Source organism: Maylandia zebra, linkage group LG4 (genome assembly GCF_041146795.1).
Source record: "Maylandia zebra isolate NMK-2024a linkage group LG4, Mzebra_GT3a, whole genome shotgun sequence".
NCBI lineage: Eukaryota > Metazoa > Chordata > Actinopteri > Cichliformes > Cichlidae > Maylandia > Maylandia zebra.
Genome location: NC_135170.1, coordinates 6,711,812 through 7,000,169, shown reverse-complemented (window position 1 = coordinate 7,000,169; position 288,358 = coordinate 6,711,812). Strand labels below are relative to the sequence as shown.

The 288,358-nt window shown below is 40.6% G+C and overlaps 11 protein-coding genes and 7 long non-coding RNA genes across 23 annotated transcripts; 5 read left to right on the top strand and 13 right to left on the bottom strand.

Annotated features, from left to right (window-relative positions):
- Nucleotides 1-24,870: 24,870 nt before the first annotated feature.
- On the top strand, nucleotides 24,871-31,991 carry LOC143418468 (putative C-type lectin domain family 20 member A). 3 transcript variants are annotated; one of them, XM_076883576.1, is made up of 6 exons: nucleotides 24,871-24,941; nucleotides 25,483-25,578; nucleotides 29,201-29,587; nucleotides 30,163-30,483; nucleotides 30,591-30,682; nucleotides 30,933-31,991. In XM_076883576.1, the coding sequence occupies exons 2-6, from the start codon at nucleotides 25,542-25,544 to the stop codon at nucleotides 31,080-31,082; spliced, it is 987 nt and encodes a 328-aa protein (XP_076739691.1). In that variant the 5' UTR covers nucleotides 24,871-24,941; nucleotides 25,483-25,541; the 3' UTR covers nucleotides 31,083-31,991. The 3 variants fall into 3 exon arrangements, with proteins under 3 accessions (XP_076739691.1, XP_076739692.1, XP_076739690.1); XM_076883577.1 differs by lacking the exon at nucleotides 29,201-29,587; XM_076883575.1 differs by lacking the exons at nucleotides 24,871-24,941; nucleotides 25,483-25,578 and having other exon boundaries at nucleotides 28,485-29,587.
- A 12,553-nt stretch (nucleotides 31,992-44,544) lies between these two features.
- LOC143418467 (uncharacterized) lies at nucleotides 44,545-45,753 on the top strand. Its single transcript, XR_013098461.1, has 3 exons — nucleotides 44,545-44,904; nucleotides 44,990-45,101; nucleotides 45,168-45,753. It is a non-coding gene; the product is annotated as an uncharacterized LOC143418467 (long non-coding RNA).
- Nucleotides 45,754-56,358: 10,605 nt separating this feature from the next.
- Nucleotides 56,359-60,980, top strand: rpl23 (ribosomal protein L23). Its single transcript, XM_004568601.2, has 5 exons — nucleotides 56,359-56,496; nucleotides 57,480-57,563; nucleotides 59,762-59,890; nucleotides 60,311-60,424; nucleotides 60,853-60,980. The coding sequence occupies exons 1-5, from the start codon at nucleotides 56,484-56,486 to the stop codon at nucleotides 60,933-60,935; spliced, it is 423 nt and encodes a 140-aa protein (XP_004568658.1). The 5' UTR covers nucleotides 56,359-56,483; the 3' UTR covers nucleotides 60,936-60,980.
- Nucleotides 60,981-61,100: 120 nt separating this feature from the next.
- Nucleotides 61,101-73,806, bottom strand: si:dkey-283b1.7 (von Willebrand factor C domain-containing protein 2-like). Its single transcript, XM_004568599.2, has 3 exons — nucleotides 73,255-73,806; nucleotides 71,545-71,674; nucleotides 61,101-65,066 (listed from the first exon to the last, which is right to left on the bottom strand). Exons 1-3 carry the CDS (start codon nucleotides 73,630-73,632, stop codon nucleotides 64,825-64,827), a joined length of 750 nt encoding a protein of 249 aa, XP_004568656.1. The 5' UTR covers nucleotides 73,633-73,806; the 3' UTR covers nucleotides 61,101-64,824.
- A 3,901-nt stretch (nucleotides 73,807-77,707) lies between these two features.
- LOC101476011 (putative C-type lectin domain family 20 member A) lies at nucleotides 77,708-92,526 on the bottom strand. Its single transcript, XM_076882927.1, has 6 exons — nucleotides 92,035-92,526; nucleotides 82,677-82,751; nucleotides 81,983-82,366; nucleotides 81,486-81,806; nucleotides 81,284-81,375; nucleotides 77,708-79,208 (listed from the first exon to the last, which is right to left on the bottom strand). Exons 2-6 carry the CDS (start codon nucleotides 82,711-82,713, stop codon nucleotides 79,080-79,082), a joined length of 963 nt encoding a protein of 320 aa, XP_076739042.1. The 5' UTR covers nucleotides 82,714-82,751; nucleotides 92,035-92,526; the 3' UTR covers nucleotides 77,708-79,079.
- A 13,484-nt stretch (nucleotides 92,527-106,010) lies between these two features.
- On the bottom strand, nucleotides 106,011-118,698 carry LOC101475508 (SWI/SNF-related matrix-associated actin-dependent regulator of chromatin subfamily E member 1). Of its 4 annotated transcripts, none has more exons than XM_004568596.5 (11): nucleotides 118,610-118,698; nucleotides 118,027-118,084; nucleotides 117,046-117,089; nucleotides 116,302-116,400; nucleotides 114,871-114,963; nucleotides 114,155-114,286; nucleotides 113,079-113,250; nucleotides 112,771-112,943; nucleotides 112,410-112,511; nucleotides 111,957-112,194; nucleotides 106,011-108,251 (listed from the first exon to the last, which is right to left on the bottom strand). In XM_004568596.5, exons 2-11 carry the CDS (start codon nucleotides 118,031-118,033, stop codon nucleotides 107,866-107,868), a joined length of 1,446 nt encoding a protein of 481 aa, XP_004568653.5. In that variant the 5' UTR covers nucleotides 118,034-118,084; nucleotides 118,610-118,698; the 3' UTR covers nucleotides 106,011-107,865. The 4 variants fall into 4 exon arrangements, with proteins under 4 accessions (XP_004568653.5, XP_004568654.5, XP_076739040.1 ...); XM_004568597.5 differs by having other exon boundaries at nucleotides 114,883-114,963; XM_076882925.1 differs by lacking the exon at nucleotides 116,302-116,400.
- An 8,835-nt stretch (nucleotides 118,699-127,533) lies between these two features.
- LOC101465824 (all-trans-retinol 13,14-reductase-like) lies at nucleotides 127,534-142,199 on the bottom strand. The gene is made up of 12 exons (XM_004568649.2): nucleotides 141,940-142,199; nucleotides 141,077-141,259; nucleotides 134,027-134,165; nucleotides 133,768-133,870; nucleotides 132,845-133,040; nucleotides 132,561-132,758; nucleotides 131,440-131,559; nucleotides 131,190-131,328; nucleotides 129,965-130,074; nucleotides 129,690-129,856; nucleotides 128,903-129,062; nucleotides 127,534-127,997 (listed from the first exon to the last, which is right to left on the bottom strand). The coding sequence occupies exons 1-12, from the start codon at nucleotides 142,103-142,105 to the stop codon at nucleotides 127,846-127,848; spliced, it is 1,833 nt and encodes a 610-aa protein (XP_004568706.2). The 5' UTR covers nucleotides 142,106-142,199; the 3' UTR covers nucleotides 127,534-127,845.
- A 9,389-nt stretch (nucleotides 142,200-151,588) lies between these two features.
- On the top strand, nucleotides 151,589-152,809 carry LOC143418466 (macrophage mannose receptor 1-like). The gene is made up of 3 exons (XM_076883574.1): nucleotides 151,589-151,871; nucleotides 152,053-152,336; nucleotides 152,422-152,809. The coding sequence occupies exons 1-3, from the start codon at nucleotides 151,598-151,600 to the stop codon at nucleotides 152,590-152,592; spliced, it is 729 nt and encodes a 242-aa protein (XP_076739689.1). The 5' UTR covers nucleotides 151,589-151,597; the 3' UTR covers nucleotides 152,593-152,809.
- Nucleotides 152,810-155,523: 2,714 nt separating this feature from the next.
- Nucleotides 155,524-171,660, bottom strand: mpp2a (MAGUK p55 scaffold protein 2a). Its single transcript, XM_004568595.4, has 14 exons — nucleotides 171,586-171,660; nucleotides 167,954-168,002; nucleotides 166,590-166,690; nucleotides 166,302-166,457; nucleotides 166,012-166,179; nucleotides 165,729-165,836; nucleotides 164,289-164,408; nucleotides 163,057-163,188; nucleotides 162,854-162,956; nucleotides 161,415-161,483; nucleotides 161,161-161,322; nucleotides 160,280-160,482; nucleotides 159,391-159,519; nucleotides 155,524-159,259 (listed from the first exon to the last, which is right to left on the bottom strand). Exons 2-14 carry the CDS (start codon nucleotides 167,982-167,984, stop codon nucleotides 159,083-159,085), a joined length of 1,659 nt encoding a protein of 552 aa, XP_004568652.2. The 5' UTR covers nucleotides 167,985-168,002; nucleotides 171,586-171,660; the 3' UTR covers nucleotides 155,524-159,082.
- A 2,198-nt stretch (nucleotides 171,661-173,858) lies between these two features.
- pyya (peptide YYa) lies at nucleotides 173,859-182,190 on the bottom strand. The gene is made up of 4 exons (XM_074560007.2): nucleotides 182,072-182,190; nucleotides 179,629-179,816; nucleotides 174,378-174,458; nucleotides 173,859-174,275 (listed from the first exon to the last, which is right to left on the bottom strand). The coding sequence occupies exons 2-4, from the start codon at nucleotides 179,814-179,816 to the stop codon at nucleotides 174,251-174,253; spliced, it is 294 nt and encodes a 97-aa protein (XP_074416108.2). The 5' UTR covers nucleotides 182,072-182,190; the 3' UTR covers nucleotides 173,859-174,250.
- A 4,151-nt stretch (nucleotides 182,191-186,341) lies between these two features.
- Nucleotides 186,342-189,441, bottom strand: LOC143418319 (uncharacterized). The gene is made up of 3 exons (XR_013098258.1): nucleotides 189,339-189,441; nucleotides 188,961-189,010; nucleotides 186,342-188,298 (listed from the first exon to the last, which is right to left on the bottom strand). It is a non-coding gene; the product is annotated as an uncharacterized LOC143418319 (long non-coding RNA).
- Nucleotides 189,442-209,987: 20,546 nt separating this feature from the next.
- hspb9 (heat shock protein, alpha-crystallin-related, 9) lies at nucleotides 209,988-214,427 on the bottom strand. Its single transcript, XM_024799855.2, has 2 exons — nucleotides 214,075-214,427; nucleotides 209,988-213,539 (listed from the first exon to the last, which is right to left on the bottom strand). Exons 1-2 carry the CDS (start codon nucleotides 214,293-214,295, stop codon nucleotides 213,077-213,079), a joined length of 684 nt encoding a protein of 227 aa, XP_024655623.2. The 5' UTR covers nucleotides 214,296-214,427; the 3' UTR covers nucleotides 209,988-213,076.
- Nucleotides 214,428-220,527: 6,100 nt separating this feature from the next.
- Nucleotides 220,528-223,278, bottom strand: LOC143418313 (uncharacterized). The gene is made up of 3 exons (XR_013098252.1): nucleotides 222,937-223,278; nucleotides 222,087-222,221; nucleotides 220,528-222,002 (listed from the first exon to the last, which is right to left on the bottom strand). It is a non-coding gene; the product is annotated as an uncharacterized LOC143418313 (long non-coding RNA).
- A 488-nt stretch (nucleotides 223,279-223,766) lies between these two features.
- Nucleotides 223,767-230,269, bottom strand: LOC112434774 (scavenger receptor cysteine-rich type 1 protein M130). The gene is made up of 7 exons (XM_076883559.1): nucleotides 229,282-230,269; nucleotides 229,076-229,114; nucleotides 228,665-228,976; nucleotides 228,064-228,378; nucleotides 225,192-225,479; nucleotides 224,788-225,075; nucleotides 223,767-223,834 (listed from the first exon to the last, which is right to left on the bottom strand). The coding sequence occupies exons 1-7, from the start codon at nucleotides 229,322-229,324 to the stop codon at nucleotides 223,767-223,769; spliced, it is 1,353 nt and encodes a 450-aa protein (XP_076739674.1). The 5' UTR covers nucleotides 229,325-230,269.
- Nucleotides 230,270-255,703: 25,434 nt separating this feature from the next.
- LOC143418312 (uncharacterized) lies at nucleotides 255,704-259,519 on the bottom strand. Its single transcript, XR_013098251.1, has 3 exons — nucleotides 259,400-259,519; nucleotides 256,895-257,904; nucleotides 255,704-256,222 (listed from the first exon to the last, which is right to left on the bottom strand). It is a non-coding gene; the product is annotated as an uncharacterized LOC143418312 (long non-coding RNA).
- Nucleotides 259,520-263,845: 4,326 nt separating this feature from the next.
- On the bottom strand, nucleotides 263,846-266,053 carry LOC143418317 (uncharacterized). The gene is made up of 3 exons (XR_013098256.1): nucleotides 265,974-266,053; nucleotides 264,102-264,364; nucleotides 263,846-264,008 (listed from the first exon to the last, which is right to left on the bottom strand). It is a non-coding gene; the product is annotated as an uncharacterized LOC143418317 (long non-coding RNA).
- Nucleotides 266,054-277,575: 11,522 nt separating this feature from the next.
- On the top strand, nucleotides 277,576-279,154 carry LOC143418318 (uncharacterized). Its single transcript, XR_013098257.1, has 2 exons — nucleotides 277,576-277,657; nucleotides 277,764-279,154. It is a non-coding gene; the product is annotated as an uncharacterized LOC143418318 (long non-coding RNA).
- Nucleotides 279,155-279,255: 101 nt separating this feature from the next.
- Nucleotides 279,256-286,836, bottom strand: LOC143418316 (uncharacterized). Its single transcript, XR_013098255.1, has 5 exons — nucleotides 286,718-286,836; nucleotides 286,271-286,338; nucleotides 280,160-280,184; nucleotides 279,536-279,652; nucleotides 279,256-279,444 (listed from the first exon to the last, which is right to left on the bottom strand). It is a non-coding gene; the product is annotated as an uncharacterized LOC143418316 (long non-coding RNA).
- Between the last annotated feature and the right edge of the window lie 1,522 nt (nucleotides 286,837-288,358).

Here is a 288,358-nt window from a genome sequence, read left to right as displayed (position 1 = left end):
CTCTGCTGTGCTGAACAATTTAGTTCAATTTTGGCTGTTTGGCGTTGTCTGTTCAGTGTAGCAGGTTTTGCAATTGTTTCAAGGGTGATATCATATATATATATATATATATATATATATATATACACACACACACACACACACACACACACACACACACACACACACACACACATTACTGTGACTTTAGTTATCAGTAGGAACAGTCTAGCCGTCTAGCAGTTGCATGCCTGGTGCATTCATAGTCTGGAGTGCACTCTTTTTGTCTGTCCACTGTTGCCAGTCGGGATGACTGTTGGAATCCTACCACAAACCAAATAAATCCTTCGCTGTCTGTCTGATGAGGAAAGTCCAGTGATGGCGAGCCTCCCTGTGTGAGGCTCGCCATCACTGGACATCACTGGACTTTCCTCATGGAGCTCATAGCAGCCACCTGTGCTGATTTTGGCAGCTCTGCCTAACATTCATCTCACTATTGAGATGTTAGCCGATAACTTCTGAAACACTTTTGAAGAACTTTTACGAAGCTTTGCTTCACTAACTGAAGCAGTTTTTGCTGCTAATCAAGACAGTGTCAGCGTTTTACTTTTTAACTTCCAGTTTCTGGTAACAACATGCCATGCTAACGCACAACTTCCTGATCTTCAAAATAAACATCATCACTTATTGTAACAATAAAATCAGTAAAATAAAATAAATGAAAGAATGATTTTATAATTAGGCAAATCACTTACAAGTCTTACAGTTTAACAGACGTCTAACAGACGTGTGCAGATCAACAATGGATAATATATAGAGTGCAGGAGAGAGTATGAGCGTGCAGCGTTTAAAGCGTGGAAGTACTGACCTTTGAGTTTGATTCCATAAAAAGTGACAAAAACACTAGCGTCCGCTGTACACTGCGTGGGAAGAAAACTTATTTTTACAGCAAACCCCTCCACCCCCCCACACACACACACATTCCCTGACACCTTCTACACTCCTGCTAAATAGATTCAAATAGATTTATGAACAACAGGACTCAGTGCACCTGACTCTTTGATTTTATTTATTTTCTGCTGTGTTTTACTTGAAAGAGTGAATGTAAACACAAAACATTATTTATTTTATATGCTGGAATATGCAGAAAATAGGTTTAAATGTTAAACAAATTTCTTCAAGTCAAAGACTATTGCATATAATTTAATTTTTGCTTGATGTAATGTAATGTGCATAAAGTTAAAAGATTAAAACTAATGAAACAATTTTTAAAGAGAGTCTTTTTATTTGATTACATTTTATATGATGGATTATAAAAAAAATTGAATTGGGCTGAAAGGTCTTTTGATTTATATTCAGGTTGTATGTCTGTGAAGGTTCTCAGTCATCCAGGTCATCGTAGTCAAAGGAGCTTGCAAAGAAAAGCGTCTGGACTTCCAGCTCCTTTGACTATATTCAGGTTGTGTATCATGTTTTTTAAAAGTAACTAACTTATTACATTTCAACATAAGTAATCACAAAAGTAACGGGATTATTTTTTGGATAGGTAATCAGAAATTAGTTACTAATTTTTTTTTCAACTAACTTGACCAACACTGCTTCTGACAGTGTTCTCACGTCTACGCCTTTCCTGCTAAACCTAAGTGTAGTGTACAATCCAGTGGAACCAGCTTCCAGTTTGGATTCTGTAGACAGACATCCTCTCTACTTTTAAGATTAGGCTGAAAACTTTCCTTTTCGACAAAGGAATACTGAATGTATGTGGTAAAGTCAGTAACAATATATCCATTTATACAGTACAGTGTACCTACAGAAGGTTTTTCTTTTTTTTCCCCTGTCCCGTTTGATTCTTTAGCCATCAGAATTACTGTCTGAAGGCCAAGAAAAATGCAATGGATTTACTTTACCAAGTGGATCATCACAGCCTTGATTGACCTTTGTTATTATTATTTATTTATTTTATTTTATTTTCAGTTGATACAGATGGACAGACATGACTGGGGGTTAGGAAAGGGAGAAAGAAAGAAAGAAAGAAAGAGAGGGAGAGAAAGAAAAACAGAGTGTAAGAGGGACAGTGAGAAAAGGCACCTGGATCACCTGTTGAGAGAAGAAAAAAGAAAAAAAGCAGAAAACAAGCAAAAAAGAGAGCAACATAATAATCACAACACCATCACAATAATCTAGCTAAGTGTAAATAACAGTAAATACTAAATATTGAATGGTATTGTGTAGCACGCAAGACCGACGATGTTCCCCTTTTTCCTTTGGTGGAGACAAGCAGACCGCCCCCGGTGCTGCAGTAGCAGGGAGGCTCCGCATCCCAGACCCCACCCAGACAGCCCAAGACCCCATACCTCCCTCCGCCTGCTCATATGTAGTGTTGTTGCATGTTGTTCTTAAGTGCATTTAAAACTCATGAAATGCTTTTTCTTACTAAGCATATAATCAGAGCTGGATCAGGTAACCCTAAATTCCCCCCTAAGGCTTCCCATGATGATAAATTGAACTCAAGATGGTGCAGGGCCTGTATGAGAACACTGATATAAAAGGGTGTATCCCTTTAGAAATAAACTGTGATACTTCTAAAAGCACATATTCACACCTAGCCACACTGTATCAACCCCCAATGTTCCTTTAATGCAACTAGCCCTATAATTATCTACTAGTCACAAACACACTGCAACAGTAAGACTTGTTGATTACACATAGATGATTTAACTACTTTAGGTGCATTTCACTTTTTTCTTTAGCGCTCCAAAAACACACAGAGGCTAATAGTTTTTTTAATAGAGCACCACAAACAAAAGGTATTCCTTTAGAAATAAACTTTTCTTGTGTTACTTCTAAAAACTACAGATTCTTAACTCTGCAACAGTTAGACTCGATGATTACACCGAGGGGGTTACAGTTAGGCCTCCAATAGTCAGCAAAAGAAGTCATGAAACAATAAAAGAGGCTCCTTAATCAAGAGCGTCTCAGCAAACATCCCAACTGTAGGCCATTACAAACAGTTGCATTATCTTATCTTATCATGTCAGAGGTCAACTGAAACTGTGTCCAACCCCCCGGGGGGTAATGACACATCCAAGGGACGAACCGTACCTCTATAGTTTCACCACATTTTCTTACATCCCACACCTTCATCTCTACAGGCAGACAATTACACCTCCTACTGACTAACCGAACCACCATAGGCTTTCCACCTTTCTTCTTTACATCCTACTCTTTTTATCTTATCATGTCAGAGGTCAACTGAAACTAGCCCCACCTATATAAAAACACCCTAACCAGACACCCTGTATTTTTCCTCACTATTTCACATCGACACTAGCGAGCACATCATTTTGTTCACCAGCACGGTCTGCAAAGCTAACAGCGTTCTTTTTTTTTTAACATGGACTTCATATATGGTAACTAAAACAAAATTATTATTGTATTTTTAAATTTATACCGCAGTATATCATAGCATGTTCAATCTGTTTTCTTTTCTAAAACAAAAGCCTGATTTTTAGGAGCTCAGCACAACAGGACAGCATACATTTCACATACACAAGGTTCGTGGTTCTTCTTCTTCTTCTTCTTCTTTTTTTTTTTTTTTTAAAAAACAGTCGCCCGCTCACACAAAACAGTTTATGGCTCGTTGTTTAGAACCAATCATACCTGTTTTCTCATATAGTAACATTTAAAATGTATATTTCTCTTTCTTTCTACAGGATCACAGGCCTATATAGGTCAAATTACACCTCTAAAAAACACAAGGTAAATACAGTGTTACACATGTTTTAGATATAAGTGTGTTTTGTTTAAACCGTGTATTAACTGTGCTTATACCCCCAGCACAGGGTCAATAAGTTGACCACAAAAACCTACAGAAGCGGATGCAATAAGACCAAGCCTTACGTTAGGTATGTATACAAGTCTCTGTATACATGACAACCAATTTAAAGGAAAAAAGGTTTAAATATTTACAAATGTTCTAATACATCAGATCTGAGACAGAGTACCCAGCGTGTCAAGAACGCCATCCAGAATAACACAGAACAAAGTGTGAGTATAGTCATAAATAAATCAAAAGAGCCAAACATATCCTGTTTTTGAAATGATACACTATATATATTATAATGTTTTTAACACACGTATATCTCCACAGCAATCACACAACCCCTTCCCATTATGGACCCCATGAAGACCCCTTGATGCTTTTGGAATATTTATGCGATATCGAACTCCCAGAACAACAACAACCAGAAAAACCACAACCTTTGTGCAACAACGGAGACTCGGAACCATTCTTCATCGCCGGTCCATGCATAACCACGAGTGAGTGTCTGCCTAATGATTTCAGCGATGTTGTCGAGTACAGTCTATCAGATTTCAATATAGTTGATATACCCACCACACCAGATTGTCTCAGAAACAACACTGATTCAGACATAGGTTTTGAACAAGGTTGCATAACAGACTCGCAAATATCACAGGCATATGACGCATACTTAAATACAGCAAACACATCTACTTTTGATCAGACCCATTCTGCATCAAAAAATGATAAACTATATTTGATTGATGCCAAACTCAGCCAACATCAGCAAGCAGTACAGAGGGATGTGCAAGAAATAGCCGCTAAACTCACACGAGAAATAGCAGCTAAAGTCAACCAACATCAATAAGCAGCACCGGGGAACTTGCAAGAAATAGCAGGGGTTCTAACTAGTATCCAGCTGACAATAAACAACACCTCAGGTTTATTAGATCTCATTAATACCAGCTTTCTAAATAGTTGACTTTTAAAATCCACACCATGGATCCACCCCGTAAATTATTCAAACACAATGATGGCTCCACTCGAGCTAAATGGTTTGACTTTGAGGGTTTTAACCATGCGGCTGCACAATTAGTAAGCAAATGTCAAGCTTTGCATGCAAGACTTAGTAGTCTCGCTGCAGCACGCAGGGCAGTGTCTGTCAATAGAATATTGTATTTCTCTAGTCAGTATGAGCTTTTAATGACATTAGTTTACTTGTGATAGAATGCTGCATGATGATCATTTCCTAGCTTAGAACTGATTGTACTTTCCATTGTTCTGGACTGATTGTTCTTTATAAAACGTGTTCTGATATTTGTATCTGAATCTTTCCACAGCGATAGTAAGAAGTCAAACAAGTTTCTGACCTCGCGCACACACACACACACACACAATTACATACGCACATGCTCACGTCAAATGTATTCATTTTTCTTGTGTATAAATAAAGTCAAGTGCAAGAACAGAGCGCGCATTTCACAGGGCCCCCACTCTGATGTGAGCGCTCTGCAAGTTAAAACTGCAGCGTCTGTTTGTGTGTTTTCTCCTCTTAAACTCTCAGCTGAAGAAGTGTCTTTGAAATAAATCTCTTGACAGTGTCTAATGCGCGTCCTTGTCCAACTCATTCCGAAGCCGTTACTGATGATGCTGTTGATCAACCAACCGAAACACATCCGGATTTGCCTGTAGCCATGAATGTTACTGTTGCAGCGACTGTTGTTACTCAAGCCACCGTCAATTGTCTTATTACCGGGGCTTCTGTCATGCTTGAAAGGGTGTGTGCACCTAGCACACATGCTTATCTGGGTGCTGCTGCTGCTACTGCAGATGCTGCTGCTGCTGCTGTTGCTGACGCACCACCACACAACCCCTCAAATAAAGGAAATTCCTCAAGTGTTAACCATTCACAAACAGGTGCTGCAGTAGTCGAGCCCATTGTTCAGTCTGGGTCTGGCAGTCACAGTCATCATAGCATCAGAGAGATACCTAATTTCAACGCCCGAGAATTGTGCGAGCGCCTTGATTTTAGGGACATAAGTCTTGATGATCCAGAACAAGTGGCAGAAAGAGTTAGAAGCTTAGTTGACTTTTAAAATCCACACCATGGATCCACCCCGTAAATTATTCAAACACAATGATGGCTCCACTCGAGCTAAATGGTTTGACTTTGAGGGTTTTAACCATGCGGCTGCACAATTAGTAAGCAAATGTCAAGTTTTGCATGCAAGACTTAGTAGTCTCGCTGCAGCACGCAGGGCAGTGTCTGTCAATAGAATATTGTATTTCTCTAGTCAGTATAAGCTTTTAATGACATAAGTTTACTTGTGATAGAATGCTGCATGATGATCATTTCCTAGCTTAGAACTGATTGTACTTTTTATTGTTCTGGACTGATTGTTCTTTATAAAACGTGTTCTGATATTTGTATCTGAATCTTCCCACAGCGATAGTCAGTGTTGGGGAGTAACGGAATACATGTACCGCCGTTACGTATTTAAAATACAAAATATGAGTAACTGTATTCCGTTACAGTTACCGTTTAAAAAGGTGGTATTTAGAATACAGTTACTTTGTTGAAATAAACGGACTACACTGCAGTACTTTCCTGTTTCATTTTGTCGCGGGTCAGGACTGTTTGGGTTTTGTTTGACAGCTACGTTCTGTTGTTCCAGGCGGCAGCGTTACGGTTGCCATGGTTACAGGGCGACGCTCTCTCTCTCTCTGCGACTGCGTGTTTCCTGGGTGAGAGAGCGCCTTTTCGTTGTTGTTGTTGTGCTAAGCTAACAGGCAGAATGCTACAAGCATAGCTCTAAAGAATGTAGCATCATGGCCAGTGTAGTCCGTGCTGCAGGAGAATGGACTGCCATACACGTTATGTGTCTGTGAGCGCGAGGAGGGAGAAAAAGGGGAGTGGAAAGGTACGAGTTGTCATCGAGGAAAAACGGGACCTGGAAGCATGTAAATATAATAATAACCACTGCAGCCAAGAAGAGTGCCTGACGAGCCCAGTTGTAAGTAAGCTATTAAGACTCGACTGTACACCGTGTTCGAGTTTTCCTCCGAAAACAATAAGTTCCGTTGGAGCAGTCTTTCTACGCCTCTCTCTGTCTCTCGCAATAAAAGTTGACCCACACAACAAAGTAAAGCTATTTTTCGGCTACGAGCCGACAGGGACCCCGCCGTATTAGTCAGAGGTCCCTTTACTACAGTTTGGAGTCGCGGACCTTCAGTAATAGTAATAAATCACACAGCAATAGTACATTCACGTTGTTGTAAAAAGCATGATAATATATTAAGTAATCCAAAGTATTCAGAATACGTTACTGTCATTGAGTAACGTAACGGAATACGTTACAGAATACATTTTGGGGCATGTATTCTGTATTCTGTAATGGAATACATTTTAAAAGTAACCTTCCCAACACTGGCGATAGTAAGAAGTCAAACAAGCAGTTCTGACCTCGCGCACACACACACACACACACAATCACACCATCACATACGCACATGCTCACATCAAATGTATTCATTTTTCTTGTGTATAAATAAAGACAAGTGCAAGAACAGAGCGCGCATTTCACAGGGCCCCCACTCTGATGTGAGCGCTCTGCAAGTTAAAACTAGAGATGGACCGATCCGATATTACGTATCGGTATCGGTATCGGTCCGATACTGACCTAAATTACTGGATCGGATATCGGAGAAAAATAAAAAATGTAATCCGATCCATTAAATATCACGAAAGCACCTCACAAAACTTGCAACACGCTGTAACTCGCCTCAGAACGTTAGCACGTCGGAGCAATATGCATCACGTGATAGAGCGGCTGTGGCATGCGGGACCTGTCGGTGGTCTGGATAGCATTTGGAGCTTCGCTAGCAACCCGGCATTTCATCTCCAACAAAGTTATCCCGAGAGAAGCAAAGCAAGTGTGTAAGTCCATCTCTGAATGTTTGTAAAGCATTCCTGCGTTAAGCTTAACAACTAATATATGGAGCGACTGCCTCTCTCTCTCTCTTGCTGCTACTTCAATCATGAAACTGCTTAACGATCAGCTGATCAGCTTTTCTGTCGCGAGTCCGTGTCTCTAGTTTGCTTTTGGCCCACTTTGCACCAGAAAGAGGAAACCAGCGGCTGAACAACAGCAGCACGTTTAAGCTTGATCAGCTGTTGTTAGAATTTATTTATTATTACTTTCTACTCGAGGATCTTTTTCTACGTAGCTGACGCTGGTAACTGTGCAGGGGCGGATCTAGCAAAGTTTAGCCAGGGGGGCCGATAGGGCATTAACAGGGAAAAGGGGGCACAAAGACATACTTTTCTTTCTTATTCTCATTTAAAATGTCTAGCTTTTAATAAATAATTATCTGACACCCAAAGTTTTAATTTGATGCAAAATAAATAGAAGTCCATTACTGTATATAGTAACTATTAAGTCTAATATATATACCCTAGTAAGCTATAGTACTTTTTCCTTTGGGAAGGTACCATCTGTGCAGTCTGCAATTTTGTTGAAGAAAGATGTTGAATCTATTTAATATTTCTTGAAAAATAATTGATTTCTGTGCATTTTTTTTTCACACTGCATCAAATTAAGGTTGGTTACGTCGATTAAGCATCATGAGGTGGAGCGTGAGGGGTGGTTCCCTATTTTTTATTTATTTATTTTTGTTGTTGCTGGGAGTTGGAACCCTATTAGTTAGGCTGCTTAATATTTATGCTAAGTACTCTTTAAAATACCAGAATAGGGAGGATGGTGTAGGTTTAAGTTTATTAGATTGATCAGTATTGCTGAACTATGAAATATTTTTTTTTGCATACAGGTATAACAGAATAGCTTTAGTGTAGTTGTTGTTTTAAACTTGAGTATGAACTTATACAAAATGCAGCAAGATATAAAAAAAAAACAGTTTTGTTGATTAAAAAACACTATATCGGATTCATATCGGTATCGGCAGATATCCAAATTTATGATATCGGTATCGGTATCGGACATAAAAAAGTGGTATCGTGCCATCTCTAGTTAAAACTGCAGCGTCTGTTTGTGTGTTTTCTCCTCTTAGACTCTCAGCTGAAGAAGTGTCTTTGAAATAAATCTCTTGACAGTGTCTAATGCGCGTCCTTGTCCAACTCATTCTGAAGCCGTTACTGATGATGCTGTTGATCAACCAACCGAAACACATCCGGATTTGCCTGTAGCCATGAATGTTACTGTTGCAGCGACTGTTGTTACTCAAGCCACCGTCAATTGTCTTATTACCGGGGCTTCTGTCATGCCTGAAAGGGTGTGTGCACCTAGCACACATGCTTATCTGGGTGCTGCTGCTGCTACTGCAGATGCTGCTGCTGCTGCTGCTGCTGACGCACCACCACACAACCCCTCAAATAAAGGAAATTCCTCAAGTGTTAACCATTCACAAACAGGTGCTGCAGTAGTCGAGCCCATTGTTCAGTCTGGGTCTGGCAGTCACAGTCATCATAGCATCAGAGAGATACCTAATTTCAACGCCCGAGAATTGTGCGAGCGCCTTGATTTTAGGGACATAAGTCTTGATGATCCAGAACAAGTGCCAGAAAGAGTTAGAAGCTGCTTAGCTAATGTGATAGATAGAGCAGTGGCTGGATCTCAGCAGGGTTGTGTTCTAAATGTGGTCCTGCGTGGGCCCTCGTTGGCTTCTGATGCTCAAGCTGTTTTAAATCCTGATGATCACTATGACCCTGACCTGTTTCTCAACCAAATAGCTCAAGTTATGCAAAGTAATGACGAATCCATCGGTGATGATGCATTAGAGTTTATTGTCACGGTTGCACAAAACAGTAGCGGCGGGGCTCGCTTAAAACTGGCAAACATCCCTTATGACGAGATTCTCTCAAAGAAGGGTAAACATTTGTACACACCAGACAATACGCACAACAATTTGTGCTTCTCCCTTTGCATAGCACATTCATTAAACCCAACAGCCCCCGAGCATGAAAAACATGCTACTGCTAAACAGTTACATGCTCGAGTAGGTCTATGCGACACACAGACAGTATCATTCTCTGATGTCGGCAAATTTGAGAAGCACCTAAACATTAAGATAGTAATCTATTATCATGCAGCAGGACGTAAACGTCTGCAGAGTTTTTTCACACATGATGAGCCAAATCCAAACACTGTAATGCTGTACCTACACAATGAACACTATGTGAATGGTTAACACTTGAGGAATTTCCTTTATTTGAGGGGTTGTGTGGTGGTGCGTCAGCAACAGCAGCAGCATCTGCAGTAGCAGCAGCAGCACCCAGATAAGCATGTGTGCTAGGTGCACACACCCTTTCAGGCATGACAGAAGCCCCGGTAATAAGACAATTGACGGTGGCTTGAGTAACAACAGTCGCTGCAACAGTAACATTCATGGCTACAGGCAAATCCGGATGTGTTTCGGTTGGTTGATCAACAGCATCATCAGTAACGGCTTCGGAATGAGTTGGACAAGGACGCGCATTAGACACTGTCAAGAGATTTATTTCAAAGACACTTCTTCAGCTGAGAGTCTAAGAGGAGAAAACACACAAACAGACGCTGCAGTTTTAACTTGCAGAGCGCTCACATCAGAGTGGGGGCCCTGTGAAATGCGCGCTCTGTTCTTGCACTTGTCTTTATTTATACACAAGAAAAATGAATACATTTGACGTGAGCATGTGCGTATGTAATTGTGTGTGTGTGTGTGTGCGCGAGGTCAGAAACTTGTTTGACTTCTTACTATCGCTGTGGAAAGATTCAGATACAAATATCAGAACACGTTTTATAAAGAACAATCAGTCCAGAACAATGGAAAGTACAATCAGTTCTAAGCTAGGAAATGATCATCATGCAGCATTCTATCACAAGTAAACTAATGTCATTAAAAGCTCATACTGACTAGAGAAATACAATATTCTATTGACAGACACTGCCCTGCGTGCTGCAGCGAGACTACTAAGTCTTGCATGCAAAGCTTGACATTTGCTTACTAATTGTGCAGCCGCATGGTTAAAACCCTCAAAGTCAAACCATTTAGCTCGAGTGGAGCCATCATTGTGTTTGAATAATTTACGGGGTGGATCCATGGTGTGGATTTTAAAAGTCAACTATTTAGAAAGCTGGTATTAATGAGATCTAATAAACCTGAGGTATTGTTTATTGTCAGTGTTAAGAAATCAGTTTTACCCCGGTTCTTTTTGTTCCTCGAGCATCCAGAGATGGCACCGGACTCAGTAGTCATTTTCACAAAACTTTTATTCATCTTTACTCATCTTTAACTCATCTTCTTTTACTCTTCCTCATTTATCTTCATTTAAGCATGCACTTCTAGAAGGGAAGACGATGCCGGTGTCCCTCTCCAAATCTTCACCCCTTTGTTAGTTACAGCCAGCTTTATAGAAGTGACCCTATCATAAAACGCCCCACGGTGTGCTGCAAACTCTGTCTGTGTCTGTGTGCACGAGCACATGAATGCCTACATGTGCGCGTTCCCGCGTGTCTATGTGAGTGCTCGTGTGTGCCTGTGTGCGCATACCTGTGTGTATGTGTGTGCACATGAGTGAGTGTGCGTGTGGATGTGTGTGCGTGACAGTTAAAACACTGTGGGTGTAGGTAACTCCCTAGAGGTCATAAAACCCCTCTCCCTTCCAGACCACAGTTATAAATGTTGAGACCCCCACCCTAAGACATCCTCTGGGGAATTTCCACTCAGTGGGGGAGGGGTCTCCTACAATCTACTCCTAAATTCACGACACAGTGAGGCCTTTATTACTTAAAGGGCAGTATCAATGTCTCTACAATAGTTCTACATTCTATGATAACACATTTCTAAACTCTAAATCAGCTAAATATTCTACATCAGCTGGATACTAGTTAGAACCCCTGCTATTTCTTGCACGTTCCCCGGTGCTGCTTCTTGATGTTGGTTGACTTTAGCTGCTATTTCTTGCAAGTTCACTTGTACTGCTTATTGATGTTGGTTGAGTTTAGCTGCTATTTCTCGTGTGAGTTTAGCGGCTATTTATTGCACATCCCTCTGTACTGCTTGTTGATGTTGGCTGAGTTTGGCATCAATCAAATATAGTATATCATTTTTTGATGCAGAATGGGTCTGATCAAAAGTAGATGTGTTTGCTGTATTTAAGTATGCCTGTGATATTTGCGAGTCTGTTATGCAGCCTTGTTCAAAACCTATGTCTGAATCAGTGTTGTTTCTGAGACAATCTGGTGTGGTGGGTATATCAACTATATTGAAATCTGATAGACTGTACTCGAAAACATCGCTGAAATCATTAGGCAGACACTCACTCGCGGTTAGGCATGGACCGGCGATGAAGAATGGTTCCGAGTCTCCGTTGTTGCACAAAGGTTGTGGTTTTTCTGGTTGTTGTTGTTCTGGGAGTTCGATATCGCATAAATATTCCAAAAGCATCAAGGGGTCTACATGGGGTCCATAATGGGAAGGGGTTGTGTGATTGCTGTGGAGATATACGTGTGTTAAAAACATTATAATATATATAGTGTATCATTTCAAAAACAGGATATGTTTGGCTCTTTTGATTTATTTATGACTATACTCACACTTTGTTCTGTGTTATTCTGGATGGCGTTCTTGACACGCTGGGTACTCTGTCTCAGATCTGAGACAGAGTACCCCCGTGGGGTTGGACACAGTTTCAGTTGACCTTTGACATGATAAGATAAGATAATGCAACTGTTTGTAATGGCCTACAGTTGGGATGTTTGCTGAGACGCTCTTGATTAAGGAGCCTCTTTTATTGTTTCATGACTTCTTTTGCTGACTATTGGAGGCCTAACTGTAACCCCCTCGGTGTAATCATCGAGTCTAACTGTTGCAGAGTTAAAAAGAGTTTAATTAAAACACATAATGGTTTCATTAAATAAAACGCTATTAAACACTTGTGAACTCATATGACCCCTGAACTCCCATGCACGTGCAAGGCCCGTACACGCGTACACACACACACGCACATGGACGCACATGGGGGAAAGGGGAAGTGGGGGGAGAGGGGAAGTGGGGGGTGAGGGGTGGGGGGGGGGGGCAAAAAAAAGTACCATTATATTACTACTGGTGTACAATGGGAGTGAGAAATGGTTTTAAGCTGGATTACACTAGGGATCAGCTCTAAGCCCCTTCTTTTTTGCCGTGGTGATTGACAGGTAGACACAGGAGGTCAAGCAATAGTCTTCATGGACAGGTAGAATGAATGAAAGTCAGTCGAAGCAAGACAGAATGAATTTGAGCAAATGAGAAGGAGACAGGTGCAATAGTGAAACTGCAAGAAGCAGAGGTAGTAACGGAAGTAGGGTTTAAATATATGCGGTCAACCATGCAAAGCTAGATGAGTGTGGAGAGGAGTTTTGGGGTGAAGTGTAACAGAAGGGATAGCAGTAAGAGTCAAAGTGGTGGCTACAAGATGGCACTGAGAACTGCTGTGATAGATGGTTTGGAGAGAGTGGTACAAACATCTGTGTAATATGGTACGGTCTACCTTACAATATAAAGCATATTGAGGCGACTGTTGTTGTGATTTGGCACTTTATAAATAAAATTGAAGTGATTGAAAACAAACAAAAGTAAGGAAGCTGTTTCTGGCTCCCCCAGTCTACATGTTAAATATCCTTGGGCAAGATACTAACCCCAAGTTGCTCCATCAGAGTATGAATGCGAATGAATGTGTGAGAATGTTAGCTAGAGAACACTTAGAAAAAGCATAGAAGAAAGCACTTGTGCAAATGTGGCAGGTTATATAAAGCGCCTCGAGTGCTCCGGGAGAGTAGAAAAGTGTTATAGAAGAATCAATTCATTTACCACTCTGCAAAGAACAGAGATACAATTCTGGGGCCATAAAAGTGGAAGCCTTTTGCCAATTAGTTCCATCAGAAATTCCATTAAAATTATGAACAAAGTTTGTGACAAAAGAGAGCCCAAAGTCCAACACCCACCCCAAAAGAATACTTCATAGGACCTACTTGCCAACCTTGACACCTCAGAATTAGGGAGACATTGGGAGGGGGTCATATATATATATACAAAAAACGTGAATTTTACAGTGTTTATTTATCGGATAAAAAAAGTTAAATGTCGCCGTTATTACTGTCGAACCGAAACAGCGGGGATGTCCAGATTCAGGCTGCATCCCCCTGAGGGCTCGGCCTTCATGGTCTACGTGGGCCAGGTCCTCCAAAAGCCGGGTAGGCCGGAAGTGAGTGACTGTGAAATTGAACGGTCTAGCCCTCAGAATTCCGTCACGAGCTCTCTCGGTGGAGTGAAACTCTGCCATCTGCTCCTTGCTATCTAAAATATGACCGTACACTGCCGTAAATTCTCGATCATCTCACACTTTTGTTTAATCAGTTTTCTGTTTGATGTTTATTCAGCTGTGTGAAAACCAAGGAGGAATCCACCCGAGGGATTAATAAAGTTAAATTTAAGTTAAACTTTAATCTCAGCCAAACCGATTCACTCACAAACAAATAAAACACTGAAAAAAGCCAAACTATAACGTTTTTAGGTTATCTAAGTGACTTATATATCATGTTTAACCTGGGTAATGCAAGACCACGGGGGTTTGAAAACGATGTGCTGGGACTTCGCTGTTCTTGCCAGTTCAGATAGTTGAAGTTTACACAGCTACATTCTCGCCTGAAAATATGTTAAAAGTTTATTTTACGAACCAGAAAGAGTAATACTAAAATAGTAATATAAAAACTATTCGGGAGGGGCACTGAAATTCGGGATTCTCCCGGAAAAATCAGGAGGGTTGGCATGTATGTCTGACTTATTCCCAGCCGTGCGGACTAAGCTCTTGCAATGTTTGTAGAGGAGAACTGGCTGACAGCCTGATTGCTGTCTTATTTTCCAGAGAGTCACTCACTTAGATTTTATTTTTATAGGATAATGCATTCAAAATGTCCAGTGATATAAACTGTGTACTTATAATTTAGATTGGCTGTGTTTAAAAGGGCATAAAAATAGCAAGAAAATAATATTTAATCAGTTTACAAAGATGTAAACTTCTTTAGATGAATGAGCACGTTTCACGTGCTTAAAGCTATTTTTTATGTGGACAAAATTACATGTGAAAAGTTTGCTTGGTACATGCTTTTCACATTCAAACTAATGTATATATAACTACAACTGTATGAACCTTGAAGTGATTCATATGATTCTCATTTTGTGGCCCTTACTGAAAGTGAATCTGACACCTTTAATGTAACGAATAATACAGTCTGTATTTTATATTAAGTCCTAGCACTGTCACCAAGCAGTTTGTTCTAAAGGCCCTTATCTTCTCTATTTTTGTATCCTATAACTGTAAAAACTAAAAGCTGTTGTTTGAGCCACACACATCCTGAGACTCATGTAGAGTACCACTTCAAGTTTTTAAATAACAGCTGTAAAATTAAATAACAGCTCTACTAAAACAGATGAAGCTCTGAGAACTGATATTCTGGCTTAAGTCACATGTAAGTACATACTATCTCAGATTTTACTGTTACAGGTTTTCCTTTTTTTTGTCATTTCGATTATATTCTAAAGATGATGATGTCTTAGGCTCCTTAGGCTTGTTCTTCTTCCTTGTGAAAGTTCCCTCTTGTATATTTTTCTTTCATAAAATGAGGATTGTCAAATTTTTTAGATGTACTGTTTGTTACTGTTTTTATTGCATGCAAATGTTTTTGTAGTATTACAAGAGAGCCACATGAATGTGGAAGAGCATTAACAGTCCATTGTCCATGTAGTCTCTCATGAAAGACGTCAGTGGCGTGTCCAGCGGGGTGGCCTGGGGGGGCACAGGCCACCTCCCCCAACCAGACTGGCCACCCCAGGTGCCACCCCGAAGCTAAAACAATAAAATGTAATGAAATATCAAATGTACGATTATGGTTTCACAGTGAAGCTCAGATGTCCGAGAGTAAGTGAATGCAGCAGCGGCTTCTGCACTATGAGCATCATGTTAGCAAAGGTAGAAGAGCCAAGCACGAAAGACGGCACCACAGAAAACATTTTTTCAGCGAAAGATTAACAAGTTAACATAGCTGGACTAGCCATCGGACATTTGCACAGTGGGCTGATGAATTATTAATTTATTTTTTTTGTAACGGCATGAACAATGAGAGGTGGTGGATTGGCCAGATGCTGGCCGATGTGTAAAAATAACTCAGTTGTTTGGTGGTGGCTATGGGGAGCTTCCACAGAGGTAACAGGTGGATGAGGGAAGGGGAGGCAGGAGGAGCAGAAACCCGAGGCGGCTGCCGGTTCGAGTATCAGGTGAACTGAACTTCAGGTAAGAAGTTATGACCTGCAGTCAATCTGGGTCAGATATAAACCAAGTTTAGGTGGAGTTTATTTTCGTTACGCTGACTTTTTACAGTCAGTTACAATAACTCGTACTGCGTGAGCTAGCATGACGGAGTTTCTATACAGCTGTTCGGTTGCTATGATGTTACTGATAGTCAAAGGAGCTTGCAAAGAAAAGCGTCTGGACTTCTTTAAGTTGCTTGAAGACGTTTCACCTCTCATCCGAGAAGCTTCTTCAGTTCTAAGGTCAAATGGTGGAGAGTCCCAGATATAAACCTAGTGGGAGTGACCCCCCACAGAGGGACGAAAGGACCCCCTGATGATCCTCTAATCGCCTGAGCCAAGGTGTGAAACTGGGTGTGGGTCCCAATCAGCCAGAGTTTCGGGTGTGTTCACTGTGAAACCTGGCCCCACCTTATCATGCGAATTCCTGAGGTCAGATGGCCCAGGATGTGAGTGGGCGTTAAGGCGTCTGGGAAGGGATCTCAAAACTGGATTATAGATGGCACAGAGTTGGTGTCGTAAACCCCGCCTCTGTTCAAAGATGGTCGCTCACAGTGGACATAGATGGCTTCTTTCACTCCTCTTTCAAACCATCTGTCCTCTCTGTCCGCAATGTGAACATTGGCATCCTCGAAAGAGTGTCCTTTATCCTTAAGATGCAGATGGACTGCTGAGTCTTGTCCTGTGGAGGTGGCTCTTCTGTGTTGTGCCATGCGCTTGTGAAGTGGCTGTTTGGTCTCTCCAATGTAGAGGTTTGAACATTCCTCGCTGCACTGTACAGCATACACCACATTGTTAAGTCTGTGTTTTGGAGTTTTGTCTTTCGGGTGAACCAGTTTTTGTCTGAGCGTGTTGCTGGGTCTGAAATGCACCGGGATGTCATGCTTGGAGAAAACTCTCCTGAGTTTTTCTGATACACCGGCTACATAGGGGATGACAATGTTGTTGCGTCTGTCTTTCTTATCCTTTGTCCTTTTGTCCCTCTGTGGGGGGATACTCCCACTGGGTTTATATCTGGGACTCTCCACCATTTGACCTTAGAACTGAAGAAGCTTCCCGGATGAGAGGTGAAACGTCTTCAAGCAACTTAAAGAAGTCCAGACGCTTTTCTTTGCAAGCTCCTTTGACTACGATGACCTGGATGACTGAGAACCTTCACAGACACGATGTTACTGATAGTGAACTTTATTTTATTCATAAGGTTAGTTAGTAGAGTTGCCAACGGCTCCTTAAAAAATGGAATGGTCCCTCATTCAGAGAAAATATTATGGGTTTCGTATTGAGCTGAGAAGAGACGCAGTTTGTCCCGTACTTTAGCTAGGATGGGAAAAGACAAAAAGCTGGAGTTATTCTGTCTTTACGCTGCACAGCTGCCTCTTCTCTTATCCCCCCCCTCCCTCTTCTGTTGCTACTTTAATCATGAAACTGATCAATGATCAGCCGATCAGCTTTTCTCTCTCGTTTGTTTATCGCCCACTTTGCGCCAGAAACAGGAAACCAGCCGACGTCGCGCTAAACAACAGCAGCACATTTAAGCTTGATCAGCTGTTGTTAGAATTTATTTAATATTAATTTCTAGTATCAGCTGGTGTTTGCTGGAGCCACAGCTGTAAAGCTGCTGGTCATGATATGGTTTGGTTATCTGGTGAGAGGGAAACATGAAGATGAAACCAGGAGATGTCCTTACTGAACCATCAGAGCTGAAGAGGTGATGGAGAAACAAGTTTACCTTTTAGGTGACATGAATGAGTTGAAGGGAAGTTATGAACTGTTTCTGAGAGACAAATAACACCAGGATCCTTTTTCTAAGTAGCTGACAGCTGGTAACTGTGCAGGGGCGGGTCTAGCAAAGTGTTGCCAGGGGGCCAGGTAGGGCATTAACAGGGAGAGGGGGACACAAAGAAATACTTTTCTTTCTTATTCTCATTTCAAATATTTAGCTTTTATTAAATAATTATTTGAATCTTTCGAACAAAGTTTTTATCTGACGTAAAATGTATAGAAATCATACATATACCAAAAAGACAGTGTACACCACTGTCACAACAGGGTTTGTTTTCATTCAAAGGCTTTATGGCTTTAATACCTGGTGGGCCGGTCTGTAGTGAAAATGCCCGATTTTTTGTCCCAGTCCAGCCCTGCAGGTTAATACTGGCAGTGTCACCATGCCAGCTGACTGTATTTCATCATCAGCCAGTGTTGTTCTTCATACATCAATATTACCAAAGTTTACCATTAGGCAGCATATAAAGTATTTACTTGCTTTCAGGTTTTATTCAAATGTTAGTCTTTTCAGTTGTTTCCCCACTTTTTTCCTGTTTCAAAATCAAACACCAGTTTGTGAGAAGATTATCTTCTTTTTTTAATAGGTTTTGCATTGGCATTGGCTAATTTGCCAATTGTATGTTAAAATGTTCATATTTTAATATTAAAAAATGTTTTTGCCCAAAACATATGTGCACTACATGTCAGTAAAAATACTATGCAAATATTGATGTCCTTGACTGCTGAATGAACACAGATTGATTGTATCTCTTGTACTTTATCAACGCAGTACCTAAAAACTTTGCACCGTAGTGGTTAAAATCTCATTCTAATAAGAGTTAAAAGCGGCCGCTTATCGGGGCCTGGAGCCTGGGGCTCGCTGGGGCCACTTCGGAGGTGGGGTGCCCCCGGCCTCTCGGCCTGGGGCTCAGTCACTCAGGCACAGCTGGCTGCCGGCGGAGCTCACGGGCGCGTCACTGCAACTCCCCCTGGCTTCTGCTCCGCGGCTGCTGAGTGAGCCCTCATCTGGGACTCTCCTCAGCTCTTTCTGGGACAGTGGCGCGGCTGCCCCTCTGTTGGTCTTCCTTGGTCTCTTGTGTTCTGGGGGCCTCTGGATGTCTGGAGTTTTGATCTCCTCCATACCTGCTTCATGCCCTGGAGGACGGGGCTGTGGCTCCCCACACCCTCTAGCAGATCATTACATGGAGAAACCTTTGGAATGCAAGCATGCTGATCCACACAGGTATGCACACAAGTGTACACACAGGTATTCACAGACGCGGACTACAGCTTTCTTGGCTGCTGCCTCAAAGCACATTGTGCGCTGTCTATCCTGCGTGCTGCACAATATCGTTTATTATTTAGTATCTACTGATATCTACTGCTAGCTAGTTTATTGTGATGGTGCTGTCTTTTTTATTATGTTGCTCTTTGTTGTTTGCTTTCTCTTCTGGTTTTTTTTCTCCATACAAGTGACCCAGGTGTTTTGTTTGTTTGTTTGTTTTTTTGTTTTTTTTTCTTTCTTCCCCCCCTTCTCACCATCTCTTCTCCCCTTTGGTTTTCTCTCTCTCTCTCTCTCCCTCTCTTTCTTTCATTCTTTCTCCCTGTCCTATCCCCCAGTTTGTAGCAACTGAAAATAAAATAAATTCATAATTATAATAAAGGTCAATCAAATGGACCAATATGGCAAGGCCATGATGATCCACTTGGTAAAATAAATCCGCTTGGCATCTTTCTTGGCCTTAAGACAACAATTCTGATGGCTAAAGATCCAAGCGGGACACAAAAAAAAAAGAGTTAAAAGCGCATTCGGTTATTAGGTTTATTGAATTATGGTTAACGGTTGGTAGAATTGTTTTTAACATTATCTGACAATTACATCTGCCACCCTTCTCCAAATCTCTGCCCCTACCTGGCCCCCCCAACAAAAATTTTCTAGACACGCCACTGAAAGACGTGATAGTGTGAACAGTGAAAGTGTTTAACTCAATATATTTTGTCAAATAGTCCAATAGTAGAGTTCATCCTATATCCTTGTCCTAATCACTTTACCTTGACATTAATGAAAAACATGAAAGGTGTGAGGTACAATTTAGAAGGACATGGGAAAAGAAGAAGAAGAATAGTCCACAAAATATCCCGTCTGCTGTGTTGAAAATTTACAAAAAATTGACTAGAAAATTCACACATTACTATGGTATGCGTTCAGTGTTGCTTCATGCAGCTCATATAAATACAGGGCAGCTGTGGCTACAACTGTAGCTGCCTCCATCAGTGTATGAATGTGAGAGTGAATGAATAGTGGAATTGTAAAGCGCTATATAAATGCAATCTATTATTATTATTATTATTATTATTATTATTATAAACAGCATTTTTGAATTCACAAATGTTTCTAATCTAATCTAAGGAAAGAAGAACGTATATAAGTCAAAACAAAAATCTGTTTCAAGTAAACGTCTTTTCACTCATTCAAACTAGGGTCAGGGCCCCGAGCCTTTACAACCGAGCACAAGTAAAATGAATCGGTAATAGCACTAAAGGCTGACAATACAGTAATGGATGTAATGCAAACTAAACTGTGATTATTAAATACACTTCTTTAAACAAACTAATAAACATGTATTTAGAGACATAACACCTTGATGAAAAGCTGTATGTTATTGCAACATGATGTCAATAGTAAGAATTGTGAGGGAGTGTACTCTCCTCACAAGAAATTGACACACACAATTTGTTTTAACAAACTGAATATCAAGTAGGAAAACCTTAAATTTATGGAATTCACATAGCATTCAGACGCCATTTCATTCGTAGTCTTTTAATGTCATATTTTATCGAAGGTTGTGCTCAGTCCTGCTGCAAATTTAGTATGGGATTACCTTGGACTCCATTAACACTGTGAGGAGTCTTGGAGTGGTTGAAATGTCCTTCAATGTGCAAATTAAACAAATTTACTTTCTTTCATTTGTGCAATATCTCTAAAATTAAAAATATCCCGTCTCAGAGTAATGATGAAAAACTAGTTCATGCATTTATCAGGATGTCCTAAAAACGCCCTGAAAAGCCTTCAGTTAATCCAAAATGCTGCAGCAAGAGTCCTGACAGGGACTAGAAAGACAGACCAGTATTGGCTTCCCTTCATTGGCTTCCTGTTAAATCCAGAATTTAAAATCTTGCTTCTCAAATACAAAGTCTTAATAATCAGGCCCCATCTTATCTGATGCACTTCGCTCTCACACTGCAGGCTTCCGTGTTGTTCCTAGGGTATTTAAAAGTACAGGGTGGGCCATTTATATGGATACAAGAAAAACAATGGTGTGCTTGGTTTCAAGGTAACTTTATTCTTTCATGAGTTATTTACAAGTTTCACTTTGTTCACAGCCATTGACATGTCAAAGAGGTTAACACGTGAGGAGTGGATCGAAATTGTGTTGATATCTGGTGAACGCAGTAACCGGGTCATTGAAGCAGATTTTAATGCAAGACATCCTACGAGACCACCCACCTCCCATGCTACAGTTTGCAAACTGCTTGCTAAGTTTCGTGAAACTGGTTTAGTGTTGGATTTGCCAAAATGTGGAAGCAAGAAAACTGTCACTAATGAAGAAACATCAGTGGCTGTCCTAGCTTCATTCAGCAAGAGCCCACAGCGTAGCACTCGCCGCATGTCACTGGAGAGTGGCATTAGTCAAACATCCCTTCAGCGGATATTAGCTACTCACAAATGGCACCCTTACAAACTCCAGCTACTGCAGCATCTCAACGAGGATGACCCAGATAGGCGCACAGAATCTGCAGAATGGGCAAAACAAAAATTGGAACAGGACCCTCAGTTCACGCAGAAGATTTTCAGTGATCCGGCAAACTTTTATGTGAATGGTGAAGTTAACAAAACCACCGCTATTGGTCTGACACTAACCCACATTGGATGGATCCCTCCAAGACTGCTGGAACAACAAAAGTGATGGTTTGGTGTGGTATATGGGGTACAACGATAGTGGGTCCATTCTTCAATGGAAACCCCAAGGCCACTGGATATTTGAAATTGCTACATGATGATGTGTTTCCCTCTTTATCCACTGAAGCTGGCACGTTCCCTGAGTTTTTCCAGCAAGATGGTGCACCACCACATTATGGGTGCCAGGTCCGAGCATTCCTAGATGAACAGTTTCCTGGAAAGTGGATTGGTCGTCGTGGGCCAGTTGAATGGCCCCCGAGGTCTCCCGATCTGACCCCCTTAGACTTTTATCTTTGGGGTCATCTGAAGGCCATTGTCTATGGTGTGAAGATACGAGATGTGCAGCACCTGAAACTACGGATACTGGATGCCTGTGCTGGCATTTCTCCTGCGGTGTTGCTATCAGTGTGTGAAGAGTGGGAGAAGAGGGTTGTGTTGACAATCCAACACAATGGGCAGCACTTTGAACACATTTTATAAGTGGTCAGAAACTTGTAAATAGAAACTCATGAAAGAATAAAGTTATGTTGAAACCAAGCACACCATTGTTTTTCTTGTGACATTACCAATAAGTTTGATGTGTCACATGGCCCTCTTCCTATTGAAAAAACAAAAGTTGTATCCAAGATGGCCGACTTCTAAATGGCCATCATGGTCACCACCCATCTTGAGGAGTTTGCCCCCTCACATATACTAATGTGCCACAAACAGGACTTTAATATCACCAACCATTCCCATGTTATTACGGTGTATCCATATAAATGCTCCATCCTGTAGAATGGGAGGCAGAGCCTTTAGTTTTCAGGCCCCTCTTCTGTGGAACCAGCTTCCAGTTTGGATTTAGGAGACAGACACTATCTCTACTTTTAAAATTAGACTTAAAACTTTCCTTTTGCTAAAGCATATAGTTCGATCAGGTGACCCTGAATCCTCCCTTAACTGCGCTGCAATAGGTTTAAGCTGCTGGGGGATTGAGTGTTTCTTCATCAGTGCGGTTGCCTGCTATCAAATACTGCAAAGGCTGGGCGGGCGGCGCAGCCTGCGGGTCGGACATCCCCACACCGGCAGGCTCCTGGGTTTCGGCACCACTTGTGGAGTATACCAGGCCCAAGCACACACACACGCAGATCCGTATTGCCAAGGACCACATTTATTGATGTTTACACAGCAGACAATATGACGCACAGACTGACAGCTCTCGATCCCAGCTGATGTGTGTCTCTTTTCCCTTAGCGCTCTTCCACTCCTCTCCGCCTCACTATATAAAGGGAAGGAAAACCACCATCAGTCCAAAATCGCCATCAGCTGTTCTTACCAGCACCGCCCCGTCGAGCTCACTGCACCACTCCTCCCCTGCAGCCGCGCCCCGGACCACACCTCCGCCACACACATAACCTCAGAGGATTGCAAAAGAACATGATCCTCTGCATTCACTACAGAATTAATGGTATTATACAGAACACGAGGGTTATGTGAATTAACAGAAATAAGTTGTGAAAAATAGGTCTTTACTGCCCTCTGATAAGCTTTCCAGCTCGTCTTAAGAGCTTCCAGAGAGACGTACAGTCTGTCCTTTTTCCATCATCTTTCACATCTCCTACATTCTCTTCTAATGGCTCGAGTAAAATCGGTTAGAGCTGGCCTTGGGTTTACACTGCCTGAGTCTTACAGGTGCAGCAACATCAAGGGCAGATTTACAAACAGAGTCCAGATGAGATAGTAATCCATCTGCGGAGGACGACTCAGAGGGACTGGACACAAGTTGTTGAAATAGTGTTGAAAAATGCTCAGCAGTATCTGAGCCGAAGGCACGATAACACTGCGTAGGTGCAGCCCGTTTAACAACAGGACTAAGAGGACAGGACTTTTATATCAGCAGGCACACCTCTATCAGTCTTTCTCTTCCACTATCTAGCCATGATGCTGTAAAAGTATATGTATGAGTATATGTAACATCAAAAAACTATTCACACTTTGAGCAAGGGGATGGTTGTAACACTTTTAAAACATATGTCATAAAACACCCCAGCCCTGGAAGTCATTGTTTCACTAACTGCATAGTGGGTTAAAATTAGCAGGCCATCACAGTTTGTCTAAGAAACTAAAAATTAATATACTGTTAAGTCATAATTTTTTATCTGCAGTTGTGTAACAGTTTAGTTCTTTCGTCAAAATAAATTTTTTCCCAATGAAATCAACATGCAGTTGCTTGTAGCCATGACAACCAGCATGTGAAATCAGGAATGAAAGTGAGTAAACACTTAAATGATAATATTACTCCTATATCATGCCTGATTGGTGTGATTGGTGATGTTACAACTCTCTCCGCGTTACAACCATACGTCCCCCCTACAGAAAATAAAACACGAACTAGAAAAGATATAAAGCAGCCATGCACATGCAATATAATCTGAATTATTATTCCAGCTGCCACAAGCAGACAAGATTTTCAAAAAGAGGGTGAACTGAGATTTTATTTGACATGAGTTTAGCGGTAGCACTATCTAAACAGGGTTCAACATGGTTTTGGAGATAAAAACAGATGTCATGACTGCGCTTTCAAATGTGGGTTTCAAGTGGGATCTATTTATTTAAATATTGGCCTTACCTAAAGGGGGATATATTTTCCTAAACAAATTGATTTGGTTGACTTAATTCCTTTACCTTCCCCAGATACCTTGAAAATTCAAATTCAATTAAATAAATAAAACAAAAAGATTACCAAGAGGACCCTACAGAGAGTCTATACTGCTCCTCTTGGCAAAACAATTGTGTTCAACAAAGGTTGCAGATGATGATTCTGCTTGCTAAAACTGCCAGACAGGGTGGGTTCAGGGGGGGGGAAAGAGTACAAACATTTTTTCACCATTTCACTCCTGTGACATGCATTTAAAGTGGCTGGAATAATGCTTAAAGTATTCAAATGTAATTCAAAAACTACCTGGCTCATTCTCCACCTCTTCGTGTCATCCCTTTCTAGGACAGAAGGCACATGGTAATATAAACATAGTTCCAAACACATGACAAGGGACGAGGCTTGAAGTGTGTTTCAGCTGTTTGCTAGATGCTGGAGCTCACATATTTGACTTATTCCAGGTAAGTATAAATGTAACAAACATCAGAGGTCTTCTGTGGGCTTTTTGATAATATGTAATTGTGTAATGTTCATTTAATGTTATGTTTACATCTCGCTGGAGTCTGATGTTTGCATCAGCTTACATAGATGTCTTGCCTCCTTCCTGCTGGCCCACACTGCTGTTGTGGAGTGCAGCCCTCCACAACAATGTGGAAGTTTGGGGAAATTAATTTCCCACCAACTTCCTATTACATTATTAATTGGCATTAATTAATCTTGTAGTGAATAGTTGTATTTATGGAGAAAAAAGTATAGAAAGTAATAAGTGGAATGCAGATTTTCTTAAATGTAATATTTCCATTTGATGTCGCTACCAGTCAGAGGGAATTATTTCTGTTTATTTATAATTTAACTTCACCTACTGTGTGTTATTTAGAAGAAAAAAATTACTTTTAAAATGAAGTTTTACTGCCAGCTTTCATTGATTTCATTTAAAGTTTATTATTTAATGAGTAATGTCTGTGGTCTTGTATCTTGCTCTAAACGCTTTTTCTGCCACAGAAACTCACCAACAAACACTTATCAACTCATTGTATAAGTGAACCATCCAACAGCACATCATGAAACAGAATGCAGTGCTGATGACGGTCCTGTCAGGTCAGTGTGAATCATTTATTTCCAAAATTCTATGAAATAAAAATTTGTTAAAAATGGGTTAGTAATCAGAATCAGAATCAGAATACTTTATTGATCCCTGGGGGAAATTATTTTTTGTTACAGTGCTCCATTTTAAACCAACATTAAGACAAGACAGACAATACGCTAACTAAGAATAGTACAATATATACATATATATACATACATACATACATAAGTCACTTATAAATAAATATTTGGAAAAGAAACATGTGTAGTTGTAGCAGCAAACAGTGTGTTAAGTGGATGCGTTGTACAGGGAGATGGCCACAGGCAGGAATGATTTCCTGTGTCGTTCAGTGGTGCTTTTCGGTAATCTCAGTCTCTCACTGAACGAGCTCCTGTGACTGACCAACATGTCATGGAGTGGGTGGGAGGTGTTATCCAACATTGTCTTTATCTTGGACAGCATCCGCCTCTCCGACACCACCTTGAGGGAGTCCAGCTCCATCCCCACAACATTGCTGGCCTTACGGATCAGTTTATTAAGTCTGTTGGCATCTGCGACCCTCAGCCTGCTCCCCCAGCATGCAACAGCATAGAGGATCGCACTGGCCACCACAGACTCATAGAAAATCCTCAGCATTTTCTGGCAGATGTTGAAGGACCTCAGTCGCCTCAAAAAATAGAGACGACTCTGGCCCTTCCTGTAAAGTGCTGTGGTGTTTTTAGCCCAGTCCAGTTTATTGTCAATGTGTACTCCAAGGTATTTATAGTCCTCCACAATGTCAACACTGACCCCCTGGATTGAAACAGGGGTCAAGTGTTTCCTGGTCTTCCTGAAGTCCACGATCAGTTCCTTGGTCTTTGCCACGTTGAGCTGCAGATGATTCTGCTCACACCACGTGACAAAGGAGTCGACCACAGCCCGGTACTCTGTCTCATCATCCCTGCTGATGCATCCAACCACCGCAGAGTCATCAGAAAACTTCTGAAGATGGCAGGTCTCTGTGCAGTGGCTGAAGTCTGTGGTGTAGAGGGTGAAGAGGAAGGGGGAGAGGACAGTCCCCTGTGGTGCCCCTGTGTTGCTAATCACCTTGTCAGACACACACTGTGGGAGACGTACATATTGTGGTCTTCCTGTCAGGTAATCAACAATCCAGGACACCAGAGAAGCATCCACCTGCATCGCTGCTAACTTATCACCCAGGAGGGTCGGCCTGATGGTGTTGAAAGCACTGGAAAAGTCAAAAAACATGACCCTCACAGTGCTCGCCGGCTGGTCCAGATGGGTGTAGAGACGATTGAGCAGGTAGATGATGGCGTCCTCAGTTCCGAGACGAGGCTGATAAGCGAACTGAAGGGGATCCAGATGTGGTCTTACTATGGGTCGCAGCTGGTCCAGGATGAGCCTTTCCAGGGTCTTCATGATGTGGGAGGTCAGTGCCACGGGCCTGTAATCCTGGGGGCCACTGGGACGTGGCGTCTTTGGTACAGGGACGAGGCATGATGTCTTCCACATCACCGGGACCCTCTGCAGACTCAGACTCAGCATAAACAGTTTATGAAAGACTCCACACAGCTGGGGGGCACAGGCCTTGAGGACAAGGGGACTCACTCCGTCTGGTCCAGCAGACTTGCCTGAGTGAAGTCTCCTCATTTGCATCTCAACCTGGTATTGAGTGAAGGTGATGGGTGGGGGAGGGGTGTCAGGAATCTCACAGGAGGCAACATGTGAAGAGAGAGGCTGGCACAGTGGTGTGGCTCTGGATTCCAGGCTGACTGCAGGTGAGGTTGTGGGGGTGGGAGCAGACACTGTGGTGTCGAATCTATTGAAAAACAGATTCAACTCGTCGGCTCTATTCTCACCTCCCTCAGTTCCCCTGCTGTTGGTTGGCCTGAATCCAGTGATGGTCTTCATGCCCCTCCACACCTCTCTCATGCTGTTCTGCTGGAGTTTCCACTCCAGCTTCCTCCTGTAATTGTCCTTAGCCTCTCTGATCTTGTCCTTTAGTAACACCTGGACCTTCCTCACCTCCTCTTTGTTGCCCCCTCTGAAAGCCCTCTTCTTGTTGTTGAGGAGGGCTTTGATGTCCTTAGTCACCCACGGCTTGTTATTTGGGTAACAATGAACAGTCTGAGCTGGAACAATGGAGTCGGTGCAGAAAGTTATGTAGCCTGTGATACACTCAGTAAGCCCATTGATGTCCTCGGCGTGAGGCTCACAGAGTGTTTCCCAGTCGGTCACCTCGAAACAGCCCTGTAGTTCCGCTATTGCCTCCTCTGACCACCTCCTAACAGTCCTGGTGGTCACAGGTTCCCTCCTCACAATTGGCACATAGCGGGGGGTGAGGTGAATCAGGTTATGATCTGACCTACCAAGTGGGGGGAGGGAGGAGGAGCTGTATGCATCCTTGACGTTAGCATACAGTAAGTCTAAAGTTTTCTCTCCCCTGGTGGGACAGTCCACATATTGTTTGAATGTTGGTAGTGTATTGACCAGTGATACATGGTTGAAGTCACCCGAGATCACAATAAAGGCACTCGGGTGCTGAGTCTGTAGCCGAGCTATGGCAGAGTGGATAGTGTCACATGCAGCTGTGGGGTTAGCAGAGGGGGGAACATAAACAGCCACCAAGATGACGTGAGAGAATTCCCTGGGTAAATAATACGGCCTGAGTCCAACAGCACACAGTTCAGTGTCCGGGCAACAAATCCTTTCTTTGATTGTTATGTTGGCAGGGTTACACCACCGGTTGTTAACTAAAACAGCAAGCCCACCTCCTTTACGCTTACCGCTAGCGATGCTGTCCCTGTCCGCCCGAACAGTGTGGAAGCCTTCCACGGAAGCATTCTCATCGGGAATGACCTGGTGCAGCCATGATTCGGTGAAACACATCAGGCTACACTCTCGGTATTCCCTCTGACTCCGTACCAGTTCTGAGAGCTCGTCGATTTTACTTGCCAACGATCGCACATTTCCCATCACGATAGACGGCAGACACGGTTTAAACCTCCTCCTCGCTTCGAGCCTCCGCTGTCTCACCGTCACCTTTTTTCTTCTCTTCTGTCCTTGACCTCTGCATCCCCGATGTGTTTTCCTCCAAATTTCAGCTGGTACTTCTGCGGGCACTTCTGCGGGCCTGGCCAGCGAGCCGGCCGGCATCAGGGCGATCAGCTCATCTCTGGAGTAAACAGTCCGTGCGTGTAGGAGATGTGCCGCGGTCCCGTTCCATGATAAAAGTAACAGTTCCACGGCCACCAGAAGAACAAAAACTCTCTCAATCCACATGATTGAGTAAGAGATAGAAAACGGAGGAAAATACAAGTCAGAAAAAAAAAAGAATACGTAAGAAAAAAGAGCTAAACTAAGAGAAAAGCAGGAGCGACTGTAACAGGCTGCACGCTGGTTGGCGCATGCGCACTTAGGTACATCAATGAGTAACTTTTGTTGAGGTCTAAAGTGTGAAACAAAGTCTTTGTTCATTATTATACAAGCCTCTCCTAATTTTGCCACTATGAACCAACATTAACAAACTACTATATAATGTCTCATATTCAATAGTTTATGAGGATCCAGAAAATGTCTGATTTGCATTTGTCATGAAATGCTTCAAAGTGAGTTTCTTTATTCTTACCACAGGACTGTGTTTCCTGCCTGCCTGTTTTCCTCGACTCTACATACTTGTTTCACAGGCAAAAGACTGGAGCAGCGCTAAACAGTTCTGTAGGAATAAGTACACTGACCTGGCCTGTGTGCATAATGAGAAAGACCTGGCAATGGTCAATAAACTTACAAAGGGACTTTTAAGCGTTTGGATTGGACTCCAGCCTGACACTGAAGCATGGAGGTGGTCTCTGGAATACCAGAATTACTATGTTGAAGGAGGGGCTGAGTTCAGAATGTGGGCTAGTAATGAACCCAATGTTGGTCCAGGATACTACAAAGCATGTGTGGCAATGCTCCCAAGTGGGGAATGGGCAGATCAGGCGTGCGGTGTCACATACCCATTCATCTGCTACTACAAAAGTAATGAAAAACAGTTATGTCGTTATTAAGACTTTAGCTTTAACATATTCCATGTTGTTTTATTAATAGTTACTCTGATCTTTCATTTATAAGGTTTGTTCAAGGATTTTACAACCTTTAGTTTTGTAGAGGAAGGAATGAGGATTTAAGAGATTGAAGAGAAGATCATACTAAGGATGGAGGAATTAGTCCTTATTACTAAATCTTTTATCAGAATAAAATCTGGTCAGAAAAATGACATTACACTTCATTTAAATTACAAAAAAAGTTACCATATTACTATATCAGGTTCTCCTGTGTTTGCAATAAACAAATAAATAAATAAATAATCTATTTGTATATATTTAGTAACCAGATTATTTCAACATGAATGCTACATATCTTGTAGTTACCAGTCCAATCTGTTGTATTAGACTACTACCAAAACATCTGTACGTATATGTCTGTGACAGGTAACACAGTTATTTTCCCAAATACCAAGAGTCCAAAAAAACCAAACACATTTACATGCTACACAACTATTATACAGATATTGATATATTCTTGGAGACTGACTGAATGAAACATATTTCCAGACACATCGAGCTTCATCTATGTGAATGTGAGTGAGACCTGGAAGAACGCTCAGAGCTACTGCAGAGTGAAGCACACAGATCTGGCCAGTGTGAGGAACCAGTCTGAGAATGAACAGCTGAAGATGATGTTGAACAATTCCCCCACGTGGATCGGTCTTTATAGAAATGCATGGATGTGGTCAGATGGGAGCGCATATTCATTCCCCAACTGGGCTCCCAACAAGCCACTGAGTGAAGACAACTACTCCTGTGGCACCACATATTTAGAGAAGTGGCACAACAGTGCATGTAATGGCTACAATTACTTCCTCTGTTACACTGGTGAGCTATCATTTGTTTTGGCTACAATTTAACATTTACAGAAATTCTTGTACAATCTTTTATTCTGCAGTGTAATTCTTATGATAACACAGCATTTTGTATAACAGATGTCAAGGACCAGAGACTGTTGAAGGTGGAGCTGAAGACAACAGATGCCTCTGTGGACATGGAGGTGCTGCAGAATGACATCTTGGAAAAGGTAACTAACTAGTTAAAATAGAATAGCATTTTATATCAACAAACCAAAGCAGACAAAACAAACAAGCAAACAAAAGATGGATCCTCATATTTTTTCCCCACTAGCAGCAGCCTTAAGTAATGTATCAGTCAACATAATATCAAAACTTCTGTCACTCTCCCACAACTGATTGTGAAATTGTTAATGGATATTTACTGATAAACAGCTGTTAAAAAATGCACTGTGTGAGAATAATAAATATGTTTCCCAGTTCAATCAGAGGCTGATGGAGAACGGTCTGAGTGAATTCACGCTGAGATGGGTGAAGCAGCTTGATGGAAACATCTTCCACAAAAAGGAACAAGAGGAGGAGAAAGAGGAGACTGAAGAGGAGATCTGTGCTGTCACACTGACACTTTGATTTTCCAGCAGCCAACTTCAGTTAACTGTGGTGTGTCCTATCTCTCTGTCCTGTTCACTGAAAAAAATAACCTACATCGGTTGCAAGCAATAAAGTTATGTTTAGTCAGCCTTAATTTTCTTTTTTATAACTCAACACTTTTATATGTTAAATGAACATGATTTTGATGTTTTTTGTTCCTGTAAAGTCTTTATAGCTATCTCATGATAATGTAACACAAAATGGTTGTTTATGATTATACTTTTTTATGTTGAGAGTATGTAGGTTTTTTATGAGAGGGAAGACAAATACGCTCCAATTATAACTTTTAACAGTTTATTAGCAAAATGGTTAGAATTAGTTTTACATGGCGCCATGGACCTCCTCTCTCTGGCTCAGAGACAAAAGGCTGCCACACCCAGGAATTTATGGCCATGTTTCCTCTAGCGCAGTCAGGCTTAAAGTTTGTACCTTCTGGTGCCTTCACTAGTGAGACACCCTGTCAGGTTTATATTGTTGATTGTCATTTATGCTTAGAAATATTTAACCATATATGCTTAGAGGTGTATAATCGATTGTGTAGTGATAGGATGTGTGATCCTTAGGAGTCTGCAAAGACTTCGTGTGCATTCCAAAGTGCTCTGGCATTCACACCCACACCCTGGGAGCATGGGAGAGGTCGTACCTTGTTTTATTGTTTTATGGTAGGATAAACATAGCTATATCAGTTTTAGTCTAAGTGCCTTTTGTTTAGATGAACTGCTGGACTTCCAGGCCAGCAGGTTTAGGGAAGTTGTTTATTGCGCCACACTCTGACCACACACACACACACACACACACACACACACACACATACTTACACAACGCACAGGCAAGGTACTCTTTGTGTGTATGTATACGTCATATGTTAATGAACCTATGTATTTTCATGTAACCACAATAAAAGGAGTGTTACAGGGAACCTGTCTGATGGAGGTCAAGTGGGTGGAACGACACTTGGCTCCAGGCAGGCCTCCCTCATGCATGAGTAACACAAAGAACTTTGCCTACTTGTGTCTTGCTTTTGCTGTGTAGTAAATTGTCTTGAACGATCCAGCGAATAGGTTTATGCTACAAACCTATCACTCCCCCTCCCCCTCAAATTCTTAGAGAAGGGGGCTCCTCTCTGTTTATGTCTGTTAGTATCTGATTATAGCAATCTACTTCTAATACCACTCTACAATTCTTACTGTGTGTCATAAAGCAGCGGTCCCCAACCTTTATTGCGCCACGGACCGGTTTATGCCCGACAATATTTTCACGGACCGGCCTTTAAGGTGTCGCGGATAAATACAACAAAATAAAACTAGTACCGGTACCGAAAAAAAGAAGATTTATTCATAACACACGTGAAAAGACCCAGGAAAACCGAGTTAACGATAAAAACGATAACAAAATAACGCTGAAAACCGATAAAAACCCTGAAAACCATACATTTCACACCTGAGCCTCAACTCTCGTGGCCCAGTACCAAACGACTCATGGACCGGTAGGCTACCAGTCCGAGGCCCAGGGGTTGGGGACCGCTGTAATAAAGTATAAAACAAACCTGCGATGCTAATTATGAGATATTAGCCTTAAAGATAAAAAATAAACCCCAACATGTATTTAGTTATCTTATGTTAAACCAATATACACATTTTGGTGGGCCAAAATGTTCTTTAGCTGGATTAGCTGAATGTCTCAGAGTCTAGGGAATTCAGTATGACAATGGTGACACACCCTTGGGACTCTATTCACTGAAGATAAGTTTACAAAAAGTCTATCCAGTGAGTGAGGGTGAGTGCTGAGTAATCGCATATGAGAGCATGAGGGTGGGAAGGTATGTTTGTATCTGTGTCAGGTTGGGTATCAGACGCCAGCTCTCTGGGGACATCTCAGGTCCTTCAAGGTATGGAGGCCTATCTCCCCCACCACCACTTCCCCTGCCGGTGGCAGACGCCCTCAGACATCAGTGCGTTGGTGGTTCTTTGTGTCCGGGGATGGGCGTCCAGGTACACACCGGCTCACTCCTTGGTGGCTGCTTATCGGGGCCTGGAGCCTGGGGCTCGCTCGGGCCACTTCGGGGGTGGGGTGCCCCCGGCCTCTCGGCCTGGGGCTCGGTCACTCAGGCACAGCTGGCTGCCGGCGGAGCTCACGGGCACGTCACTGCAACCCCCCCTGGCTTTTGCTCCGCGGCAGCTGAGTGACCGATCATCTGGGACTCTCCTCAGCTCTTTCTGGGACAGTGGTGCAGGATCCCTTCCAGTATATACTGTGAGACCTGAAAAGAAAGATGGTCCACTGCAGACACTGCATAGGGACTTATTACTCCCTTGTGGCTATCTCCCCAACGAGAGTAGTGACAAGCCTGTAGGGCAGACACAAAGACGCAGGCCAGCAACACGTCTCAGTCCAGTTGCAGACTCCGATCAATTCTCAGAGGCCGAGGATGAGATTTTCCCCAATTACTGGTTCAGAGACGCCCCCAGTTCTGAGATACCTACGGTCACCATTCGTCAAGAAACGCACCCTTATTTACCAGTGTCTTCTGGGGAAGATGCACAACTTCCAGAATTTTGTCCCTCAGTTAAAGGTTCTACTGCTCGATATCCAAGCTGCAATCCACAGACTGACCAGTTATGTAACTTACCTGTTGACAGTCCAGATTCAGCAACTCTTCCAGTGTCTGAGAGTCACTGTCATGACACAGAAATCGTGAGCGATGACCAAAATCCACCAGCAGAGATGGAGACTGAAAGGATTGCACCTGGAAGTGATTGTCATGACTTGAATTCCGGTTTATCTTCTCTTGCTCCAAACCTGTCTACGGATGTTGAGGCGACAGGTCGAACTGAAATGGGATTGTCAAATGAGTCACCAACAGATGAATCTCCTGAAGAGCTCTCATTAGACCAGACACTGATTGGAAGCCAAGACCAACCTGTATGCGCGCACTTTTATTTAGTTTGTTATTTTGGGGGAAATATTTTGTATTTTATTTTATTGCTTTCATTACATTGTTGCAGCTGCTGTGTGTCAAATATAACAAATTTGTGAACAGTCTATTGTGGTGTGGTCTCTCCTTATTGGTGTTTATACCTTGGGCTCCTGCCGATCCTAGATCTTCTGCTACTGGCTAGTGGAGTTCGGTCATTCTTAATGATAAGTCGTAAGTCCGGTTACATTTGGCCATGGCAGAGTTTGGAGTCTGACTGTTTGAGGCTGTGGACAGGTGTCTTTTATACAGATGATGAGTTCAAACAGGTGCCATTCATACAGGTAACGAGTGGGGGACAGAAAAGCTTCTTACAGAGGACGTTACAGGTCTGTGAGAGCCAGAGATTCTCCTTGTTTGAGGTGACCAAATACTTATTTTCCACCCTGATTTACGAATAAATTCTTTACAAATCCTACCATGTGGATTCATGGATTTTTTTTTCACATTCTGTCTCTCACAGTTGAAGTGTACCTCTGGTGCAAATTACTGACCTCTGTCATCATTTTAAGTGGGGGAACTTGCACAATCAGTGGCTGACTAAATACTTTTTTGCCCCACTGTATGTTCTACAATCAATTCTCATATTGAAATATTGCTATTTTATTAATTTGGGGTACATTTTTAGTTTGTTATTAACAGCAACACAGTGGAAAGTAACAATAATATTGTGATACTCCAAATGATAGGCAGGAACTACTTCTTTCGCCTGTCACAGTGCTATGTAATATACAGCTCTATAAATGGAGATCTGGGAGGAAAAAGGATGACCAATGATTTTTTGAGCCATTTTAATGACCCTTTGTAGTGTGCCACGGTGCAGCTGGAGAACCACATAGAGATGGGATATGTCAGCACACTTTCAATGCAGCAACAGAAGACAGTCAGCAGCTCCCTCTTCAGGTCCATTTTTCTGAGGAGTCTCAGAAAATGGAGACGCTGTTGGACCTTCTTTACAACATTGAAGGTGTTTGAGCTCCATTGGAGGTCTGTGTCTATGTGCACTCCCAGGAACTTAAAGCTGGACACCCTTTCCACGCACGCTGTATTGATGCGGATGGGCTGCAGCTTGGAATTCCTCCTTCTGAAGTCAACTATCAGCTCTTCCATCTTAGTGGCATTAAGGTCCAAGTTGTTGTCTGACACCAATCTGACAGTTTCTGAACCTCAGCTCTGCATGCCATCTTGTTGCCCCCAGAGATGAGCCCCACCATGGTGGTATCATCCAAAAACTTAATGACTGCATTGTCTGGGTACTGACATAGTTATGTGTGTACAGAGTGTACAGTAGGGGACTTGTGGAGAATCTGTGTTAAGGCTGAGGAAAGACGAGGACCCACAATAACTCTCTGTACGCAGCAGCAGGTGGCAAAAGGAGTCTGAAATTCCGCAGTCTGTCCAGAGGTATCGTATTAAAAGCAGAGCTAAAGTCAACGAAGAGCAGCCTGGCGTAACGTCCCTGTTGTTCCAGGTGGGAGATGGTGGTGTGGAGTGTTATAACAATGGTGTCTTCAGAATCAGAATACTTTATTGATCCCTGGGGGAAATAATTTTTTTGTTGCAGTGCTCCATTATAAACCAACATTAACAAGACAGACAATACGCTAACTAAGAATAGTACAATATATATATATATATATATATATATATATATATATATATATATATATATATATATATATATATATATATATATATATATATATATATATATATAAGTCACTCATTAATAAATAGCTGGAAAAGAAACATGTGTAGCTGAGCAGTAACCAGTGTGTTAAGTGGATGCGTTGTACAGGGAGATGACCACAGGCAGGAAAGATTTCCTGTGTCGTTCAGTGGTGCTTTTCGGTAATCTCAGTCTCTCACTGAACGTGCTCCTGTGACTGACCAGCATGTCATGGAGTGGGTGGGAGGTGTTATCCAACATTGTCTTCATCTTGGACAGCATCCGCCTCTCCGACACCACCTTGAGGGAGTCCAGCTCCATCCCCACAACATTACTGGCCTTACGGATTAGTTTATTAAGTCTGTTGGCATCTGCGACCCTCAGCCTGCTCCCCCAGCATGCAACAGCATAGAGGATCGCACTGGCCACAACAGACTCATAGAAAATCCTGAGCATTTTCTGGCAGATGTAGAAGGATCTCAGTCGCCTCAAAAAATAGAGACGACTCTGGCCCTTCCTGTAAAGTGCTGTGGTGTTTGTAGCCCAGTCCAGTTTATTGTCAATGTGTACTCCAAGGTATTTATAGTCCTCCACAATGTCAACACTGACCCCCTGGATTGAAACAGGGGTCAAGTGTTTCCTGGTCTTCCTGAAGTCCACTATCAATTCCTTGGTCTTTGCCACGTTGAGCTGCAGATGATTCTGCTCACACCACGTGACAAAGGAGTCGACCACAGCCCGGTACTCTGTCTCGTCATCCCTGCTGATGCAACCAACCACCGCAGAGCCATCAGAGAACTTCTGAAGATGGCAGGTCTCTGTGCAGTGGCTGAAGTCTGTGGTGTAGAGGGTGAAGAGGAAGGGGGAGAGGTGGTGCCCCTGTGGTGCCCCTGTGTTGCTGATTACCTTGTCAGACACACACTGTGGGAGACGTACATATTGTGGTCTTCCTGTCAGGTAATCAACAATCCAGGACACCAGAGAAGCATCCACCTGCATCGCTGCTAACTTATCACCCAGGAGGGTCGGCCTGATGGTGTTGAAAGCACTAGAAAAGTCAAAAAACATGACCCTCACAGTGCTCGCCGGCTGGTCCAGATGGGTGTAGACACGATTGAGCAGGTAGATGATGGCGTCCTCAGTTCCGAGACGAGGCTGATAAGCGAACTGAAGGGGATGCAGATGTGGTCTTACTATGGGTCGCAGCTGGTCCAGGATGAGCCTTTCCAGGGTCTTTATGATGTGGGAGGTCAGTGCCACGGGCCTGTAATCCTGGGGGCCACTGGGACGTGGCGTCTTTGGTACAGGGACGAGGCATGATGTCTTCCACATCACTGGGACCCTCTGCAGACTCAGACTCAGCATAAACAGTTTATGAAAGCTGGAGGGCACAGGTCTTGAGGACGAGGGGACTCACTCCGTCTGGTCCAGCAGACTTCCCTGAGTGAAGTCTCCTCATTTGCATCTCAACCTGGTATTGAGAGAAGGTGATGGGTGGGGGAGGGGTGTCAGGAATCTCACAGGAGGCAACAGCGACATGCGAAGAGAGAGGCTGGCACAGTGGTGTGGCTCTGGATTCCAGGCTGACTACAGGTGAGGTTGTGGAGGTGGGAGCAGACACTGTGGTGTCGAATCTATTGAAAAAAAGATTCAACTCGTTAGCTCTATTCTCACCTCCCTCAGCTCCCCTGCTGTTGGTTGGCCTGAATCCAGTGATGGTCTTCATGCCCCTCCACACCTCTCTCATGCTGTTCTGCTGGAGTTTCCAATCCAGCTTCCTCCTGTAATTGTCCTTAGCCTCTCTGATCTTGTCCTTTAGTAACACCTGGATCTTCCTCACCCCCTCTTTGTTGCCCCCTCTGAAAGCCCTCTTCTTCTTGTTGAGGAGGGCTTTGATGTCCTTAGTCACCCACGGCTTGTTATTTGGGTAACAATGAACAGTCTGAGCTGGAACAATGGAGTCGGTGCGGAACGTTATGTAGTCTGTGATACACTCAGTAAGCCCATTGAGGTCGTCGGCGTGAGGCTCACAGAGTGTTTCCCAGTTGGTCACCTCGAAACAGCCCTGTAGTTCCGCTAAGGCCTCCTCTGACCACCTCCTAACACTCCTCGTGGTCACAGGTTCCCTCCTCACAATTGGCACATAGCGGGGGGTGAGGTGAATCAGGTTATGATCTGACCTACCAAGTGGGGGGAGGGAGGAGGAGCTGTATGCATCCTTGACATTAGCATACAGTAAGTCTAAAGTTTTCTCTCCCCTGGTGGGACAGTCCACATATTGTTTGAATGTTGGTAGTGTATTGTCCAGTGATACATGGTTGAAGTCACCCGAGATCACAATAAAGGCACTCGGGTGCTGAGTCTGTAACCGGGCTATGGCAGAGTGGATAGTGTCACATGCAGCTGTGGGGTTAGCAGAGGGAGGAACATAAACAGTCACCAAGATGACGTGAGAGAATTCCCTGGGTAAATAATACGGCCTGAGTCCAACAGCACACAGTTCAATGTCTGGGCAACAAATCCTTTCTTTGATTGTTATGTTGGCAGGGTTACACCACCGGTTGTTAACTAAAACAGCAAGCCCACCTCCTTTCCGCTTACCGCTAGCGATGCTGTCCCTGTCCGCCCGAACAGTGTGGAAGCCTTCCACGGAAGCATTCTCATCGGGAATGTCCTGGTGCATCCATGATTCGGTGAAACACATCAGGCTACACTCTCGGTATTCCCTCTGACTCCGTACCAGTGCTGAGAGCTCGCCGATTTTATTCGATAACGATCGCACATTTCCCATCACGATAGAATGGTAAATGGCCTGTATTTATATAGCGCTTTACTAGTCCCTAAGGAACTCAAAGCGCTTTACATATCCAGTCACCCACCCATTCACACATACATTCACACACTGGTGATGGCAAGCTACATTGTAGCAGACACGGCAGACACGGTTTATACCTCCTCCTCGCTTCAAGCCTCCGCTGTCTCACCGTCTCCTTCTTTCTTCTCTTCTGTCCTTGACCTCTGCATCCCCGATGTGTTTTCCTCCAAATTTCAGCTGGTACTTCTGCGGGCCTGGCCAGCGAGCCGGCCAGCATCAGGGCGATCAGCTGATCTCTGGAGTAAACAGTCCGTGAGTGTAGGAGATGTGCCGCGGTCCCGTTCCTTGATAAAAGTAATAGTTCCACGGCCACCAGAAGAACAAAAACTCTCTCAATCCACATGATTGAGTAAAAGATAATAAATGGATGAAAATACAAGTCAGACAAAAAAGAATACGTAACAAAAAGAGCTAAACTAAGAGAAAAAGCAGGAGCGACTGTAACAGGCTGCACACTGGTTGGCGCATGCGCACTACTTCAGCTGATCTGTTAGCTCTGTATGCGAACTGGAGCTGGTGGAGTGTTGGTGGCAGGCAGGACATGATGTGGTGTCAGACTAGTTTCTCAAAAGACCTCATTATAACAGGTGTAAGACTGTGGCTAACTTTAGGCATGGCAGGATGCAGGACTGGGACAGTGGAGCGTTGAAGATCTTAATGAAGACCCTGGCCAGCTGGTCTACACATTCTTTTAGGATCCTCCCAGTCACCCTGTCTGGACCGGCTGTCACGGTTCTGGGTCCGTTGGACCCAGTATTTTGAGTTCATTATGTTTTGGTATTTTTGCATCATGGATTTTCCTTTGTTTCTCTGGTACTTGGTGTTTTTCTATATTATGATTTATGATCTGATACTGTTGTGATTATGATTATTATTTAGTAGACTTTGGCCATGTGTCAATTTCTGTCTCTGTGTTGAGTCCGTGTCTCTCAGTTGTGATTCATGTTTCCTGTTTTATTGTGAAAGTCTTTCTTATGTTAGTGTGTGCAGATTTGTCCCCCCTGTCTCGTTAGCCCTGATCTCTCCCAGCTGTGTCTCCCTCCTGTTGCCGATTTCCCCGTTACTACCCTGTGTATATAAGCCCTGTGTTTTCCCATGCTCAGTGTCGCGTCGTACCCTCAGATTATGCCTGTGTGTCCTTGGTCTCAGTGTTCCATCCTCACTTCATATTTGTTTTCCTGCCAGCAATAAAGCTGAGGTTTTTGAGTTACAATTCTGTGTTCGAGTCCTGCATTTGGATCCTCATCTCTGCCTGCCTGCACACAGAGCCCTGACAGAACGACGCGACCAGTAATGGATCCAGCAGACTCCGTATGGTATCGGCGACCCGCAGTCTCCACCTTCCTCAAGGAGAGGGAGAGGCAGGGGGCTAGGTGTGCCTGGGAGCACGAGTCACCATTCGATGGGTCTCGTTTGGCTCTGGGTGGGCCCCGCAGCTTCCAAACTGCGATGGCTACCGCCGTTCCATCAGCTGTTCCGTCAGGGATGCGAGGGGCCAAGTGCTCTCCCTCGACGGCAGTAGCTCCTCCGTTTTCTGGTGTCACTCCACCGCTGCTCTCAGAATTCAGGCCCTGCAGGAGGGGCAAGCAGCGACGAAAGAAGGATTATGTGGTGGAAGACACTGGGCTTACTCCACTGCAATCCTTTGCTTTGTTTTTGGGACTTCCACGTTCGGAGCTACACAAACCTCCCGCCTCTTCGTCCCAGCCCGGCCCACCGAAAGACTTTCGGCCCCGTCTGCAGGAGGATTCGCAGTCTGGCTTACCTCCCTCTTCCCAGAGTGAGCGACGCTCACGCAGCCGTTGCTCCGCTTCCTCTGGACAGTCAGCAGTGGTGAGCAACAAAGACTGTCTTTCTCATGCTCCTCCTGAACTCATGAACATAACAAACAATAAATCCACCCCTAAGATTCTGAAGACTACCTGCCATTCAAGTGAATCTAAATCTACTAACTTAAAGGTAGTTGAGTCTGTGTTTGTCAACCCTGTGAACCCCTGCTCTGAGGATTTAAGAACCTGTTTTCATTCTGCCCAATCTGAACCTAGTGTTAAAATGAATAAGACTACTCCACTTAAATCTGGGGGGAGAAATGTTCGAACTGCTGTGAAATTTCCGGAGGCTTCAAGTTCTGTTTTCAAGTCAGCTGAAAGGGGGGTGGTTAATGTTTCTAAGCCAGCCTTTCAGCCATGTACTTTTCAGCAAGGGCGCAGGCAGTTGGTAGGGACAGAAATTGCAGGCTGTAACTCAGGCTCTCTGAAGGAAGGGGCTGTCTGTTCCCCAAGGACATTTAAGGACTCTAGTTGCATCTCTCTACAATCTATTAAGACCGTGGCTCTTCCCAGGGACTGTTCTGTGTCCCGGTTGAATGTTTCTGAGGTTGCCCACTCTGCTAAGACTATATGCCCAGACCCAGTTGGCAATATTGGGCATTTTGAGACCATTCCTGAGCTTCTCTCTCCTCCTGTTTCTGCTCCTAGGGTAGCTCGGGCCCAGCGTTCCCCTCCACCCGTTTCAGTTCCTCGGGTGGAAGGGTTTGGTGTTCAGCTGGTGCCGGCACCTGTTCCTGTGTCAGCTGGAGGCTCAGGTGAGCCCGTCCAGCAGTTTTTGTCGTGTTCAGAAGGCTCAGGAGGATTAGCTCAGTCACCATCACAACCACCATCACTACAACCTTTATGGCAGTTCCCAGCTCAGTTTTCTGATCAGCAGCCACCTTCAGTTCAGTCAGCTGATCAGCAGCCACCTTCAGCTCAGTTTACAGTGTCCCCTGATCAGCAGCCACCTTCAGCTCAGTTTACAGTGTCCCCTGATCAGCAGCCACCTTCAGCTCAGTTTACAGTGTCCCCTGATCAGCAGCCACCTTCAGCTCAGTTTACAGTGTCTCCTGATCAGCAGCCACCTTCAGCTTAGTTAGCTGATCAGCAGCCACCTGTAGCCCTGTCACCTACTCCACTATCACTTTCACCTCAAGTTCAGTCATCCATAGCTCAGTCGTTACCGCAATCGGATTTTCTACATGCTTTGTTACAGTCCATAACCCAGTCAGTAGCTCAGTTAGTGAAGGAATCATTGGCGTTGTCATCCGCTAAATCAGCCACTCATCTCCACCCTCAGCCAGGGGTCCCACTCACCTCTGGTCCTGCATCTACTCCAGCTGGAGGGCCTGAGGAGCCCGTCCAGCCTCATGTTTCGCCTGCTGGGGGTTCGGGAGAACCCAGCCAGCCTCATGTTTCGTCTGCTGGGGGTTCGGGAGAACCCAGCCAGCCTCATGTTTCGTCTGCTGGGGGTTCGGGAGAACCCAGCCAGCCTCATGTTTCGTCTGCTGGGGGTTCGGGAGAACCCAGCCAGCCTCATGTTTCGTCTGCTGGAGGGCCCGAGTCGCCCGTCCAGCCTCATGCCACGTCTGCTGGAGGGCCCGAGTCGCCCGTCCAGCCTCAAGCCACGTCTGCTGGAGGGCCCGAGTCGCCCGTCCAGCCTCATGCCACGTCTGCTGGAGGGCCCGAGTCGCCCGTCCAGCCTCAAGCCACGTCTGCTGGAGGGCCCGAGGAGCCCGTCCAGCACCACGCCTCGTTAGCTGAGGGTCCTGGGGGACACCTGCTGATGGTCCGGGGAAATTGGTTCAGCCATCACCTGCTGAATTGTCCCCCGCGACTTTTACATCATCACCTGCATCCGTCCCGCTGCCGTCAGGTTCCGCAGCCGTCCCTTCATCCACGCCTGGTCCGGCCTCCGTGTCTTCATCCACGCCTGGTCCGGCCTCCGTGTCTTCATCCACGCCTTCGTCTTCGCCTTCGTCTTCGTCTTCGTCTGGTCCGTCTTCGGCGTCTTCATCCACGCCTTCGCCTTCGCCTTCGCCTTCGCCTGGTCTGGCTTCGGCTCCGCCTTCGTCTTCGTCTGGTCCTGCGGTTGCCACACCGCCGTCAGAGCCAGCTCGACCTGTTCCGCCTCACCTCTGCCGGCCGTTTTCTAGGCCTATTAGGTGGCATCATGGCCTTCGGGAACGGCCTCCGGAAAGGGGTTGTCGCCACCGCTGGCATCGCGGCCGCCCTCCGGACCTGCTCAGTGGCTGCCACTGCCTTCCAAGTGGTCGGCCTCCGGAACTGTTCGCCCGTCGCCGCCGTTGCCATGTGCACGGTCGGCCTCCAGAACTGTTCGCCCGTCGCCGCAGTTGCCGTGTGCACGGTCGGCCCCCTGAACTTTTTGTGGACTCTTGGTGAGCTCTGGTTTCGTTTTGTTTTTGATATGCTTTCCTGCGGACTCTGGTGCTCCTTGTTTTTTGTTTGGGCTCTGTCCCTTCATCCTGGACCCACTCCGCCCGCCCTGGCCTGGTGCTTTGTTGTGCTTTTTTTTTTTTTTTTTTTTTGGGGGGGGGGGGCTGTCAGGAGCCAGCCCTTAGCGGTGGGGTACTGTCACGGTTCTGGGTCCGTTGGACCCAGTATTTTGAGTTCATTATGTTTTGGTATTTTTGCATCATGGATTTTCCTTTGTTTCTCTGGTACTTGGTGTTTTTCTATATTATGATTTATGATCTGATACTGTTGTGATTATGATTATTATTTAGTAGACTTTGGCCATGTGTCAATTTCTGTCTCTGTGTTGAGTTCGTGTCTCTCAGTTGTGATTCATGTTTCCTGTTTTATTGTGAAAGTCTTTCTTATGTTAGTGTGTGCAGATTTGTCCCCCCTGTCTCGTTAGCCCTGATCTCTCCCAGCTGTGTCTCCCTCCTGTTGCCGATTTCCCCGTTACTACCCTGTGTATATAAGCCCTGTGTTTTCCCATGCTCAGTGTCGCATCGTACCCTCAGATTATGCCTCAGATTATGTCCTTGGTCTCAGTGTTCCATCCTCACTTCATGTTTGTTTTCCTGCCAGCAATAAAGCTGAGGTTTTTGAGTTACAATTCTGTGTTCGAGTCCTGCATTTGGATCCTCATCTCTGCCTGCCCGCACACAGAGCCCTGACACCGGCAGCCTTCCTGGGGCTCACTGCCCTCAGTGTGCATCTCTTCTCAAATTCCTGCACCATGCTGCTGTCTGATGTTTGAGTTGTGGCTGCCTCTGGTCCCTTCACTTCGAAGTTGCAAAGAAGTGGTGGTCGCTCTGGCCCTCAGTCATCATGGTATTGCCAGTCTTGTAGTTGCTTAGGTACTAAACTCCCTGCCATACCTGTCATGAATTGTTGTTGCTGAAGTGGTGTTCATCCTTCCTCTTGTGCGCCGCCTTGGCCTCTCTGATACCTCTTTTCAGATCTGGTTGCACTGTACTGCATACTGTCACCAGATCTGAAAGTGGCGTCACGTTGCTTCAGCAGGACCTGGACCTCTTTAGTCATCCAAGGTTTCTGGTTGGAATACACCCGGAGACGTTTGTCCACAGTGACACTGTCGACACAGAAGTTGATGTAGGCGAGCACAGACGTATTATGCTCCTCCAGGTCCTGGGCCCTGTTTCAGGAAGCCGGTTTAGTGGAAAAACTGAGTAAGTATACCCTGAGTTAACGAAAACTCTGGGTTTTCGGTTTCACAAAGCGAGTTCAGATGAAGCCTCAGTGAGTCACTATGACGACACACTCCGTGAAGCTAACCTGCCCCCTAGCAGGTTTACTACAACTAACCCTGACTGTCTCCGCCCCTTTGTCGGAAACCTGACAGTAGGAAGTGTCGGACATGGCGTGCCCCTTCCTTGAAGAGCCAGTAGATCGTGAAGCCCAAATTCTCCGCAGAGCTCTCCGCCGGGAGAGAGTGATTAGAGTGCGTTTGGACATTTTATCATTTCCTGATGATTTTCTGTGCGAACGTTACCGTTTCTCAGCACAATCTATAATTTATTTGAATAACATCCTCAGGCCATATATTACGCATGTGACACATCGCGGACATGCTCTCAGTTCATTACATATTATTCGTATTGCACTTCGGTTTTTTGCAAACGGGAGCTTTCTGTATAATATTGGTGACGCTGAGCACGTTTCCAAGGCTACCGTCTGTCGGGCAGTCAGGAATGTTACAGTTGCACTGAAACGTCTCCTGTACTGGTTTGTGGTGTTCCCCGGTCATAGACCCACAAGATTTATCAAAGAGGGATGCCACAAAATTGCAGGTATCAGGATGAACAAAACTTAATTTATGATGTGGTGATACTTGGACTACTACTTACATTTTACATTTATTTCCAGGGTTCCCAGGCGTGATTGGCTGTACAGATGGCACTCACATTCCAATCATTGCTCCTTCAGTAAATGAAGGAGACTATGTGAACAGGAAGTCTTTCCACAGCATTAATGTACAGGTACATAGTTCCCTGTAGCATTTCAAACTAACAAATTATTTCATTATAGTAATGGATGCTAATTTGTGTTCTCTGCACTGTGAAGATCATATGTGATGCTGCCAACATTATCACAAATGTGGAAGCCAAGTGGCCAGGCTCTGTCCATGACTCACAAATATTCCGTGAATGTACACTGAGCACAAAATTTGGACATGGTGAGTTGAGAATACTTTAAAATATATAAAGACCAATTGCTTCAGAAGTGTATCCTTCTGTCTTAGGAGAGTTCACTGGCTACTTGCTTGGTGATAGGGGGTATCCATGTTTACCCTATTTGCTTACCCCTTACCCTGACCCTGAACCGGGCCCACAGCAGCGATATAATCTGGCTAATTGCAGGACAAGAGCCAGAATTGAAATGACTATCGGAATGCTTAAGGCCCGGTTCCAGTGCCTGCAAAGACTCAGGGTCACCCCAGAAAGGGCATGTGACATTATTGTGGCATGTGTGATTCTTCACAACATTGCCACAATTAGAGGAGAACACTGTCCTTCTGAACCAAACAGCAGTGATCCAAACCATGAACATCCTGACCCTCCCACGGACATACAAGATGGAAGAGCAGTCAGAGACACCATATGTCACAATCATTTCTTTTGACCCATCACCTCAACATGTTGAAAGAGGAATAAACAGATTTTTTGTTCAACTGGCTTTATTGGTCGCCTGTGTTTCCTGTACACAAAGTATTAAAAGATGTAAACCTCATAAAGTGTCTCTGTTGCTTCCTCCTCTGTAACAGCTGTCAATGTTTCTTCATTATTTTCCTGTAGTAAAGAAATAAACAACATTGCTGTTCTACTGTAAACTCATATAATCTGTGGAGTATTACTCACAACTGCATGTTGGTCTGGCTCAACAGGAGGCTGCACCAGATGCAGTACACCACCACCATCAACTGATAGAATATGAGGTTTATACAGGTCACTTATAACTTACAAGGGACCAAATGGCAATTAACAAACATACCAATCACCTTACACTTCTTTGTCATTATGCTCTCAAAGACAACCAAGACTGAGGGAAGGCAAAATCAGTAGGAAAATAACTTCACTACAAAATAATCCATTATGGTAAAGAGTTTATCAAATGAATGAGTAGCACTGCGAAGGTGACTGTGAAGAAAGGATGTATGCACATCATGTATTATTTTGAATTTACCCCCTATGTAGGCACTTGTGTCTTGCGGGGTTATTGACTCAGAGGATGTCCCCGCAGAGATGCCTTCGGCCACAGGGCGCCCACTGTTTTGGCTGAGGGCCAACTGCTCAGCCTCTGTGAGTGGTGGTGGTGGAGGACCCCCACCTGTTTTTCGGGCCTCCGCTTTTTTTCTGTTGGCTATAACGGGCCACATTTGAGCATACAGAGTAAGCAAATATGTACTTGTAATGTGCTCAGATAATTTCAATAAGTGCTTACAGAGGGGAAATTAATGTAGCCTCTAACTGCAATTGATTTACATCGGACAAACAGACCAAGCACTATGGCTCATAATACAATTACACCTCACCTGTTTGGACTATATTTTTATATTTCATTTTTACTTGCTGCCAGGAACGTTTGGGGCCTGTTGGGTTGCACCTGCGCTCACATCATGTCACAAAATAAAATGTATGAAATAAAAAATAAAATAAAATATAATAAAATAACGTGTTAAATGGGTGGGAAATCCCTAGATCAATGTTTAAATTAACACTCACGCATTGACTCTGTCGGCTATGTTTTGCCATGCATGCTCCCTTTCTTTTGCAGCTGAGGCTGTGTTACTTTTTTCCCGCAAAATTTGCATGTTATCTGCATATGCTGACATCAGAATTTGGGCCTCAAGCGCTGTAAGATACATTGACCGCGCCTTCTTTCCCTCCGTCTCCATGGTGACTCGCTTAATCTGTGCTCCACTAATCAGGGCTTTATGTATCCTCGTGCGCGCGCTTAACTTGGGGTTAAAGCAACTCCGCGTTGATTGAACTAATTGTTATCAGCCTTTCTGAAACCGAATATTCTGAGTTGGACACTTCGGGGTTACTCAACCCCGTGTATCATTTTTAACTCTGAGTTTTCTAAACCGGCTTCCTGAAATAGGGCCCTGGTGTTCAAACACACTCCAGTCTGTGTTTTCAAAACAGTTGTGATTCACCTTCCGGCCAGGTTTTCACAGTCTATGTGGCTAGGGATGGGTACCAGTATCCGGTGCCATTATGGCACCGGTTCTGACATAAACGGTAGTAACCAGACCAAAAAGCAGCGCAGGTTTATTTCGGTGCTTTTTTTTCCTGAGATGTCATACACTTTGGATTCTAGCCAATCATTTTACCTTTGCAAGGATAGTAGGCAAGCCCAGGTACGTACATTCTTTTAGAGCAGAGCTACAGATTAAAAATGCCCAAGGCGAAGCGGTCAAAAGTCTGGCTGTACTCCACAGCAAAAGATGCAAACTCAGCAGCCTGCAACAAGTGCTTTAAGGTGATACTGTGCAAAGGAGGCAACACCTCGAATCTGATGAAACACCTGGCGACGTATAGCATTTTGTTAAAAGCCAAGAAATGCACCGTATTTGATATCTTGCTGTGAGACCTCACACCGAGCACATCTTCTGCACGTGTGGTGCCTGTTATTGGACCCGGAGTTAGCAACATCCCCCAAGAACCCAAAGACGAGAGTCCTGGCCCCCAGCCCTGTCACTGTAGCAGAAATGATGACGGATGATGATGGCAGCAGCAGCCGTTCTTCTCTGCGTGAGTAGCTTAATGTTGTTCGTGTGTAATTTACGTTGAGTAGGCTAACCACGTTATTACATTAATGCACGTAAGGTGAACTAGCAAACACCGTCGTAGTTACATGCGGCTGTCTTCTTGTTTGATGGCAGATACTCCCTTCACCCTGGCCAAAAAGGCTAAAATGACCAAAGAAAAAGTGGGAAAGAGCTAAACGAGAGGTTTTTGGACAAAATTGGTGTTTTTTCCATTGATTAAGCACTGCTTCCAGCCAAGAGTGATACCATATATGCCCTATAGCTGCAGAAAAGGCTAACATTGTTACCTTTTTACAAAAAAACCAGCCAAACATAAGAGGTTTTTGGACAAAGTGTGTGTTCTCCATTCTTTAAGCACCGGTTCGAGCACCGGTGCGAGCACCGTTTAAGCACCGGCACCGTTTCAAAAGTACCGGTTTGGTACTGGTATCGGATAAAACCTAAACGATACCCATCCCTATATGTGGCTGACCGTGCTCTCCTGGCGGGAGTATGCAGGTCTCCATAGCATGGATATGTGGTTTGACAAACCTAGGTGTGGTAGTGGGGTTGTTCTGTAGCTTTTTGGATGTTGCTGTAGGCTTTGTCCAGTGTGTTTTCCCCCTTTAATATGCAGTTCAATTCTGGGGTGTATTGAACTTAAGTCAGCATGGATAAAGTCCCCAGCTATGACATCCACTGTATCGCGACAGGAGTTTTGCTGACTACTTTTTGCCTTGTGCAACTCATCCATGGCCGAGTTAGCATTAGCATCTGGTGGTACATACAGCTGTTACCAGGACGACAGTAAAATCACGAGTTATGTAGACGGGTCTGCATTTAACAGTCAAATATTCTAAATCCAAATCCTAGGTTTTAGAGTAGAGCATTTAAAGTGGATCATATAGGCTAGGCACCATTAAATACACAGGGTACTTGTACTAAAACAGCAATTGTGCAATTGTACAAAAATGAAACTACAACTCAAAATACCTCATACATAAGAAATAATAATATGTATCTGTAAAATGTTTCTCAGCTGTATTAATTTTATTCAGTTATTCACATTTGTTTTGAGTCACTGTTAACTGAATATTTTAAAATGTAGGTATTGACTTGCAGATTTTTTTATTTCTTGTATGATAATACTTGTTAATTAAACAATAAGAACATGTAACTTGATGTCTTCTTTCATCATGAAGTTATAATCTGATATACACAACTTTGTTGATCAGTTTTGATAGTTTTGTTCTGTGGTTTTGCAGTTTTATTTGTTTCATTTATTTTATTTTATTCTGTATTTGTTTTTAAATTGCTGTACTAATGTAAGATTATGTTTTAAAGGCTTTTGAAAGCCACCTATAAATAACTTGTAGGTAGGTCATGTATGTGTAGAATAAGGAGGGGATGTTTTTCTCATTATCATTTAATATTTTAATATGCCATTATTAGTTCATTAGAAGTATATAACCAGCTTTGCATTAAGCATAAATTGAAGTTTTTGATCTTACATTATTCTTTGCATTACAGTGATGGTGATAACTTTAATTTGATCTTTCTTACAGGTACCAGAATAATAACATGATTTTCCATTGCAGATGTAACCATGATCATTCCATACACATTGCAGTTTGTTGCTCATTTTAGAGTTGTGCTCAAGGTAATTAAAGGTTAAAAGCTACAGCCAGCGCGAGTCTGGCTGATCTATGGAGGGCAAAGGCTTTGAGCTTGGAAGGCCGCACGCGCTTACACAGCACTTATAAGATGTCATTCTTGGTGATTTTGTGCTTAGTCATGTTTTAATATGTTTTAAGTAGAAGTAGCTGATCCAGCAATATTCATTTAATATTATATACTTGATTTAGAGCAATACACACTGATGGTCTTAATAAATGAAAGAGTCCTTGTAGCTGCCATGTTGTGTCTCAGCAGGGTACAGACGGTTCCAGGAGAAGGGGGGCAGTTAGCGTCTGCCCTCGGGAAGGAGACAATGTTATTCTTTGTGTTAAATAAAATTGTCAACATTGATTGTATTACACCTGTCACTACGCATGAGGGGGCGTTCTAATACCCTGATTTCATAAAACTATGGAGATGTGTTTTTTGAGAGGAGATCTGAGACTGTCTGCATACAGTGTCCATCTCCCACGTGTGTGATCATTAAATCATCGTTTGACTCAACCCGACCGGACCAGTGTTGTTATTGTGGGTTTTTCCTCTGGTGTCCATCTCCAATATTTTTGAACCATAACATATGCTATTACACTTTACTGAATATAACTGTTGTAATACATTAATTGGATGCTTTGGCTTGACTTTATATAATTATATAGAGATATTATTACATAATTCCTATAAGAATTAATTATGGAACAGTACAGTGGTTAGCACTGTCGTTTCACAGCAAGAAGGTCCTGGAGTTTGCATGTTCATGAAGTGGTTTATTGACATATGCAAACATAAATGTAAATACAGCATATAAAAATAGATTTTTTTTTTTCTCTTTAACACAGTCAGAACTCTCTTTTCCAGGTTTTTCTGTAATTTCTTTTAGGCATCTCCAGTTTTCTTGAAGGACATTCCAAAGTTCTTAGAAGGCTTCCTGCAATCCCAGCAACACCACACTTCAGTGACCTGATGACACAAATGCACAAACAATCCGTGGAACCCCCTCATTCAGAAGCAGTGTAAAAAGAGAACTTGCTCATTGTAACAGATCGGAACATGAGGAAAACCAGTCTAGTGATGGGCCAGAGATACCTGCCTAAACCACCTGGGTTGGCTGGAAGACTGTTTACTTAGCCTAGCAGGGCGAGGGACACTGTCTCAGCTGAACTCTGGACATTCACACACATACATATACACTGATATGCACACACTCATCCCCCCTCCCGTTCCAAACGCCTTCGACGCTTATTCCCTTCCGATGCTGACGGTGGATCAAGGAGACCAGCGCACAGGCTGCAGGCCCGGATGTACTGTCTAATTCCCCCTTTACCCACCCCTGTTGCTTGTCATGTGTTTCTTTGGTGCATTAAGAGTTTTTTCATGTGCTATGTGCAGAGGTGTTTTTTTCTGTTCTCAAACTGATCTCCCTGTTGGAGCTCAGTCTGGGGGGAGTTATTTTTTTCTCCTTATCTTTCCTCATGTGGTGCATTTTCCATTGTTATACTTCTCTGACCTGTCTTCCCCATGTGATGTTTTGTGTAATGTATGTATGGTCGGAGGGTAAGATGGCGCCGCCATTGCGTGCAATAGGTCGGCAGCCTTATGAAATTTCCCCTTGTGGGACTAATAAAGGTATATGAATTCAATTCAAATCAAACCTCAAGCCTATTAAGAAAGATATTATGGTCAACAGTATCAAAGGGACAACTGAGGTCAAAGAATATGAGTAATGAAAACATTTCTGCATCAGATATCAATAGAAAATCAATGCGAATATTTTAAAAAGCAGTTTCAGTGGAGTGCTGATATTGAAAACCGGATTAAAAATGGTCAAACATCTATAATCTGCATAGAGATCTAAACTGATTTGCCAGTTTTGTGACCTCAGTGTTGTCAGACTAAACCTAGATTCACATGTTCACATCCAACAATATGTTGAAAATTCGCCTATGTTTATCAGAGGGAAAAAACTTTAGTGAGCAAATATACATAAGCAGACACTTTATAAGCAATGTCACGATGCTACAATACAGAACAGTTTGCTTTTTTGCTTTATACATTTTACATACAGAATAAACGTGCTTTAAATCCTCACCACTGATTTGTGTCATGAAATTACCCTTCAGGTGTCTTTCTGTTGTGTTATTTATTAACACATAAAATAAAAGTCCCTTTAATTTTAGAAAATACTCAAAAACATTGGTTGAATTTGATTATCAGTGGATATAATTCGGAAGCAGAATTCAACTCAAATCACAGCTTTATTGCTGAATTACAGGAGTCAGGAAGCAAAATAAAATTGAACCCAGGCTGGGAAGCAACAGGGAACGTAGTACCCTGGATACACAAAGGACAGCGAGAGGGAAGATGTGACAAAGAACAGAAGCAAACTGAGGGGATAAATTCACAGGAGGAGACTTAGGATTGCATAGAAACTAATGATATACAATATAAACTGAAACCAAGAACAGACTCAATAAAGCTCAATATAATGAAAAACAGTAAGTGCTATAAAAGGACTTAAAACTCAGAACACTGGGTCCTAAACCCAAGACCATGACCCTGTCTATAGCTCTAGCTCTAGCTAGCTATCAAGTGAACTTAAGATATGTGGGCTGTTTTCAGCTTCATGTAGGATTTTAGCATCCAGCTAGGACCAGCTTATTGGTATACTTACTTTAATACACATACAGCATCTGAAACACAAACAAGCAACTTATTTAATTCCAATTAACTTCAAACTTCAATTTAAATGAAAATGATCACAGTTTATCTATTTAAGCTGCCATGAACAAATCTTAGCTGTTCCTGTCGTACACACATACTGACAAATACTGAAATAACATTTGAATCAATTAAGGTTTCCCACATTGAAAATCCCATCACTCACAGCTGGAACCTCTCCCAACATTAGAAAATCCACAATGCATCTGTAAAGTTGCATTTTAGGCCACATAGGCTGTGTATTTGATTTAATGGTCAAAGAATCTGCCACAATGCATTGTTTAGAGAAAGCTACTGTAGTTTTTTAAATAAAGCCAACTTACTGTAAAACCATTTTTATATTGCCTTTGCTAGTCAGTGACAGACATTGCCCTACCCCAACTTTTTTTTCTAACATCAAATTCAAAAACTTACTTTTTACTGTTAGCTTCACACTCCCACAGGTGTTCTGTCATGTTATTATCTTTCCAAAAACACTTGTGCTCTCGTTGCTCTGTTAGCTTTTATGCCATTTTTTTAATTACCGTTGTGTGCCTTAACTAACATAACATTCTCAGGTCTCTCTTATTCTCAAATGAATAACCAAAGCCAAAGACTCTACGTGCACTCTTCCCAATGCAGACAGCATTGGTCAAAGCATGTTTACCCGCTCAGTGTCCCCCTACAGTTGATATCACCAAGTCTTCCCTGGAGTCAGGAGTCTGGGCCCTGACAACTTTAACAATTACCAAACAGTCCTCAAACTTCACCCTTGGGTTTCCTAATAGGTGCTACACAAATTATTATTATTATGATGATGATGATGATGATGATGATGATGATGATGATGATGATGATAAACCCCATCTGAACATGTAGTTATATTCAAATAAGCAGTCAATAGTACTGTAGTTTTACATGTACAGTGGGGAAAAAACACAAAAAAATTAACTTTATCTTTTATGTTTTAGGTACAGTGTTGTCATCTGTACATATAATTTTCCCTGTATCTCTATAAAATTGTTAGAAGGATGTAATTATTCAAATATTTTCTTATTTTTGTAAACAAATATGGCTGACCTCCACCAAAAGGTCATGCTGTTCTTCACTAGGACAAAACCTTCATGCTGATATAAAAGGACATACATTCCAAATCAAGAGCAGGGACAGTGCCAGACCATATATACAGACCTGGCAACAATAGAGATGGACCAAGACATGCTCAGAATAAGAAAGTTCACAAAGACTCTCAACTATTTCTGGATTGGACTCCATGCTGACACGGAATCATGTAGGTGGTCTCTGGAAAACCAGAATTAGGAACTAGGGCAAAGAATGACAGGATAGCCTTTTTAGACTGCGAATTTCCATCAGTAATGAAGGGCATTTAAAAACTGATTTGTACCATAAACCAGTGCATATGGATCAGTACTAAAAGGCTTAACTCTCAACACCCACTGGAGCACAAACCAATTCAATTCAATTTCTTTATTGTCCCACAAGGGGAAATTAGTTTAGCAGCAGGATATAAATAAACAGAACAATACTATAAAATAATAATGACAATAATAGTGATAGAAAGTCCAAGGACAGTTATTTGCCATTGAGGAGACAAGATGCAGTGGGGATAAAAGAGTCTTTTAGTCTTCCTCACAGGTACTCTAAAACGGCGGCTGTAAGGCAACAACTCAAACTCACTGTGAAGTGGATGGTTCAAACAATTAATAATAGAATGAGCCTTTCTAAGCACATTTCTATTGTAAATGGCAAAAAGTCCATCTTGCCAGCGCCCTGAAATTTTGCTAGCAGTTTTTACCAGAAGTCCCAACCGATTCTTATTCTTCACCGTCAGGTTACCAAACCAGGCAGCGATACAAAAAGACATCACAGATTTGATAAAACTTCTATAAAACAAAGACAACATCTCAGATGAGACATTAAAAGATCTCATTTTCCTTAAAAAGAACAGTCTTTGTTGAACTTTTTAGTAGTGGCATCAACATGAGATTCAAAACACAGTTTATGGTCGAGTACCACACCTAGATATTTATATCTCTCAACTATCCCAATATCGGCAGTTTTAATGATAGTAGGTGATGAGCTATAAGAGGACTTCCTAAAATCAACAATCATGTCTTTAGTTTTTGACACATTAAGTGAAAGGAAGGACTCATCACACCAATTCACAAAATCATCTACAACCTGTCCATGGCCTGACTCGTCCCCCACTGGAAGACTGACGATCACTGTGTCGTCAGCAAACTTCAGGATATGTCTGTTCGTGAAATTGCTGCGACACTCATTTGTGTACAGAATGAACAGAAGGGGAGAGAGGCAGCAACCCTAACCCTGAACTGGGGATCAAGACGTCACCAACACCGTGCATTATGGGACTATTGTTCACACAGGTCCAAATTGTATACATAGAATATTAAAGAGCAGCTATCCCCAAGGTCAAGGAAAGTCAGAAAGCCATCTTAAATCTGCACTCTAATCAAAAAACAAGAGAAAGTGATGCATTTACTTGGAAATGTTATTTTTTTAAAACTGTCATAAACAACACAGGCTTATAGTTGTAAATTGCTAATATAAATTGCTAATGTTTCCCATTCATATGCAAAATGTTAAGACAAGTGTGCAACACACCTGCAACTTGAATACCTTACTTTAGTGCAAGAGCTGTAAATTTAGGCGAGAATAAAGAGTAATATAACTAACTAACAACCTCTTATTACAAGTTTTAATTCACTTTTTATGTAAATAGATACATTTCTAAAAAAAAATGTAACTTAACATGTTAATAATTTCAAACTGAATTTCCCTTGTTACTGCAGTTTACCTGCAGTACCTTTGCAGCCTGGTAATCACTATTATAGAGGTTGCTTTTGGATTTGAAAGTAAAAACCCTTAAAACACTTAGAAACTCTTTATAATGGTGAGCTGTGTTGTAAAATGGCGTAAACATTAGATTACCTCTGTACAGAAGTCTCTATTCAAAGGCTCCAAGTCTCTGATCCTTGGGGTATAACCACAACAGGTTAACAGAAACTGATTTAAGCCAGTGATGGGGGGGATACGCCCAGCACTCACTACTAAATGCCCACAGTCTGCTAGATGATGGGGACAGACAAATAGTCACATAGCCCTGCTTAAAGAACTTTTTGAGTAGATTCACTCACTGATTTCCATCATTATACTCCTTTTGTACTGTCTAAGTGCTGGAAATCAGCCATGATAGCTTGTGTAATATTTGGTTATTTCTTGATGAATTCAGGTGGCTAAATCCGCAAAGAACAACAGCAGAGGCCAGATAATTACAATCTCTACTGGAGATCACTGAAAATATCACAACTTATTTCTAGGTATTTCTTTAACCGCTCTTAACACTCTGACTATGCTGGTTTTCTTGTTTAGGTTTGAAGTTAGGTGAAAAATCATATTGACCCAACGGCCTACAACTGCATCTACCCTGGGCTGGATTACCAGTCCAATCCAGACCACTGATGATTCTTCATATTATCTCAACAAGCTTCTGCTGCCCCCAAGAGGCCAGAAGAAAGAAAAAAGCAAAGATATACATGTAGCCTCATAAACCGTCAGTTTTAACAATTTGTGATATTCTATTTTTTTCTTTTTTTTTCTTTTTAGAAAGATGCGCATCTGAGTTTAAATGAATTTCTGTTGTCCCATCATGTCGATTACAATGTAATATCCTTTAGTTCTTTGCTTAATTATATTCATGAAATGTAATTAAAGTCTTAATGTAACAGACTGACGTTTTTAAACAGAGAACACGCACAGACGAGGACGTTGTTGTGTCAGTGATCTGTTCTGATTCATTATGATTCAGTAACAAATGATGAATGATATAAAATGATAATTAATTTTAACCACAGGATTTTTCAAACAAAAAATGTATTCATAAAGCACAACAATAAGTACAACAGTGTCACCTCTTAGCAGTCCAAACAAATGATTGTACAACTACATTTCTATCCGAAACCGTTAAAACAATTTTTCAACCCTTTCCCAAGACCGAATTAAACGGGAACTACATATAACGGCCAGGTAAATTGTTTAGGTAAACAAGTAAATAATTTGATTCTAATAATAATAATAATAATAATAATAATAATAATAATAATAATAATAATAATAATAATAAAATTGGACTTACAAAAGAAGAAACACTGGGAAACTAAGGTAAACAGTGTTTTTAAAACACGCGAGACTAATAAGTATAACATCACTTTGCGATCCAGTTCGATTTTCTATCGTAGACGCAAAAAATAACGTAAACACCAAATGTGTTTGGTGAATTTTCCCGACTGTTCTTGAACGCAACGCGTCTCGTCACCCTGACCCGGAGGAACTTCTGTTCAGCTTTATTACCCACAATTCCTTTCTCCGCCTTCCTCTTTCCGTGCTGCAGCAATGTCTAAGAGAGGTATGAGAGTTGCTTTATAAAATCCACCTCCATCTGCTCTTTCTAAGACGAGCTACAGCGTATATAGTTGTTTATGTGTGATAGAGAAGCTAAATCAATGTTTTTGTGGGACTAGTTTTGAAATTATGACAAAAGTTAGCGATTTTATAAAGATCGCGGTTGAGATGGGAATTGAAGGAAGCCATGTTTTTCGTTCAGCGCCATGTATTACTGAAGCGAGAAATGCTAGAGGCGGAAAATGTGTACGAGCTAGTCGCATTTTCTTCCACACACTTTAGCCTTCTGTGTGGTGATAAGGTCTTTGTTTTTAAGTGAGTTATAACGATGCTTCCTGACCTGAAAGTGTGCCAATGAAGTGAATTTATTTGTGGTGATCAGGGCTAGCCGGGAAAGCTAAGCAGAGCCGGTGCACACCAAGCGTGAATTGTAGATAAATTGGAGCTGCCACATTTGAAACAAACTCTTATTGAGCAAAAGGGAAAATGCGTGAGGTTCAATGTAGTTTTAGCTCTTGGTTACTACGTGTCATTACTCTTAACCCAGTGAATGGAAAATAGGGTTTAAAGTGTTTACGTGTTTTGTAGCTTCGAAATTAAACAGAATTGTAAAAGTTGTGTATTTGTAATATCCTTAAGGTTAGACGTTCCTTTAGATTTGGCTTCTCTGAATTTTAACCATCATTGTGTCCTGATCAAAGGTCATATTCATGCTGCGTTACAAGCTTCAGTAAAGCATGCTGTAGCTTGCTGCTTATGTATTACAGTGGGTGTGTAGATTTCTCAAATGTGACATTCGCTCCTAAAATGGACCTATGTGATGATTAAAGCGCTATCATAAGTCAGGGATTTCAGTGTCACTAAGTACACAAGGGCACTCATGGTAAATACTTACATTTGAAATATCTTTCCTCTGAGTTTGAATCACAAATGCCCAATTTGTCAGGTAGAAATGATTCTTACTCGAGCATGTTTCTTTTCCTGCAGGACGTGGTGGTTCCTCTGGAGCCAAGTTCCGCATCTCCCTGGGTCTCCCAGTAGGAGCAGTTATCAACTGCGCGGACAACACAGGTAGGTCTGTGGTAACTCGTTGCTGTGTCAGGTTGACTCCTGTTGACTTTTGCTTCTCTTGTTCACCTTTTCTATACAATACGGTCTTAAACTCTTAAGTGATTGAAGGGAATTTAAGATCCAGCCTAAAACTTGCTGTTTTTGATGTTGAGCTGTTATCTTTTCACTAAGACTGACCACACCATTCTTCCCTGTATGTGAACTAGTTTATTTGGTGTGCTCCTTCTGATTTTGTTGTTGTAAATAGTTCAAACTAAAAGTATCACAAAAGGACAAAGTTGGTAAATCTCAGGGTTTGTTTGTTTTTTTCTTTCAAATTTTGAAAGTTATGTGGAACTGCTTAATTTTAACTTGGCTATAGAGAACCATGTGCTGCTCAATGATGAATGTACTGGAAACCTGGATTAATTTCTTACTGCTTGGAATGGCGATAAACCTCCCACTTCCTTGGTATTGCCCTGTGTAGAGAAGAAACCCCTTACTCGTTATTCCCTGTAACTTCATAGTGTTTTTTTTCCTAAAGCAGTTGTTTGCAGAGTAATGATCACAAAAGGCTAATAAAACACATTAGCAAATATAATTATTGTACTCTTTCTTATTGAAAGATATTGTTTTAATCCTTGTTGCTTATACCTGCTGATGTTTGCACTGAATAAGTCTGCTTTTGTTGTCCTGGAAGCAGCTTTATCATTAAATATAAGTGACGACTTGGAATACATGGTATCTACCATACTGACTAATGCATATAAATGGATTATTTGAGATTTTTTTATTTAACCTCTGTGTGAAAATTAACATGTAAAGCATCAGTGTGTCAGGTCTAAGGAGAGAGGTTTTCTGAAAACTAAGATCTCACCCAACATGGTTCTTTTGTTTCCACTTTTTCTAGACAGAATGCTTTTGACTGTTTGATTGTACTTGATTGTACCTGAAGGCTCACCTGACTTAAAATCTATACTCAAAAACATGTTGTTGAAGTTGAACTTGGATTAATATGTAGATTAATGGGCACGATTGGTAGCAGTGTCCAATTAATTTACCTTGGGGGGTAAAGTAATTAGACACTGAAGGTATGTTGTTTTTTAGAACCAATTTAAAAAGTACTTGGCAGAAAAAGAAACTGTTTCAGAACTTTGAGTAACTGCATCTCACATTATGTGAACCTGTGCATAAACATGGCACTGTTGTTTAAAAGTGAAACTACAGTGACAGGTAGGGCTTTGCGATATGACCAAAATCTCGTATCCCAATATAAGACATCTATCGTCCCGATAACGATACAAATCACAAAATAGTAACATTTTCTGTGAATTCTGTGAATCTCGGGCAGCTTGACTTGTGTGAAGTGTTTCTAGCTGGGCGTCGTGTACCTGGAGTCGAGTGTTTTAACCGATGCATGAAACGATACATTTTTAGATATAAGTTGAAACGGCCGGCGTTTTCTTTGTATTTATTACACGGCGTGCTGCAGGGAAAAGCCTGTTCTAACGTTTGAGTCTAAGGTTTATTTTTTAGCACCTGGCGGCCCTTTTTTTGCTTCTCACCCGTAAATACTCTGCATACTCTTTCATGTGATTCAGTTTATTTTTGAAAAGTCTCAACAGGATCTTGAGTTTTATTGTGAAAGATTTATGTAGAAAATAAACAAGCGGACACACGATAGTTTTACCGTCGTTGTTACTAACGACAACGCATAGAAACAGGCGCTTGTCTGTCCGTAGTGTGGTTATATTAAATATAAGAGAAAGAGAGAACTTTAAGACATTAATATAGCCACTACAGTGACATCAAAATAATGAAAAAATATTGCCGTAAACAGTTTATTTTGCGACACCACAAAACAAACTATAGTGTAAAATGAAACGATAGATGTTTTTATATCGTCATGCGATATATCGTTATATCGAACAGCCCTAGTGAAGCACTGGGAAAATGGCTACCAGTTGGTTCCTTCTGTCCGCCCCTTCCAAAAGCACTTGCTTTGTCTGCTCAGTGGCTCGGTGAGTTGTCGTAGAAGGGAATATTGATTTCATCACTGTGGGTGAGACGGCAGCGACCCCACTGTGGCTGACTGATCTCAATCAGGGATGAGACAAGCTGACAAAGTGAATTTATCATAAACCGGAATGGGAGTAGATCTTATTTTCTGCCACCCTGTCCTCTGTTCTCATTATGGTGTTTCTTACTGTGTTTTTCAGGTGCCAAGAACCTGTACATCATCTCTGTGAAAGGCATCAAGGGGCGTCTGAACCGTCTTCCTGCTGCTGGAGTTGGTGACATGGTCATGGCCACAGTCAAGAAAGGCAAGCCAGAGCTCAGGAAGAAGGGTAAGTGGGAAACTGGTCGTCATACAGTCTTCACCAGACATGTAGGTTCTGTTTGCAGCGTTGCACACACTTTCATAAACTAATTATTAAATGTCATTTAAGCTGCTTTCCTGCAGAAGCAGTCATTTCTCAATGATAGATAACTAAACAATAAGGAGCGGTGGATCCATTAACAGTGAAGCTGGTGACTGTATTCCTCTTTGCCTGTTTAGCTTTAGTTTAGTGAAACGTGTTTACAGGTTCTGGTTGGAGTAGCCTTCCAGCTGGAAGATCCCTAGAGCAGAGCAGGAACTACCGTCGCCATCTGCAGTCTTTAAATGTCTAAATATAAGTTGCCAGTTTCAGTTGCAGAAAGTTGTTCAAATATGGTTTTTAGTTTTTCATTTTAAGCTCAAATTAACCTTGTTCCCCTCTCCACAGTGCATCCTGCGGTGGTGATACGGCAGCGGAAGTCGTATAGACGAAAAGATGGCGTGTTTCTCTATTTTGAAGACAACGCGGGTGTCATAGTAAACAACAAAGGAGAAATGAAAGGTGGGTTTTTGAAACGTGGTGTGGCATTCATGCGCGCTGTACAGGGAGGTGATTGGTGTGTGGTCATGACAGGCGCATATTTGCCCTTCCAAAAGCACTTGCTTTGTCTGCTCAGTGGCTCGGTGAGTTGTCGTAGAAGGGAATATTGATTTCATCACTGTGGGTGAGACGGCAGCGACCCCACTGTGGCTGACTGATCTCAATCAGGGATGAGACAATTTATAAATACTCAGTACAACTTTTTCTTTTAATGTATTGGTTAATGTTATGTTTGACCCAAATGATGTGCTCCCAGTAATGAAAATAACACCACCTTATCAATTTGCCTAACTTTTATGCCTCTCCATTGTAAAATCAGTTTATTTTTTAAGCTTTTAAAATAACACAAGTATCGGGACTTATGTTCCTTCGTGTGTGTGTGTCTACAGGTTCTGCCATCACAGGCCCAGTGGCCAAAGAGTGTGCTGACCTGTGGCCCAGGATTGCCTCCAATGCTGGCAGCATAGCCTGAGCTGGACCCTGCACCTGTTTGTTTTCAATAAAAACTTGTTATTGAGATGTGTCTTGGTTGTTTCATTTACCTTTCGGTCCAAAATGTTAAGACTATTACAGAAAAGGCTCTTATTGTTGTGTTTTAATATTCATAAAGAGTCAAGTACATGCTCAGAACTTTTTTGGTAATATGAAGTTTATTTTTCTTTTATATTCAGTATGTACATGACTGAGAGCTGGTACCCCTTGCCGTTCCTCACATTAGATACACTAGGGCCAACAAAGATGTTGTTGTTAACAAAAATGTCAAGACTACAGCTGTAGGGAGAAGTCTAAACTTTGAACCTGACTGGAGAATTTAAATCAAAACAAACTAACTCGTGAGGGGTGAATTTTACAGCCGACATGAGGATGGGATAGAAGCCACACAAAATTAATAAAGAGGAATACACTTCAAAATGTGTTTTTACAGTGTCTAGCTGTCACCACCTAACCGTGAATGAAATCTTCCCCTAGTGGACTTCTTTATAGGAGTGTGGCATTAATAGAGTTTTGAATATACAGTGGAGGTGACCTGTGAATTGGCATGCATGTGTACACCATCCTTTTTCAGTTAGTGTATAAATGTGCTTTCCTGCTCGGCCATTTTCAGTTCTGTCTGCTGTACTTGGACATCCCTGGCACCTCACTGCTTGGCAGATGGAAGCCACACTACCATCTGCATATAGCATGTTTCCTCTGTCATAGATGCCTTCATCATGCCCATGTTCCAAAGTCAATCAGTCTGAGGTACAAAGAAAAGAAAAACATTGCATTTTCCCGCACTTCACTGTGACAGTATGTCTGCATACAGTTTCAGTTGTGAAAAAGTGGCGCTTAACAAAGGTACAGATAATACTGTGTATGTGTAGGTGAACGTTCAGCTGTGGTCATGTAGCCTGTGTACCTGCAGGTTTAGTAAAAGAACTTGGAAGTGTTAATGCAAGAGGTTAGTGACACAATGGACATAAAATGCCTGACAAATAAGCAGACAGTGCAAAGCTATCTAGCTGTAGAATGCACAGTTGTGGTCAGAAGTTTACATACTTGATATTTTGAGCCTTAACAATTTCTTTGAATTGTTCTTTTCCCCTGGTATAATAATTGCAGGGCATACATCTTTAATGTTTTAAAAAATATTTAGTACACAACTTTGAATTTATTTTGTTTTTAGAAAACAGAACTAGTGATAACCTCACATAATCCTCCTCACTAAAACACTGAGGGAGAGAAGCAAAGTGAGACCGGAATAAAGTCTTTCCTGGAGCGAGGTGACGGGAATACTTGTCAAATGAGCCACGAGATGGTTTCTCGTGGCTCATTTGTGGTCAAAATTATATATACAGGCTAAAATATATACACACATTCACTTTTGTCTTTCAACTTCAAGAGCTATTCTCATTATCGATCATAATTGACTTTCTCTTTACCAGCATAGAGGAAGTTATATGACAACAATCATTGAATTGACAAATATGCAGAACAACTGGAAAGTCTAAGAAAGGAGAATTACAGAGTTACACAACTTGGGAAGGTGTCTTGGAGCCATTTATAAACATCTGCAGATTCCAAGATCATCAGTTTGAACAATTTTGTGTAGGTACAAGTTGTTTGGATGTGTCATCACCGCCAAGTTGTAGAAGAAGACCCTATCCTGCACTCAGGTGAAGAAATTGGTTAGGATATTCAAGAACAACCAAGGCTCAAGTCTGCCTGAGTCTTGGAAACTGCTATAATGTCAGTGTCACTGTACAGTAGGACAGGTTTTGGATCACTGTGGCGTTTGGAGGCTTTAAAACCTCTGCAAATATACCGACTATCGAGCATGGTGGTGGCAGTATGCTCTCAGGCTGTTTTGCTGGATACAACAGAATGTTCCAACAGGAGGGTAATGCTAAACATGGATCAAAACTGGTTTTGGACTGGATAAAGCAGACAAAGCTTCTAGAATGGCTTTGCTAATGGCTAATAACAACTAATAAACAACAGTTCAACATTACTTTAAGATATGAAAGTCATTCAGTTTGGGAAACCTGAAGTTTAAGAGATTCTTTCTGCTGCAAAGATGGGTTAGAGAAACCACAGCTCATCAAACAGCATTGCTCTAGAAATGCCCCTTTATGTCTAAATTAGTTTAAAATTGGGAAGTACAACTTTTTTTTGATCGTTATAAAGCCTTCAATTAAACCAATGAATCCAATTAAACTATCAGCTACTTCAAGTTTACCTGCTGGTTTATAAAATGGATTTGATTGGATACTCATGTCTATTCTTGGTAATGGGCTTCTTAAGAGTTTTGTTCCCACATACTAGGGCAACACATAGGTTAGTACTGCTGCCACAGAGGTGTAGAAATAAGAAAAGTGTATTTTAATTTTTTTTTATCCAATCTCATGTAAAAGGAAATTTCAATGCTATTTTTTATTTTTCATAAACAACCAAATCTCAGCATACTTAAAATGTGTGGCACAGTCGGTCTACTCTGGACTGGTTTAGGATGGTGTCATTCTAGTATTACTACTGTGTGTCAGAAATGCTGTGTCATCCATGGCAACTCAAGTTTTCTTCAAGATATTTTCAGTGTCTTTTCAAGTTTTGCTAGATGGACATTATTCTCCATTAACACAGCATACAGTCTGCTCTGAACTTCCTGGACAATCATCTATTTTTCAGGAGAATGGCCCATGCATCTGAGATGGCTTGAAATGAGTAGGAGCACAGAGTTTAAGAGAACACAGCCACCAAAAGCATTTGTGGGAACTACTTGAAGATATTTGTAAAATCTGTAGGTCTTCATGACTTCTTAATAGTGAAATTTAACAGTTTGATGTCTTCAGCAGTGTTCAACAATACAGTAAGACAAGAAAATCCATTAAATGAGCATGTGTTTACAGTAGAATTTCTTTGGCTGTGCGGTATCTCAAAAAAAATTCCTGGTCTTTACATCTGAAAAAAAAGCTTACATTTACTGTATTTGATCAAAAGGCTAGAGTGTCAATTCTTCAGTCATTTTGTATGACAGCAGTTCAGGTTTGAATAAAGTAATGGACTGAGTAAGATAGGATATTAACCACTTTCTTGGGCATTTGTTTCAAGCTGTCTCAGAGTTGTGTATTCTATTTTCTTGTTTGGGTTTCTACTGTCAATATAACTTCTTTCCCAATGGTCTTGCCAACCAGCTCCATTTCTACACTTGACACTAAACATCTCTTTGATTATTTTACAGTTTCACTTTTATTTCACCAACGCCAAACAGAAGCAGCTTAGTGGGGTTTTTTGTTTTTAAATATACAGTAGAGCTTACCCAATGCTGTAGTGGAAAAAGAGTTTAAATTTCCAGGGAGCCACCTTCACTACAAGTCAGAATTTTGGCCAAGCTATGTGAAGTTCCCATTGTGTGGACTTAAGATGTGCCATTTCCCAGAAAGAAATGGGAACCAATTTGTTTTATTTCCCAACAAGTTAACTTTAGATCTTGAATTCAGGTAGAAGAACCGACCCATATGGAAAAGAAATAGTGAAAACTTATATGATTTACTCATGAAAGTGGCCACTTTCTCATTACTTTCATACATTGTTTTAGTAAGTATCCAAAACATACAAGTTTCATTATATAATTTTTCAAGGGATCTTATATCTGTTTTCACTCTTATATGCTTTTCAAGACAGACACAAGACAGATACAAACTTTATAAGATTTATATATATCTTTTCCATATGGAGAAGCTGTTCTATTTGGATAATTAAGCTAGATTCTGAACAATACATTTTATGTGGTGCTCTAAAAGTTGAAGTTTAGCAGACTCATGAGTTGATTTGTACCTCAAGAGTGACTCTGCCTCTGATAAATTTATCTAACAAATTAAAATTCAAGGTATTACGTCCAGTCTGGGAATAAATGGCCTCCCTCCCTTCCCTTTGCTGTCCTTGTCGCTGGGGGCCTCAGTGCGGGTGCTCTGTGTTGGGCTGGGCTGTGGGCGCTGTTCACAGGTGGCATGGGGGTGGGTGTGCCATGTCCCATCCCGGTAGGTGCAGTAGCATACTGTTCGCTCGTCAATGTTCACACGCTCCCCTGCTGGGATCACCCTGTTCCCAGCAAAACAGTTGGGACCTATAATGACAGTTAACATTTTATTGTCGTTTCCGTCATCAAACAGTGAACGAGTTCATAGAAGAGCGTATCCTTCCTCTGTAGTCGAGGTTATCGCTTGTGAAACATGCCGGCTGTCTCTCTAATGGGACCGCACCTTTAGTCTCATTGTTTTCAAGTAGGGTTTACTTTTAAAAATAATCATAAACCTAAAGAATAAATAACTCCATTCTTGCATATTTTAAGTCTCAGATCTGTAATTACAGACAAATCTGGCTGTAGGTTATTATAGGGCTTTAACCCCAATTTGATATGGGGGTCCACTCCCAAGCTACAACCCACCAACCACCCACCTCAGCACTGTCAGTATTAGCTGTATGCTTGATGCTTTGTGAATTATTCAGTTAAAAAAATATTATCATGGCCTGCTAGTGTGCTCAAAACAAACAAGCACACAGTGAAATGGTTTTTTTCCATTGCAACACAGGTCTAAATATAGTTGTTTTTTTATTTTATTTTAATATTACCTGTTAAAATTATTGTTTTTCCTGTTTCGTTTAAATTATGTCAATTTTCTTGCATACAGCAGTTTTACTATTGATTTACTATTTTAGTTTAAGAAGTCTCTCTTCCCAAAAGATAAATGAATGCCCTCTAATATCTCTCAGGTCTATATCATATTAAAGCAACAACAAAATCGCAGTTACAAATTATGTGGGATAGTAATTACTGACTAAATAATGCAAACAGCCTGCCTTTGATTTGCATTCCTTATTCACAGATGGGGCTCCTTTATTTGGCGGCTACCTGAGAAACAATTACCAACCCCAACCAGCAGGAGCACAGGAAGTACAGTTCATCTAATGCCAGATCTGATGGCATCCAATAAAGCACAGCTGACATAAGGGAATTTGGCAGTAGTAAGGAAAAAAATAAATAAATTAAGAAAACAGTGACGCAACAAACTGAACCATCTGTCCCGCTGTCTGTGCAGAACTGAAGCAGTAAAAATAGAAGGTTCAACTTAACTGCAACTGCCTTTAGACACCAAGAGCAAGGCAACAGCAAAGCATGTTTATGTGCATGTTCCTGTTGGGTTTTTTTTTTTTTACCTTTTAACTGCTTTCCATGTCCAATTTATTCTATAATTAAGGCAACATATAAAAGCAAAGCTAATATACCCACTGCTACAAAAGAGCTCAAACTCTCCCACACACACACACACACACACACACACACACACACACACACACACTGATGCACCAGTGTTTCAAAGCCAGTAGCAATGAAAGTCTGAGTGACATAACGGGAATGACTGTATAAGCTGCAGGGTGTGTGATGTGACATAACCAGTGCAGCTTCTGAGAGCTCCAGGGTGAACATACTGACTGTCACAATGACCGCTCTTACTATAGTGCACACTGGGATCAACAGCTTAAATATGTGTGTGTGTGTGTGTGTGTGTGTGTGTGTGTGTGTGTGTGTGTGTGTGTGTGTGTGTGTGTGCGCGCATGAGGATAAAGTCAGTGAGATGGGATATAACAGCACAGAGGAGAGTGGATGTACACATAGATGAAACAAATGACAGCTGGGAATGGGGAAAACATTCAGACAGCAACATTTTAAACAGAACTGTTATGAAAAAATGTCCAAAAGCACTGATAAGCTGTATAAAAGCATGCACTGAGTTTGTAAGTAATTTAATGTCCATGTTTAATTAGAACTTCAATTCAATGTTATTTATATAGCGCCAAATCACAACAACAGTTGCCTCAAGGCGCTTTATATTGTAAGGTAGACCCTACAACAATAGATAAAGAGAAAAACCCAAGAAACTTGCAACTGTTCTTGCATTACCCAACCTCACCCCAACCCAGGGGATGATGATACCTCCACCCGACCTGATGTCCTGGGTCCCCCTTGCTGTAGCATTTATGTTGTACGTCATGAGTCTTGTCATAGTTGTGATAGCAGTTGCTTCTTCCAGATGTTGGACTACTGAGCTACTAGTTTTTTCGATGTTAGTCTAGTTGTTGGGTGTAAAAGAATCCATATTTCTCGTCATGTAACTCCTTCCGCTGCTATTGCAGCATAGTGTAGTAGCATGCCAACAGCTCCCTATTCTCATTCCTCGTCTTCTTATGCTTTATTGTTTCAGTAGCCCACTTCTCATCAATGTGCCCTAGTTCCTTAACATCTGATACAGACTTTGTTAATGCAGGCAACGTCCAGGTATGGATTTTGTGGGCTATGTGTCTCTTGCTCATATTTCTGATGCTCATATTCCCTCACAAAAAAAAAATGTCCCTACTCGACCTGTAGACAGCCTTTATCCTAGTTTGGGTTCTCTATCCACTACCATGGGCCTGAGCGCTTGAGGGTCCTGCGCATAGTGGTTCCATTTACCATTTTTTTTAGCTACTGGGTAGAGCTACATCTATCACTACAGCCATCTTTCTCTGCTTGTCCACCACTACTATGTCAAGTGGGTTAGCCACCACTAGTTTGTCTGTCTATACAAAGGAGGGGGGAACAACTAAGCTGTAGTGCCTCTTCACCTCACTGTGCAATACCTTTTGTGCAATACTTTTGTAAATAGTCAACGGTGCAATAGACTCAATACTTGAAATGTGCAATTCACTTGTATTTTTATTTTTATTCCTATTTATTCTATTTATCCCCTTCGTATATTTTATTTATATTGTCTCTGTATTTATATATATATATGTGTGTGTGTGTGTGTGTGTGTATTATATATATATATATAATATTCTGTAACTCTGTAACTTCTGTCGGCGCTGTGCTTTTTTGGAAATCGAATTTCCCAGAGGAACCCACCCGAGGGATTAATAAAGTTCTATCTAATCTAATCTAATCTAATCTGCAAGTCTCACAGGATCTTAGCTCATGGTGTTCCATGCCCTTCCTGCTAGCATCTTGCACCCTGCGCTTATGTGCTGGATTGTCTCTAGATCTTTGCACAGCCTGCGCCTTGGAACTTGCCTTGTGTGATAGACCCCACCCTCTATGGCTTTGTCCAGCCACTGGTAAGGTTTCTTGATGCGAGTCACTTCTTCTGTAGTACGGTAATCCTACAAGTACTAGGGTACAAGATCAAGGATATATGTAGATATAGATCCTCGTGGACAAGAAGGCTGGAAGCCAAAATCAGGGTAGCACAGAAGGATTTTCATTTTTTTAACTGAGACATGATCCATGCCTACCTCTGAAGAAGCTAACGGCAGTCCACAGATGATAGGAAGCACAAAGGAGGTGGCTAACAGCAGGTACTCATCTAGACTGGCTAACAAAGGGTAGACAATCCTGATCATGAAGGATGCTCACAAGGGCACGCCATCATGAAATTACTGGCCAATTACCTGCCTCTCCCACACATGGCAGCTCCTGTCAACATTGTAGCTACCAAGCTGAGTAGGTGCATTAGTCAGTATGTAACCACAGTTCAGAAAGGCATTGGAAAAAACACCAGAGGGCCAAAGAACCAACTTCTTATTAATAGAGCAGTAGACCAGGACTCTAAGACCAGGCAGACAACCTGAGCAACCTGGATTGACTACACGAATGCCTGAAACGAGGCCATTTTGGACCATGCTTTGTGCACTGGTCATGTTGTCATGTTGGAACTATTCCTACATAGTCGGGAGCTTGAAACTGTCAAATACATCTTGGTATGATGAAGCATTAAAAGTTCCTTTTAATGGAAATAAGTAGTTGAGCCCAACTCCATAATACCCCTCCACCAAACTTTACACTTAGAATAATGCAGTCAGACAAGTACCATTCCCCTGGCAAAATCTCTGCTCGTCCATCAGCTTGCCAGTTGGAGACATGACAAATTTCAATGCAATAATAAATCAGGCAAATATCTGGCAAACCTACTTAAGCAAAATAAAGAAAAAACAACAATTACAGTTATCAAAGACTTAGCAGGGAAACCATTTCGTAATCTTAAAGATATAAATAATGTTTTTAGGACGTTTGACATGAATCTGTACACTTCTGACCATGACTCGAATATGGAAGATATTCACAAATTTCTTAGTGCTATAGATCTGGCTCATTTAACACAAGACCAAGTTAGGATGTTGGATAAACCTATTGCTCTAGAAGAACTATTCTGTACTCTTAATCAAATCCCCAATAATAAGGCACCTGGCCCAGATGGAGTCCCTGCTGGGTCCTACAAACATTTTTGGCCAACCTTGTTCCCACTATTTATAAGAATGACAGATAAATTTATGATTACCTCTAGAATTCCTCCTACCACGAATACTGTTGTTAAAACCGAATAAAGATCTCACTCAGTCAACTAGTTATACACCACTTTCTCTGGTAAATAAAGACATTACAAATATAAGCAAGGTCCTAGCATCCTGCTTTGAGAAAGTAATTCCAGCACTTATCCATCCTGACCAGACAGGTTTCATCAAAGCCATTCATCTATAAACACTCATAAACTATTTAATTTAATGCTTTCACAGTATCAAAAAAGTAACACTCTAATTGTATCACTCGATACAGAAAAAGTATTTGACAAAGTCAACTGTAAATTCCTGTTTGCAATATTTGAGAAATTTGGATTCAGAGAATCATTTCTCAATAGGATAAGAGCATTTAACACATTGGTTGACTCCCTCTGATCAGGTCTGGGGGCAGCCCAGAACTCCATGGTCCCAACTTCAAAATGCTTCCGCAAAGGAAGAGAAGTGGAGGGCAGGGGTTCGGGATGTAGATGGGGTCATCCAATAGCCGGACGTACCAATCATTCAAGACCCACCTTGCTTCTAGTCCCCCCAATACTTGTGTATTAATGTGAGCAGGTGGTCTGAGAATAATAATGACTTGAAAAGCGCCATAAAAAAGGGGGGGGGGGGGGAGGAAGAAGGAAGATGGAAGGAGCGAAAGAAGAAGGGGCGTGGATGACTATGAGTTATTTCTTATTCTGAATTCATCAATTTGGATGAGTGAGTGAATAGTTTTACTGACTCCTCACTCCATTGAGGGTCATTGATGCTCAGACTGGGGATTGGGGCACACCCCAATTGTGTCATGGAGATCAGGCTCAAATTTTCAGATAATTTCCAGTCTGGAAAGTTTCCCATCCAGATGATGTGCAGTAATTGAGTTTTTTTTCTTTAAAATGAACAATAGAAAGTTCCTACCAGCTATTTGATACTATATAATACTGATATACGCTTTATGGGCAACAATATCTCAATAAATAATGCCATTTATTAAACCTGCTTGGCAGAATTTGGTACTTTTGAGTGTGTTAGGTCCCGGGGAATACCCAAATATATTACAACAGTACTAATCAAGGGAGAACATCATTACGAACAAAATGAATGACAAAGTCATAAAAATTTGGAATGATTAAAAAAACCCACCTAAGATAAATGACAGCAAATATCTTTCTGGGGTCTGCATGCACCCAAGTCAGTAGGATGAGGGTTAAGAGAAGATCCTGTAACTGCAGTTTGAGGGAAAATCTAAAATTTAATAATTTATTTTACGAAATTTAAAAAGCATTAGCATTAAAAAAAAAAGTTAAGTTTGTTTATATATGCTGTCAATTTCAGTTCTTTTAAGGAAATGAGAATGAGCAAAAAAAACCACTGGTCAATCGGCTAAGAAAACTGCAATCTATAACTGAGAACACAGAGCATTACAAATGACTTTATACAACTCTTGCTATCGTCCATTCCTTAATAAAAATTTAAGCTTAGTTTTAATGATTACATTTACTACAGAGAGCAAAAGAAGCGATCTGAAAAGTTTTGGTAAGTACTAGGGGAGCACCAATCCAATATTTGGATCAGATATCGACCCGATCCTGGCTCAAAAAAGTAAATCAGCTGTTGGTGACAATGGGCCAATCCATGGGGCTGTCTATTTGCTGTCTATCTGGTTGGTATTGGGAGACCTAATGGAGAAAGCTTACAGCAAATTATCAGTTTTGGCATATCTGAAGATATTTCATAATCATTACACCAACACCCTTTGTATTTACAAAGGTTTTCGATTTAACTACAAACTGTGGACAAGCTCAGATTTGGAGTCACTTTTACTGTCATTATGTTTGGTAAGAGAGACATTATATAAGGTAGAAGGCCAAAGGCTGCTGATTTTGTGTAACACTCGATGGGAAGCTTAAATTGCACTTATGGTAACATAACATTATGAACACAATCTGCCCACTGAAACTAGAGTCTTTAAGAAAAACAACTGTGAAACTTGTGAATGCATTTTAATATACGATCACTTGCCAAACAGGAAGTCTTAGCGTGTTTTCTAAAGACTTTTTGAGTTACGAATAAATCCATATTTGTTTCTTTTTGTTTGCAAGAAGGGGATTTAAATTTTCATGATATTCTCCCAGTTTACACGATTATGCAACATAATGTATGCAAAGCTGATACTGAAGCAGATCTTTATGAGGCAAAGAGAAAGAAACACTTTGAACCTGAGTGACTCTCACCGGTCTTACATATGGGGCAGCAGTGGTTGGGTTCGTAGGTGGGGTTAACGCAGTGTGGGGCTGGGCACTCTGAAATGCTGCAGTACACCTCTCTGTTGGGCTCACAGCGACATCGCTCACACCTTGACAGCTGAAACACACAGGTAAGCGTGAACATCATTATTACATGTTAACATTTGGATAGTCTGCATGGTCTCAAAATAAAGATGCGTAACAATGGTAGGGTTAGAGTTGCTTTTTCTTTAACATTCTGGTGCCTTCAGAATGTTAAAAAAAGGCATCCTTTTTTTTAAAGTGCTAGTGCTCTGGGCAGCAAACCCATCCTGGACCCATCCTGCCCTCTATCAACAGTTTAATGCTTCTGTAATAGGGTGGTGTGTTAGTACGGGGGGATCATTTCTTTGCACACTTTGGATTTCCCAGTACCAGCCCAGTATTATTTAAATGCCAGCACCTATCTGAATATTGTTCCTGACCAATGTCCATCACCTTGAGACTACAGTCTACACATCTCCCTACACATCACATGTCACAAAGCTCACACCACTCAAATGGTTTCTTGAACATTAAAAAAGGTTCAGTGTACTCAAATGGCTTCCACATTCACCAGCGCTCTGTCCAATAAAGCACCTTTGTGATGTGGTGGAACAGGAGATAGGCATCATGGATGTGCAGCTTTTAAATGTTATCATGTCAGTCTAGACCAAAACCTCTGAGGAATGTCACCTTGTTGAGTCAATGTCAAAAGTAGTTAAGGCAGCTCTGAAGGCCAAAGGGGATCAAACCCAATATTAGCAAGTAGTAACAATTGAGTGTATATCTAAAACATATTTATGGAATTTATTGTAGGTTACTTCATTAGCTTATTCGTGTAAGCCTTCAAACAATCATAAATTGGGCCAAACAACCTGCAACAGCAGGAAGGGTTTGAATTTGGTTGTCGGAGGAGTTTACAGAAGTTCGAGATAATGAATCACTGCAACAAGGAAAATCTTTTTTCTAGACATTTACTCAATGACCTGAAAATTAAGAATTTAACATTTCACCTTTCATCCCAAAGTTATTCAAGCATGTTGCAAACTTGCTGTTTTTTGTTTTGTTTTTTCCCCCTCTGGTTTTAGATGAGTTGGTAATTTCATATTACATGATTATGTATTACCAATGAAAAATGTATCAGTGACATGATGACGTATAGTATTACTGCATGCATTAAAACTATTCTGGCAAAAACAGCTGTGTTCTGTAAAATAAGGCATATAAGGGCTGTGTATCTAAAGTTTGCACATTCTGAACTAGTTTGAATAAGTGTTGTGAAACAACAAAACAAAACCAAAAATCCCCCCCCCCCCCCCCCCCCCCACTCCCCAAACCCTGTAAACCTTTATTTTTTTTTTCCTGTAAACGTGTTGCTTATTTCTTTGGAACACTTTTAGAAAACATCACAGTGACACAGCGAGGATGCTATACAAAACATTCTATGCTTTACATGTGTCATGCAGCTGCAAGAAGAGGAGAAAATACACTATTTTACTGAGCGGCAAAAAAGGAAACAATAATTTATGAACTTTATTATAAGTAGGTGATGGAAAAACATCTGGATTGAGAGAGGATCCCTACTAGCATGGAACACATCAACAGGGTTGTAATATTATGAACTTGTGGCTGGGACATGGATTGGAGGAGTTATTCAGAAGTTTGGCTATTTCTCACCCTGAACTCCTCCAGCAGCCTGTATGTTTTGCCTCCGTAGACACAGACTCTGGCCATAGCCTCGCACACCGGGCAGCACGCTTTATACCTGATCCGCGTGCACCGGGGGTGGATGCGAGGACACTTGGGTCGGACGCATACTGGGCCGTCGATGGTGCATGTGCATGGACACGACGTAGGGCTCGGGTAGTAAACCTCTCCGATGCTGTACACGAAGCCGTGGTCGTCGATACACCACTTCCCCCTGTAGTCGCCGAACTCGTAGTCCAAGTCGGTTTTGGAGTATTCCGCAGCAACCGCCACGCGCGCCGGACCGTGCGGCAGCGGAAGGAGTAGCAGGATCAGCACGAGCAGGACTGAGAGATAGCGGTTTGCCATGGCGAGCAGGTTACCTGACACTAAACCGTGTGTGCGATTACTGAGGAGCTTCTCTAACCGAACTTCTCCTCCTACTATCAGGAGCGCCTGTGACGCCCATACATGCGCGTCACCCTGGAGCGTCACTGAAATTACCCGAGGACAGCAGGCGGCTCCCCGAGCCCTTAATTTCGGCCAAATCCGGAGGTAACGTTAGGATATTAAAGCGCAGGGAAGGGCAAATGTTTGATCATAGCTTAGTTTCATAATAACACATTTTTAGGGTCAAAATGTGGTAAGAAAAAAGGGAAAAAAGGAGGAAAGAGCAAAGCTGAACAAAAGTTATAGACGTGTGCAAGGTGTTATCTGGGAGAAAAGTCAAGGGGCAAGGTTGTTTAAATATTTTATGTTGTTTTTATTCATGTTTAAGTAATAATGAATGATTTTCAACTAAACAAAGTTGGAACCTAAACATATTACCACTATATTTACATAACAATTGTATTCTCCTTTTCTTTAAATTCATTATTTATACAGCAGCCATAGTTTCATATTTGCTAATTTGTTCTTGTCACCAAATAAGATTAAATGTCATTTTAACTTCCTACGATTGCCTTTTACATTGCTCCAGAGGTTCCAACTTTAACATGTCAGACAAATAAATGAATAATTAAATACTACTGGAATCTCTGAAAATAAATCCTTCATTTTGTAACAGACAGCGGATGGAAACCATGAACAGAAACAGCATTTGTATATGATAACAAAATCGTATTCCATCGCATTAACATCAATATTATTATTGTATGGCAAATCTTTTGTTTCAGTCCTTTGTTTATTTTTAGGAATAAAGTATTGCATAAAATGTTTATGTGTAACTGTTTTTAAGCTAAGTAATGTCAGTGTGTGAATGTGTGTGTGAATGGGTGGATGACTGGATATGTAAAGCGCTTTGGGGTCCTTAGGGACTAGTAAAGCACTATATAAATACAGGCCATTTACCATTTTAATGTCATGGATTGTGCTGCTTTCATTACCTTTAGATGTAATGTCTGTTTAGCATGTTACATTTAACCCAAAACTATGTGAAAAAGTGCTCTTTGTGTCTGTCCCTAACCAAGCATAATTGATATTACTCAAATCAAACGTTTAGTTGTTTGTTTGTTTTTTTTGCTAAACTTAGTTTTTGTAACTTGATCTAGCAAAATAGTTTCCGTGCTTTAATGAAACCACAATAGGCAGGGATGTGTGGTATCCGTGTTGCACTCAGCAGTGATGCAAGGTTGTGTCATGGTCCTGGGTCGGTGACCCAGCGCTTTAAGTTTATTATTATCATTTTCCAATTTATTATCATGATTATTATTGTTGTTTGAGTTCTACGTGTTATTTTCGGTCTGCCTCTGAGTCTGCGTCTGTATCTGTCTGTCTATGGTGTCACCCCTTCTGTTTGTGAATCTGTTTAGTTCAATGTCTTGTCTGGTTCCATGTGTCTGAGTTTCCTGTTTTATTGTGAAGGTCTGTGTCGTATGTGAGTGTGCTCAGGTTTACGTTTCCCCTGTCTCATCAGCTGTGATTTCTCCCAGGTGTGTTCCCCTCCTGTCTCTCATCCCTTGATTACTGCTATCTGTGTATTTAAGCCCTGAGTTTCTTTGTGTCAGTGTCGTGTCGTACCCTCAACTTGCTGTGTGTTTGTAATGTCCTGTCCTCCAGCACCTTGGTTTAGAGTTTTGTTTTTGTAAGTTTTATTTCGTGAATCTTTCCTCCAGCAATAAAGCTGCATTTTCAGTTTATTCCCATCTCCAAGAGTCCTGCAATTTTGGGTCCACCACTTCTGCTTGCCTGCCACACAGCCAACCATGACAGGTTGTACCTGGTCGTGGAACCCATTGAGTGATTCTTAGGACACTCTGTCATGTCCCATGATCCACTCCACAGGAGATTTTCCACTGGACCAACTGAATCCAAATAAATAATAAATAAATACTTCTATTTACCAGTGATTTGGGTGCGACTTTATGGAGCGAGTCATGACACAGATAAAATCCCTCATCTGTCGGTGCAAAAAGGCCACAACATAACATAACAACCCTTTTTCACTGAAAAGGCCTGTGATTGGCCAATGACCCCCACAATGTGTAGACAACCTGATAACAGAGCCTAGAGGTGGTGCACGAGTATAGTTCTTCTTCGGATCACTTCTTTTCTGTTTTGTAAGTTTGGGTTATTCGGGGGATTTTTAACACCATGACAAGGAAAAGCTGAAAGAAGATGTGGCTGCCCGTCAGTCTGGGAATGGTTGTATAGCAAGGGCATTTCCAAACAAACTGAAGTCAGTTATTCTACAGTGAGAAAGGTTATTCACAACAGTGGGGGGAAAAAGTTGACTTTCTTCACAGGAGTGGACATTCCTGCAAAATCACTTCACGGTCCACCTGTGCAATGCTCAGATAAAATGCAAAACAAAACAACAAACAAAAACAGCTTCATCTTTAACTCTACAGGCCTCAGTTAACATTTTAAATGTTAAGGTTCATGACAGTACATTTGGAAAATAACTAAACAAGTATTACTTGTTTGGAAAGGCTACCAAAGCTCTCAAAAATCAACACATCATACCAAAATCTAAAATATCTCAAGAGCAGATGAAAAACAAAATTCACTGACATCTATCAGTCTGGAAATGGTTACAAAGTCATTCCTAAGGCTTTGAGACTACAGCAAACCACAGTGAGAGCAATTATCCATAAATGAAAAAAACTTGGATTAGTGGTGAAGCCTCCCAGGTTTGGCCCACCGACCACAATTACTCCAGGAGAGGGTTAGGGTGGACTGGTGCCCGCTGAACTACCACCAGATCAACACCAGTAAAACCACGGAGCTGGTGGTAGACTTCCGCAGGCACAAATACCATCCAAGGTATGGACATTGAGGCTGTGGACAGCTACAGGTACCTTGGTGTTTATCTGAACAATAAACTGGACTGGACTCACAATTCAGACGCCCTCTACAGGAAAGTGCAGAGCAGGCTGTACCTGCTGACTCATCCAGGAGGTCACAAAAATCCAGAACAATATCTGAACAACTGCAGGCCTCACTCGCCCCAATTGAGGTCAGTAATGATTCAACATGGTTCAACAAACAGCTTAAAAATGCTGAACTGAGACATTTTGCACTGAAAAATTCCATCACAGAGATGAGAATGAGTAATTGCAGTTCTTGCTGTCATGAGAAAGACTCATGAAAGCCACCATTCCTATTATAGGAATGGTGGCAAGGCCATTGGACAGTTACTTTTCATATAGCAAATGTTTAGATAGCTTCGATAGATGGATAAGTCATATAGAAAATGATTACTTCTTTTGTACTGTACCTGATCAAGACCCATGCTTGCTAGGTATGGCCCCACTAGGGGGCCCTGATTACCCACTTTAAGACAAAGTATCTAAGATTTATTGGGAAGTTTTTGAATTATGATTATTCTGGCCTCTTCCAGGAGATCAGTTTGCTTTGGAAGACCCTGCCAGGGCCTATTTCCACGAACATCACAGCTAAAAGAACTTTAGCTAAACTAAACCAAATTGAGGCAGCAATATTTTGAACATCAGCCTCACCAGAAGATAAGGGATCTGACAAGCTGAATAAGAAGTCCTATTAAACTTGGTTGGCAGAAAGTTCTATGGAAACAATATTTGTTTTGTTGTTTCCAGGAGAATTGAAGAAACGAGTGGAAAGAGGGGAACATGTATACCGAGACGAAAGGAGCAGAAATACTCACCACGGACACTGGGAGAAGTCACAGCACGGGAGCAGGGAACAAGCACCCTAAGAGAGCACGCACTGGGGATTATTTGCATTTTGTCATTTGTTCACTCTAAATAAACACACTGTATTCTACATAGGAAGTCCTCGTTTGGGTCCTCCCTTTGCCAGCCTGACCTCCCTTTTGCCTCTCTTCCATAGTTCATTTGATTGGTACACAGAGCATGTTTGTTGGGTTAAAAGTCAAGGGAGATGAGCAAAATTTGTATCACAGTTGAATAAAAATGCCAGAGTCTTGGGAATCACTTCAGTGATTTTAATGCAACAAGTTTGGTTCAACTGCACCAGCGGAGACAGCATGGGGAGTTGACAACGATGGCTGTAGGTAAATGAACATAACAGACAATTTGCATAATGGTTTACTTGTTACAGCAACAGGATAAGCATGTGCAAGCTACTGGATACAATATAGCTATGCTCCTAAGCAGAAGGACAACATAGAACTACCACCTATGAATTTATATTGCCATATGAACATATGTTTCTAAATATTACTCAAAGGGATAAAGTAAGTTCATGAAATCCAAAAAATAAAAGGCAACTTAGGCAACATCTGAGTCTCTCCTGACTCTCCTGACTGTCAGTAAATATGAAAGACATTCTAAGTCCTTTGGATACAGAGTTATCTATGTATTCTAACTTATTCTCACACATAACGTCAATAATGTCAGCAGCTGGTTGGTGGACTATAATTTCTGTCTTTAAGTCATCAGCATTACAGCATAAGCAGAATATGAAAGACTAACAACATTTAAGATGGTCAAATTGTTATGCATCCACAACACCACTATTATTCCTTCTGTAGGGCCAGGTGTTAAATCCTGTATTTGGTTGTGTGCATCATCCTTGACAGCTCACAAACCGTTTCCTAAAATATTTTCTGGTTAAAAACAAATGTACTTGGCTGCTTATATTTATTTTTATCAATACATCTTTATTTCAAAAAGGTGTTGAAGCAGATTTTCAGTGTCTTTTCTCTCTGTCCTTATTCTCCTCCATTTTTCTCCTTCTGTTAATTTTCTTCCCAACTTCTCTTTTTCCTTTTCTTTTATCTTTCCCATTCCATGGTCATGTCTGTTCTGATTGTAATAACTCTAAATAATAATAATAATAATAATAATAATAATAATAATATATATATTTTTTAAAACCTAATAAACTATGACAATCAAGTGGACCAGTATAGGATTTAGGACACGGCCCCCTGGAGTCTAGATGGTGGTGGTGGTGAAGATGAAGACTGAGGTTTGAATAGAGCTCTGTCTGAGGTGTCTGAGGTGGAGATGGGGAGGAAGCAGGCTGCACAAAAAAAGTCTAAAAAAAGAACAATGGAGAGCTGAGATTTAAAGCATGCGAAGCAGAGGCTAATTGGCTCAAAGCAAAAGGGTGAAAAGATGATTGGACTAAAGTAATGATGTCAGTATTGAGATTGACAGCGTGAGAAAGCAGTAGACATGTAAATAGAAAAGCAGCTGAACACCCAAGAAAGCAGGCAGATGACTGATGACTGATCTTACTTATTGAATTTATGCATAAGCTTCATTGCTAAAGTAAAAACTTGTACCTTACTGTAAGAATATTAACCTAACCAATTAAACATATGTCCTGAATAGGAGAATTCAATAATCAAATGTGGATAATGAAATGTTTTATTTGACCCCACAGTTTGCCTCTTTTACTTCCTCCTCTTCTTCAACATGCTTCTTCCCATCAGGCTGCTTCACCCATTGTAGTTTGAAGACTCCACTCAGGCCATGCTCTGTCAGTCTCTGTCTGAACTGTGAAACATAAATGCTTCATTAATATCCTGTTGAATCTTTAAATATCTCTGATTAATGAGACTTGTCTGTGGGAAAACGTTTTAATAAATCATTTACCTAGAGGTAAAGAAAGAGCTTCATCACTTGATGAACATGTAATTATAATGATGACATTTAAATATCACTTTCTACACATTAACAAAACTGTACTTTAAGTACATTTTCAGTAAATAATGTTTGTTCTTCAATATTTTAGTTGGCTTCTATAAAAAGATTATTACTAAACTCAGTTTTGTATTTTTAGCAGTAAGATTTTACTTTTCAAATACTGGACTTTTCAAATAAGCTTTATTGTGCAGTTTGCCCAGATCTATGAATAAAAAAAGTGACGAAATGAAGAAAACGTGTAAAATATGTTGCCTTCCTCAATGCACACCACAACTGGAGGCAAATCCCCTGTGCCGTGCATAGGTGTGGTTTCCCCTTAGGGGTTCACGAACGGTTTCCACCTCTATTCTGATCTTTTTTTATGGTGAGGTGTTAATTGGTATCTATTTCCCACTTACGATTCATATCTTTATGCTCAGTCAAAATAAGACAGTGTTAAAGGCTCTGACTAGCTTCACATCCATGAGGCAGTCTTCAACTCACCCACCCCCACTGCTGCTGTTCCACCTCTGACACTTCACACCTCCTCTACTCACCCTGCTCACTCCTCTCCATCCCCAACAACAGCATCCAAAACAACTCAACACAAGGCTCCAGCCTGTCTTTCTCACCACCCAGGTTAGGAGGGAAATGAGGAGGATTAAAGCCAGGAAGTTAGCGGGTCCAGATGGTATCAGCTCAAAGGTTGTCAGGTCCTGCGCAGACCAACTGTGTTGGGTGATGGAGTGCGTCTTCAACCTGAGCCTGAGGCTGGGGAGAGTCCCACAGCTCTGTAAAAACCTCCTATGTTGTACCAGTGCCAAAGACCTCATGCCCCAAGGACCTCAACAGCTACAGGCCAGTGGCTCTGACATCCCACCTGATGAAGACCCTGGAGCGGCTGGTCCTGGCTCAGCTTTGGCACCTGGTGATCTCATCACTGGGCCCTCTTCAGTTTGGCTACCAGCCTGGCATTGGAGCGGATGATGCCGTCATTCACCTCATGCATCGTTCCCTCTCTCACCTGGAGACCGCTGGGAGCACTGTGAGAATCATGTTCTTTGATTTCTCCAGTGCCTTCAACACCGTCCTGCCCACAGTCCTGAAGGACAAGCTGGAGAACTCAGGTGTGGACCATCACCTCTCTACCTGGATTTTGGACTACCTCATCGACGGACCACAGTATGTGAGAACTCAGGGCTGTGTGTCGGACAGGGTCGTCTGCAGTACGGGGGCCCCACAGGGAACGGGAACGGTTCTGGCTCCGTTTCTCTTCACCATCTACACTGCAGACTTAACCCACAACTCCACCCAGTGCTTCCTGCAGAAGTTCTCTGATGACTCTGCAATAGTCGGCCTCATCACTGATGGGGACGACAAGGAGTACAGAGATCTGACCCTAGACTTTGTGGAGTGGTGCCAGCTGAGCTACCTCCAGATCAACACTAATAAAACCAAGGAGCTGGTGGTAGACTTCCGCAGGCACAAATAACATCCAAGGTATGGACATTGAGGCTGTGGACAGCTACAGGTACCTTGGTGTTTATCTGAACAATAAACTGGACTGGACTCACTCTCATCCTAAAGTCTCAAGAAGACCTTAAGCATTTCACTTAGATGTTGAAGACTGCAATGCAGTATGCACTGAACTGTCTCTGGTCCTTGTTGCCACTTGCAATACAGGAAGTGGCCCCAGATTTCAGTTTTGGGCACATATTTTGTGATCTGCTAACTGCGTTAAATTGAAAAATGCTGAGGCACCTGATAACATTTTGAATTATCATTATTTTTATTACTATATTCATCTATTTAAAAAAGATTCATTTCATGTCGGTTTTGCTGTCAGTCTTATTTTTGATATCACATACCTGTTATAAAGACTTTCTTTGAGTAAAACGTTTATTTTTTTCATTATAGGTAAATATTATTTGAAACTCAGGTATGACCTTTTCCAAGATTTCCTCCTCCAGGTCCTCCATTTCCACAGAGGGGTCAGTTTTCTTCAGCTTAATCTTCAGCACCTTCCTCTCCCTGAGTGCTGAGTTTATAAAAAAAGAATGAGGGAAAAAAAATGCTGTGATGTAACGATCTTCTGAGACTAAAGAAAATATCAGAATATATTAAAAATACAGTAAAATCAGAACTCACCAGTATAACAGACAAAGTACCAGTTTGCACCGCAATGATAGTTGACCCACTTGCCTTTAAATATAGTCCCACATGCATCTGTGGCTATCTTGGATGGTTTATCAGGAGCCCAGTTGTGTAATAACTGTGCAGTTCCATCCGACCACTTCCAGGAATTTCTGTATAGTCCAATCCACGTGTAGGAACTCACTGTTATCTTTTTCAGCTCTTCATTCTCAGATTGGTTTCTCACACTGGCAAGGTCAGTGTGGTTCTTTCTGCAGTAGCTCTGAGCATCCTCCCAGGTGTTACTCATATTCACAAATATGAAGCGTGATGTGTCTGAAAACATTTGAGCAAAGAAACATAAGTAAGGGTCTAACTTCACTGCTCAGCCAAAGAATGCAAATGAACTATACATCTGTGTTACTTATTCATCACCTCCATTTGAGATTACAATGATAGTCATGATAATAATCAGGACACTGATATACAGTATGCATATTGTATTTAATTACTTTTATTGTAGCAGAAGAATGGCAGTTGGCTGTTGCATTCTACATCTGCCCATTTCCCATTTTTAAGCATTGCTGCACAAACTTTATGGTGTCCTAAACCATTGGGTTCCTCGTCATTCCACATCCTGAACTCAGTCTCCCCTTCACCATAGTAATCCTGGTTTTCCAGAGACCACTTCCATGCTTCAGTGTCAGGTATAAGTCCAATCCACACATTAGAAAACCCTTCTGTGAGGTTCCTCAGTTTGGCCAAGTCTTGCTCATTATGTACAATGGCTAGGTCAGTATACTTGTTCCTGCAGTATTCCTGAGCTCTGGTCCAGTCTCTTCCATATTCAACAAGGTTGTAAAGATGAGGAAAATAGCCAGGTAAGTAAAACAGTCCTGTGGAAATGATATGTGCACACACACACACACACACACACACACACACACACACACACACACACACACACACACACACATAATTAATTTTTTTAGTTTGGTGTCTTTAGTAGCAAAAACAGCTAAAATGGGTGACATGTCAGAGTGCAGTCAAATCACTGACCACAAATGTGCGCTTCGAAGCATTTGAAAACAAACTCAATTTATAATTTGTGGTCAAAAAATCATAGACAAATGCACACATTTTGTTTTCTTTGTGCAATTAAAACAATGAAAATAAATGAAGTGGAAATAAATAATTCAAACTGACCTGACAGGAGCATCATCATAACTGTAGTCTCTTTCATGATGCAGTGTTAGACACACTGTTCCGGTATGATATTTTCTGTGGGGGAAGTAAAAATATATACTGTAACAGTACCGCACTGAAACTCATAGCTTAGTAAAGGGTGTACTATGTATTGTACACTCAACAAAAATATAAACGCAACACCTTAGTTACTGCTCCCATTCCCCATGGGATGGACGTAGAGACCTAAAATTCATTCCAGATACACAATATAACCATCCCTCCCAAACAGTGGTCACAAATCAGTCCAAATGTGTGGTAGTGGGCACATCTGCTATATTGAGATAATCCATCCCACCTCACAGGTGTGCCACATCAGGATGCTGATCTGACATCATGAGTAGTGCACAGGTGTACCTCAGACTGCCCACAATAAAAGGCCACCCTGGAATGTGCAGTTTTGTCTCACAGCAAAATGCCACAGATGCCAAAGCAATGAGGGAGCGTGCAATTGGCATGCTGACAGCAGGAATGTCAACCAGATCTGTCGCCCGTGCATTGAATGTTCATTTCTCAACCATAAGCCGTCTCCACAGGCGTTTCAGAGAATATGGCAGCACATCCAACCGGCCTCACAACCGCAGACCTCGTGTAACCACACCAGCCCAGGACCTCCACATCCAGCAGGTTCACCTCCAAGATCGTCTGAGACCAGCCACCCAGACAGCTGCAACCAGAACCCACGGCTTCTGGTTGGCATAGGTTCGTACAATAGCCCTCGGTACAACGTCATTGGTGCATTTGTGAATAAAGTCTGTTACGTAATCAGCATAATTGTTGATGTTGTTGTCAGCAGCGGATTTCCCAGTCTGTGATGCTAAAGCAGTGACGCAGGGTGCTGTCTGATTGGTCGGTCCACCGTTGAACTGAACCGTCATGGGCTGGTCGCTTTTCAGCCTCTGCCAATAGGCTGGCAGCAGCAGAACAGAGGAGTGTTCTGATTTGCCAAAGGCCAGTCGGGGTGGGCTTTGTAGGCATGTGCGTACAGAGTGTAAACATGGTCCAAGGTGTTGTGACCACGGGTTGGAAAGTTTACATGCTGGTAAAACTTCGGCAGAACTTTCTTCATGTTGGCTTTATTAAAGTCGTTAGCCACGATAAAAGCAGCCTCCGGGTGTAACGCTTCATGCCGGTCGATAATGTCAAACAGTTCGTCCGGTGCAGAATACCGCTGTAAACTCCCTGGGCAAATAAAAGGGTCTGCATCTGATCATGAGGTGTTCAAAATCAGGAGAACACCCTGACGAAACTGTCTGTACATCAGTACACCACCGTTTGTTGGTCATTACGCACATGCCACCTCCCCTACATTTACCTGAGTCCTTTGTTCTGTCCCGGCGGTTAATGGAGAGCTCCTCAGGGACAATGTGAAATGTCTTTGTTTGTGAAAACAAAGACATTGCAGTTCTTAATGTCCCTTTGGAAAGTTATCCTGGCCCTTAGTTCATCCAGCTTGTTTTCCAAGGACTTTATGTTTGCTAGAAGAATGCTGGCAAGCGGGGTGCGATGTCGTCTTTTTCTCAGCCTGACCCGAATCCTGGCTCTTTTACCCCTTTTTCTCCGGTGTTTCTTCTGCCCAGGTAGCAAAGGTGAGTCACCACCATTCACAAAAAAGTTGGTTTTTGAGTTTTGTCGAATGTTCAGGAGAGTTTGTCTATCATAGGGGATAAAAGCATCACAGGCTGCAAAGAAACTAAGAAATAACATAACGAACATAAGAAGAATGCAAAGTTGAGGAGGACACCGAGCGACGGCAGCCATCCTTACTGGCGGCATCTTCAAAGATAAAGTTGTGGTGAAGTTGTGTTGAAGAGGGAGCTGTGTGTAAAAGCAAAGCTCTCAATTTACCGGTTGATCTAGTGACCAAAAGAACAAGATCGCAGATACAAGCAGCGGAAATGGGCTTTCACCGACGGGTGCCTGGCCTCTCCCTTAGAGATAGGGTGAGATGTTTGGCCATCCGGGAGGGACTCAGCGTAGAGGCGCTGCTCCTCCACATCGAAGGAGCCAGTTGAGGTGGTTCAGGGATCTGACAAGGATGCCTCCTCAGCGCCTCCTGGGTGAGGTATTCCGGCATGTCCCACCGGGAGGAGGCCCCGGGGCAGACCCAGGACACGCTGGAGAGATTAAATCTCTCGGCTGGCCTGGGAACGCCTTGGTATTCCCCTGGATAAGCTGAGGAGGTGGCTGGGGGGAGGGAGGTCTGGGCTTCTCTGCTTAAGCTGCTGCCCCCGCGACCCGGCCCCAGATAAACAGAAGAAGATGGATGGATGGATGGATGGATGGATGGATGGATGGATGGATGGATGCATCAGATCTGCAGTCATATGTTCCGGACATTCAGGTGAAGAGAGAAGCTTAATTGTGAACTACTAACCTAATCTGGTGGTGAGTTGGATCAGGTGGGAGAGGGATGATGGATAGACCTGGCGTGCCTAAATGTATGGTGAGAGTGTGCTGGGGACGCATGACAGAGGCTCTGGTCCACAAGATCTTCAACTCCTACCTTCGGCAGAGCTTCAACAGCATTCTGAGGGAGACTGGGGACAAATGAACCATGTTCAGCACCTCCATTGCTAAAGGAGCTGCAGCCACAAGGTGGTTGGTGCCCGTCATGGTAATAATCCCTGAACCAGATGGTGGACACCAGAGGTGAAGGGAACATCAGGTTGAAGGAGTCCGCTCAGGCTTGGGTAGCCCATGGGCCTTCAGAGGCAGCTATAGGTACCGACAGTTACCTGGTCTCTCAGGCAGTTAAATCATTAGTGGCAGGGCCCCTAGGGAGGAGGAGGTTCACGCTAGTTTCCTGAAGGCTCTGGATATTGTAAGGCTGTCTTAGTTGACATGCCTATATACCTTCTAGTATGGGGTTGGACCCCCTTTTGCCTTCAGAGCTTTGTGGCATAGCTTCAACAAGGTCAGTGTTGTACCTCAGTTGTAACAAGTGGCTATTCGATTTAATGTTACCTTGCTATCAGCTTGAAGTAGTCTGTCCATTCTCGCCTGACCTCTGACATCAACAAGGTTAATTTACCCAGAAAAGCTGCTGCTTACTGATTTTATTTTTTTTCAGACCATCAGTAAATCCTAATTGTCTGAAAGAATCCAAGTAGATTAGCAGTTTCTGAAACATTCAGACCAGCCTGTCAGGTATAAACTACTATGTCACTCTCAATCACTTTTATTTCTGGTGCTTAATTTGAACTTCAGCAGGTTTTCTTCACCACGTCTAAATGCCTAAATGCTGACCCTTGATTGGGTGATTAGATATTTATATTAACAAGCAGTTGAAGAGGCATACCTAGTAAAGAGGCTGCTGAATGTATTTAGTGTGACTTTACTGGACTATAAAATCAGAAGTGCTAAAGTAGCAATTAGAAGTGTCTCTATTAAAAAGAAAAACCCTCCATAAAGCTCGGACATCTTACAATTCATCGCTGATTGAATATAATGAGACCAACCAAAGGTTTATTTTCAGCACTGTAGCTAATTATAATTGTAAGCTGACAAAACGTCAGCGCTCAGTTGATCCTATAATTTAACTAACAAATAAGCCTTATTTGTCACATACACAATCATACAAAGTACAACATGGAGTGAAATGTTTTGCGTCCCTGCTGCAGATGTAGCCACGCCATTCCAGGGCTTGGTTTTTAGCATGGGGGATTTAGCCAGGACCCTTACTGGAAACTGGGTGGGAACTGAACTCCCGCTCCAAAGGTGTGTAGTCTTATCACTACATTATCCAACTATCACTAGTTCTGGCACTTCATGAATTTGTTTCGAAAGAACATTTTAACCATCAAAAAAAATTCATAACCTCCCACAGATAAATCCTTTACATCTTTAATGCTACTGATATTTATTTGACTCTTTTTCTCTGATTGATCTTTCTTAATTAACTTCAACAATCACTTCCTCCAAGCCATCAACATGTCTGTCAGAGCCAAGTACAGGACTGCTGAAAGAAGTACTCCCATTAATTAATGAGAATAATAATTAATCTGAAGTAATCACAATACTGAAGCAGCACTAGTGAAGGTTACAAATGATCTTATGGCCTCTGACTATGGACTCATCTCTGTGCCTGTGTTAGGAGACTTGGGTCATTGACCCAGAGTTTTGAGTTGTCATTGCTGTTGAACTTTGATTTTGCCCTTATTCATCATTTCTAATCTTTTGGTTTCTTTGTTAGAGTACTGCCTTCTGGTTTCTGTCTGTGCTCGTAGTTGCTCCATGCCCTCCTGGGTTTTAATTGCACCTTAGAACACACATGCATCAACACTACAATGAGCGGGTGGAGGGAGGTTTGGAGTCTTCTCTCACCCCCGTTCTCTGCGGCCTGCTGGAGCGGGGGGGCTAGGAGGAGGAGTTGGCCGTCCGACTGCGGTCTGGAGTGTGGGGCCTCCCTGCTGCTGCGGAGTCGGGGCGGTCTGCCTCCCCCCACCGCAGGGAAAAGGGTAACACCACCTGGGTCTGGGTGCAGTTCCCCCCTCCAGGGGCAAGGGTACCTAGACCCGGTTCGTAGAGTACGCTTGGGGAGTGTGATCGTGTGTACAGCGTATCTTTATGTCTGTCTCCACGTTGGTTGAGTGTGGAGTAAGTGCATATGAGAGCATGAGGGTGGGAATGGATGTTTGTGTCTGTGTGTGCCTGTATGTCTGTGTCTATATGTCAGGTTGGGTATCAGACGCCACCTCTCTGGGGACATCTCAGGCCCTCCAAGGTTTGGAGGCCTATCTCCACCCACCACCACTTCCCCTGCCAGTGGCGGACTCCCTCAGGTGTCGGTGCGTTGGTGGTTCTTTGTGTCTGGGGGTGGGCGTCCGGGTACACACCGGCTCACTCCTTGGCGGCCGCTTATCGGGGCCTGGAGCCTGGGGCTCGCTCGGGCCACTTCGGAGGTGGGGTGCCCCCGGCCTCTCGGCCTGGGGCTCGGTCACTCAGGCACGGCTGGCTGACGGCGGAGCTCCCCCTGGCTTCTGCTCCGCGGCTGCTGAGTGAGCCCTCATCTGGGACTCTCCTCAGCTCTTTCTGGGACAGTGGCGCGGCTGCCCCTCTGTTGGTCTTCCTTGGTCTCTTGTGTTCTGGGGGCCTCTGGATGTCTGGAGTTTTGATCTCCTCCATACCTGCTTCATACCCTGGAGGACGGGGCTGTGGCTCCCCACACTCCCTAGCAGATCGTTACACGGAGAAACCTTTGGAATGCAAGCATGCTGATCCACACAGGTATGCACACAGGTGTACACACGGGTATTCACATACGCGGACTACAGCTTTCTTGGCTGCTGCCTCAAAGCACATTGTGCGCTGTCTATCTTGCGTGCTGCACAATATCATTTATTATTTTGTATCTACTGATATCTACTGCTAGCTAGTTTATTGTGATGGTGCCGGTTTTTTTTATGCTGCTCTTTGTTGTTTGCTTTCTCTTCTGTTTTTTTTCTCCATACAGGTGACCCGGGTGTTTTGTTTTTTTTGTTTGTTTTTCTTTCTTTCTTCCCCCCCTTCTCACCGTCTCTTCTCCCCTTTGGTTTTCTTTCTCTCCCTCTCTTTCTTTCATTCTTTCTCCCTGTCCTATCCCCCAGTCATGTCTGTCCCGTTTGTAGCAACTGAAAATAAAATAAATTCATAATTATAATAAAGGTCAATCAAATGGACCAATATGGCAAGGCCATGATGATCCACTTGGTAAAATAAATCCGCTTGGCATCTTTCTTGGCCTTAAGACAACAATTCTGATGGCTAAAGATCCAAACGGGACACAAGAAAGGAAAAAAAAAAAAAGGAGACTTGGGTCATTGACCCAGAGTTTTGAGTTGTCATTGCTGTTTAACTTTGATTTTGCCCTTATTCATCATTTCTAATCTTTTGGTTTCTTTGTTAGAGTACTGCCTTCTGGTTTCTGTCTGTGCTCGTAGTTGCTCTGTCTCCCCTGTCAGCTGTATCCCCTTGTTAAGTCCGCATCTCTGTTATGTTTCCTGTTTTACTTTAAAAGTCTGTGTCCTATGTTAATGTATCTGGTTTTGCTTCCCTTGTCTCACTAGGCCTGATTTGTTCCAGCTGTGTTTTCGTCCTGTCTCTCATTCCCTGATTGCTCCCTCTGTGTATTTAAGCTCTGTGTTTTCCTCTGTCTATGTTGTGATCTACCCTCATTTCATGCTGTGTGGTCTGTCTGCTTGTCAGTTCAGTTTATTGTTATTTTCAGTTTAGTTTTTGTATTTTTAGTTTTGTTAGTTCTCTGTCTGCCATCTAGCAATAAATCAAAGTTTGAGTTTACTTTCTGCCTCAGAGTGTTTGTACATTGGGTCCTCCTTACCACCACTCCTGCCTGCACACAGCCTACACATGACAGCCTGTCCTGTTACTACTGTAATTCTACAGACTGAGCTACCTCAGTCTGCTGAGCTGACAGCAGAAAAGGAACTAAATTCCTCTCTCGGTTTTTTGTACCAAATTTATTATAGTTATATACAATTAATTCCAACATCCGATATTTAAAAAAATCTAACAAAATTAATAATAATAATAAAAACAGTTCTCTTACATTTTGAAGAATTTTATTTGCCTATATGTAGATGTTTCCATCTAACTTGAAACAGAAATAACTTCTTATCTAAAGAGAAACCAAGAACTAAAAGCAAAGATGACAAACTCAGAAGCACTAATTTAAACAGGGGACAAAATAAGTCTTGAACATGAATACTATGACAAATCCAAAAGAATACATCATGAATCCATAAAACACAAAGCCACAGGTCAACAACTCAGGGACCTTAAGTATGCCAAAACTTGTAAACAGTGCCACTGATGTCACTTGTGTAACTTGTTGGTAAGTGGCATGATCAGTGGTGTCAAAATGAGACACCATGAGAAATAAAAAAGTTGAAAAACCTAGCTGGCGGGTGCTCATTAAAAATGTCTTTAAAAAAAAGAACACTACCAAAATGATGTTGAATTTAACAGCAGCATCTGAGAGCAGATTGAAGCATTCATTACACGATTTAGGTAGAGTCATCATGACACTCGAATTTTAAATCAAATCAAATCACTTTTATTGTCACATCACATGTGCAGGTACATTGGTACAGTACATGTGAGTGAAATTCTTGTGTGCGAGCTTCACAAGCAACAGAGTTGCTTTAAGTTAGATTCAATATCAATACCCAGGAAAATACCATCAATACCACAGCGAAGATCTCACCCTCCAACAGCTGAACGTGAGACTAGGAAGCTTGACAAATAGGCGGTGTAACAGGTGAATGGCTATTTAGACGCTGTACCAGTCTGTCATGGTAAAGAGAGAGCTGACCGCAAAAGCGAAGCTCTTGATTTACCGCTTGATCTAAGTCCCCATCCTCACCTATAGTCACAAGCTTTGGGTAGTGACTGAAAGAATGAGAACGAGGGTGTAAGCGGCAGAAATGAGCTCTCTCCAAAGGGTGGCTGGCATTTCCCTTAGAGATAGGGTGAGGCGTTTGGCCATCTGGGAGCAGGGAAAGATAGATGGATGGATTTCTCCTTTCCTTCTTGGGCTCCTTATTGAATCCAGAATCAAATTTAAAACCCTTTTCCTGACATAAAAGGTCTTAAATAATCAAGCCCATCATATCTTGTTAATACTACTTAGTACCATATCACCCTAATAGAGCAGTTCACTCCTACTTGCAGTGTTGGGAAGGTTACTTTTAAAATGTATTCCATTACAGAATACAGAATACATGCCCCAAAATGTATTCTGTAACCTATTCCGTTACTCAATGACAGTAACGTATTCTGAATACTTTGGATTACTTAATATATTGTGGCGAGTTCAGACAAGGAGGAGACGGAGGTATCGTTTGGTCTTGCTTCCCGTGAGCTAGCCAGGGAGCACAGCCGTTTATTACATTTGCAGAAGAACACACTGCCACTAGCTAACTGCTCAGCGCGGCAACCACAACACACATAGGGCGCCCTCTGACCCCGGAAGGACACACCGTCGCAGCGAGGGGGCGTCACCCGTCACCATGGCAACATACACAAAACATAACTGTACAAGCAGAACCCCGAACAGCCCTGACCCGCTACAATATTATCATGCTTTTTACAACAATGTGAATGTACTATTGCTGTGTGATTTATTACTATTACTGAAGGTCCACGACTCTGAACTGTAGTAAAGGGACCTCTGACTAATGCTGGGCTCACACTGTGCGATTTTTGGCCCATTTTGAGCCGATTTTTGAGTCGTGCGATCGTTTTGGCGATCGGCCCGATTTTGGCCTTCATCGTGCGTCGTGCATCGTGTAGTATACGTGGGGTAACGAGAAGCGATTGACACCTCACGACCAGCTCCCGATCATCAATCGCTTGGTCGTGAGGGTGTCACCGCAGTTTGCTGCCGCCTGGAACAACAGACCGTAGCTGTCAAACAAAACCCAAACAGTCCTGACCCGCGACAAAATGAAACAGGAAAGTACCCCAGTGTATTCCATTTATTTCAACAAAGTAACTGTATTCTGAATACCACCTTTTTAAACGGTAACTGTAACGGAATACAGTTACTCATATTTTGTATTCTAAATACGTAACGGCGGTACATGTATTCCGTTACTCCCCAACACTGCCTACTTGTAGGGTTGCCAACTCCCTGAAAAATAAATAAGGGACACCTCGTGGCCAGGGCCGGGCGACCCAGTTGTCTTCACCCTTCCCAGTGTGGTAGCTCTTTTTTTGTGTGTGTGAAATTATTTTTTAACCATTTGACTTGAATTTGATTTAAGCAGATGCATATTCTTTGTGATATGACCATATGGGAAACAAATGATCATTTAGCCATTTATTTTTAGCTCAAAATGACAACATTAACACAGTAAAACAGGTCTCTTTCTTAAACAGAAGCCTGTCATGCTTAACTTTTGAGAATATAAGTAAATCTTTCTTTAAAAGAACTCTGTCCTGCTTAACTTAAAATTATATAAATTAATAGAAAGCAATAGAACGAAAAATATTCTTGTAACAGTGCACATATAGTGCATTTAGTACAATTGGCTTCAGTTGCGGTATTATTTCAGCTTTTCTAATGCTAATCAGCTGCTCCTGTTTGTAAACCCGCTTGTTCCCATGATTACGCACCTTAACTCATCATCATTATTCATCTATGTATTACTTTTATGTATTATTCATCTATTTGTTGTAATCATCCATCCTTGCAGTTGTTTATTACACAAAATAAATGATATTATCACACTTCTGGCCACATAGCGCTGATATTCACCGCACATGCCCATATTAACCTTAACCAGAGGGTTTAAACAACAAACCAATGTTTACATACCATATCTGCTTCTGCCGTGGCCTGGTGGACAAAAAATTGGTTAAGGGTTCCCCGAGCTTTCACGCCCCTCATGTTCTTCTTGTGCCCACCACTAGAAGCATGCCTATGGAAAAAGTGCGCCGGCACACAGTGCAGTGCGCTTTATAGGTGTTATCGTGCACTTTCCCAGCCAGGTGTTTTCCTTTTCCCAGTCCTCCCTGTACTTTTGCAGCCTTTTTTCTTTTCTTTCTCTGAGGGGAACAAACATTGCTGCTCTAACGCTGGGCTCACACTGTGCGATTTTTGGCCCATTTTGAGCCGATTTTTGAGTCGTGCGACCGATTTGGTGATCGGCCCGATTTTGGCCTTCATCGTGCGTCGTGTAGTATACGTGGGGTAACGAGAAGCGATTAACACCTCACGACCAGCTCCCGATCATCAATCGCTCGTGAGGGTGTCACCACAGCCGCTCACACTGCTCATGCGCAAACACGTAAACATCGGTGAAAAAGACGGTGCAGCACGGCTGTGCAGCGTGTGATCTGGACACAAGTGATGGAGGCACTTGTAGAACTTTGGAAAGCTCATCCGAGCCTTTTCGATGTGGCATCACAAAATTATCACAACCACAACAACCGTGAAAATAGTTGGATTTACACTGCTGCTCAATCACAGCTGCCTGATCATGTTTTTCATTAGCAATTTAGCAAAGTTGATGGTGGTGGTGTGTCTGTGTGAGTGAAAGACAGAGAGAGAGAGCGAGCGACAGATTTTCTGTTATAACCTTCATGTTATGTTGGCACAGTGTGAGCACTCAGGTCGCATCAGAGCATCGGGCCGTATAGTGTGAGACCCTGCATCGTGACCTGCAAACTTCTAATCCCTGCGAGTCAATCGTGCAGTTTGAGCAAGAGCTGAATAACGTGACTGAAAAAAATCGCAGTGTTTGCCCAGCTTTAGATGTACTGTCATCCGAGACGTGCACCGCAGTGTCGGCGTTTGTTTCCCTGTTGGCCATGCTTGTTGTTGTGGTCATCTGTTGTCTTCCGGTATTTTCTCCGCAAGCGACCTTTCCTCGACCAATGAGATAATCTGAATTGTCATACTCGAATTGTCATAAGTGTGCTGTCAGCTCATTGGTCACAAAGCAGGAGAGGGTCTGGGAATTATGTTTTCAAACAAAGCGTTAATTCCATTAACATTTATAGACTACTTTTGATTCTCACTGTATTACAGGACAAAGTGCGTCCCTTATTAGCTCAATACGGGACGTGTACTTTTGTTTCTAAATACGGGACGATTCCGTTTTTTAAGGGACGGTTGGCAACCCTACCTACTTGTGATCCCTATTGTATTTAAACATAACTGGAAGCAGAGCTGGAGGATGTTATAAATTAAATCAAGTCTAAATTTAACATTGAGCACTATGTAACACTGTACTATTCATTGGATTGTAATTATTTGCATACCATAGTCAAAAAACGGTTTTGGTGTCAGAGAAAGAGGAAGCCAAGTGAATGAAGACATGAAATCATGTAGAACTGAGGAAGGCTGAAACACAATCGGCTAACTGTAGCAGTGATCGCAATGTTGCACTCGTAGTATGGCACTATAGTTGGCAATGCCATTTAAAAAGTGGGGGTTAGCTCAGCTGACGGCAGGTCGGGAACACTTTCCAGGATTTATGCATTCAAAACTCACTTATCACAAATCCAAAAGAACAAATCATGAATCCATAAAGCACAAAGCCAGAGGTCAACAACACCAGGAGTATGCTAAAAACTGTAAACATTGCCACTGATGTCACTTGTGTAACTTGTTGATAAGTGGGATGATCAGTGGTGTCAAAATGGTAAATGACCTGCATTTGTATAGCGCTTTTACTTAGTCCCTAAGGAACCCAAAGCGCTTTGCACTACATTCAGTCATTCACCCATTCACACACACATTCACAAAAGCTGAAGATAAATCTAGTAGGACTATATTTATCCAAAATGCATAAGAATATCATTAGTATTTTTTAGTAATGCTGTTTCAGTGCTGTGGTTTCACTGGAAACCAGCTTGGAATTTGTCCAAGATATTAGTTACCACTTGATTATTGTTATTGATTATTAATCAAACCAGGCTGAGTGTGGTTAGCAACTCCTTCATGTGAAGGTAGTGAACCTGGGGATTTGTGTCTCCATGATAATGGATGGGATATGATCACTGATTCAGGGGTTTGGGTTGACAGCTGGGGGTAATCAGGCTTCTACCCCATTGAGAATTCATGAGCATAAACTATTAATCCAATTAACCAAGATGTCCAAAAAAGTAGGTGTGGTGATGTGGACGTGAGAAAGGAGAGCTGAAAACCTGGCTGTCAGGTGCTCATTAAAAATGTCAGACTAAATGGTTTTCTTCTGGGAAGAAAATACTGGCTGTATCAAAAATTACACATTTGTGGTCGGACCAAACTCCCTTCATATGAATCAGACATTTGCAGGGAGTTTATAGACTGGCCAAGATTAAAACCCAGATAAAACCTAGATGCACTTAGTTAAATGACTTGGCAATATCAAGTAATTCTGTGACAGTACAGTTAGAAGGATCGCCAGTATGTAAAGAACACTACCAAAATGATGTTGAATTTAACAGCAAAGAGCAGACTGAATTTATTACATGATTTAGGTAGAGTCATCATGTGCTAGAATTTAAGGTTCAATATCAATACCCAGGAAAATACCATCAATACCACAGCGAAGATCTCATCCTCCAACAGCTGAATGTGAGACTGGGAAGCTTGACATATAGATGGTATAACAGGTAAATGGTTAATTTGCAGTAAATGTAAGAAAACAGCTGTATGGAGTGTGAACTGAAAGATTTCTGGAGCATCATTCTATACATACATGTCTTGCAAGAGTAAGGTTATTTCAGTGGGCCTCATTTACTAACAGTGCATACACATAAATCTGTAATTTATCAATATTTTACTACTTTAGGATTACATTTACAATTCCTTCTTATGAACAAATGACAAAAATGACTTTGACCATCACTTGCAGTATAATTCCTTGGAAACTTTGGCAGTGGGTTTCTCACCTGAGGCTGACAGCTCCTTGTCCTCCACCTGTTTTCTTCTTTTTTCTTGTAATCTGACTTTTTTTTTTTCACATCAGACTTTCTGATTCCAGGCTTTTAAAATGTTTGTCACTCCGTGGAAACTCTTTGGAAAGTTGAGCCTCAACAGTCAGACTTCCCCCTTATTTCCTGCGGTGGAGCTGCAGGCTGGAGATATTGTATAATGTTTATTTATATAGCAAAATGGGGGCGGGTCAGCATGCAGATAGTATGCAAGTTAGCAATAGGAGACTGCCTTGTGCAGGGTGGTGAGGACATAGTATGCTGGCATGTTTCAGAAATCCAGTGGTAATTTTTCATGCAAACTTTTTTTTCTTTTCCACGCAGAGCACAGGCGAGTTTAGAGCCTTTGGGCAATGTGCGCAATCATCATCAATCTTATTTGCCAACTCGTCTACTGCATACAGGAGAGAGTGAAAACTGTCCGTGTTGTTGCTCATGATGTTACAGTCTCTCACAAAGAGGCTGGTTAGTCACCTAAATGACAGTTTCTTGGGTGCAGCAGAATGGAGATGCTGAGAAACAACTGAAAAACAGCAAAAGTTCAAACTTGTCTGGGGACGTTGTCTGCCTGCACACAGCCTACACATGACAGCCTGTCCTGTTACTACAGTAATTCATTATTATTATTATTAGGTTGTTGTAAAAGTCCCTAAAAAGCTGCACTAAGAGTACTTAAAGGGACTTGAAAGAGCATATTTCTCCTTTTCTTCTTTGGCTCCCTATTAAATCTAGAATCAAATTTAAAATCTGTCTCCTCACATGCAAGATTTTTAATAATCAAGCCCCATTTTATTTTAAATTCCACTTAGAAACTATATCACCCTATCGTATTTAAACATATAACTGCAAACAGAGCCATCAACTGCAAATTATATGTAAATTCAGGACCTAGAGGATTTTTAAAACAAAAATAAAACCAAGTCTGAATTTAACATCGTGCACTATGTAAAACACATCAGCAAATTTGTGTTTAGACTAACACTGCACTACTCATTGCTGTGAGGTTTCTTTGCATGCTATAGTTGTGTGCAAACAAAGGTTTTGGTGTCAGTCAACTACTTGACTCCCTGGTGTAACTCTCAAATGCACTCCTAAAAGTACATAGCATGTAATCTGGAGCTGAAATGGTGTCTCAATAATTTAGAAGATCATCATTTAGCTTGGAAAGCCAGATTGCTGATCTATATAAACGCCCTCCGTAAAACTACAAGAGCAGAGGGGGGCTCTGTATTTACATGCATGAACGCTGGTGCAACAACAGGACAATTATAAACAGTCACTGCTCCCTGAATCTTGAGTACATGTCAGTAAGATGCCGGCCTATTTTTCTACCAAGAGAGCTAACAGTAGGGATCATCACGGCTGTGCACATTCCACCCAACGCCAAAGTAAACTGGATTCCAACCTGCTGCTGACCTTGTACCACTTGTTAACTACCATAAAAGTAGTTAACAAGCATAACGGATAAAAATGTACCAACGCACACCAAATATTAACTAGGTGGAAAAGCAAGATTAAATAAATAAGTCAGCCGTGATTTAAACAGTGGCATAGAGTCAGACGCCCGGATAGATTGTTCCATAAGACTGGGGCAGCTACAGCAAACGCACGGTCGCCACGAGACTTCAGCCGAGAACGAGGTTGCTCCAGAAGAAGTTGGGTAGCAGATCTAAGTGCTCTGACAGGAGTGTGTAACCTAAGAAGCTCATTGAGGTAGCTCGGCGCCAAATTATTGATAATTTTGTAAGTGAAAAGTAGTATTTTAAATTGAATACGGTATTTAACTGGCAGCCAGTGCAAGCCAGCAAGAACAGGAGTGATGGAAGAAAATTTCCTGCTACCTGTCAAAAGGCGTGGAGTGCATAATGTTGAAGTTCCAGTAGTAAGGGTGAGGTGTCTATGATGTGTTCAGCAGTCTGATGGCCTGATGGAAAAAGCCGCCTCTCAGTCTGCTGGTTCGGGACCGGATGCTGCAGAACCTCCTTCCTGAGGGAAGTAGTCTTAACAGTTTATGGCTGGGGTGACTGGAGTCCTTGATGATCCCCCCCCCCCCCCCCCCCCCCCCCCCCCGCTTTCCTCAGGCAAAGCTTCCTATAGATGTCTTGGAGGGAGGGAAGCTCACCTCCAATTATCCGTTCAGAGCACCGCACTACTCTCTGGAGAGCTTTGCGGTTGTAAGCGGTGCTGTTGCCATACCAGGTGGTGATGCATCCAGTGAGGATGCTCTCAATGGCACAGTGATAGAAGGTCCTGAGGATGCGGGGGCTCATGCCGAATCTTTTCAGTCTCCTGAGAAAGAAGAGGCTGTTTTGTTTATGTGTACTGACCATGTGAGATTCTCAGCCAGATGTACACCAAGGAACCGGAAGCTGCTCACTCTCTCCACAGCACCTCCGGAAGTCCACTATCAACTCCTTTGTCTTTGCGACGTTGAGGGTGAGATGGTTGTCTTGACACCAGTGGGTCAGGGCGCTGACCTCCTCCCTGTAGGCCGTCTCATCACCATTGGTGATAAGACCCACCACTGTAGTGTCGTCCGCAAACTTCACAATGATGTTGGAGTTGTTAGTGGCCGTGCAGTCGTAGGTGTAGAGTGAGTACAGGAGAGGGCTCAGTACACACCCCTGTGGAGCACCAGTGTTCAGTGTGATGGGGGATGAGGTGATGCTGCCCAGTCTGACCACTTGGCGTCTGTCAGACAGGAAGTTAAGGATCCAGCTGCAGAGGGAGCTGCTCAGTCCTAGATCCTGCAGTTTCCTGTCCAGCTTTGAGGGAACGATGGTATTGAATGCTGAGCTGTAATCCACAAACAGCATTCTCACATACGTGTCTCTCTTCTCCAGGTGCGACAGGGCAGTGTGTAGTGTCAGGGCTATGGCATCATCAGTGGACCTGTTGTGGCGATATGCGAACTGTAGAGGGTCCAGTGAGTCGGGTAGTGCAGAGCAGATGAAGTCCCTGACCAGCTTCTCGAAGCATTTGCTTACGATGGGGGTCAGGGCTACAGGTCGCCAGTCGTTCATTGAGGAGATGGTGGAGGATTTGGGTACAGGGATGATGGTGGCCATTTTGAAGCAGGCTGGGACTACAGACAGAGAGAGGGAAAGGTTGAAGATAAACACTCCAGCCAGCCACGCATGACTTGAGGACGCAGCCGGGAATCCCGTCCGGACCAGTAGCTTTGCGTGCGTTCACCTTCTTGAAGCACCTCCACTCATCCTCCTCAGACACAGTGTGCGCACTGACGTCATCCACGGTGCGCCTAACAGCTTCCAGATCATTTACTCTGGCAATATGGCAAGAAGGCCATCACTGCTTCAAGCACTGCCTATATGATCTGGTCAGAGAGCAAGGACAGCAAGCAGTCCTCTGCCCTTGAAGAAAAGACATCTGCCCAAGATGAAGAAACTTCCTCTCCAGAAGATGAGGGGACAATCTCCAAAGAGGCTGACTGTATCACCACTGATGATGAGTACTAGCCAGTGCCTGAATCCTCTTCTTTGGGGGAGGACTGGGGTTGGGGGGCATGGAGGTGGAGGCCGAGCAGCTGATGGAAAAGAACATAGGAGCATTTTCTGAGACCGAGGAGCCGGTGACTGAGTGGATCCCTCATGAAAGGAAAACCATGTGGGTCCCACCACTGAAGAGAGACTGCTCTACAATCCAGTGCCCACTGGTATCAAACCAGGGCTCAGCCTGTATGCAGTTTCCTGCATTAGCAGCCTGAGATCTACTTTTTGATTTTTTATAACAAAGGAGATCTTTTAGCTGCTGTGCACCCTTACAAACCTGCACAGGAGGCGAAGGTGTGATGATTGGAGGATTATAGATGAAGTGGAGATGTGAGCCTAAACCAGAATAAAGCAATACATAGCATGTTGGATGACAACACTGGACGTTCTCAGGAAGTAAAAAAAGGCATGGGGTTCAGACTCCAACTGACGGAGGAGCTCCGAGGACGACGTCTTTCCTTTGGTCACCTTGGCAGAGGAACCCCTCAGATGAAAACTGGCACAGGGAAAACAACCCAGAGCTTCCTCCCCAGCTCCTCCAGTTGCAACAGAGGAAGATTTTGTTGTCTGTCTTTGGCTTCACCAAAACTACCACAGAAATATCCCACATCCCAAAGCAACGGAGGAATGTGCTTCTTTTGACAGCAACACACAAGGAACCAGCAGTCAGTGATGGGGAATAAAGGATGTGTGAAAGCAAGAAGCAATCCTGGACTACAATAGGCACAAATACAGCTTGGATAACTTAGAGGATGTTGGCACCTCGAGTTGTTGAAGGAAAACTAACTGATGGCTGATGGCTCTTTTCTCCAATTTCCTGGATGTCTTGGGATACGATGCTTTGTCCCGCCGGAAACAACTTCACTGAAGTGGGGGAGTCATCTACAACCTACAAATGAAGAGTGATGCTGGGAGAGTTGGGGCACATGCTGGTGACCTCAACAACTGCAAGACACCCTTCTCCTTAATTCTCAGCCACTTCTGCCATTGATCTCAAGATACAGTAGTCTGAACCAGAGTGTGACCCACACCCCACCAACGAAACGAGAAAGTGCAAAAGGTGCACCTCCAGGATTGGAACAGAAGCCCCTTGCACCAGGTGTAGAAAGTGTGCCTACAAAAACCACTCTAATGTGGTTACTACATCTTGCTGCTAATGAGGATGCACACAGAAGCACACACTGGAATATAAATTTCAATCATTTTATTGGTCATTTCAATGGTTATTGGGTCATTAAATTGCCTTTCTTGCCACTAACACACCATGTGTGATATTCTTTTTGGCCATTCATTCCCCCCCCCCCCAAAGAAAAAATTAATAAATAAATAAATAAATAAAGTGAAAATAAATCATTGTTACAGTTACTGTTACTGACCTGCAATGATGATAAAAAAAATATTAGGTTTCATCATTCATATGCTAAAAAATGTGAACTTTATTACTATTTTCCCCCAAAAGCGTAGTAATAATACATAATCTGACTGGTATTCAAAGGGTATAATATCTGAATTTGAATTATATTTTGGCTTTCATGACTAGGAGCGGTGCTAATTTAAAAAATCAAGTCAATGAAAGTTGAAAAATGTTTTAATATATATTAATTTTATAGCATTTTTAAACGTAAACAAGGGGGTGGCCATTTTTGGCCACGAACAAGCTGAGAGGGAGTTTTTATGTTTTTGCTCTCCCTGCACAAAAATAACAATGCATTATAATCAGTGTTGATGTGAATCAATTACTTATCCCAGACTCTACTATTAATAATACAAGAAATTTCAGTAGCAATGCAATTATATAAAATTGCGAGATTTGAGGTTGTCTTCCAGATAGTGCAGTGGACAAACAAACTGGTGTTTAAAGGGTTAAAAATTTAAAAAGTAATAATTATTTTATATTTATGAAAAGAACTGAACTTACTTAAAAGCTTTATGCAGAAAAAAATGGCAAAAAAACATAAAAATAATAAAAATTACAAACCTAATCTGTTGGTGGCCACTTTTGGCCACAAACAAGCTGAAAGGGTAGTGATTTTGAACAAGCCCAGATTAAATGACTTGGCAATATCAAGTAATTCTGTGACAGTACAGTTAGAAGGATCGCCAGTGTGTAAAGAACACTACCAAAATGATGTTGAATTTAACAGCAAAGAGCAGATTGAATTTATTACATGATTCAGGTAGAGTCATCATGTGCTAGAATTTAAGGTTCAATATCAATACCCAGGAAAATACCATCAATACCACAAGGCAAGGCAAGGCAAGGCAAATTTATTTGTATAGCACAATTCAACAACAAGGTGATTCAAAGTGCTTTACAGAGACATTAGAAACAAAAACAAATAAAAAGCATGATTTAAAATTGATTAAAACAAGCAAACAAACAAACTAACTAAACACACACATTTCACACCTGTTCGCGCGATCTGAACCCTTATCGTAAGGGGAGCTACCAGTCCTTCTGTGGACGAGCTACTTTCTATTTTAAATTCCCTGAATTTAAAATACTCTCTAGACCCAGTCTAGACCCAGCTGGGGAGCTACCCAGAGCTCTAAACCCACTTAACAAACAAACAAACAAACAAACAAAACAGTATATAAAATCAAAACAGATAAAATCAGAACAGTAGATAAAATCAGTAGTTAATGTAAGTTTTGAAATTTAAGCTTAACAAACAAACAAAACAGTATATAAAATCAAAACAGATAAAATCAGAAATAGATAAGATCAGTAGTTAGTGTAAGTTTTGAAATTTAAGCTTAAAAGTGTGGATTTGGTGCTTTATTCAAATGCAGCTGAGAACAGGTGAGTCTTCAACCTGGATTTAAATAAACTGAGTGTTTCAGCTGATCTGAGGCTTTCTGGGAGTTTGTTCCAGATATAAGGAGCATAAAAGCTGAATGCAGCTTCTCCGTGTCTGGTTCTGACTCTGGGAACTGATAAAAGACCGGATCCAGATGACCTGAGGGATCTGGAAGGTTCATACTGGGTCAGGAGGTCACTGATGTATTTTGGTCCTAAACCATTCAGAGCTTTATAGGCCAGCATCAGAACTTTAAAGTCTATCCTCTGACGGACAGGCAGCCAGTGTAAAGACCTCAGAGCTGGACTGATGTGGTCCACTTTTTTGGTCTTAGTGAGGACTCGAGCAGCAGAGTTCTGAATGAGCTGTAGTTGTCTGACTGATTTTTTAGGTAGACCTGTAAAGATGCTGTTACAGTAATCAAGCCTACTAAAAATGAATGCATGGACTAGTTTTTCCAGGTCCTGTTGAGACATCAGGTCTTTTATCCTTGAAATATTCTTGAGGTGATAGTAAGCTGACTTTGTTATTGTCTTAATGTGTTTTTCTAAGTTTAGGTCTGCATCCATCACTACACCCAAATTTCTCGCCTGGTTTGTGGTTTTTAGATGTATAGATTGAAGTTCTCTGGTGACCTGTAATCGTTTTTCTTTGGCGCCAAAGACTATTACCTCAGTTTTGTTTTTGTTTAGTTGGAGAAAATTGTGGCACAGCCAGTCATTAATTTCCTCAATGCATTTACCAAGAGCCTGTACAGGGCCTCGGGCTCCTGGTGACATTGTGATATATATTTGTGTGTCATCTGCATAGCTGTGGTAGTTTATTTTGTTGTTCTTTATAATCTGTGCCAGTGGGAGCATGTAAATGTTAAACAGAGGGGGTCCCAAGATGGAACCTTGGGGAACTCCACATGTGATACTTGTCTGCTCGGATGTGAAGTTACCTATTGATACAAAGTATTTCCTGTTTTCTAAGTATGTTTTGAACCAGTTTAGTACAGTTCCTGAAAGACATGCCCAGTTCTCCAGTCGTTTGAGTAATATGTTGTGGTCAACTGTATCAAATGCTGCACTGAGATCCAGTAAAACTAGGACTGACATTTTTCCACTGTCTGTATTCAGACATATTTCATTAAACACTTTGGTCAGAGCGGTTTCAGTGCTGTGGTTCTGTCTAAAACCTGACTGGAAGGCATCATAGCAGTTATTCTGTTTTAAGAAGTAATTGAGCTGTTGAGAAACTGCTTTTTCAATGATCTTACTTAAAAATGGGAGATTTGAGATCGGCCTGTAGTTTTTCATTTGTGTCTTGTCAAGATTGTCCTTTTTCAGTATAGGTTTGATTACAGCAGTTTTTAGTGGTTCTGGAAACACACCTGACATTAAGGAAAAGTTGATGATCTGTAACAGGTCTGACTCTAAAGTCTTTGAGACCTTTTTGAAAAAACTTGTTGGCAGGACATCTAAACAGCAGGAGGAGGAGTTCAGTTGACCTAAGATGTCCTCCAGGTCTTTGCTGTTAATAGGGTGAAACTGTTTGATGGTGTTAAACGGTTTTTCGGTGGACACAGTACATATCCTGGATCTGCTGTTGATGTACCAACTGCTTGTCTAATCTTTTGGATTTTGTCTGTGAAGAATTTGGCAAAGTCATTGCAGGCCATGGTTGAATGAAGTTCGGCTGCCACTGGCACAGGAGGGTTTGTTAGCCTGTCAACTGTAGAAAATAAGACCCGAGCATTATGGCTGTTTTTAGTGATGATGTCAGAGAAGTAGGACCTTCTTGCACTCCTCAGTTGTAAATTATAATTGTGAAGTTTCTCTTTATAAATGTCATAATGAACCTGGAGGTTTGTTTTTCTCCATCTGCGCTCAGCTTTCCTACACTCTCTTTTTTCATTTTTCACCAGTGTGGAGTTTCTCCATGGAGACTTTTTCCTTCCAGAGATAACCTTCACCTTAATGGGGGCAATAGTATCCATTACATTTAACATTTTTGCATTAAAGCTATTGACGAGCTCATTGACTGAACCTTTGGACAGGTCAGGTGTTAATGGGAAGACCTGGTTAAAGATCTCACTACTGTCTTCAGTTATACACCGTTTTGTGATCACTGCTGTTGATATATTTGTGTGGGCTGAGATTTTACTTTCAAAGAAAACACAGTAATGATCAGATAAGCCCACATCAGACACAGTAATGTTTGAAATGCTCAGGCTCTTGGAGATCAGTAGGTCGAGAGTGTGTCCTCTATTATGTGTGGCCTCTGTTACATGCTGAGTCAGCCCAAAGTTGCCCAGAGTGTTACTCAGGTCTTTAGTCCCTTTGTCCTGAGGGTTGTCCACATGAATGTTAAAATCCCCAACACAGATCACAGACAGCAGTTCACTGAGGTCATTAAAAAAGTCTGTGCAGTATTTGGGAGGCCTGTAAACATTAAGAAACACAACTTTGGATGGGGCCTTCAGCTGTAAAGCCACATATTCAAAAGACTGAAAACTTCCAGGAGATAGCTGCTTACATTGAAATGATTCATTAAATAAGACCGCAACCCCTCCTCCTCTCCTGCTCACCCTGGCCTCACTGATAAAACTGTAGTTAGGAGGGGTCGTCTCGATGAGAACAGCTCCACTGTTACTTTGGTCCAACCAAGTTTCAGTTAAAAACATAAAATCAAGGCTGTGCTCAGTGATTAAATCATTAATTAAAAATGTTTTCCCAGCTAAAGATCTAACGTTTAATAAAGCCAACTTAAGTGTTTTAGAGGCATTACTTGTCCCCTCGTGTTTGGGAGCAGTCTGTGGCACACGAGGTATGTTTACTATATTTAAAGATCTTTTAGAGTGCAGCTCTCTGTGTTTTGACCAGGCCACATGTCTCCTTCTGTCACCTAAAAGTACAGAAATTTTAAAACCTTCTAGTAAACAGGGTCCCAGCTTCTCCTGGGAAAAGTCACCACTGCCATAATCCTCGCAGCCCGGACCCTCCACACATCACACATCAGACTGCGGAGACAAAGCATGAAGGTGGTAAGGAGGAACTAAGTGGGGCGAGGCTGGGCAATGTGACTTCGATTGCTCTGTTGAGGGTGGGGCTCGGTGGCGAACCTTTGGCTGCTTTGGTGGGGGGTTTATGGGGGACAAAGAGGGATTGGGCCGGGGGGTAGATCTGAGCCCAGCATTGACCCGCTCCATCATCTCTTCAGTGAATTTCAGGTGTGGGGAGGAGGGAGAAAGGGAGGGGGAGGAGGGTGATGGCCTGTCAGGGGTTTGGGGGACTGGGGAAGATCCTGGTCCTGGTCGTTGGTGTTCAGTTGTTTTGAAGGTTTGTTGTTAACCTTCCTATTCACGGTTGTCCAGTCCTGTTTCCTCTCGTATACAGGGGTAGAAGAGCTTCTCTGTCTCGTAGGAAGTGAAGGCCAGTTGGTTTCAGAGATTTCAGCTCGCTGTGCCCTGCCTGTGGTACGTCCTCCCCCTTCCAGGAGACATGATTTATGTCTTGGTTTTGCACCAAGACAGTCCAAGGGGGGATTATCGCTTGAGGAGCGAAGATCTCATCCTCCAACAGCTGAATGTGAGACTGGGAAGCTTGACATATAGATGGTATAACAGGTAAATGGTTAATTTGCAGTAAATGTAAGAAAACAGCTGTATGGAGTGTGAACTGAAAGATTTCTGGAGCATCATTCTATACATACATGTCTTGCAAGAGTAAGGTTATTTCAGTGGGCCTCATTTACTAACAGTGCATACACATAAATCTGTAATTTATCAATATTTTACTACTTTAGGATTACATTTACAATTCCTTCTTATGAACAAATGACAAAAATGACTTTGACCATCACTTGCAGTATAATTCCTTGGAAACTTTGGCAGTGGGTTTCTCACCTGAGGCTGACAGCTCCTTGTCCTCCACCTGTTTTCTTCTTTTTTCTTGTAATCTGACTTTTTTTTTTCACATCAGACTTTCTGATTCCAGGCTTTTAAAATGTTCGTCACTCCGTGGAAACTCTTTGGAAAGTTGAGCCTCAACAGTCAGACTTCCTCCTTATTTCCTGCGGTGGAGCTGCAGGCTTTGCTCTTATAAGTCTGTCCCCAATTTCTGTGCTTCAGCTGGAGATATTATATAATGTTTATTTATATAGCGAAATTGGGGGGAAATCCTCTTGCTTGAGGGTGTCAATGATGGCCTTCTGGAGAGCAGTCAGGTCGGCATGATTACCCATGATTGCGGTTTTGAGTAATGAACCAGGCTAGGAGTTTTTAAAAGCCTCCGGAATCTTTTGCAGGTGTTTAGAGTTAATTCGTTGATTCAGAGGATTAGGTTAATAGCACGTTTAGAGAACCTTTTCATGATATGCTAATTATTTGAGAAGGACCTGTATATGCTTTCGGTACCAGATTATATCAGTTGCTGAGCCCTCCTCTTAGCAAAACCCACTGGCTCACTCTTAACATCTTTCTCCGAGAGTGAAATTGTCACTAACCTCCTTATCCAGTCTTACTTTCGGGAGACAAACAAAAAAAAAAAAAAAAAAAAAAAAAAAAACAGGTGTAGCAGAAAGACAAATCATCTTTATTTGGGTCAACAAGTTCAGACAGTAGAAAAGAAAAATGCAAAAAAAAAAGAAAAAAAAGACAGGCATACTACCAAAAAACAGTCCAAGTAAGAAAACAGTCCTTTGAATGCATAAGTGAGGTTACCTGTGCATTTCTCTGGTGAAGTTAGATGCATGTAGTGCCAGCAGGAATCTGTGGTCTAAACAAAAGCCTCGCCTCACAGAGAAGCTTTTACAGGTTAAATGAGCAAAAATTAAATTAACTGAGTACAAGTGTCAGTTCTTTCTACTTAGACTTCAATACAGGGGAACAAATATCCAAGTTAATGTTTTACACTCAAAGCAAGACATGTTATTCAGATTTTTTAAAAATACCCTGGAGATGATCCCATCATTATTTATTTGCTGGGATCTTCATGCGTTTTGTATTGAACTTTAATTTTCCTCATCTCCAGCTATACAAGACCTGCACTCAGATTCATACATGGGTAAGGTTAGTACATAGCCAAACATGCAGAATATGGAAAAATCAATTGATGCTGACTTTACAAGGGTGTGTGTTAAAATGGCATCTGATTCAAGAGTACAAATTACCAAGGTTGCCCTGGATTACACTCGTTTAATAAGGTTCACTAAATCACAAAAGACAAAAAAGTAACAGTAGTAGTTCTGCAAATGAAATTTATCTAGAAAATTGAGGTTTTTCAATAAGTGAGAGCCGAAAATATTGAGGTCCTTTTGTCAGAGCTGGCCCTTTAACATATGTCAGGTTTCTCAAAATGAATCGCAAAATAAAACTCTGCAGTGGTCCAAAAAATAAACAAACATGGAGCGTAACAGCCACAGCATTGAAACCTCTGATGATCATCACAGTTGTGCTGGGAAAACTTGGCTACCAGCCTTCATCTGGTTGTTGAGATTCACCTACTCGCTGCTGCATACCAACAAGCTCAGCCGCTGCAGCACCACAACATCATAGATACACTCACACTGCAGTAATGAAGTGGACAACAGCAGGGAGGTGGTTTCAATGTTGTGACTGGTTGTTAATGTGCTTAATGCATGCAGATGTGTGTGTTTCAACCACATCCTGTCTATACAGTAAGCCTCATCTCAGGTGTTTATTTGAACCATAAGGGGCACGTGGCTGCTTTTTCTCGTTCATCTGAAGCCGTTTCACTCTGAAGTCAGTCGTGATTCAGGTTTGTTTTTGTTAAACCTTTTTATAGTCTTAAAAAAAAAAAAGAGAGAAAAAAAAAGAAGAAGAAGAAAACAGTCTCACTAACAGATTGATTCACTTCTGACCTCAGTGCTGGGGATACAAACCCTGATGATAAAAGTAAACGGACTTTCAGACTCGGTGGTGCGGTTTGTGCTGAGCAGTTGTTTCACAGCCCTGTGTTATCCTATTTCTGAGTGTGTATCTGATTACTTTAAAAAAAAAAAAAACATCAAGTGACCTGATTAGAAAAGAGAAAATGCTCTCACAGTGCCTGGAGCACAAACTCAAAGAGGGCCAGGTGTTGTACTCTTTGGTGACGTTTCAATTAAGTCAGATTATCAGACCAGGCATGCTGAGTAAAGTTACAAGAGGCATACAGAGCTTTAAAGGAAATCCTACTTTCCCTGCGTTTGGTGCAGCTACATGAAGCTGGATGATGAAAATCTACGTCACTCTCGCACTATTTTTTTTTGTATTGACTTTACTTTTACACCTCTCAACCAATCAGTATTTCTCAGCTGTTACAGAGCCACTTCTTCTGCATCACTACAACACTGCTGCTCCATCCAGAGAGGGAGAGCTGCAGCACCAGGAGGACATCTACACCCATCACTGTACAGGCAGCACTACTACATATCGTACTGCTGGCTGCTCTGACTGGGGGTCAGTAGTGGTGGTGGTGGTGGTGGTGGTGGAGGGGTTGCTTCTTCTGAGGGAGGGGCTGGTGCTGCGGCCTCATTAGGATTAGCTGTACTGAGGTTGGCTTCTTGGCCTACAGGTGGGTCTGGGAATGAGCCTGATGCTGCTGCTCCAGGTGGGATGTCTGAGGGTGGAGGAGGCATGCTGTTGCTGCTGCCCCCATCATCACTGGGGGCACTGCTGTTGGGAGTACTGCTCTCCCTGGGGAGCTCAGGGGGAGGTGTTGCTTTATCAGAGGAAGACGATGAAGTATCAGATGGTGGTGGTGGTGGAGCCACCTGGGGGTCTGAAAGCGGCTCTGCAGGTGCGGCCTCATCTAAAGAAAGGAATGGATGCAGATTTGGTATAAACACATCTGATTTAAAAAATAAGCCGTCTTTAAAGACACATGTCATTGACATTTAAAACCTGAATAATGAAGAATAGAATTAAACCACTCTTAAAAGTGCAATATTTGTATAAACGATGTTTAATGCTGTGTCCACTAAACTCTGCTCAGTTTTGATTAATTTTACTTGAGATGTTGCTAAAACTCAACTAAAACTAAAGTAATAGTAGCTGTACCTGACATTTACAGCAGTTTCAATCCAATCCAGTTTTATCGAAATCGAAAACAACAGTCACCTCAAAGCGCTGTACAAGCACTAAAGCACTTTGAGAGGTCAGTAGAAGTATTGTGTCAACAACATCTACGTACTAAACAGTTTTCATAAATGTTAACCTATCATGCAGCACATTAGCTAGCTGTTTAACTATTAGTAATAAGCTGACAGCCATGTTAGCCATTAGCAACATTTACAATTTGGAGTAATTAAAAAAGCCTTTTCATTCATTCTGTTGGTCCCACAATTCAGTCAATACAAATAATGAAGGCATTATAGTACACATCAAAGGTGCGGAGTCATAACTGGGTAACGTCCCAGTAAATCTGATTTAAATGTTCATTGCTACTTGTGAGCTCTGCAAAATTAATAAAACAGTTAAAGAAAAAAATTAACTCCACTGACCAAACCTATCTACAGTGGGGCAAAAAAGTATTTAGTCAGCCACCGATTGTGCAAGTTCCCCCACCTAAAATGATGACAGAGGTCAGTAATTTGCACCAGAGGTACACTTCAACTGTGAGAGACAGAATGTGAAAAAAAAAAAAAATCCATGAATCCACATGGTAGGATTTGTAAAGAATTTATTCGTAAATTAGGGTGGAAAATAAGTATTTGGTCAATAACAAAAATACAACTCAATACTTTGTAACATAACCTTTGTTGGCAATAACAGAGGTCAAACGTTTACTATAGGTCTTTACCAGGTTTGCACACACAGTAGGGCTGCTCAATTAATCGAATTTTAATCACGATTACGATCTGGGCTTTCAACGATCATTAAAAATGACTGAGCCGATTATTAGCCCCTCCCTCATTTATCCGCGACACCTTAAAGGCCGGTCCGTGAAAATATTGTCGGGCATAAACCGGTCCGTGGCGCAAAAAAGGTTGGAGACCGCTGATTAAGAGGACCCGAGGGAAGCTTCAGTGAACTTCAGTGGTGTTGCACACTATTTTATATTATTTTTTTAAAGTCATTGTTAACCCTTTAAAGCCGGTCAGAGCAGCACGCTCCGTTTTGCGTAACTATTGTTAAATCCCTGTAGAACCTGAACCGTGTAAGCTAGCGCAATAATTTGTTTTGCATATGAAACCGGAGGAGTTGTACTTACATCTTATGCCATCAGCTTGTCCTCGGTCACGGTTTCGTTCCACATATAGCTTTGCAAAAATTGCATAAAAAGCGCTTGCAGGAACAAAAACATAATATTCCAGAAACACGCTTTGCCGTTCCTATCAGCTGTTCGTAACACTTCCCACAGTGAAATGATGCACCTGCTGTTTTCTTTGCAAATTTGCATCATAGGATTGTTTTTTGTTTTTCCTGCAGTATATAAAAATTGCTGTATCTCCAAAATAAAACTATGAAGACACTCAAAATAAATTTCCTGTGGTGGGAAACTATTTTTTGCAACTTTATTGTATTTAAAGTTTTGAGGGATAAACCTCTTAAATTTCTCCAAGTAGAAATATATGTAAACAAAACAAAAGCGATTTTCAATTTTTTTTGTAGTTTATTGCACTTTTTTGCACTTTATGTAATTACTATGGACTTAATGCATACATATTATTAAAATATGGGCTATAACAGTTGTATTGATGTATAGCAACTTGAAATGCTCCCACAAATGGCACTACAGCATGTAAAAAAATAATATAAGCTCTGGTGGACTTGGTTCTATAGTAGGTCTTAAAGGGTTAAATAAATATCGTCAAATAATCGAGATCTCAATTTCAGTGAAAATAATCGTGATTATCATTTTTGCCATAATCGAGCAGCCCTAACACACAGTAGCTGGTATTTTGGCCCATTCCTCCATGCAGATCTTCTCGAGAGCAGTGATGTTTTGGGGCTGTCGCCGAGCAACACGGACTTTCAACTCCCGCCACAGATTTTCTATGGGGTTGAGGTCTGGAGACTGGCTAGGCCACTCCAGGACTTTCAAATGCTTCTTACGGAGCCACTCCTTTGTTGCCCGGGCGGTGTGTTTTGGATCATTGTCATGTTGGAAGACCCAGCCTCGTTTCATCTTCAAAGTTCTCACTGATGGAAGGAGGTTTTGGCTCAAAATCTCACGATACATGGCCCCATTCATTCTGTCCTTAACACGGATCAGTCGTCCTGTCCCCTTGGCAGAAAAACAGCCCCATAGCATGATGTTTCCACCCCCATGCTTCACAGTAGGTATGGTGTTCTTGGGATGCAACTCAGTATTCTTCTTCCTCCAAACACGACGAGTTGAGTTTATACCAAAAAGTTCTACTTTGGTTTCATCTGACCACATGACATTCTCCCAATCCTCTGCTGTATCATCCATGTGCTCTCTGGCAAACTTCAGACGGGCCTGGACATGCACTGGCTTCAGCAGCGGAACACGTCTGGCACTGCGGGATTTGATTCCCTGCCGTTGTAGTGTGTTACTGATGGTGACCTTTGTTACTTTGGTCCCAGCTCTCTGCAGGTCATTCACCAGGTCCCCCCGTGTGGTTCTGGGATCTTTGCTCACCGTTCTCATGATCATTTTGACCCCACGGGATGAGATCTTGCGTGGAGCCCCAGATCGAGGGAGATTATCAGTGGTCTTGTATGTCTTCCATTTTCTGATGATTGCTCCCACAGTTGGTTTTTTCACACCAAGCTGCTTGCCTATTGTAGATTCACTCTTCCCAGTCTGGTGCAGGTCTACAATACTTTTCCTGGTGTCCTTCGAAAGCTCTTTGGTCTTGGCCATGGCGGAGTTTGGAGTCTGACTGTTTGAGGCTGTGGACAGGTGTCTTTTATACAGATGATGAGTTCAAACAGGTGCCATTCATACAGGTAAAGAGTGGGGGACAGAAAAGCTTCTTACAGAAGACGTTACAGGTCTGTGAGAGCCAGAGATTTTCCTTGTTTGAGGTGACCAAATACTTATTTTCCACCCTAATTTACGAATAAATTCTTTACAAATCCTACCATGTGAATTCATGGATTTTTTTTTTTCACATTCTGTCTCTCACAGTTGAAGTGTACCTCTGGTGCAAATTACTGACCTCTGTCATCATTTTAAGTGGGGGAACTTGCACAATCGGTGGCTGACTAAATACTTTTTTGCCCCACTGTATATACAGTGAAACTGCTTTGAACGACTCCTCCATCAACCCAGTGGCTATCAGGTGGATTATGATTGTACTTAAATCCAAACAAGTTTTAAGATTTAAAGCGTTTTATCCAACATGCCTTATTCACACAAGCACTTTCCATCTATATTTAAATATTTTCAAAAATTCTCACACATTGATGGATGAATCTTGGGGATTGTATTTTTCCCAAGGATATTTGGCTTGCAGAATGAAGCACCCAAGGATAGACTCACCAACCAGACACCCTCCCCACCCCCACCCCCCTGTGTATGTCTTTGTGTCCCCCCCACTGGTACCTGTCTCCATTGGTGTAGGTTTGTCCTCCTCCTTGGTCCCTGAGGTGGGGCTAGCATTAGTGCTGCTCTTCTCTGCAGCTTTGTTTCCAGCAGCCTCCTGTTGCTGTTGAGCAGCTTTCTCTGCCTGCTCAGCGGCCTCCCGCTCCCGCTCCTCTGCCCGGCGCCTTGCTGCCTCTTCAGCGGCAGCCATCTCTGCTGCTAGTTTCTCCATATCCACTTCCACCTTCTGACTGCACAGCTGGAAACACACAAGACTCAATTAAACAAAATGAATTTAAAAAGTTGCAAATGTCATAAGACTGAAGGCAAAGGGAAAGTAGTAGGCCTACACTTACAACACAACAGTCTGTGGTGACAAATTTCTATCTAAAGGGATATTTAGTCATCTAGAAATAAAGCTCTTCCTTCCTACACACTCAGCTCTCTCTAGGTAAATAAACAGTGCTGCTTTACCCGCTTCAGCTCAGTATTGAATGAGTCAGTAGTCTCCAGAAAACGTCTTTTCTTGTCTTGATGGCGGTCCTCGATCTGAAGAAGTTCAGCTTCAAGTTTCCTCTGAAATCACAAGCAATCAATCAGCAGGAATAGATCCTTCCTTTTAAATGTGAAACAGTTTATAAAACTAGTGCAACTACTTTTGGTTGTAAGCAAAAATCTTGTCACAAGGAAGCCAATCCCATTTGAGGAATGCACATTTATATTAAAGTGTAAACAATGCTTTTGAAGTCAGTTTGAGTAATATTAACACCACATTAGCTTTACAAGCTAAAAAACAAAGTAACAAAATGGAAGCAAAAATGTCCTGCTAACATACCTGGTGCACCATAAGAGACTGAACCTGCCTCTTGAGGACCTGCATGCGGGCTGTGGTGACCACAGAGCGGACGTCGGGCACCACAATCTCACTGAGGATGTCACTAATGAGCCGGTGGTTTCTCTGGAAGCGAGCTGCTGCTGTGTGCTTCACTGAGAAACCATCATCATAATCTAGGTGGAGCGAAAAGACAAGATGGGCAGAACCATGACGAGGACAGACAGACAGGTCAGTGTTTATTTTAAGCGCATTACATTACATTGTGAAGCCATGATTAAAAATCATAGATAGCTTCATAATTAACCTACCATCAGGATCTTCAGCAGGCTGAATGCTCATGTACGGCTCTCCTTTGTCCATACGTGACTGCCTCTGCCTGCTCTCCTCCTCCATTGCCGCCTCAGCCCGGTTCTTGGCGTTGATGTAGGCCAAGTAGGCAGGTGAGTTGTGGTAGGCCTTCAAAGAATCATTGTACTCAATCTAAGACGAAGAGGGACAGGAAAAGAAAACAAGCCCTTTAAAACAACTCTGATCATTTCTTATTTTTCAATGCAGGGATTCTTTAGTTGTCACTTCTACAACTGCTGTTGAACTGCCAACATGTAAAGAAGGTATCCAAGAGCAACGGGTTACTTACAAAAGAAATTTAGGCTACGTTCACACTGCAGGTCTTAATGCTCAGTTCCGATTTTCTTGTCTGCTTGTTCACACTACAAATAAAATGTGACAGCAAACGTGCTCTAGTGTGAACCCTCAAAGCGGCCCGCATGCGCAAAAGAAGATGTCACACACAACGCGCGCTGTTTAGACCCAGACCAAACAGTATTGTTTGACTGATGGCCCTTAACATAAAGACTTGCTTCGGACTTTACGTTTCCCAATTTTGCTTTAAGTTATAAAGTTATTTTGTTATTTACATATGGCCTAATGATGACCCTTATTGCTGTTTTAGAGAGGAGCGGTGCTTCAAAGGATAGTTGCAGATTTCTGTCAGAATCTGCAGATTATACAGTACAAACAAAATGTTCACGTTTCTCCAACGTTGACTTCCAAACAGTTTCACTAACATCTACACTGGATGACCAGGAAGCATTCACGATGTCTTCTCGGGCACGTCTCCGGCGCTGATAATTGGCGTCTGTCTTGTATCAGTGATGCAAAAGGCGGATTTAATGTGACATGACCATTCAAACAACAGTCGCTTTCTAAAACATCAGATATGTATCGGATTCAGTACCACATACGAAAGTGACCCAGATCGGATTTGTGCTGTTCACGCTAGCATACCATGATAGGATATGGGTCGCATAGGGTCAAAAAAGTCGGATTTGATGCGCTTTCGCCTGCAGTGTGAACGTAGCCTTAGACTCTTGCTCCTCCTTACCTTCTCAGCCTCGTACTCATTAAGGTAGTCCTGCTTCTCTTCATCACTCAGGTCCCTCCACATGCCCCCAATAATCTTTCCAATCTCCCACAGCTTTAGGTCTGGGTTGGAAGCCTTTACTTGGTCCCATACCTTTCATATTCACATCAAAACACACACACACACACACACACACACACACACACACACAGAGGCAGGATCAAATGACATTGACTGTTACAATACAAAGGAAATACGGGAAGCAAAGTACAGAGGTAAGAAACAGTGGATGAAATTATTAGTAAGGAAAAGCATAACTACTTAAGTGCTGCAAGAAAGCATGATGGAAAATATTCACTTATATATGGAATTCAATTTTTTTCTAAATGCAGGATCCTTTAGATCACATTTTGTTTTTGAGCATACAGTGTTAAAATTACAGCTCTGAAACTAGAGAAAAGCAGGCAAGAGATGAGCCTATAAGGGGGAAAAATAGAGTGCCAGGGACAGATTATCCCCGTAAGAGGAAACATATGGAGATGTAGCAATTTTGCATGTTGACAAACACAGAAGGCTACTGTGAGTCAACGGAAACAAAGTGGAGAGCCTCCACTAGGTGGCTGAGGTGGTGGTGAGGCGTCATGGCTTGGCTGTTTCCCACCCTCAAACCCCTGCCAGCTTTTCAGGGGGATGGGAGGACAAGCAGTAAAAGCAGACACCGTGGATGGGTGTCTTACCTTCCTGCTTACCTTCCGGCTGTACCGCATGTATGGCATCAGTGGCTTGTCTGGTGGTTTGGGAGGCTTTGGGACGGTGATGCCCGAGGAGTTCTGTGGAAAGAAGGAGAGAGGGGGCACAAAGAAGAAGGAGGAAAAAGTATGAATGGAGAGATGGAAGGTATGAAGCCAAAGGGAAACAAACAAACAAGGGCCAGGTTTAGAGAGTGAACAGAAAAAACAAAAACTATCATAAAACATCTGCTGATTATGATCTGATATGGTTTGTGGAAAAGGTAAAACAACAGATGTGAATGTAAACATGACAATACACAATACTGAAATGTTCCTTAATGCTTTCATACAGTCAGATAAAAACAATTTTGATGTGTTAAGATGTTCTACAAGCCAAAGAATGGCTTTAAGTGTTTCAGAGCATCTCTGTAAGGCAAATGATGTTTAGATGTTTCACAGGCTGCTCATTTACATTACTATCACCCCCTAACTGGTGATGCAGAAAATGTTTTTTTTTGTTTTGGCTGTTCACTTTGGTTTTGTTACAAAAAAAATGAAATTCCAACATTGTCTTTATTTTGGGATTGGAATTCTAGAGGATTACGTGTGAACAAATCAAGCTGCCAACTCTGATGTGTGTTAATGTTAGAAAACAGCACCACTGACTGAGTGCACAATGAGTGGGAAAATAAATAAATTTTCAAAGTGAACAGTTTCCTGTAGCATTGCTTTCTCGGTGTTTTGTTCTGCTGTAATATATCTTGTTTTATGCAAGTGCACTCAGAGCCTGAAGGAAAAAACCTTGTTTAACAAAAGGTTGGCAACTACTGTTGTGATACAAGTTATCTCAGATTCGGTTTTAGGTTGTGCTGAAAGAACTAGCAACGTTTGGCTAATTTGGCAAGGGCAAATAATTCAAACAATAAAGGAACACATTCACCACAAAGGTAGTGTTTTGCCTATGCCACCATGCACACCCACAGGAAGGCTTGTGTTCTAGTCCGACAAGAGCAGATCTACTTTCTATCTGACTTGATTACTGCAGTGCAGGAACTGTTGAGGCCGGATTGGTCACATTGAAAACGTTTTATTCCCCCCCCCCCAGGTCAATATGAAAATAAATCTTATTCCGTTTATATTTTTTTTCCAAAAGCAGAGCTGTCATCAAATGTTACGTTCCAACTGACATCACATCTTACTTTTTTTTTAATGCATTAATTTGTTTTTTCAACACACATTTATGCACGCAACTGAAGCTCTTTAAAGCTGCAAGTCATATATTCAGTTTCCCCATTTCAATATACAGTCTAAGCCTTTCTTACAATCCTATCATTCTTCTCATACCTGGGCCCTTTATTCAATCCAAAACATTTACTTGTGCTTTACACTTTCTGTTACATTTAATTTGTTTTTCAAATCGCTCCATCAATTCATTACCCTGCTGGAGCCTCCGGAGCTCCCTCCCAGTCGGAGGTTGTTGTAGGCCAGATGGCTGTAAGGGTTGTAGCCCACAAACCCTGGGGTGGAAGGCATTTGCTGATGGAAGACAAATGAGACAAAACACGAATGAGAAATGGCTCACACACAAGAGGAGGAAGAGGGATAAACATAAATAAGTGAAAAGGAGGGGGAAACATGAAAATACATGTATATATAGATATATATATGTTGACTTTTTGATTTGTTTGTTCCATGATCTTATCATGCAAGGCAAAAAAGGCAACTGGATGGCATTAAGAATTAGTGCACAACAAAAACTTATTTAACTGAGTGTGTATCAGCAGATTTCAGCTCTACACAGTGCTTTGCACTGCATCTGAATGTAAGGAAATGAAAAGCATCAAAACAAGCATGTATTCTGTTACTTCACATATGTCTACTAATAACATCAGCCAAGGTAGATTCTGCAAAGCTCTTCAGTCAAATAACAAACTAACTTGATCCCCATCAGTAATCTCAAACACCTTTGGTGCAAGACCTAAAAAAAAAACGTGTGGCATGACAGGAAAAAGGGGTGAAAGCGATGATAGAGAACTGAAGAACAAGGTTTGTGGCAACCTTGGCACGTTCACACATTAAAGATTTAAAGGAAAGTAACAAAGAAAAGAAGCAAAAAAATAACATGGCCCTTGGCTGCTAAACCATGAACACTAAGACTGGTGCTAAAAGTGGGACACTTACTGTTGTTGGGGCAGGGGGAGGGGGAGGAGCGTAGGATGGTCGTTCTGTTCAAAGTTTAAAAAAAAAAAAAAGAGAAAAAGAAAAAAAATGTTAGTCAATCCTTGCATACCTGCTCTGTACAAATGACATGTTTTCCCTGCTGTTTACTTTTGCCTGACAATAATACCACTTGAGTGTGAACAGTGAGGGTTCTTCCTAACTGTCTACTGTGAAAGTACTTCAGCCCCATTTTTCACTCCTCTGCATCATGAATGTCTGAAAAGAGATGCACTTCTATATGAGGTAATCCAACTGACTGCTGCTGTCACCCAGGTACATTTTGCAATTCAGTATTACTTTCAGTTTTCAGCCATAGACAATTCCTTATTTTTACATTTCCATTAATGCCAAAAAACTAGATCTGTAGCATTTCACTTTATCGACCAGCCTGTGCTGGTCCTGAGTGTTACTCTGATGCTCTTCTGGGTCTTAACTGTCAGTTGTACATTTTCAAACTCCACCACTGTGTTCTGCATCTCAAGTCCAGAGTCCTCATTTCACTGCAACGTCAAACTCAATGTGACCGCAGAGCAGAACAAAGGCTACCATCACTATCTCCAGTTTGAATCAGTTGACTTTGAGTCTATACAAAACACGAGGAACTGACTAAAGAGGCAGATAGTACATATAGGACACAAATCTGATTCTATGAGAAATAGTGCAACTGTACACACTCTTCAATATTGTTTTTATTGAAAAGTCCACCGATCTAGACAGCATGACACTATGAAGCATGGCAACCTAAAGCTTAAAATTCTGCATGACGGCATCCTATGTGCAAAAACAGCGCAAAAATGTGCTTTATGTTATCTGAGTCCCTTACTTAATGAAATAGTATTCCTACATATTTTCCCCAGTGTACTGGTCGCATATATATATGAACCATAGAATGAGACAGGTGTTGGCATATAAAGGATATCAATGACTGATTTATTTACTTACTTGACATCGCAGCTGAGGAGCGGCCTATGGAATGGAGGCTATTTTCATGCTGGTTAAGCTGAAGAGGGAAACATAAAGAGAAAGGAACTCAACTACAGTCCACTTTGTAGTTTTGGCGTAGAACGAGGAAGAAGAAAAAAGCACCGGTAAATGAGCGGATAACAACAACAATGGCTGACTGGGTTAGCATTAGCTTACAAGGCCTACTAGCTAAACTCGCCGACACCAAAACCTCTTTGTCCCATATTCGTACGAGTTATCCATCGAATTTAATGGCTCTAGGTCCAAACAATAAAAGTAAGCAAACACGAATATGCTTTCATTCAAAACTATGTGACACTTTTAAAGAGCAAAACGCTTAAGCGACGTCAATATAAGCCTTGCTGTTAAAGCTAGGTTAACGAAGAAGTCACCAGCTCCCGCTATCAACCAACATCAATTAATCAACCAGCCCAAGTTTCCTCTGGCACATGAAAATGTTTTCCCGCTTCTTCCCCGAAGTTACAAAATGCAACAGTGACACTTTTTAAAATATAAATACGTGCATATATTTATATATACACGCATGCTGGGAACAACATACAGCAATTCACTTAACCGTCCTTTGTTCCCTCTGTAGGGCCGCTTGTTCCGCCTCTCACGCACACACCGGAAATGATATTTTTCAAGCAGGTCGTCCGACGGATAAGAAATGAGCATTTCATAATAAAAGTATATTTGTGTTAAAATACTTTTTTTTTCATGTATTTAAAATATCCCAACATCCAAACTATTAATTTTTGTATTCCAAACCACTTAAAAGTATGTGTAAACCGTGGAAGATATTGATGTATCTTCTTGCCAGAAAAGCGAAACCATCAAATGCCTTAAGCCAGGATAAAGGCCAGCAGGGGGAGATTCCTGTGGTTGTAAGACAGAAGGATTTATTAGTCAATCCTTTAACCAGTGAGTCTGTGTTTAAAAGAGTTCTGTCATCCCTGTGATATTACCCTAAGTTGGGGAAGTCCTGTTGTGAAGCTAGTTGGTTTTCTGAAAATGGACTTGATCTCAGTGTGACACCTCATGCTCTTTGTTCTTCATGGCTGACAAGCCATTAGCCAGTGAATGTACTCTGGTTTAGCCATCTTTGTGACATCAAATAAATATTATAATTTACAAAATAAAATTAATGTCCCATTCAATAAGAGGTAACACCAGCAACAGAGCCAGTTATCAGGAAACTATCTCTTGACGTCATACAGTACACAACCTGCGAAACCAGAATCGATGCCCACTGTTGGTCATTAGAAAAAAACACATTCACTATTCAGATCTGGAAGCTACATCCATCCATTGAGTTCTGGTTACTGACTTTCCTGTTGCTTACCTAGATTTTTATGGCTCTTTCTTTGGCATTATATTTCACAGTAGTAAAACCTACAGACTTCATACTATGCTATTCTTAAAACGAAATAATTTTCCATGTTTGTTACAGTGGTCAGTTCCTCCCCATTTTTATTTCTCATACTCTCAGTCTGAAGTACGCTTTTCATACCAAATCATATTGGTCAGTTTTTAAAAAAGACATTTGTTGCCCTCTTTTGCTACTTTGATGACATGGTAGGGTTAAAAGAAATTCCGTGTAGTGTGCGCAACAAAGAGTGCGCAACAAACACAAAAGTGTTCCATCATGGCCACAATATCAGACTGCAGCACACCTTGCATTAAGCACACAAACCATCATTGTGTGGTTTTAAAAAATGTATTCTGTTATAATAATTATGTTTCTCTTTCTTTAAGTAACCGATTTGGGGAGGTGGCTGTTTCTCATTTCACGCAAAAGGCGTGGCCGAGGGCTGAGAAAAACACAATAATGCCTGCTCAGCTGTACCAACCAAGTGCTTGTCAGAAACAGGGGTATTTTTGGTTTTGTTACGTTATTTTTTGTTTAGTTAGTAGTGGTGTTTCTTTTTTTTCCCCCCCTATTGTGTGTAAATGGTTTGGCCAAACCACTATAAAGGTTGTGCCTTTGTCTTTAGATCAGTTTGTGAGTTAAGTTGTGTCTGCTTTGTTTGGTTAAGTTTCTGTACTGTTTACATGTTGTCATGTAGATCTAATAAAGAAGAATACCTTTATTATCGAAAAGTATAGGTTAATGTTATTGTAGTTACTATTCATTAGAAATATCAGTAGATATATGACTGTAAACTTTTTTAATTCAATTCACTTCACTTTTATTTATATAGTGCCAAATCACAACAGCGGTCAACTTAAAGTTCTTTATATTGTATTGTACTGAAACCCAACAATATTGCAAAGATAATTCGAACAGTCACACTTTATAACAATCAACAGTCTTAGAATGAACTGGCTTGAGATGACCAGCTCAGATTGAAGTCCTTTTTACTCACTGTGGTGGGGTTGAGCTGAGGTGGAGAAGGATGAGAGTCCTTGAACACATTTTTATTTTACTGATGAATTCATTGAAAGTCAGTGTCGGGTGTGTTATCAATACTGCCTGTCCCCACTTTAGTGCTCTCCCATGAAGCAAGGTCATCATGAAGCCAATCTTAGACCCTAGCTGAGACTCTGCTGAAGGAACACCAAAGAACATTGCATTAGGAAACCAACAGTTTTATTCAACTCATCTTAAAAAACTTCTGGTATAGGGAGTGACCTCTCCAGCGTCTTGGAAGGTTGTAACGAGTTGTCCAAGCCAAAAGTTTGTACCAGGTTCTGTGGAACAGGTGGGTTAAGCAGTGTGACTGGAGCTGGAGTGGGGACCGTATCTTTTATCTCAGCCGGGCATTAAAATACCAGCCCTAACTATATGCTTTAGCAAAAAGGAAAGTTTTCTTGAAAGTAGAGATAGTGTCTGTCTCCTGAATCCAAACTGGAAGCTGGTTCCACAGAAGAGGGGCCTGAAAACTGAAGGCTCTGCCTCCCATTCTACTTTTAAATACTCTAGGAACAACAAGTAGGCCTGCAGAGCGAGAGCGAAGTGCTCTAATAGGGTGATATGGTACTCTAAAAGTGCTCTAATAGACTTTAAGACCTTGTATGTGAGGAGCAGGATTTTGAATTCAATTCTGGATTTAACAGGAAGCCAATGAAGGGAACCCAAAACAGGAGAAATCTGCTCTCTCTTTCTAGTCCCTGTCAGGACTCTTGCTGCAGCATTTTGGATTAATTGAAGGCTTTTCAGGGAGTTTTTAGGACATCCTGATAATAATGAATTACAGTCGTCCAGCCTGGAAGTAATAAATTCAAATTCAAATTCAAATTTTATTTGTCACACACACACAACCATACACAGTATGACATGGGGGTGAAATGCTTGTAGCTGTACAATGCCCGACCATTAAATGACAGAAGAAAAGTTTTACAATATTTACAATTTACTACAAAAATTTACAAATTAACTTAAGAATTTACAGTAAAGAATGTGCAAATAGCAGAAGAGATTATAAAGATAAGGATTATAAATTATAGGAATTATAGGATTATAGGAAATGTGTGGTGGTGCGTGTGGTGACGTGTGTGAGAGTCCAGTCTTATAGTGACGTGTGTGGGAGAGTCCAGTCCTACACCTGGTTCAGGCCCCGAATAGCCTGGGGGAAGAAGCTCCTCTTCATTCTCTCTGTTTTGGCCTTAAGGGAGCGGAAGCGCTTCCCAGACCTCAACAGTGAGAAGAGTCCATTGTTGGGATGGGAGAGGTCCATCATAATCTTCCTAGCTTTGGACTTGCACCGCTTGGTGTAGATGGACAGCAGGTCAGGGAGCTCTGATTGAATGATGCGTTCTGCCGAGCGCACCACCCTTTGCAGATCTCGTCTGTCCTGCTTGGTGCTGTTCCCAAACCAGGTGCAGATGTTTGACGTCAGGACGCTCTCGATGGTGCAGGAGTAGAAGTTCTTGAGCACCTTCAGTGGCAGATGGAAGTCTCTAAGTCTTCTGAGGAAGAAGAGACGCTGACGGGCTTTCTTAACCAGGGTGTTGATGTGGCAGGACCATGACAGGTCCTGAGTGATGTGGACACCCAGGTATCGGAAACTGTCCACTCTCTCCACTGGCGTGCCACTGATAATGAGGGGTTTGTAATTCCTCGCCTGCTTTGTAGTGAAGTCCACGATCAGCTCCTTAGTCTTGCTGATGTTTAGGAGGAGGTTATTCTCCTGGCATCAGGTCTCCAGGTTCCTAATCTCCTCCAGGTAGGCCGTCTCGATGTTGTCGGAGATCAGGCCCACAACAGCAGTGTCGTCAGCAAACTTGACAATGGAGGTGGTGTCGGATGTGGCTACACAGTCATAAGTGTACAGTGAGTACAGCAGGGGGCTTAAAACACAGCCCTGAGGCACTCCAGTGCTGAGTGAGATGGAGGGGGAGACTTGTTTTCCTACCCTCACTGATTGGGGTCTGTCTGTGAGGAAGTTGAGGATCCACTGACACAGTGATGAGGTGAGTCCTAGATCCGTCAACTTGGTGAAAAGCTTAGAGGGAATTATTGTGTTGAATGCTGAACTGTAGTCCACGAACAGCATCCTAACATAATTCCCTCTGCCAGTGTCCAGGTGACACTGCATGAACTAGTTTTTCAGCGTCACTCTGAGACAGGATATTTCTAACGTTAGAGATGTTGCGCAAATGGAAGAACGCAGTCTTACATATTTGTTTAATCTGTGTGTTGAAGGACATGTCCTGGTCAAAAAAGACTCCAAGGTTCCTCACAGTGTTACTGGAGGCCAAGGTAATGCCATCCAGAGTAAGAGTGGTACATAGCCGATTATTAGAGATAAGTTGATCATATTTAAGATTGAAGCATTAATTAATGGCAGGACTGAACATCAGTGGTACTAAGAGTAGCTGTAGATAATATTACATCTGTGGGATGATTATTGGTAATTTTTTCTCTAATGATTAAAATTTTATTTGTGAAGAAGTTCATGAAGTCATAACTAGTTAACATTAAAGGGATGGTTGGCTCAAAAGAGCTCTGACTTTTTGTCAGCCTGGCTACAATGCTGAAGAGAAACCTGGGGTTGTTCTTATTTTCTTCAATCAGTGATGAATAGTAAGATGTTCTGGCTTTGCGGAGGGCTTTCTTATAAAGCAGCAAACTATTTCTCCAGGCTAAATGATGATCCTTTAAATTTGTGACACGCCATTTCCTCTCCAGATTACGAGTCATCTGCTTTAGGCTACGTGTTTGAGAATTATACCACAGAGTCAGTGCTTCTGATTTGAGACCTTAGTTTTCACAGGAGCTACAGTATCCAGAGTCGTACGTAGTGAGGAGGTAAAATTATAAACAAGATAATCGACCTCTGATGGTGTAGTGTTCAGGTAGCTGCTCTGCTCTATGGTACAGGGCATTGAAGATGATAACAGTGGGTGGATTATATTCTTAAACTTAGTTACAGCGCTTTCAGAAAGACATCTACTGTGATAAAGTCTACTCCCCACTGCTGTGTAATAATGTCAATAAAAACAAGACAGTGCTTCAGGAGCACTGTGTCGAGGCTTGGTTCATCTGGTCAGAGTCACGTGATCAGGCACATCCGAGCTTCATTCAGTACATCATTGCTTCGGTACCTGTTCAGTGGTTCATACAGAAGTAAATCACTGCCAGGATTTGTGGCGTGATGCGCGAAAATAGTGAACCAGTGTGCGATATAATGAGTCATGGAGCCCGTGAGGAAGAGAGGATGCTCTGCCTATTCCTAAATAAAAAACAAATACAATAATTTATGTGTAATGTTTTTATTTTATCTGTTTATAAGCAATTCTACCCCAGGGTAAAATCATACCTATAAGCTATAATATATTATATATAAATGAACATGTCCACTGATCAGTTACACAGCATGTAAGCATAAGCATTACTCCCAGCCTTTTAAAACAGCGTCTTATATATTTTTATATATAATGTATTTTTATCTATGAAGTTTATAAATGTTCAGAAGTCACAAGCAAAGGGAGCACACACTATGGCACATGTGTAAACAAGGATGGTTTATTCATCAAAATTCCAATCACACAGACATAACATTGCTTTTCTTCACCCCTACAAATACACATTCAAAGAACCACAATTGTAGCCTAATTTCACACAAAATCGTCACATGACATTAATGATAATAAAGCCGTTCATTTTAATTTGTAGAATTTAGCTGCTTTTCAGTTTTTAGCCAACAAAAGAGGACTGCGTTTAAATGTAATGAATGACTAATGATCCCTTTTTTGATACATGCTTCAGTGCTTCAGAAAGCTTCATTTGGCCTTTACTAGTGAAAACACAGTTGTTGTTTTTTTAGCTAAAACAAAAATGTCAAAGCAGCTGGAAGTTCAAGTCTCCGCAAAACTTTGCAATAAATGCAAACAATAAGAAAAGTAGGAGGAGCGCCTCTGCTTCCTTATGAAGCTGCCCAAATGAGATTATCCAGAACAGGCGTGTCATTCTCAGCACGTGTGTTAGCCTGAAGGTGGGAAACTCCACTGTTCCCGACAATGTGCATAGGCCAGCACATACACGTCCGCACACAAAGAGGGAAAATGGGAGAATGAAGACACAGACCAGTCCAGAACAACAGCTCAAAATCATCATCAATTTTAATTAGGTTACTGTGTCCATACTGTGTATAGTAAATAGCCTATATGACTATGGCTACTACTACTCCTACAACCGTCACCAAACAGTTATGTGTTATCTGAAAGTTGTGATATTTAAAATTTCTTATATTTTATACATAAAATAATAAAAAAGACTGAACATGCATACAGCTATTTATTAATCATTTTATACTGTTCAACTTCAAATCTCATATTTAACATGTTAGAAAAAAGATGGTTAAAAATATTTATATTTTAGGTATAGGTATAGATTAATATGTATTTTATATTTCTCACTAATTTTCTACTACCTCAGTTATTGTGCTGAAGTGTGGGAGAATACATATGCGAGTAATATAAAACCCCTATGCTTGCTACAGTAGAAAATAGTATGAATGGTTCATAATGTTAAATATAGAGAACATACAAATGATCTGTTTTTAAAATTGAAATTGTTGAAATTAGAAGATTTAGTGACATTACAGACAATTACTCATGTTCAAGGCAAAAAAAAAAAATGCATTACCTCTTAAGTTATAAAGGTTATTTGTCATGTGTTTAGGATGTGGGCATTGTAGAAGGAAATTTTACTTGTACTTGTACAGTATTATGTACTGGAATTTAACAAACACATTTTTCTTGCAGGAAACTGAAAAACATTTACCTAAAAATAAAAATGATGTGCAAGATAGAAATGTTTCTGTATGAGTTCAAGTTCCTGCAGATTACATATTAAATCAATGAATAAGTTCTCAGTAAGCTTTGATTCATTTTGCAGACCTTCTATTGTTTATCCATATGTTGACAGTTGGCTTTGCTCCAGATGGTGAATCATGTTACTGCTATAACTCGCCTTGCAGGCTTTTTCCGTGTCCTTATTTATTAGATGGTAGTCATTGTTTTGTCCTGTCAAATGGTATGCTACCAGGTAGCTCACATGCAAGCTAAACATCACTGCTTAAAGTATGTGCTAATAATAATGCAGTAATTATCTCTGATTATTGACAAACAATCAGAGATTATTACTGGAAGTGCCAAGGATGTTATAAGCTTGCTGGATGCTCGCACTCTCTCGCAGTACAAAGTGTAAAATGACATAAATATATTCATTAACACTCATCTAAAGTCATCATCTGCTTAAAGTAGTGTATTAAAGGCAATGGACTATGAACTCAGTCTTACACTGTCAATTAGGAAGAAAATAATAAGTGAAGGATTTTTTTTTTTGACCAGGTAAACTGCAGAGATGGAAAATGTCGTAGATGCACCAGATATTATCGGGAATGTGTTTGGCATTGGTCAAGGTATTGCCGGGGCACTGCCAACAGATCGTGCATACACTGTACAGATAAAGAATGAGTGTTCCACTTATTCTCTTTGTAACCCCTGGTGAGTTGTTAAAAAGTGCTGGACTTCAAATATTGCCCTATTTTTAAAACATGTTCTCATGGAGATGTATTTTCCTGTGTAGTGTGCACACAAAGAGTGGATGCTACGCCATTCCCTTCCCACCTACCATTCAACTATCTGCTGAAGGGGAGGCTCAGTTTGTCAAGCGTCCATCCAGACTTAAAGGAGCAGTGAGCATCATCACTTATGATCTTTGCAATAGTTCTTCCAAAGAGGCAGCTGCAAAAATTGCCATCATGTCCAAGGTGCCATTAAAACAGAAGCCAAATCAATGTGGATTGGGAGTCTTTGATATTGGCACAGAGTGTAACCGAGATCTCTTTCACGAGATGTCCAAAAACTCAGGCACAACATTTGTCAGAGGCCCAGCCAAAGGCCCCAATCTCACATACAAAAGTGAAAGTGTTACCATCATGGCCACAATGTCAAAAGGCATCACAGCTTCAGTTAAGGTGCAAGTAAAGAAAAACTGCAAATAACTTTCCAGTGGTAAATCTACTTTTTCAGAGTGATTTTGTGCTAGTTGTCTAAGCTAGTTTGATTGTTCAGCTTCATGTGGTTAATCACTGATATTTGCTTTGAATGATGCTTCTCTGGCTTCTTGGAAAACCTGCACTGAACACAGATCTGTAAAATGTTAAATAAATTGGTAAAACCAGCAATTTATGCATCTCTCTGTGTGTTTGTTTGTACCCTTTACGCATTGTCATGTAGCTGTATTAACAGCTGTGCCCTTATTATAGAAAATCATCGGTTAATGTGCTTGTTGTATTTTACAAATATTAGTAGATATATGTAATATGACTGCAAGCTCTTTCAGTTTAAATCAATTCACTTTTATATAGCTCCAACAGCAATCCCCTCAAGATCCCAGGATGTTTTAGGGTTTTCTACACTCTGACATTGATAATTGAGGTACATTACAAACCTGAATTGCTAATAATTAATTCAATATCCTTTTAATGGTGCCACATGGGGGCATGTGGCACCATTAAAATGTGGTTCTAATAACATGTGGTGCTAATAACTTGATTAATGGCTCTGTGGCATTAATGTTCTTATTGCCATCAACCTTATTGTGTTTTTTACCCCTTCCTATTCAAGTACATAAACTTATAGTGCGGGCTGTAGATTTGATTTGTCCCACGAGGATAATATGATGAGTGAACAGGATGGATAAAAAATGAGTATTGAAGGAGCAGCTCTAGTTTTGTGGTTTGGAGATAAAGTTGGAGAGGAGAGGTTGCGATAGTCTGGACAACAGATTCTGAATGTGAAGTTTTCAGGTAAAGACCACAGAGAAGATTCATGGGTGTAGTAAAGGAGGACATGCAGAAGATTAATGTTTCAGAAGAGGATGTTAGAATAGATCAACTGTGGTGACCCCTAAAGGGAGCGGTCGGAAGAATCTGGTGATTCCTGGGAAGCTGCAGCATGTCAATAAAAAGACTTGTAAATGAATAGCTTAACTGTTTATTAAAGGTATCACTGTAATGGTTTATTGCAGGCATCTCACATGCAACTGGTGAGGTTTTCTTTAAATGAAAGCTCAATGAAAAGTGAATGAAGGTGACATTTGGCAGCAGGTTTAAAATGTCTTTATCACTTTTAAAGAATCCAAGAACAGCTACAGCAGAAGCAGTTATGGTGGTGGACGTGCAGATTTGTATTCATCACTCACACATTTGTTTACACATTTAATTCAGGTGACCTTACAGCATGACTGGAAACTATCCAAAGATATATATCATAAAAAGCATTAAATCTTATCTCGAGACGTGAAATTTTATGTACTCGAGAAGAACACAGACTCCACCACAGCTACCAGGTTAATTTGTGACTACTCTGATTACGTTTGAGGCGGGTCTTCAGGGCTAGAAGGTCAATGTAGAGGATCTGATTGAGGACAGCTGACGCACAAAGCAGTCCACCGTGAAGAGCTCCAGCCATGCCATTGCAAAATACGTCCTGACCTGAACACACACAGAAACATCAGGAAATCATTGCACTCAGAGTTTGCATATACTCAAAGAACTAGTTTGTAGTTCCCCATATGGAAAAGATATATATATAAATCTTATAAAGTTTGTATCTGTCTTGTGTGAAACTTGTATGAAAAGCATACAAGAGTGAAAACAGATATAAGATCCCTTGAAAAATTATATAATGAAACTTGTATGTTTTGGATACTTACTAAAACAATGTATGAAAGTAATGGGAAAGTGGCCACTTTCATGAGTAAATCATATAAGTTTTTACTATTTCTTTTCCATATGGGTGAGTTTGTAGAGTAAGATTGTTGGGGCCATTTTTGTTAAATTCTTGGGAATCATACTTTTTTAGCCATTATTGTTATAGTAAGAATATACTTAAGCTAGTTTGCTTTTTAAATCTGTAATTACATTTTTAATTTTGGAAAAATTTTCATTACTGTGGTAACTTTTGGAACCTCCCATTAATTAAGAGCTTAAGAGAACACTGTGGGGTGCGGTGGAAATCTATTTTGTTTATCAAAGGTCCAGTAAGACGACAGGAGGGTTTTAAACGGCCTTTTTTTAACCACTTTTTGAACTTGTGGAATTATATTAAATAATTATATATATTAAAAGTGTAATTATAATAAACTTTCATTTACATCTAAGTTGTAAGAAATTATTTGGTTGATTTTTGGTTCATATTTATATAAGAAATAAACAACATATGTTTTTCAAAGAATCAAGGAAGTGCATTCAGAAACATACTACCGGTTACCACCCATGGCCTTTTCTTGGAGTATTTTTCTTTTGTTTCTTAAAAGGCTGTGACAAAGATGAATTATTGTCACTGTGTGAGTGAGAATCTTAGTAAGTGTAGATATGGCTGGGGGAATGAGAATCACCTGTTAAATAGAGACCGCTGATGGGAGTCTGTGGTCGTGTCTTAGCAATCACTTCTGGCTTGAAGCGCTCCAGGTTGTGTTCAGCTCCATACATCTCACCTCTTGGAGCACCCAAATAGTGGACGTTTGTTAGAGGGGTTGCAGCATCTACCATTACTACCTGAAAAACATACACGTGTAAATTAATAGAGGATTTATCAATAGAGTTTGGGACTGTGAAATTTCAACTAGTTGTTGTACAAGTTGAGCGGATAATGAAATATACAGAGATGTTAGTGTTGCTTTTTGACAGTTAAATTGTGGACATTAAAAAAACTCAGAGCAGTTCTGTTGTAAAACGACAAAAGCATACATATGACAAGTGATGGAAGCCGGAACATTTTTGGACTTTCCAGCTTGAAAGGGATGACAATGAGCTGAGAACATGGAGCTAACAATGACAAAGTCTTTTTTTTTCTTTAAATTTCTTCAAAGCATAGATGAGAATTCTCCCATGAGGGGTTAGATGTCACAGGGTTCAAATTCAAGCCTTTTCAGTGATTTTCAGCACCTCTACAAGTCCATTTTTAACCCTAAACAGTTAAAAAAAAAAAAAACTAACCCTGACTAAAAAGCAACTTTTGAACAGAAAACTGTTGAGTAATGCACGTTAGCTTAGTTTGCAAACAGATTAAGTTAATTGCATAATTTGACTAAATGTGATAAATCAAATTTAGATCATTAATGAATCAATCAGAATACATTGTCTGTGCAGACCATGAACACATTCACAAGTATCTACACACACCTTGTCTCGCAGATGAGGGAAGATGGTTAGTGCCCATTCCAGCAGCTCTTGGGCCATACTGTTCTTCAGATCCACGTAGTCCTGTCCCCGTTTCCCAAGCTTGGTCCCCTCCCATTCCTCAAACCATTCATAGCGTGCCATGGTTAACAAAGTCATACAGGACTTACCTGTGAAGAGATAGGAAGAAGAATAAAGGGTACTGTACTACTGTCAAACAGTCAGAGTGGTGCATCAAAGATGCACAGGTGAATTTTGTCCATGCAAATGTGCATTACCTGGATGTCTGATGCTGGCTGTTGGATCTTTAGCAGACGGAAAAGTGATAAACATCATGGGAATGTTTCCCAAAACCTGCTCTCTGCTTAGAGATGAATACTGCTCCATGCTTCTCACACAATGTTTTGTACAAAGACACAAAAGAAAATTTGTTAATTCAATCCATTAAATGTTAAATACACTGCAATGGTGATAAGATAGGGTTGAATTATTATTATTATTATTATTATTATTATAAAACACATAAACATGGAAATATTTAGATGGAACACTAGAATGACAAAAAAGTATAGACCCAGATACAATTTTTGACTAGATTTTAGAAGAAATCGGATATGTCTGTGAAGGTTCTCAGTCATCCAGGTCATCGTAGTCAAAGGAGCTTGCAAAGAAAAGCGTCTGGACTTACAGCATACACCACATTGTTAAGTTTGTGTTTTGGCGTTTTGTCTTTCGGGTGAACCAGTTTCTGTCTGAGCGTGTTGCTGGGTCTGAAACAATGTGGTGTATGCTGTACAGTGCAGCGAGGAATGCCCAGACCTCTACATTGGAGAGACCAAACAGCCACTTCACAAGCGCATGGCACAACACAGAAGAGCCACCTCCACAGGACAAGACTCAGCAGTCCATCTGCATCTTAAGGATAAAGGACACTCTTTCGAGGATGCCAATGTTCACATTTTGGACAGAGAGGACAGATGGTTTGAAAGAGGAGTGAAAGAAGCCATCTATGTCCACTGTGAGCGACCATCTTTGAACAGAGGCGGGGGTTTACGACACCAACTCTCTGCCATCTATAATCCAGTTTTGAGATCCCTTCCCAGACGCCTTAACGCCCACTCACATCCTGGGCCATCTGACCTCAGGAATTCGCATGATAAGGTGGGGCCAGGTTTCACAATGAACACACCCGAAACTCTGGCTGATTGGGACCCACACCCAGTTTCACACCTTGGCTCAGGCGATTAGAGGATCATCAGGGGGTCCTTTTGTCCCTCTGTGGGGGGTTACTCCCACTAGGTTTATATCTGGGACTCTCCACCATTTGACCTTAGAACTGAAGAAGCTTCTCGGATGAGAGGTGAAACGTCTTCAAGCAACTTAAAGAAGTCCAGACGCTTTTCTTTGCAAGCTCCTTTGACAAGAAATCAGATAGAAGTTACAAGTAGAAATAAAGATAAACTACAAAGAGATGAAGGAATGAAAGAAGAGAGGAAAACCTACAGTGAGTCCAAGTCATTGTCTTTATACATCCAGAAGTTATTGGAAACAATGCCTAGCTCCTCTTTGGTTCCATCCAGACCAACAAAGACCAAAAAGGAACCCATGCCATGATGTACCATACTCAACAATGACTGGATCTCTATACAACAGAAAACATATAGAATCTTTAGAGGGCAAAAGACACTTCAGGAAATGCATGACACTCATATCAAATTAAAATCAAAAACAAGTGCAACACATCGACTGTTACCTGGTTTTTCTTGTATATTGTGAGGTAGAAACTTCTGGAAGGTGTTGAAGATTCCAGCATTTGAAATTACAGCAGGGGCAAGAACCTCTATCTCTTCTTGTCCTTTAAGAACCACCACACCTGAAAGATACAAAGTGTTATCCTGATATTATTACTTGGTGGAGATATCGTTTTTGGACATTGGATCACACTTGCTCCTGTTTCTCAGATAATGTAGAGTTGCTTTGGAAAAACAGTAAATCCAAACTTCAGATAACCTGAGACATTAATTTCAAGACAAAGAAATTTCTCAATAAAGTTATCCAGTCTAAAACCATCATGACATTACAAATTTACTACCAATGACCTAATATCTAAGGTGACTAAAATTCTACCAACAAAACATTTGCCACTAATTGCCACCTCATTTTACTATCTGTAACCACTAAGTAAACAGAGATAACTGCCTTACTTTTAATAATCTGGTCTGACAAATAAGTTTGTCTCACTGGTTGTTGCGGTTTTGTGCAGTAGGATTAAGAATGTGTTGTTCTGAAGAGCTCAGTGAATTAGAGCATGGTACTGTAATGGGATGCCAAGCCATTTCATGAAATTTCTTTCCTCCTAGATATTCCACAATCAACTGTACTTGGGATTTTTGCAAAGTGGAGGAGTTTTGGAACTACAGTAACTAAGCTATGAAGTGACCATATAAATTGCAGAGTATGGTCACTGAGATGTATAATAATGCATAAAACTCTGCTGAATTAGTCACTGCAAAGTTCTTCTGGCATTACAATCAACTCAGAAACTGTGCTTCAGGAGCTTCATGGCTTGAGTTTCCATAGGTGAGCTGCTGTGGGTTTAATGTGTAGATATCCCAGTACTTTTGCCCATATAGCATATACTGACAGGTTGACATTTAATATTGCAAAAGATCTGCTGTAGTTTGCAACAGAAAACATTCAGCAAACTTAGTATACTTTGAGTACATTGTGCAGTCATACAAGTTAGTAATTCAGGCTGTGTCCATTTGGACACTCGGCTAGACCCACAACAAGCCATCAGACTGTCCTCAAAGAATTTGTCAAGAAATTAAACATGAAATATGAAGTTATTTTCTCTCCCCCTGTCCCACTCACCATACGCCTTCCCCTGTTCGTTGACAAGGATGCGTTGCACTGGAGCCCTGACTAGGACTGCACCACCTGCTTGCTGAATGACTGGGATGATGTGAAAGGCAAATTCACTTGCGCCCCCGCGTGGATAGTATGCACCACGCTTGTAGTGGTGAAGGAGGAGGGCATTAATGAGAAAGCTGGAGTCTTTAGGAGGGACGCCTTCAAGAGAAGAAGATGAAACAGAACCATGAAGACAATGTACCGTCTGATCTGAGTGGCAATATGCCTTTGTGTGTGTCCAGCACCATAGAACAGGTATGCAGAAAGTGCCTGCAAGTCCTTGCTCTGTGTGAGGTGGGATATTAATTCTGAATGGCTGGTTGTTGCAAGACGAAACACTGAAGATATCCAATGTAATAGGCCAGTCCGGATGAGAAAGTTAACCAACCAGTACGGAACGATCTTCAACATGGCAATAAGTGGCGTCCTCTGTGAACCAAGCTGTAAGAGAGCACACAGTCATATTTATTAATGAGAGCCCTATCTACGCTTTACTTATCTGGCACCATTTATAATACAAGTGCAGTTCAACGGTTTTACTGTTAAGGTGCCAAAATCTATTGAGCAATTCTTCCAAGTTCATCTGGGAAGAGCAGAACTGGTCATCTGATAACAGATTGCTATACTGATTGTATTTCTGGAACTGGATCAGTTAATTGGTGATTTTTGGCTTCTAATAAGTATCCACTATTTTAAGCTACAACCCATTCTGTTTAGCTGATTCATCACATTGTTGGACATGTATACAGTTGCATGTGTGTAAACAAGTAAGTACTGCAAACAAAATAGAGCTCAATGGAAAAAACTCATGCTGGATTTTTGTATTGATATGGACAGGGTAAGTTGTTAGGAACTGAATGAAACAGATAAAACAGAAAAAATAGTAGTTTGAATTAGATTTCCTAGAGTCTCTTGTTCCTTTTTTGAGAAGTACATATCCAGTGGACAAGCAAGCATTTGATCCTCTTTGAAGCGGTGCCTGTAAAACAAGGTGATAGTCTTGATATCACAAGGAAAGCTAAAATTCCTGCTGCAAGATGTTTGAGGGTTTTTTTATTTTTTGCTTATGCCTTACATTTTAATATACTAGTCCATTGCATAATCCCTGCACCCTTCTTTTTGAGGCATCCACTTCCTTATGATTACCCTTGCTTCTGTCCCTTTTTACCTTCATCAGTCTCATTAATTCATCAATGGCTTCTTCTTCTCCTGGAAACTGATTCTTCAGGCTGACTGCCATTTCAGTCTTCCCTGCATGGACATGGTACTCCCTGAGAATGATGGGAGATTGGAAGATTTATGATGAAAGTGAGGAAAGATGTGGCACTAAAGGTGGGAAATCCAGTTTGTTTCATTTGCAATAGAAAGTTGACAAAAAAGTTAACGAAAGTCAGGGATACTGAAACAAGTAACAAAATCTGATCTACCTGCGCTGGTCATGCTGACCTAGGATCACTGTATCAAAGTGCTGCTCCAGCCTTGCAAACTGCAGCTGTCCCTCTGTGATCTGATCCAAAGCAACCTTCAACAAGCTGTTCTCATGAAGCTGACCCAGGTAATGGATACCTGGTGGTAACATAATGGGTTTAAATTCACTTGTGCATTTTTTCAAAAATGTAAACAAACAAAAAAGAAAGAAAGCACAAGCAGTGAAACCAAATTAATCTCTCACATTTAGATGAACCAGTTTTTTAGGGTTTCTTAAGAATTTCACGATAAAGGAATCAAGTAACTGTGCAGTCATAAAATGGATAGTACTGCATAATGGGTTACATCACCCATACACAGTGTTGGGGAGTAACTTAATACATGTACCGCTGTTACGTATTTAAAATACAAAATATGAGTAACTGTATTCTGTTACAGTTAACGTTTAAAAAGGTGGTATTCAGAATACAGTTACTTTGTTGAAATAAATGGATTACACGGCGGTATTTTCCTGTTTCATATTGTCGCGGGTCAGGACTGTTTGGGTTTTGTTTGACAGCTATGTTCTGTTGTTCCAGGGGCAGTGTTACAGTTGCCATGGTTACAGGATGACGCGCTCTCTCTGCAACTGTGTGTTTCCTGGGTGAGAGAGCGCCTTTTTGTTGTTGTTGTTGTTGTTGTTGTGCTAAGCCAGTGGTTCCCAAACTTTTTTTTGCTGGGCCCCCCTTGTTTTACAAGAAAAATGTTCGCGCCCCCCCCCCCCCCCTTCTCGCGCGCGCGCACGCACAAACACATCCTCCAACCACACACACCCATATTTAGCTCCATTTCGGTTTATTTCACACCTCAAACATTTCGTAAACAATTAAGCAAATACAAGTAATCTGCAAAAAATTACAGGTAGTAATAAAATAAACTACTAACTCTTTTACGCTACGTCCACACCTACATGGATATTTTTGAAAACACAGCTGTTTCGTCCACACGTAAACGGCGTTTCGAATCACCGAAAACGGAGATTTTTTTAAACTCATTTTTTGCGTTTACGTGTGGACGAGGAATACAGAGTTGGTCACTTAATGTCAAAGGTATGTACCTTTCTCACGTCACGCTGTGTGCACGTTATTTTTTTTTACATGAGATGAATTGCAGAATAACAGATAGAGACAAACGACTGTTAATCTGACTATCTGCAGGTTTTACATGCTTACATACAGACGGCATGTTACTGTCCCTTCATTTAGAAAGGCAGAGGCCTCACGTGTAATTATTTTACATGTAGTTTTTTTTTTCATGTGTAATAATATTCAGCATTGCTATCAATACATTTTTCAAAAAATGCCTCTCTGTGCAAAATGGGTTTAAAAACATAAACAACTGTAGGATCCTGTTTGTCCGCAATTTGAACAGCCCAGCGCTGCTGACACAGGGAAAACCAATTCTGCAGGGAAGACCTACCTTGGCACTTGTGCAGGTGAAACCAAAGGGCAGATATGCTTCACCATATTTTCTAGTCTTTGGCTTAGAATGAAGTTGGTTTGGAAACATATTCAGCGATGCTTCATCTCCTGCTTTGTGTTTCTGTGGGCACCCTGTGCTAGCAGTGTCTAAGCGTTTTGTTTTTTTCTCCCCCCTTTTCATTTTGCGCCCCCCCCTGCAATGGCTCTGCGCGCCCCCCCGGGGGCGGGCCCCACACTTTGGGAAGGTCTGTGCTAAGCCATGCCGAGCAGTTGGGTTATCGGCCGTGCGTTTCTGTTGGAAAATGAACGGCTGTGCTCCCTGGCAACTCGGGGAAGCAAGACTAAATGACACCTCTGTCTCCTCCTTGTCTGAGCTAGCCACAACATGTATAATACACAGAGGTATTTTCCTGTTTCATATGTTGGGCTACACCCTCTCTATTTTTGGTAATTCCACGCCAGTGGAAACCCCCAAAAAACACGCATTAAGAGGCTCTAATGCCTTTGTCTCAATCTTGTGTCTCATAATGATGTGAAGAAATATTTTTAAAAATGATTTAATATGAAGGCAATAGGCAGAACGCTACCCTAAAGAATGTAGCCTCATGGGCAGTGTAGTCCGTGCTGCAGGGACTGCCATACCTGTTATTTGTCTGTGAGCCCGAGGAGGGAGAAAAATGAGAGTGGAAAAGTATGAGCTGTCACCGAGAAACAGGAGATGGAAGCATGTAAATATAATAATAACCACTGCAGCCAAGAAGAGTGCCTGACGAGCCTAGTTGTAAGTACGCTATTAAGACTCGACTGTACCCGTGTTCATGTTTTCTCCGAAACAATAAGTTCCGTTGGAGCAGTCTTTCAACGCCTCTCGCCGTCTCTCACCTCTCTCTGTCTCTCGCAAGCAAACTTGACCCAGACAACAAAGTAAAGCTATTTTTCGGCTACGAGCCCGACACGGAACCCGACGTATTAGCCAGAGGTCCCTTTACTACGGTTCGGAGCTGTGGACCTTAAGTAACAGTAATAAATCACATTCATGTAGTTGTAAAAAGCATGACAATATATTAAGTAATCCAAAGTATTCAGAATACGTTACTCTCATTGAGTAACGTAACGGAATACGTTACAAAATACATTTTGGGGCATGTATTCTGTAATCTGTAATGGAATACATTTTAAAAGTAACCTTTCCCAACACTGCCCATACATTAAATAAACATGTTTAATCTACTTGGACTGAATTATGTGTCATGAATGTTTAAAGCAATTAAATATATTTTGACTAGTGCTGTCAGCGTTAATCTCGTTAAAATGACGTTAACTCCATAACCATTAAAGCGGGGGCTGCACAGCGTTAACACGTGTAGAATGTTTAGCTTATTTTAGAGTTTAGAAATGTGTTAACCTAGAATGTAGAACTATTGTAGAGACACTGCCCTTAATATAACAAAGGCCTCACTGTGTCGTGAACTTAGGAGTAGATTGTAGGAGACCCCTCCCCCACTTGAACTGTGAAAGTAAAACAGAGAGGAGTTAATGCTGAGTGGAATTTCCCCAGAGGATGTTTGGGTGGGGGTCTCAACATTTGTAACTGGATAACTGTGGTCTGGAAGGGAGATGGGTTTTATGACCTCTAGGGAGTCACCTAAACCCACAGTGTTTTAACTGTCACGCACACACATCCACACGCACACTCACTCATGTGCACACACATACACACAGGTATGCGTACACAGTCACACACGAGCACTCACATAGACACGCGGGAACGCGCACATGTAGGCATTCATGTGCTCGTGCACATAGATACAGACACAGAGTTTGCAGCACACCGTGGGGGTTTTTATGATAGGGTCGCCCCTACAAAACTGTATTTCACAGACAAAGGAGTGTAGATTTTGCAGAGGGGCACTGGCCTGGCAAGTCTTCCCTTCTAGAAGATGCATGCTTAAATGAGGGTATATGAAGATGAGTAAAGATGAGTAAAGATGAATAAAGATGAATAAAGGTTTTGTGAAAATGACTACTGAGTCCGGTGCCATCTCTGGATGCTCGAGGAATAAAAAGAACCGGGGTAAAACTGATTACGCAACACACGTTAACAAGCTAACTGTGCTAACGCGTTGACGCAGTGCAGCTCCATGCACGGGGCGATCCGCGTTAACTAGCTAACGGAGATTTGCAGCATTAATGCAGTTATGGCATTAATGTCATTTTAACCAGATTAACGCTGACAGCACTAGTTTTGACATTTTTGGTCTCTATAACAAGATGAATTCTCAAATTGGGATCTCTATTATTATTTATTTCCATTCATTCACAACATGTAACAAGTTTCAGATAAATAATATTAAATTATGTAAACATCCCTGTGTGCATAATATACTTGGAAATTGTCAGGGTCCTGGGTGTGACCCAGTGTTTTGTGTGTTTGTAATCTATCCCAGTATTTATTGTTGTCTGTGTGTAGAAAAGCCTGTGTTAGTGTGAACTACATTACCCAGCAGCCTCTGGGCAGTGATGGGATTCATGGGACTTCTGAGCTAGATGGTCTTCGTTTGTTCCTGGGCTAACGATTGAGGAGAGAGCTGCTTGGAAGGGAAGCAAATAGCCCATCCTGTATTTGTTGGGAATGGTGTGCGTCACATAAACGTGAGTTAATGTTCCATGCTTAAGATGGTTACACTGCTACTTGTGTGTATTGGTTTTAGTTACCTTTAGTATATGTGCTAGTTAGTGTTAGCTATGGCAGCCCAGTTATTTGATTGTTTTGGGCTTGTTACAGCTTTGTTTGTTCCCTCTGTCAATTTATGTGAATTTGTATACTGTAATATCACTGTATTATGTAGTGGCTAAGTAGGGGCTGTTTACTAAGTGCATCAGTGTAAATAGGTCATCTCTTGTGTTGGAGTGCCCTCTTGTGGCGCCTTTTGGGTAGTGCCTTAGTAAACCTGAACCCTGTAAGAAGTGGTATCAGACTGATTTGTAGTGGAGGAATTTGTTGCCAGTTTTCTTAATCTTTAATCTGTATTCATGTTGTAATGCATACCCTGTTCTTAATCATAGAAACCACACCATATCACCTCTCCACATCCTCCTACTGTATGCCATACCTCCCTGTACCATCCATCTGACCGCCAATAAACTCCACCTGTGGTAATCTAATCCCTGGATGTCAGCCTCTCCTTCTGACCGAGGATAGTTACTATTGCAGCACCACCCAGCATTAAACTGACGTACACCATTCTGTACTAATCCCTGAACGATTACCGGCCAGTTGCACTGACCTCGGTAGTAATGAAGGTGTTTGAGAGGCTGCTGAAGAACATCATCTCCTCCTCCATCCCAGACACCACAGATCCGCTGCAGTTCGCCTACAGATCCAACAGATCCACAGAGGATGCCATCGCCCACGTCCTACACACCACTCTCAGCCACGTGGACAAGAAACAGGGTAACTATGTGCGAATGCTGTTTGTTGATTACAGTTCAGCGTTTAACACAATAGTGCCCTGCAGACTGTTCACAAAGCTCAGGGATCTGGGACTTAACAGCCGTCTGTGTGCATGGGTGTTGGACTTCCTCACTGGCAGAACTCAGGTGGTGAGGGTGGGCAGGTGCTTCTCCAACAGCATCACCATCAACACAGGAGCACCTCAGGGATGTGTCCTCTCGCCACTGCTCTACTCCCTCTACACTTCAGACTGCGTGGCCACCCATGGCTCCAACACCATTGTGAAGTTTGCTGACGACACAGTGGTGTTGGGTGCCATCTCCAACAACGATGAGGCGGCCTACATGGATGAAGTGAAGAATCTGGCATCGTGGTGCCAGGACAACCACCTCCAGCTGAACGTCAGCAAGACCAAGGAGCTGGTGGTGGACTTCAGAAGGGGTCAGCACAGAGACTACAAGCCCATCATCATCAATGGAGCTCCAGTGGAGAGGGTGCAGTCCTTCAAGTATCTTGGTGTCCACATCTCCTCAGACCTGACATGGGCTGCCCACATTCAGGTCCAGACCAAAAAGGCTAGGCAGCGCCTGTATCACCTACGACAACTGAGGAAGTTCAGGGTCTCTCCAAAGATCCTCAGGATTTTCTATACAGGCCCTGTGGAGAGCATCCTCACACAGAACATGACATCGTGGTTTGGGAACAGCTGTGTGAAGGACCAAAAAGCTCTCCAGAGAGTGATCCGTACAGCAGAACGCTGCTGCAGGATTGCTCTCCCCCCGCTTCAGGACACCTACACCAGGAGATGCCGGACTAGAGCAGCGCAGATACTGAAGGACCCGTCCCATCCTGGCAACAAACTGTTCCAACTTCTGCAATCTGGTAGAAGGTTCCGCATCTTCCGGGCAAGGACAGAGAGACTCAAGAGGAGCTTCTATCCCCAAGCCATCCGTGCCCTAAACACACACACCCGCCCTCTCACATCATCTATAATTGACTGAGTCAGGACTCTTCCAGACACTAAACCAAGGCACAATGTACATTTCAATTCCTTTAATTTTAAATATGTTTATATTGTCTATCCTGTAAAATAGTCAGATGTCTATTCATATTAATGTACAGAATTCACCTGCTTGCTGCTACTACTGCACATTCACCCAGTGTATATACTATATGTCTGTATATATATATATATATATATAATGTTCTTCCTCTACACCCCCCCCCCCCCCAATTTTTGCACATGTCGAGGAGCGTGTCAGGCTACATTTCACTGTGTGTTATACTTGTATAACTATGCATGTGACAAATAAAGAACCTTGAACCTTGAACCTTGTACGCTGTGCCTCCCTTATGTTTGGTCTCTGTGCTTCTCAGTTGCTCTGTCTCCCCTGTCAGTTGTATCCCCTAGTCAAGTCCGCATCTCATTGTTACATTTCCTCTTTTACTTTGAAGGTCTGTGTCCTACATGAATGTATTGAATTTCACTTCTTGTCATGTCTGATTTCTCAAAGCTGTGCTCTCCTCCTGTGTCTCATTCCCCTCATTATTCCCCAGTGTATTTAAGCCCTGTGTTTCGCTGTGTCAGTGTTGCTTTTTCCCCTCATGGCTGTGTTTCTCTGTGTGTTTCCCAGCGAGTTTAGTTTATTCTTTCTCAGTTTAGTTTAGTTTTGTGTTGTATGCCTTTTCGTTTGCCTGCAATAAAGCTGTGGTTTTTGAGTTCATCCTTCATATCTGAGATTGCATTTTGGGTCTAACTCCTGCCTGCACACAGCCGAATGTTGACAGAAATATTCACAACTGACAAGTTCATGCCATAAACCCTGTTCTTGAAAAACATCCTATTAATGGTAATGTACTTAACTGAATAACAATCCTCATGGTTCTGATAGTAAATAAAATTTAATTTTTATAATCATTTTAAATTTGGATTTAAAAAATATATATAAATGAATGTGAAATTTGACCATAGCTAATTTTAAGATGTGTTGAACTCAACAAGAGAGCATATGAGATTAGGCTTAAAACTCCAGCTATAAATTTGAGCATTTTAGCAGTTTGCCTTGTTGGTTTTAAAGATATATTGTTGTGAGTTTTATTTTGTGGACTGGTGTGTGTTTCCTTCAGCAGCTTACCCACATCAAACTCAAATCCTTTATTTTGGAAGGTGTGTGTGCACCCTCCTGCTTGGTCATGCTGCTCCAGAACTACAACCTTCTTCCCAGCTTTGGACAAAAGTGCTGCTGCCGTCAAACCTCCTATGCCACTGCCAATCACCACTGCGTCCAGATCAGCAGGAACACGGTCCACACGAAATCCTGTGGGGGAAACATTTCAAATCAGCCTGATGGAGGATTGTGAGGGTTTCTAGACACACGAGACAGAAACAGAGGTTTCTGATGGCAATGCAACCTCCACAGAAAGATCCACTTCAGATGTTTGTATAGCTAGATCTAGAAAAACAAATAGGGGTTGACACAAAATTTCAATTTACATGTAAATATGAAATTCTTTATGAATAACAGCTATGAAGTTGTGTGTATTAAATTATTTATTTTCTATTCTAAAAATACATTTTCTTCAGAAGCTAAAAAATGACAAGAAAATGTAAGAAAACACTGGTGATTTGAGCTGTGGTAACTAAACGAAAAGCTTAATGTTTAGTGTAATTAACACTACAGCTGAGGTCAAAGGGAATGGCATTGTACTTGAGCTGTGGTAACGCACAAATTTCCTCGTCGTGGGATCAACAAAGTCTTATCTTAAATTTGCAGGTGTTGCTCATAAACCAAAATACTGACAAACTGATCCATTAACTATCAACATTAATAGGAAAATTAGTACTTCTTCTCAGTTTTAAGGATTTATTATGACTAGCACAAGTAAGAAGTCTTGATTAGCAGAGTTTTACAAATTCCTCATTCCTTAAATAAAAACTGAGTAAAAACTAAGCATCAAGTAGTCACCAAATTGAGCACTGCTCCCATGCATACATTACCTCTCTTCAGCCTGGCATCCCTGAGTTTGCTGTCAGCGACAAGGGGTCCGGGTGGTCTCAGGCACGACTCACTAAATACCTTGTAGCGTTGCCCCACTATCAAAAAGAAAATGACAATAACCGCCAGCAGCACGCAGCTGAATAGACCAAGCAGCCACCACCACATACTAGCTGAAGGGAGCTTTGCACCTTCTACACTGACAACAGGAGAGAGATCAGAGGTAAGAACGAAGCAGTGAGGAGATCCTATGGGAAGCTTTCCAACCGGGCTGTAGAGGAGAAGACCCAATGAAAAATGAAAACTTTGTTGTTTCTTATAGTCATGAAGTAACAAGCACATAACATGTGACATTATGTGAAATCATACCACAGAATTACAGGAGTGGGAAATGAATTTTCCACAGTAGGCGAGCACTGGCACAGAATAGAGGGCTGGTTGTATGTGTGTGATATCCACATCCAAAAAAGGACTTTTATTTACAGCTATGTGACTGTTTAGCTTAGATCACTGCAGTTCTGCTTTATGATTGTGAACAAAAACGCTTTGAGAGATAAAATGCAGTGACTGAAGTTCTTAGTCCTCTGGGAAATATGTAAAGGTTACAAATTCAGAGGGCAATATTATACACTGTGAATAGACCGCTGAGCAGCAAAGTTGCTCATACAGCAAAGTATGATACATGTGATGAACAAAATTGGAATTAGAAAACCAGTTATAATGTAACCAGGCAGAAATATAATTCATATATTAGATTTGTGTGCAGACTTTATTCCAGGATATTTTATTATTTGGAAGATTTTTTTATTTTGAAGGCTCTGCTGAGAAGTCCTGTTCTGGTTTCTTGTGACATTCTTGTATCTTTGGTTTCACTTTTTACTGAAAGTGGAGATAATTTATCTGAATTTCAGGAGCAGGACCACACCTCATAAACTACTCTCACGGCTCTGCATCGATGCATGCCTCCTGAACCTTCATAACGCTCAATCATTACTACTTCACAAGGATCCCTTCTTTGAAGATCTACTCGGCCTCGGATCTGCTCCCAGGCCCCTCTGAGGCCTTCCTCAAACCACAGCATCAGTTTATGATTCTTCATTCACTATTGTCAAAACTAAATGTGGATGTGGTCCCAGCTAATGAAAGAGCAACACGTTTCTGTTTTGTGATTCTGTGTTTTGGTACTTGTTGGCTAAGTGCACAGTGGGGTTTTCCCTGACTGTTCTTTGTGCCAAAAGGCAGAAACACAGTTCAGAGTACTCACCTGGCCTTTTTGGAATCACTGGATGGGATGTGTGTGTGTGTGTGCATATATGTGTGTGTGTGTGTGTGTGTGTGTGTGTGTGTGTGTGTGTGTGTGTGTATGTATGTATGTATGTATATATATATATATATATATATACACACATATATATATATATATATATATATATATATATATATATATATATATATATATATATATATGGAGCTTGGAACGCCATAACCAAGTGGCTGGCATAGTGTACAGGAACATCTGTGCCGAGTATAATCTGGAAGTCCCGAGGTCAAAATGGGAGATGCCCCCAAGCGTGGTGGAGAATGACCGAGCTAAGATCCTGTGGGACTTCCAGATACAGACGAACAAAATGGTGGTGGCTAACCAACCGGACATAGTGGTGGTAGACAAACAGAAGAAGACGGCCGTAGTGATCGATGTAGCGGTTCCGAATGACAGCAACATCAGGAAGAAGGAACACGAGAAGCTGGAGAAATACCAAGGGCTCAGAGAAGAGCTCGAGAGGATGTGGAGGGTGAAGGTAACGGTGGTCCCCGTGGTAATCAGAACACTAGGTGCAGTGACTCCCAAGCTAGGCGAGTGGCTCCAGCAGATCCCGGGAACAACATCGGAGATCTCTGTCCAGAAGAGCGCAGTCCTGGGAACAGCTAAGATACTGCGCAGGACCTTCAAGCTCCCGGGCATCTGGTAGAGGACCCGAGCTTGAAGGATAAACCGCCCACAGGGGCGAGCGGGGAATTTTTATTTTAATAAATACATGTGGCATTATAATGAATATCAAAGTCCAGACCATATTGAGAACAGGCCTTCGGGCCAGCACTATATGGGGAGAAGCTCGCTAATTCATCTGCATATATCAAATGGTTAAATATGGTCTTATCAACTACACAACCTGTCACACAGTAATCTAACAGCTTTGAGAAATTATCCATATAAACATTAAAAAAAATAAAGATAAATACTCCCCTGTCTAACCCCATTCCCTGCATAAAATTTGGCAGACATGCAGTTACCTCATTTTATGCGCATAGACTGATGAGCATACCAGAAGGACAGAATTCTTACCCAAGATTTAGGAACCCCTCTGCTGTATAACTTATAAACTAGCTTTTCATGATTTACACCAGGGGTGTCAAACTCAAATACACAGTGGGCCAAAATTCAAAACTGGAACAAAGTCGCGGGCTAACGTTAATACTTATTGAAATATATTTATTCCTTCAGATATAAGAATGAATCTTTTCTTATGGACTCAAACACGTTTTGCTGAAAAACTGAATACGGAACAAGCAAAGCTTAATACTAAACAATATATATATTAGCTGTATAATACCAGTAGGCCAGCTCTAATAGTAATTTGGTATGGCTTCGTGGGCCAAATGTAATTAGGCTGCAGGCCAGAGTTTGACACCTATGATTTACACGATCAATCACTTTACACGTCAATCACTAGGGGCATCAACTAAGCACATAATTATGTTCCCTCTAAGCAGTGCGCGTGAGCAATCACGCACTGCTGACACTGTCTCCCCACACAGAAAATCTGCGCTGCGCGCACACACACACACACACACACACACACACACACACACACACACACACACACACACACACACACACACAAAATCCAGCCTGAATTGGAATTAAAGTAAATACAAGTATTTATTTTAATACACATATCTGTACTTAGATTTAAACCCAAACTGTTATCGGACAAACTTTTACTTGTGTTTAAAATGATATTTTCAAGGACTTTGGATAACATGCTAGATAACGCTGTAGCTCGATAATTATTCTTGCTGTTTATTTTTCTAACATGACAGCAATAATTGAATCTGGGAGAATCACACGAACTATGAACCCTGTGAAACAAATAGCAAGCAAATGTTTCAAATGTTCAGCAGATATCGTGTCCATCCCACGTGCTTTACTGTCTTTTAATGTTCTAATTGCATCATAAATTTCTATTCATGACATTACATCTTCCTTATTATCGATTTCATCCACGGCAGAGATTGAACTTTTGGTTAATTAGAAAGAAGAGTTAAATAGATCACCGTAATGTTTCTGCCACATTCAAGTAATTTTCTCAGACCACCAACACCATCAATATTAGCTGGTAAGGAAGTCTTAACACTATTCATTGTTTTCATGTCTTTCCAGAATTCCTTTACCAAACGTATCTCCAATTTCTTAGCAAGGGAGTCTGCCCTCATTGTATCTTTATTCATTTTAATAAAACATAGCACATACTTAAATTTAGCATTTTCGCATTTCTTATGGTTAAATTTGAGGGCCAGAATGTTGCAGTCCTGACTCCATCCAAACTTTAGAGGACCTTACCTCAGCATGAAGCTCCTCACATCATAACTTGTATTATAATAATTTTTAGTGATTTTATCACTGAGCTGTTTTCAGTTTGTCATTTATGGCATATTTGTTGTTGTTACTGAAATATAAGGAAAACAAATAGTTAGGAAAGCAGAATCAGTAGGAGCTTTTACCTTTTAAAAGCTGGCTTACAAAATTTAACTTTGCTTTTACAAGCCTCTACCAGCCAGTTTTGCATGTTGATGTATCCATATAGTCAAATACATCCATGCCTCAGTGACAGGCAAAACATGTGCTGCATCCTGTCATTCAGGATCAGTGACCTTTGATGAAAATATGTTTTTCGAAGGTCACTGATCCTGAATGACAGGATCAGTGACCTTCGAAAAAAATATTTTCATTTGAGTTTGTTTGTGAGATAATTAAATAAATAAATAAGATTTATTTAATAAATAATTAAGCTAATAAATAAGAAGGTTATTCCGCCAAGTAAAAACTGGAAATTTATTACATCATTTTAGATTTTATTAAATATGTTTTTAAAGAGTGGGCTTTATATTTAGACTGTAATGACCATCCTGGAACGTCAGCACCTGTTCTCTGGGAAGGAGGAAAAGCTGTGATGAGAGGTAAAATAACTATATTCTCACCAAAAAAGCCAGAACAAATGTATTCAGGAATTAGAAGGAACCATCAAAACCCTAGAAGCAGCCAACCAGCTGGCTGGAAATACTATTCCGAATTTCTGCTTCTACCCCACTGTAATATGGAAATATTAAATATTTAGGCATTAATGTTTGTCCTAGGCTTCCAGATTTGATTTAATTAAACCACATCCCACTTTTAAAGACAGTAGAATATGATCTGGCAAGATGGAAGTCTCCATCCATATCACTGATGTCGCTTCAGTAAAATTGATGGTTTTACCAAGAATCAATTATTTATTCTCAATGATCCCGAGTAAAATATCACCGGACTGGTTTATGCTCCTAGGACCTGGTGTCCACATATGTGGACATCACATTTTGGGTTATGTCTTTCCAGAATTCCTTTACCAAACATATCTCCAATTTCTTAGCAAGGGAGTCTGCCCTCATTGTATCTTTATTCATTTTAATAAAACATAGCACATACTTAAATTTAGCATTTTCGCATTTCTTATGGTTAAATTTGAGGGCCAGAATGTTGCAGTCCTGACTCCATCCAAACTTTAGAGGACCTTACCTCAGCATGAAGCTCCTCACATCATAACTTGTATTATAATAATTTTTAGTGATTTTATCACTGAGCTGTTTTCAGTTTGTCATTTATGGCATATTTGTTGTTGTTACTGAAATATAAGGAAAACAAATAGTTAGGAAAGCAGAATCAGTAGGAGCTTTTACCTTTTAAAAGCTGGCTTACAAAATTTAACTTTGCTTTTACAAGCCTCTACCAGCCAGTTTTGCATGTTGATGTATCCATATAGTCAAATACATCCATGCCTCAGTGACAGGCAAAACATGTGCTGCATCCTGTCATTCAGGATCAGTGACCTTTGATGAAAATATTTTTTTCGAAGGTCACTGATCCTGAATGACAGGATCAGTGACCTTCGAAAAAAATATTTTCATTTGAGTTTGTTTGTGAGATAATTAAATAAATAAATAAGATTTATTTAATAAATAATTAAGCTAATAAATAAGAAGGCTATTCCGTCAAGTAAAAACTGGAAATTTATTACATCATTTTAGATTTTATTAAATATTTTTTTAAAGAGTGGGCTTTATATTTAGACTGTAATGACCATCCTGGAACGTCAGCACCTGTTCTCTGGGAAGGAGGAAAAGCTGTGATGAGAGGTAAAATAACTATATTCTCACCAAAAAAGCCAGAACAAATGTATTCAGGAATTAGAAGGAACCATCAAAACCCTAGAAGCAGCCAACCAGCTGGCTGGAAATACTATTCCGAATTTCTGCTTCTACCCCACTGTAATATGGAAATATTAAATATTTAGGCATTAATGTTTGTCCTAGGCTTCCAGATTTGATTTAATTAAACCACATCCCACTTTTAAAGACAGTAGAAGATGATCTGGCAAGATGGAAGTCTCCATCCATATCACTGATGTCGCTTCAGTAAAATTGATGGTTTTACCAAGAATCAATTATTTATTCTCAATGATCCCGAGTAAAATATCACCGGACTGGTTTATGCTCCTAGGACCTGGTGTCCACATATGTGGACATCACATTTTGGGTTATCTAGACAAAAATACTAAATTTTGTTCTACAAGGGCCTGATACCCACTTATGAGGACATTATACTGCCACTGTTCTATCGAAATTTAAAGCGAATGTCCTCATATGTGGCTCTCATTCTTTTCAGAAACAAAAATCAGGTAAAAAAATAAAATAAAATAATTCTTTGTTTTTACATTCATCAGGTCCCAAACAACCCAAGTAGCAAAGAGAAATTAAAAATGCATGCCTAGGGATTGGAATTGAAAACCGGTTCTTGTGATTCCCACTCAATTAATTGGAATTGTTTGTCATTTTTGCAAAGGATTCCCTTATCGATTCCATTCGCCTCGGATGACGTCACCACGTTGCGGAGCTACTAGGCAGGAAACACGGCGCCTAAGTGGCACAAACGCTCAAAAGTTTGGTTATACTTTACGAGAACGGATGACAACAGGGCATCTTGCAATACTTGCAAAGTAGATATTTCATTAAAGGGAGGAAACACTACGAATGTGCATAAGCATTTGCTCACAAAGCACGCGATAACCTTAAATGAATGTCGTGTTTTTAATTCCGCTCCGGACTCGTGAAGCTCAGCGGTGATGTTTGCACGTCCTCTCCCGTTAATGCGGCAGGTAAATAATCAACTAACAGTGCATATTATGTTAGTGCAATCTGCCTTATTACAAAACTGTGTGTTGCATTAAGATGACCATGATGAGAGAAACAGACAGAGTCTGGCTGGCTCAGATGCTGGCAGTTCTTGCTGCAGTGACTAAGTTTGTGGTAAAAGGCTTGCACCCATTTGCCACAGCAGATGATTTTCGGTAAGTGAATGTGTTCAATTGTAGGCAGGGACATTACTGGATATTCTTGTGTAATTGCTACAGAATAATTTATGTTATACTTTGTTATTGCTCCAGCAGAATATTTATTTTATTAATATTTTACATTTACAATTTTTTTCTGGGGACCCCGTGACAGCCCATCAAAGAGCCGTAGGCTGTGGATCTCTTAAGATCTCACTGCTGGGTTTGTAAGGCCATGCTACTCCTAAATTTCTATCTTGTTCAAAGAGAAGACATAAAACAAAGTTCTGAGCTAATTGACCTTCGTGTTCTCCTTTTTAAAAAGAATCGATAAAGAATCGAATTGCTAAACAGAATCGAAAATGGAATCGGAATCGTGAAAATCGTATCAATTCCCATCGCTATGCATGCCATAAAAGAGTTTGGTTCTTAAGAGGTTAAATCTCTGGAGTCCACCATTTCTAAAGAAAACCCAACGCGTATTAGCTTAAAAATGTTGCAAAGGACCAAAGATGGAGGAGGACTAGATCTGCCTTTCAACTTTCAACACTACTTCTTAAAAAGCAGCATGGATTTAGTGTGGATTTTACGTCATCCAACACCTCACAATGTGAAGGCAATAGAGATTGAAAATGTGATGTCATTCAAGGGTAAAACCGCAAAGAATTCTGGGAACTCGTGGCAAGAGGTACTAGTGCACGCAGGCTTTCAATTAAAATCAGTTACACAGCAATAAAAAGAAACACAAAAAAATGGTTATATAGGTTACAAGCAAGTCTGGCGCTGTATTATTGTCACTGCTACATTTCTGTAATGCTACCAGAAATTATTTCCACTACTAATTAATTACCGTTGAGCTCAAAGGTTATATTAATAAACGGTTAACGAATGTGTATTTATGAGGACGATTTGTGAGACTGGTCAACTTACCTTTGTTCGTACGATGGTCTTTTGTTCTACACGGTCATTTCAAGGTCCTGCACCCATCCGTCGGTAAACTGTACCTGGGCTTGTTGCAGTGACCTGAAGTTACTAAACTTCACGAGTGTATGCACTCACTCCAAGAACCGTATAATTATAAATATGAGCGTGGTGAAAGTTGGGCAGCACGCTAACGTCTTTTGTCCACTCTGTGTGCTCGTAAGGGTCTGACCCTTTCACTCCTGTGATTTTTTCCTCCTTTTCTTTGACTTTTCATCAAGTGTGTCTTTGTACGGACCGGGATTGTTCTCCTTCGTTTTGTACATAACTTTTTTGGGGGACAAAGAAAAAGCAAGAAGGTATTGGAACCGGAGAATGAACGTTTTGCAGTGCTGCAAATGCTTGCATTTGATGCGGTACTTGGATTGCCACGAGTTCCCGGCATGCAATGCGTGAAAGTCACGCGGTCTGTCAATGTCTATACACCGGCCAATTACAATCACACTCTTTGGTCCACCTGCTCCGAGGTTTTGGTGTTGCATATGTGAAGTCTTATCAAAGTGTCTGGAATGTAACAGCCAGCTTTCCCTTTAGTTTGCTTCTTGAGGGACCTAGACGAGGTCACTAAAGAGATGAGATTGCCAGGACGACTCTCCTTATGATCTGGAAAAATAAAAAGAACCTTAATATTAACCAATATAGAGACCATTTGTTGGACCACATAAGCCTTGATACAGCCTCTGCTGCCACAACAGATCAATCTCTCTGGGCTCCTTTGATCAGCTCTATCACCTAGTTGGGGTGGGGGTTGCCGCGGTTTTGTTCTGCTTGTTCATTGTTGTTGATGAGTGTTTTTTTTCTTCTGTTGGTTGTTGCTGTGGTTTCTCTGCTGTGTTATTGTTTTTTTCAGCAGTGTTTGAAGCAGATTTTCAGTGTTTTTTTTCCTCTCCCTTTCTGTATCCATCTCCTTCTGTTAACTTTCTCCCCAACTTCTGTTTCTTTCTTCTTTTTCTTTTCCATCCCCCGGTCTCGTCCACCGTGATTGTAATAACTCAGAATAAAGTAAAAGTTCTAAATTGACTATCAAGTGGGGAAAGTAAATTTGTTGGGGATTAAATCTATGACAATTACCAGGAAATCACATACCAGCAATAACAACTTTTCAATATATTCTATTTTTTAAATGAGTTTAGCTGCTGCAGGTGGAGAAAACCAATGAAAGAGCGAAGTGAGTATAATAAGATTTGACAGGTTGGTTGGAACTTAGCAGAAAAGAGTGTTCTATAAACATAAATGTTTTTATAAATCCTTACATTACAGAGATGCAAAACGATTATTTCTCAAAGGATTGACAGCAAAAAGAGAAGTAGAAAGGACGAAGATCCCCAACACAAAACCACATTTGAATGCTGCTTAGCATCTTTTTGGAAATTCAGAAAGATTTAAATGAAATTGAGGATAGAAAGCCAGAGCTATTCAAATGCTTCAAACAAAGGCGGAGTCTATGCTAAAGAAAAGCTTTGACAAGTATCACAGTCCATGAGTATCTCACAGACTTGATAAAAAAAAAAAGCATCATCAGGAGACCCTGAGCTTCAAAGGTTCCCCATTATCTGCTGTCAAGGTGAGTTCTGCTGTAGAAGCTGACACACAGTGCAATGAATGGTTTAACCTGCTGAGAGTATATCACCTATGCATGCCCCACTTCACTAGAAAAGACTGTTCAAGTTGTTAGCCAATTTTTTTTTCTTTAAGTTAAAAGTTTACAAGATTTACAAAGTTTACTGTTTTAGTTATTTGTACCATACATGATTAATGTGAAAGTCTCGTAGGATGACATCAAACAAGTACATTAGGTAAAATATTGAGTTGATTAAGTAATATTACTGTGACTAAATGTCAGTTACATTTATACAGTTCTTGTTTAATCCAAGACTCATCCACATTTCCTAATGTCATCATCTGTCCTACATTGTCATTGCTCAGAGAGACACTTGACTACTTCATCGGTGAAACATGGCTGCGCAAAAAACTCCAATCTTCTTCTCTGCGACCCTTTTCCTTTTTGTTACAGTGTCAATGCATCCTAAGGAAGATGTGCCTTCTCATCCCTCTGCTGCTTTTTATTTCTCCTGTCTGTGGGGATCTGTTAAACTTTAAACCTTACTCTGGGTCTTACATGACAACTTGGACAAATGCCCAGACCTTCTGCAGGAAGTACCACACTGACCTGATCACAATCAGAAATGAACAAGAGAACACATTTTTCAAATCTGGAGGCTGGATCGGATTATATCGAGCTAATACAAATACATGGAAATGGTCCAGAGGAGACGAGATAACTAGCTTCACCAAGTGGGATAGTTCTCGTAAGTAACATGTTTTAAAGCTCAAGTATTAATCTTAGAATAACACCTGGTGTGAGAGCAAATTATTGGTTCTTATTAGATTGTGCAAGATCACATTTGTTGATATTAACATTAGCGTGTTATTTGCTGTTGGGAACAGTAAATAACACAAATAACAGTGTCTCTTTGCTTCTTCTTTCAGAGCCAAGTCAAAATGGAGACTGTGTATATAAGAAATATGGTGTATGGTTGACTGACGGTTGCCATTACAATCATTCTTTCATGTGTTATGATGAGAAACTGGTTTTGGTGAAGGAGAATAAGACGTGGGAGGAGGCATTAAACCACTGCAGGTCTCTGGGTGCAGTGGACACAAATGATCCCAACTCTCCCTACAGGAACCATCGCTACGACCTGGCCACACTGATCACTACTGATGACCACACCTATGCACGGGAGAGAGCACAACAAGCTAGCACTGATGAGGTTGGACAGTTTCCTACAGCTTATTCGTGTTGCTGAGAAACTCATACACCATGTTTACAATTGTCTCTCTGTTCAATGTTGTCAGGTGTGGACGGGCCTGTGTAACCTGGCTGGTGAGTGGCTGTGGGTGGGTGGAGGACAGATGCAATATGAAAATATTCCAAGCTGCCCGACTAATGGCTTCTGTGGCGTCCTCGAGAAGAGTGGGACTGCATCCTATGGCATAAGAAACTTCTTCTGTTACATAAAGCCATAAAGCCACTTACTCAAGTTCTGTATGTTTGTATATAAGGATTTTCTTTGCAATGGCTCTTACTTAATTTTGACTACTTGTTTAAAGATATTTCTAAATTACTTCAAACTTTTGATCACTATTATATGCACTATTTTACTGGGAATGTTATACTAGTTACTGCAAGATGTGTGTTTATTATGTCATTACAATTTATTAGAAAGTTTAGCCAAGCAGCATTTCATCTGTAAACCTAATACATGTTGTGTAAACAATAAATTGTGTAAAAGTCTTGTGATTCTCTTTAATTGTATTGAGCTTATGACAGGTGATGGATAAATGGTGGACTACAAAAAATATATATTAGTTGTTTAGCGTGTCTGTACTTAGGAAGGTAAAGCTAGTGATCTTTTAATTAGAAGGTTGGTAGTACAGTGGACTGGTTCTAGACAGGCGTATGTGAGGTGGCAGACAGAAATGTAATGGGGGCACATGGTGGCAGATGGACAAAGGATTTTCTACTCACTGCCAAATACAGGTGATACTTTCGCCTCTCCTGTTACTGCCCTAGTATGGGCTCAAATTGTGGTCATAAATATTTTGTACTTGTAAATCAAGATATAAGATAAGATAAGATAAGATAAAACTTTATTAATCCCTCGGGTGGGTCCTCTGGGAAATTCGGTTTCCAAAAGCACAGCACCGACAGAAGTTACAGAGTTACAGAATATTATATATATATATACACACACACACACACACACACACACACACACATATAAATACAGAGACATATATAAATAAAATATACGAAGGGGATAAATAGAATAAATAGGAATAAAAATAAAAATACAAGTGAATTGCACATTTCAAGTATTGTATATGTATGTGTAAAAAGAATTTGTGTGTGGACTTAGCCAAAAAATAGGTGTGAAACTCTACACTCAAGTTTTAAGTTACAAGTACAAATTCTGACCCTATTTTTCTTCCTTTCATCTGATTGGCCAATGTCATGTCAATCACAAATTTAACTATCCAATCCGAGAACAGACTATGGTTATACATAGTTCTGCTATACGTCACACACAGTTTACTTAGTTCCACTTTTTCTGTTTGGTTTCCTGTGTTTTATTAATATGCTATGCAGCTCTGCACTAACTTCCTGTTCTCTGCACAAGACATGCAGTCTCCTAGTACTCTGTGACTTTTGGCACATATTCTAACTCACAAGGGCGATTTTCTACACTGGCCTCTATAAAACAATATAAACAGAAAATAAGGATTAATTATATATATATTGTAACAATATATATTGTCTTGTAACAATCCTTTAACCAAATGCCCTAGTCTAAACTTTTTCACTTGGCCGACAGCACACAATTACATTAAACACAGCACATCAACTTTAAACACACAACACATCAACTTTAAAATTCCCCCAACCCTGACAGGAATAAACTTTCATCAAATATTCCCCAGACTTTACTTTTTATTTGTCACAAATTACCCAAAATCACCATGGACATGTCACCAGAAATCTACTTAACAGATTTTCACCACTACTGAGCCAATTTAACGGTCAAGCTCATCAACTCGGCCAACAGATAATTTAGAATTCATCCAATCTGCACAATTTGCTTTTTTGAACAGGCTGTGCCTACCTTTAAATCTTTTTAGACCGGTCTCCTGTCCACCTCATTTCAGATCCGACCTTCGGCCACATTTGTCCTCTCAGCCGCAAAAGAATCGGGGTTCATGGCACCAATTATCAAAAAATGAATAAATAAAAGATATATATATATATATATATATAATCTCCAATTAACCTTTCAGAACACTGCACCGCTCTCTGGAGAGCTATCCAGTTGTAGGTGGTGCTGTTGCCATGCCAAGAAGTAATGCATCCGGTGAGGATGCTCTCAATGGCACAGCGGTAGAAGGTCCTGAGGATGTTGGGGCTCATGCCGAATCTCTTCAGTCTCCTGAGAAAGAAGACGCACTGCTGCACCTTCTTCACTGTTTTGTTCGTGTGAACTGACCATGTGAAATCCTACACCAGATGTGCACCTAGGAAACAGAGGCTGCTCACTCTCTCCACAGGAGCACTGTTGATGGTGATGGGGGTGTGTGTTCTTCTCTGCACCTCTGGAAGTAAATGCTAAATGGACTGGTTCTTATATAGCGCTTTTCTACTCTTCTGAGCACTCAAAGCACTTTACACAACTTGTGCACTCACCCATTCACACCCATTCGCACAAGCACATTTTTCTAGGTGCTTTCTAAGTAATATTCACACACACTCATACTCTTATGGATGCATCGGAGAGCAATTTGGGGTTAGTATCTTGCCCACGGATATTTGGCATGCAGCCTAGGGGAAACCAGAAATCGAACCACCAACCTTCCGATCAGTAGATGACCTGCTCTACCGCCTGAGCTACAGCCACGGTGGAAAAATGCTTTTCTTGGTTGAATGTTTTCAGAATGTCTGTGGTAAATAAAAATAAACACTGGCTTGCAGTGTCAAAGGTCGGTGCCATTATCCCCTTTATGATGTCAGACTGTGCAATAAATTGCTGGTAGGCTTCTAGTTGGCCAACATTTCTACATGGTTAGGGTTGACTTGGCGTGCTCTTGACAGTGCTGGACATTGTTTTTATGTTTTCATCTCTATGTGGAGGAAATGAGGAGCCAGAGAGACAAAAAAAAAGTAATGGTTTACACACGTTACATTAATTACCAATATCATTGGCTGGTTCCTGTTTAACTGTTTTGAGGGAAAAATGCCTTGCATCCATCATGCCACTCCAAAGTGTCTTTTATAATACTTAACTTATCAAATATAAAATTATTAAATATAAAAGTGCACATGAATAATTGAGGCTTTAAGCACCTAAAAACATGCAGAAAGAAGAAAAATAATCACAAATAATTATAATTGAATCATTTATTCTGTAGAGACAGAAGCATCACTAATAGCAGCCTTACAAAATAATTCCAAGGTTCAACACTGATTCACCGTCTAATTCAATGCATGACTGCAAAGATTTTGTTGTTTTGCCTTCAGGAAAGTCTATTATCGCAAGATCATCAAATCTTTTTGTGATTTGATGATCGTTACCGTTGCATTCATGACATTTTATTGAAAAAAGCACACAGTGAGGTTTTGGAATGTCCTCAAGAGTAATGATGGTTTTATTCCAGCATATTCAGACGTCACATGTATAGCTGCCAGGCAAAAATCTGCTTTTCTGAAGCCATCTTTAAAAACTAGAGCATAAATATAAATGTTATTTACAAAGACTGACTAAAAACTGCTCCCCTAACACAGCCTAAAGAACCAGACTCTGTTCACTGTTAAACACCAAATTTTCTTATATCGCTAAGCGATTGTGCATCAAAATACTGAGTAGCTGCCACAAAAAACACATGAAATTAAAAAATAAATACAATGATTTGTTTTACTTCAGTTGGCACTGTGGAAACTGTGACAAGTACGGTGGCCTGAGAGTGACACTACAACTGAAGGGCAAAAACAAAAAACAGACAAAAGACAACACACTGTGTTGACATCAAAATGGTGAAAATACTGTTTTACATTTATTTTGATGTAGGTCAGCTGCTGTGGTCTTCACTCTGAGGCTACCACTGACATGTCTCATACTGTAAATACGAGGGGGGAGCATCATTCCTTCTATATGATTGTGTATCTACATTCTATCTACAACCTTTTTACAGCTCACGCAAGAAATACAAAAAACAAAAACAAAAAAATCACAGACACATCAAAATGAAAAGTGCTAACTGAGAATGACAGGATGAGTGAAACAGAATAACTCATTCTGGTGAAAGAAAGCTTTGTACAATGACTTCAATGTACGGTTTCACAGCTTGTGTTTGTTTGATTTCTTCCTGATGTGTGCACTTTTATTCCATATTCTTGACACTCTGTATGTTTAGTTGAACTCTAGGTCTAGATCCACCTATAACAACCAAACATATTTGGTCCTAGAAGTTATCAGCATAAATGATGCACAGTTAAATATCAGTCATTCAGGACACAAGCATATCACTACATGTTCACTATATGTTGTACTGTGTATGTGACAAATAAAATTTGTATTTGTTTATCTCTATGACCAATAATTTCTATCATAGTTTTCCTAAAACATGATGACAACTAAATAAAAAAGAATGCTCGAGGAGAAAAACTATGACAAAGTGTATTGACACTGTTGTCATTGAATATATACTGGGCAGAAAGGAGGCGATCCAATTAGAAATAATCTCTCTCTTTTTCGGTCAGGTTAGTTGTGCGTATTTCATCTGCTGCTGACTAACAGGGTAAGTTGGAGGGAAGCTCCCTGTTTGTCATGAAAACAAAACAAAATGTCAACACTTGAGTAGAAGAGAAGATGAGACATAGACATAAAGTGGATATTGAGGAAAATAAGATGCTTTGTAACCATTTGGAGCAACTCTTACTGGTAAAATACTTTTACACTTTATATTTAAATGAAGTCACTCAACTTCAGGATTAGCCTACTGTACTCTTATGATACTTAGTCGACTAAAACTACACTAAAATTAAAAGAGGTTAGAAGCTTAAAATACATCTACAACTAAATGGTTAAAAGACTGAAACTCAAAATTAGCTGTCAAAATGTTACGGAGTGAGTTGACTGAATTCTTACAGGAATTTTTCAGTGTCTGCGAACAATTATTAAATTTGGAATATGATGAGAAACCTATACAGAAATCAAATAGAAAATCATCAAGTAAATGGTGATGTTTTAAATCAGGCCTGTAGGGTTTTAGACAACACCCTGGGTCAGCACACCTGAATCAAACGATTAGTTCATTACCAGGCCTCTGGAGAACTTCAAGACATGTTGATTTTAGCCATTTAAATCAGCGGTGTTGGATCAAGGACATCTAAAACCTGCAGGATACCGGCTCTTGAGGCCTGGAGTTCTGTTTTAAATGAACAGTGTATCTCCTAAGACTCATTCTATGATTTGCTCTTAATAGTGGCCACATTCACATTTAGACATGGAACTGAATTAAAGAGGCTTCAGGTTTAGTAACAGAACCATGAGAAGAGGCCAGCATTATGAGTAAATCATGATTTAAGAAAAACAGTTAACAGCTGAATGCAGAGCTCCAGACTTCTCATTTATTTCTTTGTCCTATTTTTTTCAGCACCTGCTCCATAGGATGAAGAGGATATTCGTTGATTCTTTTTTGTTCTCTAAATCATAGTTTAATCCATGTGACCCACCCAGTATGCTACTTATTGAAAAACTGTTAATGAAGCGACTGTGCCGCACACTGAAACAAAGTTAAAATGAGATTATAGTGAAATGTGACGAGCTGTTTTTTTATGATAGGTGAAGATATCTAGAAAAAATGTTTCTTTCTGTTTAAACCTGGCTGAGAGGTTTCATGCTAGGTTTTGATCGAGATCAGGGGTCTCAAACTCTAGTCCTTGAGGACTGAAGTGGCTATTCAGCTATTTGATTCACGTTACAGCAGCTCATGAGTGAATGAACATGGAGCAATAAAAGTACTTTTAGAAGTAAATTTTTCCAAACAACATTACTCAAATTTAGTAGGGTTAGGGGTTGCATGCAGTCAAGTTCTATAGTCAAGTGCTATACTCTTGCTAATGACCTACTAATTGTATTCAGTTGTGTTGCAACAGGTATACGTGGTTCAGGACACTGGCCCTCGAGGACTGGAGTTTGAGACCCCTGGTCTGGATGTGATGTTAACTTTGACTTTTCAAACAAATTGAATCTGTTATTGCCACTGATGGTCATGTACCATTTAGATGCTATTGCTCAGTGATTAGTGTCTCTAACCAATAAAAGTTGAAATCAAATCTTTTTAAAAGCCTGAAAGAGATGTCCTTTCACTTTTCAACCAACTCCAGAACAAGAGACATTTTTTAAAGATTATGACGGCCTCACCAGACTTAACCTGAAAAAAGCTTTACCCATGGGTGTGAGGGGATTGATAGGAAACCTTATACAACTTAACCTTTATGCAAAACATCCACATTTACTGTAGAAGGCAGTGGGAAACTATTTTTGATTTCATGATGAGAAACTGTACACTTACAAAAGTGAAAGATGGAGCTTGCTTGTTCCTAATGGCACTGAGTTGCACTGAGATGGCACTGATTAAATGCAAAAAATGTAAACAATGACAATGTCTGATGATAATCATCAGTAATGGCACATGTCTTTGCTCTGAAGTCTCTATGTAAACAGGAACACACATGCATATGCACACTTTTTGAAATGAAGGGTTTTTTTCCACCTCCTCGTTCATCTCTTTCCTTCTTCAATTCCACGCTTTCTTTGCAGCACTGAAAATATATCCTGTTTAAATTATGGAAATTTGAGAAGTTATCCTGTAAAGTCATTACCCATCATTTATACTCAGTGGAATATTTTCAGTGCCTGCTTCCTTTCTTGTTCCCTCCCTCCTCAGTCCAGCACGTCTCTTTCTAGAACACCCAGGTGACCGGGACCCACTGGGGGTTTTTGGAAACCGTTTCCAGCGCTGCTTTGACGGTGCGGTATGTCTCGTCGAGGTTGTCGTTGACAATGCTGAGGTCAAAGTAGTGACCATAAGCTGTCTGGATTTTAGCACTCTCATCGCACGTCCTCTGCAGCTCTTCATCCTGTGAAGGAAAACAGATAGCAGGGCTGTTAATCACAGGACTTCTGCTTTGACTGATTTCTCATTATTTGCTGCTTCCTGAGTTATTCATCTTCTTTATGTGCATATGGTTGTACTGTGAGCAATTCCTACCATCAGCGTCTTGGTGACGACCCCTGCCTCTGCAGCTGACTGATTTAGGGCCTTGAGCACCTCGAACTCTGGAGCTTGAAGGAACACGATGTAGGGCAAGAACTCAGAGGTCCGCAGAACTTTGAGAGACTAAAATTAAGACACGCAAGCAAAATCAACACAAGTACATTAGACTGAAAGAGTCTCTTGCAGGCTCTAAACTTTTTGACCCACTGGGCTAATCCACCACAAGTTACCGACTGACGAGAGTGAAAGACTGTTTTCTCTTATCAGTACTCTTAATAAGATGCCCTTGAGTGAGGCACATGACACTATGTTGACTGAATGGGACTGACTGTGTCAAACAGATTTAACACACACACACACACACACATCCAATACACTGTGTTAACCTTCGCCCAGTCTCCCTTGTATGCAATATTATGCACAATGCTTATGTGCAATACCACGTGCAAATTTTTCTACTTTAAGGCCATGTACTGGTTAGTGATCACCATGTTTTATGTGGACGGAGCGGCCTTGACTTGATGACGGGATCAGAAAAGCAGAGAAGATGAAGAAGAAGCGAAAAGCAAAGTCACAGAAAAAGATGAAAACTATCTAAAGTTTGTGACCATTTCAAACAAAGGAAAACCAAAAATGCTGTACAGTGTGTTCATGGTAAAACTGAATCAGCTTACCACAATAGCACAACGACATTGATTCAGCATCTCAAGCACAACGTAAGTTAGAGCATTTCACTTTAATAAACTGGCAATAGAAACTATTAGAAGCATGTGTGTAATGTATACAGGATTCTGTCAAATTAGCCCCTAATTTTCACACAAGACAGTAAAGGTGCTGCTGCTTATGATTACTGCTAAAACAGAAAAGTCTTGTATGTGCACACCTGAGGGTTGGCGTCCAGTATGCAGACCCGCCCTGCCTCCACCACCTCATGTATGGAGTCGATCTTCAAGCCGTACAGGTTGCCCTCATACTCTCCATGTTCTAGATAGCGCCCGTTCTTGATGTCTGTTTCCATTTTGCTGCGGGTAGTGAAAGCAAACATCCGACTCTCTCGCTCTCCCTTTTTGGGTTTTCTGGAGGTGTCTGCGCAAATACAAGGAAGGGAAGTTACTATGATCAGTTTATTAGCTCAAGCCAGCTAACATAGCTCTCCAACCCAAAATGTAAAAATTTTTAGATGGATGGTGGACATTTTAGTCAGTTTGTCTGCCACATTTGGTAGCAGACCCCACTCTGAAAAGTTGTTTTAATAAAATCTTCTGCTATTAAAGTCTAAACTGTGGCCATTCCTTTTTCAACCCTTTGAGAAACATTAAAGGTGAGTATTGATCTATATTAGTCCAAATAGCTCTAATAGGTTGCTCTAGCCTTTCCCAGTAATATCTTCCCTTGGGGCCTATTGTACAGGCCTCTGAAACCATCCCAGGATAACAAGTGCCACAACAGGTGCAATCAAAAAGGTTTGACCTGCAAAGCTAGTCAGCTTTTTTCCTATCAGGGGAAGCAGGGAAGACATCTGGACATGAAGGCAGTCAGGTTGAGCGAGTCCCCTCTGCACCATCTACTGGCTGAGACTCAGATGATGCAGAGGGGACTGATCAGAGGATCAGGGATCAAGATGTTTTTTAATCAGAGAGCCGAAATCAACTTCCTGCATAGGGGTTTGTGGGCCTACCGATCGACTCAATATAACAAAAAAACAATTCTAGCTACTTTAGCAATAAGAAGCAATAAGGCAATGGAATATATCAGACTTCATACATGGAATTATGGTCCCAAAGAGCTGTGGATCCCTCAGTAGAAGCTTATTCTTTAGTCTCCGCCTCCCCACACCTTGAGCACCTATCAGAATCAGAGTCTTCCTCTTGAAAGGTGGGACCTTGGCCACCTCCTCATAGAGCAGTATCTCATGTCTGTCAAACTCTGAGGGTGAACAAAGAGCAGAAAGTAAGGACGAAGCAGTAGGAATATTTTACCCCAGCAGAGCTAAACTGATCCTGGCCCTGTTTTATTACCTGCATTTTTGGTGGTCACATACATCATCTTCTTCTTCTTCTTTCCTCCAACACCAGTACACAGATTTCCTGTTGCATTGTTGGAGCACAGCATTAGTGTAGGCAGAGAACTGAAGCCAAACTTCAAACTAAAGTAATTTATGAGCATCAGTCATGTTTCACAACTACTAACTTGTACTCATTTGCCCACAAGCTGGCTTGTAATGATCAGTCATGTTCATGCAGGTGTCTCTGCCAGATATTATGTCTCATACACATTTAATTTTTCCTCTTTAAGTTCTAATATTCATGTTTGTGCTTCTAAAAGGGGAATTAGATCTACTGGATCTACTGATAAGAGCTCCCTTACAGAACAAAACCCCTTCTGTGAACTCGAACTGAATTAGCAGTTGTTCGAATGCTTATGCAAATCTCACATTTACAGAAGTGTAAAAAATGACACATCATTGACTGGTAACGTTTAGCAAAGAAAACCTTTTTTCTTTTACAAAGGTTGGACATCAGAGAGCGATGGTTCTTATATGCCATAATAACTGGGGTAACTCCCACATATGAAAGTGGGAGTATGTTCAAACTTCTTTTCTTGTAATCTAATACAGGTTCATGCTATAATGCTCAATGTTATATTGAAAATATTTCTTATAAAAAGTTAAGTCTAAATATTCTTAAAACATTGTAGACCAGTGCACTGGCACATTGTGAAATTTAAATATGTGAGCAAACTTCATGTACCTGGCGTGTTTGTGCACCACCACACGGCAGTGACAAATAATCAATAAACCATGGGCTGCAGCAACACACACCAGACATGTGAACATAGTGCCCTTCCTTAATGAACACCTACTTAATACTTAACACTTTCAGAAGTCTTTTTTTTTTGCTGACATATGTTTATTAACGATTTATATTTCTGTTTACAGTATAATATGCTAATATAGTTCAATACAAATGGGTCATATTCTGTTGTGTTCATGAAACATTTTTGGCTTTTACCCCAAAGCTGTAAAAGGCTGATGGAGTACTGTCGTCACCCTGCAGGGCAGCAGCTTGGACACTCACGTTTGTGAATGCTATAACTCCAAAATGTGCCAATGTGGGATTTTGAAATGTTTTGGATTTTGAAGGTGCAGCTACTAAAATTTCAGATGAGTTTGAATCTCAGCGACACTGACCTCAAGGTTTCTTCAAGTTTCCTGAAAATCTTGTGATGCAATAATTCAAGGAGGAAGTCACCTATGATTATCTAACTGATACCATCCACTAGGAGGCTGCAGAGCAACACTGGCAACCACCAGTATTTTAATAATATTTTACATCCATAGTGAGATGATTTCATTAAGGCCCAAAACACACACTGCGTCCATGCTTTGATTAGAATCCAGGCCCTCTGTTAAAATAAAGTCACCATCATCACAACCTTATTCGTTCTTTCATATTACCTGCAGGTGCCAGCTCCACATCTCTCTTGACAAAAGCTTTCCTTTTTTCCTCAAGCATCTGACTAGGGATTAACCCAGCACTCCCACCTTCCACATGACGTGCCTGCACAACAAATGAAGAAAAAATTAGCAAAGCAATCCAAAGATATGAAAATGTGCACACAGGAAGCTATAACATGTTCACATAAATACTATTCTGTCACCTGCCACCAGTTGACATCATCCTGATTGACTATTTGCAGGATATCCCCGGTCTCAAACCTTAACCCCGCCTCCTTGCAAGGAATCAGGTTGTCGTTGGCTGGGTCATAATCATAGTGACACTTAAAGAATACCTGGAGAAATACATAGAGGTACACATCTTTATTTCAGTGGTGCATCCCAAGTTAAAATCCCTTTAAGACTAGAACTGCTAGGAGGGGTTCATGTTACCACAGGTGCCATTACTGAGGTGCTGCTTGCAGTAATGGCAAAGATGCCATTTTTTAAGTTCACTTAAGTTGTTTATTTCATCAAATTTTTCTAATTTTAAGTCAGATTTGGCAAAACAAGGATTTAAGGTGAATTTTGAGGGATTTGAATGGTTTCATCAATGAGTTTTAAAATTTAATTGCAGGTTGTAAAGTTTAAAACACACTTTAGAATAAATAAACAAAGACTGGACAAAACTACCACAACAGCTTACACACTTAAAAAATATAATTAAGACCAAACCTGCACACTACCCTGCCTCAGTCCGCAGCTTCACCTGCTGAGGTGCTGCTCAGGCCTGAAAGTGAGCAGGGCGCTGTTCTCTTGATTTCACTCTTTAGTTATTTGGATTAGTTCCCCACACTCTGGAGTCTCTGTTCATTTCAGTTCCCTATGCTGCCCTACACAGCAAGTTACATACCTGGTTCTCCATGCCTTCGGTCCCACAGTCTGCCCAGCTCAATATCCCACCCTGAGCCCAGCAGCAATTACTCATGTTTCATCTAACTACATTCCCCTACATATTTATTTATCAATCACATATAGCTAGCTCTGACTCATGTAACAGCAGCATTTAAGTCAAAATGTGTGTAAACAATCGTATTGCTAGGCAGCCCAATGTGGCACAACAGTGATTTTACATCAGTTTCTATGCGGTCGAAATAACATCCTTGGTGGTTCTATGTAAAAATGGTTATACTTTCTTTTCTCTTTTGATCCCAAACACCCCAAAATTCAGTATTTGATGAAGAAATCCATTTTTAAAACAGCATGAAATATGAGATCACGTGGTTTTAATTTAACAGAGGTCAAAACAAGGTTCTAGTGTTAATGAAAATAAGTTTCTAACAATGAAATTCAGTTAATAACCAAAAAATAAATAAATAAATAGAAACCCTGACAAATAAGGAGAATAGATTTAGCCCCATGTGTCTATTCTGTGTGTGGTGTGTTTATGTGTCACCTGTACAGGTGGTATGGATTCATGATAACTTGGCAGTATCTTCAGAACCACAATTCCACTAGCTGCTTGCAGCTCTTCCTGTAAAACCCTGGGGTCCCTGCCCACTTCTCGTCCATTCGCCTGTCAGTAAAGTAGACAACAAGAGTAATGACAAAAAAGATTCCTTACATGTCTTAAAGGTTAAGCGAAAGGGTTTTAAACAGCTGACTAGAGTTTTACATTTAAATTTGCAAATTCGATCAGTTGGCTTAAATATTTACAGAACTTTGAAGCATGTAAAAATTAAAAGCCTCTTGTGGACTATGCAGATGACGGACAAATTGAACAACTGAAAATGTACTCTTAAGGTGTTAGCCCACTACAGAGCACCAGAACAGGTCCCAATAGCCCTGTCAGGAGGGATAGACCTGCCCAGTGCAAGCAAGCTACACCACAGAGTATTTAAACACAGGTAAGTATCTGCTCAAACATCCACTCAAATGAATAAAGTTCCACAGATTCCAGGAGTGAAACTCCAATAACTGCAGCACCAAAACCCCCTGAATAAAATGTCAAAAAAACAAACTTTCACTAGCAAATGATCCTTACTTTTGCTATTTTTTCCTGATCTATTCATTTGCACAGTATTGGGATTGAACTGCTGTGGGTTTCTGCCCCATGCTTTCATAAGAACACATAGTTTACCTCCCCATCTAGTGGTTAAACAATAGTATGGACACAGATTTATGCATTTAGACTTTCAGAACGCCGTGATCAATAAACAGCTGATAAACAACAGATTTTTTCTTATGGTAGTTGTGGAGGTACGCAAATAATCTGGGGCACTTCATGCTTGAGCCTGACCTTGAGTCATAGCGGTTAACAAGTTGACACTCAAGAAGAAATAAACACAAGAGAACAAGAGTCGATAAGTAAATGCTTAACGAGACGATTGATACGGTAATACGGTAATATCGGTATGCTTCATATGTAAATCAGGCGGGAACTCAGAACAGCATAAAAAAAACTGGAGACATGTGAAACAGCTACTGCTGTAAAAATAGCTTCACTCCCAAGAATCACAGGGACAGTGGGCCAGGTGCACTGATTTCCTGGAGTCTCAGCTGGTCTCCTGTTAACCTCACAGTGAGACACATTTTAATGTAGATGAAACAATGGAAATATAATGCTTTACAAAGTGAGCTTTGGAGACGTTACCTCTGAACAGTCTGCAGTAGCTGTCTACATGTTTCTGTCGGCTCTTGCATTCATAGGACGGATAGTCTTAGCAGGAAACCAAAAAGTATATTCTTCATCAAATACTAACTTACTGAAAAAAGTAAACAACTATCCTATAGAACTAAAAATGCAAGGTTCCACCATAAACCAATAAATTAGAGGATAATTGAAAATGAAACTAAGGAAAACAAAAAACAAACAAAAAAGAAAAAAGCAACACACCTCTTTGATGATATCGCCGACGTGCAGCAGCCCTTGTTGGTCTATCATCCCACCATGAAGAATACGAGCTATCACCAGCTCCCCACCCTCCACCTTGAATGTCACACCCTGGAATACAGTTATTACTGGCTATTATCTCCATCATTAACACTAATAAAAATCTGCATCCATAACCCAAATGGCACCAGCATACAACCCACACAAGCATTTATTATTTCACAAACTGAATGTTTTTAAATGGGAAACACAAAAGGTGCAAACAGTCCAAATTCTAATAACCTACCAGATGCTCCCCGGCTATTTTGCGTATGCCCACCATGCGGATGGCATCAGGTGGAAGGTGGTTGTGTGCTTGGCTGTCTTCTGGTTCATGATCCACAAAGTCACATGGGCTGGGAGGTGGACTTTCACATGCTTGAGCTGCCACTGAATCATGTGTCTCCAGCAGAGACTGAGGCACAAAATATCATGCATGAAATATTCGTTTTCCTTCAATTAACCACCTCTGTGACTGGAATACAGTGAAAACACAAAGTGGGAAACACTGTGTGTGTGACTTTGTGTGTTCCACACCTGGAAGTGAGGCTGCGTGAGAATGCGAGCAAGCTCGGCTGCGGTGTCAGAACGATTGGTGAATGGGTCCAGGTCTCTCAGGATCTCCTGCAGGAGCTCCACATTATTCTCCCTCACGGGTGACAACCGTGGCTCCTTCAGGCTCTCCTCTTGCTCCTTACGCACAAATACAAACACGGTTACAAAGATGAGAGCGTGCTGCAAGTGCAAGTATGAATGACAGAAGCGCAGCAAAATTTATTGAATTTAAAATATGTGTGTGCACGAGTGCATCTGTGTGAAGCCTACCAGAGGGCTTTCCATGATGCCTTTGAGGTAAATGAGGTCCAGGTCATTGGCTGTGGTGGAGCTGGCCGTGCTGTCGCTCATTGCGTCCAACACTTGGGGCACTGTGACACACACACACACACACACACACACACACACACACACACACACACACACACACACACACACACACACACACAGTGAAGGGAAGAACAACATTAAGTAAGGGAAACATGGTAAATGAGACCGTAACAAATGACACAGAGCTTGTGTCTATAGTTGTAACTCTGCTTTAAACAAGCACCTGGCTTCCTGGTTTTAACAAAGCTGTGATGTAACTGTCTGAATTCTGCTCATTATAGGGAAATTCCTCATTGGAATTCAACATCCTTTTAGTTTCAAAAATAGATACTTACGCGAGTATGAGTTTATAACTCCATATTAATCTAATGGCATGGGTTAAAAAAGCTGCAGACTGTGTGTTGTGTCAGGTAGGGGATACTGTAGGGCTGACAAATCAATCAAAACCGACATTCAGGACCTCAAATTGACATTTTTTGTCTTTAAATTCAGTTAATACTCCCCCCAGTGTGTACTGTCTCCTTTAAAACATACTACCGAGTGTGGTGGCACACGGTCTGTTGTTTGGATGCATTTTTGGCTTTAGGAACGACAACATTGAACAAAGAGAAGAAAACAGAAAGCTGCAGGCTAAAATCATGTGCTAGAGAAATGAACTGTACATGTATTGCTTTGCTTTGCTTTGGAAGGTTGAGAAAATTTCAACTTGCCAGCACAGCTTGTTAGCCGGAATGCTGCCTTAAGGTTAAAGTTTAAAGTTGAAATTTAAAATGAAAGAAAACTAGATTATGACTCATAAATACAGCCTACAGCAGTGCTGTTATGTACAAAACTGCAGTGAATTTAAGAATTTCTATATTTAGTCATATTCAAGGGAAGTATGCTACAATGTAACAAGCTGCAATTATGTAATTTTTTCATTTTTATTTATTTTAGTATTTTCATATTATTGAATTTGATATTACCAGATGTAATCAAAGGCCACAGGTGTAAGCAAACCAGCATCATATATATATATATATATATATACTACAGCGCTATCATAAATATTGGTATTTGGGGGCATCAGTCGTTTCCTGGAGGATATTCTACAGTGTAGCTGTAACTCTAAAACATCTGTTATCATTAATTAGCTTACAAAGAGCAAATACCACCATTTTTCAGATTAGTAACACATTCTCATATTTCTGGTTTTTAATCTTTTGTGAAACTGGATTTTAGGAGAGAGCTGTGAATAAAGAAAACAGAAAAAAACAATCATGTGGCGATGCTAAGCTGATGTGGAGTATAGTGTTTGGTCTCACCAGGCTCTGTCCTGGTGGAGGCCACGGGCATGGTAGAGCTGCAGTAAATCTGAGAAGGACAGAAAGAAAAAAAGGAAAGAATGATCAACAAAATAAATGTAAGTGCAGGTCTGAAAATAAGACACTGACAATAATGATAAAGACGTTCAATGAACACCAACATTTTAAAAAAGCTTGTTTCCTTCGCTGCTACATTCAGATGGGGATGATTTAGTACAAATGATGATGTCCTCTATTCATGCCGTGCAAACCACCTGCTTTTAAACTCACTGGGCAACTTGCAATACAAAGATAAACACTTTCACATGAATAAAAGCCTCAAGATTGGAACCAATTGGACAAGTTAACACTCTTAATATATAGGCCACTGCACCACTTACACGCAGTGCAGTACACCACTACAGCCTCAGTAATACACATTTTTTAAAAACAGCCTTTGAGCTTATATGATTTTACCAGGCTTTTTTACTCCTATAAATGGCTGCAGGAAGAAGAAAAAGGGGAGAGCACAATTGCAAGTAATGTACTGGCATAGAAACATAAACACTACAGCCAGGGTAGCTATTTATCCATTTAGGCCTGAAGCTAAATAGCTGAGCTGATATATCTCACATGCACTACAGCTCTGAGTTTTTTTAGTGATCATCTGACAGAAGTGGATATGAGACCAAAAAATTGGAGAGTTGTCAGTTATCATAGATATATGAAGAACCAAATCTGGGCTTTAACATGTTTTTCTGTTCAGTTCTGACATTTTAGTAATTATTTTTATAGCATGATTTAAAAAAGCAGATTCAGCAGTCTAAAATATTCATGTTAAACATTTTAATCATCCTTTTCTGTCGAGACTTATGCTGCCATCCTGCTGACTGAGAGTAACAACCGCGTGATAATAACTGATGACTGGGTTCAGTGTGTGCTATAAATTAGCATGAGATAAAACTGCACTGCTCAGTTGCTGCACGTGGGAATGTTTGCGGGTGTATACGGTATGCTCGTGTTTTTGAACCCCCTCCCCGCCATAACGCAGCACGACAAACACACAGGGTGCAGTGATGTCAGCGACTGAGGGTGGAGCTCCACTGATTGTTCTGGAATTGAACATGCCTGGCAAAAGGGGAGGGGGAGGGCATGTGGGTGTGACTAATCTATACACTGCCAAGACAGCACACACGATACAATGGCAATACAGAGAAAGTGAGAAGGGAACAAAGAGGCACACATCCCCTTTAATGCTTTCTATCTATCTATGCATTTATCTATGCTTGTTGCTATGACAAGCTGCTGTTGCAGTTTGTGGCTGCCATGGAAACTCATCTTCCCTCAGTTTTGCCTTCACACACACACCCTGCTGTTTATACTAGAGTAGGCATTACACAACACCTCAGGCAAAAGTGGATGACGTAAAAGGAGAAGCTGTAAGAGTGAAACGTGTGGAACGGGATGGACTGGATGTAAAGTATAATGTCTGAAAGATGAGATTCACACCATCATCCAGCTTTGATGCACATTTTATCCAAGCTGATGACAACAAATGTGAAAGAAAACATTACAAGATTTTAATCTTGGATACTACCCTGACCTGTTTGGGTCTAGACTGGCGACAGCAAAACTCCATGAATAATAATGAACACCATAAAAGAGAGAAACTGACTGAGCATAGGATGCTTCGGTGCTTAGCACTGTTGTCTCACAGTGAAACTTTTTAAAGTTCAAACCTGCGCCTTCCTTTTTCAATCTGTTCTTCCAGTTTCCTCCAGTAGCTCCAGTTTCTTCCCAAACTGAAAACACGTCAGGTTAATTCCCCTGACCAAGGGACTAGCCTACTGGCTGCCCACTGCTCTTAAAAGGGGCACCCCCAAATCATATTTACATATTTACATTTTACTCCAGTCTGTAGTACCATTTATCCAACTAAATTATTTTGGTTATGAGTCACCTAGTTTATTCCGTTTGTGTGTGTGTGTGTGTGTGTGTGTGTGTGTGTGTGTGTGTGTGTGTGTGTGTGTGTGTGTGTATCCTCAGTGTGAAAAAAACAAAAAACAGATGTTGCAAATCTAAGTAGAACCACGGACGGTGCGCCTGAACTGAACTCACACTGTGTATGTATGACTCATCAAATAAATGCACATCGTGAGTAGCAGCATAACTTCACTGAGCTGTATGACAATGAGTATGGGAGTACAATACTTTTTCTCTTTTGTTGATATTACTGATGAGGACGTGGACTCATTCTATGTGGATGAAGTAGGCTGCTCAGCTACTGTACATGTCAACTACAATAACAGCCCAACACAGACACATTAATGACTGTGTTTAAAATGCTGTGAAGTCCATTGGCTTTCTGCTTCCTCACACGTTCCAACAAACACCCCTCCTCGTCCTCCTGCTTCATCGTCACTTTTTTTAACACTTCTTTCCCTCACAGCTTCCTCAGCTCTGCACTCTGTCCTGCTGTCTCACTCCCCTCTGCTTTTTTAATCCTTTTTTCTTGCTTGCAGATCCCCTTAATGATGTTCCCCTCCTTCTTACCTTCCTCCCATCCTTTCCTCTCTATTACTCCCTTATTTATGCAACATCCCTGCCCCTCCTCCATTCACCCCCCACCATCATCCATCTGCTTAGCTACACCAGGACAGGCCTGCTGTATGTAAAGAAACAATTGTAGAAAGCACATGCCGGCAAAAGCTGTTTGGCTGTGTGCTGTACTACATGCCAACATGGTTTAAACTGTGTCGTTATCCTGTATTTAGTAAAGCTGGTTATTTCAAACGATTTATTCCTTAGACTTGAGCTAAAGTGCTGTTTTATCCGCATTTTCTTTTGTACTATTTTACCATTTCAAAAGGAAAATCCCAACCAAGCAGATATAATAGCTGGACTACAACTTAACTGATGACAAATGTAGTGTGATTATTGTTTCTAATCATTATTATTATTTTGAGTCTCTGAGATGATAACAAACACACAAATCATGTCAGTTACTAAACTTCAACAGCAAGAGAATTACTCAGAATTGTTATTGAATTGTTAGAATACATAATAAAAAAGAAAAAACTTTAAGAGATTTATGGTATTTAATATTATGGCTTTATTAAGCAATTTTAAAAAAGCTATATTTGTCAAGTATTAGGACAGATGAGTCTAGCTTGACAAACTGTCATAAAATTGTCAGGGTGAGTGTGACTCTAAGTCTTAAAACAGTTTAACTGGTAGCCTAACTACACTACCATTAACATAACCAATGAATCCCTCAGCAAACACACAATAAACGACACAGGTGCAAATACACCAGTGCAAGCAGAGAAGTCTACTAATTAATCTCAGGAGTCATACATAACAAAGCACCACACACACAAACACAAAAGGAGAGGGGGACAGAAAGACATGCAGATAGCCTGTCTGACAAAGGAAGATGCTAACCAAACATCACAAATGAAATGTAGCGCTAATGGCGCGCGGTTATTTAAATACACTGAGAGAACCGCGCGCACACGCGCGCACCTTTGTCAACCTAGCTTTAGTGTATCTGCTCCCTGAAATAAACAACCCTTTTATTAGGATACTTTAATGATAAGACGTCGTCTGTTAATAAAATGATATTTGCGACACATAAAAACAAACTCACCCACCTTTAAACACAACAAGAGACGCTTCCTGCCGTCTGTGATGTCTCGTGCGCTTTTTGTTGTCGTCTGGTTTCTCGGTTCCCTCTGTGACTGGAAGAGGCAGAAAAATACACAACTTCCGAGAAAACTTCAGAATAAAGGGCATTTAGCGAATAAAGCTACAATAAAATTGAATTATTAAAGCATTATATTTTTATATTTATATAAAAGTAAGAGTTGCCACTGAAATAAAAATTATAAAGCATGCAGGTAAACAAGAAGCGGGATGGGAATGTAATACTTTAACGCTTAGAATCAAGAGACTTCCGGTTGAATTGACCATATTCCCGGTGCTTTACGTAGAGGTGCATTAAAGGGCCAGTGCTTGTTTTGCTTTCACATTTTTTTCTATTGTTATAATTAATACATGAGCTATGAGAAGAATGTGTAAGTGTGAGAGCTTTTGTTTTTCCATCACAGTTTGTCCTAGAAATACTCAAATAAAATACATAAAAAGAAACATAATGATACCAGTGAGAAAGATACCTTTGACAATGTGATGTTGGTTTTCTCCCTGGTATTATTAGGCCATCTTTGCCTTCAGCATGACTGTGCTCTGGGATTAATTCTTCCTTTCTTTTGCTTCATGCCCCCCAAATTCAACAATAAAATAAGATCTGGTCTCTGAGGAAATTACCATTACTGCAGCTGTTTGTGTTTGTGTGTTTTAGCTCAATACTCCTAAATCTTCTGTCCCCACAGTAAACCCTCTTTCTTTTGTGCACTGCATATTAACCCTGTATGTTTCCCTAAGCATATAACCTGATAACTTTCATTTAAGCTTGATATTTTGTTACTGTCAGCATATCCTGTGACACATTGATGCATCTTATTCATCCACACCATAATGATCTTTTGTTGTCCAAGAACAATTAAACCCACACACACATTGCAGTTTGACTCAGTTCCACAAGGACTATTCAATTGCCAGAAACATTTCAGTATTACAGATTACAAAACATGACAGTATAAACCAGCTATAAATGTCTCAGAAAGCACCTCAGTCTTTATTTAAATATAACACTATATAGTTGCATTTTCAGTGCATTATCTATTCTCACCCAGAGCAAGTGACACAGTAAGAGTAAGAGATATAGATTGTGTTAATATCAATAACTCTCCTCATTAGAGTTTTTAACACTCAGAAAAACTGAAAAAAAGAGAGAGGGGGATGGGGTGGGGGGTCTTATTAATTATTTTCCTTTTAAAATATTTCGGCCTAAAGCTAAACCTAATTTTCTGAGCTGTGTCCGCTGTTGCTGCGGGTTATTTATATTTATACTGTATTATTTATATCATTATTTTATATTAACTATTGTTTCAAATTTTCTGAGTTCAGAGTAATGTGCAAATCACACTTTCAAGATTAAAGCTATGTGTTTAACAATTTTCCTGATTTTGCTACTCTATCCTTGCCATTTTTTAGAAATGTCAGAAGAAAACTGATTGAAAGGTACTTTTTGTATTCACATATTGCAAACTTAACCCGAAGTTTCACCACCAGGAGGCAGTGTTTTACCAGAAAGTGTTAGTGTAGTTGCCAACTCCTTTAAAAAACAAATAATACAATATCTGTCCTGAGATCTGGGTGATGCCGTGGCTAATGTGGTCATCTTACTGTTCTGGAGTTTCTGGAGTTAAACGGTGTTTGGGCTTTTCTGCACTGTTAGCAGCTCCTAAAACCTTTAGATTAAAAGCTTTGTTCTTACCGATGTAGAAGAAACAATGTCAGTTTACCGCCAGAATCATCCTTTACTCTCCAAGAGCTGTCTACGAGTCGGACTTCAGTGCACATCCTCAATTTGCTCCTATTGTATAAATCTAAACGTGGTTTATTTCCCAAAGTTGGCGCTGGTGCTTCTTTGCTGTTTCATTCAGCAGAGCACCTATTCCTCCATATCTAAGCGTTCAGCAGCATTTCCCTTGCCATTAATTGGAGCCTGTGCAGAATGGACACTATACTGATTACTACTATCTTTTAAATATATCTCTTCAACACAATACATTGATGTTTTGGACAAAGCCATTGTTTTTTGTCAGTCTCTTAGTTAAGTTTAGAAATGTTTTTGGGGAGGACGTTAAAATACCTTATTGGAGACAAAGGATCAGTTGAGAGGCAAGTCCCACTGTAAGATCAATAAGAAGTCTGTTGAACTCTGAATCAGGCAAAGCTATAGTAGCGGGTAGAATTAAAATACGGAGTTATAAATGAACATAAAAGGCCACAAAAGAAAAGATCATGAGTCCTTGGGAACTTTTATTCTCACAGAAAACATTTGATTCACATATTATGATGTTACTTTTCACAATACAAACAGCAAAACAAGAATCTCCTCCAGTCTGATGGACAGTTGAAGGACACCAAAGCTCACACACACACACACAGACACAGTTCCACCTTCTGTGATTTCATATACATATATATTTTATTTTAATAATAAATTATGTACAGTTTTGTTGGAGTGACAGAGATGTGAAACAACAACAGGAGAAACAGAGGGAGGTTGTGATACGTCAGAGATGCTCTTTTGTTGGGTTTAGAGTACAGGGAAGAAGAGGCACATGTCGGCCCCTCCAGGTGCATTCTGGGATGTACCCGGAGGGAATGTCCGATGAGGAGGGAGGAGAATCACCACATGTAAGAGTCATCATATCTGTTGAAAGACAGAGAGAGGAAATAATGTGCCAATGAGAGAAGAGTGTAAATTCTTTAAGTTCATGTGACATCTTCAGTTTTTACATTTGAGGATCTTTACCTTGATCTCTGGTCTCTGTTGTTATCGCCACCAAACAGCAGCTCTGCGACCACGTCCTCCTGAGCTGAACGCTTTCCATACCTGAGAGTGAAGAAGACATTTTTTTTTATTGTAAATTGCAATTGTGATCATTTTCATGAAGTTAAAGCTCAGTCTTTATGCTTTAATGTTGGCATTATTTTGGAAAAATAGATATTCATGACAGTTTGCCTCTGTAAATGTTTCTGTTGTTTAATAATCATTGTTAGTGGAAAGGTTCACCATTCTCCCCCTCGACTCAGACCACCACAGTGCATTTTCTGTTCTCGAAACGACTGCTGATCCAAACACTTCCTAATGCTGCTGTTTCACTCTCCTTTACAAAAACAGATTTGCTTTTATTGTAAATCAGTCACACAAAGTGCAGCTCATTGGTATAGAGTCAAAATAGAAGCAGCAAGGATCCCTTATACACTGACCTTTAATCCTTCTATAAGACTGGATCCTAAATTACCCATGATACAACCATGAATGCCACATTGGTGGTTGCTACAGAGGTCTCTATATAATCCATAATAATCCACGTTTTTTAACAGATTTTCAAGAATTTAGTTACAAATATGAAAACACACGCCCCTCAAAGCTTGATATGAAATGAGATCTGCAGATAAGGTGCTTAGTCTTTTCTCCTGCCTTTTGTGGCACATGATTGCATTCAGGTGGAATGATTCTACAGCATACATCTTTCATGACTGCACACATCCTCTATATTATTGTAGGGATTATTTATCTGACACAAGATAAAATTTAATCTCTAGAGCCACAGGAAAAAATATACAGCTGTTCGTACAGGCTGAAAATCACTGAGTTGGCTGTGGCTCAGGTGGTTGAGCAGATCAATTACTGACTGGAAGGTTGGTGGTTTGATCCTTGGCTTCCCCAGTCTGCATGCCAATTATCCTCGGGCAAGATACTAACCCCAAGTTGCCCTCTGATGCGTTCATCGGAGTGTGAATGTGTGTGAATGTTGGTTAGTTTGCTCTTGAGTTTAGAAGTGCTTGTATGAGTGGGTGTGAATGAGGTTGTTGTATATAGTCCTTTGAGTACTCTGGGAGAGTAGAAAAGTGCTATATAAGAATCAGTCCATTTACTCATGACTTAGAAACCATAATAAGTTTAACCTCATTTGGCTACCGATGAAACACGCACGTCTTTTGTTGAGATATACACTGTATATCTGTATATACACTAATACATTGTGCCGCACTGTGGTTTTAGTCCCCTTGCCACTGGTTTATAAAATCAAGCCTGTAGCCATGCAGTTTGCCTTTACAAACAACTAATAAGTCATTCTGCTGTTACTGTGATAGGATGTCACCATTGTCAGTTCATGAAATTTCTTCCCTCCTAGCTATTCCACAGTCAACTGTAAGTGGTATCATTGCAAAGTGTATGCATTTAGAAATCACAGCACCCATAAGTTAGATTGGAGCTGTCAAATCCTGAGGCGCATAATGTGTAAAAGTACACTAAAGTACCAACAATCATCTGACGTAAACATCAGCAGAATATGAGCACTGGGAACTTCATAGCATGAGTTTTCATGACCATGCCGCTCCTGTAACTGTTATATGGTATATTTAATATTGTAGGTGGTCCAAAGGTCTTAAGTCACCCCACATTTCTATATATGTGGTCATGAATAAGAGTTCTCCAGGCTTTCTGAAATATTTCTGAAGTTTTCCTTTGGCCATTGACTGCTTTTCATTCATTTATGTGTAAGTGAATGTTTACAGAGGAGTTTTTTTGTTTCTTTCTTTCATGTCTTGTGAAGACAACCAACACTGACCCATCAATGATTCAAGGATGATTCAAGTCACACAATTCAAGGGTTGGATTAGTTTTATCAAAACAGTTTGAATAGTATCTTTAGGTACTTTGTTACTAGCATTCTGTTGCATAAACATATATGTTTCCATTTCTTTAGTTGGATCTATGAATAATGCCAAAGATAACATTGTTTCACCAATAGCTGCTCCAAAAAAAGTGATTCCGAAAGAAAGAGTTATTAACGGAAAACTGGATATAATGTGCCCCACGTGCTGTTTGCTGAAGCATTAGAAATGGTCTCAATGAAACGGTGGCTGTCAGGAAACCATGCTTAAGGAAGGGAAATGGGGACAAAGGTAGCCCAAATTATCAACCAGTGCCAGTAGGTCTTCTAGAGTGATAAACCAAATTTGAAAGTTCTGTATGAGTATGCACAGAAGAGCTCACGAGAGGTAAAACTGTGAATGTCTACAGCAATCTGTGTTATAGAATAAAGTTGGCCATACCAAATTTTGACTTTCAAGCTTGTTAAAATGTAGCTTTATACAATGCATTCTCATGTATGTATGTACACATTTTAATAAAACGCTGCACCTATTTTCCATTTGTGTAGAAAAATACTTTTTAAAAATGAGAAGTCAAGACTTTTGCACATCTCCACGACACTGTCTTTATGACAACACAGTTTCAATTGTCTGTCTCTAAATTTTCTCTTCCACTGCGCTTTTGAAAGTTCTCTTTGTGATTTTCTGCACCGCTTAGAGTTTAGAGTTCATTCTTAATCAACCTTACAATTTCCTGTTTTATTTTGAAAGTTATTTCCTTTTTTTCCTCACCCTTGTTAGTGTTTGATTCAGTTTGCCTGGGGTTTGTTATCCTGTTCCCTGGTGTGTGTTAAGTGTCTGTTCCCTAAGACTTTGTTAGGTTGTTTGTATGTTGTTTGCTTTTGTTGGTACTATATTTGTTTTTTTGAGATGTGCTTGTCATGCCGTCACTTTGGACACTTTGTGTTAATCAGGTTTTTTTTTTGGTTTTTTTCTTATTGTTGGCAGGTTTCTGTCTGTGATTGTGTCCTTCCTTTCAAAATCATCAGCAGTGTGCAGCAACCTGATTCAAACCAGTGACCACATTTATTCCTCTCACAACAAACACATGACTTTTGGACTTTTGGTTCTGGTGCATCACACTTGTCCGTCAGTCTGTCACCTGTCTTCTCTTACCTCTACCTTTCCAAGCTGTTCCCTTTTGTTTGCTGCTAATGCTTTAATGTCACAGTCAGATTCAAATTCAAGAGTGTGTGTTTGTTTTAATGTGTGTACGAGGCTGTCATTTCCAAGTCTGGCTGGGTTTTTATCATTCCCTTGATGGGAAACCAGGGTTCCAAAAGAGCTTGCAAATGTAAAATCACAGAGCCGTTTAACTGAAAATTTACTTGGTAATGTGTGTGTGTGTGTGTGTGTGTTTATGTGTGCGAAACAATCATCTCAGGTCCCGCAGAGCGGCCTGCAGTTCTTCTGTTTTCCCATCAAACATCTGTTCCACCTCCCCTATGACCTCAGCACCCAATCTTATGCTCCGTTACTTCCTCAGTGTGTGCTTCCCTGCAGGTAAGCAATCAAGAAGCGCACATGTACTGTTTCAGCTGTCACACAGCTGGCAACATATCAGGATATAAAATGTTTTCACCGCTGGTTGATACCTCAATCTTCCTACCAATCTACCAATATTTTTTTCTTTAGCCTTAATGTGTCCTTTTGCGTCTTCTTCTCCCCAGTGGTGAAAGAAATGCTCGGATTTCTTACTTAAGGAAATGTAATAATATACTTTCAACATTTTCTGTTAGTGCTGCACTGAAATGATCAAGCAGGTTCACAGGCTCACGCCTGCAATTCCTACAATTGTGGGACCTTAATTTAAATCTAAAGCTCAATCTAAGGATTGAGTGTTCTTTTGAATTAATTTTTAATTGATTAGTTGTATGGATATTTGTAAAAAAGAAAAAAAAAGACAAAAGTCACCAGAATTAAAATCCATCCTCTTTAACATCTTCACAGTCCTTCATGTGTTAAAACAGCTTTCTGTGAAATGTTTGAGCCAGTTGGGGATGAACGTGTCTTTGTTAGTTTTGGTATTTTTGATGTATTTGTGTATAATTTTCCATATAATTTGGAGTAGTAAGAAATGTTACTTACACTGAAAAGCGTGGCTACATGTGATGGTAACTGATAAATGCAATATTTAAATATTAACATTGTCACAATATAGCACATATGATATAATAACTATGCAAATTTTACTTTTGTTTTCTTTTGTTCATTTGTGGTTACACCTCATAGATCTATCAGTTGTATCTAGTGTGTCTAAACCTAACAAACACTCACACCCACTGTGAAAACCATAATGTGCACCTCTCTAGTGAAATGCAAAAACTTTCTATAGCACTGGATGTATTTAAATACCAATGGCCTATTTGACTTTCATGAATGAGAACAGATAGCTCCCGAGTGTGACTGTTTCCAATGATGAAACACCCTCTGACAATTCCATACTGGTGATCTTTATACCTGAGAGCAGCAGGCTTTAGCTTGGGCCCTGCTAACTGAATTTGGGCTTCTTTCTTGGGTCGGTCTGCGCCGATTTTATTGCTCTGGTCCCGCTCATTTCGAGGCCTGGAGGTTTCAGAGAGTGGACAGTAATCTAATCTATAATCTCATTGTGTGAAGTGTTGGGGAGGAAGAGGGTGTACATCACACATTGACAGAGCTCCAGGCTTATGTATGAACCAGCTTGCTTTAATGACTCAAGGAAGATAAAATGAAGTCTGGACTAAAGTAAGATCGGCAGGAAAGAAGCAAGAAAAGGCTCAAGTTCCCCACTAACACATTTAGCTTAACACCTACAGTTGGCTCAGGGTCATTAATTTTGAGGGGATTTTTCAAGGGCTGTTTATGAGTGATTTAACTCACATACTTTCTTCATGCCCAGCTTCATGTGGATCATCCACAACAGTAAAAACAATACTTAAAGACTTGGGAAAGGTTATTAGTGTGGGACCATTAAATATTCATATTGGTGCCCTGCCTTGCAGGATTTTATGGTGGAAGAAAACTGAACAAAAAAATTAATTCAAGCTTTTTTGTTTTTTCGTTCCACATTTTCAAATATGGCACACGTCATTTCATTGGTGATGAAGCAGATTGTGCTGTATCTTTTTTTCTTGTTTTTTACCTTGTTAAATTTACCTTGATATCCTTATTGAAATTTAATGCAGGAGATGAAAATGGTTTCTTTATTTGTTTGGAAATCACCATTTTCCTTCAAGTTCAGTCATTTTCTCATGGTACCAAATCTAAATGTCATTTGAGCACCACATTCATTTCAAGGCTGTCCTGAACAGCGGTGCCTGTTGGGCACACACTCGTGTATGTGTGTGTGGTCATACCTCTGCCTGGTGATCAGATTGATGTAGTGTCTCAGGGCAGTGTAGTATTTGGCCAGCTCTTCAGGAGGAGCATCCTCTCCTGGGTTCTCGGGTTTGGGGGGGTAGGCATCAGCCAGTGTTCCCAGACAGACCAGCACACACAGCACTAAGGCCACCAGCACTGTCCAAGGTTTCAGTATCACAACCATCTGTAACAAGGCACATAAATGCTATGGAAATCTAACCACTGTTGAAGTCTAATTTCCCATTGATTCATAATGAAAAATAACAAAAAAGAAGGAAATAATAAATAAATCCTAAATGAAATCTTACAAATAAATAAATACATTAAAAAAGATGCTTTGAGTCTAATAAAGGCTATTGCCCTTTCCTGTCTAATGACTAAACCTTCGACCCGTACCATACCTCTCCTGAGGGGTGCAAATGTCATCTGTTTTCATCTGTAATATCTGCTCAGGCTGATGAGTAAACGGAGGTGTGTAAAGCGGTTAAACAAGTCAATATATACCTTTAATGTTTTTTAGGGCTTTGGGCTGTGATTGATTTTTTGTCAGCTCTTCCCTGAAAGTTGTTGTCTTTTGAAAGAAGATGAAGAAAATGGGTTTGTCTCTAGAGGAGGAAACTGATTTCACGCATCTTCACGGAGGCTGTGGGTTTAATGGAGTTTACAGAAAGGTTTAATTTGCATTAATAATAATAATAACTAGCATGCTGTGTGAGGAACTGGATTTCCACTGAAGTGTATCAGCTTTATGACGATTATTTCATTATCACATCATACCATTACCAAATCTGCTCCTGCTGTTACAATTATTAATTAGAATCCTGGATTAAAGCCTTTCAACAAAGAGAGAAATCTTGCTGTAACTTCTTGTTGATAACTAAACAAGTATTTTTTTTTACAACAACAAACTATAAATCTGTGTATGTCTGGATTAACAGTCAGATAAAGTAACTGCATGTTCATTTTCCCCAGAAGTCACTGGTTTGCTCCAGTCCATACCAGGTCTGCACAGATTTAAAAACTGCAAACTCGTAAATTTGCACAACTAACATAAAGCATAAAAAAAAATCCCTCTGTCCTCTGTCTGACTGTGGAGTCTGCGGTGGAAATGTCCAGAGGCTGTTGAAAATGGCAGTAAGGAGCTTAATTATCACTTGCATTAGTTTGGCCATTTCACTGTTTAATTTGTTTCACAATTAATTGAATTTTAAAAAAGAGATCTAAATTGAATTTCTTTTTTTTTCCATTCAGACTTACAGAAAACCATGAAACTAACAGACGCTCACATCTGACAAGCTGCACCAGCTGCTTCAGGATTTACCTTCTGGGTGTTTTGGTCTATATGCTGTGCCACATTTAGCAGCGGATCGCACACCCACACTATTTAATCAGGCCAGAACTAGCAGTCTACAATCTAATTGTCTTTTAAAACTCTGTATGTAAATCTTGTCTAACCAACAACTTAAAAACAAAAAAGAACCGCAATATTTTGTGAAATCCTTAAAATAAAATATTATTGTAGCATTTCATTTATTTGTTTGTTTGTTTATTTATTTATTTATTTGCGTTTTGCGACTTTTTTCGCATTTTCCATTTGCAGCAGTAAATCTCCACCAAGACTCTTGGTAGAATAACTGTATTATGTGAATGTGGCCTTCACCTACCATGAGTACTATGTTGCTGGAGTGTGAACCTCTCCAGCACGTTTCCTATTCTCCGTGCATGTGTGGGAGCAGATGAAAGTGTGCCAGAAACCTCTGCTCTCTACCCCCACTCGCACCCTGCAGCCCGGCTATTTATTTATTTGCTTATTTGCTGTATTTTCCAGTCCTTTTCTAAATAATTGCATGGGGTGAATTATAGATTAAAGTCGGAGTTGCTTCAATAAATAAATAAGAAAAACGTATATCCTCCTTTTATGTATTTATTCATTTGAAAAATATAAAATATTATTTAAAAAAAAATAGCAACTGAGGCCACTAGATTTTGTTCTAAGTCCTTTTCCTTCCTTCAGCAGGTCTTATAAAGCTGATCTTCAGAATTTAGAGCAGATCTGATCAAGTTCAGCAACAGTGACCTTTGCGCACATTTCTGCTGTAATCGGTTATATTGAAGTTCTGCTTTTAAAAAAAATACTTTTTAGACGAAACAGATGTGGATCCTGAGGCAAATCGATGGCATGTGTTGTGTGGTAAAACTAGGCTGAGCTGTCCGTGGTACTGAACGCGCTCCAGATGTCACCTCAGCCAAGCTACTGGACACCAATTAACGCTTAAAGGCAAGCGAGCAGAAGAAACCTTTTATTTTAAGTACGTTTTGCTCAGCAAAGTTGCGATTATTTTGATTTATTTATTTACCGGTATATAAACAAATCAACAAATCCCTATTGGAGTCAAAGAAAGTTAAAGCACGGGTTGTGTGAGAAGTGTGGAGACTTACTTTGAGAAGACTTTGGAGGTTACAGGTAGACGTGGCAGCCACAGGTGGTCTCTCGCAGCAGCAGAGGGTTTACTCTCTCTCCTCCTCGGTGTCTTGTTTTCACTCTGCAGGTCGCTGTACCTTGCTTCCAAACTCCGACAGAGGTTATTTATACAGTTTAGCAGCAGCGGAGAAGGGAGGGGTTACACCGCGTGAGTGTGTGAGGGAGACGGGTGGGAGTAGAGGCCGAATGAGTCAGATAGCGATGGTGATGATGATGATGAGACATTACTAAGGAGTCGGTCACGCAGTCAGTCTTGTGTTTCTGATGACATTTTGGGCCATGACACTCAAAAGCTGCATCAGTGCAAAAAGAAAAAAAAAAAAAAAGAATGTTTAGTGAGTTTCCATCTGTTTACTCAAAGCTCTGCATAACCCAGACTGGGCTTATCTGGCCACCAGAAGTCCTGGCTCAACTATCCAGTAAAGCAACCTGTTACATTCGATATGTATCTCACGAGAAATCAGTCAAATATGATCCAACATGTCCAAATGGAAACCAGTAGTTGTCCAAACAAAGTGATTCGTTCTTGCTGGCTGAGGTTTCCGTGTATTCGGGGCAGCAGTGAATCAACTCTGGGTTATGGAATACATATTCCCAGTCAAACTGAAATCTTTGTGTTTTGGCTGATCTGTGGAGATTAACCACGTGCACACCACTGTGTCTGAAGTTTAGCTAAAAACGTTTATTGTGTTTCGTTGCACGTCAGTCTGCTCGGAATGCTTTCACTCTGTGACTCAAACTGTTGCGATTTCTGCCACCAGGCGGAGCCACGTGAGCAACTGTGAGGCTGACGGACAGACAGACGGACAAAAAGTCATTTCACCGTAAAGTAGTTGTGCCAGCGTCAATAAAGAAGCGTGATGACGCAGGTTCCCAGTAGTCCAAAGCTGTGACGTATGAGCACCTGAACTATATGGCTTTACGTGTCATGCATACCCACAGCCCTCTCCCCCATCGCCTTCACTCCCCTGTGAATTTTTCCCGTTTTATTGATGAAATCCGTGTTTTGCTGCAGGCCTGAGTTGCTGCTTTGTTTTCTTTTCCTGGTTGAAGACCTGCTTCATCTTTACATCTGACATGTTTGCATGTAGTTCATTAAACAGTTGGTCATTGTCTCCTCACTGGTTAATCCATCACTTCTGTACTTTTTTAACATTTGAATTCATTTATTTGAGACCGTTGCAATAACCACGGAGAGGCAAAAACAAAAAGAAATATTCAAACATGGAATAAGCTGCACAGCCAGTAGTGAGGTTAGGCCTTCACAAGTGGAGTTTGAAGATTTCGATTAGAAAGAAATTCTCTGTAGCAGGTTTTAGTAGAACGCTAGAGGCATTTTATTTCTGTGTAAAACAGCTGAAGTTCACAGTCACGTGTTGTGAAATGTGCTTAAATATTCTTATGTGTATTAAATCTCTTAATATCCAACAAGTGATAACAAACATTCAGGCTTAGAGGCAGGGTTTCTATATTTCTAACAACAAAGCACAAAAACATTTAACAGAAAAACTGTAATGTCAAACACAATGCATGAGCCTTCAGTTTGTTTTGTTACCTGTGGCTAATTCAGTGAAACGGTCTATTTAAAGAAAGAAAAATAATTATTTTTTTCTCAGACAATTTGAGTGTTGAACCAACAGAGGTAAAATTATGGAACACGCTTTATATTTACACACATACATTCACAAAAGCCACATATGGAATATGGATCAGTATCTTGCCTGTACTTTAGCAGGCAGACTCAAGCAGCCAAGAATTGAACAACCAAACATCTAATCAGTAAATGACCTGCTCCACCTGATCCACAGCCACCCAAGGTAACAGCTATAGGTGACAAGTGGTATTTCTGCCATTTGCAGAATGTGACACATAATAATCGGTTTAGTTGAGTTCTCAATTTTTAGGCCAGATTTACTGACATTGGTGTCACTGATTCTGTGTTTCGTGGTAGTACTTTGTCTGTGCCATTTGGTTTGGATTGTGGAGCTTTTACTGACCAAATGTCAGGATGTTTTGCCAGGTTAAAAAAAAAAATAGCCAGAGACTTCAAGGGACCTGAAAACTAGATTTAACAGATTTTTTCAATAATAGATTTTAGTGAATATTAATAGTAATTTTAATTTTCTCAGTTCTTAGTACAACTGATCAACTTAACTTTTAAGCCAGATACCCAAATAAAAACATTTATATATATATTTATATTTTTATAAAGGTATTGCTTTGGTCACTCTTATTTCTTTCCTAATATCAGCACAAGCAAATAATGTGCATGTGATGGACCGAGTTGAAAAACAGGAGGAGCCCAGGAATTATTAGAAAAATATAGTTTCCATTTATTTAACCCCCAAAAATTATATTTACAAGACTAATAAATGTTGAGCTCATAAAAGAGGTCAAAGAAACAAAACTGAACTCAGGCAAAGACTGCAACCTTAACAAACCAAATGACTGCCCAAACATACATAATTGACCTAAACATGAAATGACATACAAGGGTATATATAATGGCTGATCAGACCATTGTGACACATGAGGGGTAACAAACAAAACACAATCATAAATCACAAACGATGCAGTACAATCTAGTTTGTTAATAAACTAAACACTAAAGAAGAAAATCAAAAAACCCCATTAAACCCTAAACTCAAATATTTAATTAAATACAAATACTTTGTTTTTAAAGTAAAGAAAACACACATTCCCCCTTGGGTCCCCTCCTTGAATCGCTACCTTATCGTGGTGGAGGGGTTTGTGTGTCCCAGGGATCCCAGGGGCTATGTTGTCTGGGGGCTTTTGCCCCCTGGTAGGGTCTCCCATGGCAAATTGGCCCTGGGTGCGGGACCAGACAAAGAACGATTCATAAGACCCTTATGAAAAGGACACCGAGGAAACAGTTTACCCTGCCCGGGATAGGGTTACCGGGACCCCGCCCTGGAGCCAGGCCCGGGGAGGGTGCCCGAGGGCGAGCGTCTGGTGGCCGGGCCTTAGTCCATGGGGCCCGGCCGGGCACAGCCCGAAGAGGAAACATGGGCCCATCCTCCCGCAGGCCCACCACCCGCAGGAGGCGCCATAGGGGTCGGGTGGATTGTGTACCGTGTGGCGGCCAGGAGCAGAGGCACTGGCGGACTGACCCCCGGCTGCCAAGACTGGCAATAGGGACATGGAATGTCACCTCTCTGGTGGGGAAGGAGCCTGAGTTAGTGCGTGAGGTTGAGAGGTACCGGCTAGATATAGTCGGGCTCACCTCTACACATGGCTTGGGCTCTGGAACCAGTCTCCTGGAGAGGGGCTGGACTCTGTCTCAGTCTGGAGTTGCCCCTTGTGAGAGGCGGCGGGCTGGGGTGGGTATCCTAATATCCCCTCGGCTTGCTGCCGGTACGTTGGGGTTTTTCCCGGTGGACGAGAGGGTTTGTTCCCTGCGCCTTAGGGTCGGGGAAAGGGTCCTGACTGTCATCTGCGCTTATGCGCTGAGTGGCAGTTCAGAGTACCCAGCCTTCTTAGAGTCCCTGGGGGGGGGGGGGGGGGGGGGGGTGCTGGAGGGTGCTTCACCTGGAGACTCTGTTGTCCTGCTGGGAGACTTCAATGCTCATGTGGGTAACGACAGCGAGACCTGGAGGGGCGTGATTGGGAGGAACGGCCTCCCTGATCTGAACCCGAGCGGTGCTTTGTTATTGGACTTCTGTGCTAACCACAGTTTGGCCATAACGAACACCCTGTTCGAACATAAGAGTGTCCATAAGTGCACGTGGCACCAGGACGCTCTAGGCCGTAGGTCGATGATCGATTTTGTAATCGTATCACCAGACCTGCGACCACATGTTCTGGACACTCGGGTAAAGAGAGGGGCTGAGCTGTCAACTGATCACCACCTGGTGGATGAGATGGATCAGGTGGCGGGGGAGGACGCTGGACAGACCTGGTGCACCTAAACGCGTAGTGAGGGTGTGCTGGGAACATCTAGCAGAGGCCCCAGTCCGCGAGATCTTCAACGCACACCTCCGGCAGAGCTTCAACAGCATTCCGAGGGAGACTGGGGACATTGAGTCCGAATGGACCATGTTCAGCGTCTCCATTGCCGAAGCTGCTGCATTGAGCTGCGGCCGCAAGGTGGTTGGTGCCTGCCGTGGTGGTAATCCCCGAACCAAATGGTGGACACCATAGGTGAAGGGAGCCACCAGGCTGAAGAAGGAGTCCTATCGGGCTTGGTTAGCCTGTGGGACTCCGGAGGCAGCCGACAGGTATCGACAGGCCAAGCGGAATGCGGCTTGGGCAGTGGCTGAAGCAAAAACTCGGGTGTGGGAGGAGTTCGGAAAGGCCATGGAAAAAGACTTTCGGACTGCCTCGAAGAGATTCTGGCAAACCGTCAGACGTCTCAGGAGGGGAAAGCGGTGCTCTACCTGCACTGTGTATAGTGCTGGCGGAGCGCTGCTGACGTCGACTGAGAAAATTGTCGGGCGGTGGAAGGAATACTTCGAGGACCTCCTTAATCCCACTGACACGTCTTCCGAGGAGGAAGCAGAGTCTGGGGATGAGGGGAATGACCCGCCAATTTCCGGGGGCGAGGTCACTGAGGCAGTTAAACAACTCCTTGGTGGCAGAGCCCCTGGTGTTGATGAGGTCCGCCCCGAGTTCCTGAAGGCTCTGGACGTTGTAGGGCTGTCCTGGTTGACACGCCTCTGCAATGTTGCGTGGAGATCAGGGGCAGTACCTGTGGACTGGCAGACCGGGGTGGTGGTCCCCATCTTTAAGAAAGGGGACCGGAGGGTGTGTTCCAACTACAGGGGGATCACACTCCTCAGCCTCCCTGGGAAAGTCTATGCCAGGGTGCTGGAAAGGAGAGTTCGTCCGTTAGTCGAACCTCGGATACAGGAGGAACAATGCGGTTTTCGTCCTGGTCGTGGAACACTGGACCAGCTCTTTATCCTCTCCAGGATACTTGAGGGTGCATGGGAGTTTGCCCAACCAGTCTACATGTGTTTTGTGGACTTGGAGAAGGCATTCGACCGTGTCCCTCGGGGTGTCCTGTGGGAGGTGTTGCGGGAATATGGGGTGTCTGGCCCATTGCTACGGGCCATTCGATCCCTATACAACCGTTGCAAGAGCTTGGTTCGCATTGCCGGCAATAAGTCGGACTCGTTCCTGGTGGGTGATGGGCTCCGCCAGGGCTGCCCTTTGTCTCCGGTTCTGTTCATAATTTTTATGGACAGGATTTCTAGGCGCAGCCAAGTGGCGGAGGGCTTTCGCTTTGGTGGCCTCAGAATCTCATCTCTGATTTTTGCAGATGATGTGGTTCTGTTGGCTTCATCGGGTGAGGGCCTCCAGCTCGCACTGGAACGGTTCGCAGCCGAGTGTGAAGCAGCGGGAATGAGGATCAGCACCTCCAAATCTGAGGCCATGGTTCTCAGCCGGAAAAAGGTGGAGTGCCCACTCCGGGTCGGGGATGAGTTCCTGCCCCAAGTGGAGGAGTTCAAGTATCTCGGGGTCTTGTTCGCGAGTGATGGGAGAAGGGAGCCGGAGATTGACAGACGGATTGGGGCTGCAGCTGCAGTAATGCGGACGCTACACTGGTCCGTCGTGGTGAAGAGGGAGCTGAGTGTAAAAGCGAAGCTCTCAATTTACCGGTCGATCTACGTCCCTACCCTCACCTATGGCCACGAGCTGTGGGTAGTGACCGAAAGAACGAGATCGCGGATACAAGCGGCAGAAATGAGCTTCCTCCGAAGGGTGGCTGGCCTCTCCCTTAGAGATAGGGTGAGAAGTTCGGCCATCTGGGAGGGGCTCAGAGTAGAGCAGCTGCTGCTCCACATCGAAAGGAGCCAGCTGAGGTGGTTCGGGCATCTGACAAGGATGCCCCCTGGGCGCCTCCTGGGTGAGGAGTTCCAGGCATGTCCCACCGGGAGGAGGCCCCGGGGCAGACCCAGGACACGCTGGAGAGATTATATCTCTCGGCTGGCCTGGGAACGCCTTGGTATTCCCCCGGATAAGCTGGAGGAGGTGGCTGGGGAGAGGGAGGTCTGGGCCTCTTTGCTTAGGCTGCTGCCCCCGCGACCCGGCCCCGGACAAAGCGGATGAAGATGGATGGATGGATGGACATTCCCCCTTCAGCAGGAAGTGGTGGTGTGGTCCAATTATCTTCTTCATATTTAATGGTTTCAAACCCTGGCTGCCATCTTTTGTCCAGCAACTCCCAGGGATGATGGCAGGTAAGAAATAAAAAGACAAAGGTTAGTCAGAAAGCAAAGAAATGAAGTAGTATGAATACATAAGTAAACTAAATGTGCGCGCTTACAAATAGAACAAATGTATCCAAACCAATCAATGAAATTATTGGCAACTAAAATGTATTACTATGTTCAAATGAAGAATGAAAATACAAAAGTTACCGAATTTAGAGTGTGGCCACGGGTTTGGCCATCACAGTGCATTTACCCTCATAATTATTTTATTCTTAAATAAAATGATCTTCTAGTGGAAATATGGACTAGAGTTACATTTACGTTCTTCCTAACCACTCAAAGTGCTTTAAAAAGGTTTCTATGAGCCTTGTTACTTGTCCAAAACAGAGTGGACAGGATTTACTGAAAGCAAGAGAGGGTTTAAATTCAATAGATAAGCTTGAGTGGAGAACTTCCTCATATAGATCTATAGCACTTATTGATCGTCCTCTCTACAGAGCAGTTGGTTTGCAGTCATTATCGTACCAATTAAGAGGCCATGCACATGGGAGTGAAGAGAATTAAGTCAAAAATGTCATGGATGAGACATGGAGTGGGGCTCAAATGCTTGTAGCACTTTCACACATTGTGGACCTACTGGGCTAAATGAGCTTTCTGACAAGAACATTACCAGCATGCTTAAGAGAGACTTTCAGGCCTGACTGATCCCGCTGGTTGCATCTGCAAAGACAAAGGGGAATGTGAAGTAGCGTTTAGGAGGGGAAAAGGAGCTTGCTTGTCAAGGAAAAGAACTCTTTGCTTTGTTTGTTCTTCTAGAATGTATTCTATTCACATGATTCTCTAAACTGTACTCTTGTGGTTTGCACCTTAAGGACAACACTGTTGAATTTCTGATATAAATGTTATATCTTATTGTGAGACATGGTGCAAAACTAGGTGCATGGCTACTCAGTGTTTTATTGTGACTTTTGTTTTTCTTTGTTAGTTTTTTGTTTCTTACAATAATACAGAGAAAACCCCAACTATCAGATGACCCCCGAGCAAGCACCTGGCGACAGTGGGGAGGAAAAACAACTTTTTAACAGGAAGAAACCTCCAGCAGAACCAGGCTCAGGGAGGGGGAGCCATCTGCCATGATGAGTCATGTGGGTCTGAGGAGAGAGGACAACAGACACACTGTGAAGGAAAACCAGAGATTAATAATTAATAATAACTGTTTATTAAATGCAATGTGGTGTATAAACAGAGAATAAAAAGAGGCAAGTGAAGAAGAAACACTCACTGCATCGTGGGAAGCCCCCCAGCAACCTATTGCAGCTTTAGGATGGCTTAGTGTCACCTGATCCAGCCTGAACTATATGCTTTAGCAAAAAGCAAAGCTTTTTATCATGAAAAGTAGAGATGGTGTCTGTCTCTTAAAACCAAACTGGTACCACAGAAGAGGGCCTGAGTACAGAGGTCTGACCCAAGACTTTGTGGACTGGTGCCAGCTGAACTACCTCCAGATCAACGCCAGTAAAACCAAGGAACTGGTGGTAGACTTCCGCAGGCACAAGCATTCTCCACTGCAACCACTGAACATCCAAGGTATGGACATTGAGGCTGTGGACAGCTACAGGTACCTTGGTGTTCATCTGAACAATAGACTGGACTGGACTCATAACTCAGACGCCCTCTACAGGAAAGGGCAGAGCAGGCTGTACCTGCTGCGGAGACTCAGGTCGTTTGGAGTGGAGGGCCCACTCCTGAAGAAATTCTATGACTCTGTTGTGGCTTCTGCTATCTTTTATGGTGTGGTCTGCTGGGGCGGCAGCATCTCTGCTGGGGACAGGAAGAGACTGAACAGGGTGATCCGAAGGGCCAGCTCTGTTCTAGGATGCCCTCTGGACCCAGTGGAGGTGGTGAGTGACAGGAGAACGGCGGCTAAGCTGTCATCCCTGTTGGACAACATCTCCCACCCCATGCAGCAGACTGTGACAGCACTGAGCAGCTCCTTCAGTGGGAGACTGCGGCACCCACGGTGTGGGACGGAGAGATTTCGCAGGTCTTTCCTCCCCACTGCTGTCAGACTCCATAATAAAGACTTTAACTGATCAAGCACACACATCCATACATATGCAATAATACTAAGTGCAATAATCCTTTCTGTCATCGTTGTATTTTTACTCAGTTGTATATAGTATTTGTATTTGTATTCTATTTTTATCTTATTGTATATTTATTTTATTTTATTCTACTGTATATAGTATTTTATTTTATTCTATTCTGTACAGTTGTGTACTGTATTTATTCTTATTGTATTCTAATTTTTGCCTCATAACTTTTGCACTGTCCACTTCCTGCTGTGACAAAACAAATTTCCCACGTGTGGGACTAATAAAGGTTATCTTATCTTAACATTCTCACTGCAGCATTTTGAGTGTAATTTAAGGCTTTTCAGGGAGTTTTTAGTGCATTTGCATAATAATGAATGGTGGTACAGCCTAGCATTAATAAATGCCTGAATTAGTTTTTCAGCGTCACTCTGTGACAGGCTAGGGGAGAAATCCAGTCCACAGATTTTTCAATTCAGCAGAGATGGAACTCAAAAGGATTTCCTCTGAAAGCCGTCCCACATAGGAGCTGTCAGTAACTTGTGGTTCAGGATCTTTTGGTGACAATGAAGATTTGGTGGACTAAGATCTTCAAGTTTGTTCACTGATCAGAGCAACTTCAATGTGGAATGTCACTTTTATAAACACCTAATACTTTGAACTTGATTTGTAAAACAACAATGTGCCAAAAAGAGCCTAGATGTGGACTAGCATTGATGAAGGACTCTTGGTTTGGGGTAGATTTGTTTTCTAATAAGGCTCATTGTGGATAATGTTGCACAGAAATAAAATGAACAATCCACATTTCACATTTTTATATTAAGGAGGATTTTGTGAAAGCAGAGCGATATTACATATTACTGAAATATAACTAATTTGACAGATATCAGTTGTCAAACCCCACCACTTATTTATTATGCCGTGTGCCTTTTGTGTCCAGCTTGAATTACTCTGTTGAACTCACACTGAGGTGAGTAAGGTAAATGTAACACAATGCCACTGAAACATAAGAAGTGAAAAATACAATCAAACATTAGATGTCAGTGCAAAGTGTGAAATCCATAAAAAATCAAATGTAATGAGTCTGCTGCATTATGACACAGCTTTGAGAGAATATAATAAATAAATAAAGATGTAACACTTTATGCAGGTTTTTGATTAATTTTCTTTTTTTCTTTGCTTGAAGTGAAACAAACGACTGCCTGGAAGGTAAGAAATTAATCTTGAAGGAAGTGTTTTATTTTCCAGGTGTAGGAATTGGAATGTAGTTGATTGTAATGTGTGCTAATTAATTTCTCAGTCACCTCTCAAATATAAATCTCTATATGTGTAAATAAACTTTAAACATAAATCAAGGACATTTGTGTTTGGTTTGTAAAAATCCTTAACAAAATCCTATCAATACTGTGCAGTGTGCAAAAATTGCAAAAACAAGACAAGACGATACAGACACAAGACAGTGCAATGGAAATGTGCAAAACACTGAGTACTGTGCAAAAAGTAGCTTGGTGTCTGAAGGTGTGTGTGAGATACTACAGATAAGTTCTTGGTAGTGACGTATATGAAGGTGTGCGTGTGTGTGTCATTCCAGTCACTGAATGACTGGAACTCATTTCTCCAGCTTACTCGCCCGTCTCTCTGTTGTCTCTTTATCATTCACACAGAGTCAATGAAAGCTGTATAAACATCTTTGCACTCAACCCTTCTCTGTTCGCTGAGCAAACATAGTAGCCAATAGCTTACTCTGTGTGCACTTGATGGAGAATGTAGGTTTGTTTGGGGAAGCTAACATACCTTAGTTCCTTCCACAAATATTACCTGTGATAATGCATTGCTAAAAGGGCAAGGCAATTACTGACCACAGAGTGTGTGCGCGCGTGTGTGTAGGTGTCTACCCAGGAGGATATGTTTACACTGCCAGTGACCCTTATCACTAAGTTCCAACTTAATCTACGAAATGAGACATATGGGAAAAAAGGATAGAAGCTGATTTTATGACAGCATTAAAGACAAAGAATGAAACTGAAATGACCTGGAAAATTACATTGTCCTGAAGGAATGTACAGGCAGACTTCAAGATATTGACACAAACAGAAAGTGCCCATTGTATGGTGGGTGTAATATTGAGCTACCGTATAATATCTTTGGCCAGTATTGATTAGCAAGTTAACATTAAAGGTGTGGGGCTAGTTATTTGCTAATCAATCCTAATTAAAGAAGCTATAATAAATATTTTATATTACTAGTCGATTACAATGATATGTGTGGAGGGGCGTGGTTTGTGGCGCGGCTGCGGGGGAGGTGGACACACCTGAGCTTGATCAGCTCATCACACCTCCCCTATTAAACGTGCTGGGACCTAAGAAGCTTTGTTGTTGTATATGTGTGGCTGGCAGCTGAAAAGCTGCAGCCGAGGGTTTAAGGAGCAGCAACTGGGAATAAAAAGTGCTGAAAGAATGCAAATATATGATTGTGTTCGTCATTCTTTCCACAATATGTTAAAATTCTCTTACAATAACAAGCAGAGTTTGTGACTACTTCTAGAAAATCCCACTTTTCTCTTTTCAGTGCAGCCGATTTTTCTCAGCTTACTGCGGTCATTTACACAGATGGTTGGATACATTTTTTGTCCAACTACACCAGAGCATGGAATAGCTTGTTAAAATTGTACAGGTCTCAATAAAATAAGAAATGTGTCCAGGAGCAACAAGCGTAAACATAAGGTCCAATAATACAGTCTATGACAGTGATTAACTTAAAAAAAGTGCTTCCAAGTTTAATAGCCAAAGAACATTTTGGAGTTTTGTGCTTTGTTGCTGATTATTTCTTCAGTAGACCCAAGTGTTGAGACAATGACGTCTGGAAAAAGCAACAAAGATGCTGAAAGGCAGGAGCAGACTGACCAAGTTTACTGATAAAATCCAAAGGCAAGATAATCTAAAATGTCCAAAGAAAACAAAGACTAATGAAACAATTAAAAGAGACAAAAAGACAATAAACTATTTTTAACATAATAAGCAATAAAGACTGGCTGGAGGGGAAATTCTCATTTTCATAATATTAACTTTGCAAATTAAAAAAAAAATACACTTACAGATAACCACTAAGTTTTAATGTGGTGACAGAGTCTGAACAACTTGGAAATGAAAAGAGTCTAACCACTGGTGTGTTCAGGTGAATCATCTTGAGCATAATCACATGTTTACTCTTTTTAACCAGAAGACAAGAGACAGCAAAGGCTCAGAGGAAAAACCTCAGCTTACCATCAATGTCAAAACAAATGACACCAGAGGAGTCGTGTGTGTCACAGTGCGTAGCCTTAAGTTCCTGACCAATGTCACTGTGTGATCACTTGCACTGATTCTCACAGCAGAAGATGAGGCAGTCCTTGTGAATCCCGACACAGTGTAGCAATACTTTAATGTGTCACTCTGGTGTGGCAGGACCTGCTCTACATAAGTCAGTCACAGTGCCCTGACATGCAAGCACATACACACATGTTGCTTTCACAAACCTCTAATAGACCCCTGGTGACTAATAATTATAGATCTCTTTAGTCACTTATAATGCATGTATACGCTTTCATTATTGTTTATTTTGACCTGTATTAACTTAAATTTAACAGTATGGCTCTGTCCTGGGACCATCCTGCCCTTCCATGGATATATGTTAACAAAAAGCACATGTAAACTAAGGAAAAACTTTTTTCATCAGAAATCATTTTTGCAAAAAACATGATAGCAGCTTTGCCATCAGAAGACAGTATTGCCTTCTTTGCCTAGACATCATGACTTGGTGAAAGTTTGACCAATCGTGAAGACTTAATATTGCAGTTTTTTTCCTGTTTGTTTCAATTACAAATTATTGATGATTTAAAAATGCTAAAATATTCATTGGATTCATTGGTCAACTAGGACATACCTCAAGTACTTATGATCTTTTACATCTGATGTGTGTTTGAAAATGTGTCGTATTACTTTTTTGATGAACTTTGATTCATCTATCAAGAGAATATCATTCCAAAAAGTCTGGTCTTCAGAATCAGAATCAGTTTTATTGACCAAGTACATGTACACATATGAGGAATTGCACCGTGTGAAGCTCCAGAAGCTCTTTCCTTGTATTTTCATTGGCAAACTGTTGTCTTGCTCTAACGTTCTTTTTGGAGATCTTTCCGACAAATAATATATTCACACAGTCATTCTGAAATTAGATACATGCACTTCAATGACAGAATTACCTGTTGAAATTGATCAGATTTAGGTTTGTTAACTTCTTTTGACCCTTCGGGTGCTGGCAGCCTTTCGATTTAAAAAACACATTTTTTTGGTCCAATAAAATTTTGTATTTCACATCATTTGGAGCTTTGATTACATACTTCATCAGTTGTAAAACTTGGCAATACAGCTTCACACACTTCTATTCAAGAGGCTTTATTAGTAATTTTACAGGGATCTACTTATTTGATACCATGACTGTAAGATGCCCTGCTAATCATGTGGGATAACCATATAATGGAAGTTAATGGAAGTATATAAAATCGATTCATAAGGAAACAACAAGCTGAACAAAGAGCATGTGAGTCTGTCTGTGTCAGTGTATCTCTGTCTGATCGTATCAATAGCAGTCTTCTAAAGGTTAGAATCGCTACAAACGAGGAAGATGAGTGGCAGGAAACATTTAAACAGCGCTGATAAAACACAGTGCTGTCCAAGTTGATGCACATAACTCAGCCCCCCAACACACACACACACACACACACACACACACACACACACACACACACACACACACACACACACACATAGATTGAAAATGAAATTTCGAAATACTTTTAAAAATTTTTTACAGCCTTTTCTGCTGTTTCGAGCCAATAGGTGCTACAAATACAGATGTTTTAGGATTGTTGTGAAGCACACACACACAGATAGACACATACAGACACACACAAAGAGACCCACACAGATACAGAATTGCATTTAAAGCGAGTCTGATTGATATTCAGGAGCCTTTCAGTGTTTCTTTAAGCCTGTATCTCTGCTCTGTCGAGACGATGACAGGCAGACTTTACTGATAAGCAGCTGTATCAGCACCAGGAACAACACATCAGTCTAACGCAACTGCTGTGGTGAGCTTGTGTGTGTGTGTTTCTCGATTAGGGACAGATTTACTGATTTAAGTGGGGCAAACAAGTATGAGGCTGTATTCCCAAAAACACACTGATAGAAGTGATGGGAAGTTCTGAGTGTAATGTGCTAATAGAGCAGTACAGTAAACACAGAAGCAGCTAGTTGAGTTTAGATAATGGCCAACATGCTACCAAGATCAGTGCAGATTAGCAGGTGAAAAATGAACCCACTTGATGACTTTTTCAGCAACATTACATGTGAGGCTGCAGGTATTCATGACAGTCAATAAATAACAAATAATTGTTAGATTCAGGCATTAATCTGATTGCTTCACATGCGCCCTGTAAACTTTTACATTTTGACAGATATTTCAATGTGTTATATGTAACAGATCTGAAAATAGCAAGCTCTGCATGTGCTTCTGATAATAGGTGCAATTTGCAGTATGTATGATTTATTTAAATACTCTTCAGTGAAACCTTTGCATGTTGTGTTCTCCTAAAATATACAATGAGCCTAGCTGCAAAGACAACAATCTTTCATCTGTAAAATTGATGTTGCACCTCTTCGGGGCGACCGTGGCTCAGGGGGTTGGGAAGCCAGTTCGATCCCCAGCTCTTTCTGTCTCGGTCGTTGTGTCCTTGGGCAAGACACTTTACCCTGCCGCCTACTGGTGTTGGCCAGAGGGGCCGGTGGCGCGATATGGCAGCCTCACTTCTGTCAGTCTGCCCCAGGGCATCTGTGGCTACAACTGGAGCTGCCTCCACCAGTGTGTGAATGAATAGTGGAATTGTAAAGTGCTTTGAGGGCCCCAAAAAGCGCTATATAAATGCAATCCATTATTATTTATTAAATGATGACAGTAGGTTTATGAATTTTCAGCTCAGTTCAGTTTTATTTATATTCCAAATCACAACAACAGCCGCCTCAAAGCACTTTCGATTGTACAGCAAAGATCCTACAAAAGCACTAAAAGTCAAAAACAGGTTTGGGGCCAGCACATGTGGGCCTTAGCTGCTTGTGTAATTTTAAGTGACTGTGATTGTCTGATGTGTATCTGTGCCTCACACTGCTTCATTCTCCTCAAATGGCCTGTTTCACGGCCATTAGAGTGTATTCAAATTATAAATCTTAATGCTGTGTTGGAAACATTTCTACCTCTTTATTTAATATAACTAAAGATAATATGATCGTGGAGAGTAATGAGCTCAAGTTTCATAGCAATCTTATTATGGCCGTTGTGTTTTTCTTCTCACCATGCAGTAAATGTATTTCATTCCACTGCTAACTTCATCATCTGTTGCTGTTCATTAAAAACATGATATGATCACTATCTCATACCAGCTTTTAATATCAGCGTCTGAACAATAAGCAACACATTGTCATGATTAAATGAACTATAAAGTATATATAATAAAACCAAAAGAAAGCATTAACTGCTTTTTAATACAATGCACATTCATTCCACTCAGTCAAGGTTTTCATTAGATGTTAAACTTAAAGAGGTTATTTGTGATTTATTCAAATAGTTGTTTCAAACTTGTGCTTGTTGAAATCTCTAGATAGGGGCCTGCATACATGTATTTTTCTTTTTTTGGCCAGTAGTTACATTTCGAAGGCCTAAGAATTCACATCTTTAAATAAATTCCAATTTCCTAGGATTTATTTAAATCCAGTCTAATAAATGATTTTAGACAAGCTACATAGTGCTTTTTTGAGAATGAATGCAGATATCTGATTAATATTCATGCTGGTTGTAATAAAAGATTATTTCACCTTTATTAATGCAGCAGACAGTGTTTGGCACACTAACAGAGTTTTGTTTGCTTTCCAGTTGTTAAAACACCCACCAATTTTCCTCCCCAGTGCGTGGTAGGACCACAATGTGGCAATTCCATTTTATTTCTCTGGTCTAAGTCCAACATGTTGCCATGGATATGTGTCCCAGCCACTGGGGACGCATGTCGAAGCTCACTTTCATGGTTGATTCCAGCAGGTGGCTATGACTTGTGCTAATCGAGACTGCTTCATCCGAGATATACCTCACACTGGGTGAATTAGCAAAAAAGGAAATGCAAAGGTATTTTGAGATCAATCTAATAAATAATTATTATTTTTGCTTCTTTTGTAGTTGCATGAGATTTATTAACTTTGTGTTCTTTTTGAGCATTTAGTCCCTTCAGCCTCAGTATTACAGGCCTAGCTGGTCACCCTCTGCTCACTAGGAACAAATATTCCTAGCCCCTAATTCATTGCAAAGAAAGTGCTGCAATAAAACCTCCAGAAATAATTATTTATTTGATTTGATTTGCAAATGTTTTTGTCATGGGTATTGGGTTTCACCCCTGTATAATGCAGGGTACTCTCGTATGTTTTATGATGTGCCAGAAACGGCTTGATGGACGATCTCATGTAACTCCTCCCACTTAGTGCTGGATTGAAAAGTCCCAAGGGTCCTTACAGGTTGTGAGGGGGGATGTTGTCAGACATATCTGTACATACAAAAATAGAAAGGGGAAAATAGGTTAAGAAAGGCACATGGATTAAAAAAACACTGAAAAGAAAAAGAAACCAAACAAGAAATGAGAGAAGGTTAAAGAAGTGGTCAAAAAGCCTCAGGGCTTTTGGTATCCTTTCCTTCAATCAATAAAGCTCATTTGAGCCATTGATCCCCCTATTTCCTGCACACACACCTGCTACCCTCTATGAGAGAAGAGGCAGAAAAATGGCAATAACAACATTTTACAGACAATGACAGCAGTGCAGTTCAATATTTTTGATGGTGGTGGAGTAAAACAGAGTTAGTAGAAGAAAGAAAAAGGGATATTTCTGTGCTGGGACAGAGATAGTGAGATGAAATTGGGCATTGGTCCTATCCTTAAATAAGTATGCTGATCCCTTTTACTGTCACAACTGGAACCAAGAAGAATTGGTAATGGAATAGACTTGTTGTTGCATGTTCTGTCTAGGAGACCCTTTGTGAATCTTAACTCATTAAATAAAAAAAATACTACATGGTTCCCTGATGAGAAGAATAGTACTTTTAAAGTGTTTACATTCAATCATTTTCATACGTGGCACTAAAGTCAAAGATTAAACCCCACCAGAGCCACAGATGTACAGTTATAACTGTGGCCCAATGATCAGGTATAGGAGAAGATGCTTGCCTTCAACTTCAACTTAGCTAAGCACAATTAGAGTGCCAGCAACACCAGCAGTTAGTGTGGGTCTTTCTCAATGACCAGGTTCACTTCATATTGTATAATAAATAACTTCAGCCTCCCTTCATCCGTCTGCTGAAATTAAATTCATCATTTCACTTAGTTGCCATTATGAACCAATTGTGTGTTACTAACAATAATGACTATTATTCATCTTTATTTAGCAGAAAACACAAGCATTTCACATCCTCATCCTAGTGCATGAAAAACTCCCATTCCCCCTTATGAGGTGTCCCTTGGAGGCAGGCATAGCAATATTGCACTCTTGGATATAACACCCCACTTAAGCTGCCAGGTCTGCTGTAGGAGGCTTGAGGCAAGGCAGTGATGTAAGTCACTGTAATTATAATATCAGCCAAGAGACCTTTGTATTTTGCACGCTGATAAGCTTTTTTTTAAACTCACTAATTTGTTTCCCTTTTTTATGATTTGTATATTTCAGTTTTACTCGTTGATGTAATCACAAAACTCACTTGGTCAGATTTAGGTGTTAAATTTAATTTGATTACATATAGTTAAAGAGAAAAAACACGTTTCCTCAAACATTAAACATTTATGTTGTAATATGTCAAAAACATGCAGAGTGCATTGAAACGCGATGCTAAAGGGCATCACATTTCATTGCTGAGCATTTCTTGCACCCTCTGTATGTTATCCTCAGTCAGACATATTAATCTAGTAAAGTGTAACTTTGTGCATCAGGGAGGCAGGACAATATATGTCATGGAAGGTTTTTTTTAACATATATTAAACACCTGATGAGCAGGCATTTAACTGAGTTTAACAGAGAGAACAGTTTGGTCAGGCGCCCCGAGCTGTTGTCTCTGACGATGGGCGCGGCAGTCGCTGTCTTATACACAGAGTGAGAAACACAGAGACAAAGAACATTCCACAGCACTTACCCACTGCCACATATCATGTGGGGGCGAGAGAGTTACAACCTTGTTTTTCTCTTAACAGAGTCAGGCTCACCTACTCTACACTGCTGTATTGTGGTATTTCAAATAAATAGTTTTGTATCAATTGAAGTCATAGTTTACATTTGATGACTGTTTCACAGCCATTTTATGGGGATATGCAAATTTGTGTTCAGAACTACAGGGAGTGCAGAATTATTGGGCAAATGAGTATTTTGTCCACATCATCCTCTTCGTGCATGTTGTCTTACTCCAAGCTGTATAGGCTCGAAAGCCTACTACCAATTAAGCATATTAGGTGATGTGCATCTCTGTAATGAGAAGGGGTGTGGTCTAATGACATCAACACCCTATATCAGGTGTGCATAATTATTAGGCAACGTCCTTTCCTTTGGCAAAATGGGTCAAAAGAAGGACTTGACAGGCTCAGAAAAGTCAAAAATAGTGAGATATCTTGCAGAGGGATGCAGCAGTCTCAAAATTGCAAAGCTTCTGAAGCGTGATCATCGAACAATCGAGCGTTTCATTCAAAATAGTCAACAGGGTCGCAAGAAGCGTGTGGAAAAACCAAGGTGCAAAATAACTGCCCATGAACTGAGAAAAGTCAAGCGTGCAGCTGCTAAGATGCCACTTGCCACCAGTTTGGCCATATTTCAGAGCTGCAACATCACTGGAGTGCCCAAAAGCACAAGGTGTGCAATACTCAGAGACATGGCCAAGGTAAGAAAGGCTGAAAGACGACCACCACTGAACAAGACACACAAGCTGAAACGTCAAGACTGGGCCAAGAAATATCTCAAGACTGGTTTTTCTAAGGTTTTATGGACTGATGAAATGAGAGTGAGTCTTGATGGGCCAGATGGATGGGCCCGTGGCTGGATTGGTAAAGGGCAGAGAGCTCCAGTCCCACTCAGACGCCAGCAAGGTGGAGGTGGAGTACTGGTTTGGGCTGGTATCATCAAAGATGAGCTTGTGGGGCCTTTTTGGGTTGAGGATGGAGTCAAGCTCAACTCCCAGTCCTACTGCCAGTTTCTGGAAGACACCTTCTTCAAGCAGTGGTACAGGAAGAAGTCTGCATCCTTCAAGAAAAACATGGTTTTCATGCAGGACAATGCTCCATCACACGCGTCCAAGTACTCCACAGCGTGGCTGGCAAGAAAGGGTATAAAAGAAGAAAAACTAATGACATGGCCTCCTTGTTCACCTGATCTGAACCCCATTGAGAACCTGTGGTCCATCATCAAATGTGAGATTTACAAGGAGGGAAAACAGTACACCTCTCTGAACAGTGTCTGGGAGGCTGTGGTTGCTGCTGCACGCAATGTTGATGGTGAACAGATCAAAACACTGACAGAATCCATGGATGGCAGGCTTTTGAGTGTCCTTGCAAAGAAAGGTGGCTATATTGGTCGCTGATTTGTTTTTGTTTTGTTTTTGAATGTCAGAAATGTATATTTGTGAATGTGGAGATGTTATATTGGTTTCACTGGTAAAAATAAATAATTGAAATGGGTATATATTTGTTTTTTGTTAAGTTGCCTAATAATTATGCACAGTAATAGTCACCTGCACACACAGATATCCCCCTAAAATAGCTAAAACTAAAAACAAACTAAGAACTACTTCCAAAAACATTCAGCTTTGATATTAATGAGTTTTTTGGGTTCATTGAGAACATGGTTGTTGTTCAATAATAAAATACAACTTGCCTAATAATTCTGCACTCCCTGTAGAATGCTCTTTGCAAAAGAGGAAAAAGAAACTCTCCTAATAGATGCGTCACATCACTGCTGCACAGTAAAGCATGAATAAATCATTTATATTAAAGCTACCTGAACATGCTAATAAAAATAGTATAGTAAGAATAGTAAGTTTTTGCTAGCATGTGCTAATACTAAAAAGTTTTGGTTTTTCTGCTTTTTTAGGAGAGGCTTCAATTTCTAAAACTTTATTTGTATTGCACAATTAAACCTACTATAGCTGACCGAAGTGCTTTATAGGTTCAGCTAGAAATAAAACAATGATAAAGGACAATAAAAACAATAAAATACACTAAAATAAAATAATATAAAATACAATAAAGCAGGCTGAGACTTACATGTCTGTGCACATATTAAAAGTCGGGGAAAGCAGGTGAGATTTGAGGCCGGATGAAGGTCTGTTAATTATTATAAAGATGTGATTAGCCCTTTCAGCATGAATTATGACAACCTCAATCAGCCTCAATCAAGCATGAAAAAATTATTTTTGAACTTCATTTTTTAAACATGTATTTTTCAAATAGTACATGTCCACTTATGTGGACGACATCACCTTTGGAGTGGGTGACAGGGTATGGAGTGACACATCAGTGTCCAATGTAGTGGTTTATGTGCAAGTAATACCATCAACACTGACACAAACACAAGAAAACAGCCTTTGAATAGCTGTCCACTGTAGTGATCACTATGCGTGAAAGGGTTCAGCAGGCGTTTCCACAGGTCAGGTCCTAAAACTGGAAAAAGACCAGTTCCATATATCTTTTGTCCAGAGAACATTCAGAATCATCCGATTAGCAGACCTCAGTGTCCTTGATGAGTTGTGGATACTTAAAAGCACAGATAAATAAGGAGGGGCGAGTTCATTTAAAGCCTAAAAACAAGCAACATAATCTTAAAATCTGAAAGGAACTAGAAGCCAGCGGAAGAGGATGAAACTGGGGTGATGTGCTCTCGCAGTGGCATTTCACACTAACTACTGAATAAACTACTGAGTTCAGTATCGGGTTCTCCTGAACCCGATACTGAACACAACATATGAAATGCAGCTTTGTAGTCAACAGAGGTGTTTGTTTACATTTCTTCTACTACTGTGGAAAAAGTGTCAGTACATGATAATTCCACATTTGTCAAGTATGATGAATCAGTTGGCCACATGTCATAACAGTAATGCCATTTGGTGCACATCTTGAGCCAAGATGACTCACAATAAGAGTCCATCCACTTTTAGCATGGGAATCAAAAGCAAAACCAAAGCAGCATTTGGAAATTTTATATGAGCCTAAGTAAGGGTCAGAAACATGAAATGCTATGAAATGTAAACTAATTTGATTTTAAATTATCATTATAATTGTTTAGGGAGAATAGCTTTGCTGCTTGTGTTTACAAAATCATAAATTTCAGGAAGTATTATGACAGAAAATCCAGAGCTCTATAATATAAAATGTAACCAGCATTATTTCTGCTTTTAGACTATTATGAGTGAGCAAGTCATGAAGTGTTTCCTCCAGGTTAAGCACATCTAATTTTTATTTAAGTCATCAGTCACATTTTGGCAGTTTGTAGTAGAGCACACACTGATGCTAGAGCTGGCTTGGGTACAAAATTGAGCCTGCAGGACAAAACTCTCGCTGGTGCTGCTTACACCAGTGCTACTGTAACATTAGTAGATTAATCAGAGAGGATCTATCTTCGAACAGTGCTGAGACATTAAAATGTAACAGCCCAAAGCTACACATTTTGTCACCTCACTTAGGATTTCAAATACAATTTTACTTATACTTTTTTTTTGTTTCAGAATCAGAAATAAGTCAATTATTTACCTCAGGATATTTAATGCCATGTTCTTTTCTCTTTGATGAGATTTTATCACCAAGCTAATGTCTGAAAAAGCTACATGCTGGAGCTAACTGTAGCTGAGGTGGTGCTTGAGACTCCAGATAAATGTTAAATGATAAATGATACACTTTCTTTTCCTGGGGGTAGGTTTGAATCCATACTGTAATATATACTTTAATATGCATTCATACTGTAATATGAGTAATATATGCTGCTGTATATAGCAGCATATATTACTCATACACATATATATGCATACACATATATGAAATATATGTGCTATATTTTTTTTTAAGCTGAGCCAGCAGAAAAAAGGCATAAATGAATGTGCTCGCTATACATTAACCCATCCAGTCAGTTTGTGATGACCTGTGATTAATAGGCTTCTCTTGTTTGTTCCATTCTCATACACATTACAGATATCTAATAAGGTTAAATCTGTTTGGGGCTTGTGGTAGCTGATATGATGCTAGTGCCGTGCTCCTGTGTCTTCAACTAAGTGTTTTGAGTTGTGATCTCTTTTTTAGTTACGAGTATTTTTAGTTTTGTGTTCTTGTTTTTACTTTTTGTAAGGATTCCTGTTTAGAATAGAATAGAATAGAATAGAATTCAACTTTATTGTCATTGCACATGCACAGGTACAGGGCAACGAAATGCAGTTTGCATCCATCCAGAAGTGCTTTAGTGATATAGATATATTACAATATATATATTAGCAATAATATAGATATGTGAGTATATTACAGAAATGGGTCTATTATGGTATGTTATAATGTACACGGTATGAAGTATGTTGTGAATATTCTATAACTATAAGTATGTACAGGCTGTAGTGAGTACAAGCTATGTACAGGCTATGAACAGGATATAAATATGAAAAACTATACAGAATATGAAATAAATAACTTTACAGAATCTGAGATATACAGTTATACAGAAATGGGAACTATGCAAGTTGTAAACAGTTGTAGGATTAAAGATTATCGAATGTACAGAATGATTATTTACACAGAGCTATACAGTAGTGCAGTTAAGATAAGTGAGGGTGTAGATAGTTTCTACAGAGGCTATATAAAGTGCTAGTGGTTGTGAGTGGTGGTTCAGTCCATGTTATTATTGTGTGTTTGAGGGTACAGTTGTCCATTGTGGGTGTGTGTATGTTCAGTCCATGTGTTAACGTGGGTCAGATGTCAGCAGGCAGAGTTCAGGAGTCTGACAGCTGTGGGGAAGAAGCTGTTCCGGTACCTGGTGGTCTTAGTCCGGAGGCTCCTGTAGCGCCTCCCAGAGGGCAGGAGGGTGAAGAGTCCATGTGATGGGTGACTGGGGTCTTTGATGATTTTCCCAGCCCTTTTCAGACACCGCTTCCTGTAGATGTCTTTTATGGCAGGAAGTGGTGCTCCGGCGATGCGCTGGGCAGTTTTCACAACCCTCTGCAACGCCTTCCGGTCCGAGGCAGAGCAGTTCCTGTACCAGACTGTTATACAGTTGGTCAGGATGCTCTCGATGGTGCAACGATAGAAGTTCACCAGGATGTCTGAGGACAGGTGGTTCTTCCTCAGAGTCCTCAAGAAGAAGAGGCACTGGTGAGCCTTCTTGACCAGCTTGGAGCAGTTGGTCGTCCAGGTGAGATCCTCGGAGATGTGGACTCCCAGGAACTTGAAGCTGCTCACACGCTCCACAGCCGTCCCCTTAATGTGGATGGGTGGATGTGGGTCAGCATTCCTCCTGTAGTCCACGGTGAGCTCCTTGGTCTTCTCGGTGTTAAGCAGCAGGTTGTTTCTGTCGCACCACTCAGCCAGACGATCCACCTCCTCCCTGTAGGCGGCCTCATCGTTGTCACTGATGAGGCCAATCACCGTGGTGTCATCTGCAAACTTAATGATGGTGTTGGAACCATCAGCAGGTCTGCAGTCGTGGGTGAAGAGGGAGTAGAGGAAAGGGCTCATCACGCAGCCTTGTGGTACACCGGTGTTCATCGTGATTGTAGATGAGCAGCGGTTATCCAGCCGGACATGTTGGTCAGGAAGTCCAGTAACCATTTGCAGATGAGGGAACTGATGCCCAGGTCTGTCAGTTTCCTGATGAGTTGTGAGGGGTGGATTGTATTGAACGCTGAACTGAAGTCTATAAACAGCATTCTGGCGTAGGTGTTGTTGTTGTCCAGGTGTGAGAGGACAGAGTGCAGTGCGATGGAGACTGCATCCTCTGTGCTCCTGTTCTGGCAGTATGCGAATTGGTGGGGGTCCAGGGTGGGGGGGAGACAGGATTTGAAGTGTGCTAGGACCAGTCGCTCTAAGCACTTAGTGATGATGGGGGTGAGTGCTACTGGGCGGTAATCATTGAGGCAAGATGGGTTGGAGTTTTTGGGTATCGGGACGATGGAGGTGGATTTGAAGCAGGCCGGTACCACAGCGTGGGCCAAGGACAGATTGAATATGTCTGTGAGCACTCCTGCAAGCTCCCCAGAACACGCTCTGAGAACACGCCCGGGGATGCCATCAGGGCCTGCAGCCTTGTGGACATTGATCCTGCTCAGCACCGCTCCTACATCGGTGGGGGAGAGAGTCAGAGGTTGGTGGTCTGGCGTCATGTCTGCTTTGGTTGTGGTTGTGGGGTTCCCTCGCTCAAAACGAGCATAAAAGTTGTTGAGCTCGTTGAGGAAGGAGACATCAGAGGATGCGGGGGAGGGTTTGGTGGTCCTGTAGTCTGTAATGGTCTGGAGTCCTTGCCACATGCGTCGGGGGTTGGAGTTGGAGAAGTGTTCTTCTACCTTCTTTTTGTAATGGTGTTTGGCTTTTTTGATGCCCTTCTTTAGATTAGCCCTGGCTGTGCTGTAGGCGTGTGCATCTCCTGACCTAAAGGCGGTGTTGCGGGCCTTCAGGAGGAGACGAACATCCCGGTTCATCCAAGGCTTCTGGTTGGGGTACATGGTGATCCGTTTCTGGGTGATGACACTGTCTGTGGTTTCGGAGATGTAATCCAGTACAGATGAGGCGTACTGGTCCAGGTCTGTGTGGGTGAACATATTCCAGTCTGTGTTTTTAAATCTGTCCTGGAGCACTGCGTCTGTCCCCTCTGGCCACACTTTAATTGTCCTCACAGCAGGTTTCACACGTTGGATGAGTGGTGAATACCTAGGTGTGAGGAACAGGGAGAGATGGTCCGATTGTCCAATGTGGGGGAGGGGTGTGGCTTTGTAGGCTCCAGCCTACTTTGAAGTCTTTTGGTGATTTTGGTGATTTCATGTCTCTGTTTATTCTCCCTTTGTCTTTGTCAAATTTGTAATTCTCAGGCTCAGTGCTAGTTTCCTTTTTTATTTTGATAGTCTCTTTTGCTGCATGCGTTATGCAGTGTTGGGGAGTAACAGAATACATGTACCGGCGTTACGTATTTAAAATACAAAATATGAGTAACTGTATTCCGTTACAGTTACGGTTTAAAAAGGTGGTATTTAGAATACAGTTACTTTGTTGAAATAAATGGATTACACGGCGCTCTTTTCCTGCTTCATATGTTAGGCTATGCCCTCTCTATTTTTGGTAATTCCATGTTGGTGGAAACCCAAACAAAACACACATTAAGAGGCTCTAATGCCTGGGCCTCAGTCTCGCGGCCCATGTCACCCCTACTTGCAGCCCACATGATGATGTGAAGAAATATTTTTCAGTGTACTCGGGCAGTGTACTCTGTGCTGCAGGGAGAATGGACTGCCATACCCGTGATGTGTGTGTGAGCGCGAGGAGGGAGAAAAAGGAGAGTGGAAAAGTACGAGTTGTCATCGAGCAGAAACAGGATCTGTTCGTGTTTTCCTCTGAAACAATAAGTTCCGTTGGAGCAGCCTTTCAACGCCTCTCTCTCTCTCTTGCTAGCAAAATTGACCCAGACAACAAAGTAAAGCTAGTTTTTGGCTAAGAGCCCGACACGGAACCCGATGTATTAGCCAGAGGTCCCTTTACTACAGTTCGGAGCCGCGGACCTGTTTTATATACGTGGAATAGTTCTCTATACGAGATGTCTACACCCTAAAATACACAGCAATAGTACATTCATGTAGTTGTAAATAGCATGATAATATATTAAGTAATCCAACGTATTCAGAATACGTGACTCTCATTGAGTAACGTAACGGAATATATTACAAAATACATTTTGGCGCATGTATTCTGTATTCTGTAATCTGTAGTGGAATACATTTTAAAAGTAACCTTCCCAACACTGCCGTTATGTTCAGTTTTGTGTCCCATGTCATTGTTCTGACTTTGTTCACCTGTGCCTTGTTTTCCCCAGCTGTGTTCCAAAGTTTCACTTTGTTCTTTGTCATGTCCCTTCATGCTGTTTGCCTGCCAGTCTATCAGTCTGCTCCAGTTAATACTGCTGTTTTTTCAAAAGCTTGCTGATGCTAGCTAGTAAAACTACATTTTAAATGTATGTTTTTCTGAGGAGTCCTGCATTCTGGATCAGCTCTCCACCACCTGCACAGCACATCGTGACAGTGAGTTTATAATATAATATTAAATAACTGTGTTTCCTCCACTAACCTCTGACAGCTCACCTAGCAAATATCCCTTTAGGTTTCATGCGGGGTCACTATGGACAGACATGGCCCACAGTGGGCAGTCCACTGCCACAAGATGGCAGTACATTACAAGATTGATGAAAATACTCTTTAAATAAGACAAAATTGGTTTAAGAAGTCTCTCTCATCTGTATTTTGATGTTTATTTATTTGTTTTTGGCGTTTTTTTCAGTTTGGAAGTTCTGTGGAACATTTCTTCTCACAGGACAATAACATCACAGGAGGAAATAACTGATGATGTGATAATTGTAACTCCCTTTGGGTAAAATGAACAGGTATCTGCCTTTTTGTTCTTACATATTTTGACTTATTGCTGTACCAGAGATGGGTTTTTACATTTTTTGGGAATTCAGCCAAAGAACTGCAAGAAAATTCACACATGCACAAAGCAGATTATTGAGATGACTTGTGCATAGAGAGAAGTGTCTGCCAGTTTTAACAGCATCCTCCGGTGAGGGAGTCCTTCTCCAGGAGAAAGTGAGTTTGCCGCCTTATTGGACTGTAAAATCCATCATTATTATGACCTTATAACTGTCTGCAAGGAAAATGTGCAGACATTTCCTGCAAACGTATATATGCGAGGGCAAAGTCTTGCTATTCATTGCAACCCTCATTGCACTGCAGCCATTTTCAACCCTTTGATTCTTTTCTTCTCACCTCCAAAAATAACTGTGACCCTGACATTAAAACCACATTTTGAGCCTCAAAAATGTCTTCAAACTAGTGGGGATGGGCATTTTGTCCCCATTAGGGACTGTTGGTCCCCACAAGTATAGTGGCATGCCAATTTCTGTCCTCACAAAAATGTCTAAACATGTACACACACATACATCTGTATTACTCCAATGGCAGAGAAGAGCCCTCACTCTGGATGACATCATTCTTCATGTGTGAGCACGTTTAGTTTTAGAAAGGCAAGAACTTACGCACATACAAACACTTAGACACAAATCTATGCATAGTCACAATCACGCACACCTACACACTATGAACCCCTGCAGGTCCCGTGAAGACATTTCTGGGAGGACATGAAAAATTAGAGGGAGAGAGACAAGTTTGTCACAACTGTTTGAAATCATTGATACAAGGAGAATGCAAGAGTTGTGACATAAACAATCTCATATATGTACTATTATTCTGTTTTTATGTACCTCCTCCACACCTGTAAACATATTATAGAAACAGTGTGATGAACCTTTCAATCCACAGAGTGCAAGTCACACTAACATGAAATGCTGATATTTTGTCTTTGGCTGAAAACAATAAAATGCTACTGTTAACTGATTTTAGCAAAATAAAATTTAAAGGAAGAAAAGAAAAGAAAAGAAAATATATTTTGACCCCTCATCTTTGTCAAAATGGCCTAAATGGGGGAAAGTACTAATAAGGATGACCACAATTCTTGTTTCGGTTAAATTGGTTTGTATGAATTGGAACTGAACTGTGTGACTTATTCCCTTTATCACCTTTCACATCTTTTCTGTTTCCTTCAGCACTCAGCATTATGTATGCTCTGCCTCAATGCTGCTGTTTACCACAGAAACATACAGCACAGTCACAGACATACCAACCACACACACACTAACATGCAGCCATACAAGACAGACAGATAAACACACAGTTTTGGTGTAAATTCTACTCTCCACCATGACCACACTGAGGTTCGTCACATGGAATTACGTGGAATTGATTCCAGGAAAAAGAGGCTCAAAATGACTAATCGGTTAAATGACTTACCACCATATACTGTCTTTCTACAGGAGACTCATATGACCAAAACTCACCTCTCCATATTTCCTTCACACATTCTCAGCCCGCTACTCAAAACAAAGAGGTTTAGCCATATTAATTAACAGAAAAATGAACTGCACTGTCAGCAGCAGGTCCACAAGGCAGATTAATAATACTTTATCTATGTATTCAAAATATGGATCTGTGTATCACTAGTATATGGACCAAATGTTGATGACCCCTCCTTTGTTTATACCTTCTTTTTTCACTCTCAGTCCCATCCAACTTTATTTATAAAGCACTTTATAACAGCCAGCACAGGACCAAAGTACGGGAAATAAGTAAAGAACAATAGAGAAAACAAAACAGAGAAAATAAAAAATAAAAACAGTATAAAAAACATACAATGAACTAATAAAATAAAATAATCTTTAAAAAACCCCACATCTCACAAGGTGTCAAAAGGCAGGGTGAAGACATGGGTTTTCCTTCAGATCACTCTAACACCACACTTATAATAGGAGGAAACTTCAACCTGTCTCAGTACAGCAGTGAGTCAAAGGATGTGGCTGCGAGTTTGGTCTTTGTGATGCCACTCTCAGTATTACACCTTCTTTTCACCAGTACACCACTCACACTGTCGCTCAGACTACTTTTTAGTTCCAGCTCCGTTATTAAAAACACTCATTCTATCACTATCAGTGATCATACACTAGTATTTATCTGTCTGACACAGAAAAGAGTCACACCACTAATTAGGAGCTGGAGATTTAATACATCACTATTTAAAGAACAAGACAAGATTATTTCAAAATGGAATGGGCAATACATTTAGATAATAATGACCTAGCAGGGACATCAACACATGTTCTATGGGAAACAGGACAGGTAGTAATGAGGGGCAAAATATTATCTTACTGTTCACATAAGAACAACAAGGAGAAAGTGCTTTCTAAACGTATTAGAACTAGAACAAAAAATGAAATCATTAGAATCTGCCTGTGCTGCCTCACCACAAGAGCATATAATTACCAACCTGACAAAACGAGAAGTAGAACTAAATAAAACAATTAAGGCAAAGGCTGGGTTTGAAAAACTTACTAACCAGTTAAAGCTAAATAAAAAAACAACAACAAGTATTTATTCTTTAAAGGATTCCACTGGGATCCTTGCTCATGACCAACAACATATAAATATACAAATAAATATTTGAAAGATTTTTATAAGCTTTAAACTCATCACAGATTAATCCTTCCGACGCTGACATTGCAGAATTCCTTAACAAGATAAAGCCCCAGCACCAGATGGTTTTACAAAGAGTTTTGGTCTATGCTAGCCGCTACCACTCAAATTCAGAGCGATCATTCTCTATGCCTAAACATGAACTCAACCCTCTTCTGGGTGGCTCTGCGAGTGGGGCATGGGGATCTGGTGCCTGGGTTCACCTGGTCTCTGGCTGGGTGCTTCCTTGCACTGGGCTGGTCTGCGCCCTCTTTGTTGCCTTGCTGCATAGGGCAGTTTGGCCCATGCTGGGAAGTCCAGTCTGCCTATAGAGAATTTACAGAGCTGATCTTGGAAAAGCAAAATGTGTTTGGCACAACAGCACAATCAGATCTTAATACTGATTGCAAAAGCTGCTAGAGAGGAGAGGATTAAAAAAAAGAAATAAAGAATTTTGAACTGTGGAAATTCAAATGTCAAATTTCATGTCTTCTGACATTCTGTCATTAAACATCTCTGTTTGTCAGCAATGGGAGTTCATGTGCTCCCAGTGTGCATGTACTTTGTTTTGTTATGTTTGTTATGTGTTTGTATTAGATGCCAAGTGGTCTTTTACAAGAGTCAAATATGTGAAGAGCTGGAATGAGAGACCTATCTCACTACTGCTATGACCTGGTACGTATCTGTCGATCTGTGAGAGTCAGCTTCAATAAAACAGAGAAAAAGCTGTTTTTATACTCAGTAATCCATTAGTCTATGTAAGACCTTTCATCCACTTTGAAGATGTCCCTACAACAACCTTAAATATGTTGGATTGGTCTCTACAGCCTCTTTCGTCCAAGATTTGAAAAGTTTGCCCCATTTTGTGACCTTTAATCAGGGTAAAAAGGCACCATTTGTGAAGCGTCATTTGCAGATCTTTTCACAGATACTTAATGAGGTCATTCAGTATGGTTTGGTGAAGGACATAGTTATTCCTGAATTCTGTTTTTTTCTGTTTTTACAAAGGCTTGATTTAGTCCTCATAGTCATTCGTCTGGTTATTTCTTCTATCGAGGTTAAACTTAGCTCTACAGAGCACTAATATTTTTTATTTTAGAATTATCAAGAGCACCATGCTTCAGGAAACACTTAAGGGTGCAGAAATAGATCTTAACCCTCGACCTGATCTATACCTCACTACAGATAATTGCAGAAGTCTTCAGGGAGTGCTTTGGACTTTGTGGATTGATTTTCATCCTGGCATGCAGTGCAATTGTTTGACCTTTCATACACAAATGTGTGTGTCTTTGTTGGCAATGTCAACAACTACAAGAATAATTAAACCAAAGAAGACCAAATTTTAGAATAGCACATCAAAGCATAAAGAAACTTTTCTTAAAGATTTCCTGATTTTTAATAAATTTGCAACATTCTGATAAAGTCTCATTGACTCATGTGGTACAATTGTTAATAATAGTAATCTAATAATGTTATCTTCTTATTTTGGTTATGTCTGGTAGGGTGTTGGCGAAGATATTACCTTTTGTGCAGTTTTCCTAAAGCCCAAGTTAGTATCATTAAGTAAATTTAGTTATCTTATTTGCATTGGCAGCAGATCTTTAAGAAAAAAACAAATTAAAGGTATTGTCATAGAAAAGAAAAAGTAAGGTTAGGATTTGGTTAAACTGATCCCTCAGAAACTGCCAATGTTTCTGTTCCCTTTCACTCTATTCTGTTCACCTTTTCTAATAATGCCTTTATTTCTTCTCTTCTCTATCATGACACCCTCAGGGTAGGACTCATAAAATGTTAAACTGCTCCTTTTGTTTGTCACCAGCTCCAGCACGCCGGCAAATAACTTCGCCCCAGGAAACCAAATGTCACTTGAACCTTTTAAGGGTACTAATTCAGCCACCTTAGGGGAGTTAATGCCAGCTTTTAGGATTCTTCTTGTTCTCTTCCTCCATCTGTGTCTGCTGACTTCTTTTTACTCCTTCATTCTCCTCGTGTGAGTAGGCTGTTGGCACCATCATGTGGTCACAGTAGTCCTCAGCAAAGGCCAATTTTACATGATATTAATTTCCATTTGACACTTTATTTCATTTTTACAGTTGAAAAAACAAATTGCACATTGTTATAAAATAAAAAGTTGTCTTTATCTAATAATTGTAAACATTACTCATTGTAGAGTCTTTTTGTTGTGGAAGGCTGTATATAAATAAACTCATCAAAAATGTGCGTGTGTGTGTGTGTGTGTGTGTGTGTGTGTGTGTGTGTGTGTGTGTGTGTGTGTGTGTGTGTTTTGGGGGCCACATATGCACTAGTCTCTTTGTTCTTCCTCTGTGTCGTCCTTTTTGATGGGAAACTCCAGCGATGTCCTGAAACGAATGGGTACCTGGCGTTCCTCTCCAGCTGTTTGCTTAGCCACAGGGGCATGGATACGCAGCTGTCCGTTATCCATCAGGGAACAGGAGAGGCCGGACAGATCCAGGTGAGGAGGCAGGTCGATCTTCTGGGCGAACCCTGCCTGAGAAGATGCAGAGGAGCAGAAGGACGCACAGGAGGATGAGGAAGAGCAGGACTGGCTCTCTTCTGCTCCGGCCTCCTTCATGGCCACGACCGCCAGACACCGGCCTTCCAGCTTGACAGTGATGTCACTGGGGGCATAACCGCGAGCATCTAGTGTCACCAGGAGGTCACCGTTGTTTTCTTTAGCTGGCTGGACTTCCTTGTGGGTCTCTGTAGTGGAAAGCTCTCTCTGCTGCTCTTCATCATCACTCAGCCTGAAAGTGAATCAGTATTAGAAATAATTTCTCCATCATTGCTCCGGACCCACAAGAGCTGTTAACCTTTTTATAGTTGTGTTTGGGGTAGGGTTTGGATTCTGCTAAAGCTTGCCTTATTTATTATTATCATCATCATCGTATCTTTTCTTTTCTTTTCTTTTCTTTACAGAATTTTAAATTTTTTTATAAAACCCCAAATGTTTGAATGTCTAAACTGATCATTGACAATCCAAAAAAGCTTAAGCTTAAGATAGGAGTAGATCTTAGGTAGCATTCTACCCTTTTAATAGATTCTTTACCTGTTTACAAAAGCCAAATAAAATATCTTTTAGTAGAAAATCTGATGCCAAAAATGTATAAGACTTCATTACCACTTTTAGCATTTTAGTATTTAGCATGTGGCTAAAACATGCCATAACTCTAGGCAGATCAGTGGTGATCTTATGGATGGTTAAGTTAAAACCAAATCTGTAGGTTTGAACAAACCCCAAATCAGGTATATCCACTAGTAAAATTGGGCTACTGTACATACCGCTTCAATGTGTTAGACATTAGGGGCATCTGGTTGAAGTTGAGCAGCTGGGGCCCATCATAGAGCTGGCTCAGGAGGCTGTCAGCTAGTTTGGCTCTCCGGTTAAAGAAGTCTCGCTGGAGAGAAGACAGGGCTTCAATATTGAGAGGCCACAGCACCCGTTCATGACTGAAGAAAGGGTCATCGCCAAACAAGCTGGTCAAGGCTGCGTGCTGGGACATGATGTCAGTGTTGTTTTGATTGCAGGTTCCTGCCTCTGACTAGATATCTTCAGGGTCCAGTGAGAACTGAAAGCTTCCTCAGTTTTTCCGTATTGACTCTTCTCTTAGTTTGGGAATCTACACAGCAGTCCTTTATATACCCCAGCTGCTCTGTCCCGGCCCTCCCACCGTGCTATTTAAGCTCTATGAGCTCAGTGCTGCTTGCTAACATGTGCCAGTGAAGTCAGGAATACTCTGCCATTAATCAAAAAGCTAAAGACAACACATGGTCATAGCCTGTTTGGGTTTGTATGCACAAGGCCATGATACTGCTGGAGAAAATATGCTGATTTGTCATTCCTCATAAGTGACCCAGACTGGGACTTTGAAAGTGTGCTGTCTCACTGAGAGTATGTAGGATGAAGTAAATAATGACACAACACCTTTTAAAAGACTTTATTCACCTCTATGTTAAAAGCAAACACAAAATTCTAATATTTCTTTTTTACTATAACCAAAATGAATTTCTGCCTAGTAACTAAATTAACTTAAAGTTACTATTTTCTAAAAGCACTACAGTGTGCTGGATTTTGAACACTTGTTAAGGACATCAGAGTAAACTGAATAGCATGCCATTAGCTGCATTTAACTGACTTAGCTTGTAAATTACAGTTACACAGTCACACATTCAAACATTTAATGTTTGAATGTGTGACTGTGGACATATTTAATGTTTGAATGTGGCCAATAACACCAGCAAAGACCTTCACGTGGCTTGGCTGGCAGAGGTGATCAGTGAACAGACACCATAGGAACTTTGGATTCATGAATTGTGGTTGACAGAAAACATTCCTGCATAAACATTTTCTAAATTGTTCCTGAATATCAACAAAGCAAAACTTTAACTCCATTCTCTGCACCCAATGCTCTCCTAAATCTAAAGCTGTGTTGTTAGGCCATGTCATTAATGGTATATGAGAGCTGTATGAGGGAGACAGGATTTTGACCAGAACTGTGTAAGGGGAGTAAGACTCTCAAGAGACAAGCCAATCCGGTTGTTCAGTGATGAAGCGACGAATCCTACTTCCGGGTCTAAAGTAGTCTGCGTTTAATATGGCTTTTGTGTTGTTAACATGTTTAATGTTTTGTATTTTCTTCTATTTGATCTCAAAAAGCTCCTAAAACAGTCAGTGATCACTGTTGACCTCCCTCGGTTTTTATTACCACTAATCATTTATTTAAGCTCAGTTTTTAAAACCTTAGGATGTAACTACAGCCCAGCCCATGCAGCAGTATATGAATGACGAACCTCGTATTGTGGATGGATTATCTCAGTTGTTCTCCTGGCTGAAGTTTGGTCCTTTTACAGCATCCTGCCATGCGATTACATTTGTTTCTGACCACCGAGAACACTCACGTTAACTTTTATCGAGTGGAAAAAAAGTTAGCTTGTTTATATTATGCTAACATAGCTGTGTCGCTAGCGGTCACGTAGCACATCATTATATAGCAGCTAGCCCAACTTCAGTAACCTTACAAACGTCACTGCTGTTTAGTTTTCTGTCTTCATTTATGCTGGAAGTGATAACAGAGCTGTACGTTTTAATTTGTTTCCAAAACCCCGCAGTCAGGACATGCTATATTGTATTTAGATAGAAGCTAGCGAGCTAACTCCCTGCTAACTTCTAACTCCGTTAAATGTCATAAATCCCGTTTTCATGGATGCCTGGATGTTAAACTCAATTGTTACACCTGGTAGAGCAGAACGCTGATCATTTTATTAAAGATGAAAGACTTTAGACAGTTTTTCAACTCTCAGTAATGCCATAGTGATCGTTTGATAAATGGACCTGCAGCGGAGTTTAGACCCAGACACGGCTAGTGACGTCAGACTGAACAACCGGATAGAGGGCCAGACATTTGAGCTAGAAGATGAAAGCTCATATCAGTCTTTGAGGAGCCAAAACTAGGGCAAAATGACAACATCAAAAGTTCGTTATGGATAAGAAGTATTGTGTAAGTTAAGGCTCTGAAGCTGTGGGATTTGGTTTCTCAACTGCTAAACAGGACACCCACCAGTTACAGTAATCCTCTGTCCACGGCCACAGCAGACTGAGGCAGCCTTGTTATGTTTTGTTTAAGAGAGTTCTCACCTTCCAAATAGATTTATTCTTCTCCCACTTAGAGACATCATGATCATTTCTTACTTTGATCGACTGCCTAATCTTGAAGAATCAGTCTTGATCTAACCGACCAAAACTAGAATGTGGACTCGAGGTTATCTGAACATATCTTGAAGAGTATTTTCATCTCCAGAATATTTTCAGTTTTAATGCTAAGTTCAAAGATGAGCACATCCATCTGACATCTCTTCTCCTCAAACCTGGTTTGCTATCTGTTTGACGTAATCAGTGGACTAGCTGTTTTGGTGGTTGCCCTGTTTTCTTATTTCATGCTGAAAAAACAATTTTAATCATTTCAACCCATTTTCATTATAGCTGAAATTGAACTGATAAAGAAATGACAGATTATTGGTTTTTAGTGATACATTATTGTAATATGGTTCTCTCCTGATCACTAAAGAAAGGTTTGTGTGACATGGAAGTTAAACTGCATGTCTGCTTCACAGCACAACCACTGTGAGCAAAAAGTGTTTAAACCTGGCAACACAGTAAGGGCTGTTCCCCTTAAAGCTTTTAGCTTTTTGGGATTAAAATGTTCTCTAAATAAGGAGAGATCACATTTCCCAGAGTGTCACTTCTCATGTGGGTGATGTACTTTACAGGAAGGTTAATTACCAATGTAATGGTGAATTAGACAAACAAATCCAAAACATCCCAAACAAGTCATGCAAAGTATATCTATACATACTTATCCTATGAAATAGTCTTGCTGAAATATTTTAGCAAAAATGTAAATATTTTAAAATCTGAAATATTTTTGTAGCAGTTTGTGGACTTCTGTGCACAGAAGGCCCACCCACCTGCTGTTCGTGAGAAGTAGCTCATCAGAAGAAAGCTGGTTTAACAGGACAGGAGCTAAAGTGGCTCGTTTCAGAATGAAGGGCTGCCCCAGTAAATCAAAAGAGGTTTAGCCTAATGTTTACCTTTTAACACATTATACAATCTCTTCTTTTACATTAAACCACGATCATGGTCCAATCATAGCTATTAGTTTAAAATAAATTCCTTTAATAATAGTATATCTATATATACTTATATAATCACCTTGTTTGCTGTCCTGCTAGTTTTCTTCTTCTTCCTCTCTGGGAAAATAGCAGCTTGTTAGCAATTTTTCATTTCCTCTTTATTTACTGTAAATAAAAAACTAAGGTCAAGGTTTACATAATTAATACCATGTAAAATAATGGGAAAAAAATCCTTCCTGTTACTTTTATTTTGTACATAGTGAGGCTAATATAAGATCACATGTTTTTATTTGCTTCTTTGACAATTTGTTAGGAGTTTAAAGTGTTCATCTCATTTTATGACACATGGTGAAGAAGAACCCTACACTGTGTGCTCAGTGCTCTTTTAAGTTGAACAGGGATAAGAAGACGTGAACAATTCACTGTGACAAAAGAATGATTAGTATGATCCTGGACAGGTCGCAGGGTTAACGCAGGGAGACAGATAACCATTCGCATACACACCTATGGGTAATTTAGGATCACCAGTTAACCTAACCTCACTAACCACGTGTCTTTGGATTGTGGGAGGAAGCTCGAGTACCCACGACAAGGAGAACATGCAAACTCCAAATAGATGGTGAAATTGAACCCAGGACCTATTGTTGTGAGGTAACAGTGACAGTCACCGCACCATCGTGCTGCAAATGAAAAGCTATATCATCTAAACACAGACAGACGGCCTCAAACAGAATTCAGTTACAAATGGAAGCCACAAACCTTATAGTGCAAAAATGTAAACTCCTTTTAGCAGTGTTGAACCTCTTTCTATTAGATACAAAACTTGAAACTTAACTGGAATGAAAAGACCAGTAATTACAAGTGAGGAAATAAATGATCACTAAAGCAAATAAAACATTATCTTATTGAATTGTGTGTTTTTGTACTTGACAAACGTTGTCTAGGCCAAAATGGCTTCTCTTTAATTAAAGTACTTATGTGCTCAAAATCTGTAACTTCTTTAAATGGTGCCAGTAAATGTCAAAAAACTAAAACTGCACAAATGCGTTTTGCGCAACATTTTACTTCCATCACTCAGAACTGACTAATGGAAATAGTGCTCTTTATTTGTCCAAACTCCACAAATAGCAGTCAGCTGAAAAGTTATGATTTGTTGACTCGATATAACTGTGATTTAAATTATGGCAAATTCAACACATTTTACTAAAGTAAGTATCATAGCAGTATGTAAGAAAAAAAGAGGCAATAACAAGCTCAGATTTCAGCGCCTAGAGATTTTTATTTTGACTGAAGTAAAGACAGCAAAGGTCATCCTCCAATGCTTCTCCTTACAGGTGGATGGTGCAAAAATAAACTCCAAAATACAAAAAAAAGCCCCAAAACAAAACATGAAGCAAATATGCATACAAACAGGTTGTATGAAATGCATATAAACACTTTAATTTTAAGATATGTTATAACACAGTGAAAGGCACTGTTAATAATATTTAATAATTTCACATGAACATGTTACATTATTAGGTAACGTCTGAACATTGATTCATTAGCGTTAGTCATGTGTGACGAGGGATCAGTAATGCATTATTTTGTGCCTACAGACAGTAGATGAAGACTTAGTTGCATGTTAATGTAAAAGTAATGCTTACTGCATCTCAATGTGCCTTCACTGTGAAGTCAAACTTCACAGTGTTGAAACGTTTAACAATATTGTTTAATAAAGCTTCATCCCCTCGACTGTGGGTGGAAGCTGGAGTACCCAGAGAGACCCCGAGTATACGTCTATACTCATACTTATATATATCTATTACTCGGGTATTTAGTAATAATAGTAGTGGTAAGTAGTTACATTTATTTTTTGTATATTTCCACAACCCTCTATCCATAATCACATACTGTGTATGCTGCTGTTGTATATCGTGTATTATCTTATTTATTTTGTATTTGTTTGCTTATTTTTCTTCTGCTATCTGTACCTGAGCTGAGGTAATGAACAAATTTCCCCGCCGTGGGATCAATAAAGTCTTAGCTTATCTTAAACCATACAAGCACAACATGGAGAGTCCACACACAAAGACTGCCTGCTGGTGGATTCAAACCTTCCCGATATGAGACAGCAGTGCTAATCAATGCACCAGTGCGCTGCCATTTTAAACTGTTATAGTTTAATATATTGAATCCTATTTTTTTAATCATCTTTCTCTGTAGTAACTGGTGGGTAAAGTTAGACTACTTTTCAATATATCCAGTGTTTCCTTCCTTTAAGCTATGCTTAGCTAACTAGCATATACTACATGAGTATCTTGGAATTTTTCTTTCTAAATATCTTTTATGTGTCAGGCTGTGTGCTCTGTGTACATTTCAATTTATCAGACATTAAATGACAGCCAACAAGTGACCTCAGCAGTTGCTCAGAGCTGAGCTTGTATTATAAACAGAGTCTGTCTTGTCTCAGGTTACAGGGCCTCATCACTGAGGATGAGCTCAGAGTGCTAACATTTCCACACTGTGTGTATGTGAGCGCTGCTTGTGAACATTACAAGGACCCTGTGTCATATGTATTTGTGGCTTTGTAGGCATCAGACTGTCAGATCATTGGTTCAAACCAGAAACAAGTTTGAATGTGATTGGTTGGTACTCTTGGTACAGTCTGCTGATACAAAATGCCAACTAATTATCTTGATGTGTGTAATGGCTGTAAAAGGTTTTATGGAGTTAAGTATTCTGTCATTTTAAAAAAAGTTATTTAAATTCAGCTCTCTGGTAACTTTAGGCATTGTGCCCGTTTATAATGAAGCCAAAAGATCTGTTCACAAGAACAAAGATATACAGAAGAACACATATGGAATAATGTTCAAGTCAGCTTTGAATCATCGGGGCTGCTGCATAAATAAAGAAGTATGTCAGTAAACCAAAGGATGCCAAGGTCAGAAATAGAAGTGGAGACTCTGGATAGCTGCTGTATCTGCATCTCCAAATGACTAAGATATTATTACACCACCCAGATCAGCCTGCTTATTATTCATGGCTCTACAAGAACATCCAAATTAAGACCAGTCAAGGTTGTATTAATGTGAGTGTCTGCAATAACATCCTGATGAAACTAAATATTTTGTAAGAATTTATTCAAAGTATTTGCAGGGTGTTTATAACTTTACCAAAATATCAATACATAACTTCTGGTTTGCCTTGGAAAAGTATTTGAGTATCATGCACAGAGTATAATGTAATGTTGACGTGTACAGTAGCATGCAACATAAAACCTTTTTTATTTTATTTTAGATATATACACCAAGAAAATAGAATAACATATGAAGATAAAAACAAAAAGCATTGAAAAACAATAATTCAGGCTCAGACTTGTACATTTTAAAATGAAGCCAACCCAGATTCGCGTCCAAGATCAAATATAAAATACAGTATGACTCAATAAAATGAAAAAAAAAGTAAAGGTTCAAAGGAAAGGTTGTTTAAAAGAATGTTTCCATCCATTACTGATGCACTCTTTGTAAGATTATAAAGGGTGAAAAAAAGTCAAACAGTTTTTTGAACCTAAATTGTTCAGTGGTGTTTGTCAAAGGCTACTTGGAATAAGAGGATTTCAATATGTAGGGTAAAAAACTAATATTTTCTTACAGTGTAAAGAAAATGTTTTAATGTTAGAGGAAAGGATAACCTTAGAACGGTTGACATCACCCATTGGTTTTAGTCCCACTATAAAGCTTCAAGATGAGCAATTTTGCCAATTTTCTCCTGATATTTTGAAACTGGGCGTCATGAACAAGGAGCAGACATGACAAGAACCTCAGGGGACAAAGCCCAATTTTAACGATACACTTCGATAAACAGTTTTACGATCATTTGAGCCTCCCCCCACACACCCTTCACATTTAGCTTTGACATGCAGCCTGCAGAGATCCAGAAGGGGAACCTTTAAATAAGAACCGATATCAAACTCACAGATCAGGACATTGTAAAGTCAGGTGACCACCAAAGGCATTGGGCCGAAGATGATTCCTTTAACTTTCATGCCACAAGGAATCGAAAATAACTGTAATTTAAAAGTACTTATAGTACTTCAGTTTGGACCACATAATACAAGATTAATTGCTAAATACCATTCATTATATCAGGGAAATATTGTTACAAAGAATGGTATATTGAAGAAATAGAACCCATACGACACTGGTGAACATTTATTGGCCTGCAGGTATTTTCGGTGTGGTTGTATTTTGGATGTTTATGCGATTCAGGTTGTTATGAATGTTAATAAACTGGTGATGGAGGGGATACATTCTCAAAGACATCTTCTGCATGACTAGTTTTCTCTTCATCATCATCTTCTTCCCTGTGATTGTCTACAAACATACAGGCCTCTTTTGGACATCTGTAATAGTCACTGGGATCTGTTTCCTTAAAATCACAGTCGCCATCATTCACTGGCTCCTCATAGTCATCGCTCAAGTCTCCATCCTCTCCTGTAGCTTCACCTTTTATTTTTTGATGCAGATCAACATTCACATAGACCTCCTCATCGCCCTCATTGTCTCCCCACGTGTAGTCATTCCCAACTTGGACAACCACTGAAACACACGTAAAGGAAAACAATGTGAATATATAGTTAAACTTGTAATCAATTAAAATTGTGTCTCTTGGTGAGTACACACTTTGAGTTTGGATGAGAGCTGCAGGCTGCTTGTGTTGTCGTTTTCTTCTGAGGATCAGCCACACCGCTAAGAGCAGCAGCAGGAGCAGCAGCAGGATTACAACAGATACAGAGGACACCAGCGGCATCAAAGACACTAGGAGGACAGCATTTGTCTATTAGAACACATTCTGTCCCACTGAAATGAACTGCTTCTCATTTAGGTTGTTAATGCAGAGCAGGGATGTCAAACCCATTTTACAGCGGAAGCCAAATACAGCCCACACTCATCTTAAGTGGGTTGAAACAGTGTACAAAAGTTATAGCACATTTAATACCTGCATTTTTTCAATATAAGAAAAAGAAGTGCAAGTTCAACATATGTCTCAGTTTTTCTGTTGTGCAAAACCCAAACTTTTTTATTTAATTGTTTCTGTTACTTAATTACTTTGATGTAGTAATGAATGACTGTGGGTGAGATCTTTGTCAGTAGGACAAGCTAAAAAGTCTATGAAAATTCAGATAAAGTCTAAAATTTATGCCAGATTGGAGTCTTTCCCATGTCGATTTGTTTGACATCTCTGGTCCAGAGCATGTATAAGCAAATACAAATAGCAAAGGATTGCTTTGCTAGGATATATTATCAGTTGTGCTTGTTCCTATTTCTGTTCAGCTTTGTTTCTATATCAGAACTGCCTTCTGACTTATACCTGCTTCTCCTTTTCTTTCTTTTTAAATGCATACAAATTTAGAAATTAACAGAATGAGAGACGTCTGAGGGAAAAATACTGCCCAGTAGAATTGCCAGTGATATTTATGATTCTTCTTTCTTAGTAAAAAATAAAAATACATATATTTAACAGTGTACTTACATTTAATGATGACAGTAATCGGTGCTGTTGCAGCAGATCTGAATGTCCGTGTGGACACTGTGACCTCGTACACACAGCTGTAGTTGCCCTGCTGTTCATACTCAGCTACAGGGAAACTAAAGGAGGCTGAGTTGTTGACTGCTGGCTCTGTGAGGTTGGAGCCAGAGAAGCTCAGAATAAAATGTCCACTGGAAAATGTGGAGTTAATGGAACAGGTGAGGACAAAGCTGTAACCCCTGGTGATCTGTGCACCTTCAGGACCCCAGACAAGTCCTGCATTAGGAGATGTCAAGGAGATGCTGGGCCTCTGCAGTCTCACTGTGTGAAAACGGATTGAGATTAAGATCATGATTTTCTTTACTTTGTAATGTTTAAGACATTTAAGTGCAGCATTAGTAACGTATTACTCAATGCTTTTAAAGATGAACTGAACTGTTTGTGAGTGTGTTAACAGACACTTTATTATCATACTGTAATTCATGGTTAATTCAGACAGTTACTAGTTGTTAAGTATTTTGTGTGACGAGTAAAGGGACGACTTGCCTTATAAAGCATTTAGAAAAAAAATGAAAGTAGCTGAAGACTCGAACAAGTCTCAGCTATCTTCACAACAGATAAATGACACAGACAAAGAACAAAGACATACAGGACATGTAAATATTTATTGCCAGTTACAAACATAATCCCCCCGAGGTTTGCAAAATACTGACATGTAGTTAAGACCAGAGTCTAAACCATAGTTTATAAAGTGGATTTAGGAATAAAAGATACACTGGACAGCTGGAGCCACAGGGTAGCTTTGCCTCATTATACTAAGACTAGTAAGGTGATCACAAGGCAATAGTGAGTTTTTCAAAGAGCTTCACAAATATCAAGTATCCCTCATGATACACTGATACTGCAAGGAAACCAGGAGGAACCAAACATGCAGGGAGAACATGCAAACTCCACAAATAAAGGGTGTGCTAGATGTTGGGGTCAAACTCAGGACCTTCCCACTGTGAGGCAACAGTGCTAACCACTGCACCACTATCCTCACTTTAGAGAAGACCACACAAAATACTTAAAATACACACAAAACTAACAACTAGCAACTACCTTAATTTACAATAAAAAAATAACCACAATTAATACACTCACAAAAATCGTAATCATATATATACATATATAAGATAAGATAAGATAAGATAAGATAACCTTTATTAGTCCCACACGTGGGAAATTTGTTTTGTCACAGCAGGAAGTGGACAGTGCAAAAGTTATGAGGCAAAAATTAGAATACAATAAGAATAAATACAGTACACAACTGTACAGAATAGAATAAAATAAAATACTATATACAATAAGATAAAAATAGAATACAAATACAAATATGTATATATTTGTGTGTGTCTCTAAATAATAATAATACTTAGAATTTCTGAATTAATCATGAATAAAAATTTAAATCTGTATTTATAAGTTACATACTAATGAGGAGTAGTGCTTTATAAATGATGAGTTACGCACTTACTAATACTTTACTAACAGTGTGACATTATTTTCAAGTGTTACTGTTTTTTGTGACCTGGTGAATGAAATTCCACCATTGACTCTTTTAGGCCCCAACTTAACATTTAGCTCTTTTTAGCTGCTAAATGCTCCACAGTGTGTAATAGTTTGTTTCCAGTAGTCTGTGTTTAGTCCTCAGTACTGTGGGCCTTGAGAGCATTTCGTCAGGCAGTCAGAAACTTTATAAAACAGCAACTGCTGTCATAAATACTAGAAAGAACTACTGCAGTATCCTCTTATATACATTGCTATTAATTATTGACTATCATACATACTACATGCTATCATTTGTTTTCTTACCTGTAACAGAGAGCCTAACAGAGTCACTTGTTGGGGAGTAAAATTGTTGACTTGGGCCGCTTTCCTGATACTGACACTGGTACAATCCCTCATCATCAAAGTCTACTTCAGGAATATTGAAGGTAGCAGAGTTTGTGTTTGAGTTTTGGGTCCTGTTGAATGAATCTGATGTTTTCATCAGAATGAATGTTCCACCTAAAGTTTGAGTTGAGATTGAACAAGTGATTCCAATGTTTTGACCCCAGGTCACCTCACCAGCAGGACTGATGGAGATATTGGGTTTGCTTACTGAAAAGAAAAAAACCCAAACAATATTAAATATATTGGTAGTTGAGTGACTACCCTTTGATTATTTATAGAAAACAAATGCAACATGGTGTTCAGGAAAGTGTATTTCTTCTTACCAGTAACAGAGATTCTGACAGAGTCACTGAGGGGGGAGCTGAATGTGTTACTTGAAATGCGTTTCTCATACTGACACTGGTACAGTCCCTTATCACTGAAGTCCACTCTGTGGATATTGAAGGTAGCAGATCTGGATCCTGTTTCAGTCTGACTGAAATTACTTGAGGTTTTCTTGAGGGTGAAAGTTCCATCTAAGAACTCAGATGAGACGGAACAAGTGATGCTGATATTCTGACCCCAGCTAACCTGACCTTCATTTACAGAGATGCTGGGTTTTGGGAGACTCGCTGAAAAGTCCAAACAAAAAGAATAGTGTGAGTTTTAACAGATCACAAAGTCAAGCTACACCGATGTCCTCAGCTAATCCCAATAACAATCCATATGGCTCAACTGATACCAGTTTACATATCCAACTAGCAATTCTCTTTACAAATGGTAAATGGCCTGTATTTGTATATTGTTTACACGTCCAGTCATCCACCCATTCACACACTGATGATGGCAAGCTACATTGTAGCCACAGCCGCCCTGGGGTGCACTGACAGAGGCGAGGCTGCCGGACACTCGTGCCACCAGTAGGCAATGGGTGAAGTGTCTTGCCCAAGGACACAACGACCGAGACTATGCAAGTCTGGGCTCGAACCGGCAACCTTCCGATTACAAAACTCTTGAGCCACGATCGCCCCACAGTAACATTTAGTGACATTCTCACTGCAAGCCACTTTGCAACCCACTATCACATCCACTTTATTTTTTCAAGCTTTCTTTCAAGAATCAATTTCATGCCTGCTGGCATTGTAGGCTGTTCTGTTTTGTTCTACAATGGGCTGATATTGCTGCTTTCCCCACATCTAGTTTTAAAAACGTGCAGGGAAGGTGTCAATTGCTGGAATTGAGCCAAATTAACAAATCACTGCAGGATTACATAACAGTTATTCTTTTGAGTGTCCTCGATAGAAATTAGGTCTAGATGCTAAATTTACAGTCGAAGCTTTGACCTAACTCGAACATCTTGTTTTGAAACTTCACAAACTTCAGTGAATGAAATGAGAAAATCACCATGATCAATGACAGAATTTGCACCGGCAATCAAATATGTGTGTGTGTGTGTGTGTGTGTGTGTATATATACATATATATACACACACACATGTAAATGTTAACTGCAAAAAGTCACTAATGATTACACAGTCTTTAAAATAATTTGGAGATGGTGTTTTTTTCTAGTGGAGCAGCAGAAGGATTGACTGTATTAAAACAGCAGCAGCAAGGACACTAAAACAGAATGAACACATTCCATTTTTCCTTAAAATAAATTTCTGACCATCGGTGTGATGTATTTCATCTTATTTAGTTTGTCAGTCTAGAACATGTAGTTTTCACCCAAATCAGCTTTAGTTCCTCTTTTGCAAAAACCCTTCGGTTTCTCTTACCACCAAAAATCTGCAGCACTGATGAACTTTGACTTAGAATATTTGGCATTGTTGCTACATACACACGTGCACACACACATATTTATATATATTCAATATATATATTCTGATAAACAAAGAAAGGTAAAGGGCAGCTTATGACAGCATAGAGTATAAATTTGTTAGAGCTGCTTGTTTTCATCGTCCATATTGACAAGCTTTGAAATCCACTCTGTTCATGTTTTAACCTCTGTTATATTATCTTAAGGAAAATGCAGAGCACACAAAGAGGCATGCATGCATGTATTAAAAATAAAAAGAGGGAAATACAAATGCAAAATACAAAATTAAGGCAAGGGGGAAATGAGAGGTGAGCAGGAAGAAAAATCTAAAATCTGAAAAAATGTTAAGACATAAACATAAGTGACAGCCTTAGCAATGTTTTCAGTTTTTGAGACATCTTACTCCAAAAGGTCACAGACTTTAATAAGCAGCCCACTCTTCTACTTCTTCTTCTTCTCATCATCATTATTATCATCATTATTAATATTATTATTAACTATTAGATATCTTTTGCTTTGAAGAGATGCAGGGCAGTTAATATAATCATATTCCACTGATCCCAATATAATCAGTTAGGATTACCAATTAACTCAATATACATGTCTTTGGGAGGAAGCCAGAGTAGCAAGAAACAGCCCACACTATCACTGGAAGAACATGTAAGCTGTGCAGCATCAAAGTGACACTTTCAAGTAGTAATCACATGTTGACATTCTCTACAAAAAAGGATGTAAAAAAACAAGTATGTCAAACCCCATTATAATGAGATCTCCAAATGCTAACCTTAGCCGAGCCTTAGCTAATTCACAAATCAAAACTGAAGGAGTGAGGCTGTACTACGCTGATCTATCAAATAAAATTAATCTTGAGTTTATCACCTACAAGAAGCATCTGAAATCTCAGACATACCATCATGAGTTAGCATGAAGCTGGAAAAGTAACCTGATAGATGTTAGACATTCATCTGCTATAATAACTGTCTTTAAATAAAGGGATGTCAACATTATACTAGTTAGAGGAAAGTTAAAAGACTAAAAATAAAGCACAAGTAAAGAACAACTGCATGTCAGTTCATGTGTAAAAATTTAATTAATTGAAGGAGTTTGTCCAGCAGAAGGAACTGAAACCAAGTGTGCACAAATGAGGGCCAGACTTTAAGTTAACTAACATGATGATGGATGACCTGATGAGATCTGCTGGTGCTGACCACTCGACTGCTCCAGCTCCACCAGATTATGGTGGAGCTGTGAAGAAGACTTGTGTAAAAGCTGTTGCTATGTGAACGTACTTATTTTTAAGCTTTACTCGAGAGTTCATTTATTTTCCATAAACACTAAAAATGTTTAATGAGTAATAACAAAGAAAACAAATATTATAATTTCAGTGTTTCTGCTCACCTGAACAGACGACACCCGCATCTTCACCATGGTTACAGTCGTGTGTCCCGAATCCTCTGTGCTGACACTCAGTTAGAGAACTTTCACTCCCTGAACAGGCCACATCATCAAGCAAGATCTGTCCACTTCCTTGACCAAAAAGGGCAGATGAAGTGGCACTCAGGGCTGTACCACAGTCTAAGGATCTGCAGACCACTTCAGCATCCTTTAAGTCCCAGCCATCATCACAGACTGTTCCCCATGCACTACTGTGGTAGATTTCTACTCTTCCAAAGCACTGACTCAACCCAGACTCAGATAATCTGATATGGGCACCTAGTCACAGGAACATTTGTTTAAAAAGTGTTAGTGTTTTCTTTTTTATTGTTTGGTCATGCAACCATCACACACACTTACCAACAATAATAATTATGAAAGATAACATACTTTGTATCATTTAAATTCTGAAGAAACCAAAAGAAAGCCAAAAGCCAATAACCCAGCCCAACTTTCCTTCTTGCCATTCAGTTTAGCTCAGTTATAGTGACTGGGTCACAGAGTTGTTCATCTAAACAGAGAAAGATACATTTATTCAGCACAATTTATTAGAACATTATCTCACCTAAACAGACAACACCAGCGTCCTCGCCATGTCCACAGTTGTGTGTCCCAAATCCACTGTGTCCACACTCAGTTATAGAGCTTTCAGTTCCTGAACAGGCCACATTATCAAGCCAGATTTTCCCACTTCCTGGACCAAAGTCAGCAGATGAAGTGACCTTCACCGCTTTCCGACAGCCCAGCTGTCTACAGACCACGTTGGCATCATTTAAGTCCCAGTCATCATCACAGACTGTTCCCCAGGAGCCACTGTGATAGACTTCAACCCTTCCAGAGCACCGAGTGGACCCAGACCCAGCTAGTCTGATCGGACCTATCAGCACATAATATAAACTATATATAATATTGTCCTTTAAAAATATCAAAATTTTATATTTAAGCATGTATGTATAACACATGAGAAGACACTGACCTGCTGCAGGTGCGAGAAAGGCAAAGATGCAAGAAACTACTGAAGAAGAATACGTGAGATTACACAGGACAAAGGTTGGCAAAAAAATAAATAAAACAAATATAATGATGAATGTTTGCATTGAACACTGAGACTTAAAGACTGTCTCATGCTATCTCCGTACAACATAAAGAAAAGTATTATACATTATAGAAATTATTGCTTACCAAGCATCAGAAAGTGAAGGATGTTTTGCTGTGTGCCTGCCATGACTGACCACAAAAAGCTGCTTCATGTCATTTATGAGAGCCAGGCGACAGTAAAACGAACTTCCCCTTCAGATTTCCGGTGGGTTTTTTGTGGATTGCTGAATACCATTTGCAAACATAATCCTAATTTCTAATTTAGTCTCTTAGTTGTTGTAAATCATCACAGTTTGAATAGGACTGGAAACAAATTTGCAACAGGTCTTCAACACGTTATCCATGAGAACAGACACTGTCTCCATCTAGTGGTCACACTGTAGTATTAACCTAGATTACAAGTTACCTCGATCGCTTTGATTTTCCTCACACCAGACTGTGTTTTCTGAAGTGTGTAATGTACAGTTTAGCAGAGGTAGAGCTTTTGTTTATTGCCGGTGTCGTGCCAAGGTTGGTATCCCCGACAAAATTTGTTTCCCCTGCGTGGCAAGCACGCAATGGAAAGAATTTCCAAATCACTGACAAACAGTATCACTCATTCTTGATTTTTAGTTCAGATGCACTTCTTATTATGACTTATTACTCCGAAATGTTTGAGTTGTAGCTCTTTGAAGTGAAGTTACACTAGGAAAAAAAGTAATTATCGGGCAAAATTTCTTTGATTTGTCAAAAATAATCCTGTCCGATAAATGAACAATAAATGTATCATTTTCTGATTGTAACTCACAAACTGAACGGTAATGTAACGACGCTCATCTTTCAATTTTTACTAAAGTAAACATCACTACTTCATCTAGTTGGTTGTAATGCAGGCAGAGTCAACCAGACATACTCCCTACGCAGGGGAAGCAAATTCTGTCGCTGATCCCTACCTTGCCACGACACAGGCAAACTGGTGTTGTGGCGAAAAGTGAATTCCGGGAATTTAAACGGTTATGAATGACATGTTGGCCTATAATCTGCCAAACATAAATCTAATGAATCATATAAAGTCATTTTGAGCCAGGAAGAATATTCTCAAGGTACTGAGCACCAGTGGCGGAGCGGGGGGGGGGGGGGTGGCTTACTGGGCTTAAGCCCGGGTTGTTTTTTCAGAAGCCCGGGGTCTTTTGGAGTGTAATTTTTTTTTCATAGTTAGATGCCTGGCTGACAACTGTATAAAGCAAAAAACTACACACAATATTCGAAGCACATAGTGCACACTGTGGGAATTTATGACTGTGCGTAAACCCCCCCTAATATTGGTATGATCCGAGCTCAGGCACTAAGCGGGGCAGGGCAGCTGCTGCCTAAGAGCGCGCTGTTGGAGAAACGGAGCAGGGCAGACAGAGGAGAAGTGAAGTTTGACTAGGTACTAGTGATGTGCGATACCACTGATTTTCTTTCCGATCGGATACCAAGTAATATTCAGGGTGGTATCGACGATACTGATCCGATACTTTGTGCACAAACTTATTTTATTTATTGTATCTCAAATTGTAGCATCATAATGATTACAGGACATCAGATTTCTTGTTCTTATCACTTAATAATGCAGAGTTCATCATATAGAAATAAAAAAAACTGAAGTTGTGCACTATTTGAACACCTTGCCTGCCTGCAGCACTAAAGGACTCCGTGAGAGACGTCTGTCTCACCCTAGCAGCACCTGTCCCTGTCCTCCTCTTCAGTTCGCCTTGTTACATCCCCACATAAAAGCTAGGCGATGAGGGTGGGGGACAGTAACAGTTGGATCCGGGTGAAATGAAAAGAACGCCAGGCAGAGGTATTTAACATAAAATAAATCTTTATTATAATCAAATACCTCAATAATCATATAAATGGTAACAACAAAAAGAGACAGCACCGCTGCTTTAATGATAAATCAGACAGGTCAACCCAAAGAGATAGTGACCACTTCAACAAAGAAAACAACTATACGGCTTCAACAAAAAAAAGACAGCAATGCTGCTATTAACAATACCCAGGCAGGCCAAACAAAATAATGGAGGCCGCTGTCACTTAAGGGAAACCACCGCTCAGTTAAGAACTACTCACAAAGTCTTAGCTTAGAGTCTTAGCTTACATTTAATATTTTCAGTTGTTTCCCTCCACGGCTAAACAAACTCTCTAAATCGGTTTCAATTGTGTACTGATGAACACAACAATGGACATAAGGAGCTTCTTTCAAAGAAAAAACTCAGGTAGATGTTATTTTATATATTATGCTTTGGATGTTGTTCAGTATATCTATAAAAAACAAGAGGAATTTCAATACACAGCAGTATATTCACAGTTTAAACCAGATATTTATATACACTTTAGGGAGAAAACATAAAAACTTTTTTTTACTGTACAACATCAATTTAGAGTAAACTTTTGTTTTAGATAAATAAATGTTGAAATATCTTTTGAATTAGTTAAATGTCAGAATAAAGAGAGACAGAGCTGTCTATTTTAATCACTTTCATCAAATTTAGGAGTACATATACACTAAGTTTATTGTTAATTAATAAGAAAACTGCAGACGATTCCATTCTGAGCTGAAGAAGCTTCTGATAGGTTAGTAGAGTCCATGTGAGTAAAGTGGTGGCACAGCTGTGGATGCATATAAGGCAAAACACAGAGCCTGTTTCTGTGACATGGGAAAATCAAGAGCTGTCAACCAAAACACCAGGAGAAGAATTGTGGAGCTCCATAAGTGTGGCTCAATTTTGAATACAATTTGGTGCCATTTGCAATTAAGAAATACAGATAGTTTCTCTCTTTACTCTTAAAGTTAACAAATATGTTTTTTATATTTATCAATCTAAAAAATAAACATTTAGTCTGATTTGATGTTACAATTAAAAAGGTGTTTTTATCTGAAGAGTACATAAATATGTGGTTTCAACTGTATATTTGATGATGTTGGTGTTTGGCTTGATTGTCAGCACAAAGAGGGAGAGAGAGGAACAGAGAGAGAGAGAGAGGAACAGAGAGAGAGAGACAGGAGCAGAGAGAGAGAGAGAGAGAGAGAGAGAGAGAGGAACAGAGAGAGAGAGGGAGGAACAGAGAGAGAGAGACAGGAGCAGAGAGGGAGAGAGAGAATGACGACAGAACAGAGATGGAACAAGAGCAGGTGAGACAGACATGTTAGTCAAATAGTTGTTTGCCAAAACTCACCAGAACATGTATCTCGTACCTAGTGTAACTTTTTAGATACCATTTGTTACTTTTCAAATTCTATATTTATTAAGTTCTGCAGCTTGTTTGCACAACAAGGCTAAATAATTATATAAACATTTCTCAATCTAAATATTGTACTTTGGTAGAATTAAAAAATAAGTGTAGTGCAGGTCTATGATGACTTTTAGTGCTACTATCATCTAGTTCTGATTCTGGTTCTGTCTTGGTTACTGTTGTAGTCGTTTTAATTCCGGATCAGTTCTGGGTCTGGTTGAATTGGGGTTTAGTCCTCGTGTCTTGATACAGGCCCGACTTTGTTCTGCCTTGCTGCTTAATTAAAAAACTAGTTTAAGGTGTCCTGCATATGTATATAGAAGTGTGTGTATATATATATATATATATATATATATATATATATATATATATATATATATATATATATATATATATGGAGAAGGAGGCTAGAGGGCAAGATCAAAGTAGCACGGAGGGAGGTTAGCCAACTAACGGAGTTGCAGAAAAGTGCGACAAAGAAGGTGCATAAGAAATACAGCAAGCTGTCCATACCTGAGGCCTTAGAAACTGCCAAGCAAAGACTCACAGCCTTGGCCAGCCGCTTGAGGAGGTACACCAGAGAGATAGAAGGCAGGAGAATAAACCAGCTGTTCTCCACAGAACCAGCAAAGGTGTACTCTCAGTGGCAAGGGAACAATAAGAGAACAGCACCACCAAGGCTGGAGACCGAGCAATACTGGAAGAGCATATGGGAGAAGGACGCAACCCATAACGGCAATGCTCAGTGGCTAGTGGATCTGAGGGCAGACCACAGCAACCTCCCCGAACAGGATCCAGTAACCATCACAGTGGCAGATATCCAAGAAAGGGTCTCCAGTATGAAGAGTTGGACAGCACCAGGGCCCGACATGGTTCACGCCTACTGGCTAAAGAAGCTGACTGCACTCCACGAGCGTCTAGCAGCACAAATGAACCAGCTGCTAGTTAACGAGAGACACCCGGAATGGCTAACCGAAGGTCGGACGGTCCTGATCCCCAAGGACCCCAAGAAGGGACCGGTCCCCTCCAACTACCGACCAATAACCTGCCTCAGTACTACATGGAAGCTCCTGTCAGGCATCATATCGGCTAAGATGAACAGGCACATGGGTCAATACATGAGCGGGACACAGAAAGGAATTGGCAAGAATACCAGAGGCGCAAAACACCAGCTACTGGTAGACAGAACAGTCAGCCGAGACTGCAAGACCAGACTGACCAACCTGTGCACTGCCTGGATTGATTACAAGAAGGCCTATGACTCAATGCCCCACAGCTGGATACTGGAATGCCTAGAATTGTACAAGATCAATGGGACCCTAAGAGCCTTCATCAGGAACTCAATGGGGATGTGGCGTACAACACTAGAGGCCAACTCCAAGCCCATAGCACAAGTCACCATCAAGTGCGGGATCTACCAAGGAGATGCTCTGTCCCCACTGCTGTTCTGCATAGGCCTGAACCCCCTCAGTGAGATCATTAACAAGACTGGCTACGGATACCGACTACGGAACGGAGCAGTTGTCAGCCACCTCCTGTACATGGATGACATCAAGCTGTATGCCAAGAGTGAACGAGACATCGATTCACTGATCCACACTACCAGGCTATACAGCAATGACATTGGAATGTCGTTCGGACTGGAGAAGTGTAGTCGGATGGTAACAAAGAGAGGGAAGGTAGTCAGAACTGAGGGGATTGAACTACCAGAAGGCAACATTGCAGACATAGAGGACAGTTACAAGTACCTGGGGATCCCGCAGGCGAATGGGAACCATGAAGAGGCCGCTAGAAAAGCTGCAACCACCAAGTACCTGCAGAGGGTCAGGCAAGTCCTGAGGAGTCAGCTGAATGGTAAGAACAAGATCCGGGCCATCAACACCTATGCCCTGCCCGTGATCAGGTACCCTGCTGGGGTAATAGGCTGGCCAAAGGAGGAGATAGAAGCCACTGACATAAAGACAAGAAAGCTCCTTACCATGCATGGAGGGTTTCACCCCAAGTCCAGCACCCTGAGGCTGTACGCTAAGCGGAAGGAAGGGGGCCGGGGACTGGTGAGTGTCAGCACCACAGTCCAGGATGAGACAACGAACATCCAAGAATACATTGGGAAGATGGCCCCAACTGACCGAGTGCTCAGTGAATACCTCAGGCAGCAGAAACCCAAGAAAGAGGAGGGAGAAGAGGAACCATCATGGAAGGACAGGCCCCTGCACGGTATGTACCACCGGCAGATAGAGGGGGTGGCTGATATCCAGAAATCCTACCAGTGGCTGGACAAAGCTGGACTGAAAGACAGCACAGAGGCACTAATCATGGCAGCACAAGAACAAGCTCTGAGCACAAGATCCATAGAGGCTGGGGTCTATCACACCAGGCAAGACCCCAGGTGCAGGCTGTGTAAAGATGCCCCAGAGACAATCCAGCACATAACAGCAGGGTGCAAGATGCTAGCAGGCAAGGCATACATGGAACGCCATAACCAAGTGGCCGGCATAGTGTACAGGAACATCTGTGCCGAGTATAACCTGGAAGTCCCGAGGTCAAAATGGGAGATGCCCCCAAGGGTGGTGGAGAATGACCGAGCTAAGATCCTGTGGGACTTCCAGATACAGACGGACAAAATGGTGGTGGCTAACCAACCGGACATAGTGGTGGTAGATAAACAGAAGAAGACGGCCGTAGTGATCGATGTAGCGGTTCCGAATGACAGCAATATCAGGAAGAAGGAACACGAGAAGCTGGAGAAATACCAAGGGCTCAGAGAAGAGCTCGAGAGGATGTGGAGGGTGAAGGTAACGGTGGTCCCCGTGGTAATCGGAGCACTAGGTGCGGTGACTCCCAAGCTAGGCGAGTGGCTCCAGCAGATCCCGGGAACAACATCGGAGATCTCTGTCCAGAAGAGCGCAGTCCTGGGAACAGCTAAGATACTGCGCAGGACCCTCAAGCTCCCAGGCCTCTGGTAGAGGACCCGAGCTTGAAGGATAAACCGCCCGCAGGGGCGTGCTGGGTGTTTTTTTTTTTTTTTTATATATATATGGGAAGTCATTCTTTTTTGAACAAAACTCAAAACAGACCATAATAATCTTTCAGTCATTTCTACCCTCACTTAATTTCCTTTCGCTGCTCAGCTCTCACAAAGTGGCTCAGTTATGCTCCAATCACTCCATATTGTGGCCAATCACATGCGAGGATATAGGATAATATCATTATGTGAAAAACAGAGAGGGTGAGAGACAGGACAGTCAAGTGGAGCATCCGTCTGTCCTCTCAGTAAGTGAGTGAGACAGTAGACAGCGGTGAGGAGGGCTGTGCGAAAGCAAAAACACATAAATATGCCTGTAAACGAAGCAGGATCTGGCTGCAGTTTAAAGACTTTTTTTGTCTCGGTCTTGGTCTTGGTCTTATCTTGGTCTCGATACCCTCTGGTCTTGGTCTTGTCTTGGTCTCGGATTAGGCGGTCTTGACTACAAGTCTAGATGGATGCAATAAAACCACCAAGTCCGTTGAAACTGACTGGAAACGTGGATGCAAGTTGGAGGACTTTCAAACAGCAGTTCAAACTGTATATTGCAGCTGTTGGAGTGGATCGACGGGCAGATGAAAGGAAAATAGCCATGCTGCTCACCATCGCTGGCACAGAAGCAATAGAGGTCTTCAACACTTTTGTGTTTGCTCAGCCCGAGGACAAAGATAACTTTGATGAAGTCATGAAGAAATTTGACGAGCACTGTCTGTCAAAGAAAAATAAAACATACAAGAGATACGTCTTTCGCTCACGCTTACAGCATCAGGGTGAGTCATTTGATACTTTTCTCACAGACCTCAAGATCAAAGCTCCGTCCTGCAATTTTGGTGATCTCAGAGACTCTATGATACGAGATCAAATAGTGTTTGGAACTAATGAGAAGAAGCTCCGAGAGAAACTGTTGAGAGAAACAAAACTAACGCTGGAAAGTGCTATAAAGATAAGTCAAGCCAGTGAGCTAGCACGACAACATGTACTGACTTTTAGAGAGCCTGTTCAAAGAGCAGCGCAACAAGAAAATGAGGCAGTGAACGCAGTGTCGATTAAAAGAAAGCCATGGAGTAAATTCAAAAACAACGACAACAAAAACAAAACATTGTCACGGTCTGGCTGGCAGACCGTGGGGATGTGGGGAAAGGAGGACCCAAAACGCAGACTCTGCGATGCAAACAGTGCTCTTTATTTACAGTGAAAAGCTGTAAACACAATAACTCCCCGTTGCTCCCTCGAACCCCGTGTGCATGCTTCCCTCCGACGTCTGTGCTCGTGCTCCCCGCTGTTGTGTTTCCGCACTCCCTGTGCGTGCTGCCTTTCTGGACCACTCTTCCTCCTGCAGGGAAACCATAGAAGCAGCCGTCAACACTAACCCTCAGCGGGCATATACGAACAGCACAGACATATGCTGACACACTAACTTGGTACGATAACTCAATGATCCCGCGCCGGTGGGAGCTCCAACACTCTCCTAAGTAGCTCCCCCGACGAGCCTGATCACCAACAGGTGTGGCAGGAACTTCAGGTGTGGCCCGTCCTCCCGCAGGGCCACACCCATCAGGCCTGCAGGTGGCTGTGCTCCATCCTCCAGCCACACCCGCAGACATAGACACGTGCACAACCACACCCTGTCTATACATACGAGTGGGACACAGACTAACACAGCATTGTGGAGAAAAAACACACATCACCAAATAATAATCATACTAGCAACAACAACAGTCAAAACTGCTCACGGACCCCCGAGTCCTCCAGAGCCGGGTCCGTGACAAACATGTGACAATGAAATGTTCACTTGCAAGAGATGTGGAGAGAAACACAGACCAAAACAATGTCCCGCATATGGAAAAAAATGTGCAAAATGTAAAGGACAAAACCATTATGCAAAAATGTGTCTCTCCAAAAACAAGGGACAAAAAGTACACACTGTGCAGGACGACACAGATGACAGTGATGATCTAAGTGAAACATTTTTCATTAAGATGGTGTCACATGAAGAAGATGTCAATGCACAGTCTTCAAGACATAACACTGGCCAAAGTGTTAGTTCAGTCACAGATGATAAATGGACTGCTCCACTGTTAGTCAATGGCCATTGGTAACATTTAAAATTGACACAGGGGCCAAAGCTAACTTGATCAACGAGAAGGATTTCAAGGCACTGACTGAGAAGCCTAGAAGATTTACAGAGAAAGTCACGCCGCTGAGGGCCTACAATAACCAGCCAATACAAACAAAAGGTGGATGCAGACTTAAAGTGACAGCAAAAGGCAAACAGCATAACATTTTGTTCACCATCGTGCCTGATGGACACGAGTCACTTTTAGGAGATAAAACATCTGAGGACTTGGGACTAGTAAAGAGGATCTATCAGATTAATACTGACGCCATGAAAGAAGCCTAACAAGGCAAAAGACTGGAACACCAAGGGCATGAAGGAAGTTCAGACATTATCAGTAAATTTCCTTCAGTCTTCAAAGGACATGGAACATTGCCTTACACCTACAAAATCCAGCTCAAGGATGATGCCGTGCCTGTGGTGCATGCCCCAAGGAGAGTGCCTGCTCCATTACGGACAAGTTTGAAAAAAGAGCTTGAAAGAATGACTCAAATGGGTGTCATTGAACAAGTGGAAGAGCCCACAGACTGGGTGAACTCTTGTGTCAAGAAAAAGAATACAGGTGCCTTAAGAGTCTGCCTTGATCCCAAAGATCTAAATGAAAACATTAAAAGAGAGCATTATCAGATCCCTAAGAGAGAGGAAATAGAGGAAATAATGAGTGAAATGGCAGGAGCTAAGCTTTTTAGCAAACTGGATGCATCACATGGATTTTGGCAGCTGAGGCTAGACCCAGAAAGCAGCCGGTACACTACCTTTAACACACCATTTGGGCATTACTGTTTCTCGAGGCTCCCATTTGGATTTAAATCAGCACCAGAGATCTTCCACAGGGCAATGGAGTCCATGATTGAAGGGCTGGAAGGCACCAGAGTCTACATAGATGACCTTGTAGTCTGGGGAAATACAAGGCAACAACATGATGAAAGGCTGGAGAAACTTTTGTGGAGAGTTAACAAGAATGGACTTAAACTGAATAGAGACAAGTGCCTCTTTGGTGTTTCAGAGATGACCTTCTTGGGAGATAAGGTTACAAGTGAATGGGTGGAACCTGATCAGTCAAAGGTACAAGCCATATTGGATATGCCAGCACCCACTGACAAAAAAGAGACTTTGGGCTTAGCGTTTGGGTGTGGAAAATTTCACAGCTATGTATATGGATTACCAACCTTTACAGCAGAAACTGATCACAAACCTCTCATCTCGATCAGAAAAAAGAACCTCAATGACATGTCACCCAGAATTCAGCGCATGATGATGGTGTTGCAGCACTATGATTTTGAGCTGATCTACACGCCTGGGAAATATATCGTACTCGCATTATCCCGAGCGCCAGCACCAAGTGGTGACAGGTTAGTCAGCACTACAGCCGAGGAGGCTGAAACACATGTAAACATGGTAACTGCCTCACTCCCAGCATCAGATGTCATGTTGCAGCAAATTGTACAGGAGACAACAAAAGATCCAGTGCTGCAGAAAGTATCCCACCTTATACAGAATGGGTGGTCAAAAGGAGTCTGTCCAGGGTTCTACTCTGTGCGAGCTGATTTATGCATGGCTAATGGGCTGGTGCTGAGACAAAACCAGATTGTCATCCCTCAATCCTGTCAGGGTTCCTGGGTCGGTGACCCAGTATTTTCAGTTCACGTTCACTGTTTATCTTCTGCCTGTTCCACTTCCTGTTTTATTGTGTTAGCCTTGGTCCATGTGCATTATGTTCCGTCCTCTTCCCGTTTATCATTAGTTCATTATGTTCAGCTGTGTACTCACCAGGTTCTAATCTCTCATCACTCAGCCTGTGTATTTATGTCCCTCAGTTCAACCAGTCCAATGTCGTGTCATTGATGTTGATGTTCATGTTGTCCCTCCGTCTGTATGTTCAGTCAGTCAGTCAGCCATTCTTCCAGTCTTTCAGCCAGCCAGCCAGCCAGCCAGCCACTCCATCGTTCCTGCTTTGTTCATTCGCCCTCCAATAAATCCTCTTCATTTCTGCACCGTGAGTCCAGCGTTTGGGTCATCTCTTCCACGCCTCCACACACAACCGCTGACAAATCCATGCGGAAGGACATGCTTCAGCGTATCCATGAAGGACATCTTGGAGTGGAGAAATGTAAAAGGAGAGCAAGAGGAGCAGTTTACTGGCCAGGCATCAACAGGGATATTGAGGAGATGATACAGAAATGTGAAACATGTCTCAAACATCACTACAAACAAACAAAAGAGCCAATGCTGGCAGCAGATCTACCCACTGCACCATGGCAAAAGGTAGGCACGGATTTATTTCATCTGGATGGCAAGGACTATGTTTTGGTGATTGACTACTATTCTAATTATCCAGAAGTGGCACAGCTTTCCAGTACATCAGTACAGTCAGTCATCACACACATGAAGGGCTTTTTTGCCAGACATGGAATTCCACAGTGTGTCATCAGTGACAATGGTCCACAATATGACTGTAGAGAATTCAGTGACTTTGCAAAACAATATGGATTTCAACATATCACCTCTAGTCCCTTGTATCCCCAAGCGAATGGACAGGCAGAAAAAGGAGTCCAAATAGTAAAGAGATTGTTCAAAAAAGCAAGAGACAGTAAGACCGACCCTTACCTGGCTCTGCTAAGCTACAGAGCTTCATCCCTGGAGTGTGGGGCATCACCTGCTGAGCTACTCATGCATCGCAAGCTCCGCACCACACTTCCACACATTTCCAAGGAAAATGACAATGCACATGACAACAAGCTGACTGACAAAAGGATGAAACTCAAGCACAGACAGAAAAGGAACTATGACAAAACTGCAAGTTGTCTGGAACCGCTTCAGGAAAGAAATGTTGTGAGGATTGCAGGTCCAGATTTCTGGGACAAAAAAGCAACAGTTCTCAGCGAAGTAGGGCCCAGATCGTTTGCTGTTCAGACAGAGAATGGACAAGTGTTAAGAAGAAACCGGAGAAGTCTGTTAAAGACACAGGATGTTAAACATCAGGACACAGAGACTGGAACTGAACAACGAGGTGCTAACCCTGTTGAGCACCACAGTGACCTTCCCCAATGTCTGAGATACTGAGAAGGTCTACCAGACCTAAGAAACCTACAGAGAGGCTCATAGAAAAAGTGTGAACTGTTGTGGTAAAGAATTGTTAAAAAATAATAATAATAAATCACAAGTAAATAACAGATAATAATTCATTTAGAATAGTAATTGTTCACACTTACTTGCGACCTGCTGAGTTATAATGTATTATTGACTGTTCAAGTTGTCAAAGGTGAAGAGTTCTAATGTGCTTGAAGGCTGTATGGGACTCATTTGGTTCATTCTGGAAGATGTAATGCATACATTTGGATTTATTTTGTTTGACTTGTGCTCCAACTTTTGGTTATAAAAAAAACACTACTGAATGTAGTTTGTTGCACAATTTATAACATGTTGAATGTTAGACAAGAATGTTCAGATGTTACAGAGTAACAGTTCTCTTTGGAAATGTGCTTATTATAACACCAACCTGTTTGGAAAGGGGATGTAATGATAGCTGCTATTGTTGAAGCTACCCACAGGGGGCGCTCTGGAATCCATAAGATATACAGAATAGAAGAAGTGATCGTTGTAGAAAAAAAACAATAAACAGCTAGCTGAAGCTAGCACCAGGAGCAATTCTTGATGTTTTATTCATAGAGGAATAAGAACATTACAAATATGACAGTGTATCACGAAAGATTGATATCAAACTGATCACTTGACCCATATTACGTTACTTGCTATTCAAGTGAATCAACAAATAGCGAAATGAAAAGCCGATCAACAACAATGCTGTTTCTTTAGAGAGTCTTAGCTTACATGTGTGTTTATTTCATATTTTCAGTTGTTACCCTCCACGGCTAAATAAATCGGTTTCAGTAATGCACTGATATACAAGAATGGACATAAGGGGCTTCTTTCAAAGAAAAAACTCTGGTAGTATTTTATATATTATGCTTTGTATGTTATTCAGTAGGGGAGACCAGGGATAGTTGTAACGTGGGTCAGTTGTAACACTTCCAATTTCTCCAATCAGGGCTAAGTTTCAAATGATGTGACTCATCCTGTGCATGCCCAATTCAGTTCTGCTATCACATGTGAAAAATCAGCACATTTTGTCAAACACAGACAATTTAACATGAAAAAAAGTAATTTGTATGCCAAAAAGTAAGTTTTTCTACTTTATTTCAATTTGTAATAGCATTATCTGCTTTGCAGTTAAACTCATCAAACTTAAATTGTGTTATTTGTATGTCTATGGGGATATATTCTGTGTAAGTCTTTAGTGCTAATGTTTTAGCCGTTGGCTGTAATGTTAGCTAGTTCATGGCTATAGGAGTCTGGGTCAGTTGTAACAGCAACAGTCTGGGTTAGTTGTAACAATAATGCAGATGTTACAACTTACCACACTATTACTTTAACTTATATTAAACAAGTTGGGGCAACAACATCAGCAGAGAGAGGTTCACTGGTCGCTTTTGTATATGCGGTTAATGCCATTGGCAACACAATTCCTCCACTGTTTGTGTTCCCACACATACATTATGCTGACCACTGTGTCAGAGATGGACCAGTAGGAAGTATTGATAGTGGAAATAAATCAGGATGGGTGCAAGAAACAGATTTCCTCATCTTTCTGAAGCACTCTGCAAACCACACCAAGGTAAGCCATGATAAAAAGTAATGGAATTGCGATGCTGGAATTGCGATGCTTCATTGTTATGTTCAAAATTGGTGCAAGAGTTGTAGGTTATAATGCCCACTGAGCCAATGAGGCCAAACGCAAGGAAGACCAACCAAAATTAATGAAATATTCAGTTGCAGAAAATTCCATAATTTGTCTTTTTTGGGGGGTTGGAATATGTTCAAAAGCTAGATTTCTGCATTCTGTCACACACACACACACACACACACACACACACACACACACACACACACACACACACACACACACACACACACACACACACACAGCTACATAAATGGATGTAAGTGCATTCATGTGTTGAATAAACAAAGATTACATGTTAATGTTTTGTTGGTACCCTTATTTCATTGTGTTACATTTTACCCCAGGATATGTTACAACTAACCCAGACTATGGGGTTAATTGTAACATTTCACTCTTTGTGTTTGAGACCATACCATGCAATGGGTAATTGTGCTGCAGAGAAAATAGCTGCACTATTTAATAGCATTACATTTTGAATCCACTACCTTAAAAGAGCTTCAATTTACAGACAGAAATGTCAAAAATGTTACAACTATCCCCGGTCTCCCCTATATTTCTATGCAAAACAAGAGGAATTTCAATACACAGTTTAAACCAGATATTTACATACACCTTATTTTTTTTTACAATAACATTTTTTTACTGTACAACATCAATTTAGAGTAAACTTGTTTTGTTTTGGATAAATAAATATTGAAATATCTTTTGAATTAGTTAAGTGTCAGAATAAAGAGAGACAGAGCTGTCTATTTTTTATCACTTTGATCAAATTTAGGAGTACATATACGCTAAGTTTATTGTTAATTAATAACAAAACTCCAGACGATTCCATTCTGGGCTGAAGAAGCTTCTGATAGGTTAGTAGAGTCCATGTGAGTAAATTGGTGGCACAGCTGTGGATGCATATAAGGCAAAACACAGAGCCTGTTTCTCTAAAATCAAGAGATGTCAACCAAAACACCAGGAAAAGAATTGTGGAGCTCCATAAGTGTGGCTCAATTTTGAATACAATTTGGTGCCATTTACAATTAAGAAATACAGAGTTTCTCTCTTTACTCTTAAAGTTAACAAATGTTTTTTATATTTATCAATCTAAAAAAATAAACATTTAGTCTGATTTGATGTTACAATTAAAAAAAAGTGTTTGTGTTTTGATCTGAAGAGTTTGTAAATATCTGGTTTCAACTGTATATTTGATGATTGTCAGCACAAAGAGGGAGAGAGAGGAGAATGAGGACAGAACAGAGATGAACAAGAGCAGGTGAGACACACATGTTAGTCAAATGGTTGTTTACCAAAAGTATCACCGTATCATAGGTCCTCATGTATCTCGTACCTAGTGTTTCTTTTTAGGTTTGCTATTTTTCAAATTCTACATTTATTAAGTTATGCAGGCTTGTTTGCACAACAAGGCTAAATAATTATATAAACTTTTCTCAATCTAAATAGTGGACTTTGGTAGAATTAAAAAATAAGTTTAGTGCAGGTCTATGATGATTTTTAGTGCTACTATCATCTAGTTCTGATTCTGGTTCTGTCTTGGTTAAGTCCTCAGTAGTCCTGATTTTGAACTGTTGTAGTCCTGTTTTAATTCTGGATCAGTTCTGGGTCTGGTTGAATTGGGGTGTAGTCCTCGTGTCTTGATACAGGCCCGACTTTGTTCTGCCTTGCTGCTTAATTAAAAACCTAGTTTAAGGTGTCCTGCACATGTGATATATATTTTCCCTATATGAAGTCATTCTTTTTTGAACAAAGCTCAGAATTAATCTTTCAGTCATTTCTACCCCCCCCCCCCCCAAAAAAAAAATAAAAATAAAAAATCCCACATGCATACTACCCTTTAGGGCTAAGCCCCGGGTGTTTCAAGTGTCTGGCTGCGCCTCTGCTGAGCACCACAGTATACAGGGCCCGGAGTCATTTTGTTACCTGGGTAGAAGTTGCAGTCAGCTTTGTTTTTGTTTGCCAAACAATTTAAAACAGATTTTTGCTTTTTCCAAAGAGAGTCATTCCACACCTGCTGATACAAATTTTTGGAAATCACAATGGGGTAATGAAGTCTGGTTGTCCCATGGCTTTGAGCGTTCTGCTGGAGTTGCCACGCTTAAAAAATCTTTTTCTGGGGATGTGTTACACTCTGACTGTGACACCTTAAGACACTACCTCTGCTCAATGATCAGACACAATAACAGTACTTTCATTGCAGTAAATATATATGGTTACAATAATAAAACTGAAAATGACAAATTACTTAACTCCTTAGAAGAAAGAATTAATTTCTGGCTCTCCAAATACCCAAATTCAGTCGTCTTAATTGGTGGAGACTTTAACATCGCTTTAGACAATATGGTTGACAGGTGGCCTCCAGGATGCAGCAGTCTGCATACAGTGCAAAATTAAAAAAATTTATGGGAAAATTTAATGTTGTGGATATTTGGAGAGAAAAATTTCCAGATGATAGACTCTTTACTTGGAGCAATAAGACAGGATCCAGGCAATCACGTATTGACTTTTGGCTTGTTTCTGACTGCATTGATAAAGATAATTTTTCCGTTAATATACTTGCCACCCCCCTTACTGATCATAGAGCAATTCACATTAACATCCAAATGTTTACACTGGATAATATACCTTATAAATTCTCTTACTGGAAGTTAAATAATTATTTACTAAAAGATAAAATGGTTATATGCAGATTAATAAATTAATCGTTTATTATTGGAATAAAGCTAACAGAGAGAAGTCCTTTTGTACGAATTGGGAACTTTTTAAATTTGAAGCATGCAAATTCTTGAGAAGATATGGGAGTCAAATTACTAAGTTAAAGAAAGCTGAAGAACAAGAAGTGATAAGCAAAATTGCCTCTTATTACCAGTAGTCCCCAGAAGAAATCTCAGAGGAAGATAAATTAAGTTTACTAGAACTTCAAAATAAATTGGACGGTTTATATCGACGCAAGGGCTGAGGGTGCTTTTGTAAGATCCAGGAAGAGGTGGCTGGAGGAGGGCGAACAAAATTCTGCTTACTTTTTCAGGCTTGAAAAATATAGATCAAAAATAAACTTTATTCATCAACTAAATATTAATGGCATTGTCTCTGACAATCCCAGAGAAATTTCACATTTCTGTGCAAAATTCTATACTAAACTATACTCAAAATATAATGAGGTCATCTCAACACGATTTTTCAATAATATTAAAAACCTAAAAACTATTGTTGTGGAAGATAGAAGTTATTGTGACAGCCCTCTGACTGTGGAGGAAGTCTGTAATTCCATTTCTGCACTTAAGGCCAACAAATCTCCCGGCACAGATGGTTTGACTGCAGAGTTTTATGAATCATTTTCTAATCTCCTGGCTCCGTTTTTACTGCAGGTTTTCACAGAAAGTATACACCCTCCCTCCTACTCTTACTCAAGGTCTCATAACACTTATTCCAAAACCAAACAAAGACTTACTTTTTATTGATAATTGGAGACCCATCTCCCTGCTCAATAATGACTATAAGATTATGGCTATAATACTTGCAAACAGAATTAAAGAGGTCTTGGACACAATTGTCGATGAGACACAATCAGGCTTTATGAGAAATAGACACATTTCTAATAACATTAGACTGGTTTTGGATTTTCTTGATCACTCTGATTTGGTATCTGACAATAGCTTCATTCTCTTCCTGGATTTTTATAAGGATTTTGATACAATTGAACATCGATTTATTTTCTACTCTTTGGAAAAATATGGCTTTGGAGAGTTTTTCTGTAAAGCTGTCAAAACCTTATACATAAATAGTAGGGGTGGGGGAAAAAATCGATACTGTGTAGTATCGTGATATTTTGTTTGCTAATAATGTATCGATACAGGGACAGCAGAAATTGATATTTTGTTACAAAAAAGGTTTTTGTGCTCAGAGCATGTTGATCCTTTTTCTGAGCAAGAATCCTGACATTCCTTCACTGTCCAAATGTGTTGTGTGTGTGGCAGCAATAAACATGACAGTTTACTTATTTTAATTTAAGACATGTTTTATTTTAATTAAGTTTAAAACTTTTTTTTTTAATGTAAAATTATATTTTGTTTTAATTTACTTTCAAATTCTTCAGTTGCTGAATGGGCTGCATAGTTTTCATAAATTGCATAGTTCAGAATAGCTATAATTGTACCAGATGGTTGCATTCAGTTAAGTTGAACTAGACTGTAATACAAACCGTTCAGTTTGTCAACAATAAAACTGACTGAAATGAGAGAAAGACTGAGTGCGAGACTTTAATATTAGATAAAATGAATATTGATAAAGTTTAACTTTATGTACAGAATCTGAATATTGCAAAATATTTTTTAAAAAAAATCGCAATAATATCGTATCGTGCGTTAAGTATTGTGATAATATCGTATCGTGGGATCTATTTTCTTATAGACCTCTATCTGGAACTTTATACCATATCATATTTTCTCTTGTTTTGGTGGCTTTAATTTTATTTTAAATTGTAATTACAGTGTTGAGAAACTCCCTGTAAAGCTTTCATCCTTCCATAAGCAAGTCCTCTTAGCGTGGATCCTCATTTATAAACACAACTTCTCACCAATTGTGGGGCAATTGTGGCTCAAGAGTTGGGAGTTCGCCTTCTAATCGGAAGGTTGCCGAGTTGAGCCCCAGCTTGGACAGTCTCGGTCGTTGTGTCCTTGGGCAAGACACTTCACCCGTTGCCTACTGATGGTGGTCAGAGGGCCGGTGGCGCCAGTGTCCGGCAGCCTCGCCTCTGTCAGTGCGCCCCAGGGTGGCTGTGGCTACAATGTAGCTTGCCATCACCAGTGTGTGAATGGGTGAATGACTGAATGTAGTGTAAAGCGCTTTGGGGTCCTTAGGGATTAGTAAAGCGCTATACAAATACACGCCATTTACCACACAAATACCTCATCTGGAACAACAGAGATATTTTATTTAAAAATAAATCACTTTTCCTGGAAACTTGAGTCCAAAATGGGATCCTATTGGTGGCTCAGCTGGTTAATAAAGAGGGACAACTACTTACTTACAATGACTTTATTGCACTATATAATTTTCCAATCAGTATTCAGGAATTCTCAGTGGTGCTTGGTGCCATACCCGCAGGGACTTTAATGTTATATAAAAACACTGACAGCTTAATATCTACCTCAGTCACTCTCCCTGATCCAGCTGAGTCAGCAGTAGGAAAAATCTGCTTTTCACAGGAACTTGGTAACAGCAATAAGAGAATACGTAGTTTATTCCAAGAAGATATCGTCTCTCTCCCATATATAATATCTTAATGGAACTGATATGTTCCAGATATCAAGTGGAAGACAGTCTGGATGATCCCCCATACAGTGGGGCAAAAAAGTATTTAGTCAGCCACCGATTGTGCAAGTTCCCCCACTTAAAATGATGACAGAGGTCAGTAATTTGCACCAGAGGTACACTTCAACTGTGAGAGACAGAATGTGAAAAAAAATCCATGAATTCACATGGTAGGATTTGTAAAGAATTTATTCGTAAATTAGGGTGGAAAATAAGTATTTGGTCAATAACAAAAATACAACTCAATACTTTGTAACATAACCTTTGTTGGCAATAACAGAGGTCAAACGTTTACTATAGGTCTTTACCAGGTTTGCACACACAGTAGCTGGTATTTTGGCCCATTCCTCCATGCAGATCTTCTCGAGAGCAGTGATGTTTTGGGGCTGTCGCCGAGCAACACGGACTTTCAACTCCCGCCACAGATTTTCTATGGGGTTGAGGTCTGGAGACTGGCTAGGCCACTCCAGGACTTTCAAATGCTTCTTACGGAGCCACTCCTTTGTTGCCCGGGCGGTGTGTTTTGGATCATTGTCATGTTGGAAGACCCAGCCTCGTTTCATCTTCAAAGTTCTCACTGATGGAAGGAGGTTTTGGCTCAAAATCTCACGATACATGGCCCCATTCATTCTGTCCTTAACACGGATCAGTCGTCCTGTCCCCTTGGCAGAAAAACAGCCCCATAGCATGATGTTTCCACCCCCATGCTTCACAGTAAGTATGGTGTTCTTGGGATGCAACTCAGTATTCTTCTTCCTCCAAACACGACGAGTTCAGTTTATACCAAAAAGTTCTACTTTGGTTTCATCTGACCACATGACATTCTCCCAATCCTCTGCTGTATCATCCATGTGCTCTCTGGCAAACTTCAGACGGGCCTGGACATGCACTGGCTTCAGCAGCGGAACACGTCTGGCACTGCGGGATTTGATTCCCTGCCGTTGTAGTGTGTTACTGATGGTGACCTTTGTTACTTTGGTCCCAGCTCTCTGCAGGTCATTCACCAGGTCCCCCCGTGTGGTTCTGGGATCTTTGCTCACCGTTCTCATGATCATTTTGACCCCACGGGATGAGATCTTGCGTGGAGCCCCAGATCCAGGGAGATTATCAGTGGTCTTGTATGTCTTCCATTTTCTGATGATTGCTCCCACAGTTGATTTTTTCACACCAAGCTGCTTGCCTATTGTAGATTCACTCTTCCCAGTCTGGTGCAGGTCTACAATACTTTTCCTGGTGTCCTTCGAAAGCTCTTTGGTCTTGGCCATGGCGGAGTTTGGAGTCTGACTGTTTGAGGCTGTGGACAGGTGTCTTTTATACAGATGATGGGTTCAAACAGGTGCCATTCATACAGGTAACGAGTGGGGGACAGAAAAGCTTCTTACAGAAGACGTTACAGGTCTGTGAGAGCCAGAGATTTTCCTTGTTTTAGGTGACCAAATACTTATTTTCCACCCTAATTTACAAATAAATTCTTTACAAATCCTACCATGTGAATTCATGGATTTTTTTTTCACATTCTGTCTCTCACAGTTGAAGTGTACCTCTGGTACAAATTACTGACCTCTGTCATCATTTTAAGTGGGGGAACTTGCACAATCGGTGGCTGACTAAATACTTTTTTGCCCCACTGTAAATATTTGATTGTTATGGAAGAGGATTAGGGCCACTGGAAAAAAAAAAAAGAATTCTGACTTTATTCTCAGAATTCTGAGATTAAAGTCAGAATTCTGACTTTATTCTCAGAATTCTGACTTTTTTCTCAGAATTCTGACTTTAATCTCAGAATTCTGACTTTTTTCTCAGAATTCTGACTTTAATCTCAGAATTCTGACTTTTTTCTCAGAATTCTGACTTTAATCTCAGAATTCTGACTTTTTTCTCAGAATTCTGACTTTAATCTCAGAATTCTGACTTTTTTCTCAGAATTCTGACTTTAATCTCAGAATTCTGACTTTAATCTCAGAATTCTGACTTTTTTCTCAGAATTCTGACTTTATTCTCAGAATTCTGACTTTAATCTCAGAATTCTGACTTTATTCTCAGAATTCTGACTTTTTTTCTCAGAATTCTGACTTTAATCTCAGAATTCTGACTTTTTTTCTCAGAATTCTGACTTTAATCTCAGAATTCTGACTTTTTTCTCAGAATTCTGAGATTAAAGTCAGAATTCTGACTTTAATCTCAGAATTTTGAGGTGGGCACCTGCAGGCTTCCAGCTTCAGTGACAGCGATGTGTCCAGTTTGGCAGGTGGAGAACTAATTCACTAAATATGGTGGATATAAGTGACTTTTTGCGTGGCCGAGGGGTCCCCGAAGATGCTATTTTATTAATGGAAGAGCAGAAGGTGAGTAACAAAAAAGAGAAATAGTTTGGTGTCTCCTATTTTTACAGGAAAACAGTTACGGTACAGTTACGGTTAGCTGTTAGCATGCTTGTTAGCTTATAATGTTATATAGGAATGAACGTGTTTCACGATGTTACAGTATACTAGGTGAATTGACGTTTTAACTGTTGTTGATCGCAGGATCATCCCAGATGGGTTCGTTGCATTTTATTTTATTGTTCTACTATTTCAGAGTTTTTCAAGGCAGTTAAGCAGAGCTGTGTTACAGATGCTAGCCGCCTGCCAATATCACTGATATATTTGATGTGTACAAGTAAGTTACACTTAGTACAGCGGAGGAGAGAAGCTGTAATGAATGTTTATGCGGATATTTCACTCAGAAAAATGGGTGGCGTTCATACACAGCCACCGACACAGCCCCGGTTGTTGTTCTGACGGTGGCCGACTGACGATCCCCTCACAACATGTTAGCTAACACAAACTAATGTTGTGCATGTAACTGTGTATACGTTAGTGGTACAGTGTCGGAAGAAATAAGCAAACTGTTAACTGTTTATAATGTCAGAATGACATCATCGTTCTCCTGCACTGTGTAATGTATGTCAGCTCAAGAAGGAAATCATATCTTATACTCTGAGCTGCCCAGTGCACTTAACGCCTACGTGTGGAAATGGTAGGCTACACTACAGTTAACTACCGGTAAAAAATAAACTTAATACAGTATTTGATTTTTTTTTATAGAACAATAAAATAAAAAGTGCTGGCTGAGGAGCGCTGCCGTGTTGAACTTTGACCTCGGAGTGACGTGACGTTTGTTCGCACAACCAATAGAAGTGCAGAAAGTCGCAAATCAGGCATATTGTTCGCATAAACACAAAAATAAATAAATAAATAACGAAATAATCCCGATATTGTGCCAAAGACTGATTTACAATGTTACTTTGTGTTCTATGTGTAATACCTTTGCTTAAATGACTAAATGGACTGTGTATTTATGACTCTGCGTTATAGTCTTACATACATAAGTAACATTCATATGTACAGATAAAAATGTACAGAGATATGTACACAAGCGTGTACACAAAAGTCTACTGCTGATCGAGCTGCTCAGTGGTCGTACAGTCTCATGCAGAGAGCGTGGAGGTGTTGTCCATGGTGGATGTTAGCTTAGACAACATCCTCTCCTCCCCAGTCTGCTCAGTGGACTTTAGCAGACCGCTAAAGCTGGCCCTCCCGACCAGTTTGTTAAGTTTCCCCCTGTCCCTCTCTGCCATTCCACCACTCCAGCAGACCACAACATAAAAGACAGCAGTGTCGTAGAACATCCTTAGAAGACGTACTACCTACATCATAACCAATCAAGTCCTGCTTTTTTTTAAATACAGAAGAGGATTTATTATTTACTGAAAGGCTATGCCTTAGTTTGCTTCTTTCATTATTGTGTTTCGCCCTGCATAAAATAGATAGCTTTTCTGATAACTACAGTCAATACTCTCCTACTGGCATTAGCGGTGACCTAAGAGGCTTAACTGTAATATTGCTTTGCAGTGTAAATGTTGCAGAAAATGACTGTCTTTTCTTTCTTCCTGTGTGCAGATTGACTGTGATGTCATAGCGCTGATGGATGACGCAACTTTGGCAAACTACATTCCCTCGTACGGAGACCGAATTGCCGTCTTCAATTTCTGCAAAAGCAAGCAACCACTGTCAAAAAGAAAACTAGGACTTCTGCAAAAACTTCGTGAGAAAATGAAAACCAGAAAAGAAAGTCCAAAGGAGAACACTTCACATACAGATGCAGGAATAAGACAGACAAAGAAGCAAAAAGCAACACGCAATGTTGAGATAGGATGGATACATTGTGATGGAAAAATAGCCAAACAGGTGAGAGCGAAGCAGGGAGGTGGCACTAGAAAAATTCAAATGGCCACTGATGCTGGATTAAAAGATATTCTTCAGGAAGGAAAGAAACTTTTTTTTTCCTAATGGCATATCTCCTAAGGGATGTGAAACAGATTTTGAGTTTGAGGTTTGGGACTTTAAACAGAACCACCTTACTGATGATACCTGCCAGTCTATTGGCAATATGTATGAGGCAGCGAGACTGACAATGTTACGCTTCTACATTGCAACAAAACCAAAAGATCCTGAAGAAGATGCCAGCGAGACATCTGAAGTGGTGTTTGTCTCAGAAAGCAGTGGCAGTGATATTAATCCATTGCAAGTGGGGGAAGTCAGGGGTAATTTTGATGAAGTCATCGCTGGTTCAGAAATTTTAGATGATCCAGAAATTACTTTTGGTCCAATTTTTGATGCTGAAAAAGATACAGAAGACACATTAGTCTATGAGGGTTTTCTTGTACCCCTCAGTCCACCTAATTCAGAGAACATAATAACAATCACCATACGTCATACTGACACTTTACATGACATGATTACTGCTTTCTCTGATGAGGAGATTTTGACCAAAACACTGAATGTGAAGCGCATACTTCCAGACAACACAGAAGAACCAGGCACTGGATCAGGAATACTAAGAGATGTACTCACATGCTTCTGGCATGAATTTTATGAGCGATGCACCCTAGGTGCAACCGTTAAAGTGCCATTCATTCGCCATGATTTTCCTGCTGAAAAATGGAAGGCAGTTGGGCGAATACTCCTGAAAGGTTACCAAGAATGTCAGTATTTTCCAAATAAACTTGCAATCCCTTTTCTGGAACAAGTGCTTTTCAGTGGTGTTTACAGTGATCTTAAAGCACACTTTCTACAGTTTGTCAGCAGCCAAGAATGTGATGTTTTGATGGAAGCAGTAAAAGATTTCTCTGCAGTTGACTTGGATGATCTTGTGGAAGTTCTTGACAGTTATGGCTGTAGAAAAAGAATCACTGCTGAGACTCTTCCTACAATCCTTGATGAAATAGCACACAAAGAGCTTGTCCAAAAACCATTGTTTGTTATTGACTGCTGGAGGGAGATCATCGACTCCCATATCTCCCTCAGTCCGGAGGGACTGACCAAGTTATTCTCTGAACTGCAACCAACTTCAAAAAAAGTGTGCCAGCTGCTGAAATTTGCTGTGGATTTGACTCCACAATAAAAAGAAGTGAAAAATCATCTCAAAAGATTCATCAGAGAGCTGGATAACATTAAACTTCAGAAATTTATGTGTTTCTGCACCGGATCTGACCTTATAGTAACAAACAGTATTTATGTGGAATTTCAAGATATGACAGAGTTTACAAGAAGACCAGTCGGACGCACGTGTGGGAATGTTCTGCAGCTAGCTAACAGCTATGAAAACTTCCCAGATTTTTGTTCTGAATTTAATGCAGTTCTTGAAAGTAATATCTGGGTGATGGACATTGTTTAGACTCTCACAGCAAAGCGCTACATTTGAACTGCTCATGCACACTAGAGCATAACTGTAAAGAGATGTTAGGAATATGTATTTTTATGTATTTTGAACTTATACAGTATACTTTTTTTAATTAGAGAGAAGTTTCTCATCTCTGTTAGAAGTCTAGTTTTGGCTAATATTTCATTTTCTTTTATCATTTTGAGTTTTACATAATACAGTCACAAAACAAAACGAACAGGTACACTGTTTACTACCATATCCAGAGCTGTCTTCACCAAATCCAAGCTTTCCAGCTGTAAGACAGAAACCTTCAGCAAAAGCATGAAGAAAGATTACTTAAGATCTATAAACTATAATTAAACTGCTCTTAAACGTTCTTTAAAGCACCATGTGTGGTGTGAGAGCTCAGCACAGTCAAATACTTTTGTAAGTAATTAGTAGAAAGACTAATTCATTCAGATGGTATTTTCTTATTAGGTCAGGGCTAAAACTGAACATAGTTATAACGTAAAAGTAATGCTGTTATGCAACACTGTATTGTAAAAGGAATAAGTACAATTTTATACTTTAGCATTTGTCATGTCTGAAAACATTTTGCTTTACAGTATATGCAATTTTTAGTTAAGGTAGGTTAAGGTATCAAAGTTTGGCATTTGTTGTTGATTACAAAGGTTCCATATAAAGTTGGTGAAAATATTTTTTAAAATTCCAGTATTTTCTTAATGCCATATTGTTTCTAAGCATACCTGTTATTCATCCATCAAATTGATTCAAGCTGCTTAAAGGATTCAGTCTGTTTTGAAGATGGTTATTGATTACTGAGATCATAAATAAACACTGTACACTTCAGTGCAGTGGTCAAGTACTGTGATTATTCAGGCATCCTTTTGTAATGCCAAATTGTCATGTTCTCAGATATAGTATTAATCTTAACACCTGAAAAAATGTCTTGTTACTGCCAGAAATTATGCATTTTTATTTGTATGCATGTATGTTCTCAGTCATTCACACTTGTTTTTATTTCTATACCATAGATGACACTGAAGGAATATGTGATACCACAATAGCCAGTGTTCATGGTCTTTACAGTAAGTCACTAATGTATACTGATGCATAACAAGACTGTATGAGATCTATAAGTTTGTTTTAAAAGTTGAGTCATTCTTGTTACAGGGCAGCTTATACGGTTATGAGTTTTAGCCATGTTATTGGCATTGGAAAGAACAGGTTTCTTGTAAACTTTTTCCAATAAAATGTTACTGTACACAGTACATTTGTATTGTTGTTTTGAATATGTTCATCAAACTCCATATCTATTTGAACATGCCAGAATTCAAGAGACTGCCACACATGAGCTCAGTAACATGGAAGAATACCATTTATTTTTAATTTCAAACATTTCATAAAGATACACAAATATAAATGTAAAACATGTTGCACTTAATGGGACAATAACTTGGTTCCACTTGCAGGAACTGTTTTGTTGCATTGTTGCTGGGATACTACAAATAAAAGTCAAAATATTTTTGGTATGTTTCTTATAATTTTAGGATTCATATCATGAAGGAGCCTTGTATACAACAGCTAACACTGAATCAGTATAGCAATGATTCATGGTCATTTTACATGAAAACCAGCTAAAATATCTTACAACTAACAGAAGTGAAATACATTAATAATTAAGTGATGGACCTTCATATGGGTAAATGATTATAATAGCTTTGCTTTAATATAATTGCACTAAAAGCTCCCCAAAAGGCATAACGACTTTAAATATTAACAATGATACGTTTATAGAAACATGCTGTTGTCAAGACCTAGAATTGTTAATGCTACTATGGTTTGCTGAAACATACCACAGATAACCCGGGCACTTAGCATATCATATGCTGGTGCCTGGGTTTCCAGCCATGAATATTAAGAGTAAAGGTTGATACAGAAAACAATGAGCAGGGAGCTGGTCAGTTTATATTTTATATACTATGCACATGTCTGGCAACAAAACACAAAAATTTATATTGCAATTTACTGGTAGGCAGGTTTACACCACTTATGATTCAATCAAAAATATAACATTTGTAAATGCAGTTTAATGTATGGCCTTTTAAAAGGATTGACATGTGTTTCATAACTGATTGATAATATCACAATATTCAGCTTTTTCAAGTAATATATAAACATTTCTGTTTAATGGTAGTGTGAATGTAGAAAAACAATCAAATGGGGGGGGGGGGGGGGGAAGATACCAACCAAACTGTATTTATTACTATGATCAACATAAAATGATACTAGTTGGTGCTGACCTCCTATCAGCACTCTGAATTTACATTACAGCAGAAATAAACAGCAATATTCTGAGAGAATGACCTGAAAAATGGCATGTTCGGTCACACCTAAAAGATGTCTTTCATTTAATGCAGTGCAGAAATACCTGCATAAAAGGTACCTGTAAGACATGGCACCTACTATCAAATCACGTTATCAAGATAAAGAGAAATATTTTGTATTTATTTGTACATTTACACACTGAAGTTCCTTAAATACTTTGCAGTATTTCTTCTCTTAACCTAATATACAGATCCGCAGCACCAAGTGGATCTCCTGGGGCATCCCATTCATTTTCTACCATAAGCAGACAACACAGTTCAAAGACTGTTTCATCACAGGGGTGTTGACCTTTTGGGCTACACTCTTCCATACACAAAGTAATATCCTCCATAGAAATAGGCTTCAGTCTATCCTCAGCACTGTGCAGCTCTGGAAATGAGTACATTACTACTGGTCGACCCGATGCTGCACTACCACTTGGCCGGATTTTGTGCGAGTTCCATGTGTTCACAACTTCATCAAGTTCATCCTACATGAAAAACAACACAATATAAGTACCGGTATATGAAACAGACCATGTACCAGTAGATTTAGCCAAAGTTGAGGCTTATTAACTCATTAATCAACAGACATAGAAACTGACCTCTAATTAATGTAAAACCAAGCAGCAACAACAAAAGAGCACTTTCACTAAACAGCACATGGACACAGAATGGTGCTGCATGATTCTGCTGTTGAATAGATAGCCCAACACTTTATACTCAGTGTGCAATGATTCTACAATATATTTTCAATAGAGAATTAACCAAATGATAGGATTGCTTTCTGAAACCGTGCCCAAAGGACCACTAGGTAACAGACTCCATAGTAATTTAAACCATGTGGCAATAAAAAAAAAATGCTCCATGCACCTGTGCTGAGAAAGGTGCAGTTACTTCCACTGATAACATGAATACAATTCCATCAAAGTATTAAAATGGAATCCCAAAAAGTTGATTCTGTTCATCTGGATGTAGTGTTTTCAGTGTGAGAAATGTTCTGTCAAAAAACATTCCTTACCTGGCTGATTGAGCATGCATCAAGACATATTAAAATGGAAATAAAATTCATATTTAATTTAAAGAAAAAAAATGTTCTAACCATATTTATATTTTCTATTTATGCAGCTAAGACATTACATAGCATGAGCACATGCTTTTACCTGAATAAGATTGAGAAAGCAGAATTGGATAAGACTTTTGTCCAAAAAATCCCCTGTGAAGTGGCCATCATCCTGAAAAGTTTGAAATAAGTTCATCCAAAATTGTGCACTCTGTTTGCGTAGGGTAGCCCACCATCCTTCTATACGTTGGTTGGCCGTACTTCTTCCGTAAAGGAAACTTTTCTCACCTGCAAAACTGTCTGTGTGGTTTCTCCGTAAAAACATCTGCATTTGTTCGACACAACCATTTTCGGTGCCTCGGTCAGCACGTAACCTTTCTGGACATCCGCTGATGCATGAAACTGTTTTCAGAAAATAACTTGCAATCAATTTAGGGTCACTGTTTGTAGTATAAGCCTCCATCCATAAAACATAGCGGCTAAAACCATCTATGCAGCCACTGAGAGCAATACCATATGGTTTCAACTTGTCATAGCCATCCATGTGCCAGAGAGCATTTGGCCCTCTGCAGCTGTACTGTCGTCTTCTCAACCGTCGAGCTCGTCTCAGTTCCACACCTTGAGGGTCAAGCAATTTGATTATGCATCTTACAGTATCTTGTGACACCACAAATCCATGTTGAATTGCACGTAGATGTAGCCAACGATAACCTTGCATCTGTCCATTTGTCATGATCTCTTGTTGGACAAAGGCTAGCACTTCCTCCAAGTTTGATTGATTCTTCCTTCTAAAAAGCCCAAGTCTTTTACAAATTCTCTTTAGAGTTCGAACACTTATAATTGTATGATGACTATGTGCTAAAATTGAAAGTATTTCTTTGTTACTGAAAGAAAGTCTGAAATACAGTCTTATTAAGTCATCCAAATCTGACATGTCAGCCACTGTTTCTCTCACTTTGAGAGGTGAACTTTTTGCAGAAGTCCTAGTTTTCTTTTTGACAGTGGTTGCTTGCTTTTGCAGAAATTGAAGACGGCAATTCGGTCTCCGTACGAGGGAATGTAGTTTGCCAAAGTTGCGTCATCCATCAGTGCTATGAAGTCACAGTCAATCTGCACACAAGAAGAAAGAAAAGACAGTCATTTTCTGCAACATTTACACTGCAAAGCAATATTACGGTTAAGCCTCTTAGGTCACTGCTAATGCCAGTAGGAGAGTATTGACTGTAGTTATCAGAAAAGCTATCTATTTTATGCAGGGCGAAACACAATAATGAAAGAAGCAAACTAAGGCATAGCCTTTCAGTAAATAATAAATCCTCTTCTGTATTTAAAAAAAAGCAGGACTTGATTGGTTATGATGTAGGTAGTACGTCTTCTAAGGATGTTCTACGACACTGTGGTGGCGTCTGCTGTCTTTTATGTTGTGGTCTGCTGGAGTGGTGGAATGGCAACGGACAACACCTCCACGCTCTCTGCATGAGACTGTACGACCACTGAGCAGCTCGATCAGCAGTAGACTTTTGTGTACACGCTTGTGTACATATCTCTGTACATTTTTATCTGTACATATGAATGTTACTTATGTATGTAAGACTATAACGCAGAGTCATAAATACACAGTCCATTTAGTCATTTAAGCAAAGGTATTACACATAGAACACAAAGTAACATTGTAAATCAGTCTTTGGCACAATATCGGGATTATTTCGTTATTTATTTATTTATTTTTGTGTTTATGCGAACAATATGCCTGATTTGCGACTTTCTGCACTTCTATTGGTTGTGCGAACAAACGTCACGTCACTCCGAGGTCAAAGTTCAACACGGCAGCGCTCCTCAGCCAGCACTTTTTATTTTATTGTTCTATAAAAAAAAAATCAAATACTGTATTAAGTTTATTTTTTACCGGTAGTTAACTGTAGTGTAGCCTACCATTTCCACACGTAGGCGTTAAGTGCACTGGGCAGCTCAGAGTATAAGATATGATTTCCTTCTTGAGCTGACATACATTACACAGTGCAGGAGAACGATGATGTCATTCTGACATTATAAACAGTTAACAGTTTGCTTATTTCTTCCGACACTGTACCACTAACGTATACACAGTTACATGCACAACATTAGTTTGTGTTAGCTAACATGTTGTGAGGGGATCGTCAGTCGGCCACCGTCAGAACAACAACCGGGGCTGTGTCGGTGGCTGTGTATGAACGCCACCCATTTTTCTGAGTGAAATGTCCGCATAAACATTCATTACAGCTTCTCTCCTCCGCTGTACTAAGTGTAACTTACTTGTACACATCAAATATATCAGTGATATTGGCAGGCGGCTAGCATCTGTAACACAGCTCCGCTTAACTGCCTTGAAAAACTCTGAAATAGTAGAACAATAAAATAAAATGCAACGAACCCATCTGGGATGATCCTGCGATCAACAACAGTTAAAACGTCAATTCACCTAGTATACTGTAACATCGTGAAACACGTTCATTCCTATATAACATTATAAGCTAACAAGCATGCTAACAGCTAACCGTAACTGTACCGTAACTGTTTTCCTGTAAAAATAGGAGACACCAAACTATTTCTCTTTTTTGTTACTCACCTTCTGCTCTTCCATTAATAAAATAGCATCTTCGGGGACCCCTCGGCCACGCAAAAAGTCACTTATATCCACCATATTTAGTGAATTAGTTCTCCACCTGCCAAACTGGACACATCGCTGTCACTGAAGCTGGAAGCCTGCAGGTGCCCACCTCAAAATTCTGAGATTAAAGTCAGAATTCTGACTTTAATCTCAGAATTCTGAGAAAAAAAGTCAGAATTCTGAGATTAAAGTCAGAATTCTGAGATTAAAGTCAGAATTCTGACTTTAATCTCAGAATTCTGAGAAAAAAGTCAGAATTCTGAGATTAAAGTCAGAATTCTGAGAAAAAAAGTCAGAATTCTGAGAATAAAGTCAGAATTCTGAGATTAAAGTCAGAATTCTGAGAATAAAGTCAGAATTCTGAGATTAAAGTCAGAATTCTGAGAATAAAGTCAGAATTCTGAGATTAAAGTCAGAATTCTGAGATTAAAGTCAGAATTCTGAGAATAAAGTCAGAATTCTGAGATTAAAGTCAGAATTCTGAGAAAAAAGTCAGAATTCTGAGATTAAAGTCAGAATTCTGAGAAAAAAGTCAGAATTCTGAGATTAAAGTCAGAATTCTGAGAAAAAAGTCAGAATTCTGAGAATAAAGTCAGAATTCTGAGATTAAAGTCAGAATTCTTTGTTTTTTTTTCCAGTGGCCCTAATCCTCTTCCGTAGATTGTAAATAAGGTGAAAGAAGTCTCATTTAAATTTCTACATAAATGTTATCCAGCCAGTCACTACATGGTAAAATTTAAATGAGACATAAATACTAATTGTACTTTCTGTGGGGATCATCCAGAAACCGTGACACATCTTTTTTGGTACTGTTCTTCTACACAAAGATTCTGGAAGGAATTTAGCTGTTTTGTTATTGTCCATATTTTAAGGGAGTTTTCTTTACGATGGGAAAATGTTTTATTCTGTTTCTTTAAGTTCCCCACGGAGAATGATAAATGTTTTTTTATAATAAATTTGTTAATACTTTTAGCTAAATTTTTTATCCATAAATATAAGTTTACTAATAAAACACCATATCTGCCATTTGTTTAAGGATGTGGAATTGTACAATCAATATCAGACTCCACCAACAAAAAGGCTCTCAAAACAATACATGTATATGTGAATTTTTCCGTGTATAATTATTACTTTTTTCTTTTTACTGCTGATTTTGTGTGTTCATTTTCTGTTCTTTTGTATACTTCATCTGTTTGTATGTTGTATACTCGTTGTTTGTTAAATAAAGTTCTTTAAAATAAAATAGAAGTTGCAGTCAATTTTCCGCAACGTAACTGAATTTACAGTTATGTTTTCATTTTGTCATACTGCAATAACACAATTGATGTAAAATCAGACAAAAAAACATACAATCAGAGTAGAAAATGTTATATTTATACTGTAACAACCACAAACATGTTTAATGAATCATATTTCATAACTTTAAATGCAAATATAAATTGTCAATTTTAAAATCCTATGCACAAGTTTTGCAAACAACAAAGTTATTTGCATCCATTTACCTTTTACCTTGATTTCAAACTATTTACAGAACAATCAGCTGTTCTGCATTCGATAAGATGCCACACAAATTATTTGTGCCACTCCAAATAATTCTGTCCACTATAAAGGAGAACATCACAGCCTGATACCTGCAGGTCTGACGGCAGCAGGTGTATCACTCCTTTTTCTACATGGACTGTCAGGGTTCCTGGGTCATTGACCCAGTGATTTCAGTTTGTTCATGTTCGGTTTATTTTGCCACATCAATGTTGTTCTCACTTCCTGTTTTTCCCGTATCAGCTCGTCTCTCATGTCGTTAGCCAGATTATGTTCAGCTGTGTACTCACCGGTCTCTCATTATCATCCTCATCAGTCTGTGTATTTAAGTCCTCAGTTTCCTCCAGTTCATTGTCGTGTCATTGATGTTATGTTGTCGTTTCCGCCTGCGTTCAGTATAGCCAGCCATTCAGTCTTTCAGCCAGAAGGTCCTTTTGTTCCTGCGCTGTTTATCCACTCTTCATAATAAACCATCTTCAGTTCTTAACTATCCACGAGTCCTGCGTTTAGGTCACTTCCTTGCCTCCACATGACACAAATCCTGACAGCGTGTGCGCATACCGTGTGTGTGCATGTGTGTATGTCTCTGTGTATATGACTTCCCGTCTTAAAAAAGGCCATCTCCCCACACCCAAGGTACACCAAACTCCTCTACAAAACATGATTATTAGGTCACAAGCACTGAGACTCCCACTCAGGTATCCCTTGGGGAATTTCCACTAAGCTATGGCTTCCCTTTGTTCTACTTTCACAGCCCAAGGTGGGGGGGTTCTCCTAAAAGTCTAGTCCTAACTTTAAGATACGTTTAGGCCTTTATTGCATCCAGGGCAGTGTCGGTGTCTCTACAATACTCTACATTTCTTGTAACTTATTTCTAAATCCTAAAGTGAACTACAAATATCTTCACTGGCTGTATGCAAGTAGCAGTGTCATGACAAGCATCTGTAAACAAAAGAGCTGTGTACAAACACAATGACAAAGGCTAATGAGGACGGAGAAATACATTTAAAGGGTTGAGAGTAAGTAGAATGACATCAAAAATCAAATTGATTGAGAAAAACTTCAATCTATGTTAATACTACAGTGTGATCACTAGATGAAGACAAAGAGTTCTGTTCTTGTGGATAACAGGTTGAAGACCTGCTGCAAAATTGTTCACAATGAGTCACAGTGACTGACAGCAAGTTAGCCTGGGCCCTGGATGTGTTTTTGAATATCCCTGGATCTCATAAAAGAATTGTTTACTGGAGGGAAGATAAATTCAGCTATCTGATCGCCGGCTATCACAGGCAAGGTCTCTGTCAGAGCTGAGCATCACTCTGGCAGCTCGAAAGTAACATCAGCGCCTATGTTGACTGGTCTGACAAACTGGATTCAGCAATGGGACAGCTGTGCTGCAAAGCAGGTTAATCAGGTCATTAGTTATCTAAAACACATCAACAATGATGGTGGCAAGCATCACAGTAAGTAACCATAGTGACAGTGGGATGGTCTGAAACTGAAACTGGATAAATGATCTGAGGTTATTATATCCATCCGATATCAAGATTGCACTAAAACCTATTAAAATAAGTAAACTGTATGTGTAGATAGTGTGCATTATTGTTGTAACCTTAAGAAGAAAAAGATGTGCATATCTGTGTATTCAGAGTGTGAATACACAGAAAGACAATAGAAAGTCACGTACGTTGTTGTGTTCCACGTTCACAGAGGAGTAATGAAATCTAGTGGACATTTGAAGATACTACACAGAATAGTTTAAAAACCAGTGTAAAAGCAGAGTGAAAATTAAAGGACACTAAGAATAAAATATACTGCAAAATGAAATAGAAAACACAAATTAACAAACAAGGGAGTCACATGATAGTGAAGACAGATGTCATTTGTGCACGACATTCAGTAGAAATAACAGCAACACAATCCTGACTCATGAACATCCACATCTGCATTAAGTATTGGCCTGTAGGTCCAGTCATTATCGACAGTTTAGTTCTTGTGGCATGAAATTGTGCATTAATAATTCGATTTTCTGCAACCTGACATTTGTTGAATAACTGATTGGGCCAGTTTATAAAGTAAGTTGATACATAAGAGTTATACCATAGATGATCTATTTGGGTGGAGTTTCATTGGCACATGTTGATTACATTCTTCTTATAACGAGGACAGAGGAGAGAGCAGAGGAGATGAAGACTATGAAGTTTATTTTAGTATTATTTTGTGACTTCAACCTTGAGGCAGCACATCTTTGACATGTTATATTTATTTCACTATAATATTTAGTAAATTTAGTAAATCCAAAAGATTTCAAGACTGGGCTCAGCACCCAGATCCTAATCTTTGAAGACGTCCTTCCCTTAGATGTTGGAGGTAACAAGTGAAGCAGCAAAAGATGGCAGCTGCCTCGCAGTTCCAAACTACAGAATAGGAATTAAGATCATCACAATTACTGTCATTTAAAGGACCCCAGCAGCCATTTTTTCCACGGTATGTAATACCATGATGACATTTTAGACACCTGATAATTTTTCAAATAAGGCAGTTTACCAGTGCCTTGGTATAAAAATTCATTTCTAGAGACTTAAAATCTTCTCGCCACCAAGTGAAGTACATATCGAGTCATAACAATAGTAAGATTATGTAACTTTTTTTGTGTTCAAACTACATTAAATGTCATTTCAAGTTTAACATGTTTGTAAGCTTGTTTTCATACCATACAGAAACCCAATGTGATTTAGAAAATGGACAGCTGTATTCCAATTTGTAGTAAAGGTTTACCAGTGATATATTGTGTTGTGGGAATTAAGCAAATGCTGTAAAGGCATGCAAAATCTACCATTTCCAACTTACACTTACCACCCTCGTCAGAGTAACGCTGTGCAGAAATGAGCAGCTCATCCAATTCTGTACTCTGAGACAGATTTTTGCAATCTTTGATGATCCTTGGCTTGAAGAATGTTGGCCACTTTGCAAGGAGCTTACCAGACACTTCCTCCACAACAAACAACATTGTGAAGTCTTGGTCAATCTTAAACACAAAGTGTAACAACAGAAACAACACTTTAACAAGAAAACAAACAAAGGAACCACAAAGCGGTCATTAAATCATTTTATGCCTTACCAAGCCAGGTGTATCCAGAAATCTTGGGAAAAGGTACAGGACAGTAGAAGCTGTGGCAGGTTCTTGAACCACTTTTTGCCTATGTTGAAATGTCACCTTCATGTTGTCTTTGACATGTTTCATGTCAGTTGAGTGCCTCTTCCTTGCATTTATCACCTGACAACGGCCTCACATTTGAACACAAGTTGCGAAGAGTCTTGGGGCTGTCTTGAAAAGCTGACTTTGATTACTTCATCTCTTCTCAGGAACCAGCATATCACCACCTTCCAAGAGTAAAATAAGGTCCAGCATATAACACCATTTCTTTGCAAAATATCTAGCATGTCTAGTTCCTTTAGACTGAGCTAAAATTAATTTTGTTAAGAAAAAAACATCCTTGGTCCATTTTTAAGTAGTACAAGCTGTGTAATATGACTGCAATACAGTATTCTCTCAATTATAGCAGGGGTTAGTAGGAACCATATTTCTATTTTATTATTTTTATATATTTTAAGCCATAAAACCCCTCCCCACTCTCTAACAAACCCTAATATAACCCTGTTATTCATTTTTAGACTAGAAAATGCTTAATTTACCACGAAAGAATTTAAATCTAAAAAATATAAACAAAGAAAATACCTACTGGCTACAGAAATGCACACTATAATGAAATTCCCATAATTTACAAGATGTAGGGGCCATAATAGTGTAAAAATACTCTCAGGTTACCCTTAAGCATCCTAGTTCACCTAAGGCAGGGTCTCAAACCTAAATGAACTGCCATCTCATTGGAGGGCTACTTCAAAAAAACAGAAACCATAAAGAGAAAACACACAAATATTCCTGACAATGTAGCGTTTGGTTTGTTCGTTTTTAAATTTCAAAAATTGTATAACAAGACAAAACTGCAAATATGAATGCATTTCCCCCCCTCTCCCTCTTAACTAACCGATGCCTTTAATTGAACTACCAAATGAACACAATGGTCCTCTCTTTCTGGTCAGACACTTTGCAGCACTTCTGCTGTAATTTTGTTCATATTTAACAAAATAAAAATGCAGAAATAAGTGTTCACATTAGTTTTTTACTCTCACTGAACTAACAAAGCCAATCCCTCCACATGTTTGTACTCTCTTGTTACCTCGGCCAGGTCCACGGCTCTGAAACGTGGTAATGACACCTCTGGCTAATACGTCGGGTTGTCGGGCTTGTAGCTTTACTGTCAGCGAACACAGTGTACAGTCGAGTCTTAACAGCTTTCTTACAACCAGGCACTCATTTTGGCAGCAGTGGTTATTATTATATTTACATGCTTTCTTCTTCCATTTCTCCTCGGTAACAGCTCCTACTTTCTCCCTCTCTCGCGCTCAAACACACACGGGAGGGGCCATCCCACAAGTTCTCCCTGCAGCACGGACTACGCTGCCTATGAGGGCCCGTAACACTCTGCCCTTATTGCCTTCATATTAAATCATTTTTGGCTAATCACAAAAAAAAGTCACATTAAGGGCCAAATTGCATTATACTTCTTCACCTCACCTGACGTGGGCCGTAAGTGGCCGCGAGTTTGAGACCACTGACCCTAAGGCTTTGGCAGTTTAATTCGAAAATAAATAAAAGGCATTTAATAAAAACTGTGACATATATATTAACAAGTAATATTCATTACAGTCTGCCAACAGCCAGATTATGCTAAATGAATATTAGGAAAGTAACTGGTACTTTGCTGAGTTCTAGCTAGCAGTAGTCTAACTTAACAAAAAGAGTTAAAATTCTAATATGACACTTAAAGATGATGTATTTTGATATAAATACTATTTTTTTTTTACTAGTTATCATGTTACTTGTTCTAACATCAATCTAAAACTTAATATTTAACCGAATAAAACTTACCGCAGCAGCAAGAAAAAATGGCGACCGAGGATTCTGAAATGCGGAGCTCCACAGGAAATGAAGGTGTGGTCTAATTTAACACCCACAGTGTTAAAATGCAGTAACGACTAAAATCCACACTAACACTTTTCAGGAATCAACTCCCGATGTGTTATTTTAACTCGATTAAGTGTTGAACTAACTCGGAACTCTGTTGAATTCTACTAACACTGAAAAATCAACACTGGCATTTTTGCTGTGTAGCAATGCCCCTGACTGCGAGGCACTCGATTAATCATTAGCATTATTTTTGCCATTGTTATGCAACATTACACAACACGTAATCATGTGTGTGAACTTCAAGCCTTACAGCTGCTTTGTTTGAATACCCTGCGGATGCATGTGAGATTAAAAAAAGAGGAAAAACACCGGAAATCGAAAGAGGAAGTTCATTTTACTGCCACCGGGTTCTAATAAATAACATGAAGCAGCTTTTGTTTGTCAGTTATGGAGCAGCTGAAGGTGCTTCACATCTTTACCCTTGGGAAGAAAATCTTCCTTTTCGTATAATGTTTTTCTTTATATTGTGCAGATCAAGAATATTATAGTTAACTAAAACTATATGTAAAAAATAAAGTCTTTTAGTTAACTAAACTAAAATAAAAATTTAGATGGAATATAATTAGTTTTAGTAGGAATTTTATTACAACTTGCCCGATGAGGCATTGGTAGACTTGAAACTTGAGTCTACAAGCCCGAGTGAACTGCTTTCAAAAGATTATGTTTGTTCATTGTAAGACCTGTAGTGATTTTCCTAAATCAATTAAAACTAAACTAAGTTGCATGTTCAAATAATAAAAAAGAAACTGAAATAAGAAATTAAACTCTGGAAGCTAAAGTGAAAATAAATTAAGAACATCCATCCATCCATTTGCTTCCGTTTATCCTTTTCAGGGTCGCGGGGGGCGCTGGAGCCTATACTAGCTGTCATAGGGCGAGAGGCGGGGTACAAAAGAAAAATTAAGAACAAAAAGTAAAAAGATACAAAACTATAATAACTCTGATACAGAAGCAGTAATGAATACATCTTTAAGACTCAGTTTTTATTTATTTATTTATTTTTTTTATAAATGATAACATTTGTTACATTATTTTTAACTAACTTTATATCATAAGCAATCCCATGTTTTCCTCTTCATCAGTTTCTTGTCTCTTTGCGTCCTCCACACCTGCAGCAGGTAAGTTTCTTCTTATGCGTCTCATATGAATATAAAACTTGAAGAAAATATTAAATACAGTTTATATTATGTGCTGATAGGTCCGATCAGACTAGCTGGGTCTGGGTCCACTCGGTGCTCTGGAAGGGTTGAAATCTATCACAGTGGCTCCTGGGGAACAGTCTGTGATGATGACTGGGACTTAAATGATGCCAACGTGGTCTGTAGACAGCTGGGCTGTCGGAAAGCGGTGAAGGTCACTTCATCTGCTGACTTTGGTCCAGGAAGTGGGAAAATCTGGCTTGATAATGTGGCCTGTTCAGGAACTGAAAGCTCTATAACTGAGTGTGGACACAGTGGATTTGGGACACACAACTGTGGACATGGCGAGGACGCTGGTGTTGTCTGTTCAGGTGAGATATTGTTCTAATAAATTGTGTTGAATAAATGTATCTTTCTCTGTTTGGATGAACAACTCTGTGACCCAGTCACTATAACTGGGCCAAACTGAAGGACAAGAAGGAAAGTTGGGCTGGGTTATGCTGATTGGGTTTCTTTTGGTTTCTTCAGAATTTAAATGATACAAAGTATGTTATCTTTCATAATTATTATTGTTGGTAAATGTGTTTGATTTTTGCCATGGCCAAATAACAAAAAAGAAACACTAACACTCTTTAAGCAAATGTGCCTGTGACTAGGTGCTCATATCAGATTATCCGGGTCTGGGTCCACTCGGTGCTCTGGAAGAGTAGAAATCTACCACAGCAGTGCGTGGGGAACAGTCTGTGATGATGACTGGGACTTAAGTGATGCTAAGGTGGCCTGTGGACAGCTGGGCTGTGGGACAGCAGTGGAGGCCACTGCATCTGCTCACTTTGGTCCAGGAAGTGGGAAAATCTGGCTTGATGACGTGGCCTGTTCAGGAAGTGAAAGTTCTCTAATTGAGTGTGGACACAGTGGATTTGGGAAACACAACTGTGGACATGGCGAGGACGCTGGTGTTGTTTGTTCAGGTGAGGAAAAAATACACAAAACAACTTGATAAACTTAATTTTCTCCATCAATCATGTAAGGTACATGGGGTCAAAAGCAACAAATCAACCTGGACCCATCATGTTTCCTCCACTGTGCAGTGTTTGACATTTTTCTGTCAGTTTGCAGTATAGTGTGTTCTGTCAAGTTTTTCTTTAATGGTTTTTACTCAGGATTCAGTGGTTACTTGCCAGGGGAACTGTTTAAATAGATATGCATTTGCCATATACAAGTAGAGCACAAAAAGTGATCATTATTCTTTTTATTTTTTATTCTTTCATCTAACTAGTACACTGTTGATATCTCTTCATTTACAGACAGTTAATGTTTCAGATGCATGTCAAAGCTCTTTCAGATTATATTTCCAGCTTTCCCAGAGATCTGTTTTTGAGGCAACAATCGCATCAGCAGATGCATCGTGCAGATAACAAACTCAAAATAAGCGTAGCTTATCTTCACACCTTCAGTTTTGATTTGTAAATTAGCTGAGGCCCAGCTAAGGTTAGCATTTGGAGATGCTGTATTGGGGTTTTACATACTTTTTCTAACCTACTGTACATGGAGCATTTTGATATTTAGCATGGTGTTATTAATATTTTGCCATCTAACTCCGTCTTGTCAAATGACAGAATCCTGTTCTAAGAGTACAAGCAGAAATGACAGTGTGGCTCACCACAGAGACCACATTCCTTTATTTATTTATTTATTTTTTTCCTGTCCCATTTGGTTCTTTAGCCGTCAGAATTGTTGTCTGAAGACCAACAAGGATACCCAATGGATTTACTTTGCCAAATGGATCATCACGGCCTTGCCGTATTGGTCCATTTGATCGACCTTTGTTGTTATTATTTATTTTATTTTATTTTCAGTTGTTACAGACGGGACAGACATGACTGAGGGATAGGAAAGGGAGAAAGAAAGATGAAGTAAAAGAAAAACAGAAGGGAAGAGGGACAGAGAGAAAGGGCACTTAAAAAGAGAAAGAAGAGGAAAAAAATCTCCTGGATCAAATGTTGAGAGAAAAAGAAGAGAAAACAGAGCAACATACTAAACACAACACCATCACGTTAATCTAGCTAAGTGTAAACAGCAGTAAATACTAAATATTGAATGTTGTTGTGTAGCAAGCAGGACCAACAGCGCACAATGTGCTTGGAAATAGCACCAATAAAGGTGTAGTTTATGTCTATGAACAGTGAACACCCGTGTGCACACCTGTGTGGATCAGCGCGCTTGTATTCAAAAGGTTTCCCCATGTAATGGTCTGCTAGAGGATGTAGAGAGCCATAGCCCCGCTCCCATGGCATGAAGCAGGCATGGAAGAGATCCAGGCCCCAGACATCCAGAGGCCCCAGAGTGCAAGAGCCCAAGAAGGACCACCGGAGGGGCATCCGTGCCACCCTCAAGAGCTGAAGAGAGACCACATTCCTAACATGTAATTGAAAATGTATTTAAATGCACTGCAGCTGATTTGTACCAGCCTAAAATGTCCTCATGTAAAATGGTGAAACTACATTTTTATGCAAATAACTTGCGTATCAGCATGATTGATCAAGCATATTCACATAGATACATGGGCAGAAACACAAAAATGGCTCAAAACTAAACATCACAACACCTTCACATACTAACACATCCACACACAGTAAGTTACTCAGGCAAACAAGAAAAGCAGCAGCTGGTGTGTAGAGGAGATTTTAAACAATTCGGAGCACTGTTAAGTATGGGTGTCCATGGCTTTCTGCAAATTGTGCAGCTTTTACATGAGGATAACATCAACCAGTGAGGCTCTCTTTTCTTGACTCCTTTCCAGTGTGGCTCTTAAAAACATTAAGGAAAAAAATAAACTGAAGGCAAGCAAACCCAACAAATCCAGGACTCTGCTTTGACACAACCAGCTTTAAGGCTTGGTGTACTTATAAACATAAAACTTTAACAATTCAGATGCAAAAAAACTGTCTTTGAGGAATTATGAAACAAAAACAAAACAGAAAAAATCCCCATTACATTAAACAGAGAACAGTGAGTCCGTTTTTTAGCGTGTATGTTTGGTGTTTTACTGTAAATTTCTTCTTGATTGTTTAGAGCAGGGGTCGGAAACCTATGGCTCGTGAGCCAGATGTGGCTGTTTTGATGGCTGCATCTGGCTCGCAGGCAAATCTTTAACAATAAAAGAAATATGATATTAAAAATATAAAACATTCCCATGTATTTCAATCAATTCATTTTCTACCGCTCATGTTGATGGTTGCGGATGGCTGGAGCTAACCACAGCTGTCCTCCGAGACAACACCAAATTTTTATTGGATAATGCGTAACATACATGGGTCATTGTGAGGTCAGGAAGTAAACTTCCTTCCTTTTAATCGAGTAGTCAGCTAGCCAATTGCAGAAACCCTTTTATCGAAGATGGCTAAAAGAAAAAAAGATGACGAATATCATACTTTTCAGCAGGAATGGACAGAGGAATTCACCTATGTGGAGAGAGCAGGTTCTGCAGTGTGTCTAATATGCAATGATAAAATTGGATCGATGAAATGGTCAGATATAAAGCGCCACTTCGACACATGCCATACTATATTTGCATTGAAATATCCTGTAGGGGACAGCTTGATGTTGCTAGTTAACTTTTTGGCGACTTTTCAGATACAGACAAGATAATCAAACAAGTAAAAGATATGCCCCTGTCGGCAAAAACTGCTCACAATTGTACCATCATGATGGCAAATCAAATTGAGGCAACATAAGTGAAGGACATAATAATGGATTGCATTTATACAGCGCTTTTCGGGGCCCTCAAAGCGCTTTACAATTCCACTATTCATTCACTCTCACATTCATACACTGGTGGAGGCAGCTACAGCTGTAGCCACCAGAGTTGCCACAGTTGCAGACACATGATCTGGGCCACCAAAGGGTCGTCATTCTTTGTGGTATGTGGGCCATGTGTAAGTTGTGTGCAGCCACGGGCCAGTTGCAAGCACACTGCTGGCCCTGTGCTGGCCCTGAACAGGTTCAGCTCTGGACCCAGATGTCAGCCTAATGTCTACCTTAATCAAGCCATGTAATAACAACATGTGCATAATAGTGCAAAAGTAAAATGACAAAACTCTGATCAGACAGTGAATGGACTGACTCTTATACAGCACTTTTCTATTCTCCCAGATTGCTCAACATGCCACATTTACCCAATCACACACTTTCTCTAAACTGAGCGCTTCCTAACTACATTCATACACATTCAGACTTGACACTAGCCTTCCGATCAGTGGGTGACCTGCTCTACCTCCTGAGCTACAGCCACGCACTGGCAAAGATGAGCAAACCGTCACTAGGTTTTGGCTAAAGTGTACACTCACAAACCTGCATTTGTAATGTTGGCTACCATAGCAGTATAGTATTGCAACATGGCATTTGAGTCTTCTAACTAAAATAGGAACATAAATATTGCCATCATTGCCAGACCTGGCCCACATCTGGTTGACATGCAGCCATGACACCGGTCAGTCAGAAATGCCAGCTTGATGCCAGATCCGGGCCAGACCCATTTTTCTATGGGTCTGGGCCACATGAACCAAATCACAATCGAGCCAGATATGGCATTCCAACCGCTATGGACAGCGCAATCTATGCCAGGCCTGGCCCATATCTGGATGACATACGTCTTATCATGCCAGAAGTCAGCCAGCAGTGCAGGCTTGATACCAGATCCGGGCCAGACCTGCTTGCGATGTGGGAAGGACCTCTCCTGGTTTCATCTTCATGTTTCCCTCTCACCAGATATCCAAACCGATATCATGACCAGCAGCTTTTACGGCTGTGGCTCCAGCAAACATCAGCTGATACCTGAAAGTAATATTAAATAAATTCTAAAAACAGCTTATCAAGCTTAACCATACTGCTGTTGTTTAGCATGACATCCACAGGTTTCCTCTTTCTGTCACAAAGTGGGCGATAAACAAACAAGAGAGACGGAACTTGCAACAGAAAAGCCAATCAGCTGATCATTGATCAGTTTCATGATTGAAGTAGCAACAGGAGAGGGAGAGAATGACAGAAGAAGAGGCAGCTGTGCAGCATAAAGACAGAATAACTCCAGCTTTGTGTCTTATTTTCATTCTAGCTGAAGAACGGAACAAATCACGTTCTTTTTAACCTCAATAAGGATACCACAAAACCATTTTCTTCTGTTTGTCCATGATAAGATTGGTTTCAGAGCCGCTGCCCAAGCAAACGGGAGGGTGTGTCCGACGTCCTCAGCTGTAAATGGTCCAGCCCAGGGTCAATCATGACACATTGGCCAATCCACCACCTTTTATTGTTTATACCATTACAAAAAATTAAAAAAAAAACAACAAAAAAGCTCATGAGAACAAAAAAATATCATCAGCCCACCAGGCGAATGCCCAATATGCCTGATGGCCAGTCCAGCTGTACTTATGTCTGACTTTATGTTGATATGTTGATAGACTTCTGCAGGGTCAAATCTGAGTCAAGCTGCATGCATTCTGACAGCCGTTTGTCTGTGAGACCGACAACAAGCCTGTCACGTATCAGCTCATCATGTAGCACTCCATAGTTGCAGTGTTGTGCTTGTGCGTAGAGCACAGTCACAAAAAAAAGCATCCCCTTTCTGATTATCTCCCTGTCTGCGCATGTTGAATTTAAGCACGCTGAAAACAGCCTCGAATCCATCATGTACCCCCGATATGTTGTCCTCTGCTTAGCAGTTAACTTAGTCAGTGAAGAAATAAATCAAAATGTTGACTTGGTTCTCTTCCAAACTCACATTCAAATTACTTGCAAGAGAAAATCTTTTGAACCTTGGTATCCATTTGGACTACTCTTGCGGCTTTGAAAAGTCAGAGGACTCCAGTTGCTGGATGCTGAACGTCGTGCTCGGCCCCGCTGACACCACCAGTCTCGCCCCCTAGCTGCCATCCTAACTAATTACACTGATTGGTTCCGTTAACATCCATCCATCCATTCGCTTCCGCTTATCCTTTTCAGGATTTCGTGGGGCACTGGAGCCTATCCTAGCTGTCATAGGGCAAGAGGCGGGGTACACCCTGGACAGGTCGCCAGTCTGTCGCAGGGCTAACACACAGAGACAGACAACCATTCGCGCTCACATTCACTTCCGCATTCACACCGGTTCCGTTAACATCCTGCTGTGGAATGCAATTACACCGCAGATGTAACCTAACTCTGACCATGAAACCACAACCACTGTGCACCAGTCACACACTGTTCTTTACTTTAAATCCACCACATTATAGCAAATTAACCTGTTTATCCTGCAAAACACAATTTCGTATGTACTGGCTCAATGTCCGTTTTAAAAACATGAGGACTTACATGTAAGCTTTACATTTCCAGTTTATCAAATCCCACTGAGACCTTCAAATCTAACCTCTGTTCGTCTTGTCCAATCTTTCTTATCTTTCTCCAACTCTGGGTGAGATTTATTTCTCTACCTGCGAAATAAAGTAGCTGGACCTTTAGCTAGCAATACACTGTGAGACAAACTGCTCACAAACAGTTTGTGTGTTTGCTGATGTTTGTTGAGCTGATAAAAATGTTGCATTTGAAATGACCTGACACTTAAAAAGTCACTCCCCTCATTTTCATTCCTCTTCAGTAGGGCTAGCTAGATACTGCAACTGCAACTTACAGACACCTACAGTCGTTTCAGTGTTGTGCAAAAAAACATAAAAAAATAAACATAAAATAAACCACTGTCCCACTTTTAACCCATAAACGTTGGCCAATGCCATCTCTCTTTCTCTCTCTTTACCTCTCTTGCCATCCCTGGTGATTAATAAATGAACAGGACTGCCTTTCAAGTGTCACTGTCTAGGTTTAAACTGGTGTCATAAAGGCTAGCGGTAACAAACAATAACTCCCCCAAATGCGTTAAACCAGAGATAAAGAGCAAGTTTAGAAAATGTAAGGAGTAGAAAGTACAGATATTTGTTTAAAAATGTAGGGAGTAAAAGTAAAAAGTAGTCAGAAAAAAAGTACTTAAGTACAGATACCTGAAAATTGTACTTAAGTACAGTAACAAAGTATTTGTACTTTGTTACTTCCCACCTCTAGTGTTATTATACTGTCTATGCTTGGAAAGAGCCAAAGTTGTGTTAGCAGTTTCTGTCCCAGATACCATCTTGCTCTCATCTTTTCTAAACTGGATTTTATTGCCAGCAGACATGGTATTGATTCATGTAGAGCTTGAGAAGGGAAAGTGGAGGTGATAGTGGGTTGCAAAGTGGCTTGCAGTGAGAATGTCACTAAAGAGAATTACCAGTTGGATATGTAAACTGGTATCAGTTGAGCCATATGGATTGTTATTGGGATTAGCTGAGGACATCGGTGTAGCTTGACTTTGTGATCTGTTAAAACTAACACTATTCTTTTTTTTCTTTTCTTTTTTTTTTGTTAGTGAGTCTCCCAAAACCCAGCATCTCTGTAAATGAAGGTCAGGTTAGCTGGGGTCAGAATATCAGCATCACTTGTTCCGTCTCATCTGAGTTCTTAGATGGAACTTTCACCCTCAAGAAAACCTCAAGTAATTTCAGTCAGACTGAAACAGGATCCAGATCTGCTACCTTCAATATCCACAGAGTGGACTTCAGTGATGATGGACTGTACCAGTGTCAGTATGAGAAACGCATTTCAAGTAACACATTCAGCTCCCCCCTCAGTGACTCTGTCAGAATCTCTGTTACTGGTAAGAAGAAATACACTTTCCTGAACATCATGTTTCATTTGTTTTCTATAAGTAGGGCGCTCAGTGAGCTACAACAAATGTATTATTGTGCTGGTGTTGTGTGTCTCTTTTCAGTAATCTTTCCAAAACCCAATATCTCCATCAGTCCTGCTGGTGAGGTGACCTGGGGTCAGAACATTGGAATCATTTGTTCAATCTCAACTCAAACTTTAGGTGGGACGTTCATTCTGATGAAAACATCAGATTCATTCAACAGGACCCAAAACTCAAACACAAACTCTGCTACCTTCAATATTCCTGAAGTAGACTTTGATGATGAGGGATTGTACCAGTGTCAGTATCAGGAAAGCGGCCCAAGTCAACAATTTTACTCCCCAACAAGTGACTCTGTTAGGCTCTCTGTTACAGGTAAGAAAACAAATACAAGTATGATCATAAATAATCAATAGCAATGCTTATAAGAGGATACTGCAGTAGTTCTTTCTTGTATTTAGAACAGCAGCTCTTTTTTCATAAAATTTCTGGGTGGCTGACAAAATGCTCTCAAAGCCCACAGTACTCAGGACGAAACACAGACTACTGGAAACAAACTATTACACACTGTGGAGCATTTAGCAGCTAAAGAGCTAAATGTTAAGTTGAGGCCTAAAAGAGTGAATGCTGGACTTCCGTCCTTAATCCCAATGTCACTTTTACACAGTGAGACTGCAGAGGCCCAGCATCTCCTTGACGTCTCCGAATGCAGGACTTGTCTGGGGTCCTGAAGGTGCACAGATCACCAGGGGTTACAGCTTTGTCCTCACCTGTTCCATTAACTCCACATTTTCCAGTGGACATTTTATTCTGAGCTTCTCTGGCTCCAACCTCACAGAGCCAGCAGTCAACAACTCAGCCTCATTTAGTTTCCCTGTAGCTGAGTATGAACAGCAGGGCAACTACAGCTGTGTGTATGAGGTCACAGTGTCCACACGGACATTCAGATCTGCTGTAATTGCACCAATTAGTGTCATCATTAAGTACAGTAAGTACAGTATTTACACATACATAAATTACACAGTTTATGCTTTTTTATTTTTTAATTACAAACAAATAATAAGAAATGTCACTGTGACAAATCTTCTGTGCACACTGTGTATCTGTATTTCTCAGGCTTCTCTGTTCATTCTGTTAATTTCTGAATGTTTACATTTAAAACCAGAAAGAGAAGAAGCAGATGTAAAGGAGGAGACTGTTCCAGTATAGAAACAAACGTGAATAGAAACAGAAAGATATGAGTCTGAAGTTTCCAAAAAAAACAAAAACAAATGCAGTAATCAGTCTTTTCAGAGTAATCCTGTGCTAGGGTGTACTTCATAGCAAAAATTACTCCATTTGTCAAGGGAGAAACTGGCAAGAATGTACCAGGGGGCCGATCCGACCTGCCCCAGATGTAAACAGGTGCCAGCCAACTTATGCCACATGTTCTGGTCTTGTTCCAGGCTGAAAGACTTTTGGGCTAACATCTTTAGAACATTCTCATTCATTTCTAATAAGGATATGGAACCAATGCCTCTGACATCCATCTTCGGTGTGGCACCGAGGGAAACTCAACTAACAGCCTCTCAGAGCAAGGCAATAGCATTCGCCTCATTGCTGGCTGGGAGATTGATTCTATTTAACTGGATAAAGGCAACACCGCCATCCCATAAACGCTGGGTGGAGGAGGTGATGGCACACCTCAAATTAGAACATCTCAGATTTACTATACAGGGCAACACCAAGAAATTCTTTAAGGTCTGGCAGCCTTTCATTTCCTATTTTGAAGATGAGTTTCCGTCCACTCCATGACTGGCAACTCCCCCCCCCCCCCCCCCCCCCCCCCCCACCCCCCCTTTTTTTTTTCCCTTCCTCTGTCTGGGTATAGTTTTGTCTTACACTGTGTGGTAGGACTTGAGTTCGAGCTTTTCTGTATGAATGGTATGCTTTCTGAAAACTCAATAAAAACACTTTGATTATTATTCATAGCAAAAATTAGACAAACACTGGAATAGGATAAAATGATTGATAAGAATAAGATACTGTACATAATAGAATAGAATCAAATAATATACTGCATACAATAGAATAAAAATAGAATAAACTTTCTTAACCATCTTTCCTGTTTTAGCTTTCTCTCAGTCTGGACATTATACTGTCTGTCATCAGCAGAATTCTCAGTAATCACTAGTGAACCACAGTAAAGTTTTGAGACAGTCTGTTAAGACTGTTTAAACTTGTAAATAACTGCTTACATTAAATTGATGAAAATGATTTTATGTTTTTTACTGGTTTCATCTAATTGAATTAATTTAGCCTTTCTTTCTTTTGGTGCTGGGGACGCTGTCATATTTTTACAACTACTTTTAGTAAGTAAGTAGGTTTTTAAGTTGAGCGTGTAGTGTTGACTGTTGACTGTGTATCTGCTCCTGCTGAGCATAGTGTTCTGTAGCCAAACTCTTGAAACTAGACTGGTGTGAATGACATACGATGTGGCTGAAAACTACATGCTCTCGACTGAAACATAAATGAGAAGTAGTTTTTATGGATAAACTGATCAAATTTTCTCTTCCTAGTGTCTTTGATGATGCTGGTGTCCTCGGTATCTGTTGGAGTCCTGCTGCTGCTCCTGCTGCTGCCATTAGTGATGTGGCTGCTGTGCAGAAGACCACGAGCAACCAAGCAGCCTGGAATCCTCGTCCAAAGTCAAAGTGTGTGCTCACCAGGACACACAATTATTAAATAATTATTCATCACATTGTTTACATGTTCATACATATTACAAATTTGCATTGTTTTCCCTTACTTGTGTTTCAGTGTCTGTCAGAGTCAGGAATAATTATATCAATGCAGATGAAGAGGATGATGAGGAGGACTATGTGAATGTTGATGCAGTGGAAACTAATGAAAAAAGCAAAGAAGTTGCAGTACTGGATGAAGAAGCGAGTGATGATTATGATGACCCAGTGAGTGATGAAGATCATGATTATGAGGAAGTGAGCCCAAATGACAATTACAACAAGCCCAAGGAGGCCTGTGTGAGCGTAGACGGTCACAGGGAAGATGAAGGGGAAACTAGTGATGAAGAAGACAACTATGAGAACATATCCTCACCATCATTAGGTGTGGATAATGATAAGGAAGAGGAAACTAGTGATGAAGAGAACGACTATGAGAATGTATCCTTACCATCAACAGTTCATTATCATTTATAATGACCTGAACTTCATAAACATCCGAAATACAACCACATAAAAAATGTTCATAAGGCTACGTCCACACGTACCTGGGTATTTTTGAAAACGCAGATTTTTCTATGCGTTTGCACCTTTCGTCCACACGTAAACGCCGTTTTCGGTCATTGAAAACTGAGATTTTTAAAAACTCCTGCCAGGGTGGATATTTTCAAAAACTCGGTTTTTGCTATTACGTGTGGACGAGATAAACAGAGAAAACGCAGCGTCAAAGGTGTGCGCCTTTTTTGACGTCACACTGTGCGCCACGTTATTGTTTCAGTGAAATGAATTTCTACAATGGCGGATTTAGACAAAATGTTACTGTTAATTTTACTCTCTGCAGTGTTTAAATGCTTACATATACACACACAGTTACTGTCCCTCCACACATACGACTCAGTTCTGCTTCTATGCGCCATCTTTGTTTACTCTTTCCCGCCCAGGCTTATTGACTTCTGATTGGCCAACATTTCTACACAGATAGGAATATAGCGCCACCTGCTACACTGGCATGTTTATAGAAGCGTTTCACTTCGTTTTTGGCTTTATGTGTGGACGGGATTTTTTATAAACGAAAACAGAAAATCTTCGTTTTCAAAAATACCCGTGGACGTGTGGACGTAGCCTAAGTGTTGACAATAAATGATGGCAAGATTGGTCAGCTTGAGATTTCACAGTAAGCTGCAGTAACACCAGAGGAATATATTTTATTTCAAGCCAACATGAAAATAATCACAGGAACGTTTTTAAACATTCATTATTAACCTATTACATTTATATCCATATTTACCACTGAATAATTGCTCGATGATGTCTTTTTCCATAACTTCTCTTTTGGGTTTAGTGTTCTATGAGTCATTGAGTCGGGAACCATTTAGAGCAGAGACAGGCAGAGTTTAAAGAAGCAGAAGGACTATTATGTTTATTTTTGCTGCAAGAGAATGACCAATAAAGTTCTGCTCAGCACCTGAATTGAATAATGCAAGAGTGTGTTTACTGTAATCTTTGCGGGTACCAAGAGTCTGGGCATCATGGTGAGTGCTTGGAAGGATTCAAAATGTGGACTAAGGAATTACCAGCATTTATTTACAGTCCCGGCAATTCACACAGGGAAGTAACGAATTTGCAAACTATATCTCAAGAACAGCAGGTTATCCAGAAGGCCACTCATCCATGCCACAGGGATGGCCAGAGACAAATCCACCAAACTGACCCCAAAATACTCACAGTCCAAACACTCACTCAGCCCTCACACTCGATTCCTGTACAAACAGGAACAGAAGGTAAGTGGCAGCTTCAAGGCAAACAAAGAAGACAAACGATTAAATGTGGCAGAAACCAAACTTCACTAACTGTTTAGTTAGCAGTCCGGCGTTGAATGACAGTCCTCCTCCAGCTTAAAGGAACCGGATGATGAGGCAAGTACCCAAGTCAACCCAAGTGCAGTCAGCCAGATGCTGGAGGAAGACACTGCAAAACAAAGTGTGGTTAGAGACAAAGAGAGAGAGAGAAGCGGGCAAGGCAGGAAACTGGAGGACCATGATACTGGGTAGGAATGAAATATCAGATTTTGCCAAGCAGCATCCCGACATCAGTGTGAGGCCTGTCTTAGAATTATCACTATATTTTTTATATCCCTTTTATTTATTAAACTTACACCTGATTATATTCTGATCAATAATAAGCAATTAAGCATCCTTAACTATCAGCAAAATCACTTGTAAATCATGATTCTGTGTTCAACAAATACACCATAAATAACACCATTTCATTCAGAGTTATGCATAATGATGGGCTGGTGACATATTTATTATCTTTCACATTCCTGCAGCCACACACACACTAATCTGCCAAGGTCAAAACTTGATTATGTCTGTGCACACAGAATCTGGACATTGAAACCATTTTCACTACTGAAACTGTAAATGTGCAAAACTTTGGGAATAAAAGAGAAAATAAAAACTTAAAGAGACTTACAGCTTCTATTGTCATTGTGCGGTTTCTTGCACAGCGAAATTGGGTAGATGGACCACAAAGGTGCAAAAGTAAAGAAAACAATATACAATGAGGGAAAAAAGCAATATATATTTATACATATATGTGAGTAACAATGTACATGGTGTATGCGTAGAAACATTGAAAGAGAAACATTGTGGGCTGTATACAAGGTCAGTTATACAATATAATAAATAAATAAGGGTGGAGTGGCTATGGTCAGTTAGGGTGGAGGTGGTAGTTCCAGTGAGACCAAAATATTGCACATACCAAAGATATTACACATGGGCCAAAAATATTGCACAGAACATGAAAAGACTGAGATATTGCACATGGGATGGCAGCAACATAGTTGATTAGAAGCGTCAGAGTGGATGTGTTGGAGAAGTCTGTTCACACTCTTAGTTTGCATTAAGAGTTCTGTCAGCCCACGGGAAGAAGCTGTTCTTTAGTTTAGTAATCTCAACTTTTTTCCAGAGGGCAGGATGTTGAAGAGGTGGTGGTTAGGGTGGAGGTAGTCCTTTATAATTCCCCTGGCTCTGGAGAGACATCTCGAGCTGGCAATGGAGTCCAGGGGGGACAGTGGACAGCCGATCACCTTCTCTGCAGTTTTGATGACCCTCTGTAGTCTCCTCTTGTCAGCTGTCGTGCAACCAGCGTACCACACAGATAGTGGTTCGGTAGAAGGACACTAGTAGGTCAGTCTGCAGCCTGTTCTATCTCCAAACCCTCAGGAAATGGAGGCGCTGCTGGGCTTTCTTCACTAGGGCTGATGTGTTTGTGGACCAAGATAGGTCCTCAGATACGTGGGTGCTGAGGAACTTAAAGGAGGCCACCCTCTCCTCAAATATGCTGCATTGCAGAAAAATGTGGGAAACTCTTCATTTCGCACAAATTTTCTGCCAGGAATCATGACCTTGCAAGACCATCCAAGGTAACTGTGCACTACAGGGATGCATTTGGCTCAACTCCTGTATATCTAACAGTGACATGGTTCGTAATTAAAAAAACCAAAAGAAAGCAGAGACATATATACTTCATATACAATGCCATGTAAGTGCAGCCTAGGACCATTCACAGATTATAATACAAAAATTAAATGGTATAATATAACATAAAACCACAGAAAACTGGGGAAGGGAAAGACATAATATATACACCTCACTGAAAAAAATAAATGTATTTAAAAGTCAAGAATATCACCAGTTTGTCTGTAATTTGTGTAGTGTGTAAATGTGTGTGTAATCAAATAAAATTTAAATAATCCCAAATGACCTGGAAGAATAAGTGATAGAAACTGAGGTTGCTGAGGTCCATATATAGTCTCAGCTGAGTAACTAACCACGGTGACAAATATCGCTCTAAATACAAGTAGCCACCAAAACCTGGAAGAGGATATAGATTTCTAAGAGCCATCACACATATTTATTCACAATAAAACAGGTTTTTGTGATGTTGTCCTGGGGGATGTCAACATGAAAAGTACACAGTAAAAATTAGCACAGACAGGTGTTCATCAAAAATGAAAGAAAAACATTGTAGAAGTGATTTGACCTGAGAAAATTTTAAATTTGTGTATGTAAAGAAAGCCAGTTTAAAAAAAAGAAAAAAAGAAGAAGAAAATACCCGTGTTATGTAAGCTTTGGATAGGATGGAATTAATAGCTAACACGAGAATGAGCCCACTCCTGCACCCTGATAAGTATGAAGGCTTAATTTGTTACCCAGATGATTTCAATGGGGCAAAATGTGCTTAAATTAAATCAGCCACTGTGACCATTGTTGCAGAGATCACAAAAACAAATATGGTTTTGTTTGGGATCTGGGGCTTTTGTTGGCTTTTTTCTAATAAAGTCTTGAAATAGGTGGAAGTAAAGGATTTATAAATGATTTATTTAAAAAAGCAATTTTTTTTAGAAATAAAAAGTTCTTTCATCAGTGAAGCTGATAAAAAGCTGAAGGCAGTGGCACATCCAAATGTTCACTGTGTTTACAGAAAAGTGCCAACTTGGATTAATCAATGTGAAAAGAGAAAATGGGATGATCCACACAGTAATATGGGAACATGTATTATTTTCTTAATCAGCAAAGTAGTTTTGGTCTGTGCTGATATCTTTGGTAAAAGTGTTCTTGACTGATAAGTTGGGATTTAATGTGATAAACTTACAGTAGATAACACAATGTACCACTGAAAGACAGGAGGCACTGTTGATGAAAATGGGCCTGTGTACACCTGCGTAGATATTCCAACCTCATTCCTGAGTTATGCTCAGTGTTACTATTAAGCATTTATATTTCTTTACCTGACTGATTAATTTTGTGTTACTCAACATCAAACTAACCTTTATTTTCTTCATAAAACAAGACATTTCTAACTTGATTCAAACTTTTGAGCTGTAGCGTAAATTGCAGTGAGAGTCCATGGTTATTGATTAAAGCAGATGATGTAGAGCAGGGGTGCTCAATACGTCGATCGCGATCGACCAGTCGATCGCAAAGGTAGTATTGGTAGATCGCATGGCATTAAAAAAATAGATGCCAGCCTATCATCCATCCCGTCACTTGATTGATACAGGGAAGCCAGTCAGATGACAGCAGATTTTTTCTGACGCTTAGGTCGCTGCGCATGCGCAAACAGCGGCGCGAAGTGTAGTAAAACTGACAAGCTAGTCAGCGAGTTAACTCCAATTTTTAGCTCTCGGTTTTTTCTCTTAAACCTGGCCGTCAGCAGCTACTGTCCGGACTATGCATCCCTGGCTGATTCAATTCAGTGCAAGTCATCAGAGTAAACTCAGGTAATGACAAAAAATTTACATAGTTAATTGTGTTGTGAAATATTGGATATTGCGGTTATGCATGTATATACATTGTAGATATAAAGAATCCTCAATATATTTATAAATAAGTATATGTTTTGGATTTTTGTAGTGGGTAGATCATTTTGACTTGGTCATTTTATAAGTAGCTCACATGCGGAAAAGGTGTGAGCACCCCTGATGTAGAGTATCAGGACAGGGACAGACTGTTAAAAAGTTATGAGCTGTCTTGCTGCAGAGAAAGTGGAGTCTGTCATCCTTGAAATGCTGCCAAGACAGGCAGCTGGCAGGATTGAATGATGCTCTGCCTCTGTGCTCAAGTACAGACATAGGCTTTAAGCAACCATGAGCCACTGATAAGCGTGACAGATCAGTATTAATATGAATGCAAAAGTGGATTAGTTAAATATGAGCCACTGATAAGAAAACGCCAATGAACACGCAATAAAGTGGACTTGTCAGGGAGAGTTTTTCACTGCCATTGGAATAGTTCAGCTCAATTTTTGTTGAAATACAGAGCTAGAAAGTTGAGTCTTTGTTTCAAAATGCTGACAAAACCTTGATCAGATGCAGTCAGACACAAACAAACAGTATAAACTACTGCTCAAAAGATTGGACTCAGTTTGAAAAGTCCTTGTTTTTCATGATTAAAGTACAGTACAGCACATTTTTAGTAACAATTACTCCTGTTTTGAAAGGAATCACATTGTTCTACTCAATACACGTTTTTCATGTTAGATAATTCATATTTGACTACAAACATCTTTATACTGACAAGCAGAGCTGAAGGTTACTGTGCTGATTAAAGAAACATTACATTTGGTTAATTTAGAGACTGAAGCTTCAGATTTGTGGGTTAAATTGGACTGATAAGAGATCAAATTATCATGCACCCAGAATTTCTCTCCTTGTTTCATGGAAAATATTTTTCCTTCTCTCCCTTCCTCTGGAGAGGAGGGGTCCACCCTAGGGCAGAGTCCAAGAACTGGACACCGATCTTTCCTGCTGAGCTGCATCGCTTCATGGAGCAGGTAGTATTTAAGGACGCCTTGTGCCACAGAGCTTCACCAGACTCTTCACCTCTTCAGTGGTACTCAGATCTGCCTACTAGTGTTTATTTCTACTTCTAGTTATGTGGCAACTAGTTCTCTATTTGTTCCAGCTGGTCAGCTTAAGCAGATCGCGCTGGTCAAAGACCTCAAGCTATCTCCCCTTAATGGTTGTGAATGGATCATGGAACTCTGAGCCCTCCACCTGCCTGCCCGCTGGCCACCGATCCCTCCCTTTTTCGCCTTATACGGACTAACCCCTCTTAGCTCCTGAAATTTCACGGGAACAGTTAACCCAGATTATCTGAAACACCCCATCAATTCTCTATCGATCTCTCTGCGCAAATCCCTCAGCCTAAGTCCTCTGACTTCTTGGTCACACTGCCTCTGAATAAAAAAAAAACCTTTGTGATAGAACGGTCTGCCCAGTCTGAATTTCAGGTCCTGACTTCCTGCTATTGTGACATAAATTGTAGCGTCTGCCTTACAATATAAAGCGACCGTTGTTGTGATTTGGTGCTGTATAGATAAAACTGAAATGACCTGAATTTAAAAAAAAAAAAAATTCTGAGAATTACATTTTGTAAGAAGTGAAAACTATTCAATGTATGAAACTGATTAAAAATAAAAAATGAAGGCTTTGAATATCTGGCTGTGCCAGTGTCAGGGCTGAATAGAAATAGTTAACCAAATTTGCTGTAATATAATATTAAATGAAGATTGTTGACAATAAATAAAAATATAAACAAAACAAAATATTTTAAAAAATAACTGTTTCTGAGCTCTTTGATTCCAATTTTTACGATTGCATTGTTCTCACATAATATTAATGCTACAAATACAGGATGTAATGTTCACAGGGTGATGTTAGTACTTTGTTGTAAAGTGAAGAATGTGAATAATTCCTCCATTGTTTAAAGATTAAGTGTATACTCAGAAAACTGTGTAAGAACATAAACTTTATCTACTTTGCTGTCCACATAATCCTCGTATAACTATCATTGCTGTCAGTACTCTCATGCTCACAGCAGGGTCCTGCTGGAAGAATTCCCAACACTATTGCATCTAAGTCAGACAATACATGCATTTCCCCACAGTTCCAAGAAATACTCTAAGCTCCCAACTTTATACTAAATGTGTGTGTACTACATTACTGTTTGTGTAGTACTTGATAGTAGTTCCAAAAAGATGGGAAGAAATGTTCCCAAAACGCACTATTTCTCTGTAAATTGAGGTGGAAGAAAAGCAAACTAGCTGCTGTTCTATCCTTTTAATTACTGCTCTTGAAAAACAGTTTACAATTGGAAATAGAACATTTCAGCAAACAAAATCACTCAGTGCAGTTATCAAGAGATCCCTTCATAAAATCTGTTTCATAGATCAATTTAAAAAAATAACAGCTCGTCCAACTTTGCTTCATGCTGCATTTTTTGTTGTATCATCTCAATGTACTTTTTTCACCAACACACCACTCATTATGGAATTTCTTTTTCTTATGAAGTTGGTAAAAAGCTGTATAATATATAAACAAGGTGGGATTAAAACTGGTTTTGTCATATGAAACGGGGCATGTGGCAGTAATGTGACACTGGAAAAAAAACATTTCACATACTTCCATATCTGCAGTTGAGTTTTTGGTGTCATCTGAGTTATCTTTGAAAGCATCACATGCACTGGGAAGACATACATGAGTCTGTATTTTTTTATAATAATGTTATCCCTTCATATAGCCTGTAAGAATTATTAAATTACCCACAATAATATAAATTGAGATGCAGATATGGAAGGAAATAAAGACTTTTTCAAATATGGCTTTTCAGCCCTGATATTTTCTCAACTTCTGAGAGAATATCACGGCTGTACATAATAAAAGTCCATCAGTGTTTTGGATGCTATTCCACAAGACAGCTGATTGAAAATGCCACACACAAATGTTCCAAAAGAACAGATGAAAACAGATTTAGTTTCACTGAGACGTTCAGTTGTCTCTCTGACTTGTACACAAAATCATGTCTTTTCCTTGTAACTGTGTATACAGTTAGCTGCATTAATGATACACACGCGGTTTAAAACTTTGCACCATAATACTTAATTTTAATATAAATGTATCATAATGAACACAATTAAAACACAATGATGAAAACAAGCTTGAGAAGAATAACAAGACTTCCAGTTTTGGCATAAAGCAAATATACGAGTTCTTCGTGATTTTTAGCTGATGAAACTCACCAACCAACCCACTGCTGCTCCAGCACCAGCCACAGCGGGACCTGCAGTAGCTGACATACCAGCTGCACCTGCAGCACCATTAGACAAAGAAAGTGATAAATACTTATGCTTTGTGCCTAATGACTAAATATCACTTCAGTCCTGCTGATATCACAGTGTACTCTATCATTATCATCATAAGAAGTCATATCATGCACTGCTGTAAAGATGACAGCCAAATTTATCTATCCTTGAACTGTATCATTATCATCATCATTATTCACAGTTATTGTTGTAATGATATCATTGATGATGTCATAGTTATGTTTATCATAATGACCATAATTATCATAATGATACAGCATAGTGTCATTATCTAATCTAAAATTATGATATTTTCATGAACTTTTTATTTTTGGATGTTGTTGCAAGTTAAAATCCTAATGAAACATCAAATTATTAATTTACCTGCTGACTGCAAAACTTCCGGCTGCCACTCCTCCTCCATTAGCAGCTGCAGCAAATGACATCATGCCTGCAGCTATTCCAGCTGAGGTGAAACCAGCAGCTCCCAGAAGAGCAGGGGCAGCGACTACAGCACCTACTGCAGGAAGACAAGACATGGATCAGACCTGGATCGGCCTTCGATTCAAATGAGCTAAAGTTAAATAAACTGCTTACCTCAGGGGTGGCCAACTCCAGGTCTCAAGGGATGAGGTTTTTGCTCTCACCCTGGGTCAACACACCGGAATCACATGATTAGTTCATTACCAGGCCTTTGGAGAACTTCAAGACATGTTGAGGAGGTAATTTAGCCATTTGAATCAGCTGTGTTGGATCGAGGACACATCTAAACACAAACTGTAGAGTGGTTTTAACTGGAACATTTTTTCTGGCACAAAAATGCTCAGCTGTCATTAATGAAATACATGTTTTCAGACATGTTCTGGCAGACCATCAATGTGTTTAACATGTCTGAGATGATGAGATATCACTTTGTTATCAGTCCATAATGATGCAGTGAAAAACAAAAATCATTTGTATCATGTGTGACACTCAAAGTGTGTGATCAATTTGTGTTTTCACTTCAAGCCTTGGTGATCACTTTCAATTTCTGCCAGTTATAACAAGCAAAATATGTCATACTTGGGATCCAATTATGTAAAAGCAATGATATATGTATGTATCTGTTATCTGAAAAATATATATGTGAATATAATAATAAAAATAACCAGAACACAACTTCAAAATGCTTTTCATTATTAGGGCTTTATTCAAAGTTGCACAATTTGACCGTGTTCATGTGTTTTGTAATAAAACACCACAGCGATACCAGCTCTCAGCCAAGCTTGATGCTGATATGATTGCAACTGTTTCCAGTTGACAGCAGTAGATATATCATTTATTATTTATTTTTTAAATTCTAATTTCAATAATTAGCGTACACTCGCAGCTGTACTCACATAGACTCATTATTCCACTCAGGGAGCGGAGCCTAAGACTGGACTGTGCCTTTTATAATAATAATAATAATACATTTTATTTGAGGGCGCCTTTCAGAAACCCAAGGTCACCTTACAAAAAACACAATTAATAAAAGGAGCAATAGTCATAAAATACATAAAATAAGTTAAAATTACAAAACAGAGCGTGACAACAGATAAAATCAGCATTAAAGCGAATAAGCCAGTTTAAACAGATGTGTTTTGAGCTGTGTCTTAAATACGGAGAGGGAGTCAATATTTCTTAGTGCAGGAGGAAGAGAGTTCCAGGGCCGAGGAGCAGAGCGACTGAAAGCTCTGTTCCCCATAGTGATAAGGTGTGAGGACGGAACAGTAAGATGAATAGCAGATGATGATCTGAGAGTGCGGGAAACAGTGGTGATATGGAGTAGGTCACACAAATATGAAGGAGCAGATTTATGGATACACTTGTATGCAAGAAGTAAGATTTTAAAATTTATCCTGGCTTCTATGGGCAACCAGTGAAGCTGCTGAAGAACTGGGGTAATATGAGCACTTAACGGAGTGCAAGTTATGACCCGAGCTGCAGAATTTTGAAGAAGTTGGAGTTTATGAAGGGACCTTTTAGGGAGACCAAATAGGAGGG

Bases quoted from the DNA above. Each gene is read 5' to 3' on its own strand.
- LOC143418468 (XM_076883575.1), top strand. From the start codon at position 29,161: ATGAAATGCTTCAAAGTGAGTTTCTTTATTCTTACCACAGGACTGTGT. The intron at 30,484-30,590 runs GTGAGCTATCAT...TTTGTATAACAG, and splicing joins TTACTTCCTCTGTTACACTG to ATGTCAAGGACCAGAGACTG. The intron at 30,683-30,932 runs GTAACTAACTAG...TATGTTTCCCAG, and splicing joins AGAATGACATCTTGGAAAAG to TTCAATCAGAGGCTGATGGA.
- rpl23 (XM_004568601.2), top strand. The intron at 57,564-59,761 runs GTAGGTCTGTGG...TGTGTTTTTCAG, and splicing joins CAACTGCGCGGACAACACAG to GTGCCAAGAACCTGTACATC. The intron at 60,425-60,852 runs GTGGGTTTTTGA...GTGTGTCTACAG, and splicing joins CAACAAAGGAGAAATGAAAG to GTTCTGCCATCACAGGCCCA.
- si:dkey-283b1.7 (XM_004568599.2), bottom strand. From the start codon at position 73,632: ATGGCAAACCGCTATCTCTCAGTCCTGCTCGTGCTGATCCTGCTACTC. The intron at 71,675-73,254 runs GTGAGAAATAGC...TGTGTGTTTCAG, and splicing joins GGCTGCTGGAGGAGTTCAGG to CTGTCAAGGTGTGAGCGATG. The intron at 65,067-71,544 runs GTGAGAGTCACT...CTGTCATTATAG, and splicing joins CTGCCCCATATGTAAGACCG to GTCCCAACTGTTTTGCTGGG.
- LOC101476011 (XM_076882927.1), bottom strand. From the start codon at position 82,713: ATGAAAGAGACTACAGTTATGATGATGCTCCTGTCAG. The intron at 81,376-81,485 runs GTGAGTTCTGAT...TTATAAACTCAG, and splicing joins GTACTTTGTCTGTTATACTG to CACTCAGGGAGAGGAAGGTG. The intron at 79,209-81,283 runs GTCATACCTGAG...TATGTTTCACAG, and splicing joins AGGAGGAAATCTTGGAAAAG to TTCAGACAGAGACTGACAGA.
- LOC101475508 (XM_004568596.5), bottom strand. The intron at 112,944-113,078 runs GTAGGTTAATTA...CGCTCCACCTAG, and splicing joins GCCTGCTGAAGATCCTGATG to ATTATGATGATGGTTTCTCA. The intron at 112,512-112,770 runs GTATGTTAGCAG...TTGTGATTTCAG, and splicing joins AGTCTCTTATGGTGCACCAG to AGGAAACTTGAAGCTGAACT.
- LOC101465824 (XM_004568649.2), bottom strand. From the start codon at position 142,105: ATGTGGTGGTGGCTGCTTGGTCTATTCAGCTGCGTGCTGCTGGCGGTT. The intron at 133,041-133,767 runs GTAAAAAGGGAC...GCTCTCTTACAG, and splicing joins AATTAATGAGACTGATGAAG to CTTGGTTCACAGAGGACGCC. The intron at 132,759-132,844 runs GTGCTGGACACA...CTTCTCTTGAAG, and splicing joins TTCTGCATACCTGTTCTATG to GCGTCCCTCCTAAAGACTCC.
- LOC143418466 (XM_076883574.1), top strand. From the start codon at position 151,598: ATGTGCCTTCTCATCCCTCTGCTGCTTTTTATTTCTCCTGTCTGTGGG. The intron at 151,872-152,052 runs GTAAGTAACATG...TTCTTCTTTCAG, and splicing joins CACCAAGTGGGATAGTTCTC to AGCCAAGTCAAAATGGAGAC. The intron at 152,337-152,421 runs GTTGGACAGTTT...CAATGTTGTCAG, and splicing joins AACAAGCTAGCACTGATGAG to GTGTGGACGGGCCTGTGTAA.
- mpp2a (XM_004568595.4), bottom strand. From the start codon at position 167,984: ATGCCCGTGGCCTCCACCAGGACAGAGCCTG. The intron at 160,483-161,160 runs GTATGAAGTCTG...GTATTTGCGCAG, and splicing joins CTTTGGGACCATAATTCCAT to ACACCTCCAGAAAACCCAAA. The intron at 159,260-159,390 runs GTAGGAATTGCT...TTTCCTTCACAG, and splicing joins TCGTCACCAAGACGCTGATG to GATGAAGAGCTGCAGAGGAC.
- pyya (XM_074560007.2), bottom strand. From the start codon at position 179,816: ATGGTTGTGATACTGAAACCTTGGACAGTGCTGGTGGCCTTAGTGCTG. The intron at 174,459-179,628 runs GTATGACCACAC...CTTCACTCTCAG, and splicing joins AATCTGATCACCAGGCAGAG to GTATGGAAAGCGTTCAGCTC. The intron at 174,276-174,377 runs GTAAAGATCCTC...GTCTTTCAACAG, and splicing joins AACAGAGACCAGAGATCAAG to ATATGATGACTCTTACATGT.
- hspb9 (XM_024799855.2), bottom strand. From the start codon at position 214,295: ATGTCCCAGCACGCAGCCTTGACCAGCTTGTTTGGCGATGACCCTTTC. The intron at 213,540-214,074 runs GTATGTACAGTA...ATTCACTTTCAG, and splicing joins ATGTCTAACACATTGAAGCG to GCTGAGTGATGATGAAGAGC.
- LOC112434774 (XM_076883559.1), bottom strand. From the start codon at position 229,324: ATGGCAGGCACACAGCAAAACATCCTTCACTTTCTGATGCTTG. The intron at 229,115-229,281 runs GTAAGCAATAAT...ATTCTTCTTCAG, and splicing joins CCTTCACTTTCTGATGCTTG to TAGTTTCTTGCATCTTTGCC. The intron at 225,076-225,191 runs GTAAGAAGAAAT...TTTTCTTTTCAG, and splicing joins TGTCAGAATCTCTGTTACTG to TAAGCAAACCCAATATCTCC.